Source organism: Idiotropiscis lumnitzeri, chromosome 6 (assembly GCF_059441095.1).
Source record: "Idiotropiscis lumnitzeri isolate Australia: NSW breed Sydney's pygmy pipehorse chromosome 6, RoL_Ilum_1.0, whole genome shotgun sequence".
NCBI lineage: Eukaryota > Metazoa > Chordata > Actinopteri > Syngnathiformes > Syngnathidae > Idiotropiscis > Idiotropiscis lumnitzeri.
The window spans coordinates 5,136,696-5,425,053 of NC_142396.1; the positions used below are offsets into that span (position 1 = coordinate 5,136,696).

Below are 288,358 nucleotides of genomic sequence, written 5' to 3' on the forward strand. Positions count from 1 at the left end.
ACATTGTCTCACCCTAAGAGTGGGATGTTCTCTTTTCATGTTGCATTACTTTTCCGTTTTTTTTTTTTTTTTGTGCGTATGTTCCCTAACCTTAACTTGCGCTTCCTCGCCTCTCTCTCTCCCTCCCTTCCTTCACTGCTCTCTCGCTCTGCCTTCCTGACTGTGTGCACACTGTCTGCCTCAGCTGTGCTCACTTGCACTGTGCAGCGTGGACAGGGCAGAGCTGCGCTAACTCAATGGGAAGAGGAGATTTGAGGGAGAAACTCAAACTGACGACTCAGGATTAAGAGCAGAAAAACAAACAGGAGAGTTTTTTTCCCCCCCTCAGTTGGCGTGGACGGTGATTTAAATGACGAGGATAGATTTACCTTGATTTTTCATTGCCCATTAATAAGTTCACCTTGGGCTGGTTGCTTGGACGGACTTTCATGCGGGCACTGTAAGCCAAACTCATCTTTTGGACTAGCTTTCAAACTGGTTCTTTAAGTCGAATAAATCAGGGGACACTTTTTTTTTTGGGGGAGAGGATCTGCCGAAGTACCCCGGAGGTGTGCAGAGGACAGACGCCACTGGCATTGACCACCTCCGGACCATGGGCTCTCTTCTGTGGGGCAGCTTCGTGCTGACCTGTGGCGTGATTCTGTTTCGGAAGGGGGGCGACGCAGCACAGCAAACAAAGGCTAATGTCCCACGGCTAAAACTCTCCTACAAAGGTGAGTTGTGTGCACTTGTAACAAATTTCACACCATGTGAAAATTATTCTGACACTGTCCACGTCTTATCAATTTCTTTGATTTTTTTCCTTCGAGTTGCATGACTTGCATTTGAAAGCGACTGTTTTTAAAGTAGAATCTAAATTAATTCTATGTGACTCAACAATGCTTCATCGATATTAATATTTGTTATTATTATTATGACAGCATATATGCCATGTTTGCCTGTCAATTGCGCCTTCGGGATATTTGCCCAATTTTTCGCATTTTAATGGATTTTTAACACGATACGAGAGCGACCTCACGCGTGACATGGGGAAAATATTGCCATGTGTTCTGACAACATTCACACGACGACATCTGCCATAGTATAAAGATGCGACGGGGAATCCAGACCCATCAGAGATGAACAAATAAGAGAGAAGAAACAAAATTGTGTCTGCAATCTTTTTTTTTGGGCGAATTAATTCTGAGGCAAGTTTGTCCAAACACAACTAGTTGCTTTTTTCGATTTGTGTCCAAGCAGCAGTAAGAGCGTCCTGATAGGCTATCGTTACGTTTCACGCGATCACCACTTTGTCAGTGGCTCAGCCCAACTGTGTTTTAATCACACACAAGAATTTGGGATCTGAAACCTTAACCAGGTTTAGAATTTACGATTCTTAAGTGAGACAAATTTCTACCAGAGGCATCAGATAATCTGTTTTTGTCTGATTTTGATTGCGGGGAATGAAAATCGCTCAAATTAGGTCAGATTGTCAGCATGTGTGTAATCGGAAATATCGCAGAAATTTTACCTCGGTGTGAAGATTTGCCGAATGGATAAAGATGGTGAATTAAAAAAAAAATAAAATAAAAAATTAAATCACGCTTTATACACCCCACACCAAAGGATAATCGTTTAGGATAATCTTTCAGGGACATCCGATAATTCGTCTTCTGATGACTTCAAGATCAAATTGGGCGCAATTGTTGACTAACATACTCTTCGCAGACACTTCATTTAATTCACATGCACAATTTAAAAATGTTCGAATCCTATGATGTCACCGGGATAATCGTTGAACCGTTTGTGGCTGTCGTAGTTTAGATTCATGTGCCTGTCATGTATGCGTGGTGGAGTCAACTGTTCATTACACAAGTCCGTCTGACATTCACTCTCATCATCTTATCTTCGCCTAAATTATACGACAAAGCGCTGTTTGCCGCCGTGTACGCCTCATGAAAAGTGGTGCCAGATGCCGAATCCCTGCCAGCCAAGTGTCATTTATTTCTTCTCCTCCCACGTGTCATCCCCCCCCCCCCCCTGTGTTACTCAACGTGCGGCAATTATGCTTGGAATGAATGGTGCAGGTCTGTTTGAGCAGATGGCTTTATCCTCGAAAAGAAATGGTCCTCGCTCAGCACTGGGGAGATCCATAATTACACGCGCGCACACACACACACACACACACACACAAACACGTTCACGTTGCCATCTGTAGATGGCTAATGATACCTGTGAGCATATCAGTCAGTTAAAAAGTACATGCTGTCGGTTGGTAGAAGCACGCCCACAAGCGGTGATGTCTCCATTGCGGCGGAAGCCAACTTGCTGATTTAATTGTGTACTTTCTCAATGAGGACCCCATTTGCATCGGACCCTTTGGGGGGCACTATTTAGCAACGGCGCTGTCCTGACAAGCTGCTTTTATGAGCACTTTCAAACTGATTAAATAAGGTGAGAGGGAACATCGTAAATCATCCCCCTTGTTTGTGACAATAAGAGACATCCGATTATCGTGTTATAAATCATCAATATCATCAAATGAATAATGTATTACCATGTGATAGGTGAGTAAGTAGACTGACAAATGAAATTTCTCTCTCTCTCTCACTCTCTCTCCCCCTCTCTCTCTCTCCCTCCCTCTCCCTCTCTCTCTCTCTCTCTCTGTCTCTCAAGTTTTTTTTCCAAAGTTTTTCAGAGATGCAGCGGCTAACGGCTCTCCCTCCCAGTGCTCTTTATTGCTTTTTATTTCTGATTCTGAAAATGTAATTTCTACAGGTGCAACATTTTATAAAATATATTTTAAATTAGATTTATCTTCACATTGTTTCCATTTCCACATTTGTTTTTGTTTTTTTTTACCCCCAAAATGCAATAATCGTGATTTCAATTATTTTCAATTATTACAATAACGCTAAATAATCGTGATTGATATTTTTAAAAAATTTTTTTGAGGAGTCCTCGGTTTAAGACTACACAGTTGAAATCAGTAATATTAACGGCAACAATACGGGAATAAACTGTCACTCTTTTAAACTCTCTGCAGCATTAAAAGGTAATTTTTACTCAACAGTGAAATATGTTCCTGCATTTATGAGCGGCACGTGGGGCGCTGAACTTAAAGAACTCCGACCCCTAGAGGTCAATACCTGGCGCGGGTTTCAACCAGTGTGAAAACGCAGACGGCTATGTACAAATACAAAGGCTTCACTCGTATGAATGTAGCATTAAGATGTGTATCTCAAAGCGCCCGCTGCCTCCATCCTTCCTCACTAAACATAGCTATCTGATACATACTGATTTTTTTTCCCCACACAAACACACACAGCTGAACCCCACGAGATTCTGACTGGTCTTTAGAAGTGAGGGCTGAAGGTCAGTAGGTCAGTGGCGTAGGAGGAAAGATAACAACGATACCCCACGGCTACCTAAACACGAGCTAAGGTCCAACTGCATCAACAATCACGCTGCGAGGTGATGCCAAGGCGGCATTAAAGAAATGAACTCGCGTATGATAAACGGCAACAGGAATGGATATTAGGACAATTCGCAGCCTACGGGTGAATTCATTATGCTGCAAGTAAACGACCGTCCATATGCTTTATGAGCCAAAAGAGGTGTTAACTGCCAAGGAGTGATGAGATGCTACTTTCCTTTTATCGGATGTACTGCCAGGAGTACTCGGACATGCAGTGAGAGGGTTGTAAATGGGTGGACAATTTTCTGTATTTTCCCACGGAAATTTAAATTGGGGAAACTTGGAAATACTCCAAATTGAAAGCTAAAAAAAAAATCACTCGCAAAGCCTTCATTTAGCCAGGCTTGAAATATATATTTTTTTACTTTATTTTGGGTAGCAAATTTTGCAGGTTAAACCCGCAGGCATGAAGCGAAAATTATACCCCCCCCCTCCAAAACAAAATGACGACATAACGACTGAACAATTGTTTTCCTGTTTTATATATTTTTTTACTTATTAAATTCACATTATAAATAGTAGCAAACTAAACATTTTCAGTGAGGTAATTTCAAACAAATATAAATTTCAGTTTATACTAATATCCGAATGGGTTGTAAAGTAAAGAAAAGCCGAAATGATAAAATAAATTCAAAAAAAAAAATTAAAAAAAATATACTGCCATATAATTTGGAGAAAGTCATAAAAAAAATCAAAATCAAAACTCTGAATGAACTGTACAAATCATGTTTGTAATATATTATTCATCTCCTTATAATCGTATACTTTTAATCTTATATTTTAATCTCTCTCTCTTGTACGCTGTAAAGATCCTGCTTAGCTCTGTGTGTAACATGATTTTGTATAATCTTCTCTCCAGATACTGATTCATTTGCCTACTATTTTGCACTTCAAAGTTGGATACGTTCTGCTTTAATGTGGTTTCGGCCAGACTTCTGCGAAAAAGTGCACTCAATCACCAAAGCTCTTAATTTCGGTGTTAAAACGATTGCACGTCAAACTTATGTTATCCTAGCAATTAGCATGGCTTCTCCGTCTTTTAATTACATCTCGTCACGCCATGATGGGAGTGATACTTGTCAGAAATGTAGCTCATTCGCTGCCATGGAGGCAATGATTTCTGTTTTACAAGCAACTCCAAAAAATGTTTAGCCAGCCACATTAGTAGCTAGCTAGCTAGCTGGTGCAGCGTAATCAAGTTTGGCTGAGTTTGCCTCAACCTCCCGACTTTCCATGCGTAGGTGATGTAAGCGCATTACTTCTTGCACTTCAAGCTCAGTGCAGCTTTTTAAGACCACCACCGCCGTTAAAGGAAAAAAAAAATAAGTCCGAAGAAACAATTCCGACATTTCTGACTCGCATGATTGAAAGCAGCAGCACAGGACACTCGAATGCAGTCGTGAGGCCTGCATCCTGCAGAATAATAACGACGACATCCGCAACATTCCCGCGTGCACCCGGATTAGCAGCAGACCAACCAGCATGCAGCGAGTAAAAATAGGCAGCCGAGATGTTTTCTGCATTTCAGCGTCTTTGGACCGGAGAACATACTCGACTAATGACGCTTTGTTGTGCATTTCCTCCGGAATAAATGAACCATATGTGGACAGTGCGTTTTTTTTGTTTTTTTTTGGCAACGTGTCCCACTATCAGTAGTATGAGCGATACATCGCTATTCATAAGTACAGTATACGCCACATGTGGGCTTTTGTCAAGATGTGTTCCTTCCGTGTCTCTGGAAGCACTTAAATAACACTATCGCTGCGAGAGAAGGTAGGGTAAAAGAGTTTATTTTTATCAAGTCTCACATGGGACTGTTGATTCCTTGCATCTGCCCTCCCATTGCTGGGTTTTTCCTCCCTCACAAATTCTTTGCGACACAAGAAGCAGAAAAACGTAGCGAGAGTGGGTAAGAGAGGGCAGCTGTTAAAACTCAGGTGCAGGATAGAGAACGTGTGAGAAAAAAAAAATAGGTAGGTGGATAGATGAGAGATATCTATCGTATTTTCGGGACGATACGTCGCTATTTTTTTCCTAGATTTTGAACCATGTGGCCAATACAGAGGAGCCGCTTTTCTGTGGATTTTTTGTTCACCAGTAGGGGGCGCTCTACAGTTTAGAAAATACGCGAAATAAATCTCGATTTTTTTCAACATAAAAAAACTGCGGCTTATAGTGTGGTGCGGCTTGTATATCGTTTTATTTATTTATTTTTTTTTTTTTTCTTCTTTTCTCAAAAAAGAGCTGCTGCGGCTTCTATAAAGTTACGCCTTAAAGTCCGGAAATTACGGTAACATTTCGCATTGAAGCAGCTGACACCCGTCGAAAGGGGCACATCCTTCTATTCACTTGTTCGTATGTTGTTAAACTGTTTTAAATGAATTAAAATTCACATGCGTCGAATTCTGCTTGTTAAACAAGAGAGTTGTTTGTAGTTCGGCGGAGATGACACAGCGGATCCGACATGTCGAGGCCCATACCATGCGGGAAAAACATCCTCTTTCTTTCCAATAACACAAATCCCAGTGAGCACCACGAACAGACGCACCACACACAATAACGTCTCTCCCTGGATGATTAGCTTTGAGTTATTTGTATTTCCACAATGCGTTGCCTTGGACACCACTCCCACGGAAAGTGAGCATGGATGAGCTGATTGATGTTGCATAGGACGCACGTCGCCGTTCACAGTCAACATGCGAGGCTTTAATAGGACACGTGGAACCGATTGGAATGTTTTCATTTTTTGATGTGAGGACCCAAAGCCGCCCGTGCGTGACTTGAGTCAACGAGTCGTTGATGATGGCATCGACAATAATTCAAATACAAGAGGAAGTGTTGTCTAGTTTCGAATGATGGAGAGCTCATCAATGAAGCAAAACAGACTTTAGAACACAAGAGAACCGACGTAGGCCTGCTTCATGAGATTTCCAGGCGAAGAAAAAAAATAAAATCCGCTCGTGAGAGCCAGGTGACGTTTTGCTCAACGTGGCCTAACGGGAAACATGTCCCTGTTCTGGGCACACCACAGCAGCAGGGTTCCGCATGGTGGGAATTTGTGATGTTTGCAAAAAAATCACAAACTGCTTCGTGTTTGGTGGAATAATTTCTCGTTTTCCTTTCACTTTGCTTGCTCGGGGCACAAAACTTGTTCACTCGTTTTTTTGGGGGGCATTTATTGGTTTTCCCTGGTTAGCACGATGGCCTCACAGTGCAGAGTGGGTTCAATTCCGGCTACGGCCTTCCTGTGTGGAGTTTGCATGTTCTCCCCGTGCCTGCGTGGGTTTTCTCCGGGTATTCCATTTTTCTCCCACATTCCAAAAACATACATTGTAGGTTAACGGGACACTCTAAATTGGCCCTGGGTGTCAGTGTAAGTGCGAGGGTTTGTTCGTCTATGTGTGTGCCCTGAGATTGGCTGGCGACCAGTCCAGGGTGTATCCCGCCTACTGCCCAAAGACGCCTGCGACCCTTGTGAGGAATAGCGGCTCGGATAGCAGAAGGGTGGATGGGTTCTCACTGACAAGCCACAACAATACATCCAGAAACTGCTTACAGACTAGAAGGACGCTTGATTAAAGACTAGTCGACACCAAGAATTAAAAGTCATTGTGAAGTCATAGAAACGGCACAACTCGCAACCTACGACGGTTCTCTTTCCTTACCAGGAAGTTTATTCTTGCATCGTAAGATATTTGCCCTGGTGGAGGCCAAAATCGATCAAGCAGGAATTACTTTCCTCTCCGTAAAAGGACTTAGCATGAGCACATTGACCCGTGATGGATCCCCATGACTAGAGGAGAACGTAAAACTTTGGACTGAGGTTTTTGTAACAGTCCAAACGTTCCAGAGTAGCTTCACAGCCTCAAGAATGATTTCAAATCGTCCGGGATTTATGAAGTTGGGTTTACATATCAGGTTCTCAGAGAATGATGGGAGTGGTGCAGTCCGTAGCCGAGGGTTTAGGGTTAATCCTGCATTCTGCCTTTACATTTGAGAGACCGTCTAAAGCCTCCCCGACTGCTGAGGCACCGGAAATCAAAGCAATAACATCAGGGACGAAACGAGCATACTTGGAAGAGCAAATTGTTTCTATGCATTGGCAGCAAAGGCTAAATAGTCACATTTGATCATTTCGGAGATTCATTTTGAGGTCTCGGTACGGGAATGACAAATGACAGCTTAAAAATTAAATTAATGGAAAATAAGAGAATTTGTTCTTTACAAAACATCTTTGGTTTGAGTTTGTTAATCATCATTGGATTAGATTCTCGCATACTTGAGACTTGAGCGTGTCTGCCCATTGCATGACACAAAGGACGTTATAATGTGATAATTGTATCCTTACGGGATAGGCAGAGCTGAGGACTTTCTTCGTCACTTCGACAAGTTGAGCTTTCTGCTGTGAAAGCAAATGTCGCCTTGGCAAACCCGCCGTTTGCACAGCAAAACGTGATCTGCAAACCATAATGTGTCCTAATAGCGGCTGTGGTTTGGGTTTATACTGCAAATACTGCACTTTGGGTTGTGGACTATATTACGCTGTTATATATTCCTTCTCGTTTTCCACTGTGAGCGCAGCAAGTTCTGCTTCGTTGCGCTGGTGAGGTGACCGTCACTATGCAGGCAACTTGATAATTTGCTTGCAGCGCTGGCATCACCTGGGCAGTTCCGTTAAATGATTGACTACCATTGACGGCTAAATACGTCAAAGATCCATTTTTTTTTTTTAATCGGTAGTGAATGAGGTAGGCTTGGCACTGCCGCCTTGGTTTTCGCCAACTGTGTTCCTTGGCCACTCTTTTGAAGTTATGATGGTGTGTATGAAAAATGAAGAAAACCACAGGTCTACGGCAAAACTGACAGAAGTGGCATATTCAGTGCCGCACTGAAATACTGTAACGTGGAATAACACCTTCAAAGGTATTCTGATGAGCCACAGAGGAGAATAGCGTCTTTATTACATGTTCATAGTCTATATTGGTGGAACGGCCCAGACGCCTTGGGTTCGTATTAGCGCGAACGTTAACGCTCCGGGACATGTCAGTTTGACACATTTTCCGAGAAATGATGTTAGAAAACAGGCGACTTGTGTTATGTGGAGCACATAAATTCACAAGCATGGCTTCGAATGCGCCTAACCATGACACTTTGATTATTGGTTTTTTTTTTTTCCAATCTTGTTCATTACATACATCTGTGAAGAAACTGATTTGTTGATTACATCACTTCAATTAATTATGCCTTGAAGAAATTCCATCTGAATACTTGGCTGCCATGAGCAAGGCTGCTGTTTATTCAGGCTCAAGAAGAAAAACATGCAGTCGCCTATGGCAAGTGTGCAGTATCCCGTGCAAGTGTGGAATTGAGTTCAGAATATTCAAGAGAAGGATTCTCAAGTGTTTTGAAAACTATATATAAAATGAATCAATTGCCCTGTAGTGAACTCGTTTACTGCCATTGACGGGTAAAGACGTCAAAGATCCATTCTATTTATTCATTTATTTATTTATTTTTTTACTTGGCTGGTAGTGAATGAGAAAATCTAAGAAATATAGTCAAAAGACCATCAGTAGTAAGCAGGCGCAAATATCCTATTTATGACATATTAGGCTTCACAACTGTCAGGACGACAGACCAGAGAAGACAAATAGTCCATATTATTACTAAAAGCAGCAGCCAGACACACTGAAGTTGAAGACCGTTGTAACAATTTGAAGCATTCAGAAACGCTCCAAGACGCAGAACAATAATATCTTGTATTCTGACAGTGCGACTGTCATGAATGACAAAAAAATTCTAGTCACCTGAGAAAGCCCTGAAACTCTCCACCTCCCCCCACAGACATGCTGGAGTCCAACAACCTTGTGACATTCGAAGGTCTACTCAACAGTTCGTCTTACCACACCTTCCTGCTCGATGAAGAGAAAGGAAGACTGGTGGTGGGAGCCAAAGACTACATTTTCTCCTTCAACCTCCTCAACATCAGCAAAGATGTCGTACAGGTAAAACAAAGCCTCCGGGGTCACGTCTGGCCGACTTGATGCAATCAGAGTTGAATGCACCTCAGGCTTCTTCTGTTCAGTTTTCGACTGGAAAGTGTCTCATTAATATTACAAGGCAGCACTGTCGCACGCCATCGCACACTGCGCTCGGCACGTTAGCCGCTCTACGCTCACCTGGATGAATAATGGAGTAAACGGAAACAAAGTGGAGAACAAATTGCACTGTGACCGTTTCAACCTACATATACTGTCAACACACACGCATGTAAGGAATGATTTCTTTTTGTCTTTTTGGTTTGTGTTCGCAGATACCTTGGCCGGCGTCCTCCATCAGGAGAGATGAATGCAAGTGGGCCGGAAAAGATCTCTCGGTAATAAAGCTTACCGTATTCCCGTGGCCAAAAAATGCACCGTTTCAAGGAGCTAGCTCGCGCTTGCTAGCTCGCGCTTGCTAGCTCGCGCATGCTAGCTCTGATTCAGAGAAAGGCTGCTTTGTCAACAGCAGTTCCACAGCTGCTGTTGGAGGTCACATGGCAATGTAGCAGATAAGAATGTCAGGGGAGGGATGTTACCAGTCACCAAACGCCTCACAGTTATAAATCAAAACCAAAACTATTACTGAACAACATACAAGCAAACAACTGGCTATAACTGCCCTCTTTGAAGTCAATGTCTGCTTGTGCAATTAATAGCGCAAATTTTACTACATTTTTTTTTTAAAGAACATAATAATCCCAGTCATATTTCCAGAAATCATGAGGCGAACACACTGGGTGCCTCAGGTCTGATCGCAATCTCAGCACCAACTCTGAGACCAGCATTTGACCCTAATCACCGCTAAAGCTTTCAGGAGCTGCATTTAAAAAGAGCAAGACGAAGTGGATCTATATAAATCCACGCATATCTACTGCGATGATACCAAGCAGGAAAAATATGTAGTCATATTTTCAAGGATCAGCTGCATTATTCTGCATCCTCGTGCCGCAGAAATCTTAAATCTGCAATTGCAAATGTATTTGTTACAGTCACGCCAACAAAGACCACAATCGATTCACTGATACACTCGGATTATTTGATTTCTTCTAGATAATGAAAAATATAATCCCTACTTTCTGGATGTAAAACACGCCTTGAGAGTCATTTGGCTCAATTAGGTTGGAAACATAACTGTAATAGTGTTCTTGTCGTGAGTCAGAGACCATCAAAAACAAACACACTGCTTTTAGTTGTCAAGCCTGACATAAATCTCTGTCTCTGAAAAGCGGAGTTGAGGCTCCGCGTTAGCGCAGTGAGGTGATATGATGCCTCAAGCCATGCTGCTGTTTGCGCCTGAGCTCACAGCTTGCAAATTGGCCGGACAAGACTTTTGTACAAAGATTTGAAGGACGATGAACTTCCTTGTCTGGTATCGGTAAATATTATGGCATAGATGAATAGAATGGCCTGGTGTTTTATCTCTCGTAGAGCAAAAAGAACAAATTGAGATTTATGGAAGTATGCTGGGATGTACTGAAAGTCGGCAAAGGGACGATTCTCGGTTGTTTCGGAAAGATGACGCTGAGCAAGGGGCCTTCACAAGCACAAAAAAAAAAAAAAAAAAAAATCATGATATATCACCTATGGTGTTATAAAACCAGTACATATGTACTTACACTTCAGAAGACAATGTTTAAACTTGCAACACATTGAACTCCTTTCGTAAATATGCATCATAAATCTTTGGGTGCGACAGCTGCAAAACTCAGTGGCTGTCTGCGTACGATCCATTAAAGCCAGATGAGCTTAGTTATGCATAATTTGTGATTTTTTTTTTTGTTTTGTTTTTTTTTTCGCTGCCCTTTTTAATATGTGATGACACAGTTAGTTTCATTTGAGGTCAGGCCTGCTTGCCATGTGCGCGAGGAAACAAATGTGCCATATGGCAGTGGCACAGTGGATACAAACACATTCAGACGTCACATGCAAGCAGAAAAAGAAATAAAATTCTGGCCGGCAAAACGGACGGGTAGTGTGCAAGTAGAGGTGAGCGTGTGCGCGTCTTTTTAATGCAAGACGTTAAGGACGGCCCAATTGCGTCACTTACGATAATCGAGATCAGGCGCGATGTCAGTTTGCGCGATTGTAAAGGTGGACTAAGGATCAGAATGTCAATCTGATCCAAAAATTGCAAGCACAATTAATGCAATCCGCGTGGGATTACGCTAGATTACAGTGGAGTGTGATCTGAAATCTCTTATTGGATTTTTCCTCTTGTGTTTTTATCTCAGCGGCTTATTTTTTTTTTGTCTTTGTTCCTCAGAGAGAGTGCGCAAACTTTGTCAAGGTGTTGCAGCCGTTCAACCAGACTCACCTCTACGTGTGTGGGACGGGAGCTTTTCACCCGGTGTGCTCCTACCTTGAGGTGGGAAAGAAATTAGAGGTATGTCTTTGATATTGTAGAGCTTTTTTTAAAAAAAAAAAAAAAAAACTACAAATCACATAAAGGTGCGTGAAGATCCGTAGCTTTTAGTATCGTATATGACTCATGTGGAACTCATTTATGAATTAGAGCGAAGGGAATTTCTTTGTAAGTGTGTCAAGGTTACTGAGTCACACTGACAACCAAAACATTTCACATTTTCCGTGAGTTTATTTATAAAAAAAAAAAAAAAGGGGCGGCACACTATCATTACAAAGATGAAAACTATGTTTTTCATATTCTGTAGTTACACAATTATAAGCGTAAATATGATGTTGTTAAACAATATTACCAATGTGTGAGAATTTACGTCAAGTGATCGAGATATGGGATGCACACGACAAGGCGCAGATGTTTTAATTAAACATGAAGCGATTTCCAGAGGGCGGCCTTGTATACGTACTTTTGGTAGAAATCTGACAAAATGAACATTTTTAAGGATCCCCAAAAATTGTTAACAACATAAAATGGCCCATTTTGTGCATCTTTCTGATCTTTTCCATCCATCCATCATCCAAACTGCTCATCCTCACGGCGATTGCACCTACCAAATTCCAAGTTAAACCGGCTTGAGCGGATGAGTCCATTTTAGGGTGGCAATGTGATTTCTTTCATTTCAGAATGAGAAAAACTAATACAAATGCAATTCAAGAGAGCGCATATGCTTCGGAGTTTCCACTCATTTGACCCAACATTTTCTGCGGTTTAAAAATTGACAAGGTCCAAACCAGTGCCCGTCATCACCTCGAACATTAATTACAGCATGCGATGAAAAAAAGGTTTTAATCTAACAAAGTAACTTTGTGCGGTCTTCACTCAGGACAACATTTTCCGACTCCTGCCTCACATCGAAAACGGCAGAGGAAAGAGTCCCTACGATCCGAAGCTTCTCACCGCTTCCATGCTGATCGGTGAGTCCCCCCCCCGACATGCCAGGAGAACCTTTGAGTGCATTTTGAGTGCCTCCCATAAAAACAGGACGGTCCTGAAAACAACCTTCTTCCTTATCTTTCATTGACGTTAAAAATGAATGTACAAGGCGAGTCGCTCATTCACTCCGAGTGGATATACTTTGTGGTTGCTATTTAGAGACCGGGAGGTGTCTCATTGACAGAACTGTAAACGATTTCAGTCTGGCTGGGTTTTTTTTTTGGTTTTTCGCAGCTGACGCTCAGCTATTGTGTGGCCATAAGTGGCCGGTATTTGGTGAACAAAGAGCCAGACTGTCACCAATTATTGCCTGTCACTTTCTGTGACATCACACCATTTAACCTGACAGATGGCTGCTTTCCAGCCTGTCACTTCTCATCACGACGTTTCTGTCCGCACCTTATTACCGACACCCCCGATTTTACGGACTCTGCCCGAGTCCCGTGAGTCGTTCCTTTATTTCGAATCTGTTTCTTATCTTGGGATGATTTCAATGAGAGAAATACACCCGTTAGCGACGCCATATAACGAGTACGCTGTGCTTCTGCTCCCAGACGGGGAATTGTATGCGGGCACGTCGGCCGACTTCATGGGACGGGACTTTGCCATCTTCCGCACCTTAGGAAATCATCACCCAATCAGGACGGAGCAACATGATTCGCGCTGGCTCAATGGTGAGGCACATCTCGCTTTTGAAGTTCATTTGGGCGCTATTATGCTAGAACAGGACGTAGCCTTCTCCAAAGTGTTCCCACGGCGCTGGAAGTTAAAATTGTCTCAAATGTCACGGCGTGTTGCATAGTTGATTATCTGAATTATTTTGCCTTGCTCGGTCTTGTTTTATTTATTTATTTATTTTTTTGTATAGGGGGAATTTTCATCTCACTTGAAAATATTTTTTTCCATTTTTGGGTCTTTTTTTTTTGTATAGGGGGAATTTTCGTCTCACTTGAAAATATCTTTTTTTTACACTACCCATGTTCTACTTCTGACAATAAAGCGTGTTTATAAGACAGTGGTGAGGCCGGCCTATTCAGATGCTTTGCACATGTCCAGAGGAGAGATAGCGAGTGTATCGGTAGAAGGCAGATGAAAATGAACAGAGAGCAAGAAGATAAATGAAAATGGCTGGCAATCTGGGAAACTCTGCTTCGTAAATTGCTGGCAGTGCACAAAGCCTACGCAGACAAAAATAAATTGTGCATAATTATTTTTGTTTTTGCTTTTGCTTGGATTCTTTGTGTTGTCTGAGCAGAGGACGCATACTTCAGCAATATGTTGTATATCTCTACGTTCATGCTCTACTGCCATGATGCATATCCCAATTGTGCCATTTGAGCCCCCCCCCCCCTCGAAAAAATGAATTATGTATTATTATGGCCGTAGACTAGCTCGAGCCCTGCTTATTAAATAAATAATGTCTTTCATACATGTATTCTGACTTATGTGCGTGTCTCTACATGTGGGGTTAGATCCCAGGTTCGTTGGCGTGCATCTGATTCCAGAGAGCGACAACCCGGAAGACGACAAAATCTACCTGTTCTTCAGAGAGAACGCCATCGATGGCGAGCACGCCGGGAAAGCCACGCACGCTCGAATTGGTCAGCTCTGCAAAGTATGAATAATAGTCGGCCCTCCAAACCATTCTCACAAACCCACACAGACTCACTCATGCACTCCATTATGTGAAGAGGGGCAGCAAAAAAATAAAAAAAAAAAAAAAAAAAAAAAAAAAGAAAAAAATTCTTGACTGGTGTCTGAGAGGCTTGCATCATGGCTGCTCACGTAGGTTTTTGTATTTTGTTATATTTAGATCTTACAGGAGAGTGGGCTTTGTTGCGCAAGGGAAAATCATCCTATATGAGAAAAACCTGAGAGAAATAAATATCACCAGAGGCTTAGAATCAAAGATAATGTCTTAATCCCGAATGCATTATGTAGTACTGATTGGGCCACGTGTGCCTTTCAGAACTTGGAGATGCTTAATCACTGGTCTTGAGATGTAAAATACTGCTGTTAATTACTCAGAATGACCTCGGGGGCCACAGGAGTCTGGTGAATAAGTGGACCACCTTCTTAAAGGCTCGTCTCGTGTGCTCTGTGCCGGGAAGCAACGGCATTGACACACATTTTGATGAACTACGTAAGTTGCCGCTGAATGGATTTACAATTCAGAGCAGTCATTGTAAATCGCTTTATGATGTTGCTCTCTTTTTGGCTTTCAGAGGATGTTTTTCTCATCAGTACGAAGGATCCGAAGAGTCCAATTGTCTATGCGGTGTTCACCACATCCAGGTATTAAGGCTGATGATTGAATAATTTCTAGGGCCCGACGAGTGCAGATTTTTTTTTATTTTTTTTTTTAGGATGATGGCAATGCTGTTTTTGGCAGGAAAAAAAATTTAATTACATTTAATTTGCAGATTATTTTTTTAGCCGATTTTTTGGGGGCAGGCCCTAACAAGGTTATTATGGTTTTGGAATTTTAATTCAAATCATTTTTTTTTTTATTTCGCTCTGAGTTTTCTTTTTTGAATTTAGTTAGTTTTAATTAGTTTTCAGAGAGGCTTTGTTAGTTTTTTATTAGTTTTAGTTTTTTCAAACATTCTTAGTTTTAGTTTAAGTTATATTTAGTATTAGTTTTTAAAAAAAAAGTATTTTACTTGTGTGCAAGATTAGAAAAACACCACGGTACGTATTGAAGTACAAATCTTTGATTATAATTATTGATTTCACATTTGAACATATTCTTCTCATACCATCAGCAATATCTTCAAAGGCTCAGCCGTGTGCATGTACAGCATGACTGACATCCGTCGAGTCTTCCTTGGTCCTTACGCTCATAGAGATGGCCCCAACTACCAGTGGGTGCCTTTCCAGGGCCGAGTTCCTTACCCACGGCCCGGCACGGTGAGTGTATTCATCAGAATCAAATCATACCAATTTCAACGGATGAAACTCACCGATGACTTTTTTTTCTCTGCAGTGTCCCAGCAAGACGTTCGGAGGATTCGGCACAACCAAGGACCTTCCTGATGAAGTGGTCGTCTTTGCCCGAAGCCACCCGGCTATGTTCAATCCTGTCTACCCAATCAACAACAGACCGATCATCGTTAGAACCGACGTGGACTATCAGTTCACGCAGATAGTGGTGGATAAAGTCGAAGCAGAAGATGGCCAGTACGACGTCATGTTCATTGGCACAGGTTTGAAAACTCATCAAAAGAGTTCAGAACGGAAGGCGAACGTGATTCAAGTGAAGAATACTGTCGTTTTGCACCAGACATAGGAACGATTCTGAAAGTGGTATCGATCCCAAGAGGCTCGTGGCATGACCTGGAGGAAGTGCTGCTGGAGGAAATGACTGTTTTCCGAGTAAGTTATTCTCTCCTCACTTCTATTATCGTGATCCATGTAGGTTTTCTTAGTGTCCCATATTGTGTGTTACAGAAGCCAACAGCCATCACAGCGATGGAGCTTTCAACAAAGCAGGTGTTTATAATCAGCGGAAAAACAATCGTTTCACTTAAGTTTTAACGATTAATGGTCTAGGAATGGGAGGAACAGCATGCGGCACACGAGGAGATAATATCACATACTAATTCATATTTGATTTTTACAACTTGCTTTCACTCCACCCTTTGGTGGAGGGGTTTGTGTGTTCCAATGATCCTTGGAGCCACAAAGGAATTGCATAAAGAGATCTGAATTGTTTGCTTTTGATTGAAACGGGCAGGAAATTTTTTTGGGGAAAATTCAAATTTTTAGATCCTTGGCACAACCCGTGCATGATTTTTTATTCTGAATTAATAATCATATAAATGGATTTTTCTGCGCAGCAACAACTGTACCTAGGTTCAGATATGGGCGTGTCCCAAATGCCTTTGCATCGCTGTGAAGTTTACGGAAAGGCCTGCGCTGAATGCTGCCTGGCAAGGGACCCCTACTGTGCATGGGATGGGACCGAGTGCTCCAGATACTTCCCCATGGCTAAGAGGTACCGGATACATATTGCATGATCATATACGTAATCAGGGAATGGTGACGGTTGGTATATTTTCCCAAGTGGGCACTTGAGAAACTGGAATGGTTTTCAAGGGCCTCGTCAATGTTATTACTTCAACGGTTTTTCAATATTAATCTCTTGAAATATAAAAATCATTTAATTGTTTCGTTTTGATAAGATGCTACTTCCTATCTCATGCTAGTCATTCGTAGTCATAATAGAGCCGAAGCCGAACACAGACAAAGTGGTAACAGTCAGAGGTGGGCACAGCAGGAAATTTTGCCGGCCCACATGCACAATCAAATTTTAAATAAAAAATAAAACATTTCATTTTGACTTCATGATCATCGCGAGGGCCGGTCAGAGTCTGTAAATGGGCCAAATGTAGCCCGCGGGTTGTACCTTGCCCACATATGCAGTACATTCTCTGCCAAGATATATCTAGTGTTTAATTTTAATATGAACACTATTGTTTCAGATAACTACCAGATGGAAGGTTTATTGTGCCAAGAAACAATCACGTTTAAGCATTTATGTTTTGATCAGGCTGCAGAATTTTAATGACAAGGATTCAATTAGAGCTGAAGTAATGAAATTCCAAAATGATCGCTCTATCGGTATTTTCATGATATTAACAAAGTAGACACACGCAAACCGAGCATTGCACACAACACAGAACGAGTTCTTGAAATGACGATGACAACATTGATGCATTTAACTAAGAGCAAACTTGGGCGGTGATCACAGAAATAAATCAGCCGATTTCATGGCCAAATTCAGTGGTTAAGTTACAATGTGAGTTTTGTTCAAACTCTTTGAATTCCAAAGATGGAGTTCTGTGTTTACAAGAAGTTAGAGGTTGGAGATGTTCGAGGTCAGCATGAACAAGGCAAGAGGCAGTTTTGAGAAATACTCTCTCTTTTGTGAGATTTAATCCCACGCAAAAATCCATTTTGACGCTCAACAGTAACCTTAGGTTGAAAAAAAAAAATAAAATTAATTACAATTTTTTTTCAGCTTTCATTCCAGACAACAAAATGTAAAAGCCACCACTGGCGGCTCTTTGTCTCTCTGCAGGCGAACCAGGAGACAAGATATTCGGAATGGAGACCCTCTTACGCAATGTTCAGATCTGCAGCAGCACGGTACAACAACGATGATGATTAAACTTTAATTGAATATGTTGGTTTTAGTTCAACTTATTGATCGCATCTTTGAAACATCAAGCCGGATGATTGGAACAAACAATTGAGCCTGTCATTTCGTAATGTGCTTTTAATTTGAAATTCGATGCAGTCAAATGAGTGCGAAGTGCCTGAATGTGAATTATGCCATTTTTTTTTTTGCCTGTGCAAAAACTAGATGAAAATTTACAAATGTAAAGGAACATTTACATTTTCCAAAGCAGCACTTATTTTGCCAAGCGTTCCCTCAACATTCTATTTATATTCTACCATAGTAAAAAAATCAATAAAGTCAAGGTGGTAGAAATGGAAGTGACAGCCACAGAAGGTTTACACGACAAGGCAATCAAAATCCTTCATGGGTAAAACGCAAATATACAGTCTGTTGTTACAATATTAGGTAAAGACGGACATTTTCCTATCGAGAATTTACCACCCTGATCATAAGGTAAAACGACCACATAATGTTACAGCGCAGAGATTAGTCGACACAGCGACATGTGTTTCCCATTGCGCAAAATTGGACGATGAACTATTTCCAACATTAGCCAGAACATCTTTCGGCTTTTCAACTCCAGTCAGTCCAGAGTGAGTTATGAGCTATGAAGTGAGGGATAAATATGCGTGACTTGCACTATACGCTGTGATTATTTGTCTTAGATGAACTGAGCGAGCAGAAAACCCTGGAGGACAAGAGTGTTTACGGTGTGGAGAACAGCAGCACCTTCCTCGAGTGCAGCCCCAAGTCGCAGCGAGCGCTGACTTACTGGCAGTTTCAGCATTCTGCCGATGAGCGCAAACAGGAGGTTAGTTATTTCTCCACAATTAAAAGCAGGAGGTGGGCAACTAAAATGATCGACGTGGGGGAGGGGGGGGGGGACACAATTTTTCATCAGCTCTACTGGATGGATGGTGACATCGGACCACACACGCGATACAATACAACTTTATTTTTACAACACATTTCACAACGGCTGGAGCTGTAACAAAGCACTTGACATATGGTGTGATCGAAATTAGCCGTAAATTACAAGGCAAATTAAAACACATTTAGAGTAAAAAGCAGAAGAACAGCAGAACAGCGACAGTTCCATGATGAGCGCCAAGCCAAGGAATAAAAATGTGTCATCAAACAAGTTTTAAAAGTGGACAGAAGAGAGGGCTTGCCTAACATTTAATGGAAGCTCATTCCATAAGGTAGGAGAACCGGCAACAGAAAAGGCGCGACACCCCCCCCCCCGAAGCTGTGCTTAGTCCTCGGCACCTCCAGCAAAATTTGTTCCGCAGACCTGAGGCAGCGGGCAGGTGCGTAGGGGTGGAGGAGCTCAGAGACGTACGCTGGGGCAAGATTTAAGGATGAATAGAAGTATCTTAAAATGAACTCTAAAGTGCACCGAGAGCCAGTGAAGAGAGGCCAAGATTGGGGTTACGTGATCCGTCTTCTGAGCTCCACTTAAAGACCGGCAGCAGCATTTTGGACCAGTTAGAGGCGCTTTAGGGAGGACTGGCTGACTCCAAAGTGAAGTACATGATGTAACGCAGGCATGGATTACCGTTTCTAAAAGCTGCTGGGAAAGAAAGGACTTCACTTTAGCCAGCCGCCTAAGATGAAAGAAGCTGGATCGGACGACGCCAAGGATTTGCCGATCTAATTTAAAATTACTGTCCAATTAAAACCCAAGCTTCAGACTGTTGGTTTTAGATAAGACGCACGTTTAATAGTGACCCAGAGGCCGGACCATTTCATTGGATGGGGAGCATTATTTAGTTTTTTATTGTTATTAAAGCACACCTTTCTCACAAACCCTGGGTGACATTATACACAATGAGGACCATTCCACATTTTCCTTACGGTGCACACCATTAACGTTTAAAAAAAATTACAAATAAAAGAATAAATACTACAAATAAATTACAGTATGTGCAATTTGGTGGTCTACACGTCCAGGTTGTGTTCCTATATTGGATATCTTTGATTTAAAATGTACATAAAGGAAGACTAAATAATCACTCACAGACATTCATCTGAAATTTCACATTCGTGTAAATCCAATTTCAGGGTCGTAGGTCATTGGATTTTTTTTTTTTCCCCCCTCCACAGATAAAATCCGAAGAACGTTTTATCCACACAGAGCAAGGTCTGTTGATCCGCACGCTCAACAAGAAAGATACCGGAATCTATCTGTGCCAGGCAGTGGAGCACGGCTTCATGCAGACGCTTCTGAAGGTGACCTTGGAGGTGATCGACACCGAACGCCTGGAGGATCTGCTGCACGCTGACGACGAGGCCATCGCCAACACGTCGGTGCGGGACCTCCTACCGCCTCGGGGGACGGCCAATCACAAGCTGTGGTACCGAGACTTCCTGTCTTTGGTCAATCACCCGACGCTGAACAGCGTGGACGAGTTCTGCGAGCTGGTCTGGAAGCGGGAGCGCAAGCACAAGAAGCAGAAAGCTCACCTGGCGGAGCACCAGCAGAAGGCGGGGCTCAACGTCCACAGCCACATGCACAATCAAGGCCTGGCAGCCAAGTGGAAACACCTGCAAGACAGGCAAAAGGGGCGCAACCGCAGGACCCACGAGCTGGAGCGGGCCCCCCGCAGTGTCTGACCCATAAACCTTGTCTGAAAGCACACCCCTCCGATTCTCATTCTGTGTCCCTCATGGCTGTTCCCATTAACTGAGCTGCAGACTCTTTCCGCAGTGGCTGGCTTTTGAAAGCATATTTCTTCCGCCCCGAAGTGCCAGCTGCTGAGTTGCGTGCACGGGCGAACCGGGTGCTGATCAGTCTTGCATCACAGCGGACGCTTGGGTCATGTTATCTCAGCTGGTCTCAGCTGCTTGGGGGACACTAAGTGTCAAATAGCACACAAACCCGCCTCATCGACTCTCGGTGGCTTCGTGGGCCTCGCGAGTCCAATGACAATTTAATGCCCACGACTGAACGAGTGGAAGTACAAGACGACGGCCCGAGCGCTGCACGACACGGCGAGCAACGTGACGGCACCGCAAATATGTAGCGAAAAAAAACATGTAAATACTGTATGGCATATAAAAAAGGGAGTGTAACGCAATTTTTTTTTTCCATGTTGTTCCTCACGATAGAGATTTATTTAAGAAGCCATTTTGTACCCGTCTGTGTGTCAGTGCCATCTATAAGCTTCACGAACTAAATACTTCCATCCATCTCAGCAGATTCTTGCCGGCGGTCCTAACGCCTCTTCTTCCGTGCATGGAATGCGACAAGTTATCCCGACGTTGAATATAATCTTCTGCTACCTGTATATTTATTGCTTATACTCCTATGAGCATTGTGAAAATGCTTCTTTATGACGACGTCTGGCTGTTTTATTGGACCAAGCGTATTATCACAAGAAACTTTCCGGACTGGAGCTATTTGTCAATAACGGTCAACGACGTGCACTGAGCAATAACACGACATCCCTCGCCATGTATCGCTTCATTCAATATCGTCCGAGTCTTTGGATGAAGCACACGCGCAAGCTGGAATGTAGCTGTGAACATTTTGTAAATATAGACGCCATCCTCCCCGTGTTGAGGACGCGGCGTGCTAGTGCATGTGACTACTATTGTAGCGTTTTCCATTTGCGCTATGGCAGTAATGTATTCGGCACACCGGACACAACATGATGTAAATACTGTTTTTTTTTTCCGAGCGTATAATGAGCTGATTACTAGAGGAGGGGTCAAGAAGAGCTATTAAAACGTCTACACACCAGCTAACATGATACCAAGCAACAATGTACAGTATAACGAAACAAATGTGCAGCACATCAGTGTTCCGAAACCTCATCTCCCATCACGACCGTGGCGGATGTGAAACGCAATAGGAGCGAAACAATAACGTCACAAAATTTATCAATATGATAAGCTGATGGTCATAAATAGATAATATATGATTCCAAGTAAGGATATCGAGCTCTGCTGTTGATCTGGCATGGTGATGTATTCTACTGTTCAAATAAATGTTTCTTCATAACATGACGCCTTCCTGTGTGTGTTTTTGCTTTCATTTTACAGCCGCATCCTCATTTACGGTCAATATCCAGTCCATACAATGACATAACTCATTTATGTGATAAATCAGAGATGGAAGACTACCACGTTCCAAAAGAGTGAATAGAAAATTTGTGTAAGGCTGTCACTTTCAAATACATTCAATCATTGCGATTCGATTTGTCACACGCACGCGCACGCGCGCCGGGCACAACGTCAATCCCACGTCGCTTACACACTTAGTTGTTTTACTGTGGTTCGAAGCATACGTTAACGCGCGCGCACACACGCACGCGCACGATGAATTTAACACTCACCCATTACAAGACGCTGGCGACGAACGGACACGACACGACGCAACATCGTCGAAATCCAAACAGCGGGGGTAGCTTCCGTATAGTTTAAATACGTTTTTTTCCCCGCGTGTCAAGTGGTCAGGTGACTGAAAATTATTTTGTTTAATAAAAAGACAGGTTAGATCATTACTTAATAGTGGCCAATTCGGGGGCATATTTATTTGAATTTATAATCGGAACTAAATGGGAATAAAATGCCTCTGGGCTAAAATAAAAATAAATAAGGGACTAAATTGTGTCAGGTGATGCCCAAGGGGTGGGGCTAAGCTATATATGTATGAGATTTTTGTGAAAGGCAGTGAGAGAGGAGGAGAGGGTGTTGCAGTGAAGATAGCTGAGAGTGACAGTTGCAGATTTTGCTGATTAACTGACATGGTAGTTGTTGTTGAACTCCAGTCCGTGTAAATATATGCATATTTTTTTGCAACTTTTTGCTGTAGTTTTGCACTTTTGGGGGAATTTTCACTGTGTTGCACTTTGGGAGGTTTGCACAATAAACTACACTCATTTTGATAAAACTCAATCGGCTTTCATGAAGGAATAATGCAATCAAAGAATAATTACTGATGAGTGGCTGCGGATTTGATCAATTTAAGTTGAACAAATCTCTAAAACATTTCTCCATCATCCAAATACTAATCGATTAATTTCTGATTCATTTTGACACCTCTAAATTTGCTGATGATGCAGTAAAGCCATTACTGTATAGTTATATGCATCAAATCAACATGAGTGTTTTTTTTTTTATGATACATGACATCTCGCGTTGCGAGCACAGCCTCCTGACAGGTCAAGAATAAACAAGATACTTTGTATGTGCATTGTGCTGCACTTCTTCCCTCTAGTGGTTGTCATGGAGCAGTACAAGGTATCGTATTTGTGTGCAAGACTTGCTATACGGTTCTTTAAACAAGAATTACCATTTTTTACAGCAAATATACCTCATATTTGACTCCTTGAGGAGCATCAACCGTCTTTATTGTGTGTATCCTGCCGCAGTCTATCACATTAGTAACCAAAGCCCGAGTGCTCTTTAATAAAGTACGAGACTGCCCTCTAGCGGCTGAAAATAACACACCTCTAAACTGCATTATGGAAAATTGGCGACTGCGTTGAGCGGCCCGCCCTTTGGTACAAGTGCCAATAAACACACATACCTAGATTAGGGAGGGGTCATAGACCTTATTTATGTCTTGGGCATGAAACTATTGCAGGAGCGTGACCATGTTTGTGTGGGATTGCCAGGTTACACTGTAATAGAGTTTAAAAGAATAAAAGGTGTCAGACTCTGTATGATGAGGGATGCTCGCATGGAAAAAGAAAGGGAATATTTAGATCAAGGGAAGAAATACAAGTGATTTTAGTGGATTTTAGGATACTTTTTGAACTGGGGGCACACACATTTATACGGACACATTTTCTCTCACTGATCGTACGACGCTGAAAACCTTTTTTTTTTTAAGCTTGGGTTGAGGCCCAAACTGGGACTTTTATTGAGTTATTTTGGAGTAATTCATGTCTTCTGTGAAGTTTTAACGTTTGTGCTTTCAATTTCAAAGGATAGAATGTGAATCAAACACAAATCTTTAGCTTTTTTTTTTTTCGTTTAGTTCAACAGCTGAGGGACCCAAAGGGCAAGTCAAACGCCTCCCTGACATACGGAATATGTCTAACATGCCCTCTTAAAAATGACCCGTGACACCCCCAGTGCATTAGCCAAGTCAGAAATAGCAAGCGAGTGCAAGCCCATCCCGCTGCTGAAAAGTAGAACGTACGCACTAAAAGTTGGGATGTATGCTTTCACAGTGACGTATTACCGCGTGGTTTCCGCGGCGTGAGGCAAGAGACGGAGTTTTACAACGCTTCACAGACGGGTGAGTTTGTTCTCAAGCTATTTTACTCTTGCAATTCGGTAAAAATATGGAAACATAATAAGTGGCCAAGTGGTTAATTAAAGGGGAAGTCGACTCAATTTTTTTTTTTTGCAATAAAATGTTCTTTGCGTCTTCACTAGTGTAAACATGGCATTCTGGTTATAGTGTTTGTGGAATATAAGTTAGGCAGCAGAATCCACCCATTTTTAGACAACTCAGGGGGCGGCCATTTTGTCACTTCTGTTGACTGAAAATGACGTCACAGTTGCTCAGGGCTCATCTGTTTTCTGAAACTGAGCTATGATTGGTCATTAGCTGAGCCCTGAGCAAGTCTAATGGCATTTTCAGTCGACAGAGATGGCTAAAAACGGGTGGGTTCTACTGCTGAACTCACATTCCGCAAACGCAATATCAATCAGAATGCCATGTTTTGACTAGTGGGTCTGTCTAGAACTAATTTTTGGAAATAATGTTTTGGGGTTGACTTCCCCTTTAAGATCATCACTGTGTTACCCTTTTCCAGTGTGTTCACTGAGATGGGTCAAATGCAAAGGTGGAATTTTATATACAAAAGATTATATAAAAGATTATTGTTATCTCTTTTTTATTACGGATTTGTGGAAAAAAAAAAAGGGAACTTGACAGGAACCTGCAGTATTCAGATCCAGTATAAAATAGCACATGAGCAAAATATTTTACAGTTAGCAACATTAAAACATTACTGAAACCTCCTTTTCATTTTGCAATACATTGTGGGCACTGGACGCTTTTGTTATTTCATGTAACATTCTGGTAACATCTGCCAACTCGCCATGACAATACATGACAGGCGATTATGTGCACAATTACACCAAGTACATACAGTTAGCGGCAGTTAAATAGCGGTCGGGAGACAATTACCAAGCAGTCAACATAATGACTTTCACTGGTTGTCGTCAAGTACAAGCTAATTGCTGCTTATTTCCACAAGTTGTCCTGTTAAGTGGCATCGCAACAGCTTTGTCACTTTGCAAGTCGAAGCACCGTCGGAGAGAATCTGTTGTATTCCGTCAGACATTTTATACAACAGTACACACAGATGGAAAATAACAAAATAGACCTGTGACTCATCGCGGTTGCACCCAAAAGGATAGAATGACAGCCGTTTGTATGGATTTGCGGCTCTATTATTCTGCTTTTGAAGGACCTTTTGTTCGCTGACTAGACAAGAGCAACCGGGGTGTGTGCCACGGCTTGCAAAGTCACGAATACGTGGGATGCATACAATAAATGTAGATTCCCATTATGGAAGTCGTTTGAACAGATATCGTAATATTACGATTAAGACATTTTTTCTTTGGGGAAAAAAAATGATGACAACTTTCCACTGGCACGTTAGGCGAATGTGGAAAATGTGATTTGAAAAGACAGGCCCACAGCCGATTAGTCTATATGTCAAAGGATGTTGCCAGATGGAAATAACAGAGAAAGTGGTACAACATGTTAAAGCTTTTTTTTTTTTAAGAAAATACAGTTTTAAAAGTTGAACAAAAAGTGCACGAAGATCCCAGGCTAAGCTGCATGTCTTATAGTTCAATGAAAAAAAATCATCGCTTTAAAGTTTACTATGGCAAATATTGTTCTTTTAGTTGTAAGTTGGAGTAGACTGACATTATTAAAATTTCGGCAAAGTCTGTATCCTCCTGTAGTGTGAGTGACTCAAGGTGAAAAAGCAAACATGCACCTTACTGCTGATTGGCTGCTACCCACTGCACATGGAACCAAACAGATGGCGCTTTGGGCGGGCCAATCTGCTTCTGCAAGCAGGGCCACCAGCACAGCACAGCAGAGAGAGAGAGAGAGAGCTGCAGCAAGCCAAAATAAACGGGTTTTTAATTTATCGGTAGGTAAAAGTGTCAAATGTGAATGTGAAGCCTGGAATGTTGCTTTGAATTTTTTATAAAAAAAAAAAAAAAAAAAGGCAGATGCCGATAATCGTCAAAATGCCAAATATCGGCCAATAATCTGTCTATCACGAGTCATTACCAAAAAAAAAATAAAAAAGTGTCTTGGTACTCTGTGAATTTTCTCTCTTGCTGAGCTGCTCTTTCCAGCTGTAAATTGACTGAATTCTTCTGGTTGGCTCAAGCCACTGGAGCTTACTATATCATCTGGTGCAGTGTTTCCTCAGCACATATTTGACATTCAAAGAATTTTCTCAGCACTCCGCCAAACAAAAATGCCACAAAAAGTGGACGCATGGGTTAACTCATTCACTACCAGCCGGGGGAGAAAAAAAAAAAAAAAGACGTCTTTGACGTATTTATCCGTCAATGGTATTAAACGAGTTAATTGTCAGCCATTTAGTAGAAGTGCATTTAATTGCTCAGCCCGCTGAATGTGTCATCCATAAATGGAGGATTTACACACAGGGGTCAAAGATAACGCCATTTCAAGAAGTCCTGGTAATTTATTCAACCTTAACATGTTAACACTGCCAGACAGAAGGCATCTGGAAGATGCGTTTTGCCTGAATGCTCTCAATGACATTCTCCTTTTTCACCTCGTATTTTTTGCCAAAGGTTGACAGTGACTAATGCTGCTAACTGGCGTGAGTGAACGTGTTGGGTGGAGGTTGAGGTCGTATTGGTGTACACGGGGGGGAGATAAGCGAGGCGTGAGTTCAGACACGACTTAGGTGTCAAGGACAAAAAAAAAAAAGTAAAAAAAAAAAAAAAACACATTCCAGAAACAGGACCCAGAATGCCGTGATGTGCTCAGGAGGGATACACCCAAAGCGTGACTCAAGACTTGATTCATGGCTGTGTGCAACTTTTTTAAGCATTGCTTGCCAACGTTACTCATTTGTCTTTATTTAGTAGAGTTCCAACAACAAACATGTCTTTTTTTTTCTTTTTTGAATAAACATGGATGTTTGTCAAGTTCACAAAATGACAAAAGCATCTCAAGACAGCCTGTTTTCAAAAATAGATTTTCTTGCACTACAAGACTGGTTGTCATTTTATCCAAAGCCCGAACCGCCTTATGAAGGGAATTCAAGGAAAGGTGCAGGAAAACCACCACATTCAAAGTCCCAAAAGTTGGTCCAATTTTAAATTGAATAAAAAAATATTTGAACAGTATTCATGTCAGAAAATCTGGTGAGACTTTTTATAAAACGGGGTCGGGGTCCAACCATTTTTATAAATTAAGGCTGGAGGGTTTAGGCAGAAAGGCTGCCCAGATCGCGGCCAGAGGGCGAGGGACTGACCGTCAAAAATGGGTCAAGTGCCCAGCTCTGCCAATGACGCAAAATTAAGTTTTATCCAAATACACAAATTATCGATGGGATAATCAAAAGAACACTTGATTCTAAAAATATCTATATCGACAGCCCTAGGATAATAATAATAATAATAATAATAATAATAATACATTCAATTTGCAAGCGCCTTTCAAGAACCTCAAGGACACCGTACATCAATAAAAGAAATTTAAAACAACCGGTTCAAAGTAAGAAAAATTTGATTTGAAAAACAAATAAATAAAAAATAAAATAATAATAATAAAATAAATAAAAAATAAATAAATAAAATAGAGAAGAAGACTTAAAATGACGTGGTGCCGTCAGAGTGAGTTTGTAAAAAAAAAAAAAAAAAAAGACAGCAGACTGACTTAAATAATTCAATACATTAAAAAAATTGGACTAAGAATACCTAAACGGCTTAATAAAACATCATGCTTGCCACTGGAGGTTCCACTAGGACTGTGTCTATTTCTTTTTTGTCCAGTGTTGCTGCTGGATTTTGCATAAGCTTCATGCACGTTGAGGAGGCAAAGATCTCCAATATTATTCACTGTTTGGTTGGAAAATAGTTCACATTCCTCTCAACGTTATTGTATTCCGACAATCCGCTAATGTCCGCGTGCTTTGATGTTGTATGAAATGTCTGTCATTTTGGTGTGGGCATCAATCACCCGGGTAGAGAGCGAGAGGAAAACAGGCCGTAAGTACATGCTGCGGGCAGATGTTTAGTCTGCACTTGTCAGTGGATGACAAATACAGGAGGACAATTAAAGAGGAAAAAAAGTTACCAAAAAAAAAAATATATATATATATATATATATAGAGAGAGAGAGAGATAGATATATATATATATATGTATATATCCTTGCTTAGCCTTCTTCTCTGTCTATCTAATTCAAGTATCTGTATAAATAATGCTTTTCTAAATCCCACATAAATACAATAAGAGCGCCAAAGGCACAGCAGACATGCAGACATGCATGCACACCTATAGATTATGTGACCGTTGCCATGATGATGGATGAGGATTCACGGGAGGCCAGATGGTGACTTCCACGTACGTATTACCCCAACGGCTTCGGCTGCATATCCCATTACTGATTCATCGAGGAAGGATGTCCGAAAACACAAATGAGTGAGAAGCATTTTTCTTCATTGCCTGGAAGTGGGCACAACCTTGCGGGATGTGGCTTTTTAGCTGGTTTGACTGCATCCACTCGCTTGTGTTTCAGAGTACATTCATTACAAATATTCGTTTGTTCATATAGCGAAGCCGGCGTCATATGCGACATGCATATTGCGACATAAATATATCCACCTGTAGCTATTTTTACAAGAGAATAATTCTTTGCTTCCCGTGAGTATCTCAGCATGAGTAGAGATGAGAACCTCATCATTACAGTACTTATGTGATGTTTTTGTGCGTCTTGACGTTTTGCGCCTGCCAAATGCGAGCCTCGATACAATAAAAGTTGTGCAGCACTGCTGGACAAACTACGCTCCAGTCGTTTCCACACATTCTGCATGTTGAAAACACCCCAAGACGGAATTTATGCAGTCCATGTGCACAGTGAATTGGTTCAACCTTTAATTATAACTTCTCCTGAGAGTGAAATACAGTATGAGGTTGTGGAGGGAATTTAAGATGCACACAAGCAGTAAGTAGGTTAACCACATATGTTTTGGGCATTGACAGACCCTTGAAGTGCTGAAAGAAAAGGCACAACACCATGGAAGTTTTAGTTTTATTGTTTTAAGTACAAAAAAAATAGCAGGTTGTGTTGAATAAGCGTCGCAAGTAGGGCTGAACATTTTATCGTTTTGGGACCTGGAATTGTAATCTCTGTCAATGAGATGGTCAATGCTGCGTTTTTTGTTTTTTTTTATTAAGGGCTCTTGTGCCACACTCTCATGAAACAGGTCACACTAACGAGCATTGTGCTGCTTAAAAAAAAAAAAAATGTGCTATTGCCCATAGTCCCGGAAGTAATTTATTTTACAGCAGTACAGACTTTATTTGTACTATTTGCAAGTCCGTGCACATCAGGGCAGCAACGACGAGTTGCGTGATGAAATAAACGACCCCACTAACAAGTAGCATTTTATATGATATATTTCTTATTGACATTAGGGCAAAATGTAAAACATTTTGGGGTTAAAAAAAAAATATATTTTTTCGTATACACAATTACACGTGAATCCAAAATTATACTTGATGGCAGGTAGTTTTTAAAAACTCTTCAAATGGCATCGTGGCTTTCTGACATATTTGTAAATGTCCGTTTTAAAATATTTTTATGGAACAGACATTGTGCCTCATTTTCCAGAATCCAACCGAAAAACAAACCAGGAACCTAAATAAATAATAATTAAAAAAAAATAATAATAATAATAATAGTAAATAGAAAATTCCCTCTAAGGAAAAATGAATACATATTTGTAAATGTCAATGTAGATTGCAAAGAAAATTGCAATACATTTTTTTTTTTTAATCGTTCATCCCAAGTAGCAAGGTGAGGTTAGTAAGCTCATGTATTTGTTAGCTAATCAAGCTAGCTATCAAACAGTTATTCCCTCTCGAACTAGTTGTTTTGTTATGAAGAATCCCACTCGTTAAATTGTATATTAGAGTAACACTGGCGAAAGAATAAGGAAATTAAGTAACAAAGAATTGGTCATAAAACGTGCTAACATTAGCTTGAGCATTAGCATGATAACAGTAGCACCCAAGCTAGAGATGTATGAGAATTCCAAGCTGCTCATTCATCGTAGACCACAAAAGTAGCTTCACCGGGGGTCACCGCGGTGACAAAGGTGCTATAGATTTCCGAGTTGTTATTTCAAAGCGCTGCTTTAAAATCCTGGTTGTGTTTCTAGTCATGGACGAAGCTCATAGCACATGTGATGGCCACCTGTGTAAACGCTTGGAGTATCTAGTAGCTCCGAAGTGCGCACAGCAGAAGTCTGAATCCTTTTTGCGTTTTTGCAAGTCCTGTAGACATGTAAATGTTCCGTTCGCCATCGAGCCCGAAGCTCTTCTTTCGTCCCTTTTGTGCGCTGTCGTGGTGCCGCATTGCCACGAAAGTATATTACCGAATATACTTTCCCATGGGGGAGTGTGCCCATGTCTACGTCGGAAGCTTCTGTGTATTGACGCAACGTTAACGTGAATAAAAATATTTTTTTGCTGTGTTCGGACAGCATGAAAGGAACACCCAGAGCATTTGGCGCGGACTATCCAAACAAACACCAGATGTCAGCACTCAATCAGAGTAACTTTTCACACTCACTAATGCCTCTTAAAACACAAAAGGTGAAGGGGCTTTCGACAAGGTCACGTCGGAATTCATCAATGTTAAAATTATGAAGCATCACACACTTGTGGTGTAAATATATTGGTATGAATATTGTAGGGTAACAGATTATTTAACGCTTAAATCATTCACTACCAGCCGAGTAAAAAAAAAAAAAAATGGATCTTTGACTTCTTTAGCCGTCAATGACAGTAAATGAGTCAATAAAACTGATTGATTCATTAGAGTGTAAAGTAGGTGTGGGCAAACTACGGCTTGGGGGCCACATGCGGCCCGTTAAACTTGAAAAAAATTCAATGAATAAATCTTGTTAATATTTTATTTTTTTAAATACTGTGTTTTTTCAAAGACATCTATATTGTTGTAATACTTTTGTTAACTTTCATTTCAAATTAAATGTATTTTCTTTCTTCGATGAGGTGAGTTTACCAAAACACTCCATCCATCTGCCCCTCTGTCAAATTTTACAACCCATTGTGGCCCGCCAATCAAAAGTTTGCCCACGCCTGGTGTAAAGGATGATTGTTTTCGATATCGATGGGTACAAAACCACAATAGGTGCTACCACTTTATGGACTTTTCTGACCACGTTGGCGTCGTGCTTTTTTTTTTTTGTGGTAAGTTTCATTGCCGCAAGGAAGCAGACGAGCGAAATTGTTTTCATTTGTTTTGCGTCCAACAAGAAAGAAGCAGGGTGGAAGAACACTGCCAGTGATGCGCTGAGCATTTATACATTGCAAGCGTTGATGTAAACGTTTGACACGTTTGGGATTTCACACTGGCGCAGCTAGAGGGGGAGCTGCGGGGGCACCGGCCTCCTCCCGAAATATAATTGGGCCCCCCAGGTTCCAGGCCAGATCATTTAGTTATTTATTTATTTTCTGGGATTCACCCCCCCCCCCATTCTCCATAGAGAACATACAAGGAATGTCTAACAGTGTTTTCTGAAGAATTATTTGGGTGATGGAAAACATTGTCTTTGTTTTGTGAACCTGCTGAGCTAGCCTTGGCCTCTCCAAGGTCCCGCCAGGGAAAAGTCTAGCTTTGCCACAGGGCTTTTGAGCCACAAATTGTTTTGCCGAGGTCCCTTGCCTCACTTGTAAACATTGACTCTGCATGAGAAAAAACAACTTTTTCTTTTTGTTTCTTTTTAAATTAAAGATTGAGTTCGGATAATTAATTAATCACGATATGATCAACAAATTATTCTCTTTTTTTTTTTTGGTTCCTTAATGCTTAAAACAATAAATATAAGAATTTCAGGCAGAACAACTGAGCGCTTTACCATACGTTGCCATTTAGATTTTTTTCAGTTATTTTTTTGGGGGGACGGGAGACAAATGCTTGAATATCTTAAAAAACAAAAACTGGCCTTAGTTTTGACATACATTATGCGTTTTGACGAAAGGGACAATTTCAAAATTTAAATCACATTTTTTTTTTAATTTCAACACAAAATCATGGTGTTGACCATATGCAACCAAATAATGTGCAAAAAAAGGAAAAATGTTCCAAAGGCTTTTTTTTTTTTTTTTTTTTTTAACATGAAAAGAAATAAACCACATCCCATAAAGGAAAAATTTTCTTTTACACTTCTAAGCAAATGGGTAGTAAATAATACTGTGAAAAGAAAAACAGATTTGAATTTCAAGGCCACATTTCCCCGCTCCATTTTCCTCTATTGTGGCTGTAGAAGATTCGTGCTACACGGGAAGCATCAAGCACTACAAGTCTAACACAAATCAAGCCAAGGGGAGGGAAGTGGAAACGGAGCAAGAGGGGATTACGAACCAAAATACGGGCAATGTGACTGTTGCCATCTAAGGTAGAATGCAGACTGATTAGATCTGTTAGACTGAAGTAAATGGATACTGCGCCCGCTGGCCATGTACATGAACCCATTTAAATGGCTATTAATCTGGGCCAGGGGGGCTTAGGCAACGGGGAAAAGTAAATCCAACAGAGCACCTTTCATCAGGTTGTAAGGTTAATGCACACGATCAACAAAAATGCCTCGGCTCCAGACGGGCGATAGTGTGTCGGTCAGCGCACATTCCGCTTGACATTGAGCAGTTGTCTCGCCCAGAGCGGCAGACGAGAGCCTATAATTGCAACAAGTCAGCGGCATAACCGAGGTTGTGTATGTTGCGAGCCCACAAAGTTCTTCTGTTCTCCGGGGGGGACAGGTGCAACGTGGGAGTTGAAGCCACCAGATCCCCCACATTGGTGCGAGGGGCCGGGCTGCAGCTGCTGCAGCCAATGCAGACAATTGCAATTTCATGATCCTGACTCGGTCTCAATTTATACTGCGGTTGTAACTTAACACTCCCATACACGGGATCGGCTTGTATTCAAAGTACTAATGAACTCGCTCGAGGTATTTTTGCACGATTTGGTTCAGCGTTGCCGATGGCCATAGATTGGACAATGTTGCAGACGGAGGGAGTTTATCTCCTTTGCAAATCCCTGAGACGCTCGCACGTGACTGATTAGCGTGACTTCATGTTGGTGTCACCACAAAGATATGAAAAAGGGATGTCAAGGGAAAACAGATGTCTTAGGCGGGATGCCGTGGCTTTCCTAACTGGATGCCTTAACTTTTCCCCCACCCGACCGATGTTGGAGACAAGATTGATTTTCCCTGCCAACAAGTGTGTAGGATGAAATTTAGTTTACATTTTCTGGGACAAAGTTGATGTTCTAAGGAAGCGGCACCATATATTTAAATTGTTTCATGGCAAACCGGAAGAGAACTTTAGTTGTTTGATTTTTTTTATTTAAAATTAAAATCTGACAAAGTATTTGAAGGTCAGCCTGAGCCAAAGAACAGTGTGAGAGTTCACCTGGGGCAAAAAGTGGAAAGTTTTAGACAAGTCAAGACAATTAGGATTATCAGGGCATGCATTTGTGTTTAAAGTGGATCTACTGACCTCCTGCTTCCGCCATTTTGTTTTCGATACGCTACTTTCGCAGAGTGACAAGATCTCACGTGATGCGGGAATTCACGTAAATTTATCGTGGAAAAATCACGTGACACGTGAATTCACACAAATTTATTGTGTAAAAAGACGTTATTAGAAGTATCGATATATGGTTTTATGAATCGATATCGGGCTTTGATATTGATTCAAATCGATATATCGTTTTGTTAAAGCCAGCCGTTTTGACGTCAAACCCAAATGTTTTCACTCTACGGAATAAACAAAAGAATGGTTCCAAGACATTTGGATGAGCGATGTAGTGAGAAATTCATCCATTCACACCCCTGTGTGAGTACAGAAAAAAAAAGAAGCACCAACTCAAAGGAAAGTCGTCAATCAAACAGGAGTGTTAACTCTGCCTAAAAGTTTACACAGTGACTTGCTTAAAAAAAAAAAAAAATGGCACACCCTGCCATGCCAGAAATGCTCTGCTGGGGTAAAATTTCAAATCCAATTTTAATCACAAGTCTTACGCAAGTTAATTTTCAAGAAACAAATGACTACTGTTACTCCTCAAAAGACAAGGCAGCTAAAGTGACGAAGAGTAACAACTCCTTACTGTTTTTTGTTGTCGTCTTTTTTTTTGAAGCGCAACAAAACCCTACTGTTGTCGTTGTAAGTCTTGAGATGGCAAGCGCAAGCTCCTTGCCATGAGACCTTCCACATGCAACTCCAAGGCAACTGTGTTGCATTTGTGACGCCACAAAGTGGACAACAAGTCAAAGTGAGCTCAGCAACAACGTCGGCTGACACCTGCGTCAACGCAGGAGTGGGAAAAAAAAAAAAAGAATTTGAAGAGAAGAACCTGGCCGCTTGTTCTTCAAAGCACAGCTCCTCATCGTGACAAACGGCCTCGTTGAAATCACCCACCCCCCCACAATCCCTCGAGCGACAGGGAGCCCTTCAAAACAGTTGACAAGGTTTTCTGGCAGTTGTTTTTCAGCCTTGTCACAGCGAAGCAGTCATTACGCAATGGCGCCACGCCAGATCGGTAGCGTTGCTTGTAATCATCTTTACTGACTCACTTTGGAGGTGAGCTTTGGGGTTCCTCCCTTCCTGCTTGAGCAGAGCTTTACAGATTTCACAGCTTCACTTGTACATAGCGAGCGCACGCCAGGCGTGAGTCTACCCCCCCACCCTCCTCCTTCTCCTCCGCCCCCCCCACTGCTCCTCCCCCTCCCTTCTCCTGCTCAGGCGTTCCTGCAGGGCTCCCATCCAGAGATTGACTGACTCCAGAAGACTCAAGTGGAATAGACGCACTCCAGCGCTTTTCTCCCTTCCGGGAAAGACTAATGCAATGTGATTTTATTGATCAGCTGTGTGGGATTCTCAGATTTTTTTTTTCTTGTTCCCTTCGGAATGGGAAAGAGCGCATCTGACTCAACGTCCGTCCAAATATATAGAAAGACCAACATATGGAGAGCAGTGGGCACTGCAGCATGAAGGCAACAACTGGACTTGTCTTTTGCCTGGTTACTAAGAGCAAGTGAGAAAATAATAGTCAGCGCTGTCCACGAAGCTTGTGGGTGGATGCGGCGAGCAGACGGCTATTAGACTGGGAGGAAGCGGCGCAAGCTGTGAGGATGATCCATAAATGGACCGTTGCCTTCAAGGAGACTCATTTTGATTAGTTTTGCCCAAGATCTTTTACTGATCATTTTTATTCAAGGGAGAACGGGATTTCCACTGAGGCTCGGGTTTAGCGTCCCTTGCGGTATTTCTTTGTAGATGAATGCGGAGCTTGTTCCTGAGAGGATGGAGGACTGCTTGAGGAGCAGCTTTTTGGCACTGATGATATTGTTTTTGCTTCCGAACACAGTTTACACAGCCAGCAGCGTTTATCCCAGAATACGGCTCTCACACAAAGGTAAGAAATGTGAAGTGTGTTGTCTAGCGCAGTGGTTGCTCACCTTTTTTTTTTGTGTACCCCTTATAATTTTTGAGTACCCACTCAAGCAGGCATGTTGAAGATTCTACAAAAGTAGATTACATCCCATATTTGGAAAATTTGATTCACAGCTTTTTAACTTGAAGAAAAACATAAATATTATGTTGCCGTTAACTCATTAACTGCCATTGACGGCTAAAAACGTCAATCCATTTTATTATTTTTTTTTATACGACTGGTAGTGAATGAGTTAAATTGGATCGTAAACTCAAAGAAAATGTGAATCAAAATAAAGAACAAATACCAGCTTTGTTATATATGACTGATAACATTTACCATAAAAAAAAAAAATTGGAGCACCTTTAAATAAATCCACTTTATACAATAATATCAGGAACAAAAACTGAGCAAGAAAAATATTTAGACGCACGCATTATCGCAGTTTTACTTCCTTTCTCGTCAGACATCTGAGCTTTCATGAGACACTTGTGTTGACGCGGGGCTGTTGTGATTTTGGAAAGTATAGGTTATCGGTCTGGGAAATATATTTTTAAATTATTCCACATTCCCCCTTAAAATGTGCTCACGTAACCCCGAGTGGTAGGTGCACTAGTGGCGCGGATGATGGGGCTGCGGGGGCACCCGGAAAAATATTCTTGGACAAAAAAAAAAAAGTGCCAGTCAAGATAATTGATCCTACGGAATTGTGCATATTACAGAACGGGCACAAATATTTTGTGGCCGACTGGTTAGCACGTCAGCCTCACAGTTCGGAGGTGCAGTGTTGGATTCCAGCTCCGGTCTTCCTGTGTGGAATTTGCATGTCCTGTCCTATGTGGGTTTTCTCCGGGTATTCTGGTTTACTCCCACGTTCCGAAGACATGCATGTCGGTTAAATGAACACTCCAAATAGTCATGAGGTGTGATTGTGAGTGTGACTGGTTGTTTGTCTTTGTGTGCCCTGCGATTGGCTGGCAACCAGTTCAGGATGTACCCCGCCTACTGCCCGAAGACAGCTGGGATAGGCGCCAGCATGCCCGCAACCCTCGTGAAGAGAAGCGACGTGGACAATGGATGGATGGATGGATAATTGCCAATTTAGTACAGATGTGGCAAAACCTCCCATATGTTAAACGCTGTACATTTCATAGAATTTTGCCTTCACCTTCTCTCCTTACGAGCTTCGAGGACAAATAGACTGAGAAACAGTTTCTTTCCGAGAGCCATCTCTATTCTGAACTCTCACACACACACACGAGACCACCCTTCCCTTGCAGAACAGCATCGTGATGTGTTTTTATATACCCTTCAGTATTATTTTCCATTGCACTCTCTTATTTATCTAATTTATATATTTGTCTGTATTATTGTTGTATTGCACTGGAGAGGGGAGCTCTCTAATCTCGTTGCACTCTTGAGTACAATGACAATAAAGGGATTTCTAATTTCTAATTTCCAGGAACACATAAAAACTTCAATAGAGAATTCCAGCTTTGTAAAGGTTGGGAAATTCCTGTAATAATTCTTAGGCTGCATCAAAGCTTAGAGACAATATATGGTAACATTTCAGAGCAAGCCAAATGAAAAAGCTTTTACTGATCCTTTCACAAAGTTGAAAATTTTGACTTTTCCCGGCTGGACAGCTCCAATTACACAAGTAAGTTGGTATGTAAAGTGACACAGTATTTCACCGCTGACAGAAGATAAAAGCAGTTGTAGGGACAAAATAGTAAAATCCGGGGCAAAGGTGATTACAAAGTAGAAGGTGACACAAGAGTGGATTTTTACTGCCGTCCCTTTTCACTCTCACAGTAAAAAAAAATTGCGTAACATCGCATCCCAGACCATAGCGGAAAAAAAAAAATCCAGTCCCGTCTCAGTGAAGATGACCCTCAATCCATCCTGTTCCCGTTCAAAATGATTCCCACTCCAGTATCGCTCCCATTTTGGAGGTCAGCTACACTTAAGAAGAAGAAAAAAAAAAAAGTTTCCACAAGGATGCTCCCACTCTTGTCTGAACTTTTTATCCTATCCTGTCCTGTCCTGTCCCAATCCCACGATTAAAGGTAAAGTTGACTCCGATCCCAGGGGCATCCTTTTTCGGTCAAATTAAAATGATTAAATTGTCATCGCGTGTTCATCATAAGCCTACGCCAACACGCAGAGATTTCGCGGAGTACCCACAAAGAAGCTCCTTGTTTGTTTTGCGCAGCCATTGGGGCTGAGAATTCACAATGTCCTTAATTCCGTAACGGTACATCTATGGAGGAGGTATTCAACAAAAAAAAGTGGACTTGGATACATTGTGATATACGTTACAAACTGTCTGGTTCACTCGGTGACGGTGATGATGATAAGGGTTTAATCTTTGCAGAGCAAACACTGTCATATTCTCACACGTTTCTTTGATCTCTATAGCAACAGAGTGGTAATTCCACATAAGCCTGTTAGTCATGGTTGGATATAGGTGTGGAATTTTAACGGTCAATAACTTATAAACACACAGCACTGTTGGACCCTTCATAAAAATTTAGGGGTCAGCAGTTACACGTGTGAAGCAGCACGATATTTATTCATCTGCACAGCATCATTTGGTGCTTTTACATAACGGTAGGTTGTCAGACATTTTAAATAGGTCGAAAAAGTGAGTGCAAGGGAAGCACAGGTGGTTTCCCTGAAAAAACATATTTCCTTTGCTGTGGCGGTGACTGAAAATGAATTGATATGCAAGTTGGAACGTACCGTTTAGGCTAATAATAAAAAAGACTTCTAAGTTATAAATATGAATCAAACAAAAGGAAAACAACCAAGCATTCTTTCTTGGGTCACGTAGCAACTAGGGTAAATGAAAAATGAATTAAAGATTTTTGATACTGGAACCAAGATCAGTTCCTGAACGATATTTTTCATGCCAAGTTTATTTAATATATATTTACAAAGAGAAAAAAATTATATTACACATTGCCAGGGCTGCCTTTAATGACTCGTAGGCCCCGGGGCTCAGCATCAAATATAGGCCCAGCTCCCCAAACTAACGCCCTTATTTTACTTAGCGGTGAACATTTCCAACTCTTCGCTAAAATAGAAAATGCGCGTTCATGTCAGGGTTCGTTCAAGGTCGCGAATGTTCAGTTATCGTGACGTTCGACAAATTAATTAAAGGTCCAATAATGTCAAATTTAATGCCTTCCAATTGGCCCTCTAGAGGGGGTTTCGGGTACTGCAGCGACAAGAGTACGACACATTTCACAACGGCTAAAGCACTGCACAGAATTGACTGTGCGTTGATAAATTCATGGCAAGAACGTCAAGTAATAGACAGAAAATTCAACACATTTTTTTTTTATTAAGCTAGACGCTAGACTTCCGAAGGCGCCTTGGCTCAAGCCCAGGTAAGCCCGTTGGTAAAGCCAGCCCTTCACGTTGCGTTAGATTCTTGAGTTTTATTTTACAGCTTTGGGATTTTTCCACTCAAATCCCGTTTCTTACATAAATGATTTCCAAGTGACAGGTCAGTGCCTGATGCTCACTTGGCAGTTTTATTCCTCCTTCAGAAAAAAATGTCGAATTTCCCAAGACAAATAAGGTCACCCCTGTCCGATGGCGTCCCGCGAGTGGAAAATGGATGCTCCGAGGGTGTGGATAATGCTTGCACACAGAGATATCTTGTTGTCAACTTTGATAGCATAGGCAGAGTATCTCTCGCATTCCTTAAACCGGTTCACTGGATTTACTTAGGTAGATAGCAAACCTCTGCACAGCTGGATCTCATCCTGAACCATCTGTCAGGCTACAGAGAATTCTCGTTTTATTTCAAGTACTCATCAGAAAATAGCTCCTCAATGGCACGACTGGAAATAAGAAGAAATAATTTTCTGAAAATGACCACCGCACTACAAGAAAGTGTAATTGCACATCCACTCCAGTAGATGGCGGTGGCGCTCTCATTGCATATTGTGCACAGCGATTATTAACGCAACGGTTTACGTTTGTTTTGCAGTGAAAATGATATTATTTATAGTTGCGTCAGAGAGTGGGTGGTGGGGTGGGAGAGCAAATTGTTTTCTTCTTGCGAGGGGGGAGGGCGTAACAGAAAATAATTGAGAAGCACTGCGTTAAGTTAACGAACAAAGGATTTCACTAAACGCAAACCTGTTCCTGTTGAAATCCCAGACATGGCGCCGTCTCCGGTACTCTTGGATGAAGCGGAGTCTGGTTGTGATTTTGAATTGTGAGGGAACTGAAGCTCAGTCCCCCAGCTCCAGGGGAGACGTATAGCCGAATTTATCTTTATATTCAGAGTTTGTGGTTAAAGATGACACCCCACTAAGCTGCAGTGTCTGTCTTTGGTCACACATGTTCTGGATAGCAAAGTCATTTGGAACAGGAGATCTAATTCAAGATACATTGTCGTCATCGATGACCAGTCATTTAACTAAATGCACGGTATTGTGTCAGTCAGGCAGTAGTTGTGTAGAACTCCACTGCGTCAGACTGAGATCTTTTTTTTTTATCCCTTTGCTCAATGTTGCGGTCTGTAAGTGGATGCCCACTGTATATTTTCCCTAAGTTGAAAAGTCAGGAAGAACTGAATTTTTCACAAGCTGCAGGCTTTGATGCCGTTCAGGGAGAGTGCCGAGATGGATTCAAATGTTCTCCCCCGGCATATAGAAAAATATTACAATAACATCTGCTAGCATAACCTTCTGCAAGTATCCGGTCTAACTCTGCGGAAGATGGACAGGAATTCACAAGAGAGGTCATCTACGTTTGGATGGAGAAACCATCTCTAAAGGTGGGCGCTGTGGAAGAGCAGACTGGGTGTGTGCTCTTGTTACTAATTTTGCTAGCTTGTGTGTTTAATTTTAGCGTAATGCATCTTGACATGCCTCAACTCGAAGCTTTTTTTTTGGTAAAAAAAAAAATTCTCTGCAGACCGTTCCAAAATGACCCACGGCCCAGTCCCGTTCCACAGGCCGGTGGTTGGCAACCACTGACGTCAAGTATACTACACCCTGTGGTGTCCTAGCCAGAATTAGACCGTGGGAGTATAAAGAAGACTTTAGACCAGGGGTGTGAAATTCAAATACACAAAAGTACAAACAAAGCCGCGGGCTAGCATTTAATTTTTTTTAAAAACAATATAAATGCAGATTTTTTTTTTTATTGAATTTTTTTATTATAAGCGATTTTATTCATGTGATACATTGTTTAGTTTTTAAAATTACTAATCTCATTTTGAATGTTACTATAATCATATGGAATGTAAAATGGTATAGTAGTCATTTGGTATAGCCTCGCGGGCCAAATATAATTACACTGCGGGCCAAATTTGGCCCACGGGCCAGAGTTTGACACCGATGCTTTAGACAAATAGAACCATCCAGTTCCGATTGATTCTGCGCCCTGAGAATATTTCTACTGTATGAGCACTGAAACCTTGTATGTTTAACCTGCTTGGATCAATCAGAATCATCAAGTTTCTGCTGGCTTGGGCACATGAATTCCTCAGGGCGGATCTGAATATGTGTCTTGGATGTCCTTGCGAGCAAGCAAATAATCGCGTGCCTTGATGTTCAGAGATGTTATCTCCGCCTTTCTGTTCTTTCCCGATGAGTTTTGACACAGATTCATTTGAGATAACGGCAAAGCAGAAGACATTCCAAGTTTGTACTTCAATCATACGGTGCATTAAGCAAACATCCAAGATTCCAAGCTGCATTTAGAGCAGAAGCTGACCCTAATGTTTGACGATGCAGCATCCAGCTCTCCTCAAAAGACTTATCTTGTTCCACTCCTTAATTCCAGTTTTGTATAAATTAATTCCCTTGTTGAAGAAACAAAGTTTTTATTTTGCTCTAGTTTGGACCCCTTTGCAAGTATTTCTGGCTACAGTACTTTTTTTTTTTTTTTAACCCCGCCAAAACAGTCGTCAATTGTGATGCTAATGAAAGGTTTCACAGGGTGCATGTGTCAGGGTTATGGCAGACTGCGGGTTTGGTGGTCAGGCATGGCCTGCGGTCTGCGTAATGCAGCAATGGACACAATACGACCTCATTAGATATGCTGCTGAAGGTGCAGTGTTTTCATCTCATCCTGCAGTGCCTCAGAATACATTGACTGCACACCCCGCACACCCCGCCCAAAGGGCCACACAACAAACGGATGTGCAAGACGCCATGGCAACAGCAACCTCGTACGGATATATCACTCAAAAATGTGACTCTAAGACGGGATTTATTTGCACTCCTGCCTACAGAAATGTGCCGACTTGTCACAAATAGTTTGGACAAGGTCTCATACCTCATGCACGGGTTATCTTTCGAGTTAAACGTTGCGTGTCATGTCATCAAGCCGAGTCATCAAGTGTGCTTCATGGTGACAATAGGATGAGATTGGTGATTTGTCAGGTAATAATTATAGTGTAAAAAAAGCCTCCCTGCCTTTAAGTTGTAATTTCAGACCTTCCACGGCTGACAAAATGACAAGTCAGATATTTTGTAGCTTTGATAATGATGGGGCATCCACCTTGATCCAAGGAGGGGAATCCCAGGGTCCTTCTTCAAAATGAATAAAATGAATAGAATGAAGAGAGAGAGAGAGAGAGAGAGAGAGAGATTTTTTTTTTAAAATTGAGTTATTTTTCAGGGCAGATTTGTTAGTTTTTATTAGTTAAATTTTTTTTCAAAAAACACTTAATTTTAGTTTTAGTATTAGTTTTTTTTCATGTAATACTTGTGTGCAGAATTTGAAAAATACCATAGTGAGAATAGTGTAGTATAGATTCAATAGAAATATTGTTTTAAAACATTTTAATAATACAGGGTACAGTATGCATCTGCCCTAATGAATTAATTAATTAAATAACAATCGGATGCCTTGTTTACCAAGATGCCAACTTCTAAAGTGGATTTGTGGCTTGAATTTCGTGTACTATTTTTTTTTTATATATGTTATGTATTTTTTTGTATTAATGAAGCAAAAAAAAAAAAAGCACTTTTTACCTAGCATTGCGTTTAATAATTGTCTCCTAAGCGCGACGTCATCTGTTAGCTTCTCGTAGTCAGTTGCTGCTTGATGACGTGGGACTAGAACTCCAAAATGAGCAGGTTCTCTTCTTGCAGTAATATCGAAATAAAATCAACCCCAAAGGCTTGTGTATTAAAAAAGACGTTTTCGCCATGATTGTCATTAGTTTCAGTTAGTTTTCATTATTATTTTTATTTAATGTTTTTTCCATTTTAGTTTGAGTTATTTCGTCTAAAATGACCTTGGCGGGAAGTCAAATTTGAACTTGAATGGTTCACGCTCACCTAATGCAAAATGGAAGTTTGACGTTTGATTGGATGGATAACACGTTCTAGGTTGACTAAGGAAAAATGATATATTCGGCACACCTCCCCTGCTTTTTCACCTCTCACCGTGGTTTTGTCTGCGTATATCGCTGAGCAGTTGCCCTCCCATTGTGTATGCGTGTTCATTAATCAGGTGTCAAGGAGGGAGGCAGCTGTTGAAGCTCCAGTGTTCTGTCTGACCTTTTCCCCGTGAAAAAAAAAAACAAAAAACAAGAGGAGGACCATGATGTGAAGGCAAAGATTACTTGAGCCTTCACAGATTACATTTGGACTCAGAAAAATCGTTTGACCTTACTGTATGTATAAAAGAGACAATAAAATTAAAAGTTTTCATGAACTTGGACACATGTCATTTGCGGACTACTTAAAACAGAGGGACATACGTGAAACTTTTTGTTTGTCACAGGAAGGGAGCTTATTACACCGCCATCGTAAGAAAAAGGAAGAAAATTGGTGAAACTTAAAAAAAAAAAAAAAAAAAAAAAAGTGTGACAACTATATAGGATCCTACAGTGATGAGGTCTTTGGCGTTGTTCAGACTGCCAGAAAAACATCAAATTGGCTCTTTTTTTTGTCTAAACAATTGCAAAGCACATTAAATCGGATTTTTGCAAGAACGATTCAAACCACATTCGGAAGGTAGTTTGATATCCAATTTGAATATGATTTTTCAATCTGTGACGCGACGCAAAACACAATGCGCCAGAGCAGAGCGCGGCAATCGAAGCACTGGGCGATAAAGAATAGAGCACATCAAAGAAAGTGAAAAAAAAAAAAAAAGCAGTCCCTGGACAGAGGAGGAAACGCATTGCCTTGAGGGTTTGTGGGGAGAGAGTTCCATATTAGCAAAGCTCGAGGGTATGCATGTATCGAAACAAGTGCATTTTTGAAAGTAGTTCGTGTGTTGCTGCTGTCGCAATTATCCAACTATGACGGACTTGTGGTGCAATGGATCGTATTTGACCGGGGCATTTTATCAACTTGAGGTGAAACGAGTCCTCAAATTAATTATTTGTTTTCTGTCTCCGGTCCCGACACCGTCATTTCAAACAGACATGTCAGGGAAGCTACAAATATACTCAACGAACACGCCGCTTTTGCAATGGCTAACTTCAAAATAAAGCTCGACAAATAATACATGGAGTCACAAATGCCAAAGCCTTACTAAACTTTTACTTTGAAGTTGGCCTTGGTGGTGGCGTAACGAGTCGGCTAGCTTAACTTTTTTTTTTTCAACCTTTCAGTTCGTAGTATCGCAGTTTTAATTGACATTACATCAACGCAACGCCATCCCGAAATCATATTCGGTCGCTTATATAGGACACTAACAAACCGCTAGTTAATTACGCCGTCATTGTATGGCACAATACAATACAATACAACTTATATTACACACGTCTCCCCCGGTAGTGACCTCTAGTGCTAGGAGCTAGCGGTTAGCATCAGCAACAAATGCCAGCTACCCCCACCAGCCCAACACTGCAAAATTTCTGGACTTGTATAAACAGGTCCGCGGCGGAAAATGTGCTCAGGGACCACTGTTCTAGAACACACACCGAGTCCGTGAGCAAACTCCATACAAACGGAAAGTTAGCTCATTTTAGTTCTGGTATTAAACACAAGCTTCCCAATGGATAAAACGATGAGTGAAAGTTTTGACTTTAATGATCTCCTAGTTTGAGTGACTCAAATCCCTCCACCCAGCCTGCTTGGAGAAAAAAGTAGGTTGCTCACTGGCAAACGCATTGTAGTCTCAGTGTTTCCATGCACACTCCAGACGAATGCAAATGTTTATTTGGATCGCGGATCTCCGAATCGTCTGCATCTTCTTTCACCGCATATCAGATGAAAGTGTCCGCCTTAGGGGGAACGCCCCCCCCCCTATGCATTTTCCATTTGATGTGGGATCCTGGCCAACTGTGGAAAACCCTCCGCCACCTCCTTTCACGTCTCTCGCTAGTGGCAAAGAAAGTCCTGGCTGGCTTTGGATGACAGGAAGCAAAGTTTTGAGAAGGGAAAGAAGATGCAGAAATCCCCCTCGTTGCCTTTTTATCAGTTCAAGACGTGGCTACAGCTGCACTTAATAACAGGAGAGACCGAACAGTGTGATTGCAGCGCACACCTGTTAATCATAGTAATGAGTGCAACGCACCATAAAAACTCTCATTTTCTGCAAAGCATTTTTTTTTCAGGGAAAGGAGGAATTTACTGCATCCTTTTCAATTTTCCACCCAATTTTTGTTAATCCACCATTTCTTTCTTTCATTTCCATATTTCATTCATCCATCCTGACCTACTTCCTCACTGCAAAATGCCCTACCAGAGCGTAATTTCCTAAAGAAGGATGATTAGACAGCCTCACCCTAATTCTAAACCCAATCCTAACCCACCTCGCGATGGGCATTATTGGTAGGACGTCACCAGTGGCGGGTCGTGCATTTCACTCATGGGCCAGTACGGAGTGAGTGTCGGACGACCTAGCTTCTCTTGAAAGGTCCGTCTTGAAAATGGCCTCGCAAGTGTATCTGCAATTAAAGCCACACTTTTCCTTCCTTCGGCCATTGTGGTTTAAAAAAAGGAAGAATATATTTTAGATTTTCGAGCGGTCGCCAGTTACGACTTCCGGGTGTGTTGATTCCGCATAGCGCTGCCCCCTCACGAGTGAGCATCCAATGACAAAATGCGTCCATCACCTTCAGCGTAAGGCCAATCTGTCAAGCGCACAGTCTTCTGATTGAGTAGCTTAATGTTAAATACAGAACCCAAATCCACAAGCACCTTCAAAGTAGCCTGTTCAATGAGCTTTGCATAACACTTGAGAATCGTTAAAATTCAAGGTCGCACCTCCTCGGTGGCTGTGTGAGTATCCACCGGTTACGGTGGAACCGTTACGCCTGGAAAATGCGTAAGAAAGGCGCGAAAGGAATTGACTCAAACGCGAGCGTGAGATTTTAGTCCTTAATGATTCAATGCGCCACATGAGGAGCAGAATTTGGACCCAGAAGCAGACAAGATCCGTGTCCGGATGAAGTAAAAGTCTTTCGATACAAAAATACAAAGTAACGACAGAGAGCAGAGCTGGATGTTTGGTTCCCGGTGAAAAAGCGACGCATTAGCAGGTGAGACACTCACTTCCTGATTGGAGATTAAAGGATGGGATGGAGCAGGTGATGATGACTGCGGGGAAGCGTGGCCATTGACTTAATGGTGGTGGAAAGGTTGTGAATAGTCCATAACCTCCCTCAGGAGGTACTCGCATCTGCCGAGCAAAATCCACGGCTGGTCAGGACGTATTGTGAAGTGATGGGTGGAATTTGGAACCAGCAGCAGACAGGAAACGGACAAGAAAAGTAAACGTCTTTTTCGATACAAAAATACAAAGTAACAACCGAGAGCAGGGCTGAAAAATCACATGTCACGGAGCAACTCAAACGTCCTTTTTCCTCTACTTTGTTTACTTATATTGCTGCTCCCACCTTTTGTCTTTCTCCATTTTCAATCGTTTCCGTTTCCTGCGTTGCTTCCTTTGCTCATTCTGCCTCGCTTTGTCCCATGATTATTTCCCCACTTCCTTCCTGAGCATGAACGTCAATAGAAATGATCCGTTTATCGAACAAGACAAGTGAGAAGTGGACAAGCAAGGGCTTTTGGCGTGCGTGCCGTTTAAGGCATCACTTTAAATAGCCGTCGACGTCTGTCATCTAAATAAGTGCTAGCAGATTTTGACTTCACACCAAAAAGAAGGAGTTCCTTGTTTTGCGAGCCAGACTGACACTCAAGCGTCACAACGGAATGTGCTCCTTTCAGCCAAGTTCCGTCAAACTGAGAAACGAGCGCGAGTGATGCGAGTGTGCGTGTGTGCCGATTAGATAATTACAGGGAAGCACGTATGACGACTTGCCACAGCACTTCAGTCGCTAGCACCTAGCAATTCCAGACCCAGCGCTACTCAAACAAACACTTCTTGTTTTTCCAACATTTAGACCTTAATCGCAACAAAGAACTACTTGCACTGGCTTACTCCTCCGTGGATACCTAATCCTATTTTAAACAAATGGGAGTGGGATTTTGCTGCGGTTCAAATGTGAAAATGGGATAAACGTTCCCTGCATCAATATCCATGATCAAGTTTCACTAAAATATACAGACGATAGGAAAGAAAACCCAGCAATTAGCCTCTGCCGCCTCAGCAGGTAGCGAGACCTCAGAACAAGGATCTCCGTTGTCATGGTCCACGTCATTAAGACATTGACAGCACCAAGAGGTTTCTCCGTGTTTAACGGTCACCATTTTAAAGTGGTCTTGCGCAAAGTTACGCGGGTTATTTTTCTATGTCAGCAGACGAATTTAATGGATTTGAAAGGCATCCGGCAGATGAGTGAGGCAACTACGGTCAAAGTTCAATATGTCGGCGTGCTTTCATACCTATGGAAGAGTCTGTGCTCTCGGGTTCCCGTGCGATTCGCCCACCCGCAAAAGGTTTTCTATTCATCATCCGATCCAAAATATTTCAGGTAGTTGGGTAGTATGCGGCAAATAATATCAATATGCAGAAGCATTGTTTGGTTAGGCAGCATTAAATATGTTGACTTATCACAATATCGTACTGTATCGTATTTATATCGTACAGTATCAATATATCTGAATTAAATATGTATATTATATATTGATGCGATGAATAAATATCAATATGGTGATTTATCATAAGCATTGCAGCGCAAGAAATCTGTGATATTTTTGGCAACATTTTGTGATTATTCTATGAAATTATTTTTCACATAGCTCCACTGAGGCACTTTTTTTTTTTTTTTTTGTAACCCTGCTTAACATGCACTCACCGCAGAAATTAAAATTCATTTATTGACAGCCGGGCATGGCCAGTGTCTTAATAAAATCCCTTGCTGCCCGTTGTAAATGATTTCAAACTTTACACACACCAGGACACGTGCTTTCCCAACACAGGTCACTTGGGTCAGGCTTGGTTCTTTCGGGACCAATAAAAGAAAAAAATGAATTTAGTTATTTGACATCCAGTGGTGTTGAGACTCACAGGAAGCACATTGGACATCGGATTCAGCGTCACCTCTTTTAAATCGTTTCACCTTCAAAGCCTTGGGAAGTGTTTCTGCTGATTTGCACCCCGTGCTCACGCAGCACATGGAGAGCATGTTTAGCGGAACAGCCTGTCAAGCTCAATCAGATCATCCGACGCATATTGTGCATATTGAACACATGAGTAGCACTCCACTGAATGTATGCAGGTGGGAGCGTTCTCATCCACATGTACGCTCCTTCCCGTATGTTTTGAAACACGGAAACTTGCCAAGATCTCGCATATTGCCATCAAACTGATGTATACTGTACTTGTATATTCCATCTACAACTATTTTCCATGTCACTGAGCATTCACGCATACCTTAGACCAAGGGGAGCAACGTCAGACCAAAATTGACTTGTCACGAATTCAATGTAAGCGAATGAGAATTCTGTAGGAATTATAATTTAATAAGTGATTGCTTCAAAAATGACTCTTTTTATAATACAAAATTGTATGAGGCCATGTGCGCCATGAGTGATGCTTTTAATAAATAATATGAGAGTATAAAACGGGCAGAAAAGATCAATTATATGAATAAGGTTTCCACTAATTACAGTGAAAGTGTTGAGATGCTTCACTTGTTAAGAGGAATTTCAAAAGGGGACGTCAACCCAACTAAAATCTTTGCAATATGTTCTGTGCGCCATCACGAGTGTAAACATGGCATTCTGATTAATTTTGCATTCTGGAATATGAGTTAACGAGCAAAATCTACCTATTTTTATCCATCTAAGAGGGTGGCCATTTTGTTACTTATTGACATCAGTTACTCAGGGCTCAGGTAACAACCAATCATGGCTAACATATTTTCTAAAACTGAGCCATGATTGGTCCTTAGCTGAGCAACAGTGAAATAATTTTCAGTCAAAAGAAATAACAAAATGGACGCTCCTTGAGATGGTGTAAAACGGGTAGATGTACTGGCTGCATAACGTGAAGACCAGGAGGTGGAAGGGATGTGGGAATAGGTATGTGTGATGTGTGACATTGCGCTATAAGCCAGCTTCGTACGTGCTATCGGCCCGGTACAAAGTACCGATCCGCGGCCCGGATGGTTGGGGCCACTTGGCGGACAACATGACTTTCCTATTACATAATTTTTTTTTCATTTTGCATTTTGATTGATTATTGTATCCGTAAATTAACATTTTACTAACACAACCAGTCAACTATCAAAATTGATCATTTTTTTTAGTCCAACTCCAAGTTTGCGAAATCAAACTCTAGACAAAGCCACGTTGACATTCATTTCCACCTTCTGAGAAACTTAAAACAACAACATTTCCCCCTGACAACAAAAGCACCATCATACTTGCATTACTGGTGTATGACTGGCGGATTGACGCATGACGTGACACACTTGAGAGCACAAAGTTTACCACATGGAGGAAGTGACGAGATTAAAAGCTAAATCTCTCTGCTATTCTTCGTTGAATTTGAAACACATGGCACATATGTGCAGAGATGACCCAGACGATCCGATCTATCATTCGTATCGGTTTTGGAGCATTTATACACTAGGTAGATAGAGAGATACCACATTGAAAAAAAAAATATCACGATAAAAATAATAGATGGTGCGTTGCGACTTCTATACAAACCCGGGTTACGTCGCTACGGTGGGAATTAGGGAACACCGTTTTAACAAAATGACCCTCTGGATAATACATCATAGAAAGCTATTAACGTCACTATAAACTCAACACAGCTTTATTTATTGAGCACTTTGCAGCAGAAGCAACAATATTAAATACAAACTAAAGCATTTACTCACCGAAACTGCTGAACGGTAATATAATATAAGAATAAAATCCATCCTCTTTATTTCCCTCGTGTCATGGCCCAGATATACAATATAGCCAGCGAGGCTTTAAAGCTAACATTGCAGCATGTCGTATTTCCACGTTTGTCTTCCTTTTGGGACACGTATCCATTGATGGTAGGACGCTTGCGAGATTAAACACTAAAAAGACGTATTTTGGTTGACTTTGCAGATCTCGTCAAGTCGTACACAGACGCATGATCAGGATGTGCAAAGCGGTCCCCGGTTGCCCACGTTATGCAAACGGCCCACGACGTCATCTGAACGTGGTGATGTAATGTCATGCGCGAACTCCAGCGAGTTTAATTTCCGTTTGCCAAGCACGGCATACTCGGTCGGGTTGATGCAAATTAAGGACGCAGTAAGGATTGGCCCGGGAAAACACCACGTTCCATCCCATAATGACGCACAATGGCGCAAACGCCCTGGCGTAAAGACTAGCAAAATGCCAAAAGACAGAAAACTCCACCCAAGCGCAACATTAGACTTGCGCCCGGTAACCAATGGAACGAACAGACTCCTTGAAGCCATTTTGAGTAGAAATCTTGTATTTTACATCGCACTTATCGCAACAAACTGTAACGTGCCCAGCATTGAAGGTAGAAAATGAATATTGACAGAACAAGGCTAATAATCCTTAAATTCAATAAACCACATTTAACCTGGGCATGGGGAGTTTTTGGACTATTTGAAATACAATACAAAGCACCGCCGCAGTGTTGTCATAATCATTTGTGTTAATCCTCAAATGTCTCGTGTTGATTTTATCGCGACAGAACTTTGGCAGTTGAACAGAACGTGGGTGTTCCAGGGCAATGGCGTGCCTTTTCAGCCCCAAACCATGCTGCTGGACGAGGGCCACGAGAGGCTTTATGTCGGGGCCAAGAATGCGCTGTTCTCCCTCAGCCTGGACCAGGTAACACGCACCACAAAGAGGTAGGCCTGGTCCAAGACTAACGAACTCTTAAACCCATTATTGGAACATGTGACCTATTTGGATGTGGCATGTTTAGACATATAGGGAAATTATTTGACTAAGTGCAAAACACAAGGTATAATTTGAACAATGTCAATAATTCTATGTTGTTATTTTGTTCCCTCTACTATTTTCCAGATCCAGTGGGCCAGTACTGAATCCCAAATAGAAGAATGCTTGATGAAGGGTCGCGAAAAAGTATGTGAATGACCGCATACTACTGTACGTTGTTGAGTACATTGTGTAGTTTGGACCAGTGGTGCCCAACCATCGGGTCGCGGGCCCCGCAGATGGGGAAAAAAATAATAATATATTTTCTCTTTCTTTCTCTCTTTCTCTCTCTCCTCTCTCTCTCTCCTCTCTCTCCTCTCTTCTCTCTCTCTCTCTCTCTCTCTCCTCTCTCTCTCTCTTCTCTCTCTCTCTCCTCTCTCTCTCTCTCTCTCCTCTCTCTCTCTCTCTCCTCTCTCTCTCTCTCTCCTCTCTCTCTCTCTCTCTCTCTCTCCTCTCTCTCTCTTCTCTCTCTCTCTCTCTCTCTCTCTCCTCTCTCTCTCTCTCTCTCTCTCTCTCTCTCTCTCTCTCTCCTCTCTCTCTCTCTCTCTCTCTCTCTTCTCTCTCTCTCATCTCTCTCTCTCTCTCTCTCTCTCTCTCTCTCTCTCTCTCTCTCTCTCTCTCTCTCTCTCTCTCTCTCTCATTACTCAAAATTAAGAGACAAATGGTTTACATCAAATCATGACATGAGTTAATTAAGCTTCCAGCTCACTGACCTTTGCTTGACCTGCCCTATTGACATTATTGATAATGCAGTAAACGTCTGGCTCTTCTCCATAACACATTTCCCCACCACGCAGCCCCCCTGACGCAAATGTCGTCAGCCGGTGATTTATTCGTCCTAATTCTTCCAACAGATGGAGTGCGCAAACTACATCAAGGTTTTGCAGCAGTACAACGAGACCCATCTCTTGGTCTGCGGGACGGCATCCTTCAACCCCACATGCAGCCTTGGTGCACGTGGGACACAGCGGGGAGGTGAGTCAGAGCGTTACTGGAGCTCTTCAGTCGCCACCTATACTTGAAGTTGCCCATGTTCATTGTGTGCTTAAGCCACAGCTTGTATGTTTGATGTCTAGTATTCCTTTTGCTGCTGGTCTGTTTTCTTGTCCTCAGTCTAATTTTCAGTTAGTGCTAAATTTGGCAATTTTTTTTTATTAAAAATATTTATTAAATGACTAAAAATTACTTTGCAACAATTCCAATTACCAAAGTAGCACCATGTTGAGGCAACACTCTCGGGTCAAATCTAGTTTTCCATGTTCATCTCAGCCAGCCCCTATTTTTCTCTCCGCATTCCCCCAAAAACACGCATGATCGATGAACTGAAGTTGTGAACATAGGTGAGGGTGCTTAGTTTGTCTGGTGAGTGGTGACCTGGAGCTGGCCTTTGTTACAGTCATGGGAGGGGCCATATTCACAGCACAGCGGGCTTCCGGGACCTTCCACATAAATCAATGACATTTCTGAACCACCAGCGACGGTCGTAAAAACGCAAGCTGTGCATCGATGTTTTTGGGGGTTTTTTTGTGCGCGCTTGTGCCACCTGGTTATCAGACCTCATAGATGTTCATTACATATATATATTTTTTTTTTTTTTTGCTCATCCTTCACTTTCCTCTCCTGCTCATCCTTCACTTTCCTCTCCTGCTCATCCATCACTTTCTATCCTAATCACACAGCTTGTTTTGTTTGGCTGCTTGCCATTTTCAAGTGTCACAATGCGCACGCTGTTTTGTGCTGACAGGACAGGCTATTTACTCTGCAAGAGGAGAGCATTACGAGCGGTAAAGGACGATGTCCATTCAATCACAACAGTCCCTGCACCTCCACACTCTCAGGTGACTAAGAGTCAGAGCTCAACTCTCAAAGCCGAAAGATTTCACATTGATTGCTGTTGGTTGTTTTTTTAAGCCAATCAATGCTGCCCTCTTGTGGGCGTGTTCCGTCGTGTATTCATGAGAGGCTGTGTTTCAGGTGGAGAGTTGTATGTGGGCCTCTACACAGACTACTGGGAGAACGACGCTGCCTTGTGTCGACTCAACAATCGCACATATACGCGCACGGAGAGGGATGACAGGCAGCAGCTCAACGGTCAGTTGAAATCCATTCGTCCATTTTCTTGACCATTAATGCTGTTCAAGGTGAAGGACGCTGGAGCTTATCCCAGCTGACTTTGGGCAAAGGGCGAGCTGCACCCTGGACTGGTTGTCAGTCAAATGTAGACGTAAAGAGACAGACAGCCATTCACACTCACTTTCACCCCTTCAGAGTGAGATCTGAGACTGTCCAATAGGGGGTGTTGTCGTGTACAACTGCAATACTCAGAACACATAAAACTTGTTTCCCATTTGTCTCTTTACAGAACCAAGATTTGTCGGTTCAGCGGTTATTCCCGATAACGACGACAAAGATGATGACAAAGTTTACTTCTTCTTCACCGAACGTGAGGTGGATGCAGAGGGGGTCAACAAGGCTGTCTACACCCGCGTCGGCCGAGTCTGTGTGGTATGGATTTGATATACGGTTATGGCTTTTTCTGGACAAAATCCATCATGAGGCCAAAAGTGCTGAGAGTGCAGCCATCCATCTTTTTGTGCCCTACCGCCTCTCAGAATGATCAAGGAGGGCAGAGGATGCTGGTGAACAGATGGAGCTCCTTTCTGAAGACGCGACTCATTTGCTCTGTGGCCGGACCTGATGGCATTGATACTCACTTTGATCTACTTGGTGAGGGCATGTGGTGTATATTATTGTTTTATAGTTTAGACAGCACATATAAGAAGAAATAACATTTCCCCAAATGACATCAAATTTATTCAAATGCCCAATCTAGGACAGAGCAAACTTTAAAACAAAAAATGTGTTTGTATCACATTTCATTTTCTGTCAAATTTAAATATCCACAATTAACTTCCTGGTCAGATCCATGTTAAATTTGACAATCATTACAGGTAATCATTTGTAATAAACGGAGAACCTGTCAAAGATATGCTAATGAAAACGTTCTCTCTCTTCCCAAATAAATTCTCCTTTTTGTTTCTCAGAGGATGTCTATGTGTTGAAGAACAAAGATGGGAAAACCCCAGAAATCTTTGGCCTTTTTAGCACAACAAGGTGAGGAAGATGACGTTTCAGTTTCATGACATGAAAATGAAGGAAAACTGATCCCTCAAAGTGTTCTTTTGCAGTGAGGTGTTTAAAGGCTATGCGGTGTGTGTCTATCACATGGATGACATCCGAGCTGCGTTCAATGGCCCCTTTGCCTTCAGAGAGAGACCTGAGCATCACTGGACACCTTCGGAGGATAAAGTCCCCTACCCACGGCCTGGTTCTGTAAGACCTATTTATAAATTGACTTTTTCATTTGTTGAAAAATAGTTGAATGACCAGTTTACCCGCCTCCATAATGAGGACAAACGCTAAAGAAGCCCTCTTAATAGCCCTTTTCACTCTGACGTCACAGAGACATCTGATCGGTTAGATGGGGTGACAAATTGAATTTGCAGGCCCAGGTTCACTTGCCAGGTGATACATCATGCACAGATCTGAGTGACATCTGGACAGTTGTGGTAGGACATCTGGTAGCTGTGTAGGAGCTGACCTAATAGAATTATGTATTGGTTGAACATTAGGGGCCCCAAGATTGACTCCTGAGGAACCCCACAACTCATAATCATTTTGATTTAAGACCAATTATCAATTTCAGCAAAGTGCATCCTGTCCTCCAGATAGGACTTAAACCAATTTAGAACAGTACCAGAGTTTGGATGATAGTCAAAGGTCCAGTAGAACTTAGACTGAGATTTCGCCTGCTTCTGTCTGCAATCAGATTTCATTTGTCACCTTGATTAACGCTATCTCGTTAAGACCAGCACAATCATTATGAAAAGGTCTATAGCTTCCATAAAAAAAATATCGTAGTTAGAACTCTGGAGTGACTGCTCTACCCGGTGAAAGTGAAATTTAAATTAACCAAGTCAAATCTTTTTGTGAGTTGCCTATTTCAAAATTTCCAAAAGCCAAACACTCAAAACAGGCGCGCCAAAAATTCTTGATCTTTGGGATATTTTGGTGAAAGCAAGTCATAGATGTGTTATTTAAGCAACTGAGAAACATTTCAAATTGTGGGAAAAAGATACTAAATATGTCACAGAGGCCTGTAGACTACATTTGCAACAGCAACCACAATTATGCATTCACGGCACACCGTGTTTGTCTTTTGACCCATGTCTTTCGAGTGGGACATCACAGCGAGCATGTAAAACATGTTAGCAACCACCTTCGGGTCAGGCCGAGCCGGGGGGCATGTCGCAGTCAGACCCGCAACATACCGGCTTGTTGTTATCTACGCAGCAAAACCGTGCCAACGCAATTAATTACCTTCTCTGCCTCCACCGCTTGAAATCTGTCATCTCAGTGCGCCAGCAAAGTCAACGGCGGTGGTTTTTCAAGCTCGAAGGAGTTCCCAGATGAGGTCCTGCGCTTCGTGCGCTCTCACCCCATGATGTATCGTCCAGTTCTTCCGCAACATCGCAGGCCGGTGTTCCTGCAAACAGAGCCGAGCAGGAGAAAGTTAACACAGATTGCGGTGGACAGGGTGCAAGCCCAGGATGGACACTATCACGTTCTCTATATAGGGACAGGTACTGATATTTTTTTATTAACAGCTTTTTTGTTGTTTTTCTTGCTCAGGATCTTGTATATATCCTTGCTTTCCGGTGTAAATCCAGATTGTTTCATTTATATGATCAACATGAAATAAAGTAACCCTGCATTTCTTTACTATGACATAAGATGCAGTAAATTACGCTACAGAGCAATAAAAAAAATGATGACTTGGTACACAGTAGCTCCTAAACAAAATGATCTATTTTAAACAATCCACTATTGCCGTTTCTTCCACTCAGATGACTCACTGGTGCTCAAAGTTATCACAATCTACAACAAAGATGCAGATACAATGGAAGAGGTGCTGCTGGAAGAGCTGCAAGTGTTTGAGGTGGGAAAGTGGAAGGTTTGTTGTAATGTGGAGCAGATACTGTTTTATTTTTTTTTTTTTTTATTGTTGAGCTAGCATTTACAAGCAAACTTCAAATCAAGTGATAAAAAACATGTGAAAATTGGAGAAAATAAAGTGTGAGTGGTATAATATCAAATTGAATTTTTTTCCCAAATGTGTATTTGGATCAGATTTGGATTAAACATGATTGGATAGCTCGAAATCTTACATAAGATAAACTAAATGGTCATTACATCTATAAATAATCTGCCGTTACTTTTTGTTTTCAAAATGTCAGGTTTAAAGCGATCATGATTTTTTATAGTTTTTTTTTTTTTTACATCAGAATGTGTGAATCAAAAACCGCAAGGATTAAAAAAATAATAATAATAATTAAAATTTACATCTGGTTAACATCCAGGTTAAAGTTGCATGATTTTTTTTCTTCAAATCACAAACAAGATAAATATTCTTTGCTTCGTTTTGTTTTCACAATTTAAAGGGGATATCAATCCCACAAAACGTCTACATATCCTGCAATCGCGATACTAATCAAAATGCCATATTTCAACTAGTGAGCCTGCCTCGAGCGTATTGTTGGAAATCATTTTTGGGGGTTGACTTCCCCTTTAAGGAAATTGAATTAAATTAGAAAAGCATAATTCATACTGTCATTCACACCAACAGTCACTGAAATGGAAAACTACACTCCCAATAATCAAAATAAAATTAACCCTGTGATTTTCATTCATGGCCCTGTAAATGTAAAAATATAGTCCCCATGCTACTAAGATGTTGACACTGACATCTGTTATTTTTTTCTCCCAGGTTCCAGCCCCAATAAAAGAGATCATTATATCACCGAAACGGGTAAGAATGAAAATGAACCCTATATGTTTCCTGTTCATATTAAAATTCATCATTCCTGTCCTGCAATTCTGCCTTATAACCACAAGATGCTAACATTGCATCACTTTGCATGGCTGTTGTTTTTTTTTGGGGTCGTCAGCAACAGTTGTACGTGGGCTCAGAGGCCGGCGTGGCGCAGGTTAAATTGCACCAGTGCGCCCTCTACGGCTCAGAATGTGCCGACTGTTGTCTGGCTCGAGACCCCTACTGCGCTTGGGACGGCTTGACTTGCTCCAGTTACTACCCATCTGGGGTCTACACCAAAAGGTAAGCGCACGACACAGGTTGGGAAAGTACTTACACGCTTGAAGGGGAAGTCAACACCCCCCCCCCCCCCACCCCAAAAAAAAAATGAGTCGAACGTGAGTTAAGCTGTAAAATCCACCCCTTTTTGTACAACTCAGATGGCGGCCATTTTGCCACTTCTGTCAACTGAAAATGACATCACAGTTGCTCAGACCTCAGATAACGGCCAATCATGGATCAGCTTCAACAGGTGAGCCGTGATTGGTCGTTACCTGAGCCCTGAGCAACTGTGATGTTATTTTCAGTTAACAAAATTTTACGAAATGGCCGCCCCTTGAGATGGATAAAAACGGGTGGACTTTGCTGCTTAACTCATATTTCACAAACGCAATTTTAATCAGAATGACATTTTTAGACTAGTGAAAGCACAGAAAACATATTTTTGCAAATAATTTTTGGCGTTGACTTCCCCTTAGAATAGAATTGACAAATAAGCTGAATAAATAAATAAGCAAATAAATAAATTCTTTACTCAAGGAAAGTACTTAATAACAAAAATAAAAATAATATATAAATAATATATAAAAATAATTTTTACTGTAATTAACAACACCCGTTTTTGATAACTTGGCAAAATTACATAAAAAACAAAGGACAAGGAAGGAGTATAACAGATCGTACAAATGTAGTTTCAAATGTACAGAATAAAAGTAAAATGTCAGAAAAATAAAAACTTAAGTACAGCTACATAACAAACTACAATCACAAAGTATTTGTACTTTGTCAGAGCCTTATTTTGTTTACTTACAAGTCTCCGTCCTTCCAATTTTTTATTTTTTCGCTCCCATCCATCTCAGCAGACGATTCAGGCGACAGGATATTCGCCATGGCAACGCCGTCCAACTGTGCAACGGCCTGCAAATTGACGGTGAGTGGAAAAGAGCAGCCTACCGCTACGTTGTACGTCAAAGAAAAGCTGCGTAAGCACGAACATGGCACTTACAGACGGTCCACACGCCCGATTTTTATCCTGTTTGTCCATCCAGATGAGCAATGGCACAAATCCGAGGAGAAGACGGTGTTTGGTGTGGAGGGTAACAGCACGTTGCTCAGCTGCGTCCCCCGATCGCTTCATGCCAAGGTGCTCTGGTTCCTACAAAATGGAGACGACAAACAGGAGGTGAGTGACGTACGCCGAGTGGCTCGGGGAATTATACTGTGCAAGTAAATGTGGACGGAATTCAGCGAGTTTCAGCCATCTGAAATTGCAACACTAGGAAACAAACGATTGTCATTTTACACGCCATACAATTTAAAGGAATCATGCCGGAAGCACATTTTTTTCCTAAGAGCGCAATTCAAACTGTTCCCCGGCTGCCATAAGTTTGAGAACCTCCTATTCATTTCTACCACCAGGTTCACCAGGACGAGCGTGTGATCTGGACTTCGCACGGGCTTCTTCTACTGAGCCTCACCAGCTCCGACGCCGGCGTGTACGTGTGCCAGACGGTGGAACACGGCTACGTGCACACGCTACTACGTGTCACTCTGCACGTGCTCAGCGGGGAAACGTTGGCGTCCGCCGTCAGGCCTAACGACAAAAGCGCAGCCCCCTGCCAGTCCCACGTCAACCCCATGGCGGGCCTCAGTTTCAGCTCCAGAACTCTGGTGCCTGCTTCCAGACCGGGCCCACACTCCCGGCAGTGGTACAAGGAGTTCCTCCAGCTGATCGATTACAGGGACGCGCAGCGAGTGGAGGAGTACTGTGAGAAGGTGTGGTGGCCAGATAAGAAACGCAAAAAGAACAAAAAGAAGTTTATGCCCTCAGGTGGAGAGAAGAGAGGTAAAGCTAGGTTGGCTGAGGGTAGTCATCGAGCCCCCAGGCACACTCTTGACACCTGAGAGCACACACACGTGCACAGACACACACTCACATCCATTCTGTAGAGAATTTAGTAGGATTATGTACAGGGAAAAAAAAAAAAGCACTGTAAATAAAACAAGACCACCATGCTGCTGAAAAAAATATTCAATCTAAAATAACATTATGGGAGTAGCGATGGGCATGTGAATAAATTTGCAGTTATAGTTTGAAAATATTTGAAAATTGCTGTCTGGATGTTTTGAACTCCTGTTTTAATGCCGTGGTGCATCATAGCGTGGATGTAGCCCAGTTTATCTCATCCATTTTTTTTTATAACGTTAGAGCTTTACTTTTGGATAAGAGGTGGAACACAAATTGGCAAATCAAAGCCTTCACTTAACCTTAAAACGCTCATGTTTGGAATTCGGAAGGAAAAAAAATGGAGTATCACGGGCAAGTAAATTTCTCACAGAAAGATCCGGGAATCAAACCCGAAATCTTTTGACTGCAAAGCAGACGTGATAACAACATGATTTGAAAACACATCACATTCGCGGCACGTGACGGGGGCTTCACTTTTCGTACTCTTCCTACTAAATTCCAACGCTACCTGTTACATTTTGACCTTTCGTTGGATCACGTGGTTTTCAGACTGACTTCGGAGAGAGAGCGCTTGCCTTTTTTTTTTTGTGCTGTCAAGCAATGATCTGATGATGAGCAGTCGGTCAGTCGTGCGAATAACGAGGGCCTCCCTTCTCGGAGGCAAGACGGCGGCGAGCAGATAGGTGACAAGGACATTGTTGTGCGGAGACAAGACGCTGTAAATACAAGATCCCCGTGGACTGACCCCATCAACCTCGCGCCCGCCGCCTTCTATCCCAACTTTGCTTTACATTTACAACTGTACTCGTGCTGTGAACGCACTGCATGTGTATCTCACTGTATCTGTCATGACAGAAAAAAAAAAATCAGTTCTGGAAAAGATTAAGCGACCAAACGAACACTGGACCTTTTTTGGTGTTTTGCTCATTTGCCATTTTTTTGGCAAATAATTGCTCAAAGTGATGATATTTGTATTTTGGAATCAGAGTTGTATGTGTTCTAAGCCCTTATAATATTATTAATATTAATATGCTGATGTATGATGATAACTTATTTTGTTTCTGGCTTATGTAGTTTTAAGACATACATAAACTGGAAACATGTAATGCTGTTGTTATTTGTGTTTGTGTTATGACTGTTTCAATAGTAATATACAGCAAAATGAAACAAAAACCACTATGACAAATGCCAGAATTTTTTTTTTGTATTATTATTTGTATTCTAATCATGATCTCAATGAAAATAAAAGACAAATTGAGCACTTGAAGAAGCTGAATAAATGTTAAGTGTCTTATTAGTGAACTTCAGAATGCAAAATGCTGAATGAAAAATGTGGAAGCATGTTGAACTGCGTTAAATTTATTGAATGATGTGGACTGAATGATGTGAAATAATTTAAAATAACCTTTTGCCCCCAAAAACGCACCATAGAGTCAGGTCATGCCATAGTTAAATGTCGTTAAAAGAGATTTAACTCATAACTGAGCAGAATTTAATTTCATTATTTCACACCCCTTCAAATATAAAATTTTGTGGAAAAAACCCCCCCACATAATTAAAAACAATCCCCAAAAATCTGGTGCACCCCAGGGATACGCGCACATCACTTTTTTTCCGAATCCCTTCGAGCTGAACATACGCAAGTTAATGCGCGGATATATTTTATTATCTCACTGAAGTAGTTAAAATAAAACCTTGGAGCAGTCGTCCTCCAAAATTTGGAACGAACTCAGTCAAGATCACGAGTTTTGCACCCCCTTCCCCCCTACACCCCCCTCAAAGACGTCGGGAAAAAAAATGCCATTTTATCAAGCAACTCTTTTTAATGTGTTTTATTTTGTGAGAAAAATCTCACTTGGGAAGAAAAACAACAAAAAAAAACCTTCACAGCACCACAGTTTATGACCGCCTTCCTTCGAGCATAACATATGCAAAATAGTGCACAGATATATTTTATTGAGTAACTTCAGGTCAATGCAGTCATCAGAGCTTATTTCCTATTTTAATGGTCCGGCATGATAACTGCGCAAACTGCTTGATTCTGTTATCGCACGCACAAAAAAAAAAAAACACACGTACGGGGGAGCTTTTTACACTCATTCAAATTCAGCCGCGGTCCACCTGAGCCAGCGGGGCGCTAAAGGCATTTGAGGATGGAACTCATGCTGCTGATAGATTCCATATGGCTGCCATAGCAACAAGCTCTGAAGCAGCCCAATACGCAACCTCATCAAAGCGCTCTTTCTGCCGCTCGCTGTCAAGTCCAACAGGGTGAGCTCGGGGGCCCCCCTTACAAGCTGGACGCAAGCATACAGAATGAAGGGCCACTTTGAAATTCTTCCATTTTCATTTATCAAGCACACTTAACACCGATCCGGAGTTGACTGAAAAATGTTGACAACGTAAACAAGGAGTAGCTATAGTTGACTTCTTTTGACTGCTTGGATATTGGCATTTTTTTTTCGCGCCAAAATGGAGCATGCAGTCGAGTCAAATCAAACAGACAATTTCAAAATCTTGGTTCAATAACGAATTACAAAAAAAGGATAAATTACAGTTTGAAACATCAACCCAAAAGAAAAAACCAGCATGATGGATGCTCATTATTCAAATAAAAATCTATAATTTAGCCGCGCTGGCTCCAAATTCCAAATCAGTATGCTTAATTAAATGAGGATATTCCCTGATAAAAATGTCAATTATAGAACCAATGCCAACACAGCTCTGCTGCATATCATTTACAATCAATATGATTTCATCAATTTAAAAAAAAAAAATAAAAAATATGTACACTTTGTAATATGGAGTAAAAAGTGTCACTGGCAGGCAACTGATCAAACCTTTGAGCGGACATCAACGAAAATGAATCGGATTTTATAGTAACCAATGAAAAGATCTGAAGCGCCGCTGTCAAAAAAACGAACAGTATTTTAGGGTTACCACTAAAATCATCGGGCAGATGACATAGCTCTCCTTTTATTTTCATCCAGCAATTTTTTTTTTCTCATCAACAGTGAAGGTTAAACACGGAATCCAGCAGCCGATTGCGGCTTTGATAAGCTCCACAGAATCGCTATCAGTGCTCAGGCAGCAAGCTTGTCCTTCTACAGCGGAACACTTGCCTCTCTGGGAAAGAGCATATTTGTCATTGGCAAACACCAAGCACACAAAATGAGCGCGGGGAGAATGTGAAATGATAAAGACACATAACAGCGGGTCAACATGCGTTATCTCGGTGCCGCAGCTGCTCACATGCAATACATTAAGGTGCAGCTTGAATACAGCAATTTGTGTGTCTGTTTGCCTCGAGTCGAGAGAATGTCCGCGAAGAGAGACGCGTTCAATCGGAACTGGAGCCAATGAAGCCACACGGGCCTGCTCCGTGTGATTGCACGCGTACAGTTTTACGCTTTTTACTGTATGTCATGAATTTACAACAGTTTACATTTGTCTCAATGTAATAATAAAATAAATAAATAAATAAATAAATAAATAAATAAATAAATAAATAAAAATAATAAAATAGCTCCTAGGGCTGAATGATAAAGTTATATTGCGATTTTTCTGACAGATATTGTGATTTTGACTTGATTTGCAATTTTCTTCAGAATGCACAGTGGCATTTACAAACATGACAGAAAATGTCATTATACCATTAAAAAAAAAAAAAGGAATTACGTTAATATTGCAAAGACACTTAAGAGGTTTTGTGAGGGGGCAGTTTTGTGTTTTGTGTAATTGAGTATCTGAAAATGCTTTTTTTTTTTAAACCCCAAAATGTTTTACATTTCATCAAATGTCAGCTGATACATCAATAAAATCATTGGTCCTAAGCAAAGATAAATTTTTAGACCTATTATTGCGTAGATCTTAAAACTCAGTAGTCTGCGGTCAAATATTGTTATAAACATTTAATGTACGTTTGACATCTCCAGCTCTTCGTCATGACGACGTCAGACGTCTATGTGTCCCGGTCTGAGAGCGCCTGCTAAATCGCTAATGTAGCCGTCGTCTTATTTTATGCCTCGATACTTGTTGATTGAAATGCAACATTTTTGTTCATAGCTGCTGGCACTTCGGCCTCACGCGATTCTAGCCAGATTGCGATGTCGATACCAAAAGGATAATTCATTCAGCCTTAGTAGCGCCTTTCATTTTCAAATATTTTCTTTTTTGCGTATTTTAGATCACTATATGAGAACTCATCAAGTATCACGGTGAAAAAAAAAAAATAATTTATTGCAGTCAAATGCCAAAACATGCCAAATTTGACGCAAGCATGAATTCAAGGCAGCCTGAGGAAGTGTACGATAATCAACAGACAGCTGCAGCCAAACCTTACATGTGTGTCACCTTGACAGAGTGTCGACATGAGCAAAGCACTTTAAGAAGCGTGAAATGAAAAGGAGAGGAAGTCCTACCCGGGAAGATGAGTCATGACTCCCCCCCGCCCCCTTTTTTTTTTTTTGCGGTTGAGCGTGAGTTCTAGTTCCACTTTCGATGATATGGCATGCAACCCAGCGACACTCCAAGTGGGTCAGGTAGCAGATGCAAAGTGAGAAAGTCACGCTCATGAAAATGCAGTGAAAACCTAAACGAGATCGCAATCATTCCATGGAAATATATTATTCAACTCTTGTGACTTCATGATCTGTGGAGCTTATCCTCCAAGACTGAACTCAATTTACAACCACTGTCGGAATGTTTAAATATTGCGAAAGACGTAGTTCTACATGTCACATTTAGTTTGCAGCAACTCTCTTGCCCTGCCTCACTCACTACCATTTGGATTTTGGCCTGTTTTACTGCCACATTCTCTCCCTCCACCCGCTTCTCTTATTTAACGATGACATTTTTTGAGGTGGGAACAAAAAAAGAAAAAAAAATCCAATGGTAAAAATTAGAGGCAAAAATTATGCTAATATTTTTGATCTGATTGTGACATTTAGAGGTTAGTACACTTGTATGTTTATATAATTCCGGAGGCAGGGAGGGTTTGCGTGTGCGCGTGTGTGTGTGTGTGTGTTTGAATGTGACGCAGCGTTGCGATTAATCTGGGTGTAATCACTACATTTGTGATTCTGTCGCGGGGGGAGGGGCGGGGCGGGGGGGGGGTATACAGTCCTCGCTAATCCTTTTTTTTTTTTTCCCTCATCCCTGCATCATCGCCGTTACATCACTCGGAACTTTGACAGCTGCCCTTGAAGACTAAAACGTCCGTCAATGACACGTGCTCTTAAGTCGTCATCTCCGTAGCATAGACCTTAATAAGCAAACTTCTTGGCGTAATTGCACATCCGCTCCAGTAGTTGGCAGCGGCGCTCTCCTTGCCCATTGTGCACCACAGAAGGTTTGTTTTGCAATGAAAATGCTATTATTTATAGTTGCGGCGGAGAGTGGGTGTTGGGTTAAGGGCGCAAAATGTTTTCTTCTTGCTGGGGGGGCGTAACAGAAAATAATTGAGAATCACTGGTTTATGGCAATGTGTTCACTGCATTCGCCACATGCATGGATCTGCTACACTCATTGAATTGGACGGCTTTGTGATGAAGCCCCGCCTCCATGAGTGAAAATACTAATTCGGCGCTTTTTTCTTCACACTCCAGGATTTTACTTGTCTTGTCACAACAAACTAACTCCGCCCGTGGTCGCCATGGTAATGAGAGCTGCCCTATGTATTTGACCCATAGTAGAGGAGAGGGTAGTGTCCCAAGTTTAAAAATGTGCCGTAATATAATTTGCTTATTTGTCTGTTTGCAGGGGGAAAAAACAGTGTCATTAGTACAAAAATGATGTTTCTCATCGAATCAAATCATTTCAATGCTCCTTGGTAGCAATAAATGTTAGACGAGCCGCAAAAGTAGACGCTCAAAAATGCAAGGATTTATGTGAGTGATTCGATTAAGCGCGTTATGGAGATCTCCCCCCCCTCGTCCTTTACGGCATCTCCGGAAGTATCCATCCAAATCTTTTCAGGAGCACACTAATGCTCATTAAGTGGTCATAAAGCCGCTTTGGTGCCTCACTTAAAAGATTTGTCTCAAATATAATGCATCACCTTTTAAGCCTGACAATTCCGATTGACGTGGAAATTCGGCCTGCAAATTGCATGAGGTTTGAAAGCAAAATATACATCCGGAATGGCCTCTGCAGGCTATTTTCAAAGTGTGAATGCAGCCATCAGGCAGCCAGAGCAGGCCCAAAGCAGCAGCAGGCTGTTGGGAGGCTCGCTGGTGAATATTTGATGAGCGAATGGATCTCCTCCCTCTGCAGGTTGAGTTTAGAGAGCGCGCGTACGGATGACACACGCAAGTACGCACACACCACATGCTACCGTTTCTCAGCCTTACTATGCCAGGCAGACGAGGTGCCATTAGAAGTCACTGATGAAAGGCACACCTGAAAGTAATGCTGCGGCAGTCTTGTGGCCTCCGTCTGAGTATTCATGGATTGGACAATGTACACACACACACTCACACACACACAAAAATAATAAATAACAACAGTGAGAGCATTAGAGATTTAACAATGTCAAATAATGCTACATCAGAGGTGTCATCAGACTGCTAAATAGGGAATGTAGTAGTGGAGTAATTACCAAGTGACCTGCATTTAAGCCTACAGAGAGCCGAAATTACTCATCAATATTTTCTCGTGCGCTTGTCCTCATTATGCTCACAGCGGGTAACTGGAGCCTATCTCAGCTTACGTTGCGCTTTGACAAACCCTTGACTGGTCACCTGCCAATATCAGAAAAAATAAAAATAAATTCTGATTCTATATTACTTGCTTTTAAACATTTGCAAATCTTCAATTGAATTGAATTAAACGAGAAGTATTAACATATTTTCATTGATGTTGGAACGCAGTGGAGAGATGATCAAGTTAACCTATAGAGAGCATAAACGAAATGAAATTACATGAAACAAAAATGCTTTAATTACACAAAATTATCTTCAGTTTTTTTTTTATTGAAATATATTCATCCGTCAATTATCTGATCTGCTTTCCTCTCACGAGGATTGCAGGCGTGCAGAAGCCTATAGATTCAACTATAAATTAAATACAACAGATGTATTAAAAAAAATAATAATATGTATATATATTTCTTTGCAAAGTACTTACTTTTGCCTGACAATGTATTGGACGTCAGTCAAAAATGTCATTGAGCAGACTAGTCAACTCGTTGAGTTTACCACTCTGCATCGGCATTTGGGGCTTGAAGTAAGCTAATTGCTAATTTGATGTTTTAGCGCTTTGTAAAACCGCGAAATGGACGCCCAACTGTGCAACAAAGTCTTCATACATCTGCGTTTGTATTGAATTACAAAAAAATGCACTTTTTGTGGATAAGCAAAGCAATTAGCCTGGTGTCACGAGCGCTAACTAGTCTTTATCGAGAAACTACTGCAGTGTGGCCTTTATTTTGAATAATATCAATGTCCTAATCAGCTTTAACTCAACTTTTATCTTAGTAGCGTTGACTACAAAAATATCGTAAGTCATGTGACCAACTACTAAGCTAGTATGAAATAATGAGAACAGTGTGTCAAGGGGCATCCATTAGACCTAGCATGCTAGGTTAATTAATAGATAAACTTGCAACTACAGGAGAATTCATCATCATAAAACATGACAAAATGGCCACTATGGCAACATATCTGAACCTCTCCGGACGTCTTTTACATCACTTTAATCAATAAGGGCAGATGTCTGTGAAAGCTACACTGAACATTTTCAGTGAATCACGTGTAAGCATTTTCACGACGCGTGTCGCACGCTTGAATTGGCGAGAACACGACACGCAGAATGACTATTAAAAAGCATTTAGTCTCTCGGGAAAGAAACGGTCACATATCCGTGCCTTTCTATTTTGTGCATTGTTGACTTTCATTTGGTACTCAAAAGGCCCATTCTGAGGCCAGATGTCGCACCTCTCCTCTATTTGCCAGCCTGGTCATGAATGAACATCAATGATTGGACTGCGGCTCCTCATTATAACCGGCTTACAGCTCACTGATTCGGGAGAGGGGCTGTCGGCACGGAAACAAGACTAGAATAGAAGCGGAGATTAGAAGTGTGTTGATGTCTCTTTAAGGGTATTTTTAGCGTGGCGGACAGCCGTGGTCACTCTGGACTGACTGGGTGGCACGAGAGAGGCTTGTCATGCTGGTGAGTGAAGGAAGGAGCTAGCTGGTGATGGTTGGGTGCTTGCCTTTAGTCTGCTAGCTTGATGCTAACGTAATTAGAAATCAACGTACGGCTGTTGTTGGTGAGCAAAACTGACTGGTGACTCCTCTGGAGTCAGATATGAAAATAAGAACACAAAATAGATGATTAGGCTACTGTATATTTCAACTTTGATGTTTCAGTTAAAGTGAATGAATTAGCGTTTAAAACTTGTAAATATGCTTTATCAATATCCTAGCAAGAAAAAAAAAAACTAAACAATACTTAATATATGTTCAAGTTAATTTCGCTTTTTAAAAGTAAGCAAGCAAGCACTTTTGTATTCCCTTTATTTATGCAAGCCCTGAAAACGAGCCACGTTTGGTATCACAACGGCGTGTCTGATGTTTGTAACAAACCAATCCAAATTATTAGAAAAAAAATTGACGAGTTATGATTAATTTATTGGAGCCAATCATACCTCAAGACAAATACTTACATGGCTTTCACACTCAAACACGGTGTACGGCCAAATCCTCAAAATGTCGCCCTCACAAACAAATCCAGATGCATGAATCCGTGTGTACGCATGAAACCTCGCACATTCCTTTCATACATCCTAGAAGAAATCTTGGGGTACCAGACCCCTCCTTTTCCAACAATTTTAATACGATAGTTAGCAAAGATGAGCATTCCATTCCAGCGACGGAATAGTCCGTCCATTTTGGGGACGTTCGGACGAGATGTTTTTTTTTTTAAAAAAGACGGACGGACAGAAGTGGCTTTTCGTCTGTCCCTAAGCAGATCAACCCATTTCACTGACGACTGACAAAAACACGCCCAGCCTGTGATACGTGTGCATTACTTCGGAACTAATGCAAAAGTAGGAAGCCCAAGTAGAAATTGGGGAATAGTCAACAACATCATTCCGGTACAAGCTATCAAGAGCAATGTTGCTTGTAAAGTCAAATGTGTTGACTTTACGCTCACAGGTTGGAGTGGAGTCCACATTCCCACCCCTTGGGCTTGGAGATGTAAATTTAATGACAGCGCTGAAGTGTGCCTGATCATATTACTGTATTGATTTCATGCTAACAAACTCACCTCCCCCCCCGTCTAAACACGCAGCAGGCACACAGACATGGACACTTAGACAACTGTCTGTCATTCACCTCCAGGCAGGTTGAAAAAAAAAAAAAAGATGCCGGGAAAAAACTGCTTTGCCTTCCTGAAAGGTCGCCAAAGGTGAGTGCTACTAAAAAAAAATTTCAAGTGTAATTGGGAGTGACTTTTATGGTGATCGCGGCAGTCGCAGTCCGTCTTAACTGCGACAATTGCATCCAAAAGGGAACCTGCCATGCTGCATTACGCTTTGCTGTGTCGGCCTAATTAAAATGAGAGCGATAAGTACTGCTCGTAAGCTTTGTTTGTTTGACTGAGAGCCAGCCAGAACGAGAGAGACGGACAGGAAAGGCAGAGCGTGTGTGTTTGTGTACGTGTCAGTGTTGACCATGCAGAGAGGAGAATACAAATACAGTATAAAAGTGATGCCGCCTTTCTGATGTCAACAGGCCTCCAGGAATTTATGGAAAACATGAGTGATGGAAGTGAAAGTATTGCCTTTCAAAGCTGGCACGATAACAACCAAAAATATTTTAGCCCCGACACATTTGCACGCTCAAACACAAAAATGACCCAGGTAAATTATTAAAGAGTTAAATGAACATAACAGCGGGATTGCACTAAATCAAGGGGTGTCAAACTCATTTTTGTGGACAGCCACATCGTAGTTCTGGTTTCCCTCAGCGGGCTGCTATAACTGTGAACCCATATAAATGTATAATCACATACACACAACAAATTGATGGGAAGCCACATTTGAAATCCGAAGCCAGTAAGTAATTGTCCAACTTTTATTTTTTTTTAAACGGGAAGGATCGGTAACAAATAAATGCCAATATCTCATCCCTCAATGTTGTTAAAAAATGAAGAAAATGTGCTAAAAACAGGAAGTTCACGCACATGATTTGCCCTACGAGGGCCGCATAAAATGAGGCTGCGGGCCAGATCTGGCCCCCGGGCCTTGAGTTTGACACCTGTGCACTAAATTGTTTAGTTTCGGATTATTTTGTTTAAATGAACACTTTGTGGGTCAAATTGAACATTATTACTGTCTCTGAAGTGAAAACATCCTACTAATTAGTGAGCGCAGTGATTATTTGCTCTTTGGAATGCCATAAAAATGGCTGTCTCTCTTCTTGTAAATTTGGAAATCTTATTCTCTAAAAGACTATTGAAGGAAACAAACTCATGACTGCATCCTACTGGCTACACATGACACCACAGCGGGAGCACGCAATTCATTCTTCTTCTCTGACTTGACGACGCTTGAGCGATTGCGAGGGATTTAAGCGAGTCTCTCCACAGTGCGTGGGAGAAAAGTGGATAGCCAGAGTGCAGGTTGCAGTTTACAGGCTTTAGCTTGCGCAGCCCTCCGTTTTTTTTTTCCCCCGAAAAGCCAGGATACCACCACAACAACAACAACAGATTTAAGTATCGTGTGGTGAGGATGAGCTGGAAACCTTGCGCGCAGTCCAAGGTGATTGAAAATGATTTGTGACTACTGTTGTTCATCTGCAAATCACACGGGATTGCCAAGCGTGAAAACACACACACATACTTTCTCGCTCTCAGTCCCTCCCCCGCATTTCAGTCACACCTCACCACCATGAATTCTTCTTTTGTGCAAATATGAATATTTAACACTGTGCTTGACCAGATTATATGTACTAAATACTCCGGATATTATAAAAAATGGATACACATTTGCGGGGAAGCTTAAGTTCTCATTGTGTATACTAAGCAGCCAAATGAATATAAAAGATTTTAAACGACAATTTCCCCCATGTTGCTTATATTTCAGAGCAGTTTGACGGCTCTTTCGAGACCGGGAGAATAATTTGTTCTGTGGCAATATAAGCAACGGCACTAGCAAAAGTAAAATTTGCCTCTTCTCTTTCAGCAGAAAAAAAAAAGCGTTGTGTCTGTTTTCTTTTTTTAGTTTTTAGTAATCAGCAGTAGAACACAGGTTGGTTTCACCAAACGTCGAGTGTCTGACCAAAAAAATGGAAAAAACAAGCTTACAGTAACTTTGACACTTATTTGCTTTTATGACCCATCAACGTGTAAAATAACAAAAAAGACGAGAAATGGCTATTGAGGGCCAAATCATTTATTGAAACAACTAAAAAACGTGCCGTGAGCGTTGCTGACTCACCGCTAAGATTGCATGAAACGTGAATGCCTATTTTTTTTTTAAATGGTGTTCGTCGTTCATTACATTAATTGCGTCGTCTTTTTCCCTGATTGCAATTATAGACTGTGACACATATTCTGCTATATCGCAAATATAGATATTCTGTTTGAGAGTCAATTGCCTCGACTTGTCCCCTTTTTTATGGCCTTTCTCTCCCTCGGAATTGACTGAATTTAATTCACTATAGTCTCACCTTTTTTGTGCTTCTACACTGATTTTTTTTTTCCAGCAACATTGGGACGACATTGAGCAGGTTGTCTGTGCACATCACATCGAAAACAGCCAGTGCAAAGGCTACTAAAGGGAGTGCAGTGACCTTACAGAGGTGCTTTGCGCCGCTGGATATTTACAGTCTGGAACTTGTGTCCTCATTAAAATAAAAAAATTAAAATTAAAAAAAGGCTACTAAAATGCACCCCAAGAGAAAATGCCTGGAAAGAAGGCTGAATTTGTGCCTGTTGATGGAAAGCAGAATGTCCTATTTGGGGTGGGGAAATGCTGAGCAAGCAAAAATTTGCTCACTTAATGTTATGATAAATCAATCTACATTTGACATTTGTGTGATTATTCATGACATGTGTTGGATTTACTCCACACAACATTGGACATTTTGATGGATGACACAACGGAGACATCATGGGCCAATATAGTGAGAGAGTGAGAAAGGGAACGAGCGAGCAAGAGAAGCGAGGAAAAATGCTTTTATTTTCTGTACTGTTGTGCATTATATTCACAAACAACTGGACGACCCGCTCTTACCTCCGAGCCGCAACTGGAGGTAACAAAAACTAAGCGGGTCAGAGGGAATCAAGCATGTAAATATTAATATTATTATTACGTATGAAAAACAATTAAACTCATAAATGACGATGTTTAATATTTTTAAAGGATTTTTTTTTTTCAATTATGTGGGGTATAAACGTTCAAAAAAACGGTTGGATTTTTTTATTTTTTTTTTAGATTTAATTCAGCCACCCATGAATGCGTAGGCCTACGTCCAAAAATGTTCTGCAGGCTTCAAGATCTACTAATGTGTCAAAATCCCGTTATCCAGATGACACCGATCACAACATTTGTTGACGTGGCGATCACGTGTGCTACGCATGCAAATAATCACATTGCGACAGCTGCATTTCAACAGGCTTTGCGTTCGTCACGTGAGTCACGTGGACGCAAAAAACCCGAGCGTCCCCTTTAATTTCCCTGGCCGTGCATTGTGATCACCTGTCAGATGTGACGCATGCGCACTGCAGCCGGAGGCATTTTTCACCCCCCCCCTCCCCTCTCTCATCTCTCTCGTCTTCTGGAGGATGTTGCTGATCATTGCTCCCTCCTTCCGCCGCTGCCCCTGTGCCCTCCGCCTCTCTACAGCCACGCACACGGCGAGAGCGTCGGGGAGCAGGATGACCGCACGGATGCGATCCCACTGAAGGTATTCACCTGATTATGTCCGCAGAACGAGGAGCGACTTGCCATTTGACATTGTGGCCGCGCAGGGTGAAGGATACTACGGGACGAGGAGGAGATGCGCGGGTCTTTTTTTTTTTTTTTTTCTTCTTTTTAAAAAAACACCACACAGCATGACGGTGCTTCTCCTCCTCCTCCGCTCGTTTGAATACGGCTGATTTCACGCAATCTCAAACAAAATCGGTGTGAAGTAGAGCTTTCGGTCAAGGGCATGCGCACAGAAATGTGGAGGATGACTCCGTTCTCCATCCGTCACGCTTCACTATCTACCACAAGCGTTTAACATGTCGTCGGGTTCTTCTGTGATGGGATTTTTATTACGTTGTGGATTGGCTGCAACCTGTCATGTGTTGGGGGGGCGGAAGGGAGGTGGACCGGACCGGTGCTGCAATGCAATTTGATGTTCTGGTCATGAATACATTGAGAGGATGCTAGATGTTCCGTTGAGAAACGTGCAACTCGATTTCGAATGCACGGTGGTACCCATGTACACGTTGTCGCGCGTTGCTTTGGATCTATCAGGCTCGGGATGGGCATGCGGTGCTCATCCTAGCGGTTCTGGTCCGCTCCACGCACAAGCAATAGTGCCAGGCTAGATCTCCAATGGATCGGAGTGGTATGCAAATGTTCAAAATCAGACATTACTGGAGTGTGTGCGTGTGCGCGCGTGTGTGTGTGCAGAATTAATCACGTGTTATGTAACATCATGAGTGGACACTGAGTAATAATCGGCGTGTGACAAGGGTGGGATCTACTCGAGGATGATGGGGGGGGGGGGCATCGTAGTGCAAGTGGTTTTAGTGCACTTGCTGTTTGTTGCAGTGACTGTTAAATGACTCAAGTCAGATTGTGGTAAATGTGGTCACAGCGCTCACCATTAAATAATTCTTCATTGGTCAGTGTCATGAGTGATTTTAAATGGACAGAAATAAGGTTCCTATTTAAATGTCTTGCCTATAAAAAATCAATTAAAAGTGCACTTCAATAAATGTTCAAAACAATCTGTTTTTAAAGCAAATTATTGTACTTAAAAGTGAAATATAATTGAATATTTTCAGATCGCAAAGAAAGATGAACTACGAACTCTGAGTCAGCTTTCTTCTCTGTTTTTTTGCCATTTGCTGCTATTTGCGATGTTGTCACCGATGCTACCAAAGTAGCCCCTGTTAGCACCACAAATCTCCTGATCCACAATTGTCTTCGCTAACTGAAGCCATGATAATAGTTTGGTCGAGCTCTTTATTGATGAGTTGTTCAGATTAGTCGTCGCCACCTCTTGTCATAACCGCCTTCCTCTGAATAAAAATCGCTATGCAGCATGGTTACTCAGAATTTTTGTGACTTCACTGAATTTGTAGCTCCTTCCATTTCTTGCCATTTGTTAATAAGATATTTTAATTTATTTTACACAACTAGTGTAAGCCATTTGAGAATGACTCAACTGGAACAGACCTACATGAACGAATGAGAACCCCCCCCCCCCCAAAAAAAAACAAAAAACAAAATTTAAAACAGGGTTACCAGCATCAAACCTTGTGCAGTAACATTCTTAACCCACATTCAATCCCATCAACAACTCTACTCCCAAAAATTGAAGGGTAGGTGAACTACTAGCCAGAAGCAGGCCACAATTTTTGATGACAAGGGCCAGATTTAGCCCATGAGCCTTGAGTTTGACTCTCTTGCTGTGTTCATTTTCTATAACATTCATGTGCTGAGTTGTTCAACATGCAGCAAACACATGATTCCAAAGAATGAAGTGATGTTAATTTGCTTCCTGTCCATTATCCCCTCCATCTTATCTTGTTCCCTGTCAACCCTGACCTCCCTTGTTCCTCCATCTCCTCCCCCTCCCTCTCCAGGAAGTCTCATGTAGATGCCGAGCCAGAGGAGAGTCCAGGCAGCAGCAGCAGCAGCAGCAGCAGCAGCAGCGGAGCCGTCGATGCTCTCTCGTCAGCGCCCACTCCAGCTCCCCCCCAGGCTTCGGCCGGAGCGCCAGGAGAGGGAACAGACAGTGACTCCTGCTCTGACGCAGACGCTTCAGTAGACTCCAGTTCCTACACGGAAGAGGAAGACGACGACCAGGACGATCCCGATATGTTTTCCTCCAAATTTCTCAGTGGGAACAACCCACTCAGTGCCGTGTCCTCTGCTGTCAACAAGTTTGGGCTGTTTGGCGATGACGCAGATGGTGATAAAAAACAAAAAAGTGGAGAGCAGCAATCAGGCGTGGACCCAGGGAAAGGCCAGCCACCACAGAGAGGACCCCCAAAACCCAACCAGGGCGCTCCTGTGCAAAGGAGCCAACCCCCTGAAAAACAGGGGCCACCGCAGCTACACGGCAATGGACAGGCAGGACCCTTGAAACAGCCGCAAGGTCAACCGAAAGGATTGCAGCAACAAGGTGCATCCAAGCCGGGAGGACCACCACAGGCTCATGGAGATGTGGCTCATGCGGGGACCAAAATGCAAGAGTCCCAGCGAGGAACAGCCAAGGTTGTACAGCAACCGCAACAACAGGGGTCTCCTAAACAACCCCAGCAACAATCAGGGCCACAGAAATCATCTCAACAACAATCAGGACCACCTAAATTCCCTCCGCAACAACAGGGAACACCTAAACCATCCCTGCAACAATCGGCGCCACCGAAACAATCCCAGCAACACCCGCCGGGACCGCCTAAACTGTCTCTGCAACAACACGGACCACAGCAAACCCCCCCACAACAAAAGAGCACCCCTAAACCCGTCCCACAACAGGCGGCCAAGCAGCAAGGCCCAAGAGGACCCACCCCGCCAGACCTCACGCGAGGGTCTTCAATTTGTCCTGTTTGCAACACGACCAAACTCAATACGCACACCAAGGAAGCGCCAAACCATAAAATGTGCACTCAGTGCAAAACCCAAGTGTGCAACCTGTGTGGCTTCAGCCCTCCTGACGCTGATGTAAGTATTTTGGAATTTCATACAAATACAGTGGACTCCTTCGCAAAAGTGGACAATTTCCAAGGGTACATTGAATCGCATTAAGATTCTCAACAATTTCATGCAGGAATTATGATAACCTACAACAGAATTTTTTAATGATTTTTGGAGGGATTCTTTCATGTAGGGGAGAATATTTTTTAATACCCGTCCTCTGTGGCGACCAATGTCCCAGAACGGGTTAATTGTCAAGCAGGGCAGCACATTGACCTGGTTGCAGACAGCAGAGTAAAACAGCAATTTAAAACGGTATGCCAAGAGTTAAAAGGTTAAATGCTAGCACTAAATCCACGTTCTTCAAACTATGCTAGCTTTCTCTTTTCAGATATTAATAGTACTGACCGATTGAGAGTTGTACACACCGCATTGTCGATTGTGACTGCAGAAACTCGTTGCCTTACAGCTGTTGATGAGTCCAATCGTAAAAAAATCCACCCCCCCCTCCCTCCGGAGGTACTGAATACCGGATGGATACATATTATTTTGAATGTACTACTTAATGAGTCTTACTGCAGATAATCAGAGGAATTTTGCCAATCTGGAGGATAACCTGTGGAGAAAAAAAACTTGACGTGCTTGAACAAAAAAAATGACAGCAATTTTGGATTCAGCATGCCAATTTTAGTTTTAATCAGCATAACAATCTAACTCAATAGATTTTTTTTTTCTCTCTGAAAGTGTCCTCCGGTGAAAATCAATTTACTTTCATGGAAGAGTAGCGAAATGGGAAAATATTTAGGCAATTTATAGGTCTCGAAATGATTGGTTGATTCTGAAAATAATGAGCAATTCATGTGATCATCCGTTTGTTACAATGTACATTTTCCACCTAAGCTAACAATGATGCCTCATTTTTTTTAACTAATATCTGTCTCCAGGCATCCGAGTGGCTTTGTCTCACCTGCCAGATAAAGAGAGCTGAAGGACCACCGATGAAAAAGCCAACGCCATCCCCATCCAAAATGCCATCACCTGCTGCATCAGGTTCAACCAACAGGACGCAAAATACATCAGCAGCCAAAAGTGAAGCTCCCAAAAACCAAGCAAGTCCCAAGCATGTCGGGAAAGACACCCAGAAACCGCAACCGCAGAAAAGCGGTCCAGCAGCCGCCAATCAACAGGAGTCCGGAGGCCTTTTCGGCTTTGGGGCTTCTAAAACAGCAAAGCCCGAGGAGACAGTGACTGGAAAAATGTTTGGATTTGGTTCCTCCATTTTCAGCTCCGCTTCAACACTGATAACCTCGACGGTTCAGGATGAGCCCAAAACCACAACGCCGGTTTCTCCTAAAATGCAGACCAAACCTGCCGCCGTCCAGGAGAAGAAACTACAACCGGAGCAGGCCCGGGTTGCTCCTGGAGGAGGTTCTCCATCTGACCCTTCACAATCACCTGGGCAGGTTCCCAAAAAAGGCCAATCCTCTTGTCCGCTTTGTAAGATGGTGCTCAACGTGGGCTCCAAGGACCCCCCCAACTACAGCAGCTGCACTGAATGCAAGAGCACTGTCTGCAATCAGTGTGGATTTAACCCCATGCCAAATGTTAAAGAGGTAAGACTGACACATATGGATTATATTAAATAGTGAGAGGGGTGGTCAAAGTATGGCGTGAGAACCACACAAGGCCCGCTACGCTCTTGATTTCCACACACCTTGCTTCACAGATGTACAGAAATGAAAAAAATTGCCCTTGACAACAACATTTTGCCGAGCGTGATTTCACATCACTGATGGAAAGCAAATTGCTTTGTTTCCCCCCACACCCCCGAGTGAGTGGGCTCAATCTCTACAGATGCTGGTTAAGTCTGACTGGATCTGACTGCAGTGTGTGTCTCTTTGATCCGACATTGCTTAAGGGGGGAGGGATTGCGCTCCAAACGCAAAATGATTATCATTCTGCCGAGTCATCGATGACTACCAGTTCATTCCAATTCAGTATCTGAAACGTCTCGTAAACTCATCTTAAAAGCAGACAGCACATGTTTGCTCCATGCTAAAAATACACATCCACACCTCGCAAGCTTTTACTACGGAGGCAAGCGAGCACGCGCTGAAGTAAATGGATGAGGCATCTTACTGGCGGTCTGAAGCACAAAGGACCTGACACTCGACTCTGTAATTCAATGCACATCGAGCAGTTCGTAAGGACAAGCTTGCCAACGACACCGCAAGGCTGCTGCTTCGCCCGGTAACAATGATGTGCAGTCAGATCAAGCTATAAAAATGCTCTACAGAAAAAAAGGGAAAAAAAAGATTGCATATCCAGTAATTGACTGTCGTTCTCACCAAAATTGCTTCACCCAAAATCAAATTAAATGTGTTTACTGTCTTGCAAACGAGACACCTTACCCATTACACTCTTGGATTAGAATGCGTTTTATTCGGAAATGGAATTTTGGGGGGGATTTTTTTTTTTTCTATAACGTCTTTTTCGCTCTTATATTGTGTTCTGTACATTCTGCTGTTTCCATTTCGTAAAATTTCCCAACATATTCAACTTTTCAGTACTCCTTTGTTGGGACATGTCCCTGTGGATACTTTGGTACCCTTTGGTACTCTGCAGCAAAAATATTGGTTGTTAGAGACCAGTCCACCTTCTTATTGTCTTTATGTTACTATGGAATAAAAAGGAAGGGGACAAAAACAAAGTTGCCTTTTGATAAGATGGATGGAGGACTCAAAGGTATGTTTCTTGTTGACCGGAACTAGAGATTAGCATGGATGCCTTTCAGTCGGGCAGTTTGAGGTTTGAGGCCCTTCTGTATGCATTTTTCTTGTGCTCCTTATTTCCTTGCGTGGGTTTTCTCTAGGTACTCTGGTTGGAGACTCGAAATTGCCCATTGGTGTGAATGACTGTTTGTGACAGACGATCATTGTACCACACCTCTCGCCAAAAGACAGCTGGGATATACAAAAGAACACCCACATCACTAATTAGAACATGAAAACAAATTAACTCAATTGAACTGCTTCTTGGAAAATGTGGCTTATTGGAAAAAACTAACCTTTTTCTGCTGTGTTGTTTAAGGGCAAGGAGTGGCTTTGTTTGAATTGCCAAGTGAAACGTGCGACGAGAGGAATCGAACCTCCCAAACCTCCCACTTCCCCGGCAAAAAGGACACCCGCACAGCATGTACCGCAAACGGCTCCTGCACAGTCCTCCAAGGCTGAAGCTGTTAAAGCACAAGATGGTCAGAAACAAGCCAGCTCAGCTCCTGCTCAGGAACAACAGCAGGAAAACATGAAGGCAGAGGTGCAGAAAAAAACAGAGCAGTTACAAAAACAGAGCAATGCCACTGATGCGCCACAGCAAGAGTCTGCTGGTTTCTTTGGTTTCGGCAGTCCTAAAAAGCAAGCTGATGCAATGAAGCCTGCCGAGTCAGTGACAGGGAAGATGTTTGGATTTGGTTCCTCCATAATTAGCTCTGCATCCACTTTAATGTCCTCTGCTGTGCAAGAGGAACCAAAACCAACACAAAAACCCGCTTCTCCCATGATGCCTGCTCCTAAAGAGTCCCCATCTGTTAAGAAACCACAACCAGAAAAGAAAACAGAACAAAGCCAGCCGCCAAAAGGAGTCCAGCTTTTATCAGACCCATCGAAGAAAGTATCCGTTTCCAAACCTGTTCAGTCATCCTGTCCTGTCTGTAAATCACAACTCAATTTTGGTTCTAAAGATCCGCCCAACTACAACACCTGTACAGCATGTAAAAACACCGTCTGCAACCAATGTGGATTCAACCCTGTGCCAAATGTGAAGGAGGTAAGACTATTTTATTTATTCGTGCACATGTGATTTTTTTTTTTTTTTTAATAAACACAATGTACTCTTGTATAGGTGACGGAGTGGTTATGCCTCAACTGTCAGATGCAACGTGCCCTCGGAGCATCAGAGCCTCCGGGAATGCCCATGATGAAACCACAGGTTTCGCCGAACAGAGCTCCTGCATCTGTGACTGTCCCCAAGAAGGAAACACAGCATAAAGCTCAAAGAAAAGATGACCCAACACCCGCTGAGTCTAAAGTGATGGAGACATCTGCGAAGGAATTGGAAAATCAGATAGCTCTCACTTCCGTTATGGGTCCAAAAACTCTATTGGAAGATCAGAAGAAAGCACCTCAAAAGCCTCCGCAAGCAGCTGCTTCAAAGACGAAAGAAGATTCCCAAAATACTAAGCTACAGTCTGATGCAGTCAAGCCCACTGATTCAATAGGCGGGAAAATGTTTAGCTTTGGCTCCTCTATCTTCAGCTCAGCATCCACTTTAATCAACTCAGCAGGGCAGGACGAGCCAAAAACGACACCCCCACTTTCCCCAAAGATGCCTGCCGCAAAGGTGAACAAATCACCTCTTGCTCAGGATAAAGAACCGGAGAAGAAACAAGAGTCCAAGTCATCTAAACCTCTATCGGATCATTCAAATGAGGCGGCCGTCTCCCAGGCAGCAGCCAAAGACGAACAATCTGCTTGCCCCTTATGTAAGGCAAAACTGAATTTGGGCTCAAAGGATCCTCCCAACTACAGCAAATGCACGGAATGCAAAAACATTGTTTGTAACCAGTGCGGATTTAGTCCAGTGCCAAATCTGTCAAAGGTAATTACTTTAATTAATTGAATATAATAATTGGGGAGAAATTATAAACATGTTTCTACGTCAGTGAACTCTAAATTGTGCGTATGTGTGAATGCATCCGTCAATGGTTGTGTGTCTGTATGTAGGCTCCAATAACCCGAGATCATAATGAGGACTAGAGCTATAAAAAAATGCATGTATGGATGATTGATGCTTGTCATTGTTTGACAACAATATGCAATTCATTTAAATATTTGCCACTTATTCTTGGTGTTTTCCTTTTTAGGCGAAAGAATGGCTATGTTTGAACTGTCAGATGCAAAGAGCTCTGAATGTAACTGAACCTCCAATACAGCCCCCCAATGTGGTGAATAAAACGCCTCTATCGCCCGTACCTCAGAAGACAACCGTTTCAAATGAAGTTGAAACAACCAAGAAGGACGTACTAAAATCCGATGTGCTTCCAAAAATGCAGACTGCAGCACACGATAAAAAGAAGGAGGGTCCTGCGCCAAGTACTCCACAGAAGATCCCGACTGCACCTGCTAAAGAACCAGATCAGAACAAACAGGGTACCCCAGTTTCCGAGCAAGAACCTCAAATGAAGTCTGGCGCTCAGAAACCACCAGACCAGACCACTCATTCAGGACCGAAACAGAGCAAAGTCACTTCAGATGTCCAGAAAGAGTCACCCAACCTGTCTAGCTCGAGAGGCCCTAAAACCACTTCAGATGCTTCCAAAACAACTGACTCAATTACTGGGAAGATGTTTGGTTTTGGCACTTCGATTTTCAGCTCAGCATCAACTTTGATATCCTCAGCTGTTCAAGAAGAGTCACGCACGACACCGCCAAGCTCTCGCAAAATGTCCGCCCCAGTGCAGGTCTCTACAAAGGCGGCAGATGCACCAAAGGTTTCTCCCAAAATTACACCAACTGCTTCTCCCAAAAAAGCGCCACCAAAAGGACCTGGAAGTGTATCTCAGGAGGTCAAGAAAAATGAAGAATCCAATCAGAACAAGCAGGATAAAAATTCATCACAGCCAACCAAGGCAGCCGTAGTGTCCCACACCCAGCCGAATGCACACCAGGAAAACTGTCCACTATGTAATGTCAAATTAAACATTGGCTCTAAGGAACCTCCAAATTACAGTGACTGCTCCGAGTGTAAGACCACTGTCTGTGACAAATGTGGATTTAACCCACTGCCCATTGGAAAGGTAACTCTATACTTGGGAAATTATGTATGTATTTGAGCTTATTTGATCCATTTTTGCTTTATTTCAGAAAAAGGAATGGCTGTGTCTTACCTGTCAGATGAAAAGAGCAGAGGAGGCATCTGAGCAACCAGCTTCTCACAAACAAGAACAAGTTCCTTCTGTGATCAAGTTAACAGATACCTCCAAACCGATTGCATCCCAAATAAAGACTAATCAGAATGCTGCTGACACACCACAGCAAAGGTCCACAAATTTAGATAAGTCAAACAAACCTGAAGCTTTCACGACACCAGTGAAGTTGGTTAGCCCAGCACCTGGTGCTAAAACGCAACAGAAAAATGAGAAGCCCGATCCAGAGAAACCACCAGATCAGACAAGTCAAATTGGGGGTAAGCAGAGTACTACCACCGCAGAAAAGCAGCAAGAGATAGGAGGGTTTTTTGGTTTGGGTGCTGCAAAATCCAAGTCAGATGCTGATAAGCCAACTGAGTCAGTGTCAGGAAAGATGTTTGGTTTTGGCTCATCAATCTTCAGCTCGGCATCTACATTAATAGCGTCGGCTGTTCAGGATCCGCCCAAGACCACACCGCCGGCTTCTCCCAAAAAGTCACCGGCAAAAGGGTTGAAATCTGATAATAATCAGAATCTGGAGCCACAGAAGAAGTCATCAGAGTCAACAGAGCCGGGAAAAACAGCTCCATCAGGTCCGACTAGAGGAGATAATGACACACCAAAACCTCTAAAAGCTGCAGAAGCAACCAAGTACACTGTCAAACCAAGTTCTTCATGTCCGCTCTGTAAAGATGAACTTCACCAAGCCAACTCCAATACCTGCACTGAATGCAGAAACACTGTTTGTAACCAGTGCGGATTTAACCCCATGCCAAATGAAACAAAGGTAAAACAATATACATTAATATATATGTTTAAATGATACAAATGTGATTACTTTTCTAAAGAGTCTTATAATCCTTTCTTTGATCAAACTTATGTATGCCTTAAATTCATATGCTCTATTTTGTAGTTTTGAAATTGTATTGACATACATCATTGGAATAACCTTACTTTTTTAGGTTCAACAGTGGCTGTGTCTCACCTGCCAAATGCAGCGTGCTCTTGGTGCGACTCAGCCCCCAGCAGCTGTGACAAACAACTCTCACATACCCGCAAAAGAAGTCAGAAGTAAAGCTGAACCCGAAATGAAAGTGGCAGTGACACCAATCTCACCTAAAAAACAACCAACAGCTGGGACAGCAAAGCCTGCTGCAGCTTCTTCTGTGACTAACAAGCCAGATGGTCCAAAAGAAAACATTCCAGACCCTGTTAAAAAGACTCCACAGAACCCTCAAAACGTAGCAGATGTCAGAACATCACCAGGCCCGAGCAGGCAAGCTGAACGTAAAGAGAGCAATGCCGCAGAGTCAGGAGGATTTTTTGGTTTTGGCAGCAGTAAAACCCAACCAGACGCTTCCAAGCCCGCAGAGTCAGTGACCGGAAAAATGTTTGGCTTTGGATCTTCTATTTTTAACAGCGCGTCCACTTTGATCAACTCAACTCCACCGGTTTCACCCAAGATGTCCCCCATGAAACAGAGTCAACCCCCTGCTGTCCAAAATAAGGAACAAAAGACAAATCTGGACAAAACTCAGCCGACAAAAATAATTTCAACTGAACAAACCAAAGTAGATAAATCTAAAAATGATGCCCAGTCCACCTGTCCACTTTGTAAGGTTGGACTCAACATTGGGTCCCAAGATCCACCAAATTATGACACTTGCACCAATTGTAAGATTACAGTCTGTAAGCAGTGTGGATTTAACCCTATGCCAAATGTATCAGAGGTGAGTAAAAACCGGAAGTATTTTTGTTTGAAAAGTAAGTAAAAACACACTTCATATCCATTACTTTCTTCTTTGTGTTGTAGAAAAAGGAGTGGCTATGTCTGACATGCCAAATGCAACGAGCTCTTTCAGCAGCAGAAGCAGCGCAGCCTCCATTGATGAAACCACAGCCATCACCCAAGAAAGAGACACCAGCTGCTACAACCGCTAATCCAGTTAAAGATACAATTTCAATGCAGAAAACAGAAGCGCCGGACAAAAGCCTAAAGGAAAAACCAGCACCAGTCACATTACAAAAGAAAGAAGAGAGCTCAGGTATTGTCTTAGTTCCAAAGAAAGAGCTCAAAACTGAGTTGCCACCTACAAAGGAGGTCCAAATCTCCATAGCATCCTCAGTTGAAGAGAAAGCAACTGCAGTTCCACTTGCTGATAAACCACTGACTGATGAAGCTCCTCCTGTCAGGACAGATGTTGAATCTTCTCTGAAGAAAGAAGATCTTCCTATATCGAGCTTCCTTGCAACAACTGAGACATCAGATAAGCAAGCGCAGGGAACGGGATCAAAATTGATGGATCAAACAGTCACTATTGTAGATAATAAAGAGCTCCCAAAAGTCCCAAACAAGAGGACTAACATCACTGAAAACGTATTTACCAAATCGGCTCTTTCAACAGTACAAACAACTCATGAAAAAAGAATTGATGCCAAAAGCTCTCAGGATGGCGTCTCAAAAACAGCCGAAGCAGTGACCGGGAAGATGATGGGATTTGGTTCAACGCTCTTCAGTTCAGCATCATCTTTAATAACCTCTGCCGTTCGCGAGGAACCGCGCACGACACCACCAAGTTCTCGGAAAATGTCTGCCCCTGTACAAAGCTCAGCTTCTGCGATTCTACCAGACAAGCTGAGCACTGCTGTCCTGCCACTCAAAACATCCATGAAGGAGGTAAAGTCAACTGAGCAACCTCAACCTCAAGCCAAGGCTCCGCCATCAGGAACAAAGAAAGCAGACCAAGGTCCACAAGAAACTTCAAAAGTAGAGAACGAGCAATCTGCTCCCAAAGCGGCACAACTTAATTGTCCTCTTTGTAAAGTTGAACTTAATATGGACTCTAAGGATTTGCCCAATTACAACACGTGCACTGGATGTAAGCTCACAGTCTGCAACAAATGTGGATTTAGTCCTATGCCTAATAAAGCAGAAGTAAGTTATAGCATTTGCATCAAATGTGTTTTTGTTGTTAAAAATGCTAATAATTATATCTGTTTTATGTTGCCAGGGTAAAGAATGGCTGTGTCTCAATTGTCAGATGCAGAGGGCGCTTGGGGCTTCCGAGCCTCTTGGGCTCCCACTTATAAAATCCCAAGCATCACCGAGCAAAGAAATGCCACCTGCCTCACTGGAGAAAGATGTAGCAATTCCAGCTTCTCGGGAGGATACTGCGACACCTAAAGCCATTCCATCCAACAATAAGTTTGACACACCCAAAGAAAGTGAATCTCCAGCTGAATCCACTGACAAGTCAACATCTGATAGTGCTTCATTACCTGAAAAAAGTGGTCCTCCTGCAATCAAGACTGATGTTGCGCCTCTTTTACTTGAAAAGACCCCTCAAGTAAAACCTGTATCAGCCCAGAAGGAGCTGCCAGAAACTGTGACCTCCACCGTCAAGGTTGTTCCCCCAACAGCACCAGAAGCAGCAAAAATGGCACCCCAACAACCTACAAAAGTTGGGAAATCTCCCGCCAAATCCACACCACCACCAACTCAACCTGCAAAACAGGAATCTGGAGGTTTCTTTGGTTTTGGTGGCCCTAAAATACAACCTACTGCACCCAAACCTGCTGAATCGGTGACTGGGAAGATGTTTGGCTTTGGGTCATCCTTCTTGAATTCAGCGTCCAATTTGATCAACTCAGCTGTTCAAGATGAAACTAAAACGACTCCGCCAACACCACGCAAGACATCCATTCATGGCTCTCCTAAGACAACACCACCTGCCTCTCCTAAAACATTACCTTCAAAAGACACCAAAGTCCCACCAACTCCCCAGAAAGCAGAGGAAGAAAAACTGGACAAACCACAAGTGAAAACAACTCCATCAATAATACAAGATAAAGTTGCTAAAGCTCCAGTCGTATCCCCCAAGGCACCTGGCGACACCCAGGGGACTCCAAAAACAGCTGAGGCCGCCTGCCCACTCTGTAAGGTACAACTTAACACGGATGGCAAAGGTGCGCCCACCTTCAACACCTGTACGGAATGCAAAACGACTGTCTGCAATCAGTGTGGGTTTAATCCAATGCCCAACGAATCAGAGGTAAATCGGATTTACATAACACACATTTTAGAAATTCACAAGCAGTAACAGTGTACCGGTATATGTATGTATGTGAGTGTGAACGGTTGCCTCCTCTGATTAACTGACAACCAATCCTGGATAGAGTCAACCTCTTGGCCTCTAGTTAACTGGGATAAATTGTGTGCTGTAAGATTGTTTATCTTGAAAATTCATTGCTTGCTCATGTTAACAAACTCTGTCTTTCTTTTTTCAAAGGTACAAGAATGGCTGTGTCTGGAATGTCAGGTGAAAAGGGCACTTGTAGCTACTGAACCTACGAGGTCTTCTGCAGAGAAACCACAGGCCTCCCCAGTCAAGATGGCTGCCTCAACATCAGAACTAAAGGATACTGTAGTTCATCCAGAGAAGTTAAAGTTAATGAAAAAAGATGGCAATCAAGTGGATAATAAGGCTTCCCAAGCAATTACACCCAAAAAGACTGAACCTTTGCAAAAAGATTCCATGTCAAAGCCAAAAGAGCCTTCAGGTGGTGACCAAGAAAAGGCTCAGGATGTGGCCAAGCCGTCACAGCAGATTCCAAAATCACAACAGGCAGATGATTCTGAAACTTCAAAACCAGAAGGCAAGGCATTTGCTGCAAAACCAGCAGATGGAAAACCTTCTCAAGAGCCTTTGAAATCCCCAACTCCACCTGCCAATTCTACACCACCACCACCAGAAGTCAAGGCCATTGCTGCAAAACCAGCAGATGGAAAACCACCTCAACAGCCTTCGAAATCCCCAACTCCTCCTGCCAATTCTACACCACCACCAGCTGTGTCTGCAAGGAGGGACTCTAGAGATGTTTCTCAAACTCCGAAACCTGAGGTCAAGGCCGTTGCCGCAAAACCACCAGATGGAAAACCACCTCAAGAGCCTTCTAAATCCCCAACTCCACCTACCCATTCTACACCACCACCAGCTGTGTCTGCAAGGAGGGACTCTAGAGATGTTTCTCAAACTCCAAAACCGGAGGTAAAGGCCATTGCTGAAAAACCAGGAGATGGAAAACCAGTTCAACAGCCTTCTAAATCCCCAACTCCACCTACCCATTCTACACCACCCGCTGTGTCTGCAAGGAGGGACTCTAGAGATGTTTCTCAAACTCCAAAACCGGAGGTAAAGGCCATTGGTGCAAAACCAGCAGATGGAAAACCAGTTCAACAAGCTTCTAAATCCCCAACTTCTTCTGTCAAATCCACACCACCACCAGCTGTGTCTGCAAAAAAGGAGTCTGGGGGGTTCTTTGGATTTGGTGCCCCCAAAACGCAACCTGCCCCTGCTGCAAAGCCCATTGAGAGTGTCACTGGTAAAATGTTTGGATTTGGCTCCTCTATTTTTAGCTCTGCATCCACATTGATAACATCTGCTGTTCAAGATGAGCCCAAAACTACTCCCCCAGTTTCTCCCAAGATGTCCCCTGCAAAGGCTGCACCAAAACCACAAGCACCTCAACAAGCCAAACCCGTCCCAATGGCCCAATCTAAAGTAGAGAAGAAGCCATTAGAAGCCACAGGAGGCCCCAAAGCAGAAATTCCCAAAACAGACGTGTCCACCTGTCCGCTCTGTAAGATCGAACTCCATGTGGGATCCAAGGAACCTCCCAATTACAACACCTGTACCGAATGCAAGAGCCTAGTGTGTAACCTCTGTGGATTTAACCCCACGCCTCACACAGGAGGGGTAAGTGCAAACTTTCAATCGCTCATCATTAATTAAATTAGACGTATTGGCATTTCTTTGCACAGTTTAGTTTTTGACAAGCTTTTATCTAAAAACCCCAACGACCAAAAATTATAGTCCCTCTGCATGATATTATGGTCCAGTGGCCATCACTTGAAATTTGCTCTGGATCTTCACCCAGCCTAGCCTTTAGGTCATAGTTGGAAAATCTCATTGTGTGGCAGTTACTATGTAAATTAGTGGCAATTAAAGAACAGCATGCTCACAGACACGTTTTCCAAAATAAGCAGAGATCCAAAGACTTACTTGGTCATGCCATTTCATACGAATGATTGGGCAGGCATGTTTCATCATTTCTTCTTTTTTCATGTCACCTTTAAAATCAGTAAACATTGTGCGTCCACGTAGCTCGATAATAATCTAATCCTGTCTCGTGTGTTTCTCCAAGATGACACACTCCCGCAGGCAGCCATTTTCTCTCACAAAAAAAAAAACATAATGGTGCCTTCAAGGACCTCTATGACTTATGAGCATGCAACATTATGACCTGATCGAACGGTGCGTAGGATGTCGAGGCCATTTAACTCTAACCTACAGCAACATTGTTGATGTCTTCAGCAAACCCCGGGAATCACACAAATTGTATTAAGGCTGTTGTGCAACAGCATTAGCGAGATGGGATGTGATGTCAGAGCAGAGACTCCAGCGGGGGCCGCGGTTGCCAAAGCCCATGACAGATTTGAGTTGGCAAAGTCGTGCGATATGCCAATAAAGCAGAGATCAGGCAGATTACGTCAAACACGACATTACGTTAGAGCAGGAGAGAGTTCCTCTCGAGCCATCTGCTCCATTGCGTGGATCAGTGGTGCCACATCATTCTTCAATTTCCGTTTTATTCGATGTGGGTGGGCAGTACGCAAACATGCAGGTTGCTGCAAACTGCCATTTGGTGTGATTTCCATATTAATTTTCCACGAAGAGCTGGTATGTTTTTCTGAGAAAAATGAATGCTAGGAAACAAAATCATCATCACTTGGGAAATAAATCCTGAACGAGTCGTTTGAATCACTAAAAAGAACGCCCTGGCTTTGAATTTGCTTCGCTCTTTACTCTGGCTTTCCTTCACATCGCAGAAACATTTGTCTTTGTGGTTGCTTTTGAACACCCTTATGCTTTCCAAGAGACATATTCCGGATTTTGTAAACGGTGAATAACCTTAAAATAGATTTGCTTAATCATGTAATTGTCATTTTGCAGTCACTAGAGAGGGCAAAGCCTTGTGGGGAGGGGTTATATGGATGATGTTTATTCGGGCTGTGCAATTCATCGAAATTCAATTCAATGACGATTATTACACTCAATGATTACAAAATTGGCCTAATCATGAAAAAAAATTATTTATAGATAGATATACAGACAGACAGTTGGCTAGATGGGTGGAGGAATAGAAGGCAGGAAGGAAGGAAAGACAGAGTGAGTGAGTCAGATACAGGCCGAGAGAGAGAGAGAGAGCGAGAGAGAGACAAAGAGACAGAGAGAGAACGAACTAAATGGGCAGCTGTGTGAAGAAGCAATTGAGAACCAAAATAAGCATCACAATTAATTTGTCTTAATATAGTTTACATTTCTAATTCTTCTTGTAACCCCGCCAAAAAACACTTGAATAATCATGATTTCAATTATTTTTAAAATAATCTGAATATTTTTTTCATAATCGAGCAGCCCTAATGTATGCCATCCAAGATGTTCTGTATCCCCTCTTAGAGCTGCTTGAACACGTGCAAACGGGAGAAGTTGCCTATTTTATAGCAGGAACGAGCACGCCTTTGGTAGCAGGTCAGAGGGTTGAAAGGCTTGAAAGATGCGAGTGCCGGGAGCGTCTCTCTCCATTTGATCCTTTTGATTGCTCGTTGTGCATCAGCCCATGCCATCAAAATAGCCCGCAAAGTGACTGTTGTCCTGATAACTAGGGCGCACGTGTGTTATGCTTTTGTGTGTGAAGATGATGGAAAGATTGAATTCAGCTTTTCGTTTACCTTTGGATAAAAAAAACGGTGCTGGACTTAATATACATGAGACAGAAGAGGAAATGTCAGTTGCAGAATTATCCTGGTTGCGCTAGGCTTGAGTCATGGATGTTTCGCTTTGTTTGTGTTAGAGGAGACTCCTTTATTGGAGAGTGTATTTTTATCTTGCCTGTCTAGGGTTTGACTGCAACACTTTCTGTTCGCGTTAACATATCCAGAGATCACACGTGCTGCAGTTTCTTTGACTTCAGAGAGTTTACAAGGCCAAAGATGTAAAAAAAATAAAAAATAAAATAAAAAGTCTTTTTAGCTTTAAAAAATAATATATATATATATATATATATATATATATATAAATAAATTAAAATAAATAAAAAATAAATAAAATGTAAAAAAAAAAATAGTAATCAATACTAAATTTCCAACAACCCTTCTTGGGACAAAACTAAAATACTTAAATTACAAGAATTGGGAGGGAATTTTCAGTACGTTTATTAATATACATATATGTGGTGAAACAATGACACTTCAAAGCTTGACGGTCAAAAATACCGAATACTATAAAAAAAAAATCTAAAGTTGTAAACTCTGGAACACTGCCATCAGAAAGAAAATCCATCTTGGATTTTTAAATAAATGTTGCCACCAGATATGAATGGTGAGAAAAAAATAGAACTTTACTCACCTCTATATTTTTATGTCGGTGAGTAAATAAATGTTTGTTAACAAATGCAGTATTGACTAAGTATTAAATTCTATTGTTATTTTTTTTAATGTATTTTTAAATTGAGTGTGAAAAAGTTTTATGTCATATAAATGCAGTATTGTATTAGATTATTATTGAATTGTGTGGAATGGCCTTTTTATTTGATTTATATTTTACATTTTATAACATACTGCAATGTTGTCAAAGAGCCCAACTGGGGACTGGAGTTGAGAATTGGCACTTGCTATAAATTTTATATGCATCACATCAGTGCAAGCTTGTATCTATGTTTGACTACTTTGACCCCTGTCAAATAAAATAAAATAAAATTTAAACTAAACTGGTGCAAGTAGAATGTGGATGCAACGTTTAAGGCTGTCCTCAGCTTCTTCTCGTCACGACGCTTGGTCTCAGTTGCGGCCACTGTGACCCTCCACCAATACACTGTGCTCCTAGCAAATTAAAGTTGGTGCAATTGGCGATTTTTATTTTTTTTTTAACTCAAGTTAGTCCATTGAGGCTTTCTGACTGCTGGTAGGCAAATGTTGAAGATCACTTTGCATAGACTTTATGATCTTGCTGCATCTGTGATGCTGTTTAATTTCCTGGGGGACATCCATTTTAATTAGCTCTCTAGCTTACAGCTTCTATTTATTAATGGAGTGTCAGGTGGGATTAGTTTGGTTTATGTCAGTGCCATTGCATTGTTTGGAATATATTCAATTTTAATTGCTGTAATCACGACCTGGGTACCCTTGCGTCATCGTCCTGCCTTAGAAGAAGCACCCAACTCAAGACGTCAGGGAGTACTTGACCAGGTTAAGGACGATGACAGGGACGGACAAAAACTCACTTCCATTTTTGCTTTATCCTTTATAAAAAAAAACAAAAAAACGTTTTCATCCTCTTCCTCAAAATGGGCGTCTGCCCAGACCATTCAGTCCCTGGGACAGAATACCAAACTCTGTTTATAATCATTTTTTCTTTCCCATGTATGGCTACTGTTTTAAACAAGCCATTTAATGTGACGCTGCTTCACCTCGTTCCACTTCGACTTTTGTTGCTGGTCCATTTATCAGATTCGAAAAAGCAAGGCTCTAAATCTTTTTTTTTGGGGGGAGCAAAGCACTCTGTCTATTAGAGATCAGTAGGTCACCGCTGTGTGTGTGTGTGTGTGTGTGTGTGTGTACACGGTCGGCAGGAGTTATAAAGAGTTGTGCTCCGTCTGGGATGCTGAAAGCAGAGCATCTCCATTTGTGCCAAAGGAAAGTCTGCCAGAAAAATCAATAGCACACATGCCACCTCCATCGGAAGTAGCAGCAGGCAATCACTAATCCGAGTCTTAGTGTCAATATAGTTCAACGGTGCAAATATAAAAATTTTGCCCGGAATTACTGTAAGATATTTCTGCTCCAGACCTATATAAGCACTAAAGAATGTTCTTACATATACAGTATGTAAAAGTAAAGACAGTAACTAACAATGCATTTTAGTGATGGTGCTATATGCTGTGTTTGTTTTATTACAGAAACAGTGGCTGTGTCTCAACTGTCACACCCAAAAAGCTTTGTTGGGACAACTGGAAGACGCAGGAAAAATGCCCCAGCCTTCACCTATATCAGCACCACAAGAGACCCAAGCCGCACTTGCAACTAAAAAGACAGAGCACAAGCCAGCTCCTGCCAAGGCCGAACCTGAAGTGATGAAAAGGCCACCAAGCACACCTACTTCCATCAAGACAATAACCACAGGTTCAACAACCGAAGCAGAAACCCCAGCGGTGGTAGCTTTGCCAATGGTGGAACACAAGTCTTCGCTTGTACCCAAAGTTAAACTTATTGAAGAGGAAAACGATCATTTAGTTGAACCTACAGCAGAACCTGTTAAATCAAGGATGGTATCTGAGCCTACATTGCCTACAGATGCAAGTGGTAAAGAAATTTCCCAAATATCAAAAACTGATCTCTCAGAAGGAGTAGCTGGAATTTCCACAGATGAAACAAGGCAGCCCTCATCAGAGCAGATTTCTGTCAAAATGCCAAATGCTGTAGACCAAAATAAATTGAGTGATCCTATTAAATCTGTAGAGAAAGTTCCGGTTCAGGAGCAGCTTCAAGAACCATCAGAGGTTCCACAGTTGACACCAACTGACAGCCATAAAGTGGTTGATAAATCAGCTGAAAACAAGCCTAACATCGCTCCATTCACAAAGCCACAACTGGAATCTACAACGGATATCTCGATGAAAGTAAGAATAGTTTGTGATTCTCTGAACATTTTTTGTGATAATTCATGTCTCTGTTTTTGCCATGGCCTAATAGAATAATTCTTTACAGCAGTGATTTATTTGACAGCTATTTTGTGGTCTTGTGTTTTAGGTGGGAGACGATACAGCCAAAGAGGATTTAAAATTGGAAAAATCTCAATCTCAAGATGAACAACAAAACCAAGATGTGCCCAAGGCATTTCCCAAGGCAACGTCTAAAGCTGAAGAAGACGCTCAACCTCAGATTTTACCCTTATCAGAGGAATCAAATACGGAGCACAGCTTGAACAGTGTGTCAGATAAACATGCAGAATCGGAGAAAAGCCTGCCAGTTAAGGAGGCTGTTGGAGGTGAGAAAAGGAGACTTAGTTTCCCAGCAATGGAAGAGAGCAGCGGGAGTGATTTCACACCTTCACCTTCCCCTGAGGTTCAGAGGAGGAGACTGAAGGTGACCAGTGTGTCATCTGTCAGCGAGGAGATCAAAACAGAAAGTGCTGACTCATCTATAGAAGATGAAGACTTCATTCGCAATCAGATCATGGGTATGGGCGACAAAGAGGAAATGTCTCTCTCGGATGAAGAGAAAGAAAGGAAATTGTCCAATGAGGAAGTTAACAAGAAGGCTGGGCTTGATAATACCTCAGTAAAATCCAAATCACTCTTGAGCAAAGGCAGCACAGATAATGAAGGCCCGCTCGTATGGACAAAATCCCCTCTAACGACCAGCGAGGCAACTACACACGAAACAGTTCCTAGTACGACTTTAAAGAAAGCTATTCCAGTCATCAGACACAGACAAAGCACTGATGAAGAGGTAGAGAGCATAACTGAATCCCTGTCAAAGGGCTCATCTAGTGTGCAAGCGTCGAGCTTCACTCCAGGATCATCACCCACATCAGCATCATCCTTGGAGGAGGACAGTGATAGCAGTCCGAGTCACAGGAGAATTAGCGGAGACAAACAGTATCGCAAGGGTAAACACAGACATGTGACTCAGCCACTCCCGACCATCGAAGACTCCTCCGAGGATGATAAATCTCGCAAAGAAAAGAGCCAACTCAAAGTGCATGGCCGAATGTCTGCACATCAAAGTGCTTCCTCTTCAGAGGATCTTAGACAAGTTACGGTAAGGGATGAAACCGGTAAAACTTCTGGCTCTGAGTACTGGGCCAGCATAGAATCAGAGCCAGAAGCAAGACAAGCTGTACGGAAAGGAGGCAAACCTTCTCCAACGGTGATACCATACACTCCAGCTGAGCCATTTGAAGGGAAGGAAAGCATTTCAAAATCATTAAAGAGTGCAGACGAAACATATGAGGACATTCTCCAGAAGGCCAAAGCTATTCCGGGTGATAGTCCTCCAGGTGTTGAGCCGCTTTATGGTGGCATGTCAATTGAGGACTATCTTTATGAATCCTTGGTAGAGGAGCCAGAGTTAATGATGGCTGACTTTCAAGACATGGAACCTAAACAGGAAATCAGCCCTGAACCCTTGAAGAAACTCAGGTCTCCAGAAGAGGTTTATGAAGAGATGATGGAAAAAAAGAGGGAACTGATGATGATAGAGCAAGAGTTCAAACAGGCCCAGACAGCATTGGAATCTGTCTCATCGATGTCGCCTCCAGATCCTGAAATCTGTGTCGTGATCATGCCCACAGAAGTCATATTAGACAAGGGAGAAAGCAAGACCCCTGAAAGTGCTGAAGCTTCGGATGAGGTGCCAGTCAAGAAGAAAAAACGACCAGCACCACCACGCCCCACTGAACCTCCTAAGCGAACTGAGGTGACTGTTGTTCCGAGCATGACTTCTGGCTCTATAGGTTTTGTTCGACCCATGGTACCTCTTGATCCTTCACTTAGAAAGGCACTCTTTCCCATACCTGACCTAAAAATTACACAGTGCTCATCAGGGGAGGAAGAGGATGACAGTCTACCAGATGAGTACGGTGTTGGTATTTCATCCGACATTACCCCAAGTGATGATTCTGAAACGAAAGATGATCAATCCATAAGCCCACCTTTGTCCGAGACAACCGAAATGGAACCTATATCAGTGGTCTGTGAAATCCCGGAACCAAAACCTATTCCAACTCCAATATCAGCCCCAGAACTGACCACTACACCTTCCCCTGTATCACCACAGTCACCACCAACTTCACCGGCCACACCTGATTCCAGCATGGAATCGAATGCCACGTCTTCATCCTCCTACCAGGTTCAAACACCTCAATCATCAGACTCAACTCCTCTCTCGACACCTACAACTTCTTTCTTAACTCAAACCCCACGAGAGGGTTCACCACTTATATCCACTAAATGTGAAGGATCTTCTCGAGAAAGCTCTACAGTTATAGTAGCAATTCCAGATGTGGTGTCTGATCCATCTAAAGCCGAAACAGCTGAGCCAGTCCAAGCTAGGTCATCTGTTCCTGTACCTTCAATCTCAGCCTCAAGGGAGACACCTTCTCCAGTTATAGTTGAAATGCCAGACTTGGTTTCATCTCCCTCTCAAATGCCCACTGAGGCTCCATCAGTGCTAGAGGTGTCAGCATCAAGACCAGAAAATGTCACTGTCACAGCCAAGCAAGCAGCTCCATTTATTGCGTCACCTGCTACAAGGAATGTTCAGGGATCTGTTCCATCTCCAGCTCTTGTAGCCACTTCGACTGTTAGTTCTGTACCTTGCCAGGAGCCAGTAATTGTCCAGATGCCAGACCTAGTTTCGACTACATCTCAATTCTCAACACAAACATCAAAACCAGTCTCAACAATCACAGCCCAGGCACAACCAAATGTTGTACACTCAGTCCAACCAGCTACCACATCCGTGATTCCCGTATCTAGCCCATCAACTACTATAGTCAAAAAGAAAGTCCCACCTCCACCCCCACCACGGTCAACATCAGTTTCACTACCTGAGCATGGTGGAGTGCGGCTACCGATAAGGGGTGCTCAGCACGTCTCCACTATTGTGACTTCCACAAGCAATACAGAAGCCACAGTTGCTGCCCAGCCGATGCAGTCTGTAATTGTGGATATACAGCCACGGATGGAGGATATGAAACCAGATGATGTGGCTGTAGCTCAAATAGTGACACCAACGAGAGCAGGGCATGTGGTCATCATAGTGCCAAGTGTGGAAAATATGTCTCGGATTTGCCAAACTCCTCAAGACAGCACAAAATCTCCTGCATCTCAGGCATCAATGAGTCAAACAGTCACACAGAAGGTGATTGCAAGTACAACCACAGATTCAAAATCACCAACCACTTTGGTGTCAGCTGTTCCACCACTCCCACCTAAACCTGCTGTGAGAACTCATGCAGAAATGGTAGAAATACCTGTAGCTGATACACCTTCACCACCTCCTTCCACTTTACCAAAGCCCACTATTTATCCAAAGCCACCAGTTCCTGCTTCAGCATCCCAGGTTTCTGTTACAACAGCTGGAACTAGTCCTTCTTCCAAGGCTCCTCCACCAATACCACCTAAGCCTGTAATAATTCCAGCTGGACTGGTTTTCAGCCACAAACCAGGAGAAAGTGTCAAACCACCTCCTGTTGTTGCACCAAAAGCTGCAACACTGCCTAGGACCAAAGCACCTCCAAATGCCCTGTCACTTAGCTTGACACGACCTGTTGAGAGTAAGTCAGGGGCAACGTCTCCCAAGTCACCATTATCTCCCAGACATGCCAAATGTTTGAAAACATACGTGGTGATAACTCTGCCATCTGAGCCTGGCTCACCAACAGAAGTGATAACAGTCCAGGCACCAATAAGACGAGGATCTATTCCAGCTACAAAAGGGCCAGGTGTTCGAACAACCCCTTCAGAGCAGAAAACACCCAGTGAAACATTTTCAGCACAGGCTACTGTAAGGAGAGCATCTGTCCCCGCTGTAAGGCATCCACCCCCAGTACCCGTATCTTCAACTGTTCCATTAGAAGAAGTGGTACCCAGTCATACTGTGGTCTCTGAATCGCAGCCCCAAAGAGATTACTTTGTGACATACCCTGAACAGGAAACACAAATTAAGGTCCGTAGTGTACCAGACCCAATAAAGAAGCCATACAGACCTGTGGTAATGCAGCAACAACAAGATGTGTATCAGCCCTTGCCATCAACAGCAATGTCAGAAAACATCATAGGGGCTTCAGCAATAATTGAGCAGAGAAAAGAAACTGCAACACCACAATCTGACTCATACGTCACTCAACATCCAAAAATAGTCCCAGAAGGCGTAGCACTTTCACAAGTGATTTTAGCTGACGCTGAAGTTCCTGTGGCCCAACAGCAAACTATGCCGACTCAACAACCTCTGACACAACAACATGTGTCTATGGTGCTAGAGCCTAGATTAGGTTCAGATGTACTAATTTCACAAGAAAATACAGTTACAGTATACGCCAATCTTCTTCATCCACAACATGAAATTGAAAGAGAAAGCACACGGCCACAACCAGAAATCGCTAGAGAAATCATAAGCACAGAGACAGAACCTAGGGCACCAATGGCAATCACTCAACAATTCCCTGTCACAACTCAACACTATTCTGAAGCCAGTTGGAGCACCCCTCAACCCTCTGTGATAATTCCACAAAAGGATTATGTCGTTACCATACCGGATATACCAACATTACCTCGGGGGTATCAAGAGGTTGCCCCAGCTCCTGCAATACCAACTCCTGAAATAATTCCTACATCTGTTATAATAGAGTCACAACATGTGACCCCACATTCAGAGGAGCCTCGTGTTACTTACACGCCTGAAGTCTACGGAACACTTCAAATGTCAGCCAGGCCATGTCCAACACCTCCACTTGAAGTCATTGCATTACAACCAGACCCTACGCATTTTGCAACAATGGAGGCTGTGGTGAGACAAGCACCAATGTCGTCCATGATACAATCTCAGGCAGTGGCTTCAATGCCCCGTGAAGTTACAACTGAACAAACTTCAAGTGAAAGGAGGACATCAATATCATCCATAGGAAAACCACCACACAGCACAAGTGAAATATTTACATTTCCTCAAGAATATGAAATGTCTGCCCAAGTTGTCAACACTGGGGCCTTTGCTGCGACAAGAAGACAGTCTTTAACCATGCAGCAGCCCTTGGTAATAAACATGCCAGCAGAAAAGGAAATTTCTGGTGATTCACATAATAGAGCAGATTCATTTCCTTTAGTTGAACCGCCGCACCTATTAACATATTCATCTGAATATGATCACCCACTAGAGATAATAACCACAGAGGCGTACACAAGGAGAACATCAATACCTGCGGTGCAGGACATCCCACCTGGTGGGGCTGTTGCGCCAATCACCATCACTAAAATTCAGCAAGAGTCCATTGAGAGCCAAGAGATTCGAGGACCTGAGAAAGTTGTCTCTAGTTTGAGTCACAAGTACTCCTCTTCGGTTTCAACGACAGGCCAGCCTGCCGAAATCCAGCCGAGCTTAGTCACTCAAGTTGTCACCACAGAAGTACAGCGAACTACTGTGTCTGTTGTCCATGAAAGGCTTCCGCAACATACTCCGCTTGGCATAGCTGCCACCATCAAATCAGATGAAAGACAATACCAAGCTCAACCGCAGCAAAATGGAAAGGTAATCTATCGTGGAGATTTATTGGATCTACGCACCGTAAAAGTTGGTGCGAAGATGACTGAACGAGGCATGGATTTGACTCCACCTGAGTTATATCGACAGTCATCCAACGATTCTGTGCGTCAAATCACAGCAGTTCAGCCAGAAATTGTAAATCTTAGTGCTGAGGTTGTCCCTGCAACCACACTGGCACTAGTAACGGACAGCATCACAATCGTCACATGCACAGCCACCATTGCTTCATACGGCAACCCTCCAGCTGAGAAACCGCTCGACTTGCACGGGCCTCTTCCATCCTTACCCCTGCCTCTCACCACATACAAACCATGCGAACCAGTGGCACAAATTGTATACAAACCAGTGAATGCCCAGCCTGTAGTCACTGCAGTACCATCCACAGTTCAAGACATACCAATTAATCTTTCATATGGAGCCCTCATCGGAGACGGTAAACAATCACTTACCCCTGCCTCAATGGATTGCAACAGTGTTCTATCTTTGGAGGCAACAGGTGCCATAGATCTGTCCAATTACAGACCAGTGAGGTCGATGGTAACTTTATCTGGAACAAGTCCTGAAGTAATAACCACTGTTGTTGAGGATGATGGGACACCGGTTGACCTCACGGCTGGTAGAAGGAGCGTATGCTGTGATGTCATATACAAATTACCTTTTACTGGAAGTTGTAGAACACAACCGCCTGTCACAACTCAGCCTGACAACCATTTGGTCCACAGAGATGCCAACCAACAGTATGATGGTGCTGGACAGTATGGCATCACCCGCGTGAATGGTGAAAAAGCATTCATATCTGAGGCCAGCCTCAGAGAGGTAGGACTCTTTCCTTATGAGCCCAACAAAGACTATGACTACCTCAATGGATCTCCTGATGGAGCTATAGACCTCACTGCCACCAAACTTCCAACTGGTGAGTATAGTGACATTTTTTTGCATGATAAACCTTTTATTCATAGACACTTTTAATTTGTGCATCCTGTTGCTCATCTTTTAATTGCATTGTCTGATTAACTGTTTATGATTTTTTTTCTTTTCTTCATACAGATGCATGTGTTTGCCTGCGTGTGCTCCCGCAATATTTTGGCTTTGCATCTTGTTAGCCAAAGTGACTTCAAATATGCATGTGCATGGATATGATTTCAATCCAGATTAAGTGGCCTTAATTTCACAGACAAAATGAAAATTTGAAAAATGGTGTGTATTTCATATAATTAAAACAACCCCCCTGATTTGTTATGGCAGGTAAAGCTGTAGACTACTCTAGCAAAGCTACCGCAGACTTTGCTGGGGTGACTCCTCTTCCATCTTCTCAGGACACACACCCTGCAATTGGTGTCAGTAGTGCTCTAAAAACCTCCGATGGAATAGTTTACTCCTCTGTCTCAGCCCCAGTTCCGTCAACATATGCAGTTACCACACAACCCGGATCCATCTTTAGCACCACCTTGGTGCCCACATCAACAACCCAGAATGAGTTTGTGCCCCAACAGTTTGGCTTCATCCCTGTGGCAGACCAAGGTCAAATTATTCCTTATGACACAGGGCTACCAAAGGACCTTCTACCCACAGCGCTGGCTGACATTCTAACAGGCTACACTGAAATGTACCCGGATGGCACATTGGAAGCGCTAGCAGCTTCTCTCGATGCGTTAGCCTCTTCTCCAATATTCCCTGGCTTAGACAGCACCAAGATGGCTCAGTACCAGATGGAGAGGGAGTTTCTAGAGCTAGAGAAGCTTAAACAGCTCTGTCTCGCCGAGGAGTTAGAGTGGGAGAGACAGGAGATCCAGCGCTATCGCGAACAGGAGCAGTTTATGGTGCAACAAGAGCTTGAGGAGCTCCAGGCTCTGAAACAACAGCTTCTCATGCAGCAAGAAGAAGAACACCATGCTCACATGATGGCCCAGCAGGAGACATATGCCCAGCAGAAAGAGCAATTGCAGCAAATCCAGCAACTTCAGCTTCAACTCCAGCGGCAGTTAGACGAGCACTATGGTAGCACAGGTACCACGGCAAACCTCCTCGAGGCCAAGTATGCAGGAGTAGGGGACAGTGGACAATACTGGCCTGTCAAAGACGAGTCTACAGGTCCATCAAGTGCAAAACAGTTACAGGAAAGTCAGGACCAGCATAACATAGAGAAACGGCTTCCAAATTATAAGGACACAGGCAAAAAGATCATTGACAGTGGGGTGCAGACAGACGATGAAGACTCAGCCGAAAAGCAGCATGTTGGAAGACGAAAGAAGAACAAAAGAAACATTGATAGCTCAGCTCAGAGTGATGATGAGGACCAAGATGAGTGGGACGTTCCTGCGAAAGCTCGACGACGCTCCCGGAAACACAGCAGTGAAGGAAAACATAGCTCAAAGGTGTCTAGCATTGCTATCCAGACAGTTGCTGAGATATCTGTTCAAACAGACCACTCTGGATCTATCAAAAGACCTAAAGTCCAGATGGATACCAAGGTTGAAATCATCAAACACATCTCTGCTCCTGAAAGCTCTCAAAGAGGGGGCAGTCTGAGCTGTCAGACAGATTTGGACAGAAGGCACACACCCATCGAGGTGGGTTACAGCACACACCTCACAACTGATTCCACGGCAAGGTCGAGGGGTTTCTATACGTCAGTGCCCCCTCTATCGCATGACACATCTGTTGGAGGACAGAGAATGCTGACTGCTGACCCAAGTAGATTTTCCTCGTGCCCTCGGTTAAAGCCAGGTCAGAAGTCTTTCTCTGATCCTAAATCTCTGAGTCCTGCCAAAGAAGACAGGATGGGTGTCTACTATGCAGACACGTATTCAGTGAGTGACAAAGTCAATTTCAATAATACAGTAAGTAATCCGGATTCAAATATTGGTCGATTCATTATTTTTCCATATGTTCTAGGGTCGAGGCTCCCCCTCCGGAACAGGTAAGAAGGTCAAACGGACACTTCCAGACCCACCTCCAGAGGACGATCCGCTAATGGGACGCTCAGGCTACAGCACCAACTCTGCCCGCCGTCGCCTTGCTCGCAGTACTACAATAGCCCGGGCCAAGATCTTGCAAGACATTGACAAAGAGCTTGATATGGTAGAGAGGGAATCTTCAAAACTACGCAAGAAACAGGCTGAACTGGACGAAGAGGAAAAGGAAATTGATGCAAAGCTGCGGTAAGAGGCTACGGCTTAAGCAGCAAACATTTGCTATTGCACAGAATGTTTGACAAAATCCAAGAAACGATCACAGTTGTCACCCATAATTCTGATTAATACCATTGCTCTCATCCCTCTTTTGCAATCATCCTCCCTAATCCATCCGCATGGTGCCCACACTTACCTTGCTAGCTTATGGGCTAAAAGGCTGCCTTGACATCATTCAGTGAGACCGCTCCAAACTCACACATAGTTAAAGGTATTATTGTGTGAGAACCCAAAACATTTGCATCTTTGTTTGAAAGTTTGAAAGAAATGTTCCTGAATTAACAATTGATTGTTAATTGGCGATACCTTATCATTGCAGGTACCTGGAGATGGGTATCAATCGGCGAAAGGAGGTCTTGCTGAAAGAGCGAGAGAAGAGGGAGAGGGCCTATCTCCAGGGGGTGGCCGAAGAAAGAGATTACATGTCAGACAGTGAGGTTAGCAATATTAGAGATGACCGGAGTGATGGTCTGGAGAGGCCACGCACAGCACCCCAATCAGAGTTCGATCAGTTCATACCTCCGCAGACAGAAGCTGATTCCCAGTACAACACACTCACAAGTCCCTACTCTCATTACGGCCAGTATGTTCCCCAGACCCAAACCACTAGCCATTATACGCAACATAATCTGTATGAACCACAGTCCGTTTACCATCAACAGGTGTCTCCATATCAACATGTCTCAACCCTATCCCTCTCCCACGGTCAGGATCAGACGAGCAGCTACCAACACGCTCTGCTCTTACAACAAGGAAAGCAGCATCAGACCAACCTATCTGATTTAGAACCCAAGATCGCCACTAACTATGAGGTCATACGTAACCAGCCTCTAATCATTGTCCCGACTTCCTCAGAGAGCGGCTTTGGGGTGGCTCATCTCGGAAGCAAGTATGGCAGCTTGGACTTGAGGCTAGGGCTAGAGGAGAGGAGCATGGCCTCTAGTCCCATGTCAAGCATCTCTGCGGATTCATTCTACACAGACATCGACCACCACCATGCCAGGAACTATGTGCTGATTGAGGACATAGGGGAACTCACCAAGGGATCCACTGGATTGGGGACCACTAGCTTGGGCTCTGGATTTAACCTGCCTGATAAAGAGCTATCCAAGGCAGACAGACTACTCAGGGCAGCAGAAGTCAGACGTACAGAGGTACACCCCCATCATTTTTCTTCATAATCACCTTTGTCAACTCTTTCTCCACTTAATTTTCTGTTGTACTTATTTTTTCCCCTTTAGGTAGCAGATTTTTTAGGCCAGTCCCAACTTCAAGGTTATGGTAAAGGAGAGGAAGACAGTATGGAGGAGCCCTATGAGTTAAAGCTACTGAAGCAACAGATCAAGCAGGAGTTCAGGAGAGGGAATGAAGGACTAGAACATTTATCAGGGTTGGGCCTTCCCCAGTATCTGTCCAGCGATAGCAGCTTTCGCCACTTCCCAAAAGGTGAAAAATATAGCATTGGAAGGCTCACACTTGAGAAGCAAGCTGCAAAACAACTCCCAGCTGCTGTGCTTTACCAGAAACAGATGAAGAACAAAAAGGCTTTAATCGACCAAAAGGCCATCACCAAGTTTTCCCCCATTCAGGAGACTCGTGATTTGGAGCCAGACTTTAGCAGCTACATGGGATCTGGAGCTTCCTCTGTCACCAACCTGGCTGCCAGGGCAAGGCTACTTCAGGATGAGATTACCTTTGGACTGAGAAAGAATTTATCTGAGCAGCAAAAGTATTTGGGCTCCACACTGGGAGCTAATCTTGCTGGTTCTCTGGGGCAGTCTCTGGGACTCGGGACCACTATTAGGACCTCTGCCCAGGATGATGGCACCTACCCAAGCGGCAGCCGTTCCAGACCATCATCTCGACCTTCTTCCCGACCGTCCTCAGTCTACGGCTTGGATCTATCAATCAAACGAGATCTTTCCAGTTCCTCGCTGCGACTTAAAACTGAGGTGGATGTGTTGGACGTAGCATTCGCTCCTGGCGTGACCAGGACAAAGCCCACCAGTCTGCCTATCAGCCATAGCCGGGGTCGTATCCCCATCGTGGCTCAGAACTCCGAGGAGGAGAGCCCCCTTAGCCCGGTGGGCCAGCCAATGGGCATGGCTCGCGCATCGGCAGGACCGCTCCCTCCAATTTCCGCCGACTCCAGGGACCAGTTCGGCTCGAGCCATTCCCTGCCAGAGGTCCAACAACACATGAGGGAAGAATCTCGAACTCGTGGCTACGACAGAGATATCGCATTCATCATGGACGACTTACAAGGTGCCATGTCGGACAGTGAAGGTAAATGGAACCAGAGAGCGTTGCAAGAACTCGACTGTGTGGAATTGCTTGTCATGCATGCTACTTTTGAGTGATCTTCTGTTTTCTTCAATCATCAGTAGTTAAAATAAGCGGGTTACATGTTACTGTACACGTTTCTCTGTCACGTTTAATATTCCGTTCCATGTGTTGCATGCTGTTCTTCTCGATTTTACACTTATAATGCATAAGCTTGGGATTATATACGGCACAATTCAGGTCTATCAACATTTTTTGTGGGATTTTCATATGCATGTGTCATCTTTATTTTGTAAATTTTTAGTCTCCGTTACACAACTCAATAAAAATGATGCAGTAATTTACGCTATTGCCATTTTATGTCAATTGAGTGACATTAAGTCTGTCTTTTGTCTGAATTTGATTTTCGCATCCTTGCATGTTTTTCTACACATTCACAGTATGTTTTGAGTTTCCATCCGAATAAAATCGATGTCTTCCACACTTTCAGTTATCCTTATTGCCCATTTCTGCATAGAACTCCACATTAGTAGCTGCAACACACACAGTCACACGACCACCATCACATTTAGCTTGTGGACTGTTTTTTGAAGGCTCTCTCTAGATGATGAGATGATGATTTGTTTGCTGACTCCACATATAAGTGTCAATCTGCCTTGATTACAGGACTCAGTGAGTCCATGCTGGTGTTGAACAGAGAGGAAGCCAGAATCTTTCATGAAACTATGGCACACGGTAGAGTATCGTAGTTAACCAACTCTCAAGGCCCCACTTACACAATGGTTGATGGATGATCTTCTTCCCCTTTAGTATATCTTGTGTCTTCTCCATAGTGCCTCTCCCTTTAAGTGTGTACATGTAGCGGCTAGTTGGTTGCTGTACTTTCAAGCATGCATCATACATTAACTCCCGCTTTTAATGCATGTGCCAACATACACTCCCAGTACATAAAAGCTCAGCTTAGTTCATTGACTTCACAGGCTGCTTGCACGCATTTCTTGAAACAACAACAAAAACACATCATTCTTAAATATATATATCGATATAAATATACACAATTTTCTAGCAGCTGGAGGCCCAAACTGGAATATAGAAGGTGAGACAGCATTTTCCCATGTGGCAACACACAGAATGTAAACCATGTCGCATATCATTACTTTCCTGAATGACTCGCTTCTCTATAAGTTCTGAACATACTGACTGGATCCATTCTGGAATGACCCATATCTCAGTGGTAGAACGTCCCATGCCATTTAGTGGAACCCCCTTCGTTGCAATTCATTTTGAGAATGAACCATCACAATAGCGCATCTGCTGCACTGACTCAGTGAGTATGCATCATTGGGGAATGGCTGCACATCAGTGGGTACTATTCTGGTTGTCCGTCTTCATAAATGTTTTTTCGCACCGAGATGTGTGTTTGTATGGAAACTGCAATATGAGTCAGTTTGTGAAAATAAATAAATAAGTATTCAAGGTTGACATCGCTGCTGCACACCGATTCTTGATAAGAATGTTTCCCTCTAATTCGGATAAGCGCTCTTAAGCCGAGATGCACGGATAACAGGATAAGATGTTTATCTAACATTTATATAACTTCACAAAATCAGTGGCTGCGGGGCAATGGGCAATTCTGAGAGAATAACTGCTCTCAACAGAATAACAAGACAAAGTTGAAATTATTATTATTATTATTATTATCACTATTAGAGCTGGGTATCAATTAAAATTTCCAAATTTGATTCGATACGCAAAATTAGATTTTTGATTCACGATACACTTTGATTTTGGAGTCAATCAAGGATTTCCCGCAGTACAAATTTTACTTTCGAATGAATGGCAAGAATCAATGCTGCAATTAGTACAAACTGCTTACTATAACTTGGTGCATAAGTAAAAGTATTAATATTTAAATTAAGAATTTAAGACATTATTCAGGTGCGTTTTATTAAACATGACCTGATGAAAACAATAAACACATCTGCCTTCATGCTTGTCGGCGGCATTTTCACTGCTTCCGCCATTTTGTTTTGATACGCTGCTTCCGCGTGGTGGCAAGATGTCATGTGAAGGCATGTAAATTTATGGGGAAGAAGACGGTATTAAAAAGTATCGCTATATGGTTTTACGAATTGATATCGGGCTACGAAAAGGAAAATCGATTGAACCGATATATTGATGTTTGAAACCTAGCCTTAATCGTCATTATGACTAACCCTCTCTCAGTTAAGTAAATAAATAGAGACTTAACCACAATACACTAAGTCGAATCACCCGATGAACGATTTAGTTGAAATCCAGATGATCGAACGAATAACTTGATAACAACTCCAAAAACTGAGCATTAGCATCTTTGTAAAATCTGTTGGTTGGTGAGAGCACATACTTGATATAAACACTTCGATTCCATCATCATGCGAAGATGATGACATAGGCTTATGCATCAATGCGCATTTCCTTCACCGTGTCAAGCAAAGCGGAAGAAAACGGTTAAATCATTTTTGGGCAATATGATGTCAAGTGAATTGATGTGTGACAGACTTTGTGATGCATATCGGAAACAGCGTTTCCAAAGCTTGATTTGAAGATTGAGCTCTGCTTTATTTACCCTAACCTAATGCTTCAAGTAGCTAGATACATTATTCACTAACGCGCAAGCTTTTTAACGGCTACCTCTGCTTTGCCCAGCCTACCATCTGAGACGGGAGGACACAGACTGGTTTGACAAGCCAAGAGAAGGACATCCACATGCCAGACACATGGCAGACAGGAGACAAGTGAGTTCCAGATTTTTTTAAAAATGATATACGAGAGCATATTGAAAATATTTTAATAATTAAATATTAATTAATGCTATGATGCTAGTTAATATATTACAGAATCGAATTCCCAGGATATATATATGGACCTCTTGAGGCCATGAGCATCAATTTGACCCAAGACCAATCAATGGTATCGTTAAAGGGGAAGTCAACCCCAAAATATTATTTGCAATAATATATTCTCTGCGCTTTCAGTCATCTAAACATGGCATTCTGATTAATATCGCATTTGTGGAATACGAGTTAAGCAGCAAAATCCACCCGTTTTTAGCCATCGCAGAGGTCGGCCATTTTGTCACTACTGTCGACTGAAAAAGCCATCAAATTCAAAACTCTAAATTAACACTTCCTAACCTGTATTTTAGGGACCATTCTGATTTTGAAACAATTCTGATATGTGCTGGTATTTTTTTTTTCCCAGATGAAACTGGCCCCTTACGTGTTCCCTCACACCCGTGTCAAGCTCACCAGAGACCAGAGGGACTCGAGCGTGTCAGGTACAAAGTCATACACACAGCAAGAATAATCTCCCAACCTTGTGGATAGACCTTGATTTTCACGTTTTATTTATTTATTTATTTTTAGGGAATGGTCTCGGGATTCGGGTGGTCGGTGGCAAAGAGATCCCGGGCAGCCGAGGGGAGATCGGAGCCTATGTTGCAAGAGTCATCCCTGGTGGCATCGCCGAACAGACAGGAAAAGTCATCGAGGGTGAGAAGAGATATGAGAGGACGTGTTTCTTTTGTTTTGGGAATTTATGTTGGTTTAAAAGGAGACATTATGATACCCCCCCTCCCCAACTTAAAACTGTTACCAGTGGTCTGTGACATATTTGCATCTTAACATGGCAAAGTCCAAGAATTTGGGCGGTTGGGGCGCTAATATGCAAATTAGCCAGTTTGTGATGTCACAGTTGATTTGCTTGATTATTTGGTTGTGGGTGTTCTTTCTTGTTTATTACAAACTTTTGGAGACCCAATTATTTGTGTTCAACCTTTTAAAAAGTCAATTTCTAACATTTATTTGGAAAAACTGATTCTGATGAGGCTTGACAGAATCATGGTGTACATGAAACATCACATCCTTTTCGCTTACCTTGGGTGGTCTTAGTCATTAAGCTATTTTTAGCAGGCCTTATACAGCAGAGGCAAGCGCATTCTCTCCCCAACACACAGAGGTGTAATTTGCAAACAAAAGAGATTCGAAGCTGAGGCCAAATGGCACAATTACGCCGTGTTTTTCTTGGTTGTCTCTTGCGTTGACTCTCTCATGGTAATTTTGATAAAGGATACCCTATCTTTGAAAAGATGACAAGTAGGTGATGGTGCGGTCAGAAAGCCCATGTGTTTACCCGCTGCATGCTGAATGGAGACGACGCAGAGAGCGGCACAGCAGAACATGCCTGCAGGTGCAAACCCAAATAGACTGAAGAGGGGGAGGCGGATGACAAAATGAAATGCATGGAAAGCTATGCAGCGACAGTTTTTAGAAAAAAAGAAGCATTAGTCGGAGCCACTTGTCATCGCAGCAGATGGTTTCGTACTTTTAAGCGAGGATTCATACAAATAGCTTTACTTTGCGGTGCTGTTGCCCACTGTGCAATTCAAGTATTAAACATGTATGTCCATGTCACCTCATCGGAGAAAAAAAAAACATTTAATTTTAAATGAAAGTGAACAAAAGCATTACAACAATATATCTCTACCACAGTATTTAGAAAATGAAACATTAACAAGATTTATTCATTTAATTTTTTCTCAAGTTCGGCGGGCTGCATTAAAACGTTTAGCGGGCCACATGTGGCCCCCGGGCCATAGTTTGCCCACACCTGATTTATTTATTTCTTTTTCCAGACACAGTACAAGTCCTTACATAGAACCAACTACTGGTACTTGATAATGCCATCACGTCTTCCATCTGTGATGAAAATCATTTATTTTCACTCAATAATTGTACAAAAATATTTATTGAACACGGCATATGTTGTACTCAAAAATGAAACCTTCTAGGATAACAACTTGGCATGACCCGACTATGTACAGTATGTATTTCATTTCACTTATGTGGCGTGTGTGCACTAGCGTATCAGTCCATTCCTCGCAGCTCTCTCTAACTCCATTAACAGAATAAATCCCATAATACCAAACAAACAAAAGCAAATGAATCATTACGATTGAGTGACCCCGTTGTGCGGTAACGATAGCTTTTCTATACAAATGTAATGTGATTCATATTACTTTACATTGACTTTTCATTTAGAATGCAAACACGGAGGCAAATAAATATCTTGCAAAAGCGTGACGTCATCAGCAGGCGCGTACGCCACCGAATGACCCCGATACAATCTAGCAGGCCGATCACATTTAGTACCGAGACCGGGTTCCGAATCAGCATGGTTGATTTTGCTCGAACTTGTATGCTTGTCTCATAAATGAAAGGCATGCAATTCTAACTCCACACAAAGTTCTAACCTTCCGAATTTTGTACGATCGCAAGGACTCACCGTTTGCTTCTGCCGTCGTAAAAGTTGCATCGGTGATAATCCAAACTGTCCACTCATTATGTCCGTTTAATCAAAGTGAGATGTGCCCTCACTTGGACAGAATATTGACTGATAAACTTCCGCTATGGTCCTGTCATCTCGGCTGCGTAAACAAATGCACGCGGGGATTAGTCACGTGACGTCCGGAGCGCCACAATGACAGCTTCCTCACCGTCAGGATTGGCTGAAAATCGTCATAATATATCGTACGGTTGTGTGATTGGTCCGCAAGTGCCACATCTACTTGATTGACTGACAAATTAACTAATTCCAAAATATTGTCCAATTTCATGCCTTCCGATAGGCCCCCTAGAGGTCGTTACGTGTAGTGCAAGAACGTCAAGTAATTGATAAAGCTAGACCAGGTATGCCCGTAGGTGAAGGCAGCCCTGCAATACAGTAAAAATTATATGACAAATAGTAAATAAAAATGACATGAACAACATAGAAACAAACAAAATACAAAGAAATTGACACAGAGAAGAATGGGGTCACCGTCAAAAGGTTTCACCCAACGAAATAAGCACAACTCCAATTCAGTTTAACATTTAAAAAACATTTCAGTCTACAAAATGCAGCATGCGGCGTGTTGCTCGGCCCTTCAGTTACGAGCAGGGGCACTGCCAGGGAATTTGGGCCCCTTGAACAGAACTATTCCATGGTCATAATTAAACTCAGGAGGCAAGGTGCCACTGTTGTTACAATTACAACTTCAAGCACAATGCAGTGGAAATATTCTTTCTTTCTTGTTTTGCCTAATCGCTTTTTCGGGAGTCTTAAAATGCCTCGATGCACCTCAATTTTGGGTAACGGAGAAAATGTACATCCCAATCTGCAAAATCAGAAAAATTATCTCATTAGCATCTAATAACTTTTGTCTCCTTCCCCGGCCATTCCAGGCATGCAGGTACTGGAATGGAACGGCATGCAGCTGACGGGAAAGACCTACGAGGAAGTGCAAGGCATCGTGGGCCAGCCGTGTGCGGAGGCGGAGCTCTGCCTACGACTGTATGTCACAACTGTGGCCGTTTTGTCCTCGTCGCCTGCGCCGTCGTCGCTCCCTCTGAAACCTCTTTGACATGCCGTATTGACCTTTTTGTTATGTTTGTACACAAGTGGGCCAAGGTACTTCCAGGTGGTGGCCTAAAAGTTGTGTTTGGGAGATGCCCAGCGACAGTCAGTATACCAAAGTACCTCTCTGCTGTGCTGGTGGCCCTGCCTGCAGAAGTAGATTGGCCCTCCCACAGCACCATCTGATTGGTTCCTTGTGCAGTGGGTAGCATGAATATTTGAGTTCCCTATTAAAGCCAATGTTCAATTTTGTAAAATGCTAGTTCATTCTCATTAATTCCAATTTTTCATGTTGGCTTAATTTTACAACCATCTTGCCGTCATGGCGAAAAGGTCTATCCGGCTGCTCTGTGCATGCCAATGACTGCCTTCCCCTCTTCGCCCTTCTGTTCTCACTCAACGCCCAAATCATCTGACCACTCTGAATGATTGCTGCCAAAATGCACCGGTTGATATTACAAATGTCCCCAAATGTATGATTTGAAACAGCGACCTTAACATGCTGTCTGACCCCGAGCACCCGCAAGTCCTGGAGCACCACGTCCAGCTTAAGACTGGTATGTACGTATGATTTGCATGCACGTGTGTAACACGACCACCATGTGACGACTCGGCTGCTTGCTTCAGTAGGAGGCCAGCGTTCTCCTGGCGTGGATCCCAAGCAGCTGGCCGCAGAGCTGCACAAGGTGTCCCAGCAGCAGGCGCCGGGCGTGATGGGCGGGGTGGGCGTGGGGCTCGGAGGACCCACGGGTCTGGGGGTGCTGTCGGCCCTGGAGCGATCGGCTCTGGTCCATTCGGGCACCGGGTCGGCCGCATCCAGCGGGGTGCCGAGCCCGGGCCAACCAGCGTCGCCTGCCATAAATAAGAAACAGCGACACAAGGTAATCGGATGGAAAGTGAAATTGCATGATGGGATTTGCGTTATTCTGAAATGAAATTGCTGCAGTTGCAACAACTTAGCTAACATATGACGTGTTTATTTTTAATTCAAACATACAAACACACGCACGCACACACACTGACCGTAATAAACTGTAAAATCAATTGTGGCAGATAATAATAATAATAATAAATTATTATTATTGTTAGTAGTAGTATTAGTCCCAGTAGTAGTCATATCAAAAATAGAAATTACTAATTAAAATTGGGAAGGGAACAATTAATCGAAAATTTTATTTATTTATAATCGATTTAAACTGCTTAAAATCTGCATCAATGTAAAAAAAAATAAAAGAATCAATATGGAAATTTTGATCATGCAAGGCTTCGTAATGATAACAGTCAAATCTATTGTACATTTATTTATTTTCATGTTTAGTTCTGCACTAAAAACACAAAAATGTAGTTCAACAGTTAAAATGATTCGTTCATTTTAAATTTTTTTGTAAGACAAGACAAGACAAAATGCAGATGTTAAAATTAAAACGGATTGTATTTACAAAATTAATTAATTTTTCATTTTGAATCGGAAAATCGAATCAAATTTCGGCTTGAGTGAATCGTTACATCCCGAATTAAAATACATAGTTACCACTACTGCATGACTTCCAATAGTGTTTTTTTTTTGTTTTTTGTGGGACAAAAAAAAGGTATACAATAATTTTTTTATTCATTTGGCCTGGAATACTAACAAGAGCTCCCATAAAAAAGAAAGCACAGAAGCCCCCTAAAGTCCAACTCCACACAGTGATGCACCCTGTTTCATCGTTCATTACCATCCTTGGTTCACCTCGGCCATTTTGATTCCATTAGCGTGATATCACACAACGCGTCCAAGGGGAGGCCTCCGCCGGCGAGGAAGGTCAAACGCTATTATGCTTTACATCAGACAGTGACAGGCCAATTATGATCGAACAAGTAAATGTGGTCCTGTGGCGCGTGACCCTCGCTGGAAGTGTGCGAGGAGGTTTGCAAGGACACGCGCGCGCCCACCTTGATTTACATTTCTCACACTGGCTTGTCAGTCCGCACAAAAATGCCGCGCACACACACATCGATTTACAGCGTTTGCTTAGTTGACGAGGACATTTTAGCCCCCCGCAAAGATTTACAGAGGACATAAAAAGTCGTCACGTCAAGGTTCAAATGCCGGGTTTTTGAGATGCACTGTGAATGAGACGAAGCTAATTCCTTTCAAAGAGTTTTCCACCATTAATGTGACTACTGGAACAGCTGAACTTTATTTGGGGTTTATTCGAGGCACTTTGAATAAATGCAGCTCTGTGCTGACTCTTGATTAAAATCAGTTTAAATGTGATTGGTTCATTTTGAACAAAGCCACACCCCCATTTATGAGGCGGGTGATTATTTTGACTTCTCTCAAAAATATATATTTTTAATAGGGATGTTCAGCTTCTAGGTCACATTGCTAGTTTTATTAGTTACTGGTCTTACTAGTATTGTTAGTTAAATCATATAAAGTTCAAATGATTTGTTTCGGTCTCATTTATTACATCATAAAAACTTGGCATTTGAACAGGGGGTGTGTAGACTTATCCGCTCTCGGTCCCTTCAGGGTATGTGTAATCTGATTACTATGAATATAATTTGAGGGGGGTACCGCATTTATTATTCTGATCATGGATCAAATATGTGTTGACTAAATCAATCTTTTCTGTTTTTTTTTTTTCCAGCCAACGGATATGATAAGGATGTCTCATCCCATCACTGGAGAAATTCAGGTACATATTGCTTCCCCTCTTCAATCGACAATGAAATTCTTTAATTATTAATTAAAAGTAACAGCTTCACTCGCATATGTCGGGCTTGTAATCAGGTTAACGGCACCTTTCACACGACTCTCACCTCAGCTCCAGATCAACTACGATAGGAATGTGGGGAACCTGATCGTTCACGTGCTACAGGCCAGAAACCTGGCGCCGAGGGACAACGACGGCTACTCGGACCCTTTTGTCAAGGTCTACCTGCTGCCCGGGAGAGGGTGAGCATCTGCGACTAGTCATGTCTGCACCTTGTCTGCCTTTTTGTGCGTCTGTGTCTGTCCTCGTTCTGAGTTCGTTCTCCCGATTTGCCTCTTGATGATTTGTAATTATAAGACGACTACTTCTTAGTATTTGGGCTTGTTATTCCGAGAAAGTCATTTTGCCGTCTTTTACTTTGTGTAAGACGGAATCGTCTGCTGAATATTCCAAGTTGCTCACTTCCAAAGAAATTGCTAGTCTCTATTTTCATGGTAGTTCATTACGGCAATAGACAAAATAGGAGTAAAAAAAAAATTGCATAATCAGAACACACACACACACACTTTAAAAGTAAGCAAATATTCTGTGTTTTATTAAGTGTAATAAGTATTTGATCGTAGAATTCTGTCATGCACATTTTGGCTGGTGACCGGGTCAAGCGGCACACAGCGCTGCTCATCTAAAGTTATCTCAATTTTAGTTCAAAGTATCGATACATGGTTTTATGAATCAGTATCGGCGTATGAAAAGGATTTTTTTTTTTCAAACCCAGCGCTCGTCAGAAAACATTTTTAGTAAATGATACCGGAAATTTCCCCACTCCATTTACACAGAGAAACATTTTTGAGGGGCAAGGACGATTTGTACTTGTCGACTTACTTTAAGGAGACGTTAGGCGGGCATGCGCAAACTACGGCTCGGGGGCCACATGCGGCCTGTTAAACGTTTTAATCCGGCCCGCCGAACTTTAAAAAAATTCAATGAATAAACCTTGTTAATGTTTTATTTTCTAAATTCTATGCTTTTTCACCGACATATATATTGTTGTAATGCTTTTGTTCACTTTCATTCAAAATTAAATGTATTTGTTTTTCTCAGATGAAGTGAGGTTACCAAAACACTCCATCCATCCGCTCCTGGTGCGGCCCCGCTGTCAAATTCTAGAAACCATTGTGGCCCGCCAATCAAAAAGTTTGCCCACCCCTGCTTGAGAAAGTGCTCACCTGCATGAAACTGTTTATGAAGAGTAGGGAAAGCCATGTACCCTTTTAAGGACAGTCATCCACCGCAAAAAAATGACTCAGAACAGATTCATTCATTTACTCAGCAGATTTTCTAAGCACGAGCAATTCCAGTAAGCCCTCTCCTCTTCTTGGTAGCGTGGGGACAATCCAAACAATGAGGGCAGATATTCCCCTCAATGGAAATCATCTGGGTAAACATGTGATTGTACAATTACGCAAGTGAGGGCAACACGTTCTCTCTCGGTGGTGGATTCACATAAATTCATTCAACAATAGTTGCAACAGAGCAGACTGGAAGACTCACAGAAAGGTTTAAAAGTGCACATCCTTTTTTTGGACTTAAACACCCGTTATGGACTCAGCCGTTTAGTTCTGTGTTAGAGACTAGCAAGTTGGGGAAACAGAACGGAAGCATTTAGCAGTTGGACGTGAAAGGCTCGAAAAAAATCTAATAAAATCTTTTAACAACTTTATTTACAACTTTCTAACTTTGCGGAGCATTTTTTTATTAAACAATAAAATCATGACAGTATAATTTTTTTTTTTTTTAGCGCTAAAGATGGATTGTATTATAACAGAAGCACGTTTTTTTTTCTTAAATAAAATAATAACGGTACGGAGCCCTTGTGGTGCCAGAGAGTGAGAAAAAAATATTTTTTGCTAATCTGTTTATTTTTTTATTTTTTTTTTCTCTCGCGTTTGACTCTCAGTTTTGCTATTCATTCCATACTAAAAGATTAATTTTGAGGTGAAAAAAATATTTTTATTATTTTTAAATATTATATTATTTATATATTTAGTATTATTTATTTTTATTTTGCATTTTAGGTCATCCTGAAATTGTACCCGAAAGCCAAATAACAGTTTATGAGTAGGGTGACACATTTTTACTTATATAATAAAATAATAATAAATAAAAGAAAATAAAATGAATAAAGGAAACTGTTCATTCCTTTGTAAGTGAGCAAAAAAGCATCTCCCCCTACACATGCAATGTTGTTGTTGTTGCTCTTGACTCAGTGAGAGCTTTGAAAATAGCCCAGGGATCAATAGAGCCATTAGTCTCCCAAACAGTATCAGTTTCAGATAAAAGACATGTTTAAGAAGCGGCACTCTCACTCATCTCCTCTCCGTGCGTATGTCCAACATCGACGGCTGACGTTGCAGATCGCAGAACAACACTTCCGATTATCCCGCCGGCCATTTGAAGCCGAGCATTGATGCTTCTTAACGTGCATTTGTGTAAAATCCTGCGTGTGTTTGTGCGTGTGACCTAAACGAGACTTTATGGATGTTCTCGGCCCGGCTCACTATCCTTTGACTGCCTTTTCGTTGAGCTGGTTGGGCTTCTCTGACTGTTTTTTCTTTCTGTTTGTTTTTTGTTTATTTATCGGCTTTCTTGTTTGTGAAAATCCGCCCTCCTCTTCCTCTTCTGGACTCCCTCAGCCAAGTCATGGTTGTCCAGAATGCAAGGTAGTGTGGTGCTGATCTTTGCTTTCAGTTGGTGTTGTTACGCTTTTTTTTTCCTACCCGTCCTTCCAATTCTGTGATTTAAATCCCATCTTCTTTTTTTTTGTTCTTTGTGTGTCTGCTCTGTGTAGTAGTATTGAGACAATATATACCATGATTTCTGCTTCTTCTCCATGCCTGTCACCTTCAAATATCATGTGCCTCTTTTGTATTAATGGAAGCATTTATGACTTCATTTCTTCCAATCCATGATTTTCAAACAGTCATATTGACAAGCATCTTTTCCTTTCCACTCACGTGTATGCAATATTGTACAGTCCACCACCGAGATGGGCAAATGCTGATAAAGTGTTTTGTGTGTTGTTGCAATGCTGCAGTGTGGACAACAAGAGAAGGACCAAATATGCGCAAAAGACCATGAACCCGGAATGGAACCAGACGGTCATCTACAAGAACATCCATCTCGAACAGGTCCACACACGCAAAAGAATCGCATACCGATTTATGTCACTTAATCAGTACTTTGGTTTTCGGCAAATGTACCCGAAAAGTGGTTTCGGAATTATATTCTAGTGAAACTATAATAACGCTTACATGCGTGTGAACGACCGCACATGGGCTGCAGAAACTTTACATTACTTTGTTTTGTTTTTTTTGGAGTGCCCACAAAAATGTGAGCCCCAAAAACGCACAGACGGACAAGCGCAGGCAACACGCATACACATTGAATTATTGCATGTCGCTCATTTTGGTTGGGATGGCTTGCAAGTCCCCACAAAAATTTTGTCATGATCAAAGTTGTAACATAGCAGAAAAAGACACTCACACGCACACATTGACTTGCATCACTCACTTTGAAAATGTGATTCATGTTCAAAGCCAACAGTGAATAAACACGCACGCACACGCGGCCAATTTCTAATCGTCTACAGATGGCAAAGGATGAAATAAACCGGCTGTGACATTTTGCTTATGTGAACAAGCCAACCTGTCCACACAAAGTGGTAACAGTAAAGGTTGAATGTCAAACATTTCTGCCACATAAAAAATAAAATGACACGAACACACATGCGTGTGGATTTTCATACACGTGCTGAGGTCCACTTCACACTTGGTGGTTGTTGGCTAATTCTTTCAGGATTTTGTCTTTTTTTAACTCATACTGACGTCTGCTTTCAATGTCCCTGGGTAATCTTTTACCTGCTCTCCCACAAATCAAATCAATTACAAATAATTCTTATACTCTCACATACTTTAGTAGCCCATTGAAACAAACATGGATACAGCACAGGACCTAAAATTGACCCCTGTGGAACACCATATGACAGTGGGGCAGAGTGGGACTCATGGGTCGTTGAAACCAAGTTTATACATTATTGATTGTATTGTCTTCCCTTTCTCCTCTTCAATCTAGCTGAAGAAAAAGACTCTGGAGGTGACAGTTTGGGACTACGACAGATCCTCATCCAACGACTTCCTGGGAGAAGTGAGTCAAAGCCTCAGCCTTCCTGCAGAGACAGTTTTCCTTCGCCAGGCTCATTCTGCTGTGTTTGTTTTTGACCTCAGGTCTTGATCGACTTGTCCAACACAACCCAGCTGGACAACACACCCCGTTGGTTGCCTCTCAAGGAGCAGAGCGAGAGCATTGAACACAGCAGAGCCCACCTCGGGCTTCAGGGGCCACCTGGGTCTGGAGCCGGGCAGGGGCACGGTGCCCAAGGCCACCTGTCAGGGTCCGGGATGGGGCCTGGGCACAGTATGGGACAAGGGCCTGAGCAGGGAGAAGGGAGCTATGATTCACCCATTAACTCTGTAATCAAGAGCAGAAGCCATGGAATCTTCCCTGATCCTTCCAAAGGTAAGGAGAACACTTGGCTTTCGACAGGTAATCAAGAATACGGGGCTACTTTACTGGGACCTACTGTTGGCATTGTCAATATCTGCTGGCGGTTATGCAACATACTTTTGGAACGACACGTTTGGATTCGACATGTCGTCTATACTCGTCAATGGCAGTGAAAGAATTGTATAGGAATTGTATTTAAATATATTAAAGGAATGATCCCACCAGGATTGCCCTTTGTTCAGTAAAAAGCTGAATTTATGAATTTTGTTCAAATCAGGAAAATGATATTAGCATGTATTTTCGATTTCATCAATTTGTTTTGGAGAAATCAACAAATAACTAACTCAAAATGCCCCTTTTTAGTAAGCTATATCGCAACAACCCCTTCCCACTTCGCATGTCTTGGTGGGAGTCACTGTTTGTCCTTTCAAAATCATTGTACCTACATAAATGCTAAATTTCAAGTTTCCCTCATGTTCAGGAACAATGACCAAAATATATTATATCCACACTGCCATCGCCACAGATTTGCAGATGTTGCCTTTGGAAAAGTCCCACAGCAGCCCGGGCAGCTCCAAATCTTCTTCGGACGGCCAGCTGCGCTCGCACGGGCCATCGAGGAGCCAAAGCAAAAGCAGCGTCACCCAGGCCCACCTGGAGGACGCCGGGATAGCCATCGCCGCCGCCGAGGCTGCCGTGCAACAGTCCCGCCTGCAACCAAGTAAATCCCTTCCCTACCCTTGATGCACTTCCTTTGACACGCTTCTTCCCGTTTTTTTTCCTTCCCACTTTTGCATGTAGCTAACACTAGAACCACGACTTTAGCATTTTCACTTTTTGAATTTACCTACAGTGAACCCTTGCGTGGTCGCGATTTAGCATTCGCGAATTTGTAGATTATGAATTTGTAAAATAATGTAAAAATATTGCTTTGGCGCCATCTGGTGGCAATTTGGTGTCATAAACCAAATGTGGAGCATTGTTTGGTCGGGCAATAACTTTGTCTAATGGACCTGACACACTTGTGATCACGCCAGTGATGTGCAAATTAGTTTCCCGCTCCATTCAAAATGGACAGACACGGAAACTCGAGCACTTGAACCCCCGGAAATGTGCAAATTTTTAGGGCTTGGTTCTTCTATCCATTTAGTTTACTGTTGTGAAGGGAGTAGGAAATTGCGGCTCACTGGTAACATCGGTAATACTTCCCGGACAGTACAATCAGTCCATTGTGCTTTGTTGCCATCTTGTGGCAACAGTGAACAATTACAAAGCTTTTCATGTGGAGGGCAATAACTTTCTCGCTATATACCCGTATACATTAGCGGGGGTTCACTGTACACGAAAGCGTCATCCGAAAGAGATGGAGACGGTAATACAGATCAACGATAAATTCCTGTTGCTAAAACAAATTAATCTGCTTGTTTTTCTGTATTCAACACATCTAAAAAAATAAATATAATATCTAACTTATGTTACAAAACAGTAATAACACTGTTATAAACACCAACCTTTAATAATAAAACTTAGTGTGCATGTGCCAATCCCCGAATAGGGTTTCTCTTAAACCCTGAAACCAATGTGGGATGGCAAAAATGGACAAAAACAACAAAACAAAACAATAAATTTGGATAATGAGTTTGTGAATAAATAAGCATGTTGTCGCAGCTCCCCTATAGCTTTCGTACTGCCGTTTCTTTTTGTGTGTCTTTGCATGTGTTTACCATGTGAATGCACTACTAGCAGAGAGGCAACACACGCATTTAAACACGCACACCTACACACACGTACAAACACGCACTCAGGTATGGCACACAGTCTCCCAACCCTACCCGCTGCTCCCCCCTTGGCCCCCACCCTCTTTACTCCCACTGCCCTCAACAATTGGCGGTCAAAGCAGGAAACAGCATCATTGCAAGCCTCATCCACCAATGAGAGCAAAGACAGAAAAAGGGAAGGTGAGGCAACATCTAGGAACAATAATCAATATCATAATCCTAAAAAAACTCAAATGTTTTCAACCGTAATATAAAGAGCTTGTAAATGTGTGCATAACTTACATTATAAATATAAATATTCTAAGAATAGTTTATTCATCTACAAATGTCTTTGTATTCCATTTACAATAAGTTATTTGTCTAAGTGGATTGTTTTTTAACTTATATTTATAAAGTCAGTGATTTTGTTCCAAACACGGGCACTTTTGGACCATGGGTGCAAAACGCTTATCTGCCAGAATATTAGGTACGCCCACAGAATCTTATCAATAAAAGAACGACAACAATTCCTACCTTATCGATAATACGGATTGTGACGATGGACTACAATACAGTGACTGTAATAAAGAGTGCAAAAAGTAGTCATACCATTGCGTACTATGATTACCAAGTGCTGTAGTCGTACCAGTACTTTTAATAATAATAATAATTGTAATGTAATGTAAAATCGAAAATAATTTCATGATACAAAAATCTAATTAAATAATCAAAGTAACAGTGACAATAGCCTATATATTTGTAGTATAGGAAATCATAAAAAAAATAATATTCCATATTCTCTCTCTCTCTATCTATCTATCTATAGGACCGGGACACCGGCTGGGCGATGTCTCCGGGCCGGTGGTGCTGTCCGCCCCCAGTCTGGTGGGCGACGCCTACGGTGGCGGTCTGGATGGGGGTGAGGGTGGAGGAACTGGAGTGGACAGCGCCATATTTCAAGTCCCTCGCATGTAAGAGGAAACTTGAAAAAAAAAAACAAGTCAGTTGTGATTGACAGCGCCTAAAGCCAACGTTGTCCTGTTTGTCGCAGTGGTACGACTATTCCCAACGGAACGGATAAAAACCACATTGGAACTCCTGAGAATGAAGGCAAGTGGCTGCCATCTGTTTATTTGAGAACTAGAGTCCAGTGAACGTAGCACATTCTTCAATTTGCCTATTTGCATATTTTTGGGTTCATGTAGCTGAAGCAGACACAAATACTGAACTGCCTCACTGCAGTTCCTGATGTGAATCACTATGCCACGCCCCTTAATGGCATTTCATCAACACACAAATGTACAAAATACACTTTGATTTTATTTCATTGCGTTTTATATTTTACTTTTACATATTTGAATTTAAACCGAATAACAACAATTATATTTTGGCGGGCTGGATTGTCATTTTCATTTTTGCAGTGTATGTCACCACCTGCTGGCTACTCACAGTCACTGCAGATAAGAGGCAGCAAGATGAGCCTTTTTCACTTCGATTAAATATAAGATGATACTACATCACATGACATTGTTTTTTTGTTTTTCGTGCACGTCACTCAAAGTCGTGGGTGTGCACACTTGTGCAACCACATTATCTCAGTTATTTACTTTGACGTCCCATGCCGAAAAGATCCCATTCTCTTTTTCCAATTATAACATCAGGAATTGAGCATTTGATAGATTAACACATAACTCATGGGTCTCGTTGAGCAATAGTAAGTGAGCGCGGGTCTTTTGTTGCAGGCGGGAAAACGCAAGTGATGGGCGAGATCAAGGTGGCTTTGAAGAAAGAGGTGAAGACAGACGGCGACCAGTTGGTCCTGGAAATCCTGCAGTGCAGAAACATCACTTACAAGTTCAAAAGTCCCGACCACCTGCCAGGTGTGCAGAACAGCCACCGTGTGCGCGAGCGGACATGAAATAGTAGCCTCAAAGGCGAAGTCGAGTCAAAAATGTTCTCGACAAAATGTTCTATGCGCTATCCGTTTGTCTCTGTTGAACCCGAAGACACAAATTTTTGTCTACTTTGCCTCTCATGCGCCGTCAGACCTGTATGTGAAGCTGTACGTGGTCAACGTGGCCACTCAGAAGAGGATCATCAAGAAGAAGACCAGAGTTTGCCGTCACGACCGGGAGCCTTCCTTCAACGAGACCTTCCGTTTCCCCCTCAATCCCACGGGACACTCCATACAGGTACGCCCTCAAAAAAAAAAAAAGAAAACCACATGCAAGCTTTCACACTAAAACCGAAGGACAATTTCAAAGAGTCTTTAAGCAACCTAAGAGTTTTTAGAGTGTATAAGGAAGACAACTCATCCAAACATGGCACGAGCATCCAAAGCGATTGCTATTCAAACTCAGATATCATGACTGCGAGGCAGGTGTGCTAACCACTAGCTCACCGTGCCACCTGGCTGAAATGTAAATATTTTCCTCCTTGCAGCTTTTCCTGGTGTCCAACGGGGGCAAGTTTGTGAAGAAGACCCTGATCGGAGAGGCCTACATCTGGCTGGACAAGGTGGACATGAGGAAGAGGGTGGTCAGCTGGCACAAGCTGCTCGTCAGTTCGGTGCCCAGCAACCTCTGAGCAGATAATGCAATAATAATGATAATCATCGTCATCGTTTAGAAAAGGAGAAGCAAATATATCAGTTGACATCCATGCGCATTTTGGGAGGGTCTGACGTGCTAATAACTGCCGGCATGGACTTGGACTTTACCTCATAGCAGAGATGCCGGAATGTTTTGTGGGCGGAAGAGATTATAGAGACTATCAATGCATGCGTATGACACGTGCAGATCCAGATGTTAGATAAGAGACAAAGTGACAATCTTGGACAGGTGACAGTATTGCTTTGTAATTCTTACAAAGCGAAAGCTCAGATTCACCACTCGAGTTGACGTCAACGAATTACGTCCAAATCGATTTGCATCTTGGGCATTTCCGAAAAAAATGCAGCATCGTCCAACAAAAAAAATAAAAATTAAATTTCATCAAAATGTTAAATGGAGTGCACTTCTGCAGCGTTTTATCTTTAGCATATGTTTACAAAGCCATATTCATTTATCTCATTCAAACGTATCGGAGTGTAGCCTACGTACACCAGCATGTTGACGTAGCATATCAACTCACGGAAGGTTTTTTTTTTTTTTTTTTAGTTGAAAATATCTTTCTTCCGCCTCCAGAATCCCGCACCGTACGTAACCCGGCCAACTGCAGTTTTCTTCTCTTTAAATCCATCACCATTGCGTTGTACTAGCCTCGTCCTAGCTAGTGCACAGCTGGTTCGCCCCTCAGGTCCACTGTCCAACTTTGCAAACTCCCTTTCGTGCGTTGCTAGGATGGCGTGAGAGGCCTACAGCGAGGCGTTGAGACACCTAGCTAGGCTTGATTGAGCGAGTTGAATATAACGCTCCGTAGCTTTCACACACGTGCACTCCTCACTTAGATACGCCACACGTACGGAGACGTGAGTGGAACGTTCCGCTAATTGAAAAATTATAATTCGGGGATCTTTTTCACCTTTGTAACTCGATTAACGACCGATTCGTGCACAGCCCTCATAGCCATTTACACATTTTTTTTTTTTTTTTATACCGCGTCACCATTCGCGTTGCGGGTAACTGGAGTTTCTTCTATCCGACCTTGGGCGAGAGGCGGCGCGCACCCTGATTGCAGGGCACATACAGACACACGTACAATTATTTTCTACGGCGCTTGTATACATTAGTGTCCTGGAAGAGCTGGAGGCTTCGTCCCGGATTTGACGTTGCACCTTGGTACCCTTCACAACGTGGAGTCTTCAATGAACCGAGCATGTATGTTTTTGGAATGTGGAAGGAAGATGGGGTACTCAACTTTTAGGCAGATGTGCTCACCGCAACTCATCATTACGAAAAAAGAAATTGCTAAATAATACAAAACTATGTCGTAGGGTCCCGACTCTTGCCCTAAAGACCCTCCGACACGTTTACGAGTGGGTGACGCCCCACGACAATGGTTACATGCAGTCAGAATTTTTTGCAGTGCCGCGAGGAATGTTCCAACACTAGAGGATGACGAGTGTTAATTTATCGTGTATCAACACCTCCCTCCTGGTCTTAGAAAGTGTCTGTTTTTGAGTGTGTGTTGGGGTGTGTGTGTGTGTGTGTGTGTGTGTGTGTGTGTGTGTGTGACTCCCGGTGCAACACGGTGAACCAGCCTACTTCACTGCCTGTGACCAAAAAAAAAACACACCCTGGGCACTTAATTACAGTGTAGATCAACCCTGTATACAGTCGTAACCATATTGGAGGGGGAAAAAAATCAAATAAAACCCAAGAATCGTCGTGTTTAAGCATATCAGTAAATATGAAGACGCTTAAGAACAAGATGTCACTTTCACAGCAAAAAAAAAAATAAAAAAAATATACGACAATAAGAAAGAGAATATGGAGGATTTTTGTTTTATTGTGCCATTATCCGCTTCTTTTGAGGTACTTCTATGCAACATTTGATTCTTTTAGTTTATTTATTTTTATAATTATATGTCTGTCTGTTGAAAACATAAGGTCTACGACAAAAAAATAAATAAGGGGGGAAAAAAGTATTTTATTTTGTAATGGATTTGAATCTATTTATGGGCGTGGAAGCTTGTGCACTTTATCGTTTTTCCTCGTTCATGCGTTTTAACTGTTTCTGCACCGGAATGAAGTGAAAACGTAGAACGTTTAACGTGGCGTGCGTTCATTTGTGTCTATGTAGCAAAGAACAAAAAAAATAAATAAAAAAAGAAGACTAAACACATAAACGTAAAGAAGAGGGGAGTTCCACAAAATGGCAACGCACAATCTGACCGTCCAAACACGAACAGCAGTCTAAATGTACAGCCAGCTTTGTTTCCATGCAAAATTCCCGCCTAACGACTGTTTCCCTGTTCGACTCTTCTTCAGCGTTCGTCCCGTTGCCTGTTGATTGTGCAATCATCCGCGTGCGTGAATGTGACTTTGACAGTGTACATAAAGTGTTTATTTTCTACAGAGTGGATGTTTATTTTGTCCAAATATGAGCATGCGAGGGGTGAGGGGGGGCGCAAAAAGAGATCTAAATTAAATGTACAGTAATTAATGCGTGTCTATAATTGTACAACACAAACGAAGGGGGTAAAAATGTCTTCATGTTGTGGATGTTGCATGTTTGGTCCAACACATTATGTATAGATTGATCTGTATGCTGACTGTAAAGGACTCTGCTTGTAAAATGGTCTTGTTTTTCCACCAAAAAAAAAAAAAAAAAAAAAGACAATAATGTAATGGTTTTGTGGTTGTACACAGGATGTGTTTAGACATTATGCAAATTGTGCTGTAAAAAAATAAAATAAAATAAAAGACCTCCCTGCCACCACTCAAAAAGAATAAATATTAAGAAGAGACTATATTACAAATGCTGTGTGGAGTTTGGTCTTTTCATTTCATGAGTCATGCATGTGTTTTCAATTATGCGTCAAGGCAACTGACTTACCATATATATTTTAATTAAAAAAGAGTGACTTTTATGGATTCAACATAAATGGGCTTCTTGATTTTAATTTTAAAAAATATTACAAAGAATCTTCCGAGACGTCACTTAACATAATTATAACCTAAAATAAAGGCAGCCTTTTTTGTACCTGCTGTATTAAACTATTAATAAGGCAGAACTCAACATTTATTATGTACATTGTTTGGAAATATATAACGATTAAAGTTGGGGACCTCCTGCACAGTGAGAAGCAACTTAGTGAAGTCAGGGTAATTTGTCACCCCCAGTTAAGTGACGTTCCAGTTCCACTTTGACTGAACCAGAGCGGGAAAACTCCAGACTTCCCACTTTCCAAGAATGCCGCATAATCCTCTTTGACAAGCGTTGGAGAAATGTGGATTATTTATTATGTTATTAAATTTGTATGCATGGTGAAGTGAATTGAAAAAACACTTTGGGGATTCTATTTTCTTTGCTATTCTAAAATTACAAAAAATATTTTTTTCTAAAGGCGATTTTCACACCATATAGTATCAATTTGCAAAAACAAAACAAAACAAACAAACAGAAACAGAAGCCTTTCCACTCACCAGATCCAACATCTCATCTTGTGATGCCAATGTACGGCCTTTAGGGGGCGGTATTACTTAATAAGATTGTACCTCATAAACCAAGGCTGCAAGGGCTTCCATTGAGTTATGCAGATTTTCTTATGATCTCTCTTAAGCGGTCCCTGAAGAAGGCATCAAGAAATTAAATTCTATATTAAAGGTTGCTTTGCGGGAAGACAGTTTAGATGGGTCTCACGTTATCGTTGGCCTACGGGAGCGTTTGATATAGGGACCATAGATGTTAGCCAATAAAAGGGAGATATGAAATAAAATACTTTTTAATAGCTTTGTATCAAAATAGTTGAATCTCTGGACTGCTTTCCCAACTAGCAACGGCAAATTAAACAACCACTTAAATCTTTTGTCTGTTATCTAACCTCTCTGAAAACTGACAAATTGTGACATTTTTGCAAATGTACACAGTAGGTTTTGTTTTGTTCTACACTGGTGGTATGCAGGCTCCATTTCGGATTGTATGAGAGATTCACTGAGCTTGTGACAGTGGCCCCGCCCCCTGAAATCACACTAATTTCAACAAGGGTTGGAAAAGTGTCTCGTGTCACGCGTCTAAATTTAGATGGATGTCATGTATAAAGTCGGACATGCCAGATTATCTCATTATCTGGTCTTTATGGAAATTAATGTGCGCAATGCATTTCCTCTTACGGTGTGCTCCACTCTAAAAGATGCCTCACCCCGAATAGACGAGCGTACTCTTTATCATTAGGCAAATAAACCGTTGAGCTGCAGTGTTAGCATAGATTAGCATTAGCTAACAGTATTATCAGGGTTGGCTCCCGCCAAGCAACACATCCTCATTTGCTTGGTAACGTTGGGCCGATATTTGGCATTTTGCCGATAATTGGCATCAGCCTTTTTTTTTTTTAGCTTTCAAGGCCGATAAATTAAAAAATGGTTTATTTTGGCTCGCTGCTGCAAACTTCTCTCTCTCTCTGTGCTAAGTTTGTCGCCCTGCCTGCAGTGCAGTGGGTAGCAGCCAATCAGCTGCAAGCTGCCTGTTTGTTTTTTCACCTCAAGTCACACCCACTACAACAGATGTTGCTGAAATTGGAATATATGTCAGTCTACTACAACTCACAGCGAATAGAAAACTATTTGCCATTGTAAACTTTAAAGCGATGTTTGTTTTCATTGAACGCTAAGACATGCAACTGAGCCTGGGAGCTTTGTGCACTTTTTGTTCGATTTTTAAAACTAAGTTTTCTATTTTCTAATATCTAAATAAAACCTTTCACATGTAAATCACTAACTTTGTTTCATAAACATGCAATTAAAGGAATTCAAACTAAGTCAAGTTTTGGAGATTTGATTTTTCAAAATTTTGACACCTTTTTTCATTGGCTTGAAAGATCGGTTATCGGCCTCCATGACTACTAATAATCGGTATCTGTATCGAACTTGAAAACAGCATATCGGTCTATCATTAATTGAAAGTGTCAATTTGGTGCTCGGTGATGATGTGCTGCCTCCAAGAATGAAAATACAGTCCACTTTCATTAAGAGGGTGGTCACATCTTTTTGTCACTTCAGGACAGTTGCTGCCAATCGCCTCATTGCAATGCCCTTAGCACCACCCCGTTAACTAAATCCTTGCTCAGCATCTCAAAATATGCTGATTTCAATGAAACTCTAAAAAGAAGGTAAAAATATGCTCTTGTCTTTTGTCCTTGGCGTATTACAACAAAAGAATGCTTTAAAAACTCCTTGGAACTGTTTTAAATCCTGAAAGAAAACGTGTCTCCTTTAAATGCAACAATCCCATGTAGAGCTGCGAAGTGATTATCGTGATCACATTTGTCAGTTCTTCCAGATTTTAGGAGTCGCATTGTCAAAGCCTCGTATTCGAAATAAAAAGGTGTTGCTGGGATGAGTCTGACACCTATTATTCAGGATGTAGCGACATGTTCCTTTGTTAATAAGAAAAAAGAAGTAATGAATATCTGCCGAGGGAGCCTGTCTTCACTTTTTTCCTCGCTATTGTATCCCTGCACTCGCTAACCCCTCTTCAGAAGCGACCATTCTCGTCTTCGCTATCCTCATCCCTGGGAGAAAAACAAGAGTGTCTGAAAAGGTATCTCGGCAGAATTTGGAGAGCAGATGAGATGAATGCAACAGTGTTTGGTGAGAGGGGAGAGACAAGAGAAGCGGGAATGGAGGGGGGGGGGACGGCAAGAGGAGGAGGACAAGGAGGAGGGTGAGAGGACACGAGAGATGGTGTGTGGTTGCCAGGCAACGATTGATAACCAAGTCCCTGAGCATCCTGCTTGTGCTGCCACGCTCCCCACCTTCAGGGCTGCATTACACGCACACACACATGCACATCATGTACAATCCCCCCCCCCCCAATCAAAATGCCGATGTTCGCCTGATTTAAAAGTTAGCATAACATGATGCAAATCGTCTGAGAATTCTGCAGGAAAAAAAAGATGTCGGACAAGCAAAAGGCGCAAATGGATCTATTAACCGGCGCACCCAGGATTGTGTCTCCTGACCGGGCGAAATGTTATTCCAGTTCAGGTGGAGGAGCAGCTGCAAATCTTGTAGATGAATTTGACATGCTCAATGCGATCATATAAACATGATTGAAATGCCAGAAACAAAAATGAAAAAAAAAAAAAAATCACGTCGTCTATTCAACTAGGCCATTTTGGAGTGGCTGAATTATCGAACGGCTGATTTGGAGCCAGTGACAAGAAGGAGTCATGCCACACCAGGCGTGACAAGACCACTTTCAACCATCCATCCATCCATTATCTGAACTACTCAGCCTCACAAGGATGGCAGGCGTGCTGGAGAATATCCCAGCCGTGTCCGGGGTACACCCTGAACTGGTGGCCAGTCATCACAGGGCCCACAAAGGCGGACAACCACTCGCATTCACACATAGGGTCAATTTAGAGTGTCCCATTAGGATACAATGCATTTCTTTGGAATATGGGAGGAAACAGGAAAACCTGGAGAGAACCCACATTGGCATTGAGGGACCATGCAAACTTCACACAGGAAGGCCGGAGCCGGAATTAAACCTTGCACCTCTGAAATGTGAGGTGGACGTGCTAACCAGTCGGCCAACGAGGCACACCGGGTCAAGCCACAAGTGGAAGCTGAAGGAGCTGATTGGTCCACACAAGAATACGGCTGATGAGAATGTGTAAACGGAAACATAAAGAGATGTCACGTAAGGAAAACATGACAAAACAAAGTCGACAAAAACTCGTACAAAATCCGATTAAATTCGGTCAGTTCAGAGTGCACTCTGCCAAATGTCAGCTCGGATCGGCTCCAGCTCACCCGCAACCCTCATGAGTACAGAAAATGAATGGATGACACTAATTTGATTTCATGAACTGCGACACAAGGCTTCCCGGCGCTTTGAGATTTGCTCGGTTGATCTTATGCGTGAAATCAATTCTGTCACCTCAGCTATGATCATTTCCATGTGGTCGTCACATTTTCATCTTGTCACTCACGCAACTTGTCGGCATTGTCACTTGTCTATTTGTTAAATACTGTGCTACGTAAAAGGTGAACTTCACTGTTTTAGTGGCATACGTTAGAAGGAAGATAGATAGATAGATAGATAAAAGGAAGGCAGAAAAGACAGACAGCGTGAGTGAGTGAGTGAGTGAGTGAGTGAGTGAGTGAGTGAGTGAGATATCAGCCGACAGACAGAGAGAGACTTGTAGACAGAAAAGGTGAGAGAATGTAAGTGGGGGACAATTAGAGAAAAGGAGACGCTTGGAGAAAGAGAAAAAGAGAGAGGGGCGTGGATAGAGAGAATGAAAGATGAAGAGAGAGAAAGAGAGAGAGACGGAGGGAGGGAGGTAGAGAGAGAGAGAGACAGAGAGAGACTAGTAGAGTGAAAAAGAGCGCAAGGGTGAGAGACAGAGACTTGTGGGGAGAGAGAGAGAGAGAGAGAGAGAGAGAGAGAGAGAGAGAGAGAGAGAGAGAGAGAGAGAGAGAGAGAGTATGCTGGGGGGGGTCGGAGGAGGAGCTCCGGCGCTACCTGTCCTGTCGGTGCCGTTTGTTCTCGCTCTGATCAGCTTAGAGGCGTTAAAGCTTTCAAGCAGCGAGCACTGAGCAGGCACCGGGAGGCAGACGGAACGTCACGCCGCCGCTCTCGCTCTTTCATCAGCGGCGGGGAGCACGACATTCAACCTCAACGTCCCATCTCCCACATCGTTTTCCAATGGATACCGGCAGGGCGCACGCCTGGGCGTTCCGGTTCCTGCTCCTCCTGAGCGCCTCTCGGGCTTCCCAGTTCCCGTCCCAGCTCCTGTAAGTATTTAATCCGATTCAACCGCTCTCTCTTTTCGTTTTCTCTTGTCTTGTCTTCAAGGGGCCCCTCCTGCGAACACGCTCTTGATTTGTTTGTATGAGGCGCTCGCGTGGCGTGGGTTGTCTGTCTGTGCAATCAATATGCGCGCGTGGGCTGGGAGGATGTCACCCACCTTTTCAGTGCGCGCGCGTGCGTGTGCGTATGCCTCCACCATTAAGTTGTTCTTCAACTTGTTCTTCAACTTATTATATGCTGTGCTATTGTTATATGAACGATGAATATATGCTGTGCGTTCATACTGTACAATATAGCGTCCAATAAGTGGTGTCAATCGATTATTTTTTAAAACCAATTAATAGCAAAAAAAAAATCCTTAATTAATAGTGATTAATCAAATGTTCTACTCTTTTTTTGTGAAGCTTTTAAAGGGTATTTAATTGAATAATGTGTTAAAGACATACAGCTAATATGGTACAATGTTTGAATTTGGCTTGGCAAGACATGCAAATTATTTCTGTAGTAAATAAAACAGAGTTAACGGAGTTAAAATAGTTAATCGCATTAATTTTTTCTTAATTAATCTTGAGTTAACACTTTAACTTTCACAGCCCTAGTAATAACAGAGCCCGTATGGAGGTACATTATGATTCAGTTTCTAAATTGAAGAACCCATAAGATATACCATTTAAAATTCATTTTTTATACTTTCAATTAAATCAATAAAGAAAACAACTAAAACGACAACAATATTAATGAGTCATTGCTTGATGATAAGGAATCATCTTGCTACTGATGGAATGTAGTTGCATTTGACAGACACATTTTTTTTAGATTGCTGCTAACAAAACACTTGACTTTTTCACAGGTGCGACAACTGTGCATCCCATAACGGCTACCATATGTTCTCGAGTAGTGGCGGGCGTGGGGGGTGGGTTGGGCAAGGCTTTCGATTACTTTGCTGCATATATCTGTATGGGTGTCCATTAGAGTGCAGCCCACTATTTGTGGAATATATTGCGCACACTCGGTACAAAACTACCAGGGTCCATGGTGGGCAGTGTGTGTCGACGCAAGAACAAGGGGCTGGCTACTTGTTCATTATCGAGTCTAAAGAAAGCAATTGTAAAGTACTGTGATGTCATTTTCATGCGACAACAAGTGACAAAATGCCCCTCTGCTGAGCGGTACAAAAACGGGCGGATTTTACAGCTTAACTATGATCCACCAACATAATAGAATAAAAAAAAAATAGAACATATTTTTGTTAAGATTCTTTTTTCGGGGTTTACTTCCCCTTTAAATTCAATACAATTTTAATTGAATCATGATTTAGATCGTTTTGTTTTTTCTATATTTAATCACAGTTGTAGTGCTAACATTAACAAGAATTTTCCAGGGCTCCTGCTGAGCAAAACTTCTTCCAAATAAGAAGCAGGTATGCCTGACAGATGGGTGAGGCTAAATTGCAAAGATTTCTTTTTTTGGCAACGCCATCTAATGTGGCTTAGCATCGAGTCAACGTTTGATGGTGAAGACCACCCTCCATTGGCCAGCTCATTATTTCCTCCAAAGTGACGCTGGTATCATAACATCTGGCTATCACTTCTCTTGTATTGTTTCCTCCTGTTTGCCCCCATTTGCTCTTCCTGAGTTGGAAAAACAACAACAATGCGTCTGACCCACTTGCCTTTAGTGCGTCTGTGTTTAATTGTGTGCTGCGGTTGTACCGGGGGCTGGACTAATCAAAATACAGCAAGCCGAGCTGCTCACCCCGGCTTAACGGCAATTATTGTCATACTTTTCAGACATTTTTTTTGAATACTTTTTAATTAAGCATCTCTTTGCTTCACTTCTTCAATGAAAAGCAAAAAAAATGCTGTTAGAGCTAACCCCTAGCTGACCTGTAATGGTAAACGGTCTTTCACTTGTATAGCACCTTACAACCTATTAAGGCACTCAAAGCGCTTCACTTAGCTGCCGCATATTGATGACATACCATCAGGAGCAACTGGGGGGGGGGTCATGTACACAATAATGGGGATCAAACCCACAACCTCTCAGGTGGGAAACGACCAGTCTACCACTGAGCCACGCCCCCCGAACACAATATAGTAGCTCAATGCTTATGTTGCTTTAAATTACAGAAATACAGTCGGAACCTCTCAAGTCAAAAACAATGGTTGACTGGGTTCAAATTCAGAAAGAAATGCCAGAAGGAAAACAAATCCCCATTTCCATAAACACGTCTGCATCCTAATCGGGTGGCTGTGGGTTTGAATCACAGCTCATTGTACTCATAATTCCTCCCGATACTGAAAAACACATTCCAAACGTTTTTGTTGGTTTTTGGGGGGATGCTGGAACACGTTAATGACATTTCCATGCATTATATAATGGGTTGTATGAGTTACAAATGAACCTCATTTATTTGTTTTTGTACAATAATGTCAGACAGGATTTTCTCTCGTCTTAAAGTCTTGATGGCATTTATCAATTGGATTAACTCCTCCAGCAGGATGTTACTCAAGCGGAATGTTGGAAATAATACATGATTCAAGGGAGCTAGGTGATTAACAACACACTAGAGAGATGTCAACTTCTCTTGGAAAAATCAAGTGTGTAACACAGAACTGAATTCACTGTACAGTTATTTTATTCCAAGAAGTCATCATTCCACTCTGCATTAACATAGAAACTGGGAATATTACTAATTGTGCTGCTCTCAGATGCTAATTTAAACATCCACAATCAGTTCACTTGGGAGCATAAGAGAAAACTGCACGGGTAGGAATATTTTTTTATCAAATCAGGGTATTCCAAAAATATTCCACAGTTGAGAGGAAGTCTTGTTGTCATACTGTACGTACTGTAAGGCTCTGAAATGTGTCAAACAGCGGAGGCGGTAAAAAAAAAAAAAAAAGCACTAGATTGCATTGACATTTATCGCCGCAAAGTATATTACCTTTACTTACAGTATTTTCCCAAATGTGCTTGCCTTTAAAAAGGGCCATATTATGGTGAATTGACTTTTTAATGGCTTGTATAGAAATAGTTGTGTGTGCATGCCTGGCCAGTGCCCACCCATCAAGTGTGCAATTAAACACCCAAAGAAATCTTTGTTAAAATGCCTTTGAGTAAAGCGTTCTATATTTTCGCAGATTGAGAAGTCATAATGTCATCAAATTCATTTAGTATTTGAGGCTATAAAATATCTTATTTTGAAAAGTGACAAGCTTCTCTCCGTTACATCCATCTATGATGGACTCGTGACTGGTGGTGCAACGGATCATCTTTGACCCGTGATCGGTACAATCAAGCACCATTGAATGGCTGGTGAAAATAAAACGGTTGCGCGATCACATTATGGGAACATGAAAAGTCCGCAATCACTATAATAGCAGCAGAAGAAGTTGAGATCACACATGTATCACGTAATCGCATGTGTGGGAGCATTTTGGCAAATGATAAAGTATTTTTTTATCTACCTGCTGTCCGGGCGGCGTCATTTCAGACAGACATGTCAAGGAAGCTGAAAATATACTCAACGAACATGGGGCCTCCGCAATGGCTAACTTCAAAATAAAGCTCAAAAGTAATACATTGAGCCATTGATGCAAATGCAGTAGCTTTAGTAGACTTTTACTTTGAAGTTGGCTTTCGTGGTGGTCTAACGGGCTGGCTACCTTGACTTCCGTTTTCGACCTTCCACTTTGCGTTCCGCAGTTTTAATTGACGTTACAAATTTGCCACCAAAATCAACACAACGCCATCCGGTAATCGTCAATTTAGGAAGCTAACAAACCGCTAGTTAATTACACCGTCGTTGTATGACACGACACAATCTCCGGCGTTAGTGACTACTACTGGCTAGTAGCTCGCTATTAGAATTAGCAACAGCAGCTAGCTACCCCGCACTCCCAACAGCAGTTGCCGGTCCGCAAAAGTTATGGACTTGTTTGAACCGGCCCCCGTCGGAAAAAAAGGTTGGGGACCACTGTTACAGTATACATTCTGTTATTCTACAGTTTTAAATGGGGTTTAATGTGCAGTCACCAGCCAGGTCCTCACAGCACCTTCTAACGCAGTCAGCATATAAAATGGAATTAAATAGTGGGCATCGCACATTGTGCTGTGGCTGCACATCTACAGTACAGAATATACATTTTTTTTTTGTTCATAAAGCAGACCATTCTGCTCAGTCTGCAATACTCGTTCATAACCATCTGGCTTTGGGAATTAAAGGCACGCAGCTGCTTTGCACTGCAATTTGTTCCCAATAGACGGACGCCCCCCCCCCAGCTCTAAACAATTTCACTTTGTGCTTCCCCTGCTGCTGTCCAAACGGTCTCATCTTTCTTACCATCAGAGCTCTGAATATTCTTCACGTATCGTGAATCTGTGTCTGGTGAAAACATTTCTGTTCTGGCTTCTTGGTCTTGTTGTATAGTCAGCTGCATGTAGCCAGACTGATATATTGCTCGTACACAACGGCCATTACGCTCACTCGGAAATATCCTGTGGGTGAGGATATTGGTTTTTCCATGCTTATTCTTCCGTGTGAGGTGTGATGTGCATTCGGGGTGTACGGCAGCGCTAATAAAATGCTCAGAAATGCGGTAATGAGAGCATCTGCACATCATATCGTTTGTCTTTGTGGATTATTTCGATTGACTTCATTAATTCTTGTTACCAAAGGCGGTGATTAATATTAATGCTGGCAGGACGGCTGGCTGCATTACTTAAAGGTCTACATTTGGTACCGGTATATGCGCATGCAAAATTTGTTGACTTTCTAGGATTATTTCAAAATGCTCTATTCGTTTCTGCTACACAATTTGGTGGTTATTGTAAATTTACGTTACGGAATGATTGATTAAATTAATCATCTGAATCGTGACATCTACAGTGATCATTCTGTCGTGACCAAGGGCTTTGAATTTGTGGTTTATTTTGAGATTTTTTTTTTCTCCCCAGTTACGCAAGATGGTGGTTAGTATCCTAATATGTAACCATGGGGTGTGCTATGCTGGAGCTACATTCTAGAACCCTAATGTTTGTAAACAAGCGGCACCAGGGTACTTCCAGAAATGACAAAAACTATATTCTGTTTGGAGTTGCATGGCCTGATATACCTCATTACTTTCTTGGATGGAGGAACGAGTTGGCACATCAATTACGGCGTGTGTTCTGTCCCCCTTTGGAATCAATTTACATTGTGCAAAATGTTCTTTTCCGCTGACATTTTGCAAATTCAAACAATAACGGATGAAAGGATGGCAATAAACATTCAAGTCATTTTTTCTGTTTTCGCAATCAATCTGCCTTGGTTAAATGACATGCAAGGGCTTGTTTACGTTTGAAAATCTCCATCTTTTGCTCCACAAAATTACGTGTGACGTTGTGGACAAAAAATCTATTTGTCATTCCTTTCAGAGCTGATCTCCAGAGGGACCCCACAGACAGGCACGTGGGTCTTACCTCTCCATTTCTCGGCTCGCTCACTCACATCACCATCATTGTCACTGACGTCAAGTCCATTCGGCCCGCTTCTCGGGAAATCGCTCGATGCCTCTCTATTGAATGCCGGTTCTTTCAATCAGATTGACTGACCTGTTTGGTGTGACTTCCCCCAATGAATCTCGTTTGTTTTGATGTCTGTCGCAATCGAGCCGCTTGCCGTCGTCTATACGGGTGGCTGTCGTGATTGTCAGCTTAATAGACCTTTTCACCATCGAGTCACACATACTTGCGGTTGGCAAAAACATTGATTGCGCCACTATTAAACAAACCTTAAATAATAAATTGCTCACTTCAGTCCGCAGAGCTTCCTAAGCCCATGAAAGTAGTTGCAGAAAAGACACTTGAAAAAAAGAGAACACTTGGATGCTTCCCTGTTAGCAGACTATAGAGTCATTTCGAATCTCCAATTCTTAACCAAGATTGTTAAGAAAGTGTTTTTTAATCAACTCAGCCATTTCTTGATGGACGTTTTAAACTAATTTCAGTCAGGTGCACGTTCTCATCACAGTACAGTAAATTTTCACTCCCGCCACATCTCGCCGCCCCTTTTATCCTTTACCGTCTCAATCCTGTGAGTAAAGATTAAATTGACTCCCATTCCGTGGGAATCCTGTGGTATTCCAGAAAAAAATGTCACCCTCTACGACAGAATAAATAAAAGTGCTCAATCATATGAGGTTGAACACTGATTTGTGAGAGGTGTTAGTTCTCGTCTTGTTGGAGCTCAGTACACCGTTTGATGCGGTAGCTCATACTTCTAAACAAGTTGGAAAATTGTGTAGGACTAAATGGAACAATCCTAAAATGGATCAGATCGGACCACTCTAATGTTAAAGACACAACGATGACGTTTAACTTCAGTTGTTTCAACAAAACGCACAAATACAAGCTAACAAACTAGCTGGCAAGCTATCTGGTGAAACATAAACTACATTTCACTTCCTTTTTGCGTTTAATTGAGAACCGAATAACGTAATAATCAATGTGAAGACTGGTTTGGGAGCATTACATTCAAAGAGATTGAGAATGCTGATTATCCCAGTGCTATTTTGTTTACAAACACACCAGAAGGTCTATCGGAGCCAGGCCCTTTCAATCGTATCGACCGATTTGTTTGGCAACACCTCCTCCGATGAATCTCTTGTTTCTCTTGATGACTCAGGATTGAGAGGCTCGCCTGTCGCCTACTGGGTTGCTGTGATTGACAGTTTAATTCCACCCATGATGTTGCCTCTGAAGTGGCTTAACTGTACGTGCGGGGGTGTGTCTGTGTGTGTGTGTGTGTGTGTGTGTGCGTGCATCTGTCTTCTGTATGGCAGGATAAAAGAATGGGTTGATCAGATGCAGAAAGAGCTCATCAACCTGGCAGACACGGCCACGGCCGGCAAGAGCCTCACCCAGGTAAGGTCACGTCGACGATGGGTAGTTAGCACCTGAGCGCTGAGATAGTCTGATTCAATTAAAATTGATTTGTTTGTTGCAACTAAATTGCTTTTAAGGGGGCTTTATTCTTCATCAAAATTCAGTAAAAATTTGCAAATTCTTGTAGATTTATTTTAATGATAGTTGGTCAGGATACAAACATGGCTTATTAGCGCCAACACATGGAAGTGCGACATTTTGGAAAAAAGTGAAGATTTCTGGGGGGCCCTTAGTGATATTTTCAGTTGTAATTTATTGTCAAATGCACTAAACCTTGCGGTTCTTATACATGATTGCGCGCGCATGTGTGTGTGTGTAGATTTTCTTAAGAAACAAGCACCTCTACAGTGTGGAGCAGAATGACGCCGAGGAGCTGGTGGCCAGAGCGGCCAGGAACATTGAACAGCTGCTGCGCAAAAGGTCGACCGCCTTGGAGGTAAGAGTGGACTCACAGTACTAAGGGAAGCGTCTGTGTGGAGGTGTTACGCCGGCCCGCGCATGTCGACATCTTTACTAACGAGGCCTACTGCAGCGAAACGACAGATTGCTCTGACAATGGCACTTTCCCCCCGGGGGATTTATCAGACTGACAATGTGGTTTACAGTAGAGCAATGGTTTACAAGCGCCCTCCCTTTAGGTTCCCATTTTGGGTTTGAGTTTTTTGCTTGCTCTCATTTTGCCTTTTAGCGGAGCTAATGCGAGCTAGGGAGTATTAAAACATGTTTTTTTTTTCTGTATTATATCATGCTGTTGTACCTTTAGAGACACTGTAGTCTACACAAATTGTAAAAAAAAAAAGAAATCGGAATACGAATGAAAATGAGACTGGACTGAAGTTGTGCTCGTTCTTCTACCCTGCGAAGACTGACTATTGCTGTGGTTTACTGACGAGCCGATAATGTCTCCATTTATATCCATATGTCTTCTCCCAGATGGCTGAAGCGCAAATGTGGCAAAAACGGTTTCATTTACATATAATAATCAGTGATGTCAAGTGATTACATTTTTTACCTAATTAATCACAAAAAAATTGCATTAATTACATTTTTCAACTATTATTGTTGGTGAAGCTTTTAACAGATATTCACTTGAATAATATCTTGGAATTAATGCAAAATCACAAAATATGAAGTATATTAAATTCACTGACCGTTCTACTAGCTTTCTTTGATTCTTGAATACGATCTAAACCAGGGGTGGGCAAACCTTTTGATTGGCGGGCAACAATGGGTTCTAAAATTTGACAGAGGGGCCGGACCAGGGGCAGATGGATGGAGTGTTTTGGTAACCTCACTTGATCGGAGAAAAAAAATAAATTTAATTTGAAATGAAAGTGAAAAAATAAAAACCACAGTATTTAGAAAAAAAAACATTAACAAGGTTTATTAATTTAATTTTTTTCAAGTTCGGCGGGCCGGATTAAAATGTTTAACGGGCCGCATGTGGGCCCCGGGCCGTAGTTTGCTCACGCCTGATCTAAACGGGGACATAGTGACAGGCATTTTTCTCAGAAACATTTCTCAAAACTGCCCACAAGCACACTTTAGCAGTTTTGGTCTGCAAGGCCCAGCGATAACTTGAGCACGGTTTTGGGTACTAAAGATGTACAGCTAATATGCTCCAATACTTGCAAAGTATGCAAATTATTTTTTAAGTAAATCCAACTGAGTTAATTGAGTTAAAATAATTAACTGACCTAATTAATTATTTTTTTTTTTGGATTAATCTCCTGAGTTAACGCTTCAATTTTGACAGCCCTAATAATAATACAACTCTCCGTTACCTGCTTCAGTTTTTCAGCTGCCGTTAATTGCCGTTATTGGGTGAAAGCACATCCACCATTGTTCAGTAAATATTCAAAAAGCATACCAAAACAATATTTAGGAAAAAAAAAGGCCTGTAATCAATTCCAAACAGGTAGAGGGCTCTTATGATGTCAATTGAAATCGATTTATATGACATTCCGAATTACATTCAACGAATACCTCTACTTGAGTTGATTAACGTCTTATTTCCCCGAATATACGGTTGGCAATTTCTAGTAGTGCCATCTGGCTCCTAATTAACTGAATCATATGTTGAATTGTTTGGCTGGCTGAGCATTCGCAATCCCGAGGGACACTGAATTGGATTGTTTGATTTTTTTTTTTTTCCCCCGTAACAAATAAGCGCCATTATGCCCTAAGAGGACGCCGTCGCACTCCTCCATGTTGTAATAATCCTCTGGCAGCTAACGTCCGGCTCCAAATAAATAAACATTACCCTCAACTGCTAGTCAAGGCTCACAGTAGGAATGAAAAGAAGCATCTCGAATGGTTAACAATTCCCTTCGACTGCATCTGAAGCCAAACCAATATTTCATTGCAGGGGTCTTCAATCCTGTTCCTCGAGGGCCGCTGTCCTGCCTGTTTTCCATCTGTCCCTGCTGCAACACACCTGATTCAAATGATCAGAATCATTGTCCAGCTTCTGCAGACTGCTGATTATCTGATCTTGAATCAGGTGTGTTGCAGCAGGGACAGATGGAAAATTGTCAGGACACCGGCCCTCCAGGAACAGGTGTGACAAATGCAATAGCCCCAGACTCTTATAAGGATAATGCCAGGGATGATTGATGTGTTCATTTAGCAATATATCATAAGAAAAGTTAATATTGCAATAGATTGGGAATGGACAGTCGGAGTTTGCCAAAATGAGTCTCGATCAGAAGGATGTATCCTAGAGAGTCTTAGACTCTGCTAATTTGCATCGCAATGATGTCCATGATCAACGAAATTGGGTGGTGTGTGCGTTAGTATATATATATATATATATATATATATATATATATATATATATATATATATATATATGCCACGAAAACAGGCTTCATTATATACTTCATGTCAATATGAAAGCAGAAATGCAGTGCGATAATGAAAGCTACGACCCTGAGGAGGTATTTTCTTTTTCTTTTTTACTCAGAGCAGCGAAGTGGATCATTAATAGACACTCATATATGTGGCCGTGGATTCAGAGGGCGCCGATAGCACTCGTCTCTCAGCACCCCGACTGACGCTTGAACGAAGCATCCTCCTCGTTGTCTTATTAGTAATGCAGACAGTCGTTTCATAAGCACGTCTCCTGCCAAGTGTCTGGCTGGTGTGTTTTGAGTAAGCAATGGGAGCAAAATTGGCTCAGTGGAAGCGTTTTCAGCGGTATCTTGACTTATGATGACCTGTTCGCAACTCAAATCACTTGTATCTTAAATCAGATATGCGCCAAATAACACCACCATCTACTGTAATGTGTTTTTTTGTTTTGTTTTGTTTTTAGAAAAAATGCACTAAATAGTACTTTACTGTATTAAGACAAACAGTCATAACATTTGCTCTCCGCATACAGAAAATGCTAGCATTAAACACTTCTGTACCTTTGTTCTTCATCTTTTTTTCTTTCGCTTCCTATTTGTTGTTGGCGAACTAGCTTACTGGTGCATTTTGAACTGATATTGAAATCCAATGTGAATTGATGGTGGCTGGATGTTGAATAAAGTTTGCTTGTTGCCATCTAGTGGTGGGGGTAGGAAGCAATCTTATATCACATATTTTTGCTTGTATCTCAAGACATGCTCGCGGCATATTGCGCAAAGTGGACTTTGTACGTGGTCTGTTTTTTATTCATTTTGCTAGCTTGTGGGTTTAATATTATCATAAGGCGATCAAGATAATTAGCATCTTGACATGGGTCAAGAGTCTGATGTCACGGCAAGAAGCCGGTCACTTTTCAAAATCAAATATTGGAATGAATTGAGTTATCAGTATTGTGGTGGTAACAGTAGTGTTTTGCTAAACTATGTTATTTCCGAGTGTTTGAATGAATCACGTGACTCTCAGGACGGGGCGGGTGTGCGAGACAAAGAAGTGAAAATACAGAGAGGGAGAGAGGAATTTCCATGTGACTTTTGACTAAAAATGGTTGTTGCTCTGTTGTTGCTATCGGCATAATAAAAGGGAGATAACTCAAATAAAATCTGACGTTGTATCTTGGAAGACATTACAATATCTTTGAGCCCCAAATAATATATAAACCGTAAGTTTATTTTTCTTTCAAATGTGCGGCCCGCTGAGGCCCAGTACAAAGCGGCCCTCAAACCGGTGGTTGGGGACCGCTGCTTTTATTGTCCCTATGTTTATGCGCAATGAAGATCACACAGTCCAACTCACCTCCAAACATTGATCACCCCTTGCTACATATTGCATCTTTCTCTCATTCCTGCCCTGTGAGTGACCTCCAGGCATATTGATGTTGCCTTCGGCATGCCTGAGGACACACATTAATGGATGAATGAGTGACTGACGGGCTCACACACACATACACACACATGGTAAGCACACTCGATCACACGGCCAACAAGTCCATCTTTCTTTCACCGTGATGTCAACCAATTTTTATTACTGTCTCTGCTCAACAGCACCAGACTAAGGCGACGGTTTAAGCAGCCACCTGTGTGTGGCTCCGCATGTGTACTCATGCCTCCATAAATAAGTGTGTGGGAAGAGCATGGCTTGCATTATTAATGAGCACTTGGCAGCACGCCGCGAGGAGAGAGAGCACAGTATCAAAGGCTTTACGACCCACGCCGGACCTTGATATCCAGCGTGCTCGCGCATTTACACATGGTGGCCTGCATTTCGCCTCACTGGCTGTGGTCACAGCGATCTTGTTACCCGAGGTTAGTGAACCTAAACAGACAAAAATATAGCCAAAGGCTTTGTATAGGGTCATTATTCTTCCGGAGGATTATTTATGTAACAGCTTGTCTTCGTAATAGTCGACAATTAGTACCGGGAGAATTTATTTACTGAACTACACAGGAATTCATCAGAAATGTGGCTTGAAAAAAAAATCCATAAATGGTTGATGTGTTGAACTGTTAATCAGGACGACTTTTTGTCATTCAAGCAAAGGGGGTGTTTAATCGAGGAGAGACATTTACTTTTTTCAAGTTGCCAAGGCAGTGGTATAGTCATCGGTTTAGATGCAGACAGAGGAAGCAACTCTATTTTCGGAGTTAGGGTTTTTTTTTGGGGGGACAATTTCTATGAATAAGGCCGGTGGGTCGAGGCCGGAACGGTATCAAGCTCATGGCCAAAGGTCGGGGGACTGACGATTAAAAAGGGTCAAGTGCCCAGCTTTGGAAATGTGGCATTAATTTCTTCTTTGGTATGTTGTCATTTTGTCAAATATTTTTGTATTCCTTTTTTTTTACCTTTATTCTTTCAATAGCAAAAACTATTTAAAGTGAAAACAAGGTTGTTGCTCCAAAGTGGATGAACACACCACTATTGTGAATGCACAGGGGGTACAAAGCCTGATTAAAAATTGAATTGTGGATGCTGCAGAATTCAAGCAAACTGATAAAACACTCGGCCGTCAGATTTACGCGTACACATTAAGCCAGCATTAATGGCTCTTTTTGCATGTCAACATACATTGTATAGTACTTTGTATGTGCATTAAGTGATAAACGGCACGGTCTGCAACACCACTTAATATAAAATCCAGAGCCACGGCAATAAACTTCAGCTGGAATGCACCATTTTGCTTTCAAAGATACATACAGTAAATCACTGACTATAAAACTAATTTAAAGGTTCATGCTTGTGTTGTATTGTACATTGTAAAGCTCTGGGGCAGGGTGGTGATATAATTTGAATATAACACATAAATTGACATTACACATCTACTTACTCGATATTTTTTTTTCTTTTACTGTTTCAAAGTAGAATAGTGGATGCTCAGTGCACAGATAAGTTGTTCTACCAACATGCGTCTTGCTGTTTGTTTATGGCTTTGCTGTTATTTGTTCTGTATAAGGCTATACTGTGGGTGTGGAGGTGTATTTTTTGCTTATTCCATGCTCGATGCGAATGCTGGTTGTTGTTGGGCACGATACACTGCATTGGATTCAAATGCAGATATTAGATTAGATTGCAACATGGGTTCATGGAAACATGCAGCCCGGATCTAAATGATCAGTGCCAGCTTGGCATCCTTAAAATCAACATTTGCCCAAAAAACACAAACAAAAAAAATAAACATAACAAACAACAAAAATCCAAACTTGCATGACGAGAGGCTAACGGCAGAGGTTTTATACTTCATAAACATTTAAGCTCATGAATTTCCTATTCACATCCACTTACCATAATTTCCTGACTACAAAACACACCTGATTAGCTTTTAGCACTAATTTTACGCATTTGCACATTCATTAGCCGCTTCGGACGAATAGCCGCAGGTCGCCGCGGTATTAACACGTTCCCTGCCAGCCCAGGTAAAATGAATATACTTTTTGGCTTCTGTACCCGTCAATGGCAGTGAATGGGGTATGATCTATATTGTGGCAGTGAGGGACAATTGTTCTTTAATTACTGTTCGCAGAAAAACATATATGCATTTAATCAGAATTGAGAACTCTGGGCCTGGCCTGTAGTGTAAGTCCCACTGAACTCTGGACTTTTCCACCTACAGCATCATGCCAAGCATCTCTCTCTGATCCCCCATAATGCATTTAACAGTTTAAAAGCGACACAGAGGCTATTGCACACATGCTGTGTTCAAATGAAAAGCTGTCCCGCTGCTACGACACGCTAGGGACAGATGTACCGTATATCGCGATGTACTTTGTGCTATCACGCCGGGGGTATAATTTTGTTCAAGTATATTGATCTTGTAAAAAGCAGTGATATGGATTGTTCTGTTACTATTGGCCTGCTAGTTATGCTAGCTTGAACGCACACTATTTGTAACAGCGTCAAAAAAAGCATATCTGTGCTATTAATTTGTTACCCAGTCCTTCAATAATGGGGTTAACTATGTTCGGTTGTCTTTCGTGTCTATATTTAATCAATTTATTACCTGTTGACCTGTTCCATCTTCCTTGAAACGATATACCAAGCATAACATCATCTTTTTGACTGATACCGCACACAAACGACAGCCGTAGAGAATCCGCCTTGATCAAATGACAAAAGGTTTTTTTAATCATTGTTTTCTTGAGCTTTTGCCACTCGAAAGTTGGTGTGACACCAGGGTGAAAAGTTTTATGCACGACACGTCTCCCAGGCCCACACGTCTCCCAGGCCTGAGTTAGAATTCCCCATCTGCACTGCTCTCTCCTATTCCGTCTTTCTGTCTGTCACGCGCACGTTCTCAACGACACACACGGGCATGCAGACACCTCTCGTCTGCTTAATATAATCAGCGTGGAACGGAGACGGGCGGTTGGGCAACATCTGCTCTGTAGACTGAGACATCTCTGATCCTATCATAACCTCGGCTCATTATATTGACGTGCATAGTGTCGTGTCTTCGCTCATTATGGAAACACTGTGGCAGAAGGCGACAGATTAACAAATACCCAACACACGCATGCACAAGCACACCACGCGGTATGGATACAAGGAAGCAAATGCAGACAATACACAAGAAAGCATAAGAGGAATACAATAAATGAGCGTAATTATTCACCAAGATAACATTGTGTAAATAGAACAATTAGGAAATATTGCACAATTCTAACAAGGATCGTGTTTTCATGAGCCCAAGAAGAATGATGAGGTATGAACCATATTTGGTCTGAGGTAGCAGATTCGACTAATAGCTGTACTTTTTTTTTTTTTACTTTTGCCTACGATTGTAGTTGAAACCAAAATCACAAGACAAACTTTAATATAATTTCAAAGTAATTTAACATTATCATTAATAATTACTGTCTGACAGATGATTAGAAGACTCTCCCACACTTCCACTAACAACCCAGGCTAAACTTAGCTCCTCCCCAACATTCTTGTACAAAGCTTGTCCCTCAGTCGAGTCCCATTGTCACTTTCATTCATGAACTACTTTCCTATTTTGACAATGAACAGATGAGTTGAATCAATGAGTAGTTGACTCTCCTACTACGCATTAACATTTGATGTAAATTAACTCATTTAATCCCGGACGTTTTCACAAGAGGAAACAGCTCAATCACCGCGTTTTTGGGGGGATATTGACTGATTTTGCAAGGCTTACGAAATATTGGTTTCTAAAGATACAAAAACATGGAGCTATGATACAAAAAAAAAAAAAGGCTAAGACGTATAAATACGTCTTTGGGCTGCGGAGACTACAATTTTGAAAATGTATCTATTCAATCGGCCAATTTACTGAGAACTTTTGACTCTCCTGTCTTTTTTCTTCGCCGGGCGGTAACGCTCTGGGGAGCGGCGAAATGACGATGATGATGATGATGATGATGATGAGAATACGGATTACCGGTCTGCTGTAAGGAAAAGCTCTAATGTGCGGAAAAACTATCAATGACATCATTGATTAACTAGATTTGACCTGACTTTAATCACATTACAGCTAACTCGGAGCTTTGGTAAAATTGTATTTTTTTTTTTTTAATTTTATCATTTTAGAAGGAGCACAAACTACTCCAACTGGCGAGTTTTCCAACAAGTTGAACCACAAATGTGATTTACTGTATTTGTTTTCATACGCAATATGAACAACATCCTCAAGTTATGCTCACATTTTTTTTTTCCTCAATTCAGTACAACAACAATCTGATCCATTCATTCAAGCATCTGTTTGAAAAAAACTTTTGTCGCCTCCTAACACTTGTTTCACACAGTCGCACATGTCTAGGAAAATCTGGAATATTATGCGCATAATTTATTACACAGCCTCGATGTGAGAAGTTATCTCTTTGCCTAGCTTTCATGATTCAAAAAGCCAGTCTGACTTTTGCCACAAAAGAGGACATTTTTCATGAGCTCAGAAGGGAGCCAGTGGACAAGTGTTCACGTTCATTTAGAGCAGGTGTCGACTACACTTGGCACCAAGATTTATTGAGATATTCGACCTTTGTTAGGCAAAAAAAAATAAAAATCCAAGGATGGAAAAAAAAAATCTGAATAAAACTGAATGTTTGATTCTATGCGCTGCATGACCTATGATAACAGCAAACAGACGATTGTTTATGTGCCGACGGCGTACGCTGAGGTTCAGGAGTAAAAATCACATTACTCATGTGAACTAAATATTCAAATTGACTATTATTTTGCAAACACTGTATATATAGGCTGACTCCAAAAAACAAAGTCCCTATTGGCAGACATGAACAAATTGCAGCCTTGTGAGGCAGTGACCTTGAGCGAGTAAACGCCATGTATCCGTGGAACGGGCAACAGCATGCGTTAGCCATAAAAAGGTTTTATAAAAATGGGGATAGTTTCACAAATGCGCACAGGGAGTTCCCTCGTTTTCACAATTTGGGACGTCGTGGAAAAGGGCATCTCAGTCTCTGTCGCTGCGAATGTTACAATCCTTCGTTGCACCTGAATTGAAAAATCTTCCACACCCGTTGAAAGTACCAACCAAGAACCAAGCAAACACAATCAAGTTTTTTCTTGGATTGGTAAAAAGTTCTTGCTTTTTTTTTGTCACTGTGTGTTTTACATTGTGAAATTTTATTTTTATTTTTTTTAATTCAATTTGATAACTCACTGAATTCTCCACATGCAATAAAAATAAAAACGCAACACAACACCAGGTGGCATTACTGTTTCACAGCAGGCAAATAATTGAGGTTTAACTTTGATTTCATGACTAAAAGTAGGACTTGTTTCTCTGACAGTAAGCCACAACCAAACATCTTTTTTTTTTTTTTTAAGAGTTTAAAATGTTTTTTGTTGTAACCTGTATGTGTAAAAAAAAAAAAATCACATGTTGCATTTATGAAATCAATGAACTGCTTCGTAGGCCGCAAAATTGGATTTTCAACAATTGATTTATAGCGTGATTGTCAAAAACTACGTAATGTGCATCGCTGCATCCTCCTGACTTGGTTGCCGGCAGCATCGGTTCGCTTCCCACTCATTGACGGTGTGAATGGTTTGCGTGTGTAGTCCATCTTTTGCCCAAAGTCGGCTCAGATAGTCTCAAGACCCTGAAGAGGATAAGCAGGAAAGAAAATGGTTGGATAAATGGAGAACTATTTCTAAATGAGACTTTGGCTGACATCTGATGCCGCACGATGGTCTCAGGAGTAGACAGCATTGACTTTGGAGCGTGAGACAGAAGCAGCTGCCGACGTTCCTGTGGGAGATTCCAGCGAGGACCTCCCACAGGGAATCTGGAGCGCCTCTCAATTTTTTTTTTTTTTTTTAAACAACTGTCCCTCGTCTTTTGCCATGCCACTTTATCAAAGTGGAATTTAAAAATGTTCTTTATCTGCCCGACCTTATCGGTTAGCGTATGACGTACTCTCTCGAGCCACTCTTCTTGATTTTCTGCACTTTTATTTATTTATTTATTTGTGAAGAATTGAATAATCCAGTTGCCTCGTTTCAGAACAAGATATTTACTCAGTGGAGGTTTTTCTGTGTGTTTGTTCTCAGGTTTTAATGTGGTGGTTTCCGCTTTGCCCTGCATTAATCAATAACCTTATCATTCTTTTCTTTCTTTCTCACTTCCACTCAGCTTCGAATATTGATGGCCCTCAGTCGCTGTCCTATTCTTCCTATTTTTTTTTTTAACAAGCTTGTAATGATAAAACTTCCCATCCGTGGATGGATGTGAGTGGGTGGAGGGAATACAAGCGTGTGTGTGTGTGTGTGTGTGTGTGTGTGCGTTAATGATCTTTTAGGCCATTACTGCTCTTGGCGAGTATTGCTTTGTTGCGTAAGGGAGAAAACAGCATGCTCTGAATGGACCATTGATTTCAGGTTTTAGAAGCTTTTTTTTTTTTTTTTTGCATGCACACACAAGAGAGTCTGGGGTTTAGTTGAGCTGATCTCGTATTTCCAGTTTATATGTGCTCGTCTTTCTTCACGATGCAGCACGTATCTCGTGGGGCTTTTGCGAGAAAAGGTGCAAAACGATTTAAGCACTGCATTAAACATGAAAACTGGACTACGTTCCAACAATACAAGCTGCAAAAGACGAGTTTATATATATATATATATATATATATATATATATATATATATAGAGAGAGAGAGATTTTAAAGGTGTTTTTTTGGGGGGGGTACCGGCTTTTCACCCACATTTTCAAAATTCTTGTACGTTCCAGTCATATTGGAATGGCCTTTCCAACCTGAAAAAACATTTTGTCAGATTTTCACGTTTGGAAATTCTTGTCACATTGCCACTGTCAATTTACAGTCAGCCACGTTTTATTTTTGTCTTTATTTGAATCGAGTGCCTCATGAGTTTTAGCTTTTAGCTGCCTCAAATTCAAGTGTTCCTCTCTTCGACTGTGATCATCAACATTAGACTTCCCGGTTGCAGAGGATTGTCTCTTGCTTGGTCTGCATGATTAGTCTTCTTCTTCTGTGGCACTTTTCAAACATTTGAATCCGGCTCTCATCCTCCTCCCCCATTAAAGTTGGAGCCAAGCTGGTGGCTCGTCCTCGGGTCTCCAGTGGTCAGTCGCGTTGACGGAGTGGACTCATTACAGTGTAGGAGCTGAGCCATCTACTCTACAATCACAGAAGGGGAAGACTAATGAGCAGTTATAGTGAGATCGTTACAGGCGGTCAGTTAGGAACGCGCATTAACTCAATTGTTTCTCTTCTGAAATTTGCTTTATTTCCTTGCGAGGGAGTGCCGATCAGTTTGCGTAAATGACACCTTGCAGTAACTCTTCCGGGGCCTGCTGCTTTAAAATGGTGGGCTTTACTGTTATTACACAAATTAAGTTCCACCACTGTTGAGGAGCAGCCTCACTATGGCTGTAAGTGTGATTGGACTTTTCTCCAACATCTCACTCTGGTATTGGATTGTTTCCTCTGGAACTGACTGAAGCTTGCAAATTCGCTTTATCGACTGGAGGACGTCTTGGGAGAGTCTAAGACAAGGGACGGAAACCTGAGATAATCAAAGAGATGATTTGATGGCTGATTTCAAAAGAAAAAAAAACACAAAGCGACACAATATATTTTATGTGACAGGCATGGTTAGTTTCACTTAATGGAAAAAAATAGATTGGATGGTTAAAAAAATTTCGATTTGGAGTTTTATCCAAAAATACCCTCCTTCACCCATTCAATGCCACCCAGCTTCAAAAAAGAGAACCTCTTGAGTGCGCCAAGAATATTGTGTTTCATGACAATGTAAATACCAAAACTAGCAAATGAAAGATTATAGTCTCTTCTTTCATCTCCCTATATATATATATATATATATATATATATATATATATATATATATATATATATATATATATATATATATATGCTTTAATGGTTAGAGTTTGGGTTTGGTGAGGAGGTCTATAAAAACAGAACATTTTCAAAAGTCAACCTACAGTGGGAAAATGTTTCAATCTGATGAGAAACACTAAAAATCTCCAATATTCTTAATTAAAAAAAATGCTAAAATTGTGTTTTTATGTCTGTATATAAAAGTGTAATGGCAGTGGGATTGGTTTTAAATGGTATTTAATGAGGCATATTTGACCCCCAAATTGTGCGGCAGGTGTTCCAAAAAAATGCCACAAGTGCTGAAGCGATATCATGCGTGACACCGGTTTGAACTCTGAAGTTTGCTGCATATTTTCCTACAGAAGTTTGATTAAGCATCAAATTGTTGGACAGCATTCATTTATAAACTCGAAAATGTCGACACGATTTAATCAAATTCAAGCTGTGCGTGTTGAACAAAGAGAGATATAGTGAGGGATCGGCTCATTAGGCTGTCTGTCCTCTTTCTCTCCCTCACACACGTACGTACGCACACACACACACACACACACACACACTCTCCCCGATATCTCCCAGAAGTCCTGTCATGAATTTTTAACAAGCATGTCCGTCTGCTCTCCACGCGTGTGTGTTTGTACAGATTTGTATATGCATATGCACGTATAGTTTGCTCCAGCGCAGTGGCAGCAAAGTAAAAGATTGTCTTGTTTTGAGTGCAACATACAAATTAGAAGCTCATGTGATCAAATAATCATATGATCATATGAAATATTGCATGAAGACGATCAGGCGTCTGCATTAATCTCATGTGTGTAGTGATTGAATGTCACAATTACAAATCTCAGAAAAAATGATTTCATAACTGTGGATCCCAGGGCGTATTTTTTTTTACTTACTTCTGTGCAGTGAATTATTGATGAGAAGGAATGAGGGAGATTTTTTATACGATTATTCAGTCCCGCCCTCCTTACATGGCCTATTTCATAAACCATCTGCACACATACAGAAATATTGCTGAATCTACTAATATGTCCCCTCGTGGTACTTTCTGTACATCTTTCTGGTGCAAAGTAACCAATAGTAACCAAGCTCTGTGTTGAACCTTTACATATTTTACAGCAGTGGTCCCCAACCATCGGGCCGTGGCCCGGTCGTGGTCCGTGGGCCACTTTGGACTGAGCCGCACATATGAAAGAAAAAAAAAAGTATCCAAGGCTGGAAAATATTTTGTTTTGAACATTGATTTTAATATGATTATTATAGTCTTCTACAACCACATTTTACCACCTTTCCAAAAATTCACGGTGGAGGGGGGTTTCTCATTTCATTCCCATGTTTTTGCCTTACGCACAATTTCACATTTTTCACCAGCATACTGTTTTTTACATTTCTCTCCAGTCATTCTGTATTTTTCACCAGCAAATTGCACATTTTTCCCCAATATCATTCCACATCATTCATTATTTTTGACCAACATATTGCACATTTTTGCCTAAGGTCCTCATTCAGTATCAGGCCTTATATTTCAGTATCATTCCATATCAGTCCGTGTTTCCATATTTTTTTCTTTCAGCATTCACGTGCAAATTGTCTAGAAATCGTCCAGTATGTCTACTTTTCTTCATTGCTGTATTTTGTTACATGATTGAGGTATTTTACATGTAGTTTAATTTGAATCCCATTAAGCATAAAATGTGTTCTGTGTGATCACTTGTTTTCCCTAAAGAATAGTGCACCATTTACAAATCCTGCCAAGGCTCGTGAATTTATGAGCACGAGTGCACTATTGTCTTTTGGCAGCGTTCAGTTTGCCAAATGAATTTACTGTTAAAATCTATCAATAAGTATGATTTCACAATCCTATCATTCTTTGAATACTGGATTGTGACTGCCATAAAGGCCTGTTGTTGTTTGGTGTAAAATGCTCATGTTTTTTGGGGGGTTGGCTGGGCCAGCAGTGTGCCTTGTAATCTTCCCCCCCCCCCACCACCACCACCCGTCTGTCTTTGGATCAGTCACTGAAGCGTGAAGTTGTTTGAAAGGATTTGACAAACACAATCAGTGCGCTGTTGGTATCAAAAAGGACTGAGGGTACCCTGAGAAATATGATGAATGGATTTGCTCAGCCATGGTGCGTTTGTCTCAAGCTCAACATTACATTGTCTAGGCTAATTAATTGTAATTCCTCTCGATAGTGTCCAACTATTGGGTGGTTGTACTTAGTTAGATTTCCATTTGACAGGTCAAATTCAGATAAACGTGTACAATCCCACAAGAAAAATAATTATATGTCTTTGCAATATGCATACTCTCTCTCTCTCTCTCTCTCTCTCTCTCTCTCTCTCTCTCTCTCTCTCCCTCTCTCTCTCTCTCTCTATATATATATATATATATATATATATATATATTATCACAATATCGATATGTTTTCTATCTATCTATCTATACGTTGAGGGAGTATTGATACTTTCAATACCATGTTAAGCTCTGTAATTGGATTTTTTTCCTATCTTGCACTGCTGTATGTAAGGAATAGTTACTGGAACAGTTTATGCACTTTCCAATCGTGACATTTGAATAAATGTCAAATGGCACTTAAGTTAGAACTTTGGGAACACATGTCTCTGTTTTTTTAATACATATTTTAAGGTTAATACTTCTTAATATTGAAGCATCACAAGACGTATCGCATCGGCACCCAAGTATCGGGATCCGTATCCGATCGCGACAAAAATGCAGCCTCCGAGCTCTAAAAATTTTATAATCTGACAAAGTGATTGAGCATTTATGTAGTGCAAATTCATAAAGGTCATCTGAGAGAAACCACAACTTTGGGACAACCAATGAAAATGAGTTTGCCCTTCATGATTCTAGTGGTCCACTGCCTCAATATGACAGACTGGACTTGTGTACAGGGAACTTGCATCCTTCAGTTGCGACTGTCACGGTATTTCATTCACATCCGGAGGTCATTCCTTTAAAATTGTGTTTAATGGTAACCAGCACCAGTTTGAGCAGCTACTGTTTACATTTTGTGGTCATTTACCTTCAAAATATGTTTATACATTGTTTTTCTTTTTCTGCAATTTCTCTCATCAAGTAGTCTCATTATCAGCATTATGATAATAATCATCATAGCAGCGGCACTGATTTCCTAAGGCATATTTTCACCCCATAAATCCAAAGTTAAGTTATATTTTCTGGACCAAGAAAATATTCCCTGTAATTGTTTGGCAACCAGTCCATTGTGTACTCTGCCTTTGGCCTCAAGTCAGCTGGGATAGCCTCCAGCTAACCTGAGGCCCTGGTGAGGATCAGTAGTAGGCTATAGAAAATGGACGGATAACAAGAGTGGCACTCCCAGCCTTTATTTGGCCGAGTCCTCCTTGAGTGACAAGCGCTCAGTCAGTAATTCAGTGACGTGCTATTTCGTAGACTGCGAGACCTACACACACACACCCACGAACGTCGGCAGTAAAACCTTTTCGCTCTGACATTATTATGCTGTGCGACGTGGCCTTTTGCCTCACAGTGCTGTAAGACCTTGATAGCCCGGACAGTTTGAGCTGCTGTAGGGAGGGATGATAGTAATATGTATGTGTCTGCAGCTTTTTTGTGCATATTCCAAATAATTACATAGCCCGATGACTGAGTGGAGGTCGCATAGTTCCCAGATTGAAATCCTTGTCGTCTTTTATTCCCCCTGCCTTCTCTTCTAGAAACTGGCTACAGCGGCAGAGAACTTCCAGATGAAACATCAGTGGAAAGATGAGTACGAGGTGAGGAAAAAAAGTGTTTGAGGGTTTTTTTTTCTGCTTGCGAAGAGAACGTGTTGAGATTTGTGGCAAGGACAACCTAAGTCATTTAAACAACTACAAAAAATAAGAGTAAGACAAGAATCAGCCACAAAATCGACAAAATGTACTTTCTCTCTTTTTGCAGTCAAAATTATTAGAACTGGTTGTTAGATTCCACAAAGTTAATGATAATATACTGTATGTTACCATAAAATTGTACTTGAGAGGTCGGCTACGAGCTTAAAATGGATACTAAAAATTTACTAACAGCAAATTATTCAGTATTTTATTCCGTGGGGTTAGACCATTGAACAGTTCCAGGGGAAATGTTCAATCAATGTCCAAAATGTTTTGGAAAATGAAATACAAGGACCACTGGGAACAAACACCATCACTTATGTTTTCTTTTCATTTCAATTTTAAAGGTTCAAGGGTATTTAGTCTTTAATCTTTCATCTTCAAGACAGTGTCTTTTGATAGTGGAACATAAATAACTACATTGCACAACCGATGCTTGAAGATGGATCCCAGGGACAGCGACTACAATGAGAAAAGCAGGGGCCCTAAAATTGATCCCTGTGGAACCTCATAAAACAATTGGATCATTTTTATTACTAGTAAAGAGCTCTGAAGCAGACTAAATACTGTAAATTAACAGACTCTGAAGAAGCGCTCATATTAAAGTCTTGAAGTACTTTTATTACCCATTCTTTTTCACGTGGTGTCATGTTCAAAATATGTCCAAACAAATCTTATCTCAAAAGCAACACACTCACCTCAAAAGAAAACATGCGCACGCGCACACACTGATACATACACACGCATACGCACACACAGTCATGTACTTCTACGTATTTGGGTCTATTTCATCATCTCAGTTGCTTTATTATGGCTGCCGTTCACAGTGATTGCAGCCCCGTCAGTAAATATTGCACATCATGATGCATCAGGACGCTCATTCGGAGTGTGTAACGTTACGCTGACTGAAGCCATTATTTTGTTCTCTTCAAAAAACGGTGACTTTTTTCTTTTTTTTTTACCTTGTGTGCTTGTTTACAGGATGATGAAATTGCATATTACAATTCCAAGGACAATGTAAGTGTTCCTTCTGCTTCGACCGAGACTGGATGCGGACTAAAGTTTTGGGACACACTATTCTGGGAAGACCTACAAAATTTGGGATTGTGTTTGTTTGAATTTGCATTCTAAACCCCCCAAAAATAAAAAAACGTGCCATATCATATTTACTCACATATTGGATATCCTCACATCTCCAAAATCAGTCATTTTTTAGAAAATCCAACCAGATTAATGCTACATAGCAAGCGAACGTCTGTTACACTAAACTCTTTCACACATAGAAGCGTGGGTGATGCAAGAAATAAAACGATAATCTGACTGAGGAGTCAAATAGGCGGAAATGAGTTTGAATGCATTTCCTGCAATCCAATTTTAACAAAATAAACTGAATTGAATTTTCACTCATTATTGTCTAAAAAAAACAAAAGAAAAAACATCTATATTTTAAATCATGAGGTGACATAATGCCACACGGCTCCCGCACTGTGGGAAGAGAACTTTTAAAACACGAAGTAGCCAGTTAAGCGCTTCTCAACACCTTGAATCGGTTAATAATGCGCAGAAATCACAGACGACCTGGGGACGGATCAATAGTGCAGAAAAAAGATCAAATTTAGACGAGATTCAAAGACCCATTCAAAAAGGAAACAAATAAACCCACATCAATTCATAAATCCATAAATGTGTCCCAAGACTTTTTGTCATCCAAGCAACTCAGATGTGTGCAAGTCAAGATATTAACCTCCCTTTCACATTTCTATCCTTCATCCTCGCGCTTTTCACTCTCGTCTTGCCCCACTTTGCTTTCATGTAACGTCGTCTCCTTCGAGGCTTTCTTCGTCTTCTTCTTCTTTTGTTGCCTCTAATTCATCCCACCTCCCGCCCCCGCACTCTTTCTATTTTACAGGTGAAGAGGTTCCTAGCATGGTTCTCCTCTAATTGACAGATGAGATAGATGAGGGAGCTGTATTGTTGCTTTATTAGGAAGCAAGTGTCCACACGCACTCTTCTAGCTTCTCCCTCCCTCCTCCACATCTCAATGCATGTTTCTTCGCACGTTGTCATGCCAGTGCTGCTGCCATTGGTGCAAAACTATACCTTTTCTCCTCCTCTTCCTCACGCCATTTCAGAAACATAAAAAGCCTTCCAGGGTAGTAACCGTTCATGTTTTTCTTTAATAGCTGGATTCAAACGAAACGGAGGGACGCAAATCCCGACTCCGGCCGGACTTTAAGGAGGATCCGTCATTTCGACGCCTCACGGACCACAGCCACACGGCCGTGCACATCCCCACCGATATCTATGATGGCTGTGAGTGCACACAGTAACCATGGTTACAGCTGACACACACACAAAAAAAATGCATTAAAAGATGTCGTTGCAGTTTCCGCCTCTGTTAAATTTGCCTTTGGCTTAATAGAGGAAAATGATGTCAAAGCATAACATAATGATGCTCTGTTGGTAATAGTTGCGACTAATATATTTATTATTTATAGTCACCTTATTTGGGGTCAGGTTCTTCTTACTGATGATGTGAGTGTTAAAGGTTGTCACAAGATTTCCTCATGAGCGAAACATTAGTAACACAAGGGGCCATTTTGTCATATAAAGACAAAGAGTGGAGCCAAATGCAGAGGACCAGAAAAAAATTGGGAAGGAAAAAATGGTATTTGGGATTATAAAAATATAAATGTCACAAATCCCCCAAAATGTTAAAGAAATTCAGGGAATCCACTCAAAACCACAAAACACCACAGGATTTGGTCAACATGGCTCACGACAACGACCCAAAACAGAGTGTCAGAAACTAAATACAAGTGAACTGACGAGACAACGAGGCACACCTGGAAAAAGACGTGAGTGGTTGGAGGGAGCTGATTGGTCGATACAAGGATCAGGGCTGACGAGAAACGGTGGAAGTGACAACCGAGTAAAGCGAGGAGATATGATGTGAAAAATAAGGACGTCAGGGATAAAATGTGACATAATATGAAACAAAATGAATTCTGACCGAAACAGTCAACAAAAAATACAGCTCATGACATGTTTTAGAATATAAATCTGTCATCCAACCATCCGTCCATTTTTTCTGAGAGAGAGCAAGAGAGTGAGCGAGAGAAGAAATAACTGATTTTAAATAAAAGCTAAGTGCAATTTAGGGTCTAACCAAATCCATCTCCTCCTGTTTCAAATATTAAAGGGTCAATTTCATTCAACAATTTCATAAAAGTGACAAAAAAAAATCAACAAGACTCACAATTCACTATGTCCAAGGGATAAAGCAAATCACATTTCATTCAATAATTCAACACAATAAGTGAACCTATCTTTCATAACGACACTTCAGTGGTTTCAGGACATTTAGGCCATTGAGTATTCTTTCATTTGAGCTATGGTGGTGATATCTTCTGTTATGAACACTATTTAAATGTTTAATAGCGCACTAAGGCTCCGGTGCTTGCTTTTATTCTCGCGCTCTTATTTCTTTCCACCGCAGAGTAGTTCTTTTCTTTGTTTTTTTTTTTGTCTGTTTTTTTCCAGCCCATCTGTTAATTCGGAAGTTTGTTGGTATAACAGGCTTACACAAAACACCAGTCAATGTTTTCTCCAAAGTAAAACAACAGCAAAAAAATGCTACTTTTTGCTGCATGCACTATAAGCTTGGAAGTCAGAAACATGAGTTTATTCCTTTGTGTATGTCATCGTTAACTTGTCATGTGGAAGGGGTCAAGGTCATTTTATACGAGATTCGTGTCTAATAACGACATGCACAAATGTTTCTCTTTGTGTATGTTGGCATCTTCAAGTTAGCCATTAACTGCAAGCTCAAGTTTATCTTCTGCTTGGCTCCAGTTTTTTTTTTCTCTCATGTCCTCGCCAAGGAATTTAAAATGAATGGCTTTGCTTTGTTGGTTTTTTCTCAGCATTTTTCCCTGTTGTCAATGGATGAATTACATTCCTGGATTTTGGGTTGAAGTACTTTAAAAGCAATTAACTGGATGTAATTCTAATGCTAGTATCTAATAACATCTTTGCTGTAAAAGAAATCCTACGTTAGCAAAATACAATTAGTAGAAATCTGATGTGGCTGTAGTATTTATTTATTTATTTTTTGGGGAAAAGTCAAATGAAAGAAAAGAAAATAATACAAGACTTATTCTGCTATATGACTACTTTTTTGCGTTATTGCATGATTATGCAAAATGTCCTGGACAATTAAGCAAGAAAATAAAAGTGAATCGATATATGGAGTTTAAAAATTCAAGAAAATAGTTGGAAATATCATAATACTCTTAATTAAATAAAAAATTTAAAAAAATAACTGGAATTTTAAATAACATTTTACATCCCTGCCCATACAAATGTAAATGCTAATCCTGTAGGACACTCTTCTATTGCTTTTAGGTGATGTCCAAAGGGAGTTCACAGTAAAGTGAATAATAAAGATTTTTTTTTTTATTTGACACACCACAGAGAAGTGTTGTTAAGAACCCTAAATTAGCGTTTTATATATATATATATATAAATCGGCCAGTATATGAAGTGAGGCTTCAAAATTGTCAAAAATCCAATTTGTCCCTTCTCAAATGCTGTGGGTGTGGCCGCTAAAGTCGCTTAAACCACGCCCCAATCAACTGTCAGCTGTCAATATGATACCACTACAATGACCTGAAAAATAGAGGCCACCTTCTCTATCGTCTTTCTTATGCCTACACATAATTACACGCGTAAGCCGCAAAAAATATCTATTACGTAAAGCCTCTGTTGGCCTGAATATACTGTATACCTGTGGCTTCTTTCGTGGTGCGCCAACAAGGCGCTCTAAAACAGCCACGCCAGTGGGCTATCTGCAGGAAAGACTTTTGGTTGTAGGCATAGCTTACTGCATGTCACAATTGTCCTCCATAATCACATGAGAACCGTTGACATTTCAGTCATGCTCTCTCCGTGGAACAGCACTCTTTCGGGAGTGCCAGCAAACTTGTTGAAAACTTTACAGCATTGGTCAGGAAGCTCATTTTTCCCAGCATGTGACGCCTGATGTACGTGACAGCAACTGCAATTAGAATTCTGTGAAATGTGATGGATCAGCATTCACACAAAGGAAGGGGGACTGTGGAACGGGTTCATGTCCTGCTGTGGGCCAGTCTGGCCTCGAGGTTAGACCCCTGACCTTTTTGTTGGACTTCACGCTTAGCAGGAAACGTGAAGAGGTGTCCTCCATTGTCCGTCTGTGAAAGTTCAGGCCTTATTTGTCATCTTAGGCTTGAACCTGTTGTGACTTTGTCCTCTTTTTTTTTTTTTTGCCATTCCTCTGACAAATCCCTGGTTATATTCTGGGCCGGGTGCCATAATACTTCAGCCGCAAAGATGCCGTGTATTGCCTGCAAGTAATGAATATGAAAGCTGCTGGATTCTATCCAGGAGTGAGGGACGTTCTGATGGCTCAATGGGAACAAAAGTCTGTTTACACACTCACATCGTGGGGAGTTTCTGCAGGGTGGGGACCAAATTTAATTTACATTCCATAACATAAATTGAGCAAATATTCTCAGTGTACTGCAGGTTATTAATTTCTTATCTTGGACCCATGTTTTTTTTTCTTCTTTTTCCTTCTTATTTTTGGGGGGTTAGTTCATCGGATTCCGCGCAGTAAGACGAGACTCCAAAATATGAATGTAGAAGCTATCTGAAGCTTAAATATTTAGTATTAGCTCATATTAGATGTTTTTTTGTCAGTGTGTGTGTGTGATGCACAGGTATTCACTGCTTTCTGGGGACCAAAAAGTGCAGTCGCATCAGGAAGGCCCCTTGCAATGTGGGGACAAAAATCAGTGGAACCACATGATATGAATTCATGAGATTTTCTGTGTTTAGCATTTTTAGCACTTCCCCATGTGGCTTGAGCTATGGTAGGCATGCTTAACCTCAACTCAACTCAACTCGTTTTTATTATTGGAGCATTGAAAAAACGACCACGGCTGAAGCAAAGTTCTGTACTTAAGGTAAATGCAAATTGAAAAAAAAAAAAAATATTCAAAAGAACTATAACAATGACAAGCGAAAAATAAAAACAGATAAAAAAAAAAACAAAAACAAAACTACAACAGGGGCAGAGTGTCATGCTTTTTTTTCCATCAGCATGCTAAAATGCTCCTCAAAGAAAAAATTCTGCTGGCCACCATTTAATTGGATATAATATCAACGTTTGGCTGTCATTGTAATGTAGTAGGGACACATATCATGTACACCTGTTGGGCAGTCGGTGAACGTGTATGGGACAAGTGTAAAATATTAAAGTCATAAAATTTTCCGGACCATGAATCAGATCCCCATAAAAGAAATACCCAAGTATGATTGGAGTAGTTGTTTCGAAGAAAAGTTTTTTTCCAGCAGTGGCCCATGTGAGAAAAGTCTGTTTACACATGTCATGTCTGACCTCCAACTGTGCAGGGACTAAAAATATGTTCCCTATCAGAGAAATCCATCAATATGAATAAAAACGATATTCAGAATGCATATGTAGTTTGTTTTTCCGTGTGTATGAAACTCAATTTGCTTGGAGATCCTGCCTTAAGCCGACGACGCCAAGCAATCCTTGAGGTGCGGCATTTGGCACTTGTGATCAAAACAGATTGTAGACACACATCAGTCTGCATGTGAGCCATGCATATTGTTTTTGCACCCCACCACCCTCCTTCACCACGGAATGTATTTTTCTGAAGGGAAAAGAAGACATTTGTACGCTGTTGAGGCTTCAACTCACCCAATTTGATCACCACCCCATAAATGTTCCAGGAATAGCCTTTTTCTCAGCCAGGGGGTGAAATTGGATTTTGGGGGTAAAGTGTGAGGTGGGGTTATGGAATAAACTGACCACCTCCCAACGACCACCCCCCCCCATTTCACCCCACACACTGGCCTGCCGTAAGACTAGAAAAACAGCAGATGACGGACAAATCCCAATGGTCGCATCTGTTTTGCTAAATTAGGGAAGAGGCGGGAGTGTGGGGTGGAGCGTAATTGTTGTTTCCAACAGTAGATGTTATGAATCTCAAATAAGATGGGTTTGTTTTAAACATTTCTCAATAGAAGAAAGAGAACAAAAAACAAAAAAAAAAACGACTTTGCTTTCCTAACAAAATGTTAGGTAATCCGCAAAACCATTATATGAATGTCAGAGTTTGAGTATGGAGCCCATAAATCAGTTCCCCATCAGGGATCTCCCCAAATATGATTGCATGAAGGTTGTTGTTTTCTTCCACAATGTCCCATATGCTAAAAGGCATGTCTTGGGAACCTCTTGTGGCGTGGGGACCACAAATTGGGAACCTAATTAGATGAATGTCAAAGTTTTTTTTTTTGTCTTAAGCAATATGTATTCTGCGTGTATTCCTCTGTCCATTATTATATGGGAAGAAAATGTTGTTTACAGTCATATTTTGCGGACCTCTTGTGGTGTGGGGACCATAAATCAGTTTTCCATAAGGAATATACCGTATTTTCCCGACTATACTTTTCCTAGATTTTGAACCATGTGGCTAATACAGCGGAGAGGCTTTTCTGTGGAGTTTTCTTTCACCAGTAGGGGGCGCTCTATAGTTCAGAAAATACGCTAAATAAATCCCGATTTTTTTTTTTCCCTCTTCGGTCTGTTCTGTTTTAATTAGCAAAGTTGTTGCCGTTTTAAAAGGTACCATTTTAAGAATCTGTTTATGTACCTTTATGTGCATTCACAGTACAAAATCGTTGTGTACATGCAGTAAACAACAATTTTTTTAACATAGAAAACTGCAGATTTTTGTCTGGTCGGCTTATATACGGGTGCACCTTATAGTCCGGAAAATACAGTCACCAGAATTGTTGTTTTTTTTCCCAAATGATAAACGACAAATATTCACTGGAGAGTTATTATGAAGCTGGATGTTTTTAAGCAATGGCACATACCGATTCATGCATTTTGCATAACTATGTCTTTTCTGATATTCATGCCTCTATGGGGACAATAAATAGTTTGTACATTTACATTTGGGGGACCTCATAGCTTTTGGGCACCATAAATCAGGGAAAACACTCAAATAGCATTTCAGGAGCTATCCTGAAGGTTATTTTTTCTCGCAATTGTCTTTTTAGACATTCACCACTTCAGAGGCCCATGAGGGAAAGCTGATTTATTTTTTTATACCGACACAGGGAGAGATATTTGGCTGCCACAGTCTTTGAGTTAATAACCATATTGCTGGTGTTGGGCGCAATCCTCGTACCTCTAAAATAATCACTTTTCAGGAGACTCCAAAAACGTCATGTTTGCTCAATCATTAACGTTGCATTGTCAAAGAGAGCAAGCCATTCTCAACTCTTCAGATTGGTCTATAATTTGCAAAAAATAAATGAATGAATAATAATAACTCCAACACGTGTGGACTGACTAATTAAAATGTTACCAAATTCTGACATAGGAGGTTCCTGTCCGATGCCAGCAATTATTATTCTGGGCGCAGTCCACAGTCGTTTAGTCATTTAATTTATCACTTAGTCTATGACTTAATCTCCGGGTTCAATGCAGAATCCATGCAGTATAATGTATGAAGATATTTTCATCTATATAGCTCCATTTTTACTTTTAGCCTCGCGCAATTTGAACTTTTCTCATTATGCACCGCCGGCTATAGTGCTACTTTATCTCACCCCATTTAGAATTCTGCGCTTAATGAGCTAAATGCATAATGTGCACACTTGGTCACACTCAGACACGCACGCTCACAATGTATGTTTCAATTTAAAAACAATAAAATTGCCACTCTTGGCAAAGCGAGGCTTCGTTAACAGCTGTCTCGAGAGGCGAGCATGCAAATGGAGGTGTTTGCACATCAATGAGCCACGTCACAAACAATACAATAAATACCAATCTAGATTTTGATCTATTTCTTGTACACATATAGAAATTTGAAACCCAGAAGAAAAAAACAAACACTTTATGGGGGTTGTTGTTTGCGCCAAAATTAAGACTAAAAAGCCATATACATAAAATGTAGCGTGTGAAGTGTTTTAATGGTAATTTTTAAAAATCCTGCATCATCATTAAAGGGGAAGTCGACCCCCCAAAAATATTTATGTTCTATGTACCTACACGAGTCTAAACATGGTATGCTCAATAATATTGCGTTTGTGGAATATGAGATAAGCAGCAAAAAGGGGGCGGCCATTTTGTGACTTTCGTCGACTGAAGATGACATCACAGTTGCTCAGGACCAATCGCAGCTCACATGTGTTGTGAAGCTGAGTCATGATTGGTCCTTATCTGAGCCCTGAGCAACTGTGATATCATTTTCAGTTGACAAAAGTGACACCCCCTGAGATGTATAAAATAAAAACGGGTGGATTTTGCTCCTTAATTTATATTCCACTAACGTAATATGAATCAGAATGCCATATTTTGATTACGCTGCATAGAACATATTCTGTCAGACGTGTTTTGGGTTCACTTTCCCTTTAAATAAGTACAAAAGTACAAAATACAAGTACAAAAATGAGTTTGAAAATTCAACACACGTATTATGTCACATTCACTCATATCGCGTCATCCATTTATTTATAATTGTTAAATTTTGGCACAAAAAAAAAATCACATTTTAAACACACGTCACAACACGATCAAGAAATAAGCCATTGACAGGAACTTCGAACATTTACCAATACTGATGATTACCTTTACTCAATGACTGTAAATCCATGTCAATAAAGTAAAAAGCCGGCCACAGTTTTAGCCACAGGTGCTCCCATGCCCCAGGGGGCTCGTTTACCTGCCGGATGAGTTGAAGCAGATGTGACTAAACCACAACCGTGGCAGGGTTTTCCCTTTCTCGACCTGGATTTGCCATTTGACACATTAGTTGTGACATTTACACGGAGGAACTATGCAAGTCAAAACAGGACAAAACTGAACATTATTATCTTAGTCGAGGCAAAGGGTTTTATACAGCTCTTGTATCTCTCAAGACACGCCAAATGAAGTGTCGAGTATAACTTGAACAATGCAATGTTTCACACAATCCTTATTGTCAGGCAAATGAGGCACATGTGCAAATATTATATCATCTGTGGAGGTAAACGGACTAAAAGTGAGAAAGAATTGAAGGGGGAGGTCTAGTGCGAAGCTGATCCAGGTTGGGGGTGCCCAGTCTTGCGTCCCCCCCCCCCTTCATCCATCATTGTGAGTGTTGCGTGGCTCTGGGCTGTCCAAGTGCTGTGTCACTGCATCCATAATGCCTGTTGCCTCCCACAACACACACTATCAATCAGCTGCTATCGCATACACACACGCACACACACACACACACGCACACGCACGCAAACACACTCACATAGAGGTTATGAGTTGTTTTCAAGGTAGAAATGAACAGGTTCATGTTTGCGTGTTAATACAAATGTTTTCATCAAAAGTACACACGTGAATTTGTGTTAATTTCACAGGAACCTGGGGAAATACAACAATGTGTATTTAGGTGTTTATATTTGTTTGTTGCTTCAGAGATATTTCTATTCTAAAATTTGACCAAAGGAGGACAATTAAGAATGTCTTTTGAAAACATTTTACAGCACAGACAAACTCTTTTGACCGTAAAATAGATAGCGCACTTCTGACACAAGCTAGCAGGCTAGCCACTGTTTTGCTAAAGTTACTCGACCATTTTATACATCGGTGAGAAAATGTCTTTTACAAACCGAACAAAGTTTTGCTTCCCAGTCAGTCGATCCGCAGGCAGTCTTGCCATCTTATCCGGACAACATCCACTCCATTTATTGTCCTTAAACACAGGTTCTTCTGAATTTATTGGAGTCATTCTTTTCAGTTCAAGTCACCCTGGTGCATGTGGTTTTGAAAAATTGTAAATTGGTCCATCACAATTTCTCTTCTCTTTTTAGCAACTATTGTGCTGAACGAGCTGAACTGGACCGAGGAACTGGAAGATGTGTTTAAGAAAAACAGAGAGGACGATCCCACTCTTCTTTGGCAGGTGTTTGGAAGCGCTACTGGTCTTGCCCGCTACTACCCAGGTAGGCGAAAGAAAGTACAAAGTTTTTACATTCACAGCAACATTCAAGGTACTGAGAGAGGTTGGAACTTAGAAAACAAAGTGGGTACGTTGAAATGTACCGAGTTGCTCCATATCCCATCCATCCATTTTCTTCAGCTTATCTGGGGTCACGTCCTGGGGGCAGCAACCAGCAACGGCATGTGGCCCCCGGGCCGCAGTTTGCTCACTTCTGGTCTAGACAGACGAAATAGTTCTGGGTCCACCCGCAGCCATCCTTCGAGTGGCACGCGCCCTAAACACCTCACCAGAGAAACTTTCAGGGATCCAAACCAGATTCCCGAGCCACCTCATCTGGCTCGTTCCCATACAGACAAGAAGTTGCCGTACAATGACCCTCTCCTTTCCTTCATTTCGGCTGCTTGTACCCGCAATCTTGTTCTTGCGAGCGTGACCCACAGCTCGTGACCAAAGGTGAAGGTAGGATCATAGTTCGACTGCTAAATCGAGAATGTGGCCTTTCGGCCCAGCTCCTTCTTCGCCGCGACAGACTGATGCAGGGTTCACAGCAATGCAAGCACCGCCTGTCAAGCTCCCGCTCCATTTTCCATCTTACATTTTCATTATCTCTCGGTGGAATGGCCATATGGCCCTGTATTTCTGTCTATACACTGCATTTATTATCATGCTGAATTCAACAGCTTCCTCTTCTTCAGACTACGGTACACAAAATCCACTTCGGTGTATTTTGAGCACTTTTCAACTGAAATGACCTTGACCCAACAGTCACCGTGTTTGCAATATGCTCATATCACCGCTCACAAAGGCTCAACATAGAATCGCGGACAACACAGTCCGATACCAAATCAGCCTCCATGTTTAAGCTTCACATTGCTTTCTATTCATGGCGTCGTCTGGCTGGCCTCACAGGAGAGGTTGATGTGCAATATGCGGAATGATCACTGGCTTTGACTACTTTATTGCACTGTGTTTTTTAAATACTACTTAGCATGCATGAAGAGAGGGTTCACTCTCTCATGCGTGCTCATTTTTCATACTCCCCCACACTCATCCCAAACTGGTGATTGTCAAAGCAATTAAATTAAGTCCGCACGTCTTGTCATGAATTATATTCCGGGCTCTAGAAAATAATGATATGTAAGGCGGCACCCAGAAATCTGCCATTATTTTTTTGTCAACCTGAAGTATGTCACACAGCCTGAAATGATGATTGTGTTATAAATAAAATAAGCAATTAGTGGTTTTATCTCCTCGCTGTGTGAGGCAGGTGTAATCAACACACTTTTCATGTCCTGCAGCGTCTCCCTGGATGGATGCTCGCAAGACGCCCAGTAAAATTGACCTGTATGATGTACGCAGGAGACCGTGGTGAGAGTCACACTACATCATTGCTTGCTGCTTGGCAGCCACAAAATGGTTCGTTGGTTTAAATATGATCGTGACAACACAGAGCAATCTCTAGAAGAGGTTTGCTGAAATAGGATCTAATAAGGTCTTTAATAAGGTAAAAAGATTTACAAAAATCTTATTATAATACACTCATTGGGTGCATCCAGATAGCCCAACTGCATGGAGCACTTACAAAGTTGCCGATAGAGGCATCCCCAGTACCAGGTCAACCCTGCAAAAAATGAAATCCGCAAACTAAAAATGCCCTGTGTTGTTTTTATCACATTTACGACACTTAATTATTTTAATGTCTTTAAGCACAAATAATACAAGTACATTTAAACATGCAGCTAGCATACCGCTACAGTAAAGAAATCCAATCCCCCCCCAGTAGTCTCAGTAGTCTTGTCCAAAGATGTACATTAAAAAAAAAAATCAACATTCATCTGTTGCTTTCTGTAGGCGTAAAAAGCAGGACTGATGTGTATATGACATTTAATAATTTTCAGCAAAAACTCGGCTGAACTAAAATGCTTGTTTTCATTCTAAACTTTCAAATGTGTCGCGTCAAACAATATGCTGCCATCTATTGGTCAACAGTGGTATTACACTCTAAGTAAACATGAGCTAGAAACATAAAACAGTTTCTAAATAGTAAAAGAAATCATCAAAATAGCAAGACACTCCCCCATTTGGCAGCAGTGAACTTCACTTTCAGTTCACATGGTTAGCCTTCAGTGAAAGTACAAGTTTCTCTTTTGTCATTTGCTCACAATGTCTCCTTTTTGAGCAGTAGTTTGCCAAACTTTGTTTTTTTTTCAACATCAATGCTCAGAGGAAGCAAATGAATTAAAGTTTAAAATCCTAAAAACAAGACCAAGATGTGCACATCGTTGACTCGGTGAAGCAATGTGAGCGTAGTATTTCTATGTAACATAAAATACAGAAGCAGAAGGAGTCGATAACGGCTACAACGCCAGCCAGGGGTATTTAACGAATTTCTAAGCTGTGGACCTCTATCCATGAAACGATGACGAAGCTGGTGAAAGGAAGGAAAGTGTGGTTAAAAAAAGCAAAAAATGAAGACCAAGTTCAGTGGAAGTGAAGAATTGTTATTAATCTATGTTTTAATTGAGGAGACTACTACTACTAAGTTTCACAAAATCTTGGTTGCCGGAGGGGCTCAATGACATGGCGCGGAATGGATTCATCTCGTAAATCAAGCTATCCCGGTGCTTACTGGTTAAGTGTGTGTGCAGGTACATCCAAGGAGCTGCCTCGCCCAAAGATATGCTCATCCTGGTGGACGCGTGAGTTACGCTAACGTCATTGATCCGTCCCCTTATAATTTACCCTGATCATATTTCATTCCTCGACTTTTACATGCCCCTCGGGCTCCTCTCGTGACTCCCATCGGTCTTATCTGACAAACACAAGTGCAGCAGATTGATATTGCCATCTCTTTTTTTTTTTTTGCAGGAGTGGCAGCGTTTCTGGCCTGACGCTCAAACTGATCCGGACATCCGTCAGCGAAATGCTAGAGACGCTGTCGGATGACGACTACGTCAACGTGGTTTACGTGAGTGTTGATTGCGATGCTTTAAATCCTACCGATTCAGTATTCATGATGACAATTTGCTTAATTTTGAGCCAATTTTTTTATTTTTTTTTTTTTTTTTACGGCTGTAGAACTTTTAAAAGTTGAACTCACGCAAAGTGGGAAGAAATATGAATGTATTCTATTTTTTAAGCAGTTTTTGGGACATCTACTGGCTTTCGATGTGGCATATTTATATTAGTCCACTAGACGCCCTTTTTTTTCCCTCTTCAAATATATATAATCGTGTTTGGGACAGTGGCATTTTCTCCAGGGTTCTTAAGTGTTAAGCACCCACACACAAGCAAAGACACTCCTCACCGCAATTGCTTCGTCTCACACACACGCAAGCGGTTCCCAGAGATGGATGACATGTAATGAAGTATGGATTTCTGCCACGTCTGGCCACCTTCAAGCAGCCCTTTAATGAAATGCCTGCTGCTCCATTAGGTGCACTGGATGAAACTTTGCACTCTCTTTGTCGCCCTTTCGTTTTACATACGGCACTCACAAAAGTATTGGGACACCTGGCCAACGTTCCCTGCCACCCGATTCCTTTTCTTCATTCATCTCATTGCATCAATGACTGATGTATGGGTGCACATTTTATGCCGCGTCTTTTCCTTTTTCATCTTTCACGTTCTCTCCCTTCACTTCTTCTTTTGTCATCAACCAATCACTACCACCGTTCGCTGCACTTTCATTCCTCGAAACTTTCCAGGCTTGCGATTAAGCGTCTAAAGAGCCAATCAAGCGGCTGAGTGGTGTGTCGATAGTTGTGTGCTGCCAGAGATGAGGGGTTTATTGTGATAGAGCTTTTGTACTCAACTTGGGGAAGCTTTGTTTTCCATGCTTTTTAGTGGACGTTGATTCTGCGAAGATCTTTATGCTGTCCTTTGTGTTTCTAAGAATGGGGCGGATACAAACAGAGAAAAACAGGATGCTGAGAAAACGTTTTGTACTGAACAGAGGAACGGTCATTTTTTTTTCGCTTTTGATCCCGGCTGAGTCGTCTCGACAACTCGTGACTTAACGCTTGCACACACTTCCTGCACAGATAATCGAGGTGGATATTGTGTGGCGTGCAGCGCAAACGGCCCCACTGACATGCAACGCCATCGACCGACCTTTAGTCCTGCCGAGCTGCTGCTCGCTCACGCCACGGCTCCGCTGGCGAGGATCTCGCTTTCGCCGCACACACAAATTTCCTATTGGTCCATTTGTTGCATTCAGTAACAAATCTATTCATGTTAAATCAATAGGTAATAAGTTAAGTTCTACTTTTTCCACCAAGTACTACCATAGAAAATACTGAGCACTCCAAGTACAGTGGTGCCTTGAGATACAAGTGAGCGGATATAAATGAAAGTCAGAATTCTGACTTTAAAGTCAGAATCCTTTCAACCTTTTTTTTTCATGGCCCCTAATCCTCTTCTGTACTCGAGAATATATGCTATAAAAAATTGTTTTTTTTTTTAAAAACGGCATGGCTGCGGTATTAAATAGCACAGTTAATGCTTTAAAGAATGGCTATTTAAACGCAAATGTTGCAGCAAAACATTTGAAAAAGACACAACATGCTTTGAGGCATATATTCTTTATCCTCTGCAAAAAAGAAACTTATTACTGTAGATTTCGGACTCACTCACAATTTTTCCCTTGTCTGCATGACTTTATTATACTGTCGGACATATTAATCCTGACACAAGTTGTTTATTTCTGTAACTGCTTTTTAAAATTATTTTCCACTATAAACTATGAAGTACAATGTTCTCGAGTGCTATTTGCCTTTTTACATTTTTTTTAATTTTTTATTTTTAGGAGGTTGGAATGATTTAAGAACATTTCCATTCATTTCAATGGTGAAAGATCATTTGACTGTATTTGCTTTAATATTGTGCTTCACCGATTGGCCGATTGGGTCGTTTAAGGGGTGAGCATTCATCAACCTCATTTATTCCCTAACCTGCACAAAAATCAATTAGCAGCATATTAGGTCGCACTCACCATATTGTCTCGGTGTCACCCTCTCAGTACGTCTGTCTTTTCATCCGCGGACTCGCTCAAAAACCTCTAACACTGGTGCATGCCACCTGCAGATGTCGGTCGGGGCTTGACATGCTATCATTAATCTCTAATGTTAGCAATGAATCCTCCCTCATTAACAGCAGCCAAGGGACCAAGTTGGCATTTGGTCAAAGGAGAGACGCACACGCACAAGCATAGGCAGAGACGTATGCACTCCCTCGACAACTGTTGTAGGTCAGAAGAACTCCTGTTGCGTACTCCTACCGAGTCCCTTATTTCATGCGTTTTCTCTTTTCTCTCTCAGTTTTTATCTCATTTGCTCACTCGGAGCCTGATTTACGAAAAGTATGTCCAGCCTTAAAACGGCCACAAACGTGACTGCTCATGCAAACACGAGGAAGCTAATCTCCTGAGCAGTCGAACTTTGAATTGCATCTGTTGAACCAACAAATTGTGTTTTTTGAGTCGCATTCATTGTTTTTTAAATGCCAGAAACAAAAACCTGCGTAATATATTTTTGATTGACTTAATACAGTTCAATTGCATTTAACTTTTGAGTCCAATACATTGGCTTTTAGTCTTTTCGAACTTTGTTTTCCGTTTCACATTTGAAAGGCCACCGACGTAGTGTCTGATGGCTGCCTTTGCATTAAATATAAAACACAGCACCCCTCCCTGATTGCCGGATCACCATCTGTGTAAACATGACAGATCTCATGAAATGAACTCATTTCTTTTTGTACAATGTATGACACACCCTCCCAATTTCCTCATATTTCCTATTTACACTACCGCTCCTCCTCATCCTCCTTTTAATAGATTATGTGACAACGCAGGCCATTATGTGCACTTCTCTTGTGTATACAAACATCTATTTGCTGTCTTCTTTATTTGGTGTACACACATTTATGCGCACACACTTTTTGGTCAGCCATCATGTTGCCTCCCAGCTTGTTCATGAGTTTTTGTTTGTCGACTCACAGAAACCCTGACGAGTTGAGAGGATAGTCATGGTTTTAAAACGAATTAAACCAAACTACCACGTGTACTTCTAAATGCCAAAAAAAGTCATCTATGTTTGGGTCTTGAGTTCCAGCTAAATTATCGTATTCTGCATATTTTTTTTAAATACTCAGCAGTAAAAAATGGGTTGGTCAGTTACCTAATTTGTAAAGATATACTTTATGCATGTGAGTGACTTTGATCCTAATAATTTTTTGCTTTAGATGACCCAAACATCAGAACAGTCCATTTGCAATGAATTACCCGTACCTACAATTACAGATGTAACAATTTTTGGGAGTATAATATCACGTATTCTATTATTTTGGCGCGGAAAGAGTTAAAGTCAGTTTAATGAGGGAATAAAATCCAATTTTAACAAGCGGACTATTGTAGAAAGAATCAAATAATTAAATGTTCAAACTGCATAAAGATACAAGGGCATAAACTGAAGAAAATTTCAGAATTATAAATATTCCCTGGACTGTTATAAGTATAAAGTGTTTTTTCCCAGCACAAATACATTTATAACGTCTCTTTTTTTTCGGAATAATGAATAATGGTCTATTTCTCCAAGATAAAGTAATTTTATGATAAAGATGAAGTTTAAGGAAGTTATTCATTACAAGGGAACTATTGGGTTGCTGACTCCCTCTAGTGGTATGCAGAAGAATCACTGAATAGAATGTTCCAAGTGCAACTCATTGCACATTTTTTTTGCCAAATCCGTACGGCTCGCCGTTCCCCAAGGGACCCCACTTACGACCGACTTGTGTCAAGGACCTTGAGCTGTGTGTGTGGAAACGAGGCTTCCTCGCCTTTTTATTCCCCATAAAAAAACAAAAACAACGGTGTTGCTGCATAACCTTGTTCCCATATAGTGTAGCTCCGATCTTGTTGCCATGGGTACCGAGTTGTGGCGCTCCAAGGATGTGAAGCAATTAGCAGGGCTTGATGAATGTGTCTGTTTTTCCAATGGCTCCTAACAACCAAGGCCAGGTGGAAGTGAAGTGTGTGTTCATGTGTATGCATGCGTGTGTGCGTACTCCACTGTAGTTCATTTACACATATGTTGCACATGTGATAATGTATTCCAAATTGCGCTGAGCCAAACGTTACGCTCTAATTATGGTAGTGCGTCTTTGGGGTGTGCGCAGTGTCACTTATTAGGCCCTGGCTTTTGTTTTGTAGTTCAACACCATGGTGAAGAAGACGGCGTGCTTTGACCATCTGGTTCAAGCCAACGTGAGGAACAAGAAGCTGCTGAAGGATGCCGTGCAAAACATCACGGCCAAGGGCATCACCAACTACACAAAGGGATTTGAATTTGCATTTGAGCAGCTCGCTGCGGTAAAGTTTCACTTCCTTTCAATATTTTTTCTTCATTTCAGTTTTGTGTTTCATTCCAGGGATTAAATAAGAATAAATTCACCAATGGAAAATATTAGCATTAATTGTTTTGTTATATATTACTTAATAAATGTATTTAATAAAAAAATAATGTAATTAGTTTCCTTTAATTTATTCAATGAATTTATTCAATTTCAGTTAACAGTTGGAATTTTTTCCTACAAATACAAGTGATTGTGTAGCTCTAGTACATCTTGGTATATTTGTTTTCTTTTAATATCGTATGCAATTTAGTTTCGTTTTTTTTTAAACATTTAAGAATTTCAATTTGTTTGTTTTATTGCTTTATATCTACATCAGTACGTGTTCTGCAGGGTATATTTGCATGTCACAATTTCTATTCATTTTTAATTGATTTCAAATCATCAACCTACTCAATGAAATTTACACATCTACTTTTATTCTTTTTTTTTTATGCAATTTGAGTATAAGCGTTCAGTCATCTATTCTATCGATGGCTTGCTGGATGAATGGTGGAGGGAATGACAATTGGAGTTTTGTCCTGATGTTTGCTGCCATCTGCTGGATACATTTGCTACTTCAACTAGAACGCCTTTTAGTTCAGCCACAACATGTGGTTTTACCGTTACATTTAACTAATACATTACTCAAAATTGAAATGACTTGGTCATATTAAATGAGAAAAACTGAAACTTTAAGTCCTGTCCATGTTTTTGTGTGTGAACAGACAAATATAAGCCGAGCAAACTGTAATAAGATCATCATGCTGTTTACTGATGGAGGAGAAGAGCGAGCACGGGCCATACTGGAGAAATACAACGGCGACAAAAAAGTTAGTGACACACATGACAGCATTGAAATGCTTGTAGTATAAAGGTTTTATAATAATTGTGTGGATTTAGGGACCATTTCAGAATCTAAGGAGATTTTCATTCAAATACAGCAACATATATATTGACATAAAAAAGCCATTCAAATTTTCTATTGATTTATTCCTTGCCTGACTCATTACTTGTTATTCCAAACACAACAAAAATTGCAATTATCCTGACGCTGTCATTTCGGTTGAGTAACGCAGCTCGCTTTGTTTTCTCTTCCTCTAGACTGCTAAAGAAGCTTTAGTAACAAGTTTGTGTGGATGTTGAGACCACTTTAAAATAAGTTGAGAAGGAGGCATGTTCTGCTTAATACAGGATGCGATCTTGCATCTTATTGGTAGGGCTTATAGAGACAGAAAGGAGCCATGCTAAGGAAACTTGGGTCAAAATGGACATCATAATGTTGTAGGTGAGGATCTTCACCTTCTCCGTGGGACAGCACAACTACGATAAAGGACCCATTCAGTGGATGGCCTGCTCCAATAAAGGTGCAGCATCATGCGCATTCACATTGTCCGCAATATGCCCCACATTACCCATCTCCGTGTTTTTTTTTTTTTTTTGTATTCACTACAGGTTATTTCTATGAGATCCCCTCCATTGGCGCCATAAGAATCAACACACAGGTCATTTTATTGAATGCTTTATACATGAGCATCATCCACTTCCAAATGTGACTTTTTTTTTTTTTTTAATTTGTCCATATTAGGAGTACCTGGATGTCCTGGGCAGACCCATGGTTCTTGCGGACAAGCAGGCCAAACAAGTGCAGTGGACCAACGTGTACCTCGATGCATTGGTGTGACGTTATTTTGCACTGTAAAGTCTGAATGTACCTGATCAGATAAAACAACGTGTGCTAAATCAAGATGATAGCGATGGTGGGATTATCAAAACTGTGGCAATTACCCAGTGCAAATTTAGTTTTCATGGTCACTTTTTATTATTATTTATTTTACTCTTAATAGGTGAGCAGGCAGGTAGTCTAGAGACCCAAATATTTATAAACAAGACATATATATTTTTTTTATGATAACATAGTCGGAGTTGTGTTTATATTTTACTCAGGAACTCGGTCTGGTCATTACCGGGACCCTTCCCGTCTTCAATAAGACCAAAACCAGAGACAGGAACGGAGAGGTGCGGTGAAGTTGACGCATGATTACAGATCACAAATGTACAGGAATCCACGTTAGAGGCCAGTTGATGTGTTTCCCTTATTTCTATCTCTCAGCATCAGAATCAACTCATCCTTGGCGTGATGGGCATCGACGTTTCACTGAATGACATCAAGAAGCTCACGCCACGTTTCACAGTGAGTGGAACTGAAGTCCTAAAAATGGCAATGCGAGTCGAGTTATATGATTTGAGTGCGCCGTCTCTGATATTTATTGAATACAATAATGATAACCTGCTTTTAAATGTTCTCTTCGTCAGATTGGTCCAAATGGATACTACTTTGCCATTGATCCAAACGGCTATGTCTTGTTGCACCCCAATCTCCAGCCAAAGGTAGGCTTCACGAGATTACACTTTACAGCTTCCAATGGATATTTGACTACAGTCTGATGTTAACCATTAGCTTATGTCGCACTAAAAATAGACAAATAGTGCCGTTAAAATTATAATTATGAATATAGTTCTGACGTCGGCCTTTGGAAAGTCGGTACACACGGCGTCTGTTTGGGGTAGTGCGCCACGTCGGAAAGTCTCCGCCGTTGTTGTGGCGTCTGATCGACCGATTCAACGTGTACAATCAGTCGGGCTGTCGGTTCAAATGAGCACTGTGATTAGCTGTTAGCTAGCGAATTAGCGCACTGAACAAGAACCGGAAGTGACAAAAGCGAAAGAACTGGGCATTTCAACTATTTCTCAAGGGAAATGTTCAGCCTTTAGCTGAAGCAAAGCTTATTCATGCATTTTGGTTTTTTAGCTCAGAATATCAAGACTGAACAGTTACGATTAGCTTTATTTAGTTACGTTTATTTTTTTGCCACTCTTATATTTTAACAACTCCAGCAAGCGTCATCTATGATTGAAAACAATTTTACAAAAACCTTTATCATGATTTTCCCAGAAAAGGATCCATAAGAGGAAGCTCAGACTCTATAATAAGTATGCCGTCACTTTTCATGAGGTGAGATCTTTCGGGGTTTGGCACATAAAAGTAGTCATTCGGTTTAGTAGCCCTGGATGTCTACGTTACATAGTTTACCACAGTTTTCTTTTTAGCATAACCTAGTTAGCGTTAGCATTTTGGTTTGTAGTTTACTTCCAATGTGACTTTCTAGGATGGCGTTATGATTAGACAATTAGTGTTACTTATTGCGTTATTGCAATATTGTAAATGTTATTGCTTCTACTCCCATCTTCGAATTCCTTTCATCATCCATTGTAGTTTTCTCATCCTTTCTCGTCTTCCTTCGATATATTTGATGTCTTATTCTGTCTCATTCACCATTGCTCGCCCTTGATCATTTATTCTCCCCCCCCCCCTTCTCTCATTTTCATGCTGAGACGCGTCATCTTTCATTGCACTTTTCTTTCCCTTTTGCTTACCGCCAAACGTAAGGAACTCATGCAATTTCGACGTGTCATTGAACATTTTACACACATTTTAACTGTGCATTTAATATGACGTAAGTTTAATGATTTTTTTTTTTTTAGGACAGTAATGTCCCATCATCCCACTGGCACTGTCTTATCTGCCACATACGCAGGCACTAGAATAGCAGCATCATTTTATACCACCATAAAACCACACAGATGTGTGTTATTTTAAACATGGCACATGACAGTGTCTCCCAAATTTTTTTCGTTTCAGGTGTTGTTCATGTTACGCAATCATTTGACAGCTTAGTAGTTTTGTGCAAGTGAATCATTCCCTTGCTCCGTTAACATTGGAGCAGAATTGCAAAAGTTTTTCATTCCCCGCTACAGTTCAAACCCAGTTGGAGATGCTTCGTAGCCATCACAACTGCTCCAACTCAGAACGGTTTTCATGGCAAGGATCTGTTGTTGACAGCTGAATGCTTGCTACTGCCATTGAGGAAAACAGCAAACTTTTAGAGCAGCCATCCACGCAAAGCCAGATAAGTTCGGAGGGACCTCAACATGCGCAAGTTTGATTCATCAAATGCTTCAGAGAGTGATACTTTACCCGTACCAATTTCAGGTTGATCAAAACTGGTTCTCAAACTAGCACCGAGCTGAATTTGGGGACAGAAAACCTCTGATCGAATGTAATTTGTCCAAATGATACCTGAAACGAATTAGAAAAAAATCGCAGTGACTTTTGGGACACCCTGTAGTAAGGAAGTTTTACTCAAATATCACTCAGATGATTTTGTGTACCGTTTTTTAGCTGCTGTACGGACTCAATTTTGTTTCTGTGGGATTATGAAACCTGGATTTTCAGTGCAGGACAAAGTGCCAAATTTAAGATCTTCATTATGCTGCGTATAGTATCAGATATTCTATCAACAAAATAAGCTAAGACTAAAGAAAATAATATCAGCAAACAATTTAAAAGTAAAACCATGAGTTGTATTAGTCGCACAATAAAAATACCACCACGTTCTTTTTTGTAGAATCCTAAATTCCAGGAGCCGGTTACTCTCGACTTCCTGGACGCCGAGCTGGAGAATGACATTAAAGTGGAGGTACTTTTTGGCAGCAACCATGGTGTTGTTTTAAAAGCGGAACCATCCTGCGACGTGATTCTTAGAGTACCTGTGAGTAACTGAAATGGTGCAAATGTCACCCTGCAGATCAGGAGAATGATGATCGATGGCGAGACGGGTGAGCGCACTATTCAGACCCTGGTGAAAACTCAGGACGAGGTCAGAGTTTTGATTTTCAATTACAAAAAAAATCTTTTTCAATTTTATCCAGCTGATTTACAGTTTGATATTCACATCATCTTGCAGAGATACATTGATAGAGGAGTAAGAACATACACTTGGGCGCCGGTCAATGGAACCGATTACAGGTGAGTCAGCAGAGCTCTCTTGAAGATGCTGTTTTCATTGTGCTACATTTCAGACTATGCACTATCCATCATCCATTAACTCAGTTTTAGTTACTTCAAAAATTATTTACTTAAATTGCAAAGTCCAATTCCAATTACCGTACCGTATTAGCTGTACATCTTTAGCACTTCATCTCAGATCAAAACACCCTGCTCTAGTTACCACTGGGCCTTGCAAGCCAACACTGCTGGAGTGTGGTGCTTCCAACTAAATGTACTGTAGAAGTTTTGAGATAAGAAAAATGTCTGTAAAGATAACTCTGTTTAGATTGTATTCAAGGATCAAAGAAAGTTATTAGAATAGTCTTTGAATTAAAATATACGTCATATTTGGTGATTTTACATTAATTCGCAGATATTATTCAAGTAAATATCTGTTAAAAGCTTCACAAAAAAATAGTAGTTGAAAAATGTGATTCATCGCAATTAATTATGGAATTTTTTGGCGAATAATTTGTTGAAAATTTTAATTGCTTGACAACACTAATATACATATATATATAAATATATATATATATATATTTATATATATATATATATATTATGCAAATTTGAAAAAATGTTCTATTAACATCTTTAATTGTGTTTCAACCAATTTACGAGTTATATATATTTTTTAATTTTGACGCACAATATTTTCTCTTTTACGGAAAATAAATCTCTGCTCCACATTCTCGGCCTCCTTGACTACTAATAATTGGTATCGGTATCGGCTCTGAAAAAAAAACCATATTGGGCTATCTCTAATCAACAGCAACCTCATTGTTGTTTCCGTCAATGAGCAATCACTTGCGTGAAATCATCTGCGTCACTATCATTGACATCATCATCCTGGTCATCAAACACCGGCGTCTCCCTAACCAAATAAACAAGTTGTCATGTGGCTTTCTTGTGCAGCCTGGCTCTGGTTCTGCCGAACTACAGTGAGCACTTCATTCAAGCCAAGCTGGGCGATGACATCCAGCAAGCAATGTGTGAGTGCAACACCATCCATCATCAAGTAAACTGCATTTTCATTTCCTTTTATTGGCCTTTCACAAGCAACTCCCGAACAAATTCTCATCGGGTCACCACTGTTGCTTCCCAGCTGGAACCGCAAGCCGCTCCTTGTGAGCCGCATCCCCGACGTGCTTTTTCTTTTGTAGTGTAACCCGCTGCTCAGCGGCCGTGCACTCCCATGCATAGTCAAACACACGAACCCCTTGTGACCCAGTGACCCAGCCCGAGCGCTGAAGTTCTTTTGATCCTCCCTCAACTTATTTTGCCTTCCTCCTTTTCTTTTGTTCTGACCTGCTCTGAGGCTTTTGGCTTCTATCGCTTTTGTCTCCCTGCGCTCAACTTTTCCAACCAGTTTGGACAAAACGTAGACAGCAACAATGAGATTAAATGATGTTGATTATTTACACCCGTGGTTCTCAAATTGGGGTCCGTGAGCCTTGGGTTGGGGTTCAGCAAAATCTTAATTCAGACAAAAGCAGTTTTTGGCACAGAATTCAGTCCCGGGGGACTAACCGGCAAAAAAAGGGTCAAGTGCCCAGCTTATAAACATGCAAAAAATCCACAGAGTTTTGCATTACGGTTCTTTTTACTAGAAATAGTTAGGACGGTAGATATTTGTTTATAACAGCTAAAACTTCTACTTTTGTTTTCAAGGTATAGACAAAAAAAATCTGCATTGATTTGTGCATTCCTTCAGGTACGATTTTCTACTAAATTCTTTGCTACTTTTGTGTCTCTTCTCTGCTGGACATTTACAGCTTCATCTTGGGGCAAGTACTCCCTCTTCTGTCCTTTTTTTTCGTAACGATGTGTTGCTTCGGCTTCTTGCACGCTTTTGTCCTCTACGTGTCTGCGTGATTATTCCATTTAGCGCTCTGTTGACAATTACTTACAGCTTGAGGATGCCTCGTAGGATATTATTAGCGGTCAAAAAACAGCGAGTTCAGCGTAAAAAAACATCTGCCTCTAGTGGATTTTCATCACTTTGATGTGTCTCTACAAAGCCGTTCGGCTAATGGCGCAGTTATCCCAGTAGATGAGATTTTGACTGAGTGCTTTGGCCCTTGTGTCGATCCCTTGCCGCCGTAAAGAGCCCGTCGACGTTTACGAGGCCGTTAAAAGAGCTCAAAATCCGCCGTGCTGTTAAGGCATCGACTCGAAAATTCAGCGCGCAGCCATCTTAAAGGAGACAAATTGTGCTTTTTTTTTTTCCCCCCCTTCAAATTTAAAACAGTTGCCAGTCGCTTTAACAACACCGCTGTCTGTGACAAAACACGGATCTAAGATCTTTGCGTTTGTAGAACACGGACACACTCCCCCTTACAGCCTACTGCTGGGTCCCGCTTTTGTTCCTATGACGACGAAGGGCGTAGCCACTACATTGAGCCCAGTGTATGAAAAAATAAATAAATAAAATAAGTGTTGACCTATGACGACAATAAACCATTTCAACTTGTGGAAGCAGCAGTTTGTGCACTATCCTGTGATATTTTGTGTACGGGCACGCGGTCATCGTCAAATCATGCTTTCGTTACCATGACGACCAGGGGCGGAGTTAGAGTATTGCGTCAATAATTGGAGCAGACAAAAAAAAACCAATACAATAACAGCAGTCTTACAGTAATGCTAACATTACTCATATTTACAATATTTTTTTTTTGTTTTTTTTTTTTTTATTCTACCGGTAGCAATAACGCAATAGTGACGTCTTCACTCGTCTGTATTGTTAATGAGTGTGCACAAGCGTAAGATGTGAAACTAGAAATTGATAATTAGTAATTCCAGAAGAAACTGTGTAAAACATGACAAGCGTCAACTGACCAGATGTGTCCAGATTTTATTTTATTTTTCAACTTTTAAAAATCACCAAAGTCCTGCGTGTAACGTACCAAAGCTGTGATGTGATGTCGGGCACTGGAATGTTGCGGCCCACCTCGGTCGTATCTTTTGTCTTGACGAGGAGCTTTTGGGCAAATCAAACTTTTAATGAGAATCAATGGGTAATGTTTTGTGCGGAGCTGCCAACCCTTACAGCTTGTCTGTATTTTTATCGGGAAATCACCGAACTCCATGGCCGGGAAGGCCATTATGAATTTTCGGAAAATAGGTTAATTTTCCTGTCCAGGCCATCAAGGCAGCCATCTTCAACACCCACATATCACCATTTCAGCGCCTGACCGCTGTACGCCATGTCTGTGTGGGCTTTCGCCAGGTACTCAGATTTTCTCTCAAATTCCAAAAACATACATGTTAGGTTAATGGAAGACTCTAAATCAGGGGTGGGCAAACTTTTTGATTGGTCGGGCCACAATGGGTTCTAAAATTTGACAGAGGGGCCGGACCAGAAGAAGATGGATGGAGTGTTTTGGTAACCTCACCTCGTCTGAGAAAAAAAATACATTTAATTTTAAATGAAAGTGAAAGTGAACAATATATATATGTATTTGAAAATCCACAGTATTTAAAAAATAAAACATTAACAAGGTTTATTCATTTAATTTTTTTCAAGTTCGGTGGGCCGGATTAAAAATAAAATAAAAAAAATAAATAAAAATTGATACATATTTAAAAAATATTTACATTATATTATCAATATTTTTATTTCATTTTTTGTCTTCAAGAAAAGGGGCAAAAATCATTAATGGGGATCAACCCGTCACTACTGAATTTCAGGCACGCCAGAGACCCAGCTATTTGAATACAACATATTCACAAGTCAATTTTCCATCACGCCACAGCCGGACCACCACTAACATCTCCCTAAGAAAAAAATCCCCCCCACCCCCCCCCTCCAAGTAGTACTAAATTAACATGCGTTCCTATACCAGGGGGTGCTATGTACAGTGCGGTGGAGCTAGCCAATAAATCTGCCTGTCATCTTTTTACGCGAAGGATGTTGTTTCATCCCGCAGCACATTTCCATGACAATGTTCAAAGTGGGCCGTTCGTTGATGGCTTTTGCAGACTGCGCCACCGCGCCAACTGAGTACACGCTCGTGAATGACAGCAAGTGACGCCTGTCTTGTCATTTACGAGATTTTGAATGCTCCTCTCCAGCTTGGAGATATTTATTTTTTTCTTTTCATGTTTACGACTGTTGTTTCGATGCATGCTCTGATATTTTAGTTGATAAGCAAATATTTTCCAACTACTTTCTCACTTTCCTCCTCCTCTCCTCCTTCTTCATGGTGGCCACAGGGCAAATAGGCAAGTATTTCATTTCTTATGAGACGCCAGTATTTACCACTCTCTCTTTATCCAGCACCTCATATCTGTCCAATTTGTCATCTAAGTGTTTGTGTGTCTGTGTGCGCGCGTGTGTGTGTGTGTACACGTTATTGTCATTATCTGGGAACATAAATTGCACATACACATTTTTGTGGGGACCAAAATGCTGGTCAAGTAATACAAAATAAGTGTGTGGGACTGTGTGTGCGTAAGTGTGTGTGTGTGTGTGTGCGTGCGTGGGTGTGTGTTTGTGTGTGTGTGTACAAATTATCACTATATGGGCTTTTGAATCTGACCAAACCGCTAGTCAAGTGATGTAAATAAAATCTGTGTGTGTGTGCGTGTGTGTGGGGGGGGGGGGGGGTGCGCGCGTTTGTGTGTGTTTTCCAAAGTGATGGAAACCCTCCAGATGGAGAACTTCGACAACTTCGGTCACACCTTCATCGCTCCACGGTGAGTGTGCCGAGCCCCGTCCCCTGCCCACTTTACCGGACTCTGAACGTAGCGTTGCGCATGCCGGAGCAAACGTGGTGCCGAGAGTGAAACTGACGGTTGCTGTTTCTTCAGGGAGTACTGCAAAGAGCTGACGTTGTCGCTCAACAACACCCAGTTTCTCCTCGATTTCAACCAGTACATTGATAGGAACACTCCAGATGCATGTGAGTCATGCATCTCTCTCAGTGTTTTGATTTTTTTTTTTTTAAATACTCGCACTGATGGTGTTTCGGCCTTCATCAATGTATACTGAGTGCAATCGTTTAAACGTGAGACTTGTGTGTGTGTGTGCATGCGTCACAGTCTATTTTCACATTTGAAGTTGTGCAATCTTCACCCCTGTGCTTGGCATCTGAAGGGCAGAGCAGCTCATTTGATGAGTCAGGTCTGAGCAGGGTGACATCAGGCCCGATCGACTGAGCTTCCTAGAAGCTCCGTGTTGTCATTCTACGAGGTGACTCATCGGGTTTGATTAGTCGTCATCTAATGGATCTCATCGGCCGGTATAGCTTAGCGCCATTATCCTCCTGCTAATGGTGGCAGCTATCCCTGATCCATTTGGAGCCAAGGTCACTCTCTGCTGCTGACTTTGAAAAGTTTGGAGTCCAAAACAGGGGTGACCAAAGTCTGACTGGGAGTCATTCACAGTTGAAGCGTTTTAGTATCGAGAGTAGGGGTCTCCAATCCTGTTCCTCAAGGATCACTATCCTGCCTGTTTTCCATCTGTCCCAGCTACAACACACCTGATTTAAAGGATCAGTTAATCAGCAAGGTCTGCAGATGCTGGATAACGATCCTGATCATTTGAATCAGGTGTGTTGCAGCAGATGGAAAACAGACAGGACAGAGGCCCTCGAGGAACAGGATTGAACACCCCTGATATAGACAAATCGCAATTGGCCAATACGTGATATCACACTGTTGTAATTTTTGCTTGTCTCTTATTAAAAAAAAAAACAAAAAAAAAAACGTTGCTTGCTGGGAGTTGCTAAATCGACCAAAAACATCATTGGTTGGCAACAATTCACACACAAGTTTCTTGCTCGCCACTTTGCATACATACATATTAGAAGCACAACTTTCAAAATAAAAGCATCACTTATTTTACATTTACTGTGACTTTGTGGTCACTGTGAGGGCCTTTAAGAGACTGTAAGTGGGCCGGATGTGGCCCCAGTGCCGTACTTTGCCCAGGACTGACCTATAGTACTGAATCCATTTTAGCATGTGGCATGTGACCGCACCCATTTTTCTTTTATTTTTCTGTATGTGGGCCTCAGTGGAACAAATTTGGACATCCCTGGTCTAAACTATTAAAGAGTGATAAATGTTACAATCATTTAGCCTTCAGTGACATCGTTGCTTGCTTTTCTTCCGTTCATTTTGCCATCACAAGCTTGCTTGCGAGCCGAGCTATTGAAGCTGTGACACGCGTGATATGTAGACGGCATCTGTCTCCAATCACAGGCAATGTATCCCTTGTGAGTCGACTCATCCTGGATGCAGGCCTGACAGCCGAGCTGGTTGACTTGTGGAGAGAGCAGAAAGTGTGAGTAGGACTCGCCCGTATTTGCAGCCGTCCTGCATTGTCTTGTGACATGCATTCTGTTTTTGTAACAAAATGTTTTTGGCCCGATAGTCAGTGTATGTGTTGCGCACCTAGCTTAACCGCAAAGCAAACGACGCTTATTGCTACCAGACACAAGTAGCGCTGCCAGGAATCCTTTCAAAAGATGTGTAACAATGTTCCGTATTCCATACGATGCAACCACTCACTGACTGTAAATTACGAGCGTGCGCTCAAATTTAAATACTATATCGGGTTCCATTTGGGACTGCTTTCCACCAAGTTGAGGTTCCTCGCGGCTGCAATGCGGAGCATCATACTCCACAAACATGGCAGGCGTGCTGCCTTGAAAGCAAGATAGTGAATCACATTGTTCACAGGACATAAGGAACCACCCTGCCACATTTTGAGAAAATTCGCAATTTATCTACCCCATAGACGTTTTGTGCGGCAGAACACCGTTTTTCATAATTAATCTGTTAACTATCTTACTGAAAAAATATAGTAGACAATGAAAATAGGCAATCCGTTTGTGTTTGACATTTTATTGTGAACCATTGTTAAAACCGAGTTTCCAGTACTGCCCGCCATTTTAGAGCATTCAAGAATCAAAGAATGTTGCGTTCTCTGATGGTAGAAGCAGAAAACCCACCAATTAAAAGAGTACACTTTTTTTTCACAAGAAAAAGTTTGTTTTTTTTTCTTTGGTAAACATCAGTGGAACTAATCAAAAAGCGGAGACAAACCTGTCGAGCAGATCAATGCCTTGGACCATAGCCGCAGGCCAGGATCCGCCCCTTCCACTTTTGCCACATAAGGTGACAGGGTGTTTGAGTGTGAGGTGCATGAACCTGTCCGACTTCCAGCGTGTTGGCATTTCTCACACTCATAACGGATGTGATGAGCCAAAATTCACACCCTATTCATTATCTTCAACACAAAAGCTATGCTGAACTCCAAAATGATTCAACGCTGCCATCTACAGGGAACTAGTTTTTTTATTAAGGTGGTTTACAAACGTGAATTTCAAAGACAACCTGTGAGGCCCTCTATTACAATTAATTATCCATTGAAAACCGTACTTGACGGATATATGCGTCGGTGGCATTAAACTGTTGGATTGGAAGAATATAAACATCTAAAATAAATTAATATGTATTGGAAAACAGCGGGCATTGGCATTTCAATGAATTGCTTCATATTATCATTGGAAAGGCTCTACTCATACAAAAATAAAACAGGCATGGAAAACACTTTGGGAGGCAAGGGAGATGAGTCGAATCCAGTTTCCGTTGGGCTCTGGATTCACATTTTGGGTCCCAAGTTCCAATGGTCCTCTCGACACTGACAAGTGACTCTGGTTGTGAAATTCAAGAGTTTCTTTTTCCCCCAGCTGGGACTCACAGATGCACTGTTTGTCAGCGTGATCCACTTCGAAGCTTGACCGTGTTTTTCCATCCTCTCAGGAATGGGACGGTGGCCAGGTTTGTAGCCACAGACGGAGGAATCACAAGAGTCTTCCCGAGAAGGTACCCTTGCTCGCCTTCCACGTTGTTCTTCTCTGACGCGGTCAAATTAGCCTGCGAGCTTTCGCCAATTATCTGGGAAGGCAAATATGTGAGGTGAAAATTGAAAGGGGCTATGATATTTTTAGTCTGAGCACATTTTGGCTGCTCCAGTGGCTCTTCAACATGAAGGATTAGGCCCATGCCGGAGATAGATCAATCCATCCATGTATGCATGCAGTCATGTGCCTTTTAGTTTCCTCGATTTCCTCGTCGTCTTTGCTCCGCATGAGTGGTCTAATGTTTCCACTTCCTGATCATTTCCATGTTTATTTGTCACTTAAATTATGACAAAATACAGTAATCCCTCATTTTTTGTTGTCAATTGAGACCAGAACCCCCACGAAAAGTGAAAAACCGCGAAGCAGAGGTTGACCTTTTTAAGATGATTACTTAAATTTTTTATTTTTATAATTGTACGAGAGCCAGTGGTTGTGTAGTGTACAAAGTCAGCTCATCTATTTGAAACGTATGTTTCCGCCTTTGCCGATATGGCTGTATTTTTCGTTCTTTTTTTTATTTTTATTGGGAAAAATCTGCAAAACACCGAAACCGCGAAAAGTGAAGTGCGAAGTGACGAGGGATTACAGTACCTACGTGAATTACAATTGTGATTGGTTCATCCTGAACAAAGGGACAACCCTGTTATGAGGGTGTGCACACTTTTGCAACCACTATCTCATTTGCTTATTTTTACTTACCATCTCAAAAAAATATATTGAGTTGCACAGATTGAAGAGGTTTTGAAATAATATACTATGGTCTCATATTTTTTAATATCACAAATATCTGGCAGGGGTGTGTTGACTTTTTATATCCACTTTAGATAAAGTAGAATGAATGTCTGTCAAATGGACATTTTTGTCACCATTTAGCCCCTTATTAATAAAATCAAATATTACGATGGCAGGAGAGGACATAAAACTTTTAAAACTGATCAATTTTGTCCACAGTATAACTGGAGGATGAACAATAGCGACACATGAACTGATTTCAATGTTTTTTAGTGCCGGAGAAGACTGGATGGAGAACCCAGAGACATACGAGTCCAGCTTCTACAAGAGAGCCCTGGACAATGACATATACATTTTCACAGCTCCATCTTTTAACAGTAAGAACCTTGCTTGCATGCGCTTTGATGCCGGAGCTTTTTTTTCTTTTTTCATGGTGGTCTGGCATCGAGCCACCGCGCCTTTGTAAGTCAGCCCAAACCGTCCTGGCGAATATCGCACTCGTACGCCGATGACATCATGCCTTTTATACTCGGTCTCTTCCCGGCTTACAGTATGTCTGTCAGCACTCATCCTCTGCCTCATTCTTGGACCGTAAGCCTCTTGCTTATCTCCGCTAATCTCTCCGGCAGACGTCAAGGGAGTCAAACAATGAGTGTGATGCAGTCGGGGTAACACTCAACTGGATTAACACATGGGGGTTCAGGAGCTCCACCGGGCTCAATGTGAATTACAAGCGTTGGAAGCGTTCCCCCGCTATGGATGACAATTATTCCCATTTCTAGCCTGTTTCTGAAATGTTGGCTTCTCCGGGCCTTTCTGCCAAATGTGCAGTGATTACATTCAGTGTTCCCTTGTGCGTCCTTCACTCAGTTGCAGCAGAAGGCCGAGAGAACGTGTTAGAATCTGGTATCCTCGTCAGCAAAGCCGTGGATCTCACCATCAATGAAGTCACACTTAAGCCGGCAGGTCAGTTGTGCTTAATCCCACATCGATTGCTGTTGCTTGTAACAAAGACTTAAAGTTAAACCTGGAATCGCAAATGTTAGTGGAGCTCACTTCCCCCCCAAAAAAGATATTAATCACAGAGCCTTGCAATTAAAGTAAAAAAAAAAAAAAAGTCCCTAAATAATACGCATACAACACTTCAACAATTACTCTGTTGAGCTATTCACAGAGATTAGGCAAATTGAATTTGTCTTGCAGTCCAGATGTTTCGCTTCCTGAGCCCAAATTGACACTTTCCAATTTAGAGAACCAAGAAACATGCAACCACCAAATTGCGTCATTCGAAAATGTAAGAAAGAAAGAAAAAACCTGTTGCAACTCTTTGTTATTTTTGCTGCTGGTCTGCTTTTCAGTGGTGGGAGTGAAACTCAATGTCACGTTCTGGATGAATAGTTTCATGAACGCCACTCTTAAAGAGAATGTAAGTGATGTACACACGGTAATGCGTATTTATTATTATTCATTTTTACACATTAAGGCAATCAATTAACTTTTTTGTCTTTACTTTAGTGCAAAGATGAGATCTGTGGCTGTATGAGGAATGACAAGGTACAACAATGCATGTTTTAAAAAAAAAAAAAAAAAAAAAAAGTAGTACATCAGACTTGAATCTAAACTATTTTGCCCCTTTTCAGCATGTAGACTGCGTGATCTTGGATGATGGTGGCTTTCTGCTCATGTCCAATCAGGATGATTACATCAGCTTGGTGAGTTTCTGTAAATTAAAAATTAAATTCTCATTTTAACTGTATGCAAACAATTAAAGTTCAGTATTATAAGTTTTTGTTTCATTATTTCACATCAAATTCAGCTAAGCTATAAGTATCTCGTGTAAAAAAATCGAACCGAAAAAATCCCTTTGGAGTTATCTTGAGGTAGTTGGTCCAATAGATATTAAGGAATATCACAGGATGAAACTTTTAGCCATGTCGTTTGGAAAGGTAAAATCAGAAACTTACCAAGTCAGCTATTGCCTCTCGCAGGACTGCATCAATCTCCTACCAAGGTCAGGCAAAGGACTCATGGCTAAATTACAAAGATGGCTTCCTTGCTTGCTCTGAGCTACTTTCAAAGCTCCTCAATGACGTAGGTTCATCTGTGCCCCTCCGAAAGTACAACATCAGACGCAGGAGCATGATCAAAGTTCAGCTTCTGTCAGTCGGGGATGCTTTATTGAAGTGAGTCTCTCGTGGATGTGAGTCTCTTACACTGAGATACTGACTCCAGACTGCTGTAAGTCCCTCTGGTCCAATGTTAGTACAGTATAAGAATGTGATTGTGATTCATGTCAGTGTCATGTGTTATTATTTCATTATATATATATATATATATATATATATATATAATATCTAAAAAAATTATAATTATTTTCTTATGGCTAAAAAAAAACAAAAAAACGTGAATCAATGATCTTTTGTATATCCAATGTAGATTCTTTTGGACCGGCTGGTCCTATTCAGGCAACTATCCGACAGTAGTGAACACTCTGGCATTTTACAACAGACCATCTGCTTTACATTTTTCTTTTCCTCCTCTATTGGTTGGCTTTTGTATTTTCATGAATAGAACAAACAAACAAATGACAGTGGCTCTGAAATATCGGTGGTGTATTTTTTTTATGCATGAAGGCTACCTTAAGTCACATAAATTGCGACTATTTTCCTGTAAAAACTTTTTACACCACTCTTCCGAAAGAAAAAAAGAATGACTCCTGTGTGGCCATGGCAGGAATATAATCATGTTGCATAACATCTGACATTGCAGAGCGGAGCAGGGGGGGTGGAAAGGACATGGCGATAGCCCACTCCATTACATGCACCAAAGATGTGTTGACAGCTGCCTGCTAAAAAGGATTATCTGCGTGTGACTGAGCTTGCCAGGCAAATTGGCAATTCTGGAGAATTGATTCACTGCCATGCAAAGCCTCGCTTCGGCAGCTTAAAAAAAAGTTTTTCCAAACTGAGTGTTCCTTCTGTGTGTCCAGATAGGTCAGTTTTTTGGAGAAGTGGATCCTGTGCTGATGATCAACCTGGTCAACACCTCTTTGTATTCCTTCAACAAGACCTACGACTACCAGTCCGTTTGTGATCCGGAGAAAGACAGCAAGGCTGCGGCGGGGCCGCGCTCTGTCTATGTGGTCGGTTGAGCTTTGGATTTGCTTTGCCATTTGGTGGGGATTCTTGAAGGATTTTAACCTCCATGTCTGGCTTTCTTTTGTAGCCAAGTGTTGCAGATTTGCTCAATATTGGCTGGTGGGCTTCTACCGCTGCCTGGTGAGTGTATTTGTGCTTTATATTCTGCATACAGTATATCAGGGGGATTATTTTCCTGCCAGAAGAAAGTCTTGCACCGTCGACCTGATCGCATGGGAGGAGTTTTCTTTCGTTTGGTATTTTCGCGAGAGACGCACGACGCAGAACTACTGAGGTGTAACATCTCTACCAAATTCACAATCACACTGAACTTTATATATAAAAAAAAAAAAAACGAAACCTTTAGTCCATGGCTATAAAACAATCACTAGAAAGACAAACTAAGCGAGGCTTCCTTTGCTATCTGACCAAGTATAACGAGCTCAATGTGCAATGTAACTTTGAAACGTTGCATTTGATCGTCATAATGTCGTCACAAAAATTTGCCTTTCGCGATTCGGACATTAATGGACTTCTTGGACTTGAATGCCTCTTGAGTTATTTACAGTAAATGATGTACTTTCAAAACTGTGTGTCCAACTGAAATAATAATTGTCCTTGTGTAGGTCCATACTCCAGCAGCTCTTCTATGGCCTCATGTTCCCCAACCTTCTGGAGGCCGGTGAGCAACATCATTTTTGTTCTTCTCTCGTGACGCCCTTTTCCACTACCTGCTCGATATGGTTTTACTACCATAAATGTGATGTTTACCAGCGGTCCCCAACGTTTTTTCCGCCGTGGACCGGTACATCCAAATCCATAACTTTTGCGGACCGGCAACCGTGGGGCCAGTGTTAGGATGGTGGGTGTCATGGTGAGTCGTGTAACGCAACAGGCACCACCAAACAATTATAACGTGCTTGAACGAGCAACACCAAAACTGGGCTATTTTGTCGCTATGACAATAAACAAGATGCCTTATATTTATATACATATTAGGAGCGCCTACCTGAAATGCATCAACATGCGTCACATCATTAATGGACGTAACAGAGAGAAGCTGATCACTTCAAAATAAAATATTTTTCAGCCCTGACTAATGAATAACTTCAAAGTACTCCAAAATGTTTTTTTTTTTCATTCATCTGTGAGCCTCAGTGTCGCTCCACGATCCGGTGGTTGGGGACCGCTGATACAAACCACTGCCGGTCAGTCCTTTGTCAAGCTGTTTTGTCATAACTGTGGTACTGTGCTGAAAAGCGGCATATGTAATACTTCAAACTGTTCCTTATACAAACTTCATTTAGCGGAATCAGCGGATGAAGACATTCCTGACGCCATGTTTAAAGAAAGCTGCATCACAGAGCAGACGCAATACTTCTTTGACAACGATGAAAGATCCTACTCGGGGGTCCTGGACTGTGGAAACTGTTCCAGGTATGTCTGTTAATTCCTGTGAGTATGCGCTGTATGCATATTAATTTTTCACCCCCACCCAACCACTCACAAACTGTCAACTTTCTCATATCGGCGAGAATGTCGTTTATATGACACTATAAAGTTGTCCCTCCCTTCCTCAGATCATTTTCCTGCACATCCTTCTGTTTAATGATCCGTGGGGATAGGTTAGGAATAGTGTTGCCTTCCTGATGGGCCTCTTTCGGTTTTTACTTCTTACGAGTTCCAATCAGGCGCGTTTGACCTTGATCCGTCACTGACAGGAACTGCAGAGGGAAGCACAAATGTTCTTTTATCTGTTTTACTTCCCCCAGTCTCTGGCTTTTCTTTCAATTCGCCAATCGTCATGGGCCGCTGCACATTTACTTTTCTCTAACCTTCTTTTGTGTCAATTTGGGGGTTCAATATGGCTGTAATTACCCGGTGTTATGGGTCCCACGTGTCTGGCTCCCAATGTTAACGGCTGCACACGCACAAAGCCTCATGGCAGACATAAAAAGTCCAATAAGAGAACAGCTTAGAGAGGCCACAGGAACACCTGCATGGGTCCAAGCAGTATGTATCAAACGGGACTGCTTATATTTCATAGTAGCTCATAAAGTAAATCAGTGTAATTTTAGCAGATCTACTAAAAAATTATATTTGCACAACTTGGATGAAATCTTACCAACCCTAAATCAATCTTGCTTTAGTGATGACAGTCGATGGATTTTTGGAGGGGTTGTTGAATGAACAGATACAATGTAATATATATTGTATAAAAATGTTATATAAGGGTAACGGTTCGATTATAATGGTAGATAGAGTGATGGGTGGTATCTAGATGAATAAATGGTGGCTTGGTAGATATGAATAGATGGAAAGCTAAGTGATGGATAGATGGATGCATGGTAGGAAGTTGAAGAGTAGATTGCCTAATTGACAGATGCTTGTTGCTAGAGTGACGTGGTCTCCTACCACCGGGCTGCGGGTCACTTTGGACCAGGCCGCAGCGGGCCGTACAGATGAAAAATAAAAATAAACTTACAGTTGACGCATGACAAGATGCTAATTCTCTCGCATTTTTGGATCAATGGTTGGAATCTTTGTGGAAATATGGCACTTTTAGTAAATATATGGCGTTTTCATGTTCTCCCCGTGCCTGCGTGGGTTTCCTCCCACGTGCCGGTTAATGGAATACTCTAAATTGGCTCGAGAAGTGATTGTGAACGCAAGTGGTTGTTCGTCTTTGTGTGTGCCCTGCGATTGGCTGGCAACCAGTTCAGGGTGTCCCCCACCTACTGCCCGGAGACAGCTGGGAAAGGCTCTAGCACGGAAAAATGCAAGAGTAAAAGTATTTTTCTTCACTTCTGTTAGCAGCATATCCCATTTGTGTGCAGCATAACGGCTAAATGCTGCTTCACCATGTTTACTTGGAAGTCTGGGACCCACTAATTGAAGTGAGTCTATAGACCTCAGAGCCCTTCCGGGTTTATATTCAATCAGCATGTCTGTAATGTATTGAAGACAAAAAAAAAAAAACATTCAGTGATTTATTGACCAATAGCAGAATTTTTAAATCTATTCTAAAGCTATTTGGGAGCCAGTGTGAATCCTTTAGGACTTGAGTAATGTTCTGATCTCTTTGTTCTGGTCAGAACGTTTATCCAGTGAAAATTCAACCAAACTTAAGGACTAACATTCTACTCAAACCAAATGCAAGGAAATTCATGTTGCATCACTTTCGTTTGCCCGCCAGGATGTATCGAGCGGAGAAGTTACCAAACACCAACCTGGTGTTCCTGATCACCGACGCCAAGGCCACATGTTTGTCATGTGACCCCAGACCGCTGCGACAAGCCGAACAACCCTGTATCCTTTGACTCAAGTCGTAAATAGTCAACATGAGAGTGACAGGTCTTTTTTTTTTTTTTACTCCCGGGTCCTTCCATTCATCAGCCCTTGTGACAAGAGAGCTTTAAAGTCGCCGTCCAAGGACACACGCCGAAGCACTTTCCAGCAGGTTCCCTCTGAGCGTCTGCGGGTGAGCAGTAAACCAGATGTATGAAAGGCGCTCTCACGTTACTAGCAGATTGGCGTTTCTTTGTTTCTGGCCTGCGCGCCGCCATCAAGTTGAATTAAGGTTAAGAGCAGAGGTGCACTTGTGTGTTGAAATGTAGGCAGGATATCTGTTTGACAGATGTGGCTTCTTGCTGGTGCAACAGTAAAGGTGTCATCGCGGGCGTTTGCCACGGGGTCACTACAGGGCGCATTTGTTGCCACGAAGGTTATGGCTGCCTGTGCAGTTTAACACAGGCGGACAAACTATTTGTTGGCTTTTAGTCTCAATTGGGCTTTTAGTTGTGATTGTTTTGGACTGTGTTACTTGGTGTTAAGTCGGATTTATAGTTTCCTGATGTGATTCGGTGTCTTGAGCGTCTGCGGTTTGCTCCCTGACATTTGTTTCACTTGCTCAAATTTGGGTCTTGTTAGTTTTTTTTTTGTTTTTTTTTTTACGCCTTCTGTGTCAAAATAATCAGTTCCTTACCCAGACGGATTTTTATTTTTCTAAGGACATATAAATCAGATTTTTTTTTCTTCTTTTTTATTTGTTTATTTGATGCCTTCCGTGTTGAGATCATCAGTTCCTTCCGCGACCCGACTGCCTTGCTGAGAAGGGCATAACAATCATTCATTTTGTATCGATTATGTCCGATGTTTTCAAAGTCATCCCTTTTATTTGCTTTTGTGTTTTTTAGTTTACTTTATGTGTCAATACAATTAATTGCTTATAGGGACACTTTTTCAATGTTTTTAGCATGTATTTTTCTGAGATGGGGATAACAATAATTGACTTTGCATAAATGATGTACAAATTTCTCCAGCAGTTGCGAGATTTTGTTCATTCCTTCTATTTGGGTTCTGTATTTATTGCATTATTGTCTTTTTTTATTTTTTATTGTACGCCTTCTGTGTCGAGATAATCAGTTCCTGAAGCACTTGATGTTTCTTCCCCTGCCTCAGAGTGCATTTTTCTGAGGAAGGAATAACAATCATTGTTTTGATAGAAAATGTTCAATATTTTCCGAGGCTGCAAGGTTGATTTCACCCCTTTCCGGTGCTTCTTTTTTTGCACAGATTTTGCACTTGACGCGAGTAACTGATTTCTTTTCATCTTGCTTTTTTGTCAAATGTGCACCTTCCAAGGATGGTACAATTTATGCTGCTCAGCCAAGCACACACAGACAATAGACAACATCTATTTTCCTTTTTTTAGGTGTGAAAATTGCTTGAATAACTTCGCTATTGTGAAACAATGGTTTTTTTTCTGTTTTCCGCTATTTTGACACAAAATGTTTGTATGATTTTAAAACATTAGAAACATCTTATTCCTCTCACTGAAATCACAGTTTGCCTTTTTTTTAAGCACTTAAAAAATGTGAAAAAAAATCTAATAAAATAATCAGGTAGATGGTTGTAAATTTTGAAGAAAATTGCTATTGTTAGATTATATCCGAATTCAATTACTTTTTTTTTTAATATGACTTTTTGGATGCCATTTGTATTGTGCTCATTGGTGCAATAATCACACAGGTTTACCACTCCATTGTAGCTATTTTCCTAAAAAATGTGTGTTCAGCCGAAGGTCCAGATCCATGCGAGCTGGCCCAGAACCCGAGGTACCGCAAAGGGCCCGACGTGTGCTTCGACAACAATGAAAATGTAAGACGTGTGTGCGCTGACAAGACAGCTTTACAATTGCTGTAATTCTTCACAAATGTCATTTGCTGTCAGATTACGATCAGTTTTGGCCTTCGGCTGCAAAGTTATATCTCTGTCTGATCACTCCATCAACTCATCTATTATGTCCATTTTTGTATTTCTTTCTTCTTGGTCTGTCTTTCCTGTTCTGTTTCTTAATGATTTCTGTCTTCATCTTCTCATTTTCTTTGCCCCTGCCTCCCATTGGCTGCTGTTCTCATCCATCATGCTAGGATGAGCCCTTGTGTGCAATCAGCAGAGGGTCTACATTGAGCTACTCATCATCCCTCCTCTTGTTTCCATCACTGCTGCTCACTTTTTTGGGTTAGTGGGTCTACTGTATGTCGCATTGACGGGTCCAGAATAATTATGATAATAATTACTAATTAATTTAACAATTAAAATAATAATTTTGCATGTCAATTTAGATTTAGACTCATATTCCAATGAATATGCTTTAGATTTATTATTATTATTATTATCATTATTATTATATTAAATAATCGACATGAAATGCGTAATATGATGATGATTTGCTTAATCGATGTGTTCAATTAATGTAATTTTATTATTTATTTACTGTACTTTCATTGCATGAATGGTCTACTGTATAATAGTATATTCAACGTTGAGTTTTTAGTATTATTATAATTATTATTAACATTATTATATAAAATCCTGATTACAAATATAAATGTAATTACCCTTACGAATGCATCAATTAAAAGTAAAAAAATAATGTTATATATTGTGTTTTATTTATAAAATATCTACCATATCTCCCCCTTGTAACACTTGATTAGCTTCACTAATAAAATGCTTTGCTTAGGACGTCGTTTCAGGATGCAATATTTCAGACGCTTTTTTTTTTCCACACCCATTAGCTTTCAAATTCATTACAAGGATTCCACCAAAGGAAAAAAAGAAGGGTGATGCGGTTCATGTGTTCCATAAATCAGCATAAATTGGCAAAATCAAAGGAGGAATGTGAATAAAATATTTTTCCCGACCGGCCGACTTTACAGCGTTTATAAGCTGTCTAAATATTTGGTCTAAAAAAATGCTCTCATATCTGTTAGCCCTGCCTCTCATTGTGTTTTAAAAGCTTCTTAGATCAGGACACTTGATGTCTGTGAGTGTGTCCTGGGATGCCGAAAGAGGAAATAGGAAGTGGGCCTTTTCTCATCTTTCCATCTCTGCCTTACTTACTTTTAGCTGCACTCCTCATAGGGAGACAGATTGTGTCACTGAAGTAAACAGAGGAAGCCCCGCTTGGCTTTCCTGCCTTTTGAATCCAGGCCACTCCGAAACCTTTTCAAGGCCTGCTGCTGGCATGCCCGAGCTTCCTGAGGACTCCCAAAACACACTCACACACTTACACTTACAGTTACAGGCAGGTATATTACCTCTCTTGGTTGAGCTGATTATTCATGGACACAAACAGTTTTGCCTTGCTGAACTCAATTTATAACTAAAGTAGTAGTACCTGCTGAGAAGCATTATTTGTGGATTTTTTTGTTTGTTTGTACAAATAAAGAGGCTTCTCCATACTAATAACATTCATAACATAATAATAACTTAATAATAACACAACGCAATAATAAAAGGGTATATAGTAGGTCTTAAAATGTTGAGTCGTAATCAGTTTAAAGGGTTCATGTCTAATCGTATTTGCCAATCTGCTTTTGAAACAAAACCCTCGTCCGCATGCGTGAATGCTCTTGGTTTGAGTTGGAACATCTGGTCGTGGTGAACTTCAACCTCCTTACTGCTGGAATGAAAGTAACAATAAACAAACAGGTCACAAAAACAACTTCACTACGATAAACACTCTCGGGCCGCCATAATTGATGGCGGCAAAGTAAAGGCCATGAGCATAAAACTAGTTCATGCTAGCATGGTACCAAAGTCATTTTTAAAGTATATATTTCATGAAAAATATCAAGACCATCGGCGTGCCTTTGTGTGCCGCAAAATGTCGTAGTCTTATGCCGCTCTGCATTCGCACCCTCAAGATCTCTCATATTACACTTCAGATGACATCGTAGAATCCTCAAATTGCTCTTTCAGAATGAACTACAAAGTTAAGTCAAGTTAACAAGCAACAGTGAACGTCACAATGAACAGAATTTTGGCAGTTCGTGATCAATTCTTCAAAACAGCATAAAACTAGCGTCATTGCTGCAGCGTTCGAACACTTCAAGCAAGGGATATTCGAACACTAATGGTGTAGCAACACATGTAAACTGATAATAATTCTCTCTGTTCTTGACTTTCTTTACCAAATTGTGGGCTTGACGTCTGGATGACATCAGCAGGAAAAAAAAATGCAGAGGACCGACTTTGGTGGCAAAATTAAACACAATGCATAACAACCGTTAAATCTTTCAAATCTGTTTCATTTTATGATTTCCGTGTGTTCCAATAAATTACAGTACTGTAGAGCGCTATTCATTAACACGTCATAATTTGTTTTTATTTCCCATAAAATCGCCCCTTTAAGAGTCCAATATTTGTATAGTATCAACTATGATTTGTATCTCAGAATTTTATTTTCAATTGAATTTACCTGCATTTTCATGCAAAATCTTACCGTACGCTTTGTGTTCTTAACTGACAAAGCATTTCCTCTGCAGGAAGACGACTCTGACTGCGGCGGAGGCGCCGTCCTGAGCCCGAGCCTCGGTACCACGCTCGCACTCCCGCTGCTTCTTCTACTTTGGCTCGGCACGCCTTCGCCAAGTTCGTGACGCCCATAACCCTCCAAACCGACACGGCTAGAAAGACTCTCGGCGTACGTAGAGGAAACGAGGCAGCGAAAAAGCTCTCAACGAGCGAAGGTCTCATGTCACACGAGGAGGCCGGAGAACGCCCTCCGGGACGGTATGAAGATGATTTTAAAAATGTGGTGTTATTTTGTTCCCTACGCACTCTCGGCGTCTTCATTTTCTGAGGCCAAAGGTTTCTCGCTCATTTGCTTTCCAACGCTCATTTTCAGGCTGTACCCCAAAAGATCCCCCCCCCCACTGCGGGGTGCAAGGGTAAGCGCAAATCAAACCCTTTAAATCAGTTTTGTTTTCACGATTGTGGGCTCACTGACAGCGTTGATTTGTGTAGTTGTTGCTATTGTTTGTATTGATTGCGTATCGATGGCGAGTAACCGCACATCCCGTCACTTTTTGTTGTTGACTATTTAAAAATGTACTGTACCTGCTCCACGGGCATTTTGCTACTAGCTCAGTGTTGTATCGTAGCGACGTGTGCTTCATGTCAAACAAAAGACAAAATAGTAATCTGAGCCCTATCACCAAAAAAAAATAAATAAATGTATAACACGCCAATAATATTTCAAGCATACGTACACGACAAACTCATCTGACATTTCCTCCAAAAGTCTTTTTTTTTTTTTTTTTAAATTGCACCTGAATTACGCATGTACGATGATAAGCAGAGACTCTGTTGGTGAATTTTCAGATAGTAAAACACAAATTGGTTGGGAATTACTGCAAAGCTCCACGTGGACACTGCGAACAAAAAATCTAATCGAAAATATCGACTCGCTTAGTTTTGTTGTGTTTTTCTGCCGCTGTCACCAGCAAGACCAGCACAAAAAAAAAACAACAAAACCAGGCTAGTCTCATGTTTTTTTTTTAGGAAGTGTATCACATTGAACAGAAGTATTTGACTTGGGATTTTTCCATTTTTGACTGCGTGTTAGCATAGATGCCCGTTTTTCCGCTGCACATTACCAACACCCGCCGTTGATGAAAACAAGGTCGCACCTCCAGTTCCTGATCAGCCGGGGTTCCTTCTGCGCATATGCGTAGAAATGACAAAAAAAAAGCGCTGACCCTGTTGCTGTGCCTTAGCTTTGGACAGTGCGGTGCTATACTCCAAAGTCTCCTCTTTGCTGCAGCTGCCCTCTGGAATTAGATGAAGCCAAGCGAGTTGAGCTGAGCTGGTTGTGCGGTAGAAATCGGGGGGGGGCAACGGAAGAAGCGATGCATGAGTATAAATTCTGGTGTGACACCTGATAATCTCTCACTTAGCACCATTTGGACCTTTCTGGTCTTAACCACCTGGTCCACCGATCCGTTCTCATGAGAATTCTCTCGGATTTCATGCAATGTATATTTTTGCAGCTTTAGGACAGAAAATTGAAAAGCACAAGGCAAGGGTAATTACCTCCTCCAAGCACAAAATCAGATTTGGATATCCATTGGCTGGTTGTTTGAAATGTTGGTTATTTGGTCGGGATCCTGATTTATTTTATGAATTTTCAGCAAAATACCCAAAATTTGGATTGTGTTTAGTTAGCTTTGAGAATTGTAGTGTTTTTTTTGAAGTTGTGCAAAAATCAAGGGAGAGAAAAACAAACGATTAGAGTGGATCGTTACAGTCCCCTTGCATTGGGTACCAATAGTGGTCGCTGTTCTCTGCAGTTGGAACCCACACGGTAATGCGCACCACTGCCCCCTAGAGGACGTGGGCAAGTGCCTTTTTTTTAATAAAATAAAAAAAAAACTATATTAATATGTCTTTATGATACCAAAATAAAACATTTTGTGGGAAATATGGCGATTTCATCGCACAATGTCAAGATTGCAACAACTTTTCTGGTGCTGATTTTGCTGGCACATACTTGAACGATGCGTTATCATGTTTCTTTTTTCTTTTTTTTTTTTTTTTGCAATTTCCTACTACATTCTCATGAGAACGTATCAAGGGCCAAAACTTGAAGAAAAGATGAGGAATGCGCTTTCCTCCTGGATCCACCTCCGCCCAAAGCAGACTCCAATTCACGCCCAATTTACATTCCGTTTTCTCTCTTCATCACCCGACTCAGGAGCTAAGACGACTTGTGAATGAGCTCAACATCAAATGCCTGTCTCTTTTGTTTTTCCTTCCCCTCCTCCTCCTCTTCCTGCTTGTTTCCTCTTTGTTGTCGCTCTATTAAAAGTGCTGTGAAGCAGACGCAGGGTGAAGGCCCGCGCGTCCAAAACGCTGCAATGTTTGCGGGATGTTTGTTGTATTTCGAGCGCCTCCGCGGTCAGCATCGGGGGCCTGCTGGAGAGAACCCGAGTGGACAAAGTATCAGTGATCATCCAGCATTGCCTTACCTGTCCGTTTTTAATCAGCATCATGGTCACCACGTGCATGCCTTCTGAGGTTCAAGTTCTCTCCGCCTCGCCCCTTTGTGTTGAGCTGCCGGTGCTACGTGTGCAGGTGATGCCTGTTAATCAAAGTGTTGACGTGTGTTTAACCCACATGGGAGGTGGGAGGCTCATCTCGATCGACGTGAAGCCTTCCTCCTTCATGATATCTGATTGTGCTTTAATACTGTACATTATTTACTCTTTTGTGGAACTTGACTATAGCCTGAAAACATTTTTGTATACATTTGTACACTATTTACTGTATAAAAGAGAAAAATAGCAGAAAGGGTGAAAATGTTTATAACATGGTGTTGATTATTGTGCAAATATAATATATTCACAATAAAAGTGTTGTATTGTTATGACCTTTTCTGACCTTTTTTGGAATTGTTGACAGCACCTCACGTCACTTATAAGATTTCTTTCATAATCCTAAAACTTATTTTCTAATCTTTATCTTCTACACGAAAGCAGTACTGATGTCAAATCCAAAGTGATAAAATGGCGGCAAAATTAATTTAGCCAAAATATGACATCAGATATTCGCTAATTTACGTCATACCAACACAACACTATTTTTCGTAAGACAATCCACACCATACGTCAAAATCTGGAAGTATGGAGATGAAGTGCCGCCATCGTGAGTGAAAGTACAAATACAATGCTGCTTTTATTGTCCTATTGGGGGCTTCGATGTACTTCGATTCAGCAAGTAGCTTTGCCCCTGGTTGTCATGGTGACATTGCCTCACGTTGCGCAGCCCTAAGAAGAGGGGGCGGAGTGAGCAGTGGCTCATTTGAATAAAACAGGATCGCCCCCTCAAAACAGTAACACACGAGTGAAAAGTGTCCTGTAATTCTTGATCATTTGGCAATTTTCACAAAATTAAAAATTAATTTTAATTTTATTTTTAAAAAAAATGCATTACATCTCCTTTTAGGAACGCACTTTAATTTTACCAATAACAATTTAACCGTTTTTCTCCGACCGCATTCTAACCACCTTAGCAAAGGTCTGCACTCTCCTTTCAAAATTATTTTATGAGCCGTGTTGTTTTGGCACTTGTGTTTGAGGCTATTTGTGTTTACTGCGATGCCAATCTAAGCAAGGCCTCTTTTCTCCGACAGTTTGTTGTTTTTGGAGATGTGTCAGACAGGGAGGTCTTTGTACGTTTGCTCTATAGTGATCACCTCCAAGGCAGCTCGTAAGAGGATACCCTTGTAAACGGGGGAATAAGGTCGTAGCCTTTAACATGCCTGACTTAAGGAGTTACAGACGCGAGCAAAGCGGTGGCCGCGGTGGGTCTTGAAGCCCGTCCTCGTTTGCGATCCCACCTTCTAAGACAAAAAGTAAACCATGTCTTAAACAAACGCAATGTATCCTACAATTGATGATATATAAACACAAAGAACCACAGGAAAGAAGGGGAAAAAAATTCTCTTCTCTTATTCCGGCGCGTTTGCCATTGCTCGTTTTCACTGTCCACTCGCTTTTAATCGCAAACTTGGAACGCGCCATTTGTGTTGCGGGTTCAGCTGAGTCAGACTGTCTTCGCGTCAGTGTCGGGCAGAACTCAATCTCTCAGGAAGGATGAGAATAAATATGAGGTAGATAAGTGGATTTTTCTCCTTTATTCCAGTTCGTAGAATAAAATGTTCTCATTGCTGCATATGAAAAACGAACTACTTCCTTCCTCGTCTGTATATATGTGTTGCTGCAAGCTGTGACTCTCTAGCATCCTTTCATTCATTGACACCCATTCAGTCCACAACCTTGTCTAAAAAGTGAAATCCTGGCACTCGAGAACTAAAATGAACTTCCGTTCAAAAACCGTTCACTGACCTCTGAATGAGCAAAAAATAGACTGCGTTCCGTTCCCGTTCATTGAACTCGCTCAGGTCCAGCGCTGCTTCTACTGTCTCTATCCACTTTGGACAATTTAGTCTTCCGGACGTTTTGGGAATGAAGGAGGAAAGGCCCAAAAAACAATATCCGAGCTCCACACCGGCAGTCCAGAACCGAGATCCGAACCCAAATGTCCAAAACTGTTGGGCTGCTGTGCGTGTTAGCAACACAACAGCAGGAACTCATCAACAGCCGATACAATGACACATAATGGACATATTCTGCCAACGGCGCTGTGACTCATGCACTGCAGGACATTTTATGTCTTCCATGTCAAAGACAGCCGAAGTAAGTTTTATGTTTCTCCGCATCAGTAACTTTTCGATTCCTTCCTGCAATGTGCTCAAGTACGAACACTTCAACGCCCTAAGACGAACCCGCGTGACTCACTGCCGCACAGGTCCAAAAAAAAACGTCTTCTTTTCCGAGTTCGTTCCGCTAATTGCAGGAAGTGACACACGCGACTGGCGCTGACTCCAGCGAAACGAGCGAGGATAAGCGCACGGCAGGCCTATCGTAACCCCCAACTTGGAAAAGTTCATCAACACAATTTTGATGGAAATGACACAAACAAACGCTATCTGCGGTGCAACACAGAATTTGGTTGTCTATATTTAGCCGCAACGCTCTCAGTGGCCTCGGCCTCGTGACCCCGCCCGGGGGCAATCAACCCGCGTCTGGATAAACTTCCCTGAAATTTCCTTACAAGATAGTGGATGAAAACTGTAATTGGCTGCTTTTTTTTACTTTTTAACTGACGGAAGCAAGATCTCTGTGAATCTTTGACCAGCATTGACGTCAATAGAATGTTAAAATATCCAAAAAGTCCACATCGCCATCGAAATAATTTTACAGGACTAAATAAAGGAATCATGCTTATTATGTGTGGTTGATGGTTGCTGAAAATTCTTCCTGCTGTAGTAACTAAATTATTTATTTGCGTGCAGTTTGCCATTTCCATCTGCATCGATACGTTTACATATTTATATATGCATAATGTATAATGCTTCTGACTTTTGCTATAATTCACATTTACATCTTTTGTATTTATTATTCATGGAGGGTTGCCACATACACTGGCGGATGTTGGAAATACGTTCATGGAAATACTTTTTTTTTTTTTTTTAAATCCTTTTCATCCTTTTGTTGCTCTACTGGAAAGGCAGAATTGCCTCATATTCTCCCATCAATCAATTTTAGAGATCATTTTAATGATGTGCCTTTGGCATAGCACCAACAAATCAAACGGGCTAGTCTGCCAATCGATCTGACCTTTGACCCCTACTTCCTCCATTATCTCCCTCAGATCAGACTCGAAACTCAATAGGGTTTACTGATGCAAACAGCACTCACTAAAAAAAAAAAAAAAACTTGTCCTTCCGGGACTGAAGTGGCCTAAAATTTAACACACCCATTTTGGGACACATGGCTGCGCATCTTATTCTTCTTGTTTTATTTTATTAATTAGGCATGCAATTTCATTGGATTCATTTGCTATTTTGCTTTTTATGCTTTCATTGGTTTGAATTTTTAGTGTTTCAAGCTTTACTTGGTTAGACGGTCTATAAATGTAATTCTATGTAATCAGCAATATTTCTATGTAAAGAGTTCATCAGTGCATGTGTGTGAGTGTGTGCGTAGGTGTGCATGTTCATGTTTTAGGTTCCTGGATGTCTGGTAAATCACTCAGCTGTGCTCCAAGCTCACTGAGCCAATTTGGCCATCAACAAGTTCATTAAAGGTATGAGTTCTGACATGGACACACGTTAGATGAAGCGCACCTGCAGACATTTTTCTTTTCGTGTGTGCGTGGGTGTGTGTGTGTGTGTGTGTGAAGCCCACCGTGTACGAGGGGCTCTCGGGGACATAATTCAGCATTACCTTTCACTCGTACAACTTCTCATACACACTCTCAAACATGACCGAAATGCACTTGCGCTTTCGGGCTGCGTTTGCCCCACACGCGACTGAAAGACTCTCACACTGTTGGGAGTTGCTCACATGCTCTGCTAAGAATGCTCTCACACCCACTATTGAAACATATTTTCGTACAAAATACTTGTAGAGTGTTTTCTATGAGTGTTTGTCAGTATGATGTATGAAACGATTTGAATTGTGTCAGTGTGAGAAGATTTAAGTTGGGTGTGTATGTGTGTTTCAGCAAGGAGTGTAAAAGTTTGTGTTGAATTTTTTCTAGTGTGTGTGAGAATGAGTGTTTTAAGTTGTGGGAATGGTGTCTTTGAGAGTATACATGAGTATTTCCGTAGTGTGTGTGTGTGTGTGTGTGAGAGCGTTTCAGTTGTGCCAATGAGAGCATTTCAGGATTGTGTGTGAGAGTGTTTCTGTAGCATGAATGTGAGCATTTCAGGCATGAGAGTGTTTTTGTATGTGTGAGAGTAGTTGAGCAGTAAGTATGAGAGGACTTCAGTTGAGAGTGTTTCATCTGTGACTGTGAGAGCATTTCAGTGGTGTGTATAAAAGCATTTCAGTAGTGTGAGAGCATTTCAGTGGCATGCATGTGAGCATCTCGGTAATGTGTATCGGTGTGTTTCAGTAGCGTTTTAGTAATATGTATAAATGATTCAGTAGCATGAATGCAAGCGTGTATGAGAGTATTTAGTGCTTTGTGTGTGACCATGTCAGAATTTAAATGAGAGCATTTCATTAGTGAGTGTAAGAGAGCCATGCAGTGGTGTGTATAAAAGCATTTCAGTAGTGTGGGAGCGTTTCAGTAGTATGAGTGAGCGACTCAGTAGAATGAATGCGAGCATTTCAGTGATGTAATGTGTGAGAGTGTCAGCAGTAGAATGAGAACACTTCAGTAGTGTGTGAGAGAGCCTTTCCTGTAGAGGGTATGGAAGCATTTCAGTAGTGTGAGAGCATATCAGTACTGCGTGTGAGTGATTCATTAGCATGAATGCCCGATGAGAGTATTTAGTGGTTTGTGTGAGAGCCTGTTAGCAGTGGCACGAGAGCACTTCATTTGTGAGTGTTAGAGAATTCTAGTACTGTGTGTGAGTGATTCAGTAGCACGAATGTTTCATTTCATTTCAGGCATGAGAGAGTTTTTGTATGTGTGAGAGCAGTTGAGCAATATGTATGACAGGACTTCAGTTATGTGTGAGAGAGCTTTTCAGTAGTGTGTCTGACAAGCTTGAATTACTGAAGTAACCGTGACTGATGCCCTGAGGGCCTCTCATAGGCATGCGTCACACGGGGGCGAATTAGCGGCGCACGGCAGACAACACAACGCTGACTGTTAGCAGATGTGCGAGAAATGAGGAAACGCAGGTTAGCTCCATGTTTTCATCGTCTCGCTCGTGTCCTCTGGGCTGCTTTCCTTATCCTTGCTATCTTTTGAACACACACGTGCGGACACACACGCATGCACGTCCGCACCGGTATCACCACTCATGTAATATTTGCCGCATTCCAAAACTATTTAAATAATTAGATATGGATTTATTTACATGTTTAATTGATTGATATATTATGATTAAATTAATTATTTTTGTTTTATCCTTTAAATAATTTAATAATAATTTATTAAAAATAATATAATAAGAATGTTAAAATGAAATAAAACTTCACATGCACATTTAAGACTATGTTGTAGTTAGATAATAGATAAATTCTGTTACATTAAAATTTATATATATATATATATATATATATATATATATTGTTTATATTAATCCTATTATTATAATATTATATTAATCTTTATTATATTAAAATGTGTGTGTGACGTATTGACCAGCACTATTGTCCTCCGGTTATTCATTCATTTTTCCAATTCCCAGCCCGAGGCGATTTCAAGTTTACAAATGCATTTCCATCTCTTATTATAAACAAGCCCAAACAAAAATGACGGAAGCTTTACGGGACAAATGAACTAACAGCAGAACAATAGAATCTGACATTTCCTTTTCTCCACATACCATCCCAGAAATTGAGCACGTGAACATGACCTTCTTTTTTTGTTTTGTTTTGTATTGTTTTGTTTTTTTTAACAAAATGTATAATTCCAGTTCCCAGTGAGGTTTAGAAGTTAGCTGTACATTGAGCGTACTTTACAATGGCGATGCACGTGACGCTATGCTGATGGTGAGGCACGGCGGGGGGGCAAAGGATGTGCCCTTTAAACAGTTATGGCTTTGCTGAGATACACAAAGTCCACTAATTGTTCCTCCCACGTTCTGCTTTCTCGGTTCACGTCGACACCCATAAACAAAAGCGCAAGGCGGACAAAAGGCTGAAATATTGACATTTGGTCCATGATTGAAAGTATGACATGAAAAAGTTATTCCGGGGGCAACAATGTTGAATTTTAAAAGCTACGTAAGTGATGAATGACTTTTTTTTCTACAGGTTTATTTGTGATTGATGAAACAAGCGTCACAAGTGACACTTTGACGATCTGTCCATGAAAGTGAACTATGTCGGGCTGAAAATCCATTTTGTGACAGAGAGCGTGTAAAACGATTCGTAAGATAGTGGGGCACAAAATTTACAAATCATACTCAATGTTGCCCCAATGCAAATAGTGTTCTTTTTTTTTTAGATTTGACTTTAATGCGTTCTGTCCTCACTCTCGTAACTCAAAACGTGTATCTCAAATGATCTTTCCCCATTGGAATCAAAGGATTAATTACTATTAACTAACTATTATTACTATTTTATTACTAGTAATTATTAAAGGAATTTTTCGCGGCAGTTTAAGCTGCGCTAGTTTTACAGTAGCAAGCAACTATGATAAACAAAGACATAAAATATAAGGAATTCCCTCAATTTTTAAGTGACCAAAAAAAAAATATGTAATGTAACTTTGGTTACAATTATGAAGAAAGTTCTTGAACGCTTTTAAGTGTGAGTGCTGCTGAATATTATCAATGGCAGTTGTTCAAGTATTGAGAGAGCTGAAAACCGGAGTTTAGCTTTTTCCAGTACACTTCTTTTTCATGTTGTGAATCCCTTAGACTATTTCATTTAAAATATACGAGAAATGATGCAAAGGGAAAATGGAAATACAGTCTGACAAAAGTTTTGCCACAAAACACTCATGGGGCAAGAGTCGTGGCGGGCGTGTGTGTGTTTTTTATTTTTATACTGTCAGCAGCGCTCAATTAAGAGCAGTGGCGTCAATCTCGCGCACGGAAAACAGGAAGCGTGTGTTTGTTTTAAGCGACAGGATTTCTTAACACAGCGTATCTCTGTTTACTACATCTGCGTCAACTGTCATCGCTAACCTTAACACACACACCCCCACACACACGCATGTACTAAAACGCACAAGAAAGGTTCATTAGCAGGAGCCTTTTTTTTTTTTTTTGCACTCTTACCCTTTACGCGCTTCTTACGTCCACCCTGACACCCTTTGCTTATCACTTCACTCCATAGAACCGATAAAATGTCTCTGCTATCCCTAAGATGGAGCCTGCTACGTTAGCTTCTTATGCTAGCTAGCTAGTTCCAGCCAAACTCGTTGATATTGACCAGATTTGTATGCCCTTCTGTTACAGGCGATTTGTATTTGAGTCACTTATGAACTATTTTCCATTCAACTCAAATAAACAAATTATTTGTTATTATTTTTATTTTTCCAGTGTACAGAATAAAAGTCTCGAGAATCTTCGCATTTTCTGTAAACGTTGTCGTGGCCCGTTTACTTTTGCAAAGTTGGTCAGGTGCTAAAGGTGGCTTAAGTAGTGTATCAAAGCACCTTTTCAAAGCATTCTTAGAATTCAAAGGACCTATAAGAACGGAACGGAACGTCCCGAAGCAAAAATGGGAACCTGAAGATGGCCTATGATTATTTACGATGTGTTTCTTTTCGCTCTTCTGTTGAATCTGTTTTTCCTCTTGGACAGAGAGTACTAAGTAAAGATCTGGACTGTTACGTGCGCTACTGGTGCTTGCTAGCTAGTCGCCAACCAACTAGATTGTGTTAACCCCCTTTCGGTTTTGTGAGCACAACTCTTTGGTTTAGCTCATTCTGCGACTGATGTTGTCAGTTTGAGAACATTTGTTTTGTGCTGCTGGACATGAAGAAACACCAAGTAGACTGCTCTGCTAGCTTGTCAGGCTAGCTAGCTAGCGAACTGCCAACCGGCCAGCTGCTATTGACCAAATTTTCTGACCAATGCTTTTTGATTTGTAGCTTCTGTGCATTTGAGTCCAACTTTTGGAACGGTTACATAAAAAGATACACCCGTTGAAAAAAAAAAGACTGAACTGTTAGCTTCTAGCGTTAACATCTGCTGTATGTTATTGTTTTTTTGTGGGGATTTTTTACAGGTCTATATTACATGAATGATTTTATCTCCGCACTTATTTGACAGTGAGACTAAGTGGTTTACTCCAAGGAAAATACATGATAACGTTACAGCAAACGTGTTTCACTGTTTGTTCTTGTCCTGCGTGGAATGAAAATGGAGACTCGAGGAGACGCGCCAGTGAAAGTGCGTGACTCATGCGCGCTTGTTTATTACTGCCGTGGACTGCTTTCAGGAAGCGGCAGATACATTAGTCACTTGCGCAAGGGTGAACTTGACTGAGAAGGAGTCTCCTCCTACATCTTCATCAATCTATCCATCCATCCTTCACTCCGATTTTCTAGTCATGTGATGGACACTTACCTTCCGACTTCAGGGAAGCAACGGAAACCCTGGGTGGGATGTCTGGGGAAGAGGGGGACGCTAAGGGCATCTCCTATGTCAAGCTGTCATCACCTAAGATTGCGATGGCACTCAGGCCACGCATTCGGATGTTTTCATCTAGATTGCCCTCAACCTCCCCTCACTTTAACCACCTCACTTCTTATCAAGACCAGCCGAAAGACAAGCAGCAGCATAAACGCCTTTGGGAAGTTGACAGACCTTAACGTGCTGATTTGATTCAGTCAGGGCAAAGGTTGTTGTGCCCCACAAATTCTGGCAGGCATGTAATCATGTACAGGTAAAATGGGAAGCTAGGAGGTCTTTGTACTTTTTAATTATCATTTGGGGCAAGAATTAATGTGACTGACAAATTCCAGATAAAATATAATACTACTACTGCTAATAATAATAATCAATAATAATTTCAATTTTTATTCTTTTCTTTTTTTCTAATCTATTTGCGAACCATAAACCATTATAATAGTGTTACTTTTTATTGTTTTGGGTCAAGCATTATTGTGCCAAGCATGTATTCAGAGTCCTAATCCTGCAAATTTAGTTTTGCATTTATTCATATGAAATTATAAAGGTTTAATAGATTGTCATTTGGGTTTGTCTTCATTTGGAGCAAGACTTATTGCGTTCAAGTCATTCCGTATCAGTTGAGAAATTGTTGTTTTCAAAATGATTGTTATGTGATGATGGATGCGGACTGGACTGCGGTTTTGTCACTGCAATATTCCTTGCTAAGGATTAAGAAGGCTGAAATAAGAAGTTAATGGGGTAGGCGCGCGAGAAGTCCAGGGAGGGCTGAGGGGGGTGGAGGAGGGGTGAGGGAGCAGCGGAAGAAGTACTTGGAGGAGAGGAGACGCATCCTCTGCGCAGTGGAGGAAGCAACATCTCACAGTGAGCGTCGGTCGGACTCCTCTTGGACTTTGGGCTCATTCTCTCTCTGATTATCATTGCTTTTTTTTTTTCATGCGTGCTATACGATACGTGGATCGCGATGTGGATTTACAAGCTTCTGCTGATTCTCTCCGTGCTGTCCTACTCAGGTAAGTTTGACCGTGGCTTGCTTGCCCTTTTTTTTTGCAGTGACGCACGACTAAGTGAAATAATTCAACAAATCCTCCAGCCTGACACGAAAACTATCGATGCGTTAGTCCAGATTTATTAATTGTAATTTTTTAAAACGAATCCTTGCTGTGATCGTCCACAAATGCACCATGTAACCAAAAGAGGAACGTGAGTGTCACTTAGTGTCTGCGTGGACACACAACAAGTCACTTGCGTGTGCGAACGTGAGCTCAGGAACCCAAATTGTGACCCCGCTCGTGACCGCTTTGTGTCACTATGTGCGTGCGCGTGCTCGCGCGTGTCAACATGCGCGACTGCGAATGACGCGAGCGTCTATATGTTAGTAATTAATTAAGGCTGTTTTGTGAGTCATTGTGCGTTAGCGCGTGACGCTCAGCAGGAGATGACACATTCGAGCAGTCTGTATAATATTGTCATAGTAAAAAGTTTCCGGAGCAAACAACTCTTTTATGACTTGAAGAAATGTTTTTGTTGTCGCTGTAATTTACTGAATTGCCCGAGTTATTTTTAACAGACAGTGAGCAAATTGCTTGCTTTTTTTTTTTTTCTGTCAAAAGCATTCAAATATGAAATCGGTAACTGTTATTAGACGGACGATACTATTCAAGTACATTTAAGTTGCTTATTTTTATTGTATATATACTTACTATTGCTCAGTCATTTTGTGCATTAAACACAAGACAATGATTTATTTAGATGGAGTTAAAAAATGGTACACCTGTCATAAATTTTGATAAAGTGAAAATAAGAAATTTTCTCTTGGTTATCGTGTCGCTTTTTTCATTCGAGCTGCAGGTGGCAGTAGCGTTCACTGAGGGGGGAGGGGGGCGGGAGGGGGGAGTGGCTTAAGGGCTGACCGAGGGCATGGTGGGTAATCCTTTTATGCCCAGACAAAAAAAAAAAAAAGAATACAGTGGTGTCGTATATACATTCCACGACCATGCTTGTATCTCACAGCACAAATCACATTTCCTCATTAAAATGAATGGAAATGCAGTTAATCCGTTCCAGCCAACCCCAAAATAACAGCAAACTTATATATATTTTTTTTGTTTGGCATGTTTTTTTTCCACGTGAAATAAAATGCACTCATACCGTATAAAAACACCGTAATAAAATTGGTACCACAAATAATCCGCAACCACAAAACCAGTGTACCTAATTTATTGTCCTTCGCTGTTGTTCTCCTTCTACTTATTGGTGCATTTCTCTCTTCTGATATTGTTCTTCCACTGAGAGGAAACCAATGTGAATTGATGAAGGCCAGATGTTATGAAGTGTGGGGCATTGTTTCCCAAAGCTTTAACACAGTTTACACTCGAAAAATGTCACAACAGTGCACCAAAGTGCCGGTTTATCTCTAGATACTGCAGCTTCTACATACATTTGGAAAAGACGACGAATGGTTGTTTGTTGAGGTCAATGTACGTGTGAATGTTCGTTTTTCAATGTGTCCTGAATTACTGTCTGTAAACACAACTTTTTATGAAAAATTAGATTGTATCGGATTAAAGTTGTAGCCAGTCGGTGCATATCTAAGAATAAACCTGGTACAGTTGGGTGCATCATCCCTATCCACTTGGTGTTCTACTGCCTCGCCATGATGCGTTCATGGTCCATTTTGAACGCCAGCTGACCAAATGTGCTTGTAAAAAAAACAAAAAAAAACACGTGATGTCTTTGTATCAGACGGCAGAAGAAATGCGCTGCAGGACTACCAGAGGACTGATGGCGTGCGTCTGGTTGTCACCTCGCCGAGCCCCTCCCACCTGACCAAAAGCAGGAAAGTCAGCATGACCAAGTGTGCTCGGACCTGCAGCCGCAACAAAAAACTCCCTTTCACCTGCAGGTAATATCTGCAATCAAATGTCATTGCACTGAAAGTACTGACGTTAGGGAGGAAAACCTCAAATGGGGATTCCATGAAAACATTTCAGACTTGTCACGTGTTTTTTTGTGCATGGGCTCTTTCGTTTTTTTTTTTTTTTCATACATCGACTTGTGATAGTCATGCCAACAAAATGTTTATAATGCTGTGAAACTGGATTTGGGGGCTGATTTTTTTTTTCCAATGCTCCACCCACATGCCACGACAAAAATGAAAATTATTTGATAGCAATTGCACCCAAAAAAAAAAAAACCCTATTTGAAGGATCACTTAAAATTGCCCAAATGACCAAAAAATAACAGACTGTCTGTGTCATTTTGAGTCTTTTTTTTTTTTCTTGATACGCATGTCCTGCTGAATTTTAATTTGAAAAGTGGAACTGGCTTTCAAAGATTAAATCTTCTTGTTTTATGGAGATTCACGAAACTTTGTCGCAATGCACCGTCAACATGCCATGACAAAAAGTGAAATTTGTCCCATTTTAGAATTAGAAATTAGAAATCCCTTTATTGTCATTGTACTCAAGTGTGCAACGAGATTAGAATTTGGTAGCAATTGGAAAACCCATCTTGGAATATTTCTCTCTTAAATGATCTCAGGAAATTTCCAAAATGACCCCACTTCATAGAAAAATGGCCGACTTATTGCGTCTTGTTTCATTTTGAGACTTTTGATCGACTCGTGATTGGCATCCCTGCCAAATGTCATGTTGCTAAGTGAAACGAGCTTTGGGGGCCAAAATTTGAGAAATTTGCAACAAGTTAATGGATTTGCAACCCTTCCAAAAATAAATTTTCCCACGCCTGCAAGGCAGGCCAAAAATAATTTTCCCTCCGTTTAATAATGATTACAGAACCAAACAATTTGGAAAGACGCTGGTATCTTCTTCAGTTCTTCTCAGGTGTCTCTGGAGTTAATTGCGTTGCATGATGTCACAAAGGCGGTAATCGAGTGGAATGTTGCCTGTATGCGCCACTTTTCCTCTTTTTGTCCCCTCTCACTGTCTCGTTTGTTTTTGTATCCAGAGCGTTCCTCTACGATCACCAAAACAGGAAATGCCAGTGGCTGTCTTTTGACCGCAACTCGCCTGTCGCCCAGACGCAACACGACTTGAACGTCCAACTGTATCAAAAGAAAGGTGACTATCCCGCGCGATCTCTCAACATCCGGAGCGATCGTTGGTTGAAATCGGCTAAAAACAAAAACCCTGAGGTATTTTCAGCCTTGTTGAGATGTCTTTGGGGTAAACAAGGGAAGGGCAAGGACCGATGTCGTTGTTTATTGTGTCGCAACACATTATGCTTCATTTTGTGTCATTACGCGACCTTTTTGTGTAAACTCTGGAAACTCCTCCCGCCCTGTAAACAACTCTGAATGCCCAACAGGTGGAAAGTCTTCATGCAAACACATATTTGTCACATTACAGCTGTGCTTCTCAAATAGAGGGGCGGGCCCCCATGGGGGGGGAGGGTGCGATGCTGAGGTGGGCACGTGTGACCCTGGGGAACATGCTTTTTTTTTTTTCACCATACTACATTAAAGTGTAATTACACATCCACACCAGTAGTTGGCAGTGGCGCTCTCCTTGCCCACAGCGAGTTTTCACTCTTTCTTTTGCAACGAAAATGCTATTTTTTATACTTGGGGGGGGGGGGAGGGGCACGGTGCGATGCTGAGGTGGGCGCATGTGACCCTGAGGAACATGCTTTTTATTCACCATACTGCATTAAAGTGTAATTACACATCCACACCAGTAGTTGGCAGTGGCGCTCTCCTTGCCCACAGCGAGTATTCACTCTTTCTTTTCCAACGAAAATTCTATTTTTTTTATCGTTGCGGCGGAGCGTGGGTGTTCGGGAGGGGGGACGAATTGTTTTCTTCTTGCTAGGGAGGGGCGTAACATCAAATAATTGAGAAATACTGCATGACAGCAAGACTGTCTTCTGTCCAGACTACGTTCGCGAGTGCATCATGGGTACCGGTGAGAGCTATAGGGGTCGAAGGTCGGTGACCGTCAGTGGGATCCTGTGCCAAGCCTGGGCCGCCCCCATTCCTCATGAGCACAAGTAAGAATCATATAGTGTATATTTATATAGCTGTGTTTGTTTTGGCCTGTTTGTGATGCAATTAGTCAGTAGCTGTAGGCTATGATAAATGCTTGCGTATGTACGGGATATAAGAGGTGCAATCCTTCATCACAAGTGCACACATGTTTACCCAATCGTGTGTGTGTGTGTGAGAACAGGATTATATCCAACAGCCTTGGGTGAAGCTGGAGGTACAGTACCTCCCCGCCGAGTTCCATTCCCAGATAAAGCACATTTTTCCTAATCGGATGCCTTGTAAAAATAAAACAAGCCAATTAAAGACGCTTGTACTCGTGCAAAGAGTCAAATGTTTTTGTTTTTTTCCCCTCTGTGTTATGGTGAAAGTCTTTAAAGCACTGGTGAGTCATCAGGAGGGATTCTATGCTCGCTTTCAGTGCGAAAGTCTCGTTGCAATGTTGGTGGTTTGGCTGGAGGGGGAAAATAGCTAAAATGACAAAACCAGGTTCAAACGAGTCATCAATGAGACCGTTGCAATGTTTCATCCGGCAAGCGACCGCTGGAACAAATAACATTTAACAATTGTCACTGCTAGAATGCCGAAAACAAGAACAAGTTTGACCCTGAGCCACAAGTTATTTCAGGATTAAATATACAATTGATCTGAATGCAAACTTTAACAAGAATCTGTGTTACGTAAATAAAATTTTATTTTTTTAGTCAATGTCACTCAAAATGATGCCTTTCATATCATAGCAAGTGACGAACATGGCTGAGATGTCATTATCACTGAAAAATTTGGAGCTCCGCCCCCTGCACAGGCTACTTCACATTCTACGCATATATTAGCCAAACCTATTGAAAGCATGTAACAACTGAAATCTCAAACGTTCTTGCCCCTAATTTCAAAAATTAAAATAGACTCACATTCAAAACATGCCACTGTGGATCTCCGAACCAAGATATTTTCCTGGCTTATCCAGATGCGCATGTGGATATGCTTCTCCAAATGGTAAACCACGACATCAGTTCAGAGATCATCACTTGGAAAAACACGGTTTGGCTCACCGTGTGGCTCACTCCTGATGGAGAATATATGAGTCAGCGTCATCATTGGCGATTGTTTACATTTCTTCATGGAACGCTACATTGTTTGGCTTGAATTGTTTTCAGTGGTGGGAAGCAACCAAGTACAATTACTCTACTTTGGTATTGTTCTGAAGTAGATTTTTCTTTTCAAGTTTCTGTGCTTTACTTGAGTTTTTTTTTTAGTTTTTTCACGTATACTCCCCGCATTTAAAAACTGCTTTCTCTACTTCCAAAAGTGCATCCTTAGCCTTGGCTTGAAGAATAATTTATGCATTTGAAAATTATTTGAATCTGGAGTGTATTTTTCTGTTCGATGACATAAAAGCATGATTCCAAGTTATTAAAACAGGTACGTGTGGTTTGGCATTGCAGAAAAACTCATCTATTCGCTGTTTTTGCACTTTGGCCCAATTATTGCCTTGGCGCCATCTACTGGAATGTTGATGTTGAGTTTAATTCAGTGTTGAAGTTTCGTTTATACTTATGGTCTGTTTTGTTGGGCGAAAAGATTTTCCTGTTTTCCCTAAAATGTAATTCTTCTGTTTAAATGCCAAAATAATGTTTGGGCGAAGTACTCGTGTGCGTGCAGTCTATTGTTTGTCCATAACAATTTGCTACGAGACTATCCTCGTATATGCAATTGAAGATCTTCTTGCGAAGGAGGTTGGTTTGTTTTGAATCATTTTAACTGACTACTGTTGTTTATGTAACATAGTTTCATGATTGTGTACATGCTAGATGTCGTTGCTTTAAGGTCCTTTCCGTTTTTAGTGCTTTGTAGTGGAAATACATTTGCCACCTCTGATTCCTCTCAGCCACCGAGGTGACGGCGAATCAATTCCGCTCACGCCGAGACGTCGTCGACTACTCGGGACAACGACCGCTGTGGTCTTGTTCAGTTTTGTTTGTTTCTCTTTTTCGCAGAGACCTCTCTCCACACGCTACCTGCAAACAGCTTGCAGATGGTCTAAGGCACATGTGGTGCGCGTTTGCGTAACGGCTGCTCTGCTCCCGACAGATTCATGTCCAAGCGCTTCAGCAAGAAGGACCTCAGGGAGAACTACTGTCGAAACCCGGATAACTCCACCGTGGGCCCGTGGTGCTTCACCACCGACCCGCGCCACAGACACCAGGAGTGTGGAATACCGCATTGCTCTCAGGGTAGGCCGCACGCATGTTTCGGAGTGGATCCTAATGTGGATTCAGGGGTTCCTGTGAGGTCCAGCACGATTTGAGACCGACATGGAGTTGTTGTTTGGAAATCTTACCCTATCTGAAAGCCCTCATTTAATACCCTAGCCCTGGCTCGAAACCGTACTTTAAGGCTGTGCTTCTCAATTATTTTATGTCACGCTCCTAAGCAATAAGAAGAAAATTCACGCCCGCACGTGATCAGCGAGGAAAACAAGTTTGACACCCCCGTTTAATGGGAAACACGCCTGTCTTAAAGTACACGCAATTTGCTTGCGAAAGTAACGCACGCACGTAGCTCATTGTGTAAAAACGCACTCCGCCGCGGACATCTGCGTTTAATCTGCACTCGCCGTGTTGTTGACAGTAGACAGCATGTAACGTTCGGCGGGCAACAAATGGGAGCTTTACCTACTTGAAAGGAATCGGCACCTTCGTGGCTCTCTCACTTCATAAATGCTTGGAAGCGTGGATATACAATCGAATCTATGCCCATAGAAACAAGAGGTGTTTTATTACAAAATGGTGTGCAACCTAGACTACACTGTAGTGACCTAACAAGTATGCAATTAAATGTTATTTCGTTTTCCCAGAGACCATAAATCCCAAAACCTTTGTGCTCAAGGGCCACATTGGAATTTTTAGCCAGACAGATGGGCCAGTAGATCAGGTTAAAAAAAAAATGATGCCAAATGTGTGTCTAAAATCGTTCATTTTTAATGATAAAATAATTCAATCTCATTTTATTCTTTTCCAATGTTGATTGTACGTATCCATGTTGTCACGGTCGCGTAGTGGAGTGCATACATTGCAATGGGGAAGACTACAGAGGACCCATGGACCACACAGAGAGCGGAAAGGAATGCCAACGTTGGGACCTGGAGCAACCACACAAGCACCTGCATCACCCTGACAGGTAACACACACAAATCAGCCAGTCAACATCTGCTCCTCCCACCCCAGATGGGCGGGTGTCTCAGATTCTCTGAAAGCCTCGAATAACGGTAGAGTCAAAACTGAATCACCAACAGAACTGGTTATTTGTATTTAATGAGGATGTGACTGCTGGCAAAAGCATCAGGATTCCAGTCCCAACATTTATGGACCTGACTCTACATTGTGTAATCATCTTTCGCTCTGACTACAACTGGGAGGGAGTTTCAGAGTCTTTTAAAGTCTCCGGTGATGCCAGTGAAATATTTTTGCTAGAATGGTCTTTATAGTTGCACTAGACTTTGTTAAATGAATCGACTGATTTGCTTGTTATCGGGATGCTGAGGGCTGAACATCTCCGGTTCTGTCTGCCGTTTGAAGGGAGTCTCAGGGTCTCTGAAAGTCTATTGCAACACCAGAAAACAAAATTACCGGTGGAGTCTGAATAGTCGCTGGTTAGCTCAGCCAAGCATGATTTTCTTGCAGTCTGGATGTGAAGGTCAATTTACGGCGGAATGTCTTCTGTTCTGTCTTTAACTGGAAGTAGTCAAAGGATCCCTTTTTTTTTCTTTTTTGCAAGAGGGCTCTGAGTGATCAATAAATATGTTGATAGTTGCTAGGATGGCAAAACCTTAATGAGTAAAAGTAGCTAGTGTCAAAAATGCGTGTGAAAAACTTCTCGAGGTAGAAGAACTTTTATGAAGACACCTGGGAACAGTTTGGGCTCGTGAATACAAATGCCTGTTCCGTCTCCTTTAAGGTCATGCGCTTGTGCTGGACTAAGTGATTTAGAAGTCAGCCAGTGTACTTACATTTCCCCGTTGAGACACACTTTGTACTTTTAGCAGTGATTTGCAGGGAAAACGTTTCAATCTGACTAATTGCTCTAAAATTCTGGTAAACCCAGTACAGATTCTGAAGCTTAAACTTTTTTTTTTTTTTTACTGAAGGGAGTTCTTTCATTGTAATGATTTTGTGTCATGTCGTGCGTGGTGTGCGGGAGGAAGGAAGAACTAAATCCAGACAAGTGAGTAACATCCAGGCAGCAACCTTAATCATGTTTTTTTTTTTTTAAAAGACTAACAAACCGTGAAAGCGCAGACAAGACAGCAAAACAAATGAAATTTTAGTGTTTGTGTAAACCAGGTCATATATTCAGTTCGCTGATGAAGATAGCGGCAGGTTTGCCATTTGATTAATTGACTGATTACGAAGCGGGCCTGTAAGTGCTCCCTCTGACATTTGATATTAGTGTTTTCGCTCAGTCTTACTTTTTCAATCATTCTTTGACACTGTGTTTTTCTATCAAGTCCAATGATCTCATGCTGTTACTGTTTCGCGTTAGGTATCCCGACAAGGGCCTTGATGATAACTACTGCAGAAATCCAGACGGACGCCACAGGCCCTGGTGCTTTACCACGGACCCGAATACAAGCTGGGAGTACTGCGCCATCAAAGTTTGTGGTAATGCAACATTTACATGTATTTTATTAAATGCATTAGAGTCGCAATTCAAATGTGGCACGCCACATTTGGTATCTGTACTACTTCTAGCGGTACTTTAAAGCAGCGGTCCCCAAGCTTTGTTCAAAACTTTTGTGGACTGACAACCCATGTTGGGTGGGGCTCAGTTGTTGCTAATGCTAACAGCTAGCTGCTAGCCAGTAATAGCTATTAACGCAGGACACTCGTGTTGTGGCATATGACGTTGAAATTAACTAGCGGTTTGTTAGCGTCCTACATTAGCGACAAAGTATGGAGTTCATGTTGAACATTCAAAGAGGGGACGCGATGTCCTTTGACGTACAGTAGTAGCATCTGTGATCTTTATGCCAGATGATTAAACGCGATTACGAGGCCAAATATGAGCGAGAGAGTGTCAACATGGTGGAAATATCAACTCGTCAAGCAACGCGGTGGCGTACATCCAAGTTAATAAGCTACTCTCAGATGATGATGTGGCTCAAAAGTCAAGCAAAAAAAGTCAAACGCTCTCACTTTCTCTTTTTGTTATGTCTTCGCTAATAGCCATGTTTGAGTCTTTCAAGCTTATGTTTATTGTTCTACGAAAGGCGCTCAAGTTGTTGAGGATTCACTTAGGACTTTAACTCCTTGTTAAAATGCAGACGCAACATACGCCTTTTAAATTACACCTCAGTGCAGTAGAAAAAATAGCAGTTCGACTAACAAGCAAGAAGTCATGCATATTTGGTTATTTTGCCCCTAACTTTTAAAATTAGGGATATGCAACTGGCGGTGTGCGGCCCGCGTCTACACTCGGAGTGGCTCATTGATGCCTTAAAAAAATAAAAAAACATTTTTTTTTAATAAATTAATTTTTTTTTATACGTTTTGGGGAAAATCTTTGGATTTTTACTCGGAGATATTGGAAGTATATGGGCATTTTTCGGGGATTTGTTTACGTTTCCCCTATATTTTTTTAATGTATTTTTCCCTCTGCATTTCAATGAGCAGATTTTCACAATTCACGAGCTGGTCTGGTCGCTAACACCTGCAAATAGCGGGTTTCCGCTGTAAGTTGTAATACCACCAATCACCACTAGCTGGCAGATATTTCTTAGTTGCGTTTATAGGTTATACTGGCCTATACTACAACTTATATATATCAATATTTTTTTTCAGATTTGGACTGCCATGTAAGATGTAGAACCTCAATAATGTAAAAAAATAGTTTTTGCAGATTTTGTGCTTATTGTAGTGTTGTTTTGCTGTTCAGCAGTTTTGTGGCATCCTTGAATGGAACTTTTTATGCAAGACAGCCTTTTGCACTGGAAAAAAAAATCACAGTATTCTTCAAGCTCTTTGTGACTTTTCAACTTGCATCGAGAAATGTATTTTAAAAACTGAACTGTATTAAGAGCTCGCATTTTACACATATGCACGTATTTTGTCCATATTTCAAATTTTTGTCATAACATCTGGTTTGGAATTGTGTGAACCTATGAGGCCCCACAGGAGCAGTGATGAAAAATTGTTGCTCCCTGCAGCATTTAAGCTGCCCATCCAGAATATAACTCATATACGTTTAACATCACGATGACGTATACAAAAGGTTCTCACACTTTTACACCAAGTACCACCTCAAAATATACTTGAAAGGCTTTCCACCAGAATAAGAAACTTTTAAATACAATAGGCCTTATAAAAAAAACTAATCAGAGCCTTTAATCTTACAATAGCATAATTAATAATAATATAAGCCATTATAACTTGATAATTGCTTAATGAAAACGGCACTTCAAAGTTAAATATAACTGAACTGCACTCACTGTAATACAAAATGAAATATTTTTTTTCAAATCAAAAAACAAGTTTAATCCACATTATCATTGTTACAACTATGTTAATTTAATCATTTGTTTGAATAAAAACGTATTTTAAAATGAGGAATTGTGCCAATATGACAACAAATGCATTCAGTAAAAAACATGAAACAGCCACACTACAAAAATATGAGGCGGTCATGAGTTTGACGAGTGCTGTTTTATGTTTGAAAATGACCCTTGAAACAGTGATGAGTCCTCTGCGAACTGAGGCTGCTGTGCATTCATCAGGCGGCTTGGCACCGTGTTTACTAGGATGGCACTCTTCCATGTGGACCCACTCGTGATTCAGTGTCCCTGAGGCTCTCCCCCTTCCTACCCCGATTTAAAAAAAAAAAATACATTAAAAAAAATAAAAATCATCCCCCGCCTCCTCGTGGTCCTTGATATGGAGGTTTGTTGGAACTGGAACAAGTTTACGACCCAGTGAGTCTTAATGAAAACAAGGCAGTGGGAGCGAGGGAGCACAGTGTTCTTTTCTCTGACAACATTTGGAAAACCTTTTTTTTTTCTACATATCAAAGTGCTTTTAAATTCATTCTTTAAAAGCCCAATAATGCCACTAAGTAATTAAAAGCACGGGATATTAGCTGGAGTCATGCTAGCAGAATATAGAACATAATCATTTATGATTCATGCACATTGAACGTGCCGGTGTGCACATAATCGCCTGATGGTGGCAGTAGTGTGCCAGACATGGATTTGATTAAGTCAAGAAGAATTGGACAGAGTGCTGCGTCTCCTAGTGTGAGTCGCTTGGCCACTTGGGGGCAGTATAATACAGACATGGCTATACCTTGATGGCCACTCCTCTCATTTGAACTCGGTCATTCTTCACAGAGGATAAAGAATATATACCTCAGAGAATTTTTATACCATCTGTCTACATGTGTTGCTCTACAGTTTGTTTTCAAATACCTGTTGCGTTCAGGGAGGCCAGAATACATGGAGATGCATCACATTTTCGTTTCAGCTCAACGGGAAATTCATGGACAGTAAACCCGATTTTGGTGAGCTTTATAGACGAGAATATAAATCTATAAATCTCCTGAGATTGGGAAACTCCACAGATAAACCGCAGCTATGTTTAAGATGCAGGAGATAAAGCTGGGGGAAATGTTACGGCTAATAGTTCCGATTTTATGGTACATACTAAACACGCATATGTTTTGAACCACGTTATATTTTTATTTCAGAAATTATGATGCAACATTCTGTGACTTGGATATTTAAAAACAGCTGCAGTTGCTCTTTGCAAAATAAGTGTGAGTGTCTGGGACTTTATGATGTCGGTGCAGGTGCAGAATAGCATACGGATCAGCACACAGAATCGCAGGAATATTATCTGGGAGGATTGGGGCGGGGGGCTTGACTGGTCCCATTTTGGTGAATTATTGCAGTCATTTCATAATTTGTCTGCGCACTTTGCCGCACCCTGAGAATGTTCTCGCCTCTTTAATTCTCACGCTCTCCATCATCTTATCTCTCATCTCGTCCTGATCCAGATAAGCTTTTTTTTTTGTGACGCGTATCATTGCTTCTCTGTGCAAATTGCAGTACAATTATTCAGACAAATTGCTTCTTTATGATCTATATCTCTATGGTGTCCTAAATCACAACATTGTCTTTAATAAATTTAATTAGTCAATTATTGGACTGTTTTATTATTATTATTATTATTATTATTATTATATAAAATATTCCGTCTGATTTATATTAATAAAGTGTATTAGGTTAAATGATTTTAAAATGTATTATTTGTTGAATATTAATCATTTTAAATTATTTTGTTGAGCGGAAACATGAGCCAATGATAAAGAAATAAATATTTGTTTGTATTTTTAAATATCTATACTTAATACAATACAACTGTCTAGTAGTTCTATAAATTACAGTTAATATTATGTATAAAAGTAATTATTTGAATTGTTTATTCTGATTAAATTAAATTAAATTTTTAATATAAAATTTCGAAAAATATTCAGACTGCTTTTCAACAGTCTGTGCAATTAAAATGTAAAAAGAAGAAAAAAATGCTAATTGAGCGAAAAATAAATTAGACTGCTGAAGATATGTGTAATTAAGATATAAAATGAACAAATAATTACAAAATCTGATTACTGAAGGTCTTGGTGCAAAATGAAGTATTAAAATATAAAATAAAGTTATAAATGAAAAAAAAAACAGGTCTTCAATCCTGTTCCTCGAGGGCCGCTGTCCTGCCTGTTTTCCATCTTTCCCTGCTGCAACACATCTGATTCCAATAATCAGATAATCAGCAAGGTCCTCAGAAGTGGAATAACAATCCTAATCATTTGAATCAGGTGCGTTGCAGCAGGGAGGGATGGAAAACAGATGGTACACCGACCCTCAAGGAACAGGATTGAAAACCCCTGGCATACAGTCTATACATACTGATACATGAAATTGGGTGTGGACTTGAGTTTCATCTCCTTGAAAGAATATTTTCCATATATTATCCCCCTTTCTTCATGATGTGTTTTGCCTCTGCAGAATCGCCTCTCAAAAGAACCGCGGTGGAAACCAGCGAGTGCTACCAGGACAAAGGAGAAGCTTACAGGGGGACGGTGGACATGACCCCCACTGGGCTCACCTGCCAACGGTGGGACTCCCAGTACCCCCACAACCACTCCTTCATCCCACAGGCGTACCCTTGCAAGTGAGAACACCTTACCTTTTTTTGTATTACAAAAAAATGGTACTTTAACAAAGGGTGTGCAGATTTTTTCTATCCACTGTACATTTGTGGTGACTTTCCAGGGATTTGAAAGAAAACTACTGCCGGAATCCAGATGGCCAAGAATTCCCATGGTGCTTTACGACGGAGCCGAGAGTCCGCACCATGATGTGCACCAACATCCCTCAGTGCGGCTCTCAAAACAAGCCTGGTGAGAGACTGGCTTTGCGCTCCAAAATAGCAGCAGCTGGAATACTTTTCTCACACTAAAAGTTATACTTTACTCAACTCGCTGCGCAAACCACACGCACTCGATTGTCCATGTATTTTCACCCGCGTCCCTGTGGAGAGCTATAGGAGTGTGGGAAGTCCTCGCCACCACGCCTCACACAAACAAAGCCTGATGGCGTGGACGGATTAGAGCTGTCTGGTATGATTCGTGCGGACGTCAAGTACGTGCGGGCAGAAAATATCTGGCTATCCCATGAGATCCGAACTATTATAGATATTGCAATTTTGTTGTAGGATCTGGATTACAGACGAATCCAAATTTCACAACTCTCCGTGTTTATGTGTCAGGCTAATTCTGCGTTCACGTGGCGAAGTGCCCCACTCGACGTGTCATCTAAAAATAACAGCGCGTAAAAGAAAAGAACAAAATAAGCGTTTTCTTTTCCTTGGATTTCGTAATGAGTCGGCCTAACGAGAGGGTTCACAAAACCTGCCATGCAAGTCAAATGAGAGCGACATGAAGCTCTTTAATGCTGACTCTTGTGATTTGACATTTTTTTTTGTTTTGAATCAGGAATCGTGAATTAAAATTTTCAAACGTGTATTTGGGGCTCTCTGAGCTTCATCCACTTTCTTGTGTCATTCAATTTAGAGTGCTACGAAGGTTTCGGAGAGAACTACCAAGGGGAGCAGTCGAGGACGAGATCCAACTTGCCTTGCGCTCCCTGGGGGGAGCACAGCAACAGGTGGGCTCGACTGCAGCCGTCCATTTTATATTTTCACACATTTTTCCTGCTCGCCAAAGTCAGCACTTATAAAAGAACCCCTCCATGTCATATAAAGTACGATCAAGGAAGAGCGGTTTTCATAACAAGCAAAATTGCTTGAAGGCTGAATGTCGGCTAGCTAGCGGTAGAAGCGATGTTAGCTAGCAGGCTAACCATGATGAATCGCTGAATTACCGAAAGACAAATCGACCAAATGTTTTATGCTACAAGAGAAAATGTCTTACACAAACCCGATGATGGAGGTTTGGTTCAGAGTCCGTCCCTTGAGAAGTCGTTGCTTGTACTTCTCAGTAAAACTATTTATGACATCCACTCCATTTGACCTCCTTTCCCACTGGTTCTGCTGGATTCATTTTTAATTATTTTTTTGATTTTGCATGTTTTTGTATTTTTTGTATGTTTTTTTTTAATTAATTAAATTAATTAATTAATTAATTAATTTAATTAATTTATTATTTTTTTTTTTTATTATTTTTTTTTGTTTGTTTGATAAGCAGTAATCCCTTTCTAACGCCTTGAAGTACCCCAACGTTGCTTGTTTACAAACATAATGAAAAGTCTTACATCGCCATCAACGGCCGGTCTAGCCGCTAACATTGATCCTCAAAAAGGGCAGCGACCCAGGAAAAAAAAAAAAGGCCCAAAGAATCCTGGCTTTAACAGTCTGTCTAAAATTAGTTGGCCCTTATTCTTATTTCTTCATTGGGAGAAATCGTATGATTCCAACTTTTGTGGTGACAGTTTGGCCGGGTGTGTGCGGATTTTCCCAAAAATGAAGGCTTTAATTAGGATGAAAAATGACACTTCTTAAACATTAAAGTCTTGAAATTACCAGAGTTGCTATAAACAACAATGTTCTAATTTTTTGGAACGACTTTAAAGAATTTGATGAATTTGTAAATTAATCTGGATCTACCCAAGAATATTCCATGATCACATCATTGAGCACGGCTTTATCCCAGCTGACAAAATTCAGATTCTCATTCACACCTATGAATAATTTCGAGTCCTCAATGAACCAAACATGCAACATTTTGGAAGTATTTCAGCCAATCAGTGAAGAGAATGTCACATGCGCACGCATGCCCACAAAAAAACCACAGCATTGTGATTGATGATATAAAAACAATATGGGACAATGTCCTTGCGGTCTGTGGCACCGAAAAGTATACAGCACTGTTTTTTTTTTTATCTTGCGTCTGCTTGTGCTGCGCCTCTGTGTGAAGTTGTAAGTACGTTCAGGATGCTGATTGGCTGTCGCCGCCACCGCCGGACATATGTACCCATTCTGCATATCTTTGCTTCGAAATTTCAGGACGGCACACCCAAAACATTTCTCAGGGAAAAGCTGGCACCGATTATGACGATACGCTGAAATGACCCAGATGCAGAGAAATACCAGGTCGAAAGTAGTGATATGGCATGACTCCTTCTTGTGACGAGTGCTCTGGTCATTCCAGGAGCTCCAAAATTGCATCAGTGAATAGATGATATTCTGCAATAATATTTTATTTCTGGTGTTTCAAAAATGTTAGGTTCATTTTCCGTTTCGCTTCTCATCCTCGGTTTGAATCCTCTCCTACGAGAAAATTAAAAAATGTTAGCACTTCCTTTGTGGTGTTTGCATGTTCTCCCCATGCCTGCGTGGCTTTTCTCCGGGTACTCCGGTTTCCTCCCACATTTCCAAAAACATGCATGGTCGGAATTGCTCTGAATCGCCCTTCGGTGTGATTGTGAGCACGGATGGTTCTTGGACTTCGTGTGCTCTGGCAACCGGTTCAGGGTGTACCCCACCTACTGCCCGGCGATAGCTCGGACAGGCTCCAGCATGCCGGCGCCCCTCGCGAGGAAAAGGATGGCTGGGTGGCTAGTTTGGCAGATTCAACCTCAGTTCTCGATCAGCTTCCACATCTGTTTGCGTGAGCAACTACGTATGCACCTGTTTGTAGCTTTTGCATTCTCACCACCTATTGCTGCAACTAGCCAGGTGTTACAATATTCGAGTCCGTATTTAAGAGCAGTAATTTTTGTGCCGTTCTCCACCTCCGACATGCAGCAGATATTCATTTCACCATGAAACCCTCGTCAGAAATCCTCACGACCTGCGAAAACGCTTCCCCCTCAAGATGATCTAAGTCGACAAGAACGACTCCTGATGGGGGCAATCCACCTCAATCTTGACCTTTGACCCTCCGCCCCTCCGCCCCTCCAGCGCTTCAAAGTCATTCCGGCGCACCGCCTCGCTCCCGCCCAGAAGGGTTCAGAGGTCAAGGTTTAGGGAGTCAACCAGAGAAGCTCATCGTTTGAGTTCCAACAAAACGCAAGCGGTCATTTGTGGACGAGCGTGGAGGAATTTTAGCGTGAGGCAGAATCATGTGTCCAAGAGTGTAGGTGGCTGTTTATGTGAGTAATTCCTCTGCGCATCACCTCCTTATCTTGTCCCGCAGGACGGAGAGCCTACACAGCTGTGTTACTTCCACTAGCCAGATCCTATCGCCATGCATTTTCTTCAGCTTTTTACTAGAAACTCAATCGCCAGGAAGTCTGTCTTTATTACATATCGTCTCGTTAAAGCCCGAGCAAAAAGCGAGCAAGGACGTTCTTGAGATGGTTTTCCTTTTCCTTATTGTTCTCCGGGCGAATAAATAGCCTTTTTGAGTGCTTTTCCATTCTCGAACACTTCAAATTTTACAAGCATATTTGAGAATTTGGCCGTTTCCTGTGGCAAACATGACTATTGGTAGACCTACCTGCCCAGCATGACTAGACTCGCAAAAAAAATTCAAACAAACTTCGAGACTATCTGCTATTTTGGTCATTTTAGGATCTTTTTACTCATCTGCAACGATCCTTCAAAAACCTAAATGTGCCCGAGAGAATTCTTCTGACTGCTACGAAATTTGAATTACATATACGGTATTTGACATTTGGAAATTAGATTGGAGTTTTTGTCATGTGTGTCATGGAGGGGTGGATATGGTTAGAGCATTGCGTTGAAATTTGATGACTCACCATAAAACACACAAACTTTAACAAGGTCGTAACCAAACAAATATTTCATTTATCAACGTGAAATTTGGTGGGCACTTCTATCATGAGTAGACACACCAACAAATGTCCAGTCAAGATGGCTAGCACTTCTGACTATTGATAGGTGTTTGTTTGTTTCATAGTGGCGAGAGGGGAGTGACGGTTGCAAACCTCGAGAGGAACTACTGCAGAAACCCCGATAAGGACAAGCATGGACCGTGGTGTTACACCAACAATTCTGCCATTCGCTGGGACTACTGCAACGTAAAACCATGTAAGTGGGCCACTGGGTATGTGTAGCGTCAAGGCTAGCATACTAGCATATAAACTTCGCCTACCATTGAGCGGTTCTTCTGGTGGCTGATGCCGTTTGTCGGAAAATCTAGCGACGCTAGATGATCTATTTCCCTTTTGTCTAACGAAGAAGGCTTGATCTTAATTTTCTGCGTTCTGAAATGGATAACTCGCTGTGGAGATGACTTTAGCTAGCAGGTTAATTGTTGTTGTTCGCTAATTTACTAGAAAATACCCAAGCAAAGTTTTTACATATCCACGAATGTGAGGATGTCTTCCACAAGACGGTTTTCTACCCAAAAATATCAATCAAATCATCAAATGTTAATTTACATACCGTATTTTCCGGACTATAAGCCGCTACATTTTTCCTAGATTTTGAACCATGCGGCTAATACAACAGTGCAGCTTTTCTACGGATTTTTCTTTCACCAGTAGGGGGCGCTCTAAAGTTCAGAAAATACACTAAATAAATCTCCATTTTTTTCTCTTGGGTCTGTTCTGTTTTAATTAGCAAAGTTGTTTCCGTGTTAAAAGGCACTGTTTTAAGATTCTGTTTATGTACCTTTATGTGCATTCACAGTACAAAATCTTTTTTTTTCAACAGCTTATAGCCTGTTGTGTTTGTATATTGTTTTTTTTTCTCCCAAAAATGGTTGATGCGGCTTATAAGCAGATGCGCCTTATAGTCCAGAAAATACAGTAAATTGAATACAAAATAGTGATACTATTTTGCTGTTGGTCGGAAAATCCACACAGCTACTGCATGATCCTGTTGGCCACACTCAAGACTAATAGAACATGACAAATTGAAGGTCGCCGTTGGCCGTGGCATTTGACCCGCAGTAAATGCAAGCGTCATGTGCGTTGAGGGGTCTCCCCCACCTTCTCTCTTATTGGTTTCCTTTAATCCTGGCTGACCTCCTTTTTTGTCTTTCGTGCTGTGTGCAGGTGATGCTTCGCAGAAAACCATTCCAGTAGGTGAGTGTCTCAGGCAGCTCATCTACTTGTCTGCTTTAGCTGATTCGGATTTAATGGCATACCAGATAATAAGTCATCCTTTCCAGGTGCACTTGATGCCATGTGTATGACTGTGTGAATATAGCCGTAGCGTCACTTTTAACCTGTTCTCCTTTGCATGAAACGTTAAAAGATGAGCCGGTAATGTATTTTAATTTGATTTTCATTAATGCCATGCGTGAACAGTCAATAATTGCCTTAATTAATGAGCTCCTTAACATAACTGCTTCTGTTTTATGTGTGGTTTTCACAGTGCATAATGAACCCATTCAGTCGGAAACGCGCACTCTGTCTATGCGAAATTCCGACTGGGGAATGCGGACATCATTACATAGATAGTGACCCAACTTGAAAATCCCGAGAAACGATACTTCGTTCGGACGTTATAACACTTTGAGCAACCGCAAACAGAGGATAAAACATGTAGTTACAATGTAACAATAAAGTGGGGCGGAAGGCACATCAGAAAATTGTGAAAATCCATGGACAATTGAAGAACTGGTGTTGGGTTAAAAAAAACAAAACTGCGATTAGGTGAATTTTTGAATGCCGTATTGAAAATATGTCGGGGTTCACTGTACTCGCAGGCAAATTTTCATCATTCTCTAAGAAAAGTGACAAATATTACAAAAATTTATCGTCTCTTACTGTAGTTGTGAAAGTCTTCTTTAATTGTGTTTTCATGACAGTATTATACAGCCCTCAGGAGTCTCACACAGCATGTTTTTTTTTTTTTATTATTAAGTATGACATGAGAGTGTGTAGTTTTCCTTTTCAATAATAAAAAAAAAAAAAAAAAAAAAGATTTTTTTTATTTATTTATTTTTTTAAATCTCAACTCCGGCCACAAACAGCCCCGCCTGTGTTTGTGTTTGCCTGCTCATGCAGGTGAGCTGACATCCGTTGGCTGTTTCGTCCATAAGAGGCCCCGAATCGTCGGAGGAGGTCCGCTGAGCGTGTCGGCAGGCAGCTGGATGGTCAGCATACAAAAAGGGTACAGACGAGTCTTTATTATTCAGGGCGTTTTTTCCCGCTCCTGAAGGGCACGCAGCCTTCCGGCAACTTATTAAACACCATCATTAATATTCCACGCGGCTGCTTTGGAAAGCTCATTTGATGCCACTGTAAATATCACAGGCATTAATCTGCTGGGTATCCTTTGATCAGTGTAATTGATTTAATGGATTGTTTTGGGCGTCCTTTGCAGGTCGGCGCACTGGTGTGGGGGCTCGTTGGTACGAGAGGAATGGGTGCTCACAGATAGACAGTGCTTCTCCTCATGGTACCTTTGCAATTGATTGACTTCTTTTGTTTTTTTTTGTATTTTACCAATCTAACTTTTCGACTGTACCTCAGCGTTCCCGACCTGAGCGAATATCGGGTGTGGCTGGGCGTGTCCAATATCGCAGCAGAAGCGTCCGATTGGTCCACGAGACAGGAAGTGCGCATAGCGCAGGTGATATGCGGCCCCGAAGGTTCCAGTTTGGCCCTGCTAAGGCTCTCCAAGTGGGTGACGCTCACTCGTTTTAGAATAGGCGTGCGCAAAATGCCGACAGTCCTTTTTTGTATTTTGTTGCAGGCCTGCACGCCCAGCTGACAACGTGCACACCATTCAGCTCCCCGTGGACGGCTGCTCCATACCTGAAGGAACACTTTGTAAAATGTATGGATGGGGAGAGACCAAAGGTACCTCTACATGATATATCCGATTTCTTTTTTATTATTATTATTTTTATGAACCGAAATTGGTTTTAGTGTTTGGAATATATTGCAGTCGTCAGATATATTATTTGTGTCCGCTGATAATCATATATATTTCAATATTTGTTCATGTAAAATATAATTTAAAAACATTTTGAAAATTTTTGAATAGTATTTTACTATTCAAAATCATAATTGTTTGTATATGCAGCCATAGTATTTGTTATAGCATCATCATCATCATTATAGTTATTATCATCAACATGATTATGATCATCATTATTATCAAAATTGTTTTAAGACAATACATTAAACAAAAAAATATTGAAAAATGTGCCCCATATAAACATAATAATTGAAAATTATTTTGAATTATAACAATGAAAGTCAATTCAATTATGTTTATTTTATTAATTTGCAATATTGTATTGAGTTTAATATTCTATTATATTTATTTCATTATTTTTCTTTCATTGAGTAAATTTATAAATTATATATTGAATACGGAGCCATGTTAGAATAATAATAAAAAAAGAAGTCAACATTTTGATTTTGAATACAATTAAAAAAGAACATACATTATAGTGTGTTAATATTAGAAAAACAAAATGTAATTTTAGAAAGTTATCAGTTATAGTTTTATTTTCCTTTATTACTTTTATGTTTCATGCATTATAATGTATAATGTGATGAAAACAACTTTAAAAAAATAATTACTACTAATTATTGGTGTATCAAATATCTACAACACAGGAGTGTAAATAAAAAGGGAAAATAATTTAATCTATTGTATTATTTAATCAAATAAAAGTGTAATATTATTGAAAACAAACCTCAGCTTTGATTCATCACTTCAGCCTGAAATGTTGCGTTTCTGTCACTGATCGACCATTCCGCATGTGCGCCGTGCATAAACTCATTCCAGCACTCAGTTGCGCTTTTAACCGTTTTCAGATACAGGCCACGACGACGTCCTGAAGGCAGTCAACCTTCCCATCGTGAGCAACGAACGTTGTCGAGAGCTACACCGGGGCAGCTTGCACATCACCAGCGGCAAAATCTGTGCCGGAGGCCGACGGAACGAGGGCGTGTGCGAGGTAAAGCCCCCCTTCGTGCCAGCCCGGCTCTTTGGGATCCGATCATTTTTCCCCATGTGAATCGAAGCAAATCTTCCCGCTCTGGCTTCCTCGCTTTGCTTTCAAAGATCTAAATCTTCAGCAAATTTGTGGACTTAGCGTGTGTAGTTTGATGTAAAGTGGAGCAGCTGTGCGTTGCGCTACATTTCATCAGCGACGCCAAGCCTTAAGCTTTTGGTGGTTTCGAGTGTTTTCGGAGAGCTCCAGCTTCCATGAAAACATTTCGCTTGCAGCATGAGAAAAATAAGCTTTCATGTTGTTAGGGATTTTAATTACGACCATGTAGCGGTGGGAAAACGTCAAGTGCTGGATGTGCAAGTCAGAAGTAAGTCGAAAGTGTTGCGCGAGTCTCAAATTAGCGTGGCAAAACTCAAGCAAATCAAAAGGCATGTCTGACAAACTTGCTCAGTCGCAATTTATCAAAGGTGAAAGCAAATCGCATTTCAGTCGGAAACTTTGCATCTCCAAAATCAATACTTATCAGGAAATAAATGCGTTCAATTCTCAATAAATTAATGAGCTGACTCAGCACTATATTTTGGCGGAATTGAATCTGCATTTTCTTCTGCATCGAAACATTAGCTATCGACCTATTCTCACGTAGTCTAAAAAGCATTGTATTAAAAAAAAGTGTTTTGCTGTCATCTTGTGACAACTGCATATTTAAAAATGTTCGGCGAACTCAAAATTTCAAGGGAACATGCCGTGAGCAATGTTGATTCGCAGCATGGCTCGAGTTAAATGTCTGTAGCTATTTTTTTAATTAATTTTTTTTTTTTTACACGGCATTTGCCATTCACTCCATGAATTGCATCATCTTCACTCACGATCACCTCACACACTTTGTACTACCTGCTGCAACACATACCATTCCGTTAGAGTCTGGGTTGCCTAAAATTATCCGACTTTGAACGTATTTGTATTTCTCTCCCAAATAATCGACGTGACAAGTCAAGATTTGCCGCCTATTTTGACCTACTCACGAAAAACTCAAAAATCAAAAGCGATGCAACAGCGCCTTCTACAGCGATCTGTTAGTCACTACATTGATTTACAAACGTGAATTTCAGAGACAAATTGCGAAAGCCCCACTTCCACGCCCACTCATTGAAAAATGTACTTAACGTGTAAATGTTCGGTTAGATTTCACTTGACGAATATAACCGTCCGTGGCAGTGAATGAGTGAGAGAGAATCTATAAATATATCTACCGGCAATGTATGGTGGCAAGCACAACAAAAAAATACTCTTCAACTAGACAAGACAAGGTCCGAGGACAAGAGCGACATTATTTCAGTATTTATACTTTTTGTGACAGTTTTTCTAAAGTAAAATGTGTGCTCAGGAAACTCACTGATTTAATCCATCCCAACTCCGCAGAGGGATTACGGCGGCCCTTTGGTGTGTCAGGACGGTGAGATCAAGGTCGTGGTCGGCGTCAGCGTCCACGGCCGAGGTTGCGCCCGCGCCAACCGGCCCGCCATCTTCATCAACGTGCCTTTCTACACGCAATGGATCTACAAAGTCTTCAGGCATTACCCCGAGCCGGATCTCGGCGCCGAATAAAACGCGGCCGTGTAGTTACGCCGACATCGGTGCTCGGCAAAACTACTCAGGAGGACTCCTCGGCTTGTAGGTTGTACACAGATGAGAGGCTTGCTTCTTTTCTTCATGGTGAATGAGAAAGTCAAATGGAAGATTTAAACACACCAGGAACAGATGTCACACACGCGCTGACAGCAAACGATGGTAATTAAAAAAAAGGGGAAAAAAAGCCCATCTGCTATTCAGGTGTTTAGTAGGGAATAAAAGTCGCTAATTGCAACAAGATGGCACCCAAATCACAACATAAAATTTTACAGGATTGGTGGCTCGAAGTTTGATTGGTGCCTCTAATTTTGCAAATTTTGCTGTTCAAAAGCAATTCTTCATGTTTCTGTTAAAAGGGGATTCATTCATTTACTGCCATTGACGGTGAAAGACGTCAAAGGTGTTTTTTACTTGGCTGGTGGTGAATGACTTAAGAAAAATAATTAATTAATCATTTTTACAGAAAGTCGTTGAAGAGGAAAACTAAACTTTAAACGTAACTTTATTTTGAGAGTAACGTAATGTCAGCGGTTGATGCCCTGAAAATAAAAGTCAAAATGTTACTGGAGGATGATGAAGTCATGTTACAAGTAAAGTAATTCATGACATAAATTGTAATCCTGCGAGAACAAAATCATATGGCGAAAAAAAAAGTTGCAATATAACAAGAATAAATTGGTCATTTGTGTTACGTGAAATTAAAAAATAAATTAGTTTTTTTTTTAAATAAATAATAATAAATAGATCATTTATTTTTCTTTGACAAAATAATATTTTTGTTGTAATATCACAACTTTATTTTTGAAGCCTTAACATTTTCATCCTGTTACTTCATGTTTTTTCGTGGCCTAATCATTTTAATTTAAAACAGTTCATCTTCAGAACTTCCTTATGCAAAAACTCGAGTCGTTAAAAAACAACTTTTTTATCCTACAGTCCCAATCGATTATCAACATTAAACAAATTAAATTAAATTCTAATAATTATCAACCAATCACAGGAAAATAAATTGCTGAGATTCTATTTCCTTGGCGACTTGTTGCTAGGCAGAATTCAGATGGCCGCCTCACTCACAAGACTCATTTTCAATCATTAAAAAAGGCACTGACATAAATAAAACATGTATTCCCCACAAAAATCCCTTCTCTGTATTAAATATAAAACACATATTGGAAGGAAATGATACACTTCCCTTCTGCTGGATATGATGGGGCACTGCCCCTCATGCAGCGTCCTCACTGGTACTGTAGTGAACGTGCTAAAGGTGTGTTCCACGAATGAAAAGTTTTAGATTCCTGGCATTACTTGAAAACCTTTTTAAGACCAAAGTGCCCCTTCCGGAGCGCATTTGGCGCAAGCCGCGCTCGTCCTTTTGTGTACATAGTATTTAATGAGTGTGTTTGTGGCACTCCATGTTGGGTCTTACAGACCTATGGCGGAAGAGAGAAACGAATGTTCGAGAGAGTATTCAGCCATTCATTCGCACTGTAGCTTTCAGTTAAGTCTTGTAGTTTCGTGTGTAAATAGAAAAGCCTATAAACCTCACATTCATTCAAAGCCACTGATTGATGTCGATATACGTGTAGAAATACAGTACTGTATATGATGTATTAAGTTTGTTCTGTTTATGACCATTTCACTTGTATGGGAGTTCAATTCTGTTTTGTGAGGTTAATATCCAAAGTTTTGCAATTGGGGATGAGCTCTTCCAAATTCTGGAAAATTTGTCTTCAAAAATTGAAAATTGTTCTTTTTGGACCAACTGGACATGCTTGATGGAGGATTGGCTGACTCCAAAATAAAGAGCATCACAGTAATCAAGCCGAGATGTGATGAACGCATGAATTATTGTTTCAAAGTGCTGTTGAGGAAAGAGATACTTCGCTACAACTAGAAAGTTGGACTTTTTTTTTTTTTAGTTCAAATGTTGTAACAACTCTCAAGTTATTCAAAAAATTAAAAATCGTTCACAAATTTTAATTAATTTATATAGTCACAAGAAACAAATGCACACATTAAAGTCTGAATAAAAATAATCCCATATGTTAATGAGAAGCCCTAAATTTAACTGAAAAGACTTTTTTTTGCAGTACACAAATTAATTCAAGAACTATGTTGTCATTTTTGCGGGAGTCACATTCTTTGTCGTGGAAAAAATTACAATATAATAATTACAAACATGAGGGAGATTTTTATACAGGAATGATAATATGAGAAAAAAGTCATCTAAAAGTAATTATGAGAAATATAATGGGAATGTTCTCAACTCGTTTCCATGCCAGAATCTGGATGTCGCTTGCTTTCCCACGCTGACGTCATGTTGTCCAAAAGAATTTGTAACATTTATTCTTATATCTTATTTATGCTCATCCCGACTTGTAAAATTTAGAAAACCAGGACAATGACTGTCTTCGTGTGTTTGTGTCCGCCACATATTGTACAGTCTTTTTTTTTCTGTATAATTCAACCACTATGAAGTTCAACCCTTCCCTAACCAGTATACTACATGTATAAAATCATTTTTAATCCTGTATCCTATCACGTGTCCCATTGATTAAATGTTTTCGTCATTTAATTCCTTTCATTGACTTGAACTGAAATTGGAGGCTGTCGTAAGCTCCTCTTCCTGCAGATGGCGCCACAGTAGCAGAGTTCTTTATCAAAGTCACATGCCCTTTTTTTTTTTTTTTTTTACAAGTGTCGTGTTTTCGCCTTTTTGTTGTCTTTTTTTCACACAAATCATGACGTCATCAGATTTGGAATAATGAGGCGTGTGTGACATGACCCTTGACCCTTTCTGTGTGAGTGTAGGTGTGAGTGCGTGGGGCAGAAGAAGTGTCCGAATCTATTGATGCTGTGTTAAATAAATATTGCAGCTGGCAACAAAACCTGAATTTTACATCCGTCCATTCATCCGAGTTGCTTCTCCTCACGAGGGTCGCGGGCATGCTGGAGCCTACCCAAGATGTCTTCGGACAGTAGGTGGGGCACTCCATGGATTGGTGGCCAATCGCAGAAGACGCAGACAAATATTCACACTCACTTCAGCGCGCACAATTAACTCACCATGCATATTTTTGGAATGTGTGTGGGGGGCGGGGGGGGGATTTAAGGATCCGTGTGTGTGTGTGTGGGGGGTGTGCGTGTGTGTGTGTGAGAGAATATAACATTTGTTTGTTCGTTTCTGATTCTGTTCCCAATTCCCCCCAATTTGTTTGTTTGCATCAAAATATTTTATTTCTTTTTCAATAGAATGGTCGAGGTTTTCTTACATAAATAGAGAATTTTTTTTACATGATTTATCTTGTTCTAATTTTTTTTTTTAATTATAAAACCTGGCAACATTTTTATTTTATTTTTTTATAACCACTGTATGTAAGTGATAAGGCATAGAGGTTAGTGACTCGAGATTCATGAGTAGCAGAACATTTCTTTGGCCTGCTGTCTAATTCTCCAATTCATTGACGCACATGCACGCACATGCACACATTTCTGCAGCGTGTGTTAGAGGAGATTCACAAGTGCTTTCACGCCAGCATGAACAGCCCTGACACCCACCGGGTTCTCTGGATCATTTGGACTCATGCACACCGTAGATCTCATGGCGGACTGAATGAAGTGAGGCCCGTGCGCATGCGTGTGTGTGCGCATGCGTGTGTGTGTGTCTGCTCATGTGTCCTTCTGGCTATCTCCTTTTTATGACTGTATGTTCTCCCTCTCCACCCATTGCAGCTGACCTGCAGAAACATGCCACACTTCCTCACACCCTTGAGACCCCTAACGTACACACACACACACACACACGCAGCTACATTTAATTACAGGTTCAACAATTCACCTATAGTTATTAAGTTACAGTTTCCCGGTTAGAGTTACATTCATAATTACTGGTAGTAGTTAGGGTTAGGGGTTAAAATTTGGGTAGGGTTAGGGTTTAGGGTTAGGGTAGTAATGAGAGTATAGGATAGGGTTAGGAAAGAATTAGGGTTAATGTAGGGTTAGGGTTGGGTGTAGGGTAGGGTAGGGTTAGGGTTTCGGGGAGGATTAGGGTTTAGGGTAGGGTTAGGCTAGGTTTATGGTTAGGGTACGGTTAGGATAGAAATAGGGTTAGTGTCGGGTAGGGTTAGGGTTTAGAGTAAGGTAGGGTTCGGAGTTAGGATAGGTTTAGGGTTAGGGTAGGGTTAAGGTAGGGTTACGATTAGTGTTAGTTTAGGGTAGGGTTAGCGGTTAGGGGTTTGGGGCAGGGTTAGGGTAGGTTTAATGTTAGGGGAGTGTTAGGGTTGAGTTTATGGTTTAGGGTTAGGGTTGGGTTAAGGATAAGGTATCTACCAAGTACTACAGGTACTTATTTACATTTAGTGGGCAGGTGTGTACTATCTCCCTTTGAACTTGAGTTTAAACGTAATTGGTCAATTATGAACCTAGCCGTTGTTTTAGTTGTCATGTCTTGACGCAACCCCAAAAAAACAATTCACCTCACCTTTTTTTTCCATCACTGTGTGGCTGCACGTATTGCGCATGCCAGAAACCACCACTGACGGCGTTAATGCACCAGTGAGTCAGAGAGAGATGGGAAAATTTGAGTGAGAGACACTTGAAACGCTTTCACAAGCCACTTTCCTAATCTGGTTAACACATCTTTGTAATGTCGTTTAGCTTCTTCGAGCCACTTTTTAAACCGAGATTTATTGACTGAAAGTCTGGACAATAAGATTGGCGGTTAGGATATTTTTGACAGTGTCAGTGCATCCTGTAAGTTGATACATTCACATTTATGTTCATTATAATTTGTCATGGATTCCCCAGTTGCCTTGAAAAAAAAAAACAATAATTTCTTTTTTTGGGAATGTTGACTAGACTTCAGCTGTCCTAGTTGACCTTAAAAGAAAAGGTGTGCTCCACTCGATCAACAATATCAACTCCATGGCATTACAATCCTTCTCAGGGGAATTGACTTCATTTTCTGGCTGCTTTTGAAGTGTATTTGCTGACTATTGTCCCTCGTTGTTAAGTTCCAATCGCAGCAACGAAATAAGATTTTATTGACGTTAACGTGACTCACAAACTCGGGGAGTTGGAGCCACACGATAATAAGAAAAAAAGAAAGTTCGATGCTCAACAAAACCAAAGTGTTTCGACACACTTGGGGAACGCGCCACATTGACTCCCGTCAAGTGCGAGCCAGACCAAACATCACCGTATCTCCTTTCGGATGGAATATTTCATTCTATTCTTTAATGAATACTTTTAATTTCATTTTTAATATTTTTTTTTTTTTACATGTTTTCAGCAGAAAATTTAACTTATTTGGATTTGGAGAAACATTTACAGAGAAACATGTCAAGCACCGATGAGAGTTATTATCAAGAATAAAATTTGAACAGAAAAAAAAAAATTACTGGCATGCTTCTATTTTTATATACGTATTATAAATATAATACATTTTTCTTGATTTTATTCTATTTCTGTGCCATATTGTTGCATTACAGCACAAAAAGGGAAACCAGTGCACAAAATATGTCAGACTTCATTCCACTTCCATTTGACATCCATAAATGAGGACTGTCGATTTTTTAAAAAATGAAAAGTGTGCCTTATAATCCGAAAAATACAGTGCGTACGTCGATTTGTTTTTCTTTGATTATCTTTGTCATTGGGTCTCAGTGCTCCAGGCAGTGCTCCTCGTTGTGGCCAAATCGCTTCGGGCCTCCAGCTCCCACTCCCAGGGTGACGTTTGTCAAGCTGCCGCCGCTCGTCTCTGGCTCAGGTTCAGTTCGGAGCCACAAACGCCTTCGATGCGGTATGCAGAGGTGGAGCAATAAGATCGGCCATTCAGCCAGCTAATGAATAAATAACTAAAGCCGCTACCCAAACTCATAAACGATTCTCCACAGAAGGTGGATTAAATAAATACTTTATAAATAAAATATCATCTTTTCTGTTGGCACTGTCGAGCGCTTTCAAAGGGGAAGCAACCTGCTGTTGTTTGATGTCGCTGCGAGCGGCAATACTAAGTGACCTGCAGTGGTGGTGGGGGGGGGGGAGCGGCGGGGGAGAAAAAAAAACAACAATAAAAAGATCAGGAGAGGAAGGCAAAACATTTTTTCAGCAAAAAACAAAAAACAAAAAAAAAAAACCTAGAGAAAAAAAAATCCTTATACTCGATCTGAATGTTATGTTCCAAAAAATGTCTGCATTTCTCACTTTCTTTTATAAGATAGTTGAGGAGTTTGACATCTTTGGCCAGAAAACAAGTTTCATGTAAGAATCATGTTCTTATAATCACGCTAGTATAAATCAAACTCTTGACTCTTCAAGTCTTCACAGATAAAAAAACAACGATGTAAGCACAAAATTGTCCAAAACAACTTGTCAAATATTTTGTTCTTACTTGATTTGTATTTATTCTATTCCATAAGTGCCACTCGGCTATCAGAGGTGCCAAGACTGTAAAATGTTATCAGAGGCGACGTTACAAGCGGCCGTAAATAAAGCCGTTACATGAATCAGATGTGTATAAAAATCAATTGATCCTTCGCCTCCAAAGGTAAAAGTCACAGATTCTCGTCTGATCATTACAGAGATATTTGGAGAATTTACGGACAAAACAACATATTCAGTGCACTCGATAAAAAAGTGGACTCCAAATATCGCTCTGTCGATTGCAACATCCCCTAAAAAGTGAATAAAGTCCAAATTAAAGGTCTGTTTTTTTAAAAAAGATTTGCTGTTTCCATAAAATGCTCCCCATGTAATGTGATTGATATTTATGTAATCATAAGACAAGATTGAGATAAAAGTTTAAACTTTTAATATGAAGTTGTTTTCATCATATCAATCAGTCGACAAAAGCAGAAAAATAAAAGAAAATGAGATGAGGCCAGTAGACAAAATTGAAAAGGCTGACTGAGATAAAGTCTATTACAGCGGCAAAGATTAAAGGTGCTCGGTAGTTTTTACGATGTCGCTGTGCACTCACATAAATTAGCCCGCGTCTCATTCGAGGATGCCCGTGCTTTTCATGACGGCACAGGATTATTTTGCAATCTGAATCCGTCAATGAAATCCAATCTTGTTTTGTATTCATTTTGGAAATCATCACATTTTGCCTTCACTGCGTTTATTCATTTTGTTGCCCGACAGCCACCGGTACAGTGATTGTGTAATTGTGAACACGCAACAATGCTTTACTGTCTGATAGGGATTTAGATTCTTCTATTTTAGTAATTTTGAATGCAGGTAGTAAAATTTTGTTTACATTCATCCGAATTTTTTTAACTATTTAATCGCAAAAAAAAATCAGTAATTAATTGCGATTAATCACATTTTTTCCACTACTATTTTTTGCGATTAAATTGTTAAAAAAACGTAACTAATATATATATATGTATATATATATATATGTATACATGTATATATATATATATACATATATATACATATATATATATATGTATACATATATATATATGTTTACATATATATATATTTTTTTTAATTTTTTTATCTCACACACACACACAATGTACAGTTTCTCCAAGAGTGCAAAACCATCCAACCCCCCCCCCCACTAGTTTTATAAATGTAAATCATCAAGCAAAGTCAGTCCGACCCAGATTTGGTTTCACCTGTAGTGTGGGGGTTGTACGAAAGTGGATAAATATCTCAGTGCCCATAGGCCAAAGCTTCAGTGCTCGCAAGGATTTAGAGTTGAATATGCAGAGAAGCCTCACCTGCGCACTGGCATTGAAACGGATCCTCGCCGATGTGGACCCTCGCAAGACGATGTGAACCTTCACCTGAGTTCCGACTCGGAGCAATCCTCAGGAAAGTTTTCGTTTCATGTCATTTCTGAGGTGGCTCACTGCCTTTTCACACCTTCCTCCGAAGGCTAATACACATTAGCAAAACAATAGCGCGGCTCAGGCCCCGACACACCGCTCCCTTCCTGGTCAGCTAATGACCAGCAATGGCAGTTCTCGTGTTAAAGAGTTTTTCATGGCACTTTTGCAGTTTTTGTTCACAATATGCTTATTATAATATGTGATGATTTAAAATATGCAACATGTATGGAGAGACCTGTCTACTGTTTTGCTGAAAATATTTTCTTCTGTCGGACTTCCTTGGATAAAACTGCCCCGGGCCACGTGACTGTGCCCCACAAAAGGCGTTCATAAAGATTCAGGAATGCGTGGGTGCCCGCAGGTAAAGCTGATTGTTGAAGGGACCACACTTCATAAAGTCTCAGGGGACGAGGTGGGGAAATAAATGTCCGTCTTTCTGTAAATACAGAATCATTGCGGCGAGAACTGGACTGACAGGAGCTTTCGAGGCCACAAAGTTTTCAAAAGACCTTCCGAGACCCGAGCTCTCGTTTGATATGTATGTTTTATTTCTCGTCGCTATTTGGGCTCACTGGAACGTTTAGAATCCAAGCAGGACGTACAGCAGTTTTAGAATAGTGAATCTCATTTACCGATGTGTTGCGTAAGGCCCCAATCTTAGTCGGTGACGACATTAAAGCAATCGATCGATTTTTTAATCAAACCCTTTTGGATATTAAACAAAATTACAAAAAATTGTTTTTGCTCTCATGAGCTGAACTCCAAGATCTAAGGCTTTTTATAGGTACAAAATTTTCTGTCGAGGATTTTTTGGTGTTGTTCAAACCACATCATCTTTTCAGTCGTGGAACATCCTGAAACCGGTCACCAGTCAGTCACAGGGCACCTTCGCCACTTGGCAGGAAAAAAATCCATGACCCTGACAGTCACCTTAAAACCATGACAAAGAGGTTTTGAATGAAATTCTGAAGTGGCAAAAACATGCGTGTCCGTGAATATATCAGACGGCGAGGAAGAGCGTCATCACATCATTAGCAAAATGATAACAGGGGGGGGTGACCTGGAAACAAGAATGCGGGGAAACGGGGAGCTTGCTGACTAAATAAATCAAACAGGGTGAAGAGTTACATAAAGGAAGGAAGTGGGATATTTGGAATGAGGAGAGGCGCACAGTGTGACTATTAACACAGGAAATGGGGACAAAAATGGGGAATCAACAAAAACAGGCAAATGAGTTGACTGAAAAACAGTCACTCTTTTAAATAATGACCTCGTTGTTGCCAGTTTTAAACTCATTTTCATGAAGGGGCTTCAGTGACACAAAGACAAGGATTGGAGCACGTAACGTCGTTCAATTGGGTTCTTGACTGAATTATCACATGACATTCAATTTGGGAAAAGTAAGCTGACCCTTGCTTTTTCAAGGCTGTTTAATTTCAAACAAAAAATCCTTCAAGTTGACTTTCATATTGAGCAGACTCACAGTCGCATTTTTGTACTATTTACATTAGAAAGGTGTTGCTTACGTTCTTCAGTGTTGTGCCACAAGTCAATATGAGCATGAGTTCTCAAACAACTTACCTTAAAAATTTTTTTTTTTAAAAATCAATAAATTGAAAAAAAAAAAAAAATATATATATATATATATATATATATATAGATAAATTAGGCTTTGCAAAGTATGCTAATTATTTTTTAACTAAATAAACCTGAGTTAAAATATTTAACTGCGTTAAAAATTTGAAAATTACTTTTTTTTAAAAATTCAATTAATGCGTTTTGAAAACCCTAAGAGAGCGAGAGAGAGAGAGAAAGAAAGAGAGAGAGAGAGATGGAAAATGTAGCTCCCACCAATACAAAAACATTTTGAAAAGGTTTTTGGTGGCGACCACTACGCATGATGGGGACAGCACCCTAGCGCCCTCTGTTGACCAGCCTCCATTGCAAAAACCAACCCGGACTCCAGTGTCCCAGTGACCCTGAAAGGGATAAGCCATGCATCGAGTAAAAGAGTGAATTGAGTCCTGAGTAAATGTCTGACAGACCCTTGGGGGTTGGGTTCATCTTGGTGTGTTTTGATGATATCTCAAGGTCCACATTGGCAACGGGGTGGGGGTCTCCCACTTGATATTAATCACAAGTAAGTCGATCAGTGCCTTGGGAGGCAGCACGACAGACAGACCAAAGCGAGCTTTCAGCCAGGCAGACACGCCGCAGTGTGAATCATCCATTCGGCTTCATCCGTCTGGGAAATCAGTCAAAGAGACGAGCGGCATGTGCGTTCATGCTCACAAGCCATTGACAAAGTATCATATCAAGTCAATGGAATTGGTTTGTGTTTGAGGAAAAACACCAGCGTCTGCATTATGCTAAAAGAAGATTTTTTTTTTGTTTTTTTTTTTTAAAAGGACGGTTGTAGGTTTGAATCAGTGCTCCAGTCTTGCTGTACAAAGTCTGCACGTTCAAATCATTTGTGGACTTCACCACGATTGGATGAATGTCCCCGCTGTCCCTGTTTTTTCCCCGCCTTATTGATTCCAATTAATCAGTCAATCACAATCCCAACGGTGACTGACTTAAGCCTGCAGCGCTCTCCAATCACATTTTGTTTTGTTTACCTTGTGTCGACATATGTGGAGATGGTAAAAATGTAACTAGCCTATTATGACACAATCAGGGTTAGAAAGTAAAGATATCCAAATAATCATCCTCCGTCCCTGTCCGTCCTCGTCCTTTTATAGCCCTTCCGTCCTTGCATTTCACCAGCCCGCCCACCTAAAAAAAAAAAATAAAAATTATCGGCAGGAGTTTACCTAATTCATAAAATATTATTTAAAGCTACTACAAAACACACCCGATTAAAAGCCACAACAGCTAAAATTGGCCATAAAAAATTGGACAGTTAGCTGCATGTCTCCACGTTATTAAATAATCTATATTATAAACACTGCTAAACATTCTTCTCCCCAAGCGATGACAAACACAGCTATCATTATCATTAGAAAGCATAAACAGAATTACATTTCCTAGACTCGTGTTGCCGCACGAGGCAAATTCACGGGTGAGCTCGAACCGGGGCCGGACTGTTGAGATGGCTGTATTTATTGCACTTCATCCCTTTGCTCAAATTAAACAAAACTTAAGGTGCTTATTTTGGCTCTCAATTATTTTATTTCTTCACACAGCCCCGCTTGTCTTTTCTCAGTTTTTTCCCACTACTCTCGCTCGGTTAAACTCTCACTTAAAGGGCCAGTACATGCAACAGCATTACAAGAGGGGATGAATGGAATGGAAATATTTGAATTCTATACACGTGGTACTACTTGGACGATTACTGGGAAGGATGAAAATCCACTTGAAAAAAAAATCACGTCCTCCGTCCCCATGCGGGCCGGATCGACGGACCCTTCCGTCATTGGGATGGAATGCCCATCTCTGTGGGTTGCTTGTAATCTTTATTTTCCATTCCACTTGGGTCACAAGGAACTGGAGCCTATCCATCCGACCCAAACCCAAGACTGGTCGCCAGTCAATCTCAGGGCCCATTTCGAGACATTCAAATGACCCCGTCACAGAGTGATTAGCGAAATCAATCTCCACGTAAAGCACTCCAAATCTACTGTCGCTTCCTCTGCCTCCCTGCCCATGTCCCTTTCACCTTGCCGCTATCTGACTGAATCTGTCTATCAGAGATGCAGGGATGTTTTATCGCTGTAAAGTACACCGCTGTGCAGTAATACCTCCTGAGACAGCGAGGGAGCTGATAGGTATCGCTCTACAAACACAATGTTCCTCCAAGGACTCCGTACACTGAAATAATGTGCTGCTTTCTCGTCCTCCATTTTCTCTCATGTCGTGTCTTTGACTGGCTTATATCTCTGCCCTCCCCATGTGGCTTTTTCTTGAAACATCTATCTTTCTCCGTCAGGAAGACCTCCCGGGGGTTATGACGCGTCTTACCTTTTCGCAACAAGAGATTGCCCAGATAGCTGTGTTCTCGGATTCGAAACAACACAAGCCCGGTGATGAGAAGACAAGCGCTATATTCAGCAACAGCGTGCGGAGGATGCTTTTGCATGTTGTCGCCAGGTGTCCCGCCGTGTGTGCGTGTCTCGTGCGTCACCTAACTTTCGGCCGGGCCTCGGCTCCCGGTGGTGCTGGGCATATGGTTGATAATTGAAATACGCCGCGTATGCCACGAGCTAGCGTTTGAGAACATGGTGTGATAAAGCAGAAAAATGTATTTGGAGCACGTCACCAGCTTGAACGTCGGAGGACCAGTAAAGGAAATATATGTAATGTTCTTCACTTGTATTCTTTTGCCGTGACCCTGAGAAAATAACACACGAGACTTAGTGAGAATATTGCTTGAATAAATATATGTGATAATAAATATGGTACAGTAAAGCTGTTTATCGTGGATTATTTCCCGCAGAACCAGTTGCAATTGGTGAAAAATCGGTGAAACAGGCCAGATACAAGCAAACACGCTATAAACGCACTTTTACACTCTTTTAAAAATCTTCTTTATTGGCTGCTCACCTTGTCTTTTCTGGGTGCTTCCTGCAGTTTATTTGTCACATCCAGTTGAAGCTTTCGGAGAAAAAAAAAAAAACTGGCATGTGCAACAAAAAACAATTAGAGGCCCTGTAAAGTGAACTCAAGCACTGATTTTGGAATATATTAAATATGTTTGTAGATATTATTGGTCCAAATTGTGGATCGGGACATCTTTAGAGTGCCTCGTTGTTGGCTAAGCATGCGAAGATGTGAGTTTGAAAAGTTCGACTTGACATTCAGCATGTAGACTGAGGCTGTGGGCCGTTTTAGAGTGCCTTGTTGTTGCGGCGTGGAGTCGCCCGGTGGTGAGATTTATTCCAGCCATCGGAAGCTTTAAGCAGATATCCTTTCATTTTTTTTTTTTACAATACAAAGTTTAAAGATGTTTAAAGGCAATAGAAAATTATTATCTTTTTAAATATTATATCGTCTCTCTGGATTACAGATTTTCATCTTTCATGACTTGGTCATAAAACCAGCAAACGGGTTCACGATACAGAAAATGGATGGCTTGAGAACAGTCGATAAAATTAAAACATTACTTAGCGTCGGTTTTAGGGTGGCGGCTGGAACTGATTATTTCCATGTCAACAAATTAGAAATTGAAAGGATTCTTCTGTAACAGTAAAAAAAAAAAAAAAATGCCGCAATTTGCAGGTGTTGTGGTCACAGAAGAGCACATTCACCCAAAAGTCGGATGAGGTATGGATTCAACCGCTTAGAAGCCATTATCCACCTGCCGCAACTCAGCAAAAAAAAAAAAAGAGCTGAATGATTTTTTTTTTTTTTGCCGTTAATATGATAATCAATTATACACGTGTCAGAATTAATGGCCCCAACCTAGACAAAAAAAAAAAGCATCAATGTTGAGCCCATAGACCAAAGGAATTATTATACGAGGCATTATTTCCCAAGGATGCTGGATGGGATTAAACCGCAGGGCTTGTGGGAGGCCTGAATTGTTTTTCCTCTCCCTGGGGTTGTCTCAGGTAACAACTACTCCAGCGTTATTAAAAAGCTAAAAACAGTGTATACGGTTAGAGCAACTTTGAATCCGCTGCTCTGTCCTCCAGATACGCCACGATTGTGCACGTTTGTCTTTGTGCGCATCCAGGCATTGCTTTGCGTATTACAAAATAGTCGCATAGGGCTCCTCACGAGCTGCTGCTGGCTAGCCCCGAGAAATGTTTGCCATTGGCCAACAAAACAATGGCACTGTTTTAGCGACGGTAATGTATTGGGAATCCCCTAATTAAGCCCCTTACTCGCTGTTGCTTGATGATGGCTCCTCCCGATACACGGCTGGTCCATAACAGCAACTCAACTGCAAACCCCGTCGACGCAAGGGGTCGAACGACCGAAGATGTTTTTGGAGAAGAAAGTCGAGCCAAAGTCAACAGGTGACATTGTTGACGCAAACATTTTTTTAAGACAATCTAGAAGGCTCTAAACGTTTTTAGATTTATATATATATATATATATATATATATATATATATCCCGGCCTGGAGATATTGAAATGATTCTCAGAGATGGCATACATGATAATTCTAATACATTTAAAGAAGGGCTGTACGATATTGGAAAAACATGCAATATGTGATGTGGGTGCTGTATATTACTATGAAAGTATAAAAAATTTTTTCATTGGGAAAAAAATAAATAAATGTGTTTTTTATCGAGTTAAGGTATTGTTTGTTTGTACTGCTTTCCTATATTGGATGGCAGTGCACATTTAACTGAGTTACTACCAGCCAAGCCCTTAAAAAAAAAAAAAAAAAAAAATTAAAAAAAAAAAAAAAAAGGGGTTCTTGGACGTCTTTAGCCGTCAATGGCAGTAAATGAGAGTTCAGATTATATCTGATTGGGCAAAGCCATACAATTCCATATAAATGTACTGCACGCCTTATGCATTCTGCACTGCATGTGCCATTTTCACAATGACAATATAGATTTTTTTTCAATATACTGTACAGTTCTCTTTAACTTCTTGCTTTCCATTTTTTTTTTTTTTTACTTGTATATTCACCATTCATTTATTTATCATTCAGTTTTTTTTTTTTGGTGGTGTGTGAGGACCACGGTCCTCCTTTCATGGAGCCTCAGGGATTCTAGAAACACACCCGTTCGCGAGATCGCGTGGAATCTCTGCTGCGCCTCTCAAGGTAAAGTAGGGGAGGAAAAAAAAAAAAAAAAAAAAAAAAAAAAAAAAAAAAAAAAAAAAAAGGTGCAAAGAGACCTTGTTAAATGTGCAGCGCTCTGCACAAGACAACTTTGGCATTTGTGCTGGAGCAGTGCAAATAAGCACCAGCTAAGCGATTGCAAACACGGCATAATCTTGACGTTCGCACTATTTCTCAACGCTGTTTGGTTTGTTTTGCACACAATCTGCTTGGTGTGGAGTTTGTGTCTGTCACAGCACACGCTGTCAGATCTTTTCTAACGGCGGTTTTGGCTAATCGCGTTATGTTTTACGGGCAGGACGGCTGACTGCACACACACACACACACACACGCACATACACATACATACTGCCCCGAGGAGCACATTAGTGGAAGTTAATGTACATTTAGATACACTCCAAACGCTATTGTCCATGTGGATTGACCTTTTTCTTTTTGTCTCTGCACTACTTTGCCCTTTTATTAGCCCTCACTGGCCATATAGAGTCTTTCAGCTGCATCGTGTGCGCTTTTGGGAAAACCAACACATTTTAATGGATCTTTATGTATGTGCACTCAAACTGAGAGGAACACGGCAAAAGAAACGAGGTCATACAAGCCGACGTGTGACTTATAGCTCCACAATTGTAACAATTTGTTAAATTACGCCATGAAGTCATCTTAATCAGCGTGGAAAGCATTTGTTTTACGTATTGGAACTTACAGACATGAGTTTGGAAAGTGAACTGTTTTCAGTTGACAGCTTTTGACATTGAGAACAGCCAAACAAGAGTTTATAAATTTCTTGCAAAATTATCAACTCTTTTCTAATCCACCAGATTTTTTTTCATAGGATACATTTCCCAATTTATGACACTTTGGCTACGAAGATTCAGGAATTGTTACAGCGCTGTTTTAAATCTTGATCCAAAACTAACAATGAGTGGTTTTACAAAAAGAATATTTGACCTAGTTTCGTTTAAAAAAAAAAAAAAAAAACAAAACAAAAAAAAAAAAAAAAAAAAAAAAAAAAGGCATTTTTTTTTTAAACCTGCCACCAGTGTTTTAGCACGATTCGTAAAAAAATAATAAATTTTTTCAGTGAACATGAATGAATGAATGATTTTCCACAAGTGATTCGTTTTTTTTGTTTTTTTTCCAGTTCATTTGAGCTCAACAGCGCCCATGTTAACAATCTTCCCGAAAGACCAATCAGCAGCCGCCACGCTATTGGCGTTGACAAAAACGAACGATTCGGTGAGAAAATGTGATGTCATTTCCTGTTTCCTATTCAATTTTCAAAATATTTTTTTTTTTTTTAGCCTCAAACAAACCCGAATTACAGCAATTTTTTTTTCCATCTGTGCATTCCGCCACGGCCCCGTCCAAAGTAGCCCGCGGACCAATACCAGGCCGCACCCCGGTGGTTGGAGACCACTGCTCTACAGTCTGCACATGTTGCCCGTTAAGCGTGAGGGTGTCACACATGCCTTGCCATTCTTGTGGCCCCTCACTTATCTCATCGTGGCTGATCTGATGGGGACTGAGGGCAGGGGGGGGGGGCTGGGACTCGAGTCATGTGACTTGACTCGAGTCTCACTCGAGTTGCTATCTTCTGGACTTGTGACTTGCCTGGCCAAAACTTGGGGAATGACTGGACTTGGATTGGGAGTTGGTACCTTATTGACTCGACTTGACTTAGACTTGCCAAGTCATCTTCATTTGAACAAATTTGAGCTTTTTGGGGAAGAGAAGAACGAAAGAAATGGACGACATGTTTTTCCACAGTAACTTGAGACTTGAAGTTTGACTTGCTTCTGACTTGCACGTAAAATACATTTTGACCAGGAATTACGAAGAGATTCAGACACAAATTAGTCGAACATTCGACGCTAAAACATAGAAAGCCAAACTTTGCAATGAAAGCACGACCATGCATTGTGATGAAAGAAAATATTAATTGTATAATAAATTGTAATTACTTGAGATTGGATGCGTGTCTTTAAGGGCCGTGGCCTAGGGAGTAACATCAATAAATGGTTGATGTGAGCGTCTTCCGGTGAGTTGTGACTTACAAGAGACGACTGCAAGTGGTCTCATTTTTTTTTTTTATAAGTTTGGCTGCGTTTCTTATTCGATAAACCACCGAAAGTGGGGTTGTGGTGAATTTCTCAAATTTTTCACTTCAATTGACCGGCGGATTATCTGAAGCTTGATCAAATTTTGACCAGCAACAACAAAGCAAAAACTCTACCAAACACAGCTTGTAACTTGAACACGCAAGATGACGCACTTTTGAATCCAGGTCCTCATGTATTTGCTCATCTTTTCAAAATTTATGATGATACACATTCCATACGGTCAGAAATTGCACATCAGCGTGAAATTCCGATATTGAAGGAAGAGACAACAGGCTGACTCCGAGGATTGTTCTTTCTGGGATCCTTGGCCACGGCTTGGGACGAACCAGCAAGCTGGCGCTGCCACGATAACCAACCTGTGTTCTTGTTTCTTTCCTGGCCTGCGCCCCCGTCGAGTTCAACGCAAGTTCAGTGCACTGTGTGAAGTCTTGACTGTCTGTGTTCAGGTTACGATTTGCCTGCCAGGCTGCAGAGACACGCAGGCCCTCAAGTGCTTGACTGCATCGCAAATGAGTCGCCGCCACGATGGTGTTTATCCAATCGCCTATTTATTTTCCATTTCTAAATTGTTGCGGAATGTTTGCTTTGCAAGAGGGTGTCTTAGCACCCGAGGGGGTTCGGGGAGACAGTCATTTTAGCTTGTCGCGCTGATGAATTAGCGAGATATGAAATTATTACTTCATTTGAGGAATGAGAGTGAGGCAAAAAGGTTTGGATTTGATCATTTGATAAACATCAGACGGGGTTTGAATGTCGAAACAAACCAGGGAGAAAACATGTTAAGTGTCTTGACCTTTTCACACGCACTTCCGTGTGACAAAAAGTCAAGTAGCACCACTAATCAGAAATATAAAACTTTCGATCTACTAAGGCAAACCAAGCGAGAAAACAGGAAATGGGCTTCATTGATGATTTTATTCTTTTCTCTACTTTTCATCAAAGTGTCAGTCAAAAACAAAGAAAGATTTTCGTGAGTTCGATCGATTGCAAGGGAGAAAGAATGCAGGCTGTAATTTGCATTCCAACAGGTAAGATTAAAAAATAAATGAGGTGGAAATTCTGACATAGTTAACACGATCATTGAGAGACTGGCTAATTAATTGACTTTTCGGTTTCTTGGATTAATGGCATAGACGAGCTATTTTGACCCTTAGATAGATAGCGGCTACGAGCAGGTTGGTCAATATGTTTTGTTAAATTGCTCAAAGCCAACCCAGCTGGACATTTTATAAATGCGACACATGCGAGAAAATATCTTCCATACACTCGATGACGGAAAGTTTGTTTCCCCGTTTGTGACTTCAGAAGTGGCTCATTTCCTTCTATGCAGTCTTGCCTTCTTCTTTGTTGAACTATTCACAACACCGCAATAATATAAACAGCGGTGGGCATTCTGTCAGTTTGACGGAATGGTCCGTCAGTCCGCCACCCATTTTGCTGATAATTGACGATAGACGGGAAACCGAAAAAAAAAATTAAAATAAATAAAGGACGGCTTTTGGACCACATTTTATTTACACTTGGCCACAATGCGGAGCTGAATATTGGTTAAAGTAAACCATTTTGAACTTTAAAGAAATTTTTGGGCATTTTAGCTGTTAAAACAACTGCAGACAGCCACCCGTTCAATCGACTGGAAAATAAGTGTACGGTATGTGAAATGGACCAACTGACGGACAAATGGACTGCTGATGGACTATAATAATAATGATAATAATAATAATAATAATAATACCTGACTGACGAAATAATGGTCTCACCAATCGTCGGTATATATATATGTAAAATATCGACTTCGTTTCATTTTCTTAGATTACTTATTTTAATATTTACAACAAAGCAAAGAAGCATTTTATTAAATCCCTTTTAACGTTACAATTTAAGTGGGAAAGCTGCACAAACATTAATTCAGGACTCTCGATAATGTTAAAGCTAATTGGGCTGAATTCAAGAACAAACTGTGTATTTGATTCTTACAGTTTCCACAAAGTGACTTATTTTATCTTGACTTTTTTAAAATCTTGCCGTTCTACTGATTGAGCTTGTGCCCTTCTTTAAACTGACGTTTATTGAAGCATTGCTGAGAGAAATTACAGTTTCCCGTTTATTATAACCTTCTGCAAAACACACACACACACACACACACGATAAAGTTTGCATTGTAAATTACCCAACACCTGCGGAAATAATGAATGCGCACGACCTTGAACATAATCGAGGAGATGGTTGTGCGGGATACTGAGTGGTGGAGGCAAGCATTGAGCGAAAAAAAAAAAAAAGCTGTTCATGTGGCAACATTGTCAATAGATGACATACCACCGGGGAGCTCATTTGTGTAATTGTTTACCTGTTTGAGTGCATGTGTGATAAAAACTGTTACAATTAACATTTACACCATGACCTCACACGTAATTCTGTAGGTAAAAGCTCAGCGCTCTTAGAAGTAAACAAAGAGGCGATGCCGTTGAGAAGACGGCGGATGTAATTTACATTTTCACGGGTAATACTAGACGTGGTGAACATTTTGATATACCGTCGTGCCTCACGAACAGGTAACATTGCGTTCATTTGAATGGAAGGAAACTGGAAAAAGAATGAAAATGGACTTTTCAGCGCATATCTGTAACATGTAACGCGACAACATTTTGGCCAGCAGTTTAAGCTCATCAACATTTTTTGTAGTATTCTGAGGCCCATTGCTTCCAGACATGAAACAGTGTAAAAAATGGAGTGCCTCAAATTAACCTGATTCGAGAATACGAGAACGTAACAAATTCAAACACACACGCACACATATATTTTATCGTCATCTTTGTCGGCCTTGGGGCCATGTGATCACGATGAATAGGGGTTTGGCTGCAGTGGTTGCCTGGTAACGGCACCGTTGATATTTCCGTGTGTGCGTGCGTGTGCAGGCGATACTGATGGGATGCGTTCGTGTGGCCGGGCCAAACTGAGGGTCAGGTCGTTGAGATAATGAGTGTGCTCAATAGTCTTTAATGCATCAGTCAATTCATGTCAATGGCCTCTTATCTGGGCCTCAGCATGCTTTAATGGAAGTATTGAATCAAAGATATGTGACTGGAAGTTTCCGGAAATAGATTTTTCTTTGTTTTTGTTCACACTGAAAGGGGAAAATTGAAATCCTAAATCTATCCATTTTTTTTTTTTTTTTTTAATAGATGACTTTGGGTCAAAGGCAGACGATACTTTGGAGTGGTCGCGACTCAATTTGGGGTCGCATAAAGAGGCAGACAAGCATGAGTGGGAACTTAAACATAGACGTGAGGCAAGCGAACCACTACACCATCTGTGACCTAATTCTGTAAAATCTTTCTCATTCCAAATTGTAGTTAAAAATGTGGGCATTCTGCTCAGTTTCCTTTTAGGTTTTTGCTGGAAAAGTTGTGTCCATTATATGACTAATTGATATATTACATTCATTGAGAAGCCTCAGCTCCTCTCAGCAGTGCGGCACTAATAGTCGTCATTCATCGCAGGTATTGATGTACAATTTGTGTTCAATCTCTTGTTAGTCAACCGTAATATAAATATTAATTAGCATTAGCGAGATTGTTTTAAATTCGCTCCAATATGAAACGATCGAGTACCATGACATTCAACAATCACTTGCAAAAAAAAAAAAAAAAGATGAGAGAACTATCTTTATTTATTCAGCTCACACTCCAGGGAGATTTGATTTAAAGCCCATTACATTTTGACCTGCTTTTGAACAAGTTTATTTTTGGGCTCTCATGTCACACTCCTGGAGCACACTTTCTGAGAAATATCCGTATATAATAAAAGAGATGATCATCTAATTATTTGGGTTGGTCATAACTACTATTTGGCCAGTAAAAAAAAAATAAGTTTGACATCATTGTGATGAATGTCATAGAATGTCATGAGTCCATCATGTGATGAAAAACATTGTCATTGGAACACATGAACATACCACCATTGGCGCATCAGAACATCCCAAATATAATAATAATATAAAATAATAATATAAACCTAAACAAAATCTACATAATTAATATGACTGCCACGTTGAAGACTCGAGACTGCACCTGAGTTCCAGCGTGTGTCCGCCCTCTCCCTCTCCCTTCTTCCAGCACTGAGCAGTTTGATGTCTCTTGATGTCGCCCCCATGGCTCACCTCAAAGCGTTTCCTTCTGGCCAACTCCAGTACACACACGAGGTGCTCCAAGCACACATCTTAAACTCTTCAGTCTGCGGTGCACATGGTGTGGAAAACTGCACCAGATTAAAGTGCAAGCCTGAGGGCAAAATTGTAGAAGAGCACACGAGTGCAACGGTTAATTGGGCGGAATGGAATCAGCAATCGCTGTGCGGCCATTGTGCATTCGGGGCAAGTACGATGTCAATAAAACATCATCAAGTCATGAGAACATGGCGACACGAAAACATCATGTCAATGCACACGAGAACATTGTACAAGAGTATGAGGATAAAAAGCCATTAAAAATAAATTTAAAATGACAAAAGCCATTAAAAGAAATTTGTTGAATAAATTGATTCCTACAATGGTTCAGAAGAAATTAAAAAGATGATATCCCACACACACATCGACAAGGAGTCAAATCTGCTGGCCCGCGCCTCCATCAAATCCACCAAAATTGCCATACACCACCTGCGCCCCACAATAGACCGCCTCTTAAATTATCTAAAATGTAGACTTACTTTTTGTCACCAATTTGCGAGATGCGCTGGCAAGCCACGTCACCTGGAACACCCAGCGAGGCATCTCGTCTACCAAATTCACAAGCATGTTAAACTGCACTTGCCCGGGCACGGAAATGGAGATATGCCTGTTTTTTTTTTTACACGGAGAGCAGTGTACTTTCTGCTTCTAAATTAGCAGACACGCTAGACTCGACTTGCTCTGGCACCAAAATGACGTTGGGTCTGTTTTTACTCCGAGCACCGCTATATCAAAATAGCCCCCCAGAACTTCATGCCATTAGCACCCGAAAATCATGTCATAAGACCTTGAGAGTGTCATCTTATAAGAACGTGAGAATGCCATGACATGAGAAAGCCCTCATAAGGAAATCTTATCATTACAACATCATGACGTCTGAAAAAGGGGGAATCATGCCATAAGGAATTGACTTTTTTTTTTTGCATTTGAACATACAGTAAGTATTCCCACCTACTGTCAAACGGAAATTCCCTAGCCGAAAAAAACTTATGCATTAAAATTTCTTCGACCATATCATAAAAAACGATCGATTCCTCACAATCCGGAAGGCATAGTGAAGCCCAGCAGTCGCGTAAAACTCAAGCACTTCCCGCTCCATACAACGAAGCGGATCCAAAACGGCGACAAGTAAATGACTTATTTGGCACGAGTTTTGTCGTCTGTAGATCATGACATCCAAACGAAGAAGAACGGTAAATGACCGTGGAAGAGAGAGTGAAATGCATCCGATTAAGAAAAGCGGGATACAAAGTTAAAAAAAAACAAAACAAGGAATCGATTCTGGCGAAGTACGATTACGAGACTTTACCTGCTCAGAGAAAATTGCTTGCGGCTCGACGGACGAAGTAAAGCGGCGTAAATGAACGGGTCCTGGAATGCTTTAACTGTTGTCGTGCTAAAAACCTCCCGCGAGCTGGACAGCTAATTAGAGAGAAGGCTAGCTCAGTAGCGCCATCTATGGGCATAGAGGACTTCCAAGCGTCCTGCGGCTGGCTTCAAAAGTTGCTCGACAGCAGCTGAGCAATGCCGTCTTGTGTTTTGAGGGAGGGGATGAAAGTTAGGGAGTGAGTAGGTGGAAGAAAAAGCTTAAAAAAAAAAAAAATGTATTTATGTATCAAATCATTAGAACGAACTTACAGCATCATGTGATGAGAACCTTGTCATCGGTGCCCCACCAGGTCCAACCGATCGTGTTGTGACATAGACGTATTTATTTTTAACTGACATACGTACAGCATAATTGTCGTTATTGCTTTGTTTGCGAATGTGCTGTACGATTGAGTTGGACTTGAGCCATAATAATCTCTCCATTATCGGTGTATAATCTTTATTGAGCGCCACAGAATTGAATTGTTGTTATAATACGAGAATGTCAGCCGTCCGTATTGATGCACTTCATTTTCTATCAGCTGCAACCAAAGTCAATACATCACTCCGTCGGCTCTCGACGACTCCGACCGGCTACCCGTTGAACGCTACCAATGAATCAGCCCTGGAAAGAAAAGACGAAGGAAGAGAAAGCCAATTAGTTGGCAAAATTGAATTTTCACAAGGGCGTCATTGGAATGTGATATAAATAGTCCAAACTAAATAGTGAGAATTCAGTTAAAAAAAAAAAAACAAAAAGACAATTTATATGCATGCCGGCTCAATTTCACGTCTAAAAGAGCCAAATAAGCATGAAAACATTCAGGAGATGAAGGTAGGCTGCAGTCAAGCGTGGAATTCTTATGTATGTGCTTACCCAAACCGAAAACTTATTAACTTACTTATTGGACTAAAACTTTAAGATAAGTCGCAACTGACAAAAAGAAGAAAAAATCCATGCTTAATACAGATAAAGGCCGTGCGAGTCTTTGTATCTGACATTAACCTAGTCTTATGCAGTACAAATATGCTAACCGCGTAAATTGGGTCACCAATTAGTAAATGGTCTTTCACTTGTATTCCATTTTTCCACCTTTCAGGCCACACCGCCCCTAAAGTAGTACAAGTAGTAGAGGTGCTGTACTTCATTGGTACTAATTCCTACTCTCAAATTAGCCAGGGCATTAGCACTGGCATTTAAGGGCGTAACAGAAACCGACTAGATGAATTTATTGATTGTTTCTGCTAGAAACTTATAAGGAAGCGTAAACACAGGGATTTTTGAAATCTTAAAGGGAAAGTCCACCCCAAAATTTTCTTTCCAAGAATGTGATGTTTGCAAGTCCACTAGTCGAAACACTGCATTCTGTTTAATGTTGTGTTGTAGAATAAGAGTTAAGCAGAAAAATCCACCTGTTTTTAGTCATCTCATGGAGCGGCCGTTTTGTCATTTCCGTCAACTGAAAATGACATCATAGTTGCTCAGGGCTCAGGTAACGACCAATCACGGCTCACCTGTTTTCTGAAGCTGAAAAATGATTGGTCATTATCTGAGCACTGAGCAACACTGACTTTTCACGCAGAAAGTGACAAAATGGCCGCCCACTGAAATGGCTAAAAATGGGTGGATTTTACTGCCTGACTCATATGCCGCAAATGCAATATTAATCAGAATGCAGCGTTTCGACTAGTGGTCTTTCAAACATCACATTCTTGTAAAGAAAATTTTGGGTTGGACTTCCCCTTTAAGATTTGAAAAATCCCTGTGTTTATGCTGCCTTGTGAGTTTCCAGCAGAAATAATGCCATGTTTTCACTAGTTGGCCTGCATGGAACGTATTATTGTAAATACATTTTTGGCTTACTTTGCCCTTTAAAGATATTTTGGGGAAAACAGGCACATAACAGTTTTGGTAGCACCGTGTGTGGTCTTTTCCGATAATCGCAATACAGAGATTAAGATTCTGTCCCACCATCAACCTCAAAACAAAATCCTCTTTGGCAGAAATCTTGCATAATCTCGCGAGATCTCATGAAAACAAACTTATGGATATGCGCTTAAAAAAGAGGAAACTTACTTTGGGATATTGCTCCTGGGGAACTCACTTTTATACAAAAAAAAACCAGGTAGGACATTTTTTGCTTTACTTACTGGCGCTGCCTTGGCTACATCCCATTCACATCATTGTTCAGAGAGTCATTGACTAGAGGCGACATTGGTCATAAATATCAATTTTACTCCTAGCACCTGTCAGACACCCAAAAAAAAAAAAATAGGTCGCAAAATCAGCCTTCATGTGTGTACCCGACCAAAGTGTTTCTTGTACGGAACAAATGTTACCTGCGCTATGCAGCAAATCCCCACTTGACTGTGCCACATTCAGATGCCCCGAGTCGGACTGCGACTGCAAAGGTGATAAGAAGAGAAGTCGCTTCCATGCGCCGCTAAACACAAAGTCTCCTGTGAATTGTTTGCTGCATTTATCTCTCTTCACCGCTGCCAGAGGCTGGAGTGTTGCGATCCAGTGCGGCTTTGGCGTCATATCCACCGCTCCCTTACCCCCCTCCCCCGTGCACAATAGCTCAGGGCCTCTTCCACAACCCCCCCCTCCTCCCTCCCTGGACACTAATACAATCAAATCATAAGGCATGACTGAAGAGTCGAGGGAAGCGGAGCCGCCTGTATTTGGATATGTTAAATCCTTAACACCAGAGGTGATGAATTTAACAGAGAGGAGGCTGTGCATGGCGTTATTTACGGGGACATATTTGGAATGTTCCTCTGCACGCACGCTACCCGTCTATTAAGATCCGGCGTGGCGTTTTTTTCCTTGATAAAGGCAAATAATGTCGGGTTTTAAGGGGCTGTTACATTAATAGCTGAAGTTGTACAAGTGTGCCGCATCATACTGAGAGGCATTTCTTCTCTCATGCTGTTAATTAACTCAATCGCCGCTTGCCATTTCGCGAGCAGAGTTGCCCCCGTATCGCCAGCTGTTTCGTTTCATTTTGACTGATCGTTCGAGAGCGAAAGAATATTGGGAATATTAGCAGCAAAGTTAACAAAAGAATTAACTCAGTTTTTTAGCGTTGTCTATTCTTTCGTAATCAGCAGTAGAAAATGCTTATTTTCACCAAAATACAAAAAAGCAACAAAAACAAGATTTTTTTGGGGGTAAAATGAAACACAAGCAGAACTGTGAATTTGACATTAATATTTTGGGGATTTTTTTTTTTTTAAAGAAATTTGTAAGACCTCAAACTCTGAAAGAACAAAAACGTTGACTGAGAAAAGTGTATATATTTACAGACATACAAGGAAGAAAAGTGCTGTGAGCTATGCTGACTCATTGCATGACTTGAATTTTTTTACATCACATTTGTTTCTCTCAGAGACAACACACACACATTTTAATACGACATTTCATAAAGGACATTTTACCGTCATCGAGGAAATGTAAACTCTGAACAGAGGAAAATTTACACTCTGAGGATAATAAAATATTTAAGAGTAAAATTTACTTCAAGTAGTGGGTTCATTAAAATGTAGATGCAAGGAGGGGGCGGGGCTACTCTGAGTGAAGAGTCTTTGATCCATCCTGAGGACTTATTCCTGTTCTCATGGCCTGGGGAGACAATTTAAACCCAAAATGTTTACAATAAATACAACTCAATTAAAAGAAAAAAATTGAGATGCTGGGAAAATGTATTCGACCAATTTGACTGCGTTCCGTAACACATGTAAATGTTTATTCCATACGATCATACTTGTCTGTCTTCGAACAGGTTGCCATTTCACTCCTGCAACAATCGACATGACAAGCTATTTTTTTATTATTTTTTTTTTATTAATTTATCTTTAAAAAAAAAAAAAAAAGGCAATTTTCCCTGCTTTTTGATGAAGCCAACCTATCTTCGAGAGCTGATAACTAAAAAAATTTCCAAAAAAGATAGCGACAAACTTGTTTTTCATTTTTGGTAGGATCTGTGCTTTTATTGTCACCAAGCCTAATTCTCTGTGTCAAAATGGTCTTAGGGGGGGAACGTCCATTAACTCATTCAATACCATTGACGGCCAAATACGTCTTTTTTTTCACTCATTTGGTAGTGAATGAGTTAAGCAGAAAGTAAGATGTGGCGGGAATTATTAATACAGATTACTGGAGTTACACTGCCCCCTTTTTTTTTTTAACAAAATTCCCTAGAAGGATGTAGAATGCAAATAAACAAACACTTTTTTTGCAGTTCAACCTTGATGGAATGAATCCTGAATAATGACAAAAGCCTTGGTTTTGTTTTATGAGACAGCCTCTGATAAGAATGTCTACCAGACAAGAAGCTTTGAGGTTATTTCTAGTCTGGATCACCCCCCACATCATTGATGCGCCGTCATTTACGGACCACATTCCTATTCATACCGATCAACTCGTAACCTTGTGATGTTGAATGACAAAAAACAGGAGCCGTGTCTTAGCTTGGTGAAACTCATTGGCAAGACCCTCAATGAGCATTTTCCCAACTGAGTAAAACAACAGCAAGATTGCCAGGCCCAAGTGTCCGCACAACCCAACTTCTTATCGGCTTGTTAGCTGTAATGAAGAGTTATGAGTGGCAATAATGACTAGCCGACAAACACGGACACGCTATCAGAGCAGCAAATGATTCAATTTAATATGAATACAAATGCTGGTCGCCAGCAGCCACCCCCCGGTCGTGATAGTAATCATGTTACCGGCATGTGACAAAAGACGGCAAACGGCGGCAGCTTCATCGAGTGGACGCGATCACAATGTCCGAATGCGTGAGGGGGATTGGGGGGGGGGGGCACTCACTATTGTATGGCGGAAAAAAAGGAGGCCCAGCTGCGTTATTGAATTGCGGTGGTGGAGAGTGGGCGGAGGGGAAGAGAGGTAGAACGTTCTGAATGAAAAAGCCTCCGAGTCTGGTGAGTCACACATGGAGACAAATAGAGCATTGAGCAGGAGGGTGGGTGCGGGTGGAAAGTGGAGCAGGAATTTTTGGAGGCACAGGTACATTCGTGCTGCCTCGGGCCACGTGCGGCTGCATTATTTTGAAAATATAGATATTTATATCATACAAATGTGGAGGAGACACAAATAAATGAAACAAAAAATAACTCCAACGGATGTGGAAAAATTGTTAGCTTGTCGGACAGACTCCTCCCACAATCCTCAAACAATGTTTTTTTTTTTTTTTTTTTAAATACTAGTAATCCAATTAGAGCTTTTCAATCCGCTTCAATTTTGTATAAATATTTACAGCGGTAGTTGACAAGATTCTTTTCACTATGTTAGCTAAACCTGGGTCCTAATTTACTCATTACTATGTAATTACTTTGTAATAACATAATAGCTTTGCTGTGAGCGCTGGGCACTTTTTTTTTTTTTTATTTCATAATGTTCTTCTGTGTCTAATGGGACTTACTCCTATCAACAAGCATGGAGCTGAACATCAATTACTAACAAAATGCTGTATGTTCCATTTACTGTACTATACCAATGATGAAAGTAGATTTATGTTGTCTTTTTTTGTCTGTGGAATTTCCTGGTAGTAAACACTTTTTGCTGTCTGATACATGCCTTTATTGACACTGGTCATGTAATTACATTGTAATTACTTTAGATACACATCAATTTGCGCTCTCTAAGCGGGCTGAGTGCTTGTTGTTTTGGAAAGACAGAATTATTTTTAGTGGCTAGCAAACAAGCTATTTAAAACAAATTGAGGTAGAGTGTCTGTTTTTTTTTTTAAACAACATTCATTTTTGCTGTTGAAACAATTAATGATACAGTTTTCAATTTGTCTCGCAGTGTAAGTGTAGCGGTGCATGTCGCAGCCTTTTATACAGAAGACGCAGCTTCGATTCTCAACACTTTGCTCGGTGGGCACAAATGTCGGATGCCCGTGGAAGGAAAGTCATATTGCTTTAAAACTGTGCTAAACAAATCATGTGAGTGAATTGCTGATGTGACAAAGTCATGTGTCATGTGTCAATCTCACGATTATAAAATCAGGAATTTAAATTGCTACAAGACTACATTTGGCAACCCTGAAGCTCATATTTGTATGTTTGTTGCTGCTTCCCCTGCTATACATGCAAGTCCATTTACCCATGAGTAGGATTTATCCCTTGCAGCTTGTGTAATGCGGCTTATTTTAGTCATGGATAAGGACTTTTTTTTTTTTTTTTTACATTTATGTAACAACAAACAGACTGCGGTTAGAAAAACTCTTGCACCAAACACTGCACTACCTGTTGAGATGACTTTGCTGCTTTAATACCCCCATTTTTATTCTCTGCTGGAAGCACAGTAAAGAACGGCAGGGCTGTATTTTACTGCGCTTTCTACCAAGTTGTGCACTTTTTAAATTACTTGTAATGTTTAAAAAAGGTGACGCTTGGCACATGCAAGGAGAAGAAAACGATATGGCGTCGGTGTGACTCGGGGAAGCGTTGGCCACTTGTTTGGACAGATAGCAATTTACGGCTCTCCAAGATATATAAGTGATAAATGGGTTAGAATTACTTTGTGCTCACCCATCTCTCTCTCTCTCTCACACACTCTCTCTCTCCTTCGTTGTGATCGTGACTGCACTGACAAAAGCTCTCATCTGGGGAAGTTGCTCGCTCTCCGTGTGCAGACACCCCAGTTGCCGGGGAAACCGGTCTAAAGTTGCGAGCAAGAGGCAGCGGCGGCGCAGGCCTCTGCAGTGCAGTAGAAGGAGAAAAAAAAAAAAAACAACAGCACAAGCCTCGTCGTTTTGGTCACATGAACAGAGGAGCTGGTCACGATACACATGAGGGTCTCGCTCACCTGGAGGAGATAAACACATATACGCAGGGTACTGTGCATGCGTGGGCGGCCTACTGTTGCTTGTCAACAAGTTGCTCACAAGTCAGAGTGAGAGGAACGCCTCCGCTAAATGCTTGATGTCCAACTTGTAGCTGGAGTGGAGAGATTGCCCTCAAATAAAAGCCGTGACAAAACAGAGTGGAGTAAAGGAACCGAGACCTGCCACAAATAGCGATAAACCGAGTCAACTGGAGCTACGAGCAGCTTTAAAAGGAACTTGCAACCCTGGCCACGTTGGGGGACTTGCACGTTGAGGTGCTCGGTCTCTCATCGAAAATATCGATTTTTGCGCCTGACGTGTGTGCATGAATTTCTCCTATGTTTAGACCCCCCCAAACTGCATCATTTTTCTTTGCAAACAAACGCATTGTGCAAAATCAAAAGCTTTCCAAAACTTGTGGTCTTAGACACGTTTAGATGAAACTCCCAATGTTTGAAGACAATCGGATACATTTCGTAGGCGGAATTAGCTCAAATATAACCTCTATAAAGGCCCAAAATAATGGCACCAAATTTCAAAGTAAAATCTAAATTTCTGTTGGGCTTAGGGTATGACTGTAAAATACTTTTTTGTAAGTCTCAGGCATATACTTATACAAATTTTCACAGATCCACGTAAAATGCAGAACTCGTAATGTTTCGTTAAAAATTTGGAAGAGGCGCTTTTGAGTTATTTTTTTTAAACAAACACAAGAAATCTGTAAATGATTTTTTATTTTTGTCATGATTTTAATTTTTTAAAATTATTGTTATTATTATTATTATTATTTATTTTCATGTGAGATTTGATGCGTGTACAAAGTGTTCAACCAAGTTTTGACGCTCATCAGTTTTAATTGTATGCGACGGCGTATGACGAAATAAAATCACTTTTCAGCTTATATATCTTTAGATGAGGCATGCGATGTTTGAAGATGATCAGATAAAAACTATTGGTGGAGCGAGACATGTCTGCGTTCTGTACCTTAAGGTGCCACCTATGAAACAATCACTGGTTAATAGACCTACAATCATATAAAAAATGTACTTTGATGAGATTTTTTTGCCAGTTACTGAAATTTATATATATATTTTTTTAAATCAATGAATTCAAACAAATCAAATCATTCAATCCACGGCCCCTTTAAGATATTGCAAAAGCCAAAAATAGTAGCATCAAAGTCACTTTTTTTTGGACATTTTCTTTCACAAAAAACTTGTTTTGTCTTCTTCTGGGTCAGAAACCGGTGCTATGGGTGAGACCAACCCCTGTTCTACTTTTGACTACTAAAGAAAGGAAACAGATAGACTCAAACTTTTTTGGGGGTGACCGAAGATAGTCTTTGTTTTTTTTGTAGGTTTGATACTCATGTTTGAACACTATTACAATGTAATATTCTGGGGGTCTCAGAAGATCCGTCAAAAAGCTGTAAAATGCTTGGCAACGTGGGGAATTTGGCTTTGAAAACAGCTGGCAGCGAATGAGGGCTGGCGTCACAAAAGAAAGATTTCAAATGCAATCTACAAACTACAAGTTTTCAGCTTCAAAGTAATCCCCCTTGGACAAAGCAATGGGGGAGCTGGAGCCCTGCTGCTTTATCCCCCGGTGCTATTGGAAGGGTTAAATATTTATCAAATAAAGACGGAAAGAATTCTAGATCCAAACATTCAGTTCAGAGAAATCTAAAAAGCCTTTAGTACACAAACATCACAAATTCCAAACGCTCATTGGCCTGCTAGCCTTCAATATAGTGTCACTAACAATATTATTCAGTGTCTAACGTACTTTCTCATCTTTCTTGACATGCCTTTATGCACTCCTGGAAGGAATTTTTTTTGCAGCTCCAACATCAACGACTATCTTGTTGTTCAAATCTCCCAAACGGGTGTTCTTGATAAGCTTCTCAGGAAAGAGGAAAATAACCACATAAAGACAGGTGGGCGTGGTAGAATGGTTGTCACAATGCGCTGGTGTTCTTTCTAGCCAGGAAGTGTCAGATGCTCAGGGCATTGTGAGCAGGTGTTGCAAACAACGCAAAGCGGCATACTGCTTGATCGTTTGGAGATTTGCAGATTAGCAATATATTTTTTGTGACAGCAGTAGTGAAACTTTTCTAACACACTATGTGAGCTTCGATAAGAGGAGTCGCAACAACTGCAGTAAATTGGGAATCACTGCAAAGTACGGAAAACCAAAAATGTTGGAAACATGACACAAAAGCAAACTGAGTTCTTGAGACTAAATTTGGTCCCAGTAAAAAGAGTAAAAATGTATTCTGTTTACTGGGACCCAAAAAAAATTCTACAAATTTTATTGTGTTGCTACAGGTGGATTTTGGGGTTGCAGATGTGTTTGAATGGAATATTGAGGTGAAGTCGGCACACACCAACCTGGGCTGCGGTGTGCGGAATAAATGAATGAGCAACTAAAAGAGTCTGCCAGATTGCCACTTATTATTAGTGTGATTGTGCTGCCGCGCAATTCCTGTTGTCAGGCATCGCAGCCTTTGATAAATTTATCGCTACGAGACTTGCAAATTGCCAACGCACAAATCTAGCTTGTCTCGCTTTAACGGGCCCTATAAAAAGCGTCACTGTTTCTCAATTTGACGGCGGTGTCGCGTCATAGAATCCTATTTGATTGGTCGTTTTCTGCACCATCGCGTGTGCGTGTGTGCGAAAATGTGCTTCTGCTCAAGTGAAAGCTGTGTGAGTGTTACAGTCCTTTGTAGCCATGAAAAATCTAAATGTCCTACTTAGCATTTCCACAGGTTTGAATGTTAACTCGTTCGCTATCCCACCGTGATAGAAAAAAGCTAAACACAATTCATTCTGAGAAGCTTGTTCTGGTTTGAGAATTTCCACAATGGTGAAATCCATTCCTTAGATGATAGTTTCTTTAATTCTAAAAAATACAAACATGAAGGTCAAAAGCTATAAATAACAATAAAACTTCAGTTGGCAGCTACCATGTCAAGACTAGACCGTCCCTTAAATCGTTCCTACTAGGTCAAGTCATGCAGGTAGAGAATTCAAATGAGAGAGAGAGAGAGAGAGAGAGAGAGAAAATGGCCAAAAATATGGAAGCGATATGTACAGCTGTGTGAAGAAGCAATTGAGAGCCAAAATTTTCCAAAATTTTGTGAATTTGCCTCCCTTTACAACAAGTCTCTGGAGAGGGGCCATTATTTATTTATTTATGTTTTTTGGGGCAGAGAAGGTGTGGGGACGCATTGGTGAAATGCAAGGACGGAAGTCCTCTAAAAGGATGCGGGACGAACGGGGATGTAGGACGAGTATTTTATAAATAAGGACAGAGGAACGATGACCGAATGATGCCCGGGTTGCAGACGGACCCATCTCTATAAGAAATTACACGTTTTCTAGACCGCTAAAATCGGGATCTTGGGTATTTGGGGCCTATCCTGGCAGACACCCTAGATTGGTCGCCAGCAGCTCACAAGGCACAATCAGTAGTGACACAGACAGACAACTATTCCCACTCACACCGTCACTGAGTGTGAAGTGAATCCGCATTGCCTGCAGGGAAGTCAGACAAATTCTCCACTACACCAGTGGTGACCTTCACTGATTCATACTGAGGTTATGCAAGGCATATTAAATCTTTGTGTGGCATAACACACTTAGTATGTGTATGTGGCCTTGGCAGCATTGGCAATAGAACACAAGAGTTACTCATGAGTGTGGAAAGTAAACTACAGGAATGCGTTCATGGCACTTGCGTGTCCAGCTCATCATGGGGGAGGTGTTGAAGCAACCCGAAAGTAAACCAGCACACCCCTAAAATTTGAGAGATCGTAACGTGATCAGGTTTATTTTCACCACCTATTCCACCCATTCTAAACGAAAGAGAACAAAAGCATTACAATATATTTGTCTTTGAAAAACCATAGTATTTATAAAGGTTTATTCATTTCATTTTTTTTCATGTTCGGCGGACCGGATTAAAACCGGCCGCATGTGGCCCCCGGGCCGTAGTTTGGTCACGCCTGGAGTAGCAAATGTGCTAACCACAATTCTACCGTCTCAGATAAGAATCATACTGTACTGCTTTTCACAATCGTCCATGTCAGCAACGGTTTCATATGTGAACAAACATTTGGTCGTTACTGTAAACCCCACGGGGAAAAGGAGAAGGAAAAATAGTCATAAACGGAGGAGTCATCATTTCTGGTGTCAGCAGTGTGTCCACAGCAGTCGGTGCACAAGAGCCTATTACAAAGCAGTGGGGGGAGAAGGAATGCATAAGTTACAGCCGCTATAGAGGCGTTTTCGACTCCTCTCCTCATCAACTCCTCATCCTCTCCCTCTCTCCTCATGAGGCTGTATAATGCTGACGGGCAGAATGAGAGCAGAAGGAAGCTCGCAAAATGAGAGGAGGGAGTGCGAGGGAGAGGGACTGAAGGGAAGGAGGGGAAGCTGGCTCGTCTGCCAATCACCGGTAAAGCCCCCATCATCATTTACAGTGAGACAAAAAAAAGACGTGGCGGCGAAAGCATCACGGGGAGGTGAAGGCAAAATGAATCACATGAAAACCCAGTTACGTGTAAATTAAGCGGGTCTCTGTCGGCAGCAGCCGTTTAGCGCATCGTGGATCCTCTGGCGCTGTCACCGGCACGAGCGCCGACTTGAATATTTTCGCCAAAAGATTGATACTTAGTTTGGCAAGCGTCTGACGTCTGCCTCCCACCTTTTTCCATCTTGTTCCTTCGGTTAACCTAGCTTGCATGCGTTTGAAACGTGGGAGGAGACTAGAGAAAACCCACGCAAGCACTGGGGAAACTTGAAAACAATGCACAGGATGGCCGGAACGGAGAATCGAACCGTGGATCTCATAATTGTTATATAAGCATCGGCTAAGAATATTTGGCAGATAATAAGCAGCAAGATCCTGACTGACTCAAAATTCACGAATGAAAATATGTTCTCCCCGTGTTTGGGTTCCTTCCCACATTCATCCATCCATTATCTGAGCCTTGTGTGTGGGTGTGCTGGAGCCTATCCCAGCTGTTTTCGGGCAGTAGTTTTTTTCAAGTTTGGCGGGCCGGATTAAAACGTCTAACGGGCCCGCATGTGGCCCCCAGGCCATAGTTTGCCCACCGCTGATTTAGAGCGCCCAATCAACCTACCACAGCTTCTCCTTTTTCCATTGTAAAATCATCATGCGCAAGGGAGGGTGAGGAGGACCAAAAAAATTGGGAGATGAAATGACAAAACAGTTGTTGGAAGATAAGCTGACGTTAATAAGATGATGAGCGCTTTGATTAACGGATCACGGGTGTAAAACACATATCAGCACTTCGTCTGAAGCATCACTTGAAAAGTTCTGTGCTTGATAAAGTCCATGTCTCCGTCGTCTGTCTGTCAAGATATAAAGGGAAGAACAAAAGGTCACTAATACGTGAATTGAGGAGGACAAAAATTCAATGCACTGGTTTGGGAAGACTTCTTTCATGAATTTGTTATTCCAGGAGCATTCAAATTCAGAGAAAGCCCCAAATAAGGAGTCCTGATTGATGACCCCGAATCAGAGTCACTGGTTTAACCCAAATGTGTTTTGTGGGACGAGAATGAAGTTCTCTTGTATTTACACATCATCAGGAGGCAATTATTTCCAGAAAGAAGTCTGAGGGCAGTACGACAACGGTCCACTGCAGCAATGTAGAGACTATGGAGTTCAATAATGCAGCGTCCAGAGCATCAAAGGAAACTAACGTGAGCATTTCTTTTAAATCTCTAAATTTTAAGGAGTGTTTCTTCAATGGGGGTCTCTGATCGGCAAGAGACAATCTTATCCAAAAGGAAACTGAGGGCAGCAAGAAAACGGACGTCTGCAGCAAAGTAGAGACTATGGAGCCAAATAACTCGGCTGTGGAGAAGAATGACAGCCTCTTAAATTATCTTCTAGCAAGGAAATTGTGGGCGGTAAGAAAGAAGTTTGTTGCAGCTAAGTGGAGACTGTGGAGTTAATAATCAAAGCACCCAGAGCTACAGGTAAAGCTAACATTAGCATGCCTTTTTATACTTTCCATCTGTGTTTCTTTAAATGTTACAATGAATTTGAGAGTCTCCTGTATTTACTCCTGCTGGAGACTGCGGACAGAAAGGAAGAGAGCAAGCATCTCATGTAATGAGACAATTTGATCCAAGGGGAGACTGAGGGCACTAAGGACGCATCCGCTACAGCAAAGTGGAGAATGCGGAGTAGATTCATACCGCAGTGTCCCGTACATTAATACTGCAGCACATGCTACCAAATCGTCCCCGTTTGACTCATGCGAACAACTTTTAGCAGCTGCAGTCTCGCTGCCAAAGGCGAGGAGCCGACCTTGACCTTTTCCTGCCTATTAACATCTGCTCCTCCCTCCATTAACGGCGGGGGAACAAGGTAGTTTGGGGGAAGATTGAGGCGAGTGTGTGTAAGTGAGCACAAGGGAAGGGAATTGGTCTGCCTTAACGTGTGTGTGCGTGTGTGTGTCTGTCTTCCTCCTGCTAATCGTCGGTGTTCACTCTGTTGGAGTCCAAAGTGAACAACGTTGCCTTCAGGGGCAGACTCATCTATTCAAGCTGATGAGAGCTGCATTGTTCCCGCAGTGTACGGTCTGCAGTTCATCCCTGGACAGAGGGACGAACTAACGTGCTGGCACATTTGCTCACTCTGGCAGCAGTTACTTTGAATCTCAATCGCATTTTTTTTTTAGAGGAGACAGCGGAAAGAAAATAAATTTTTAGCATACAGTGACACAACACTATCTGCGCCAGTGGCAGGAGGCGTTGAGTTTCAGACCGGGCCTTCTTTGGGTATTTAATTGCCAGAATCCACCTCTTAATGTCACCTAAATAATGTAAGGTGGGGCGCTGGCAAAATGGATCTCTCTGTGTCGCGGCTTAGACAGTACGTCAAAATGTGTCTTTACGTGAAAGCAGTGCAAAAAACTGAAGTAAGCAATTTATCTATATATATATATATATATATATATATATATATATATATATATATATATATATATATATATATATATATATATATATATATATATATATATATATATATATATATATATATATATATATATATATATATATATATAGATATATATAGATATATATATAGAGAGAGAGAGAGAGAGAGAGACAGAGAGAGAGAGAGATAGAGAGCGAGAGATAGAGAGAGCGAGAGATAGAGATAGAGAGAGATAGAGAGAGAGGAGTAAACGTGTGCGCGCTATACATTGAACTATTCAGCTTTAGCCTAAAGGCGCTGCCAAGCCGAAGCTAAACGACAACACACCGGTGTACCGTTCTGACACACACGCACACGCACGCACATCCGAAAAGGGGCTGGGACCTAAATTGGATTGAGGCAACAAAATGATCCATTTGGGTTGTAGCGGGAGTGATACCAGGGGGAGTGCTAACACGCTTACAAGTAAGCGGTCCAAAGCCTCCTGAGATGGCGGACAAAATATTCGGAAAAACTCTTAAAAATATGATAAGGCCGTGTCCACGCTCATACGAGTACTCTTAATCGTATACTGACATAGCGTCCATTTTCCATGGATAGCCAAGAATGTCCTCGTAATAATTGTCTATGAACTTCACAGCATTTCAAAATGCATTAAAAGCCGTTCTGCAAACAATTCATTCTTAATCAATGTTTTTGGGAAAAGGGAAAAGTACACCTCCTGATTTTTCATCATCTAACAAACAATTTGATTTCCTCATTAGGTATAATCCATCTTTCACTGTTTAGTTTCCCGCATGATGTGTTAAAGGCCAACAGGTGCATGTTCCTTCAGAAAGCTTAAGAAAATGTGGCGGAAACACAAATGGTTCCTCAGACAGTTTCAAGAATACTCAAAAGCACTTTAATTGCAGATACAATTTAACAGTTTCAAGATCCCCCGTGCCCATATTTGTTTTCCTGATTCGGTTTAGTAAACACGAAACAACAAACAAAAAAAAAACAGTGACCTCCAAATTTGCGTTAATGTTTTTCATAGAGATAATCTCAATAATATATATTCTATGAACGAATCTTTTGAACGATTCCTGATGATGACTGATTCTCATGATTCATTTCACCTTAAAAGAACTGTCATGCCCATCACTATTTTCAAGTAGGAGTTTAAAACGGCTGTTTCAACGCACAATGACCGACTTCCTTTTCAATTTTCTGCTCGTGGCCTTGAGACGTTTTCATGTATCCTATTATGAAAGACAAGCCCATCCAATTTTGTGCTGATCCATGAAACTGCTTTCAGGGGCAAATTTTTCCAACTTTTTCCCGGGGGGCATTACTGATTGACTTTTGGGACATTAAATTCAATGTCCACTTATACACCGAGTGACAATAAAGAAATGAGACTGCAGCAGCGACGCTCGTGACACAATGCACATTCGGTAACGGCTTGTCTTGCCGCTCGAGTGTAGCACACGTGATCTCGTTTCATTGTCGCATCTTGTGTATAATGATTTCTTACAAAAATCTTACAAGGTTTTAGACCTACAGAAGATAACACCCAATACCTCATATCCGTCATCCACTTATTAAATCCAGTTGTCTTTTTAGACAAAATTCCCTTTTAGGCCATTTTATTTTGATCAATGGACGATATTTCAGTTCTGTTTTGAAACATACTAGAAGCACCACATGACAAAGTAAGCTGCTGTTTCGTTTTTTCAAATTTCTATATGGTGCAAAATGACACTTGGCAGTTTCCATATTAGTTTTCATGCCTTTCAGCAATGCCTCTATACACGGCCGCATGTGTCACTCATGACAGCAACTGCTATCGGGTGTAAAATCCAGCCAGAGCGGTATAGCTGCATTTAAAAAAAAAAAAAAAAAAAAAAAAAAAAAAATCACTCAGTTTCACCGCTTGGCATAGCGACACACACACGCAAAAAAAATCCAGTACTTTATGATTAATACCCCCTCCATTTATTTTTTTTCTTATCAAGCCAGCATGCAATTCAGAGCCAATCCAAAATGTTGTCAGTTGGGATAATGAGAGTTATCAGGGGCAGTTCTGGCTCGTGCCTGGTTCAATAACCACCCTCCGGTTCACTGTTGATTTTATGCCGGTGGAAATTTCCTCTTCCGTTATCCAACGGAGCAATATTTGACAGCAGGGGCGGCGGAAGATGCCGACCTGAGATAACGCTGATATTCTCCCTCGATGAATAAGCAGGGCCTCATCTCATTTGTTTTGGTTCTGCAGCATAAAACCCTTAATTTACAATAAACTCTTCCCTACATCTTCTCCTGTGAGTGATTTTGTGTCGAGGGGCACAAAAAAGAGGGAGTTTGGGGGGTTTTCATCAGCAGTAACTCAACATGACTCCTATAAAGCCGAGGGCGAACAAGAGACAGTAAAATAAACCCGCAAACAAGGCACAAGAGCACCAGAGATTCACTTGGGAGCTGCAGAAGTACTTTGACAGCACGCAGAGAATTCTTAACACTTGCTTCGAAGCACCAAGACACCCCCAGAGCAACCTTAACTCACCATCTCCAGATCCAATATCGAAAGGGTTCAAAATATCTTCCAGCACACAAGACAACCTCACCTTGACGTCGTATTGGAGTATAATTCATCCACGGTCCGATGAAAGGGAAGCGCACAAAGAGAGTACGAGAATGTTGGCGAGGCAGGGGGCCATTACTGCGCATCAAGCCGGTGGCACGTGTGGGCGTGTTTGCCGCCAATATTGGTGTTTGTATAGCAGGAGTCTCTAAGCTTAAACATATTCAACGATTCAATTGAGCGGTGACCGTAGCAAATCATCATCTTTCACATTCCTCTGGCTTCTGAATCTTCTACTCTCACTTTCTGCAAGTCTCCCTCGCCACATCCGCAAATCTTCTTTGGTTTTCCTCTCTCGCCTACTTGGTAGCTCAATTTCTAGCATTCTAGCCTCCGATTATCCCCGTCTGGCCTCTCTAATGTTGCCTTCGAAGCTTCTAAGTCAGGGGTGTGCAAACTTTTTGATTGGCGTTGGGTTTGAAAATCTCACAGAGGGGCCGGACCAGGGGCAGATGGATGGAGTGTTTTGGTAACCTCACCTCATCTGAGAAAAAAAAAACCCAAAAACATTTAATTTTAAATGAAAGTGAACAAAAGCATCACAACAATATATATGTCTTTGAAAACCCACATTATTAAGAAAATAAAACAACAAGTTTGATTCATTTAATTTTTTTCAAATTCGGCGGGCCGGATTAAAACGTTGAACGGGCCGCATGTGGCCCCCGGGCCGTAGTTTGCCCACGCCTATTCTAAGTCATGCTGTCCCAAAGACATTGCCCAAATCTTCAACTCTGCCACTTTCAGATCCGTCTCCTGTCTTCTGGTCATCGCTACCATCTCTAAACCGGAAAACATAGTTGGTCCCATCTTATTCCTCTACGAGTCTTTTCTTTCTTAGATTATCCATCCATCCATTATCTGAACCACTCAGCCTCACGAGGGTCATGGATGCACTGTCCTCAAATAACTGTGTCGCAATGTGCTTTGACCTCTCATAGTTTTGTCTTCCACAATTCTTCCAAAAGTTAATAAAAATCGACTAGTTCGATTTTTTTTGTCCTCTAAAAGTTCTGACTTCTTGGTGAGTCCCAGCCAACTTTTTTCTCTCCTAGTTTTGTCCTCACCTTGTTTCGTTCCGGCAACCAGTCCAGGGTGTACCCCACCTACCGCCCGAAGATATCTGGGATAGGCTCCAGCACCGCCCGCGACCCCGGTACAGATAATGGATGGATGGTTTTGTCATCGACTAGCTTTGTGCCAGTGTCATCTGCTCGCTGTTTTTTCTTCTACTAATTTCCCACCCATCTGTGCTGCCCCTTTTTATGAGCTAATTCTTGTTCACACCGGCATTTTCAACTCTATGGCTTTGAGTTCTGTCTCCTCTATTTTGGTCATTGCCACTATCTCCGAACCATAAAACATGGCTGGTCTCATCACTGTCCTATAAACTTTTACCTTAAATTTAGCTAGCGCTCCTGTCACACCTCCCTCCACCCCCCTCCCAATCCTGCTTGTGCTGTCTTCTTCTTCTCTCTTTCATTCTCCCCGTTGCTTTGAGTATGCTCTCTAAATTTAACATGTAAACCTGCCCACAGGTTGACACCATATAAACACACATAATCTGCCTTTCCTACACTAAAAATACTCCAGCACCCAAGCATTATTACCATGGCGATGAAAAGTCTTATCTCTGTCTGCCCACCCAGGCGAAGCTTTTATTTTATTTTTTTCTCCCTGTGTCTCGTCATGTAATAAATTGCCATTTGGATGATTCTGGAGAATATTGCTTAAGCCCACTTGCGGCGTTACAGTAATGACACAGAATGCAGAATATATACGGAAAATAATTTGTCTCTGAAGTGGCGCCGTTGGCCTGATTTTCCAGACTAATTCGAACAGACCCGAGCCGGCTGCTCCCCTGAGAAACCTGGCCAGATGAGAGCATGAACGACAGAGTTAGCCTCCGTGACACTCCGTGCCGCATTATTCACTGCTAAAGACGCGTGCTCTGCTGCACAGGCACACCGATATTACATGGAGTCAGAATGTTTGCCATCTTCTCGTCTTTTTCCACATAATATATCTAACACTGAGGGCAAAACCTGTACGCCTGTATCATTTTGAAACATGCTTCTTTACACAGCGTATCTCGGTCGGCTCAAGGAAATGAGGACTTTTGAGATATTTTTATTCACCCTGTTCAGGTTGCAGTTTGTCTGGTGGTTTCAGCACTTTTTTTGGCTATGTTTGCAAAAATAAAAATAAAAAATATTTCACCAAAATGACAAAACATCAGTCTTGCTTCACTCTTCAAACGGTCGTAAAAATGTGCAATTAATTCATTTACTACCATTGACGGATAAAGACGTCAAAGATCCATTTTTTTTTTTTTAACTCGGCTTGTAATGAATGAGTTAACACAAGACACGGTCTTAAGAAGCACACACTTGCGCCAACTACACACTCATGGGAAGACTGAAAAACACATCTGGCATTTTTGCTTCGCTGGCATCATACTTTTGTCAAGTGACCCAAAATGCACAAAATGACAGTTGCTTTCTTTTGTACAGGTGCTCTGCACACTGAGGCTCGACCCTAGTCAAATTTGATTTGTGTCTACTAAAATGGATTTTACATTTGCTTGGGTGTGTTAATCCAAGGAAAGTAGCGCTAATAGATCTCCGTTTTGATCATTGGTGCCGATCCCCAAATATAGTTCCCATCTGGAAAAATGTATCGTAAAAGTGACGATAGCCGTTTTACATTTTGCTGGACAATGACAAGTTAAATTCATGGACTTTTGCTTCCCTGCTTCCAAATTAATGACAGGGTCACTAATGTCATGGTACATGGTAATGTCTTTTGACATCAGCACTGGAGCTCTTCATTGCTGCCACCAAATCCTTACACCAAGGGACTTCGTTATATCTAGGGCAGGCATTGAATCCCGACATAAAAGAACCTTGATCCTGACAAGTTATATTTAATCCCAATTCAGCCTGTAATGAGGTACAACCTTGCTGTTTGTTCGTTAAAACCATACGAGCTTGTACAATGCCGACATTTTGGCTCATGAAAAGGGTTTGTTGAAATTGCAAGCGTGGCCATGTCCTGACTCCGATTCCAGTGTCAAGGGGGCAGGTTCAAAATAAAGAGTTATCAGATCTGCCCATCTGTGGTGGACCGAGAAAACTCAACAGCTTGTGCTCTCTGTGCCAAAGACCAATATGCCCGGATCACAGCGACAAGCTGCTACTTTGCTCTGAATGTGTGCACTGAGGAACACGGTGGACGTAGACGAGTGTTTGCCCAGTCAACACTTGGCGACTCCTCTGCCGACTCACTATACGGATGATAGTGTACCACCGTGTCCTGTCCGGACAAACACAAATATTCTCATCGCTGCTATTTAGTATAGACTCAGACAATCGACCTTTTCTTATTTATTCAAGCAATTGACACCAAGGTACACCCACGTGGTGAGTGACTGACCAGAACTGCAAACAATGACAAAAGTTTGGATTTTGGAGGTTGCACCTTTCGACTTTTCACCAAAACCTCGGTTTAATTTTGCCAATTTCCTTCAAAAGAATCTGAATGAATCAAGCGTAACCTGTGGGTAAGGAAGCAAATACGAGGGGATTTTGGAAATGTACTGTGAAGACTGCAAGGAGTAGCAATATCTCAAGAGACAGACATGGATTCAACCTGCATCATCAGGATGGTGGAAGACATTTTCTCACGGATATGTAAAAAATATTTGGTTGGATTGTCATTAAGGAATTCTGCAAAAAAAAATAAAAAAAATAAAAATAATTATAATAAATAAATAAAATATTTATTATTCTTAGTTATAATTTTATTTATTAATATTAGCGTAATGCGACTAAGACAATTAGCGTCATGTGTCAAGAGTCCGATGCCAGTCACTCATCAAAATAAAATATTTTCCAGCCTCAAATAATAAATAAAGGAAGGACTGCAAGTTTTTATTTTTCTCTCGCATCTGTGCAGCCCGCCGTGGTCCGGTCCACAGTTGCCGATGGACCGGTACCGGGCTGCAGCCTGGTAGTTGGGGTCCACTGATCTATACAATATGTACTCTTTATTCTCTTCTGATCACACAGCAAACAAATTAGAATATGAATAAAAAAAATTAAAAAAACAATTTTTTTTTGACAAGTGACACCAGACTGTACAACCTAAGTGTGTAAGGAAGGAGCTTCAGTGAAATCATAATGCAGTGCAGAGGCACATGAATGACGCCTGAGCTTGATATTCCCAAATCCCCAACCACTGCACCGTTTGCTCTTTTCATGGTATTATCCACCCTCACTCCCTGAGAAGCAGCTCGAGAGGGGATTCACGGCTATTTTACTGAGGAACTAAGGCAAGGCTCGGTTGAAAAAAAAAAACTAAATAAAATGAAGAGGTCTCACTTTTGACAGAGATCCAATAAAGCAATTCAAATTCAGTGTGTGACTCAGATGAAATTTGAAAATGTTAAATTAGAAGGAAGAGAATTTACATGTATGTGTAGATGTAGACGAATGACAAAACTATCATGAACCCTGATTTGCAGCAAGCAACCTGTCGACTGTTTCGTGCAGCCAGTGTGGGTTAAGCCCAGCGATAACTGTTCCTCAAAAATGTGCAACTATGTACGCAATAAATTCAACAATTTATTATTATTATTTTATAACAAATGTAACAACATCTACCATTTATAAATCAACCTTAATTTCAAAACAGGGAAGTGACGAAAGCATACAAACAGTGAAAATTGAAGCTCTTCCTCAAGAACCAAATCACCTTAGCTCATTTTCGCATCTCCTCTATGAACATAACGGCTGGCGGGACAGAAGAGCGCAAAGAACAATTAATCGTATCTCATTCAAGAAAGGCTGCCGTTATTAGACATCACCGTCAAAGACTTGGCAGTGACTAGCGCCACCGGTGGCATGGAGGGGTACTACTTCTCACGCATGCGCAGAAGATCCAAAGTCGTTGACGTCTCCGTCGTCTTTTACGCCGTGTCATTTTATGGTCTGACGTGCCGATTTATAAGCCGACGCGATAATTGGCTACGACGCCCGTCATCGGATTGGTGTGAGGAGGATTTAATGGAAAAGTATTTCAAGGTGATTTTTTTTTTGGGAGTGGTGGTTGGCGTGGTCAAGATGTTTGGTTGGATAAATTTCTACGTTTCTTTGAATCCTCCCGAAAAACCAGATGACCACCTAGAATGGTTCTAGAGAGCCAATAAGAACTAAGATGCAACCTTACTCCCAGATTAAACAGACTTGATGCACTAGACTACAACGCTTCAAGTCATCAGGTTAGCTAAATTGCAATAATCACTTCAGGTTTGACAAATATCTGACTGCAAGTGGAGATGATGTAACGCTGCATAAGTTGGCTTTAAAATGAACCGTCACAGAGAGAGAGCCGGTGGTGGATCAAGGCCGACGCCTACGTGGTCCTTGGCTTTTTGAGGAGCTACGGTTAACATTTGAATATGAAAAGAACAGAAGGCTTAAAAGCAATTAGCTCACTCGAGTTGACAGGATTGCAAAAGAGTGTTCAGGAGAGATAAGGTGTAGAGCTCGTGCAGAAGCTTGAACAACCGGCAACATAATGGCACAGCAGTGGAGTGAGGTAAAAAAAACAAAACAAAAAACAATTACTTCATTACAATACTTACGTCAATTCACAGAACGTACTTGTGTAATTATATGTCTGACAACCTTTTACGTTAATGCTATATGTTAAAATAGATATCTGTACTTTGTCAAAACAGGCTCGTTTCTTTTTTCCCCATCTTTGGGGAAATCAACGAGATATAAAAAAAAAAAAAGACAAATGGAAAGAAGTAACTGCACATCAGATTTTGATGACTAGAGATACTTCCATGTTGGGCGTGTTGCTTCATAAAATACGTTATAGTTACAAAATACTTCTTCCAAAAATTAATTGGTTATTAATAACTCAGTTATTACAGTTGAAAAATATTTAGTTACTCAGAAAAGTATTTGGGATATTTTTCCATCATGTTCGACCTATCGTGTAAAAGATTTTAATAAAAGTTGAATGAAGCAACAAACAAAATATTTTAGAACGACTGTCTTCGTCACCGGAGCTAGCTGTATCTAGGCGAGAAGTCGGGTTAGCAACAAGTGGCGCGTTAGCCTTTAACATTATTGCCTTTTATTTCAATCAGCGAGAAGTAGTGTCCGCATTTCCAGTTGGAAAACGCAACTTGAATTCCCTCGGCTCGTCATCGACACTCACGAGGTCGTGTGTTTTTTGATTGATAGTAGACCGTGCATTCTAATGACAGCAGAGTCTCCGCCCACCCAGCTTCTTAGCCAATCACAACCACATGAGCAGCGTGACCACCCCTGCTCCGGTGAGGTGGTGGTCTGGCCGCCAGCTGGCTGAACGGTGAGACTGCGACGATTGTTCGATCAAATTCTAGAAAAGCGGCACTTTTTTTTTTTTTTTCCAGCAACTGTATCGGTGTTTTTACAACGGGAAAAGTATTGAAAAAACCGTTGAAAAACACTGCTTATAAGTCCAAAAAAACAAGGGACAACAACAACATGGAGAAAGGCACCGGGGAGTATTTCCGGATGTTGTCAAAATCGATGGATTGACTAAAATATTAAAAAACAGATCTCGAAATCCACTTCAATGCGTCAATAAATTGAGTTATTTTACCCGTCTTCTTTTTTTTTTTTTTTAAACAAGCATCCGAGCTTCTACTTAAGTACAGTGTAAGTACTCGACACCTCTGCAATGCAGCCACTTTAGTCACACTAACAAGAATACTCGCAAATCTCTCGGCGCTAAAGAAATAAAAACATTTCAGTAAGGAGCATGAAATCCGAGCTTCCTCTTCTTACCTCGGCATTTGTCCATTTGCAAGCGGCAACGAAAAAAAAAGAACAACTCACGTTAGCTGTGCTATGTAGGCGGTTACACAATCTGCATGTATTCAAGTAATACGTAGCACGCCGTCTTAATTGTGTCTCATGTACACTTGTACGGAACTCACGCCTGCATTCCAAAATCCGTTTATTAGATTCCCGGGGCGACCAAACTATTTCATCTCGGAGTTGTCAACGACTTCATTTAGGCAAAGAGCTTTGCATCGTATTGGATTATTGTTTAATCGAATCAAGCCAAATGCTCAATTAACATTGTTTGTTTGTCTCGCCCAACTGCAAAAAAAGGCCTTAACGAGAAGTGAGCTATTATTAGACTCAAGTCTGTGCTGTGCTTTCTACCTCTTCTTCCAGGGCATGTGATCACATTTGAGTAAAATGCTCGCACATCTCGCATCTGCTCCCATTTGCTGTGCCAATTTGTTTGCTAAAGCAAATCCGTCACTGCTGAATATTAGAAAATATTCCCGCGCTTCAAGGTTATGATCCGCTGTCTATGACACTTACTTTCAAATGTGTGCAAGGCGCTGATGTTTTTATTCAACACACCGAGGAGAAGCAAGCCAACAGAGTGTAGATAATCGGAATTGATGAGTGTTTTTTTTAAAAATGTGTAAATAATGTTTTTCTTTTTGTGACTGTGTGTGAGGAAGGTCATTCACCAACGACTGTTTTTTATTTTTCTTGGCTTTCCAGCACATCAAACATGGCTGGTTGCTAAAAACATTCATTTTTATTGTGCCCCCCCCCCAAAAGAAAACTCATAAAAACCTTAAACCTCTGCACTGCCTTAAAAACATCTTGACTTTCTATTTCAAATTGGAAAGTCTGAAATGTTAAGGCAAGTTCTTATCAGTGGCCATACGTCAATAATCTAATTATGAGGTGATGCTGAATGCAGAACATAGTGGAGCCTCGATTTTACAATGCAATTCCACTTCGCCGCCAATGAAGTATGCCGGCTATATTTTAAACAGCATCTACAAAGTTGTTTCCGCTTCACTCTTATCACCCTGCGGGATACGACGACAGCCGAAGAAAGCAAGAAAGCTCAAGTCCAAAGTCCTATTGATTTAATTCTTCAATTTCAGGGTTATCATTCCCAATAAGTTCTTTGCATACGGCGAGATGATCAACTAGCACAGAGTTGATCAATCCTGTTCCTCGGGGGCTGGTTTGCTGCCTGTTTTCCCATCTCTCCCTGCTGCGACACACCTGTTTCAAATGATCCGATAATCAGTATGGTCTGCAGAAACTAGATAACAATCCTGATTGTTTGAAACAGGTTTGTTGCAGATGGAAAACAGGCAGGACATCGGCCCTCGAGGAACAGGATTGAACACGACCTGAATTAGCACATTTACAAAGAGAGGGAAAGCCAATAGTTGTAGCAGGACAAATCGGACGATTTCTAGCCGGAAAGAATGTGGCCTGTACCGAACTTCCAGAAGGGAGGATTACTTCTCAGTGAAAAACTTTTAAAATGTACATTTTGTGACACCAGTTCTCTTTTTTTTCTGACACTCCACATGTATCCGATTTTTCAATTTCCACGTACATTTCAAGTGACACAATTAGTGTAACTTTTTTTTTTTTTGAAAAGACATATCCCATTCCAAGCATGCTTTTCTGTTCACAATGCTATCACGCATCGTGCCTCCGAGCAAAATATTGGAATTGTGTCACTTGAACTCAATCCAGACTAAGTCTTCCGAGTCACCATATGTGTCGGCACTTGTCGTCAAGGCTAAAGGCGTTGTGGGGTGAATCACCATGTTTGACACGAGAGGTTCAAGTTCCTGTTGTCTGGTTCTGTCTTTATTTTTTATTTTATTTTATTTTTGCTTTTAGCTTGCATTCTGTGGCTAATGATCCATTAAGTGTAGTTTTTTTTTTTCTGTTTATCTGACGTGCTCCCTTGTCTTTTTAATTGGAGAATTTATTTGGCTGTGTGTCAGGTGTGCCACACCCACATGTGACTTGGTAACACAAAGTCCGTTCACTAGACTATTGGGGCCTGAAATACTGATGAGAACTCACAGACAACTTCTAAAGCACCTCCGTGATTGTGTCTCCAGGGGGAGCTCGGAATCCACACACCGCAACACACAGTCTCTTGAGGGCGTACCACAGGGCTCAATCTTGGGGCCAGTCTTCTTCAACTTCCATATGTTTCCCCTGGTTCAGAATATCAGAAAAAAAAACAGTGTGTGTCCACTTCCAGCGTTACGCTAATGACACTAATAAATACTTGAAAGTGAACCCCACAACATCAGCTCTCTAGGCCTGCCTGGAGTCGCGGAACTGAAACTTTCCAAATCGGTACTTTACATCAAACCCATTCCAAGTGTAACTATTTCTGGTCATAACATTTCCCTGTCTTCCTCTGTCACAACTCTGAGTCGCAAGTTTGACTTTCATCTCCCTTAACGCCCACATCTCACTAAAGTCTAATAAATATTGCAAACTCTGCCTTTCACGCTTCCTACCTGATGCAGAGAGAATGATCAATGTCTTTATCTCCTCCAAGCCAGCCAATCACAATGTTCATACTATTCGGAGAAACAACCATCTGTCGTCAACCGATCGAACATGCATGTTGTTGGAATGTGGGAGGAAGTACCCAAAGAACACAAGCTCCACTTAGGAGCCAAGATTCCAACCCTGAGGCTGATGTGCTAACCGCTCGTCCACCGTGCTGCTCCAAATCCAGAATATCTGTGCGAAATGATGTTATTCCAGCGAAATGATGTTTTGATTTCTTCCTTTACCTCGCCATCTTGAAGTAAAGCGATTTAAGTCGTGGCATGAATGAGCACGCAGTCCTTTTCCTTTCTGGTGGCTTTCGAAATCAAGGACCTGCACAAACTTGTACATATGAATGCAAAACATTCTGCCAGGGTCACAGCATGCTCCCTATTCACGCAGCTCCGTGTCTACCACTATGTCCTCAACAGCCAATCACCGCCATACTGGAATCCAAGGAAACCATAGCAACCCGAAAGGCCTTGGAAGTTATTGGCAGGGTCAAAGGCATTGAGACGGAAGTCAAGTTTAAAGATGAAGAAAAAAAAAATGAGCTGAGTGATTTCGTTCTACTGCCAAGTTGAAGAGGTTTGACAGTTTGACAAGTTTGCAACTGTAAGATCTTTTCATGACTTTATGGTTTAAAGCTGCCAACAAAGTTGTTGTGGAATGCTTTCGGTCGACATGCGTCTCCGCCCCACTCTCAGCTTGAGTTACCATCTTCGTTAAATGTTGCACATTGAGTCAATTAATTAATTCCAGAAATTTTCACAAGAGGAAACCCCTCAATTCCAGCGTTTCTCTGGACTTTGATTTTGAGAGGCGAACAGAATAGTTTGATCTAATGCTATGAAAACACAGAGCTGTGACGCTCAAAAAAAAAAAAAAATGTCTAAGACGTATAAATACGTCTTTGGGAGGCAGGGACTGTATGTCTCATGGATTGAATGAGTTAAGTCAATGTCAATATTCAAATTGGAGAGGAACCATATAAACCATTATAAAGATTTAAAAAAAAAAATATTCCAATGTCATAGAAGTTCACCTGCACAGATTATAGTGCATTTTAGGCTCATTCTAAAATTTCACCTGTAAGCCAAATTCTGTATCTCTCTTCGGCAAACATGAGTTTTTTTTACATAGTCATGCACACCTGCAGTGCTCACTCGGACCAAAACTAGGCTGAAATCATAAATGAAATCACACAAGTAAATAAAATGTGCAGCCGGAACCTGCCAAAGCACTTAACTGAAAAAATGAATAAATAAAATACTGTCCTCCCTTGACTGTGCAATCGGATTTGATTTTGCAACACATATTTCCCGATGTGTTTGCGCAAACTCCTACGTCTCGCGGCAGTGGGTGGGAGAGGTTAAATAAAAAAATTTAAAAAACTGGCCACTCACACACACACACACACACACACACACAAAAGTGGAGAAAAAAAAGGGACAGAGACACAGACCTCCACGAACAATGTCCAGCTGCCACCCTTCAGCCAGAGTTGCACTGGTCCAGTTGAGAACACATTGTCCGAAATTACGGGGACAATGACGTGTGTGCGCGCCTCAAAGCAGCAATGACAGGCGTCACAATAATGCCCAAGGACAATCTACTGCATTCATAATTTATACCGAGATGTGACGATTAAGATATAAACTACGTCATCAGAGCCGATGTGTCGTGATTCTCTTTTTGTTTATCTTGCATTTGTTTTTTATTTATAGTCTTTTTTCCTCCTGTGCTTTTTTTTTTTGTCTTCCTTGTTAGGTTTCGCATGCCCCTGTTCTCATTGCCCTGATCCTTTGTGTTAACTAATCACTCTTTGTGTCTTGTCCAGGTGTTCTTCCTTGCCATGTCGGTTTGCTTATATTCAGTTTCTTTCAGTCGTTGTCGGATTGTTGTTGCCGTCGCATTGTTTTGGTTCTCTTAGTGGTGTGTTTTGTTGTTACACGTTGAGTTTTGGTCTTTTCATTTTTTGTTTAGTTTTTCCCCCAGTACCTCTGCTAGCGTTTTTGTAAATATATTTTGCTGAGTACACCCCGCTTCTCTTGCGACTTTGCTTTTGGGTCCATAACTCGGCAATAACATGACAAGAAGTTCGTAAAAAATAACAACATGCAGTTTTTTGTAAAAAGTGAAGTCTGCCGAATAAGAGAATAATTCAGCAGGATGTATTTTTCAAGCTTGGATTATACTCGTACATAAACTAAAACATATCTTTCTGTCTGTGTGTCATATTTTTAAACCCATCCATCCATCTACGCATTAATCGAGTCGCTTCTCCTCACAAGGGTGGAGCCTATCTGAGCTCTCAATGGGCAGTCGGTGGGGTACACCCTGAACTGGTTGCCAGCCAATCACAGGACAAAATCACCAAAGCAAGCAACTTTCGTTCTGCTTGGTCTATCCGTGACATTAAAGGGTGGAACTAAGTAGGCGTGAATTTTCCCAAAAAAAAAAAATAATCGCTCAAAGAGACATTAAACGCAAGGCTTGCATTTTCGATAATGGAGGCAGCACTTCATCACAAATAGTTCGGAGGTCGGCTCTCAACTGAGTGACATTCTAGTTATACTGTACATACTCATTACACAGCAGTGCTAGAGTAAAAAAAATATATATATAATGAGTTCAGAAACTGAGTTAAAATATTCCCAACCTGGAAAATAATACAGTTTAACTGCAATAAGACTTTACACTTAATAACATTTCCTCGGAAAGTCTCATGAGAGCAAACGGATATGCTAATTGCAGTCGGACAACATCTTAGTGGCTTTTGTCCTTCTACCACATTCCACAAATACGAATTTTAAGATTGTGTGAGTGTGACTGCTTACTGTATCCCCGGTCTTGCCCAGGCGAGCTGGGATCGGCTCCAGCTCAAACGCGACCCCAATGAGGAGAAGGCATTACATAAAAAGGATGCATGAAGATCGATCTCAGAATGTTCCGAATTCCAGTTTCCGGGCCAGTGATGAACGCTTGCCAGTGGAATTGCGCCATAGCGGAGGATTTGTGTGGCTGAAAATATGCCCAACCACTTTGTAATTGCTGGAAATACCACAGTTCAAATGCAATATGAGACTTCACATTTGATTACATTTCCTTTCAAAATTATTATTTTTATTTTATACTGATTTGTGATCTGAAAATATCATCATATGAATCGAAGACACCCCCCCACCCCACAAACACACACGTTGAAAAAATGGTTCAAATATGGTGACCCAGTGCTTTTGCTTGCATACTCCTCAGCGGAGAATTGATGATTTTATTATTGGCTATTGATTAGCGTAAAATTGAATTCTTGAGCACTGCCGCTTTCTTTCTTCACTCGAGCCCATTTTCGTTCATACAGCACAGCTGCATCATTTTTCGAAGAACGAATCGTTTCCTTTTGACAAACCGATTCTTAACGATTCAGTTCATTTCAAACAAACGTCATGCTCATTACAAGTCACTGATAAAATATCACACCGAGACAGACACAAATGTTTGTGTCTGGCACGTAACAGAAAAAAAAAAGAGGATCAGTGGCAGTGAAACGCCAATTAAATAGTCCGGAGGCTTGCATCATTAATTCCACTGACCTTTTTTTTTTTTCCTCCATATAGGCTTGCGCTCTCTCATAGGTGAATCCACCGCATTAAAATAGAATTAGTCATTTGTGGCTTAAAAAATAAAAAAAAAAAAAAAAAGACGAACATAAGAGTAGCCCGAACTTCGATGAGGTGTCGAGCGGACTAATCAAGCAGCGAAAACAAAAGGGCGACGAGAATGTCGAGTCTGGACGATTTCTTAATAGCAGCGCGACCATGAATCATTTCTTTACACTCCCTTTGTGGCCGCGGAAAAGAATCAGTCACCAGGGAAACTTTGGCAGACTTACTGTTGCCTGGTACTTGCTGGAGACTTCATTAACAGATATGGATCTTGAGGCTCAAGGACCCGCTTGCAACAAGCCCTTTAGCTCAAACAACGGCAGTCACAGCATGTCATCTCGCCCCTGTTGCCAAACATCCTCCGCCTCGGCCGTAGATTCTATCAAGCTCCGAGTGAGACAAACTACTGTATGTGCTGCCACTTCATTCCTTTCATCTCTGCCATGCCTCGCTAATATGGATAACGTAAACCTGGCGACAGGCGGCTCGAAATGATGTCTTTTGGCGGAAGGTTCTCCCCGCATTGGCTCGTCATTTGTAAGCACTGGCTTCGGCGAGGAGAAGGAAATACGTTTTTAAAGGAATCCATACCAGGAGGACCGTTTGTTGATTGCTTGATTTGATACACCTGTGCCCATTAATAAGACAACAATGGCAAAACAACGGATTAGAAATGATAATAATCTTAAAGGATCGGTTTACTGATGAACGTACTTTTAATTCTGGTAAATCAAGCACTTTGCTGTCCTGCTACAAAGAAGGTACACAATCGACACTCAGGGCAAATTAGAGCATTTTTCTCCCTTTTGCCATCAAAGTCAGCAAACCGCTAACTTAGGCGTGGGCAAACTACGGCCCGGGGGGCCACATGCGGCCTGTTAAACGTTTTAATCCGGCCCGCCAAAAAAATTAAATAAATGAATAAAGCTTGTTAATGTTTTATTTTCTAAATACTCTAGAGTGTCAAACGCAGATGTTTTGTTGGAACGTTTTGTTCACTTTAATTTCAATTTAAATGTATTAAACACTCCATCCATCTGCTCCTGGTCCGGCCCCTCTGTCGAATTTTAGAACCCATTGTGGCCCGCCAATCAAAATGTTTGCCCACCCCTGCACTAACTGGATGTCTCTAAAGGTTTTCCTGGAGCGATTATCCAGCTCTGTGTGAGTTTTCTTTTTTTTTTTTTTACCCCTTACCAAATCTTCTGTTCAAATGGTCACGACATATTGTCATAAATGTTAAAACTGCTCAGTAATTATGATGTAAAATAAGTGATTATGGCGTCATAAATAAATGCCTACAAATGCCTTTACTTTAATCAGAAATGAGTACTATAATTAACTCATTTACTACCATTGACGCCTAAAGACGTCAAAGATCGTTTTTTTTTTGTTTTTTTTACTCGGCTGCTCGTGAATGAGTTAATTACTTTTTCAGTCACGATAACGCGGTTTCGGCCAAGGAATGCAACATGTCACTTTAATTTTTAGACCACTTGCACGAGACAAATGCAAGGATAGAATATAATCTTAACGTATAAATCAGGGGTCCAGTGTCCTGGCTGTTTGCCATCTCTCCCTGCTGCAACACACCTGATTCAAATGATCAGATAATCAACAAGATTTTGCAGAAGATAACGATCCTGATCATCTGAATCAGGTGCGTTGCAGCAAGGAGTGATGGCAAACAGCCAGTACACGGGCCCTTGAGGAACAGGGTTGAAGACCGCTGGAATAAATGCTCATCATGCCATGTACGTCAGTGTCGAGGAATTCCAAAACGTCTTCCGATTGCAATGAAAGCTGCTCAAAAATGTTTCAAAGCCGAAAAACCTTCTTTGACATTAGTTATGGAGTGGCTGAAAAGTCGACTAATGACTCCGATAACGCAGGAAGACGTGACTTCAAAAGAAAACGGAAGACACAGCAAAATGGGAGAATGTCTGCCAAAAATCCCAAGCTGGGAAATGCCTTAGTGTGAAATGCAAAGAATATCATGAGCTCTAGATGGAGGACACTAGAGTGGTGACCACTTGAGAGGAAGGATTTACAGTCTATCTTTATGTTGCCCGGGAGAACACTAGACCTCGCCGGATCGCTATGGCACTTACATCCCAATGTTTATTCTTTTCATTGGCGTGGACATCAATCATCCAGATTGACGTTAAGTCTTTGAGCTACACAGCTATGTGTAATTCCTTTTTTATTTTGATTTTTTTTAAACATTTTTTAAAAAAATGGTACTGCCGTGGCACGCATTAAAAAAAAAAAACAGGTGGTGAAACAGAGTCTAATTTTTAAAATCATTGTAGCCAATTTGAGGCCTGAAGAAAGTCTGGAAAAAGCCACAAAAGCAACCATGGTGAAAACAACTTAAGCAATGAATAGAAATGACTCACGTAGTGACACCTAACAAGAGCAGGTAAGCAATGAAAACACAAGGTTTCATGTCGATTCACAAAAGCCGAAGGCTGCTTTCGCGCTCGGCGTATGTTATTGTTCCATGTTCGCGTTGCATGATCACTTCAAGGCGATTTTGACTTTTCAGAGAACTCGGAAAAGAAAGCAGTTAGGGCAAGTGTGTGTGTGCGCTCAGTTACAAGCGTGAGTGACATCGAAAAGCGTTTGCTGCCGAAATGGGAAGGAATGAAGCCGCATTTGAATAAGCAAGTAACACGACATCTCTTTCACCGCTCTGCTTAAAGTCACCGGACCGAGAGGTTTGTTAGGATTGCGTTTCGGAGTTGAGGATTGTGACATGTGACGACCCACGTAAAAGGTGTGCAAATGTGGCACGCAGATGTCGAAGCTCATATAGATGCAGAAAAACACCAAAAAAAAACTCTGCAAAGTCGACTTTTTCGGGTTCCTGAATTGTTTGCAAGAAATAGTCTGTTAAAGTTGGATTTTCTCCAGAAGAGGTATTATTTACAACATTGTCATATTTCATTTAAGTAAGACGAGTGGATTTGTTTTTGGCTTAGTTTTATTTTTTTTTTACCCATATAGAGGAGGCATAATTTAAAGTAGGGCCATTGTGATACAGTGCTGAATGCAAAAGTCGTGCATTAAATTTATATGCTTGAATCTAACGTTGACCAATCAGATGCAACCTTAAAAGTGCATCACAAGCCAATAGGAGCGCAGTATTACTAACACTAAAGAAGGTAATTCGATAAAAATACATTGAGATTTGTATCTCAATGCTGGGCCGAGTGTCTTTTTTTTTTTTTGAAGATAGTGAACAAAAAACAGGCTTCAAGCTGTGTAAATTTAACTAAATATAAAAGAAAGAGAATTACATGGTTTGTATTTAAAGAACCATGTGACTTAGCTTTCGAAAAGGCTGCTTAGGTGAATGCTCGCGAGCGATCTGAAACCACAAATGAGTCAACGAAGCGCATCCATGAGGCCGTATTTTAACGCTTTAAGCCACAGATATTTCAACACAAACGGTGCATCAACACATGTAGACCGACATTGTATCCAAACCCACAGGCAAATGTTCTTTATCCTCTGTGAAAAAAAACATTACCGGAGCTTACTGAGTCTTCTTTGTTTGCATCTCTGATTGTATTATACTGACCCCTGGTGGCAAAGTCATGCATACCAGAAGGAGCTACCATTAATCATGTTGCACAAAGATTAGATTGGTCAACAAAGTTTGACATTTTGTAATCAGGGATGCAAGTTAACTTTTATAGATTTTTTTTTCCCCTACTGATTCAGAATTTTCCTTCATTATTCTCTTGCACGTCTGGTTTTAATAATAATAATAATAATAATAATAATAATAATAATAGGTGGTTTGAAATCAGTGTAAAAAAAAAAAAAGTTTGATATGCTTTTGATGAGGCTGGAACGGATTAATGTCATTTCCTTAGGCGATGATGATTGAAGGTGTTGAGTATCGACTGAAATAAACTCTCCCAACGGCACCATTATACTTTCATTTCTTCCGATTTCAATGACAAACTTAACGATCAACATCATCAGGTATTTTTCTCAAACAGGTCCACCTGTACTTTGACACTACCTGCTGTGCTTCCAGAAAATACTTAACAACCCATGCGTCATCCTGACATAACGTGCTCCCATTCAATGCCTTCCCAATGTCGTGCAGCTATGGCACATTTTGGAATTTTCCTGAATTGATTTTCTAAAAATGACACAAATACATTTCGAAATTAGAAATGTTTTGGTGGAAAATAACCGTCACTGGGAAAAAGCCACATGAAGAAAACAAGTATTTCTCTTGTTTGTATTTCAAGCTTCTCATTAAAATCTCAGACCGTTTTGATTTTGAGGAAGGTCAAGGAACGAAATGTAAATGCAGCTTTCGTACGGAAACATTTGACGATGGCTAACCTTTGTGATTAGCGACAGAGCCCCCAGCCTGGAGCTGTTGAGCGGAGCCTTGCTGTTCCTGCCAACTCACCATGCTCAATAATCGTCACACGGCTCGGACTTTAATTTCTGCAAATAGCCGCAGCTGGACATTTTTTTTTTTTTTTTTGCGTGTGCAACATTTTATAAATGATTAGCTATCAGCGGGGCTTGACTAGTGCCTGTTAACTCTCACTTTGTAGATAAATTGATTGCACAGTAAGATCTTAAGTCTTCTCAGTTTTATGAATGAACCGTACATTCAAAACAATAATAATAATAATTGTTGTTATTATTAATAATAATAATAAATAATATTTTTTAAATATTTTTTTAATAATAAATAAGAATATTTAAAAAATAAAAATATTTTAAAAATAAAAATAATGTCTTCGCTTCATTGCTCGGACGGGATTTTTATCTGAGTTTTAGATTATACAGCGGAATCTGCAGATGTAAGGAAAAGAAACCCACAAACTGTACAACTGTGGGACACATGTATTTTTTTTTCTGCTCAGTCAGTGAAAAAAAACGATCAATGTTTGAAGAAGTGGAGGAATCAAAAGACCAACAGCCTGTCTGACCTGCATAGAGCCCCACTGTGGGGTATAATGCAGCATTGTACACCAGTTACTTAAAGACCCATTCATGCAGACACCAAGTAAATGCATAGGAGCGTACGATGGGTTGGTTTGGGGGTAGATTTACAATCCGGTCCTCTCTTTTTTAAGATGAAACAAATCACACACAAAAGACATGGGATGAATGTGTTTCCGTTTAAAGAAATACAAACCAAAAGGTTTTATTATTTTTTTTCATAGCCTCTGTTTGTCTCTCCATAAAAATAGTGTTCCTCAAAATAAACTGGTAAAACAAAGTCACTGGAGTCCATGGAAAAAGCCCCGGATATCAGACAGACATTCATTGTGTTTCACGTCAATCCTTTTTTTTTTTTTTTTTCCTCTCTCTCTTTCCCCAAACCAGAATGGGCCGCAAAGCCCTGTATCATTGCACCGCATGTCAGTTCCGCTGAAGAATTAGCATCAGAATGAGCCCTTGCAGAGACAAGTCAGGCAACTGCTGTAATGCATTACTAAATTAGCCCTAAACACTACACAAGCCATTAAGAAGCAAAAACCTAAACGGGAGAGAAACAACACAACAGAATGCAACCCAGAAACAGAACAAAGTATTTGCAACATCTGCTATTAGTCTGCACGTCATGATCATTTGATGTGCACACGGATTTTTAACATGTTTGGATTAAAAAAAAAACAAAAAAAAAAAACGCTCAAAGCATGACATCAGCAAACACAGGGTTAAATCTGAGCTGCAGAAAATGTACTGCAGTCCAAAAGCATTTGTCTCTTGGCTACTGAACAGCACACGCTCGATCTATGCCATCACATCGCTATCCTTACAAAAACGCTCAAATCTCGACACATCTGACTTGTGTGTCCTTGTTTTTTCTCCCCCCCCCCTGCCCCTTCCTTCGTCGGGAAATACCGATTTATTGCATATCGTATTTGGCACAGGAAAAATGAAGCTTGCTTCTGTGTGGCTGTGATCAGAAACCAGACATAAAGACTCATCTTTTACTGCATCCTAAATATGGTCCAAAAACCTCCTTCTCCGCATTAGCGAGTATCACCCTCATTCACTTAAAAGCATTCTTCAAACAGAGGTCACCTGTTATTAGAAAATAGTCTCAAATTTCTTTCTTTTCGAATAGAATCTGCATGTCTTACCACTTCCTGATAGTCTCATGTACGTATATAGATATATAGATTTGTATTCTTTTAAGTGATATACTTATGTATAGGCATGTACAAGAAACAAGAAGTGTCTCTGCTTTGCACTTCTGTACAAAAGAAAGGTACCATGTTTTTTCTTTGTGCATTTTACGACATGGACAAAAAGGTTGCGGCAGAGTCAGAGACAAACCCACGGAGAACATTATTCATATTTGGGTCTCTTGAACCTTCTCTTTTCCATGAGTGGTCTTAATGATATAAGGATCCGCTATGGTGCTGATGTGGCTGTGATGCTGTCGGGATGAACGATGCAGAGTGTTGTTCTGGGTCCAGTGGGCCGCGTAGGCCCCTTGGCGAGCGGACGACGCATAGCCAGGCTTAAAGGTGTTGCTGTTGTGTTCCACTAAGGTGGGTAATACCAAGCCCGTCTCCTCGGAGCCGCTAGATCCAGAAGAGGGTGGAACTGGAGGAACTTCCTCCTCCATTTGTATGATCTCTATGGTCC

General features: G+C 41.2%; 6 protein-coding genes across 17 annotated transcripts in view; 5 read left to right on the top strand and 1 right to left on the bottom strand.

The window, feature by feature from the left end:
* Window positions 1-182: 182 nt before the first annotated feature.
* sema3ab (sema domain, immunoglobulin domain (Ig), short basic domain, secreted, (semaphorin) 3Ab) lies at window positions 183-22,041 on the top strand. The gene is made up of 17 exons (XM_088298084.1): window positions 183-713; window positions 9,302-9,462; window positions 9,771-9,833; window positions 11,762-11,881; window positions 12,741-12,831; window positions 13,405-13,524; window positions 14,323-14,465; window positions 14,879-14,993; window positions 15,076-15,145; window positions 15,616-15,760; window positions 15,837-16,056; window positions 16,134-16,225; window positions 16,301-16,342; window positions 16,690-16,847; window positions 17,934-18,001; window positions 18,701-18,846; window positions 20,142-22,041. Exons 1-17 carry the CDS (start codon window positions 593-595, stop codon window positions 20,649-20,651), a joined length of 2,385 nt encoding a protein of 794 aa, XP_088154210.1. The 5' UTR covers window positions 183-592; the 3' UTR covers window positions 20,652-22,041.
* A 13,017-nt stretch (window positions 22,042-35,058) lies between these two features.
* On the top strand, window positions 35,059-60,159 carry sema3e (sema domain, immunoglobulin domain (Ig), short basic domain, secreted, (semaphorin) 3E). Its single transcript, XM_088298543.1, is given in 19 exon segments — window positions 35,059-35,736; window positions 50,809-50,946; window positions 50,949-50,968; window positions 51,147-51,206; window positions 51,914-52,003; window positions 52,005-52,034; window positions 52,804-52,897; window positions 53,034-53,150; window positions 53,422-53,564; window positions 53,672-53,786; window positions 54,104-54,173; window positions 54,248-54,392; window positions 55,477-55,702; window positions 55,967-56,058; window positions 56,887-56,928; window positions 57,068-57,234; window positions 58,071-58,141; window positions 58,260-58,393; window positions 58,630-60,159. Coding segments are annotated over 19 exon segments (2,379 nt in total). The 5' UTR covers window positions 35,059-35,597; the 3' UTR covers window positions 59,116-60,159.
* An 11,800-nt stretch (window positions 60,160-71,959) lies between these two features.
* pclob (piccolo presynaptic cytomatrix protein b) lies at window positions 71,960-123,740 on the top strand. Of its 7 annotated transcripts, none has more exons than XM_088298991.1 (37): window positions 71,960-72,096; window positions 73,994-75,077; window positions 75,995-76,663; window positions 78,141-78,875; window positions 78,951-79,706; window positions 79,972-80,904; window positions 80,972-81,802; window positions 81,978-82,745; window positions 82,829-83,950; window positions 84,027-85,067; window positions 85,305-86,771; window positions 91,033-91,752; window positions 91,883-98,309; window positions 98,642-100,206; window positions 100,292-100,557; window positions 100,907-101,741; window positions 101,829-102,873; window positions 103,537-103,605; window positions 103,937-103,966; window positions 105,559-105,647; window positions 106,114-106,189; window positions 106,278-106,403; window positions 109,134-109,242; window positions 109,795-109,862; window positions 109,933-110,186; window positions 111,939-111,986; window positions 112,116-112,246; window positions 114,698-114,724; window positions 115,099-115,192; window positions 116,136-116,207; window positions 116,288-116,579; window positions 117,094-117,288; window positions 119,151-119,295; window positions 119,376-119,434; window positions 120,067-120,204; window positions 120,371-120,516; window positions 120,767-123,740. In XM_088298991.1, the coding sequence occupies exons 2-37, from the start codon at window positions 74,229-74,231 to the stop codon at window positions 120,908-120,910; spliced, it is 22,341 nt and encodes a 7,446-aa protein (XP_088155117.1). In that variant the 5' UTR covers window positions 71,960-72,096; window positions 73,994-74,228; the 3' UTR covers window positions 120,911-123,740. The 7 variants fall into 7 exon arrangements, with proteins under 7 accessions (XP_088155117.1, XP_088155119.1, XP_088155118.1 ...); XM_088298993.1 differs by having other exon boundaries at window positions 109,936-110,186; XM_088298992.1 differs by having other exon boundaries at window positions 103,940-103,966.
* A 4,700-nt stretch (window positions 123,741-128,440) lies between these two features.
* cacna2d1 (calcium voltage-gated channel auxiliary subunit alpha2delta 1) lies at window positions 128,441-197,591 on the top strand. Of its 6 annotated transcripts, XM_088297789.1 has the most exons (40): window positions 128,441-128,733; window positions 135,574-135,655; window positions 135,996-136,112; window positions 151,639-151,698; window positions 152,776-152,811; window positions 153,978-154,107; window positions 162,724-162,855; window positions 164,153-164,222; window positions 165,503-165,553; window positions 165,723-165,822; window positions 170,062-170,220; window positions 170,969-171,073; window positions 171,529-171,607; window positions 171,696-171,745; window positions 171,829-171,918; window positions 172,188-172,259; window positions 172,354-172,434; window positions 172,557-172,631; window positions 173,197-173,256; window positions 174,725-174,781; window positions 174,890-174,961; window positions 175,049-175,110; window positions 176,047-176,123; window positions 179,769-179,829; window positions 179,944-180,035; window positions 181,339-181,420; window positions 182,905-182,967; window positions 184,011-184,114; window positions 184,608-184,703; window positions 185,096-185,163; window positions 185,253-185,291; window positions 185,378-185,449; window positions 186,727-186,879; window positions 186,963-187,015; window positions 187,501-187,556; window positions 188,182-188,311; window positions 190,071-190,183; window positions 191,952-192,034; window positions 192,307-192,397; window positions 194,710-197,591. In XM_088297789.1, the coding sequence occupies exons 1-40, from the start codon at window positions 128,645-128,647 to the stop codon at window positions 194,721-194,723; spliced, it is 3,276 nt and encodes a 1,091-aa protein (XP_088153915.1). In that variant the 5' UTR covers window positions 128,441-128,644; the 3' UTR covers window positions 194,724-197,591. The 6 variants fall into 6 exon arrangements, with proteins under 6 accessions (XP_088153915.1, XP_088153914.1, XP_088153918.1 ...); XM_088297788.1 differs by lacking the exon at window positions 192,307-192,397; XM_088297792.1 differs by lacking the exons at window positions 173,197-173,256; window positions 192,307-192,397 and adding an exon at window positions 176,907-176,936 and having other exon boundaries at window positions 174,710-174,781.
* A 9,073-nt stretch (window positions 197,592-206,664) lies between these two features.
* hgfb (hepatocyte growth factor b) lies at window positions 206,665-230,481 on the top strand. The gene is made up of 18 exons (XM_088299284.1): window positions 206,665-206,848; window positions 208,581-208,740; window positions 209,805-209,917; window positions 210,731-210,845; window positions 212,932-213,074; window positions 213,900-214,020; window positions 215,383-215,501; window positions 219,896-220,061; window positions 220,163-220,290; window positions 220,963-221,056; window positions 224,272-224,402; window positions 225,374-225,403; window positions 226,331-226,436; window positions 226,650-226,724; window positions 226,799-226,948; window positions 227,022-227,128; window positions 228,098-228,240; window positions 229,660-230,481. The coding sequence occupies exons 1-18, from the start codon at window positions 206,800-206,802 to the stop codon at window positions 229,843-229,845; spliced, it is 2,136 nt and encodes a 711-aa protein (XP_088155410.1). The 5' UTR covers window positions 206,665-206,799; the 3' UTR covers window positions 229,846-230,481.
* Window positions 230,482-286,582: 56,101 nt separating this feature from the next.
* The window catches only part of lrrc4.2 (leucine rich repeat containing 4.2), a 4,981-nt gene continuing 3,205 nt past the window's right edge, over window positions 286,583-288,358 (bottom strand). Inside the window, exon 2 of the mRNA XM_088299446.1 lies at window positions 286,583-288,358. This exon is cut by the window's right edge and continues 1,811 nt beyond it. Within this exon, the coding sequence (XP_088155572.1) occupies window positions 288,060-288,358 (299 nt within the window). The 3' untranslated portion in view covers window positions 286,583-288,059.

Excerpts from the sequence above, each read along its gene's own strand:
- sema3ab (XM_088298084.1), top strand. The coding sequence starts at position 593 with ATGGGCTCTCTTCTGTGGGGCAGCTTCGTGCTGACCTGTGGCGTGATT. Across the intron at positions 15,761-15,836 it reads CTTACCCACGGCCCGGCACG|TGTCCCAGCAAGACGTTCGG; the intron begins GTGAGTGTATTC and ends TTTTCTCTGCAG. Across the intron at positions 18,002-18,700 it reads TTCAGATCTGCAGCAGCACG|ATGAACTGAGCGAGCAGAAA; the intron begins GTACAACAACGA and ends TATTTGTCTTAG.
- pclob (XM_088298991.1), top strand. The coding sequence starts at position 74,229 with ATGTTTTCCTCCAAATTTCTCAGTGGGAACAACCCACTCAGTGCCGTG. Across the intron at positions 106,404-109,133 it reads GACAGGAAAAGTCATCGAGG|GCATGCAGGTACTGGAATGG; the intron begins GTGAGAAGAGAT and ends CGGCCATTCCAG. Across the intron at positions 120,517-120,766 it reads CCACGGGACACTCCATACAG|CTTTTCCTGGTGTCCAACGG; the intron begins GTACGCCCTCAA and ends TCCTCCTTGCAG.
- cacna2d1 (XM_088297788.1), top strand. The coding sequence starts at position 128,645 with ATGGATACCGGCAGGGCGCACGCCTGGGCGTTCCGGTTCCTGCTCCTC. Across the intron at positions 128,734-135,573 it reads CAGTTCCCGTCCCAGCTCCT|GATAAAAGAATGGGTTGATC; the intron begins GTAAGTATTTAA and ends TCTGTATGGCAG. Across the intron at positions 187,557-188,181 it reads CCCCAACCTTCTGGAGGCCG|CGGAATCAGCGGATGAAGAC; the intron begins GTGAGCAACATC and ends AACTTCATTTAG.
- hgfb (XM_088299284.1), top strand. The coding sequence starts at position 206,800 with ATGTGGATTTACAAGCTTCTGCTGATTCTCTCCGTGCTGTCCTACTCA. Across the intron at positions 226,725-226,798 it reads AGACAGTGCTTCTCCTCATG|CGTTCCCGACCTGAGCGAAT; the intron begins GTACCTTTGCAA and ends ACTGTACCTCAG. Across the intron at positions 227,129-228,097 it reads TGGATGGGGAGAGACCAAAG|ATACAGGCCACGACGACGTC; the intron begins GTACCTCTACAT and ends AACCGTTTTCAG.